At 36.8% G+C, this 288,358-nt stretch overlaps 7 protein-coding genes and 1 long non-coding RNA gene across 22 annotated transcripts; 5 read left to right on the top strand and 3 right to left on the bottom strand.

The window, feature by feature from the left end:
* The first annotated feature begins 28,020 nt into the window (after nt 1-28,020).
* On the top strand, nt 28,021-30,769 carry zetaCOP (COPI coat complex subunit zeta). The gene is made up of 4 exons (XM_067786384.1): nt 28,021-28,146; nt 28,211-28,590; nt 29,200-29,290; nt 30,571-30,769. Exons 1-4 carry the CDS (start codon nt 28,129-28,131, stop codon nt 30,616-30,618), a joined length of 537 nt encoding a protein of 178 aa, XP_067642485.1. The 5' UTR covers nt 28,021-28,128; the 3' UTR covers nt 30,619-30,769.
* Nucleotides 30,770-34,217: 3,448 nt separating this feature from the next.
* Nucleotides 34,218-39,415, top strand: LOC137251667 (coiled-coil domain-containing protein 13). 2 transcript variants are annotated; one of them, XM_067786382.1, is made up of 4 exons: nt 34,218-34,805; nt 34,870-35,766; nt 38,376-38,743; nt 38,806-39,415. In XM_067786382.1, exons 1-4 carry the CDS (start codon nt 34,314-34,316, stop codon nt 38,990-38,992), a joined length of 1,944 nt encoding a protein of 647 aa, XP_067642483.1. In that variant the 5' UTR covers nt 34,218-34,313; the 3' UTR covers nt 38,993-39,415. The 2 variants fall into 2 exon arrangements, with proteins under 2 accessions (XP_067642483.1, XP_067642484.1); XM_067786383.1 differs by having other exon boundaries at nt 34,218-34,815; nt 34,877-35,766.
* A 13,651-nt stretch (nt 39,416-53,066) lies between these two features.
* On the bottom strand, nt 53,067-53,998 carry LOC137253309 (component of gems protein 1). The gene has a single exon (XM_067790007.1). It carries the CDS (start codon nt 53,996-53,998, stop codon nt 53,687-53,689), a length of 312 nt encoding a protein of 103 aa, XP_067646108.1. The 3' UTR covers nt 53,067-53,686.
* Nucleotides 53,999-54,004: 6 nt separating this feature from the next.
* Nucleotides 54,005-201,134, bottom strand: Lasp (LIM and SH3 domain protein Lasp). Of its 10 annotated transcripts, none has more exons than XM_067789996.1 (8): nt 200,774-201,134; nt 200,172-200,439; nt 119,174-119,268; nt 70,238-70,370; nt 68,906-69,041; nt 63,727-65,079; nt 62,275-62,549; nt 54,005-54,184 (listed from the first exon to the last, which is right to left on the bottom strand). In XM_067789996.1, exons 2-8 carry the CDS (start codon nt 200,238-200,240, stop codon nt 54,005-54,007), a joined length of 2,241 nt encoding a protein of 746 aa, XP_067646097.1. In that variant the 5' UTR covers nt 200,241-200,439; nt 200,774-201,134. The 10 variants fall into 10 exon arrangements, with proteins under 10 accessions (XP_067646097.1, XP_067646098.1, XP_067646100.1 ...); XM_067789997.1 differs by having other exon boundaries at nt 200,172-200,413; XM_067789999.1 differs by having other exon boundaries at nt 200,172-200,413; nt 201,043-201,128.
* Nucleotides 76,384-86,181, top strand: LOC137253310 (uncharacterized). 2 transcript variants are annotated; one of them, XR_010953767.1, is made up of 3 exons: nt 76,384-76,686; nt 85,428-85,536; nt 85,656-86,181. It is a non-coding gene; the product is annotated as an uncharacterized lncRNA (long non-coding RNA). The 2 variants fall into 2 exon arrangements; XR_010953768.1 differs by lacking the exon at nt 76,384-76,686 and adding an exon at nt 81,385-81,947.
* Nucleotides 201,135-203,554: 2,420 nt separating the features above from the next.
* Nucleotides 203,555-205,842, top strand: LOC137251663 (BLOC-1-related complex subunit 6-like). The gene is given in 6 exon segments (XM_067786372.1): nt 203,555-203,749; nt 203,751-204,039; nt 204,090-204,179; nt 204,247-204,443; nt 204,509-204,669; nt 205,575-205,842. Coding segments are annotated over 6 exon segments (852 nt in total). The 5' UTR covers nt 203,555-203,680; the 3' UTR covers nt 205,621-205,842.
* A 41,443-nt stretch (nt 205,843-247,285) lies between these two features.
* Nucleotides 247,286-277,487, top strand: Dab (DAB adaptor protein). 4 transcript variants are annotated; one of them, XM_067789994.1, is made up of 11 exons: nt 247,286-248,212; nt 263,559-263,917; nt 263,981-264,295; nt 264,364-264,549; nt 264,608-265,130; nt 268,915-269,244; nt 269,674-272,989; nt 273,053-273,135; nt 273,199-274,032; nt 274,106-274,241; nt 276,077-277,487. In XM_067789994.1, exons 1-11 carry the CDS (start codon nt 248,176-248,178, stop codon nt 277,353-277,355), a joined length of 7,398 nt encoding a protein of 2,465 aa, XP_067646095.1. In that variant the 5' UTR covers nt 247,286-248,175; the 3' UTR covers nt 277,356-277,487. The 4 variants fall into 4 exon arrangements, with proteins under 4 accessions (XP_067646095.1, XP_067646093.1, XP_067646096.1 ...); XM_067789992.1 differs by lacking the exon at nt 247,286-248,212 and adding an exon at nt 258,273-260,229; XM_067789995.1 differs by lacking the exons at nt 247,286-248,212; nt 268,915-269,244 and adding an exon at nt 258,273-260,229.
* Nucleotides 277,488-287,164: 9,677 nt separating this feature from the next.
* On the bottom strand, nt 287,165-287,808 carry LOC137251661 (cuticle protein 10.6-like). Its single transcript, XM_067786370.1, has 2 exons — nt 287,687-287,808; nt 287,165-287,617 (listed from the first exon to the last, which is right to left on the bottom strand). The coding sequence occupies exons 1-2, from the start codon at nt 287,696-287,698 to the stop codon at nt 287,165-287,167; spliced, it is 465 nt and encodes a 154-aa protein (XP_067642471.1). The 5' UTR covers nt 287,699-287,808.
* Nucleotides 287,809-288,358: the final 550 nt, after the last annotated feature.

Raw genomic sequence — 288,358 nt, 5'->3', positions numbered from 1 at the left:
TATTTGAAGAGGAGGTTCGATGAGCTTGTTTTCTGTGGGATCCAAGCTTAAAGGGAAAGTAGAGTGGGGCGTATACTATCAGGAACTTGGAGTGAGGCGAAAGTGTAGGATGCCTGACCATTGGAAGTCGGTGGTACAAAAAATGCGGTTGGCACGATGCTATCCAGTGGGTCTTGTGCTAAGGAGTTTAACGTCCTCTAGAGCTGTCAGACGGCTATTAAATATCAGCAAGCTACTTTTTAATAATGATTACTTGGGTGCCAGGGCATAGCCACTTCCTGGGAAACTGAAATGCAGATCTTTTAGTCCGACATGGTTCGTGTGAACTGGATCCGTATGTCAGCACGAAATTTGGTACACCGGTTGCTACTTGCAGCCTGCTTCTTGAAAGGGGGAACTCGGGTTAGCTTAGCAAGAGCTGGGTTGACTGCGCTTACCGGGTGTCGAGATCCTTCTGTCCAGTTGTTGTTGATAACAAACGCTCAGGGGCATTATTATGATTCATTAAGGCACATCTATCATATGTGATGAGAGTGTTGCCGGCACACTGCACTATAGGAATCCAAGCAGTGCGGCTCAATATTCTGGCAAACACTAACTGTGGTAGTTGTTAGGGCAGAGTTGAGGATACTTTAACCTACATAGAGACTTTTTTTCTATTAAAGTAGGAAATTAAACTCAAAATATGCCGACGTGGTAAAAAAGCCTGATAAGAATCGTAATACACTTGCCAGGTTCATATTTACATACAAACATATGTAAATGATAATTTATCACAGCAAAATTGATTTCTCTGAAGCAAAAAATGTTGGCTTCTATCAAAAATCCACGGGGTCTTTGCGTTTGGCCATTATCCTATCAATAAGCATATGGCAGATAACAGAACTATAGCAACCCTTTATCCATTTATTATTCGTGCATTGATACTATACGAAATGTATGTAAGTACCCTGTGGGAAAGTCGAATTAATAATCTATAATGAAACCAATAAAAAAAAGGGTTAAACTGTGGGTAGCTAATACCTTGGCATAACGTCTTCCCCGTTTTATGAAGGCAATGCGGCTTCTGGAACAGTCACTAGGCAAAGGAGAGCGAAAGACCAAGTTGTGCTGCTGTTTTTTTTATACAACAGAAGATCGATGCCCCCAAATGGCATGTAGACGCGCCTTTAACGCCAGAACGTGCGTTAGGTCTTCTGTCCTACTGTCGGAAAATTGAACGTAGAATATTTCCCGAACGGTTGAGGAAGTTCACTTTGCCGCGGCTCGAAATGTTGTCATCTGGAGTACATACCAGGTTTCAGCACAAAAAATACACCAAGCTACTTGGCTACCCTCTGATCAAAGATCGAGTGGCAAGCATAACATGAGGTCCGAGGCATTGACGAGGCGACCCTAACCTTATGGTAGACAAAAAACGCATACGTCTCTTTGCATAGAGGAAAGTGCGCGCGGTGTCGCCAGGAAAGGACCGACTGTCGGCTGAGCTGTTGAAATGTGGATGTAACCCAGCACATGCCGCCTCAGTGGACATCTTACGTAATCGTGAGGCGGAGAAAGAAACGAGACGCCTACTTTGAAAATGCATGCTGACTGGCATATTGCCTTAAATAAACTACAAATATACATGTATATAGCTTAAAAACCAAGCCTGAGATACAACTGTTCTAGTATGCATGTTCGTGAAACGTCTAGACCTTAGGAGAAATGGGCGAACGAGGAAACCGAGGGTATAAAGCTGAGAAATCAGGAATCAGTTTTGATCTCAACACACTTTAGTGAAGTACGCGATAATTGTTCTACTCACAAAGTAGTCTAAATACAGAACGTTATGTTATACTGTATACTTGAGTTATTTATTCGAAAGTTCAGCCATTCGAACGATAGCAGAAGATGCAAAATAAGCAGAAATTCCTAAAAATCGGTACAATATGTTTAAGATCGATTAAATCTTCTTACTGCACAAACATTAGTATATACAGATTGGCGGGGAGGAGGAGTGCGCGGGGCTATCGCCTCCCCCCGCCCCCCCCCCCCCCCCCGCTCTGATCTGGAACTTATGAAAATTATAAAAGTGTATTTTAATTACATATAAAAATTTTAAATGTTTAGCTTTTATGTATGTATAATCTATATGATCGTCCTAATCGCCCCCCCCCCCCCTACCAAGATCTTCAATTTATAATACTTCGGTTGAAATATTTTATGAAATGAATAGTTTAGCGATATATTCATTTCCAATTTCCATTTGTTTCGCTGTGGGTAAAATCATCAGAAAAAATTTACCATTCTGGTATTTGAAGAAAGAATTGCGTACTTTTCGCTGAAATTTGGCAGCCTTGGTCACTATTTCATGATCACAGTTGCCACACCACATCGTTATTCTGGACAAAAACTCCTTTTTAAAAAACAAAAGAAGGACCAATATTTTTAAAATGTCACAATAAAATTATTTATATAGGCCTTCGCAAATTTCAGTCCCTACATTGCGTTAATGTGTTACTATTTGGCAGCAGTAATACAATCACGCCAGGAAATCTCCATTATTTTGGGAATTGTGGCTCGCTCTGACTTATACCAGTGTAACCATGTGGGCAGCGTCATCATCATACCATTTTTTTTTTTTTTTTTTGTCCTTACTCGCTGGAATAATATTGTCAGCAGTATCGGTACGAATTAAGTGGAAATTGTGCTCCCACTGATCGGTTACATCATTTGAAACTGCTCTAATTGGGGAGAGTTGAAATTCGAATAGAGGCATCAGAGATTATCAGCTGTCCGTTCCGTCAACAGCAGCTTCTCAACGGCAAATTCAAGTTGTGCATATTGTTTATCCTAACGTGCTAAACCGATGACCAGGACTAAAGACCACTAACTTTCCCACTATGACGCCAACAATGCACGTACATATGTAGATTACTCACATTACCCATTGTGGATAAGTACCTACAAGTGTGTTGACTTATTTCTGAAGGCCGCGGCACAATGAAATTTTTCATATAGATGCGTTCAACACAAGCTTATGCATTCCACTAACATCGCCACAATCAACCAAGATGTTGCCTTTGTAAATATAAAGGAACTTCAAACTTGGCAATTGAAGTTTATTTCGCCTTACGCATTCACATACAAAATAACGCGCAGCACTGTTATAAACATTCTCACTATACAAGAAAATACTTCCTAACATGTTTTGTGTCGTATTGTTGTTATTGTTGTTGTAGCACTGCGTCACCCCACCTAATAGTTGCGACCGATCACAAATTGTCATCAATATCCTCTAACGGGAGTCCAAGGAAACTTGCTGTTTGAACAGGGGTGGCCCATAATGAAAGGGGTGTTAGAGGCGTTGATTACAATTAAAGAGATGGTTGGTGTCATGTGGGAACACATTGCAAGCGGGGCATACATTTTGTATGTCGGGGTTGATTCTGGATAGGTAAGAGTTTAACCTGTTACAGTATCCAGAACGAAGTTGAGCTAGAGTGACTCGCGTTTCCCTGGGGAGTATGCGTTCCTCTTCCGCAAGTTTTGGGTATTGTTCTTTGAGTACTGGATTCACAGGGCAATTCCTGGCAAAAAGGTCCGACGCCTGTTTGTGGAGTTCACCAAGGACCTGCTTGTGTTTTTTTACTTCATACGGCTGAGTTCTCAGGTGCCGTATTTCCTCAAAATGCTTACGGAGATGACTCCTTAAGTCCCTAGGCGGTGTTGGCTCATCAATCAGATGTGTGTTAGGATGCCCAGGTTTCTGGGTATTCAACAGGAACTGTTTGGTTAGCATCTCATTTCTCTCCCTGATGGGGAGTATTCTCGCCTCATTATTTAGATGGTGTTCTGGGGACATAAAAAGACAGGCGGTTTTGAGAGCAGTATTTTGGCAGGCCTGTAGCTTCTTCCAGTGGGTAATTTTAAGGCTTGGCGACCATATAGGGGACGCGTAGTATGCAATCGGCTGCCCAATTGCTTTGTATGTGGTAATGAGCGTTTCTTTGTCTTTTCCCCAAGTGCTGCCAGCAAGGGATTTGAGGATTTTATTACGGCTCTGGATTTTCGGTACAATTGAGGCTGCGTGCTCACCAAAATGTAGATCCTGATCAAACGTCAGACCCAAGATTTTGGGGTGTAGGACAGTCGGTAGCGCAGTGCCATCGAAGTGGATGTTCAAAATGGTCAATATTTGGGACGTCCATGTTGTAAATAAGGTCGCAGAGGATTTATTCGGTGGAGAGATCAGGGAGGTAGCTGTTTATTCTGTTGCAAAGCTCATCGATCTGTGGGCCTGGGCCTGTGGCCATTATTGTGCAGTCATCGTCGTAGGAAACGATAGTAACTCCTTCTGGTGGCGAAGTTAGCTTAGATATGTAGAAATTAAACAAAAGTGGGGATAGGACACCACCCTGTGTTTACTTCTTCTTGGTTTTGATGTTTCATTTCTAAATTGCACCGATGCCTGCCGACCACCCAGATAATTCGCGGTCCACCTTTTAAGACACGAGCGAAGGGTAGACTCTTCCAGGTCTTGCAGTAACGTGCCATGGTTGACCGTATCAAAAGCTTTTGATAGGTCTAGCGCAACGAGTACTGTTCTATGGTGGGGTTTTTGATTTAAACCGCAATTTATCTGGGTGCTGATCGCATTTAGCGCGGTGGTGGTGCTATGGAGTTTTCTAAAGCTATGCTGATGACAGGCTAGCGGCAAATTTCCTTTGAAGTAGGGGGAGCAAAATGGCTTCTGCACAATAAACGGAGACGCCCCCACACGTATGGCAGAACTCGTAAACTGCGTCAACTGGCAGCCGATGGTAACATTGGCATCCGACCACCTGCCTATACTTATTTCGCTGGAGCGTGCCGCCGACTTCATTGTCACAGAAAAACGCACTTTCGTTGACTTTAAAAAAGGAAAGTGGGACGAATACAAATCGTTTACAGACAACCGCTTTGCTACCCTCCCTATCCCGACTGAAGCCCGCCAAGGGGAGCGTGCTTTCCGCAAGGTCATTGAACCCGCCTCGGCTCGTTTCATTCCCGCCGGTAGAATTCCCGAAATTCGGCCCACTTCCCGGCGGAGGTCGTAAATTTAGCGAGAGAACGTGACCTTATAAGACAGCTCGATCCCGGCGACCCCCAAATAAGGGATATAAACCAACGCATCAGATTACTTGTGGAGGAACACAAGCGGGTGAAATGGAAGGAACACCTAAGTGGTTGTAACCTCTCTGCCAGTGTAGGTAAACTTTGGTCCACCGTAAAGTCCCTATCGAATCCGTCTAGGCATAATGACAAAGTTTCCATCGCCTTTGGCGATAAAGTGCTGTCGGAGGCGAAAAAATGCGCGAGCGCTTTCTGCCGACAATATATAATGCATTCTACGGTCGACAAAGATAGACGGAGGGTCAACAGACACGCACATAAACATAAATTCAGCGCGTCACCAATTACCATCACCGCCAAAGAGGTTGAGGATGCCATCGGTCATGCTAAACCATCCAAAGCAGTGGGCCCAGACGGCATAGCCATGCCGATGCTTAAAAGCCTAGGGAAAGAGGGCTTCAAATATTTAGCACATGTCTTCAAACTGTCTCTTTCCACCTTTGTCATACCCGAAAAATGGAAAATGGCCAAGGTGGTCCCGCTACTAAAGCCTGGGAAACCAGCTAACAGGAGAGTCATAGGCATTGAAATCGCCTAAGATAATACGATTGTTGCCAGTGAGTATGGAGCTGATATTAGGGCGGTATCCACTGGGGCAACAGGTGGCAGGAGGAATGTAGATGTTGATAATTTCTAGGTTTGCATCGCCTGACCGGACAGATAAGCCTTGACGTTCTAAGACACTGTCCCTGCGGTCGATGTCGGGATAAAATATATGATATTGCACAGAGTGGTGTATGATAAACGCGAGGCCGCCTCCATTTCCGCTCTCGCGATCTTTTCTGTGGCCATTATACCCAGAACAGGTCTGCAGTGCAGATCTTGCTGTGAGTTTAGTCTCTTGAATCGCGGCAATGCAGATGTTGTGCCGCTTCATGAAATCGACTATCTCCGTGATCTTTCCAGTTAATCCATTACAGTTTAACTAAGGCGCAGACTACGGGACGTCCTAGGGCGTGAACAGCAAGGAGCCACAAAAGATTTATAGAAGTTACGTGGACGTCTGGTTTTGGGATCTAGCCCAGAACAACCATCCCTTACGCGAGACACACTGACAAGAGTATGACCGTCCTAAAAAGATTCTTTTCCGGCAGATGCAGCAAAACCATTTCTCAGGACCGGGGTCAGGAGACGGACCCGGATTGGGTTCGATACCTCCCCGGAGCAAGAGAATATGGAGCAGTCCCGATGCAAGGAGCTGCTGGGAGGATGACAATTTGTGGGAGGGACGCAACAAATTAAATGGGGTTACACTGAAATGACAGTCCTTGGTCGGGAAAAATCCCCAGGTCGCTCCGGTACATAGAACCGATTGCCTTGGGAAGCGCTTTTTGTGTCGTATTCTTTTGTTATATTGCAATTTTTAATTGCGAAAAATGTAGAAAAGTTACCAGTGAGTGGGAAAAATAATTTCACTTGCAAAATGTGCACCCTTAGCCAAAGCAAATGTCAAATTCTTCTTCTTATGCTTTTCTTGCAACAAAATTTGCGAGTTTGCTAATCTTTCATGTCAAATGGTGCCAGTGTCGCTCAATTTACCTTTCTCCATAAAAATACCTGATTTTATGAAGTTATTAAATTTTTGATGTTATATCTTAATTAATTATCTATGAAAATAATGTAAAATTCTTACTTTGTACTGACATGTGATAAACAAGTCAGCATATACAGTATGACGTCACAGTGCGAATTCGGGCCAGAAACGTGTAAAACACCACTCTTATGTAGCAACTGCAACACAGTTGCTGCAAATTTGGCAGCGTGACTGCGCGAACAATTTTTCGGCAGAATATGATAGGGGGTTTCAAATAGCAAATAAAAATGTCCATAAGCTGTGACAACTCGGCAATTCAGGATATGGGAAAATTATTTGCAATAATTTATATGAACAATGGATGGAAAGTTTTAGATTATATAGTTAATATGTTAGTGGATAATTACTAGGCAATATCTGTGCATGTTTATTTGCATTTTTTACTACCATATTAGTACTTTCATACAGGCTTATAAATAGTTTGGTATTATTTCATAGGAAAAGTGCGGGGTTATGAAAGTAGTTATGCTCGTCATAATGAATACCCCCAATATGCATCGAAGTTGGAATTTATAAAATCGCAAAAATTTGCCTTTTGACGATTTTATCAAATGCCATGCTGCCGAATTGCAAAATGCCATGTTGCCGAATTCTATCACCAATTCGGACAACTTAAGAAGAAGCATTTATGAATGAAAAATCAAGAGGAATCTAGTTTTCAGGATTTTGCGATTTACATACAAAACATGAGCATACATATGTACATATGTATGTGTGCTTGTGCGTATGGTTGGATGGTTGAAGTGAATTTTGTTTTGTTTGTCAACATGCGAATATAAAAATATTTCTTAGCTTACATATGAACATAGATTTGTACATACATATGCTTGTGCGTAAGAATAGTTTTTGTAGGAAGTGGCTGATTGAAACAGTTTGTCTTTTATTTGAACATGTGAATGTACAAACATTTGTTAGCTTATGCATGGATATATTGGTATCAATGAAGTGGGTGGGAAATGGGGGTGTAGGCTGATCTTTAGTGTAGGAATATATGTGTGTACATATATACCAATCTAGGTTTGTTTATACCCACTCACCATTTAGGTGATTAAATTTTCAATTTCCCTACATATCAATATAATTTGATTACTCTTTCTGACAAAATAATGAGTTACCATACAATTGAACAAAAGAAATAATCAAATATGAATACTTTAGATGATCAAACACTGAATATATTTTTTCAACCACATTTTGGAATCATATTTGAATCAAATGTGTTTACTTTAGGAGATAATAAATTTATAATAATTTTTAATTCAGCTGTCTGAATCTTTTTTGACTATATTTGTTGACTGAATAATGTATTTTATACTTGTCAAAATATTTCTTTACATCAGAGCTGCTCAACCCCTATACATTTGTAGCACTTTTGTTTTTGTTTTGCCCTGAATCATAGGCACAGATTCAAATTCACACTTTGAATATAAAAAAAACAAGTAAGGACAGGCTATGCCGAAGACTTCAACCTTCCAACCATCATAATTTATTTACAAAAAATCAGAATTATATTTGCAATATACTTGCTCTGATCAGAGAATTTTTTGGTAACAGACGAACAGAGAAAATCGTTAAGAGAATTTTCTGTTACGTCTTGCACCCTGTTAAGTTAACATGAATTTGAGGAATAGTGGTGAAGTGCAAGACGTGTCACATGCAAATGGATCGTAAGCAGTGGATCCCAAAAAACCTCCTCATTGTGTTTAAATTCTCTGTTTGTAGACAATACTTCCTCTCTGCACACCCTGCAATTAATTTCGTAACAAATTATCTATAAAAGTGCGAACATTTACATTATTTACATATATTTGTAAATAAAGGCGGAATATTGGGTGCCCATAAAAGCATAGATGATACCACAGCACATAATCGTCCATCCACAACGGCCGGTCCACCAGAATCTCCATTACACGTATGAGCTACTTGACTTTCAGCACAAATCTTTGATTCTGCTACATCCAATCCCTGCTGCGTATAATGCTGCACACATACGGCCTTTGGAATTAAATAAAACATAGCAGATTGGAGTATAGGCGAAGATTGCCTAATGCTTAGAGTTATCGAACCCCATCCACTAACTTGCATTCCTATGCCCCTGTTTAATGTAGTACGACAAAGTTTTATTTCATCAATTTTATTTGGGATTCGGGGGAAGGATTCACTGAGTTCAACCACTGCTATATCGATATCAAATGTTTCCCGATTAAGATTACATGGATAATGTACATCATGTGCCTTGCGAATGTGTCCATCAGCGAGTAAATTACGTAAATCGGATACACCAGCTCCAACCCTGATGGCATCCTTGTGTTTATTTATCACGCAGTGAGCAGTTGTAACCACCATCCGCATACTGATCAAAGCACCAGTACAATGATAACCCCTGTCATGTATTGATACTAAGTATGGGCTATCCTTTATATCCCAATTACCGCCCCCCCTGAATGCGATATTGGGAATTCGTATTAATAAATAAGCAGCCAAAGACGACAAACACGATCGCTAAAGAATTGCGTAAATTCATTTCAGTTTAAAGTTTTCCCTCGATTATTAAGTTTAAAACAAGTAAGGAAGGCTAAGTTCGGGTGTAACCGAACATTACATACTCAGTTGAGAGCTATGGAGACAAAATAAGGGAAAATCACCATGTAGGAAAATGAACCTAGGGTAACCCTGAAATGTGTTTGTATGACATGCGTATCAAATGGCAGGTATTAAAGAGTATTTTAAGAGGGAGTGGGCCATAGCTCTATAGGTGGACACCTTTTCGAGATATAGCCATAAAGGTGGACCAGGGCTGACTCTAGAATTTGTTTGTACGATATGGGTATCAAATGAAAGGTGTTAATGGGTATTTTAAAAGGGAGTGAGCCTTAGTTCTATAGGTGGACGCCTTTTCGGGATATTACCATAAAGGTGGACCAGGGGTGACTCTAGAATTAATGTTTACGATATGGGTATCAAATGAAAGGTGTTAATGAGTATTTTAAAAGTGGGTGGGCCTTAGTTCTATGGGTGGACGCCTTTTCGAGATATCGTCATAAAGGTGGAGCAGGGATGACTCTAGAATGCGTTTATACAATATAGGTATCAAACGAAAGGTGTTAATGGGTATTTTAAAAGGGAGTGTGCCTTAGTTCTATGGGTGGACGCCTTTTCGAGATATCGATATAAAGGCGGACCAGGGGTGACTCTAGAATTTGTTTGTACGATATGGGTATCAAATGAAAGGTGTTAATGAGTATTTTAAAAGGGAGTGGGCCTTAGTTCTATAGGGGGACGCCTTTTCGAGATATCGCCATAAAGGTGGACCAGGGATGACTTTAGAATTTTTTTACGATATGGGTATCAAATGAAAGGTGTTAACGAGTATTTTAAAAGGGAGTGGGCCTTAATTCTATAGGTGGACGCCTTTTCGGGATATCGTTATAAAGGTGGACCAGGGTTGACTCTAGAATGCGTTTGTACATTATGGTTATCAAACGAAAGGTGATAATGAGTATTTTAAAAGGGAGTGGGCCTTAGTTCTATAGGTGGACGCCTTTTCGATATATCGCCATAAAGGTGGACCAAGGGTGACTCTATAATGTGTTTGTACAATATGGGTGTCAAATTAAAGGTATTAAAAAGAATTTTAAAAGGGAGTGGTGGTAGTTGTATATGTGAAGGCGTTTTCGAGATATCGGCCAAAATGTGGACCAGGGTGACCCAGAACATCATCTGTCGGGTACCGCTAATTTATTTATATATGTAATGCCACGAACAGTATTCCTGCCATGATTGCAAGGGCTTTTGATTTCGCCCTGCAGAACTTTTTCATTTTCTTTTACTTAATATGGTAGGTGTCACACCTATTTTACAAAGTTTTTTTCTAAAGTTATATTTTGCGTCAATAAACCAATCCAATTACCATGTTTCAAACCTTTTTTCGTATTTGGTATAGAATTATGGCACTTTTTTCATTTTTCGTATTTTTCGATATCGAAAAAGTGGGCGTGGTCATAGTCAGATTTCGGCCATTTTTTATACCAATAGAAAGTAAGTTCAGATAATTATGTGAACTGAGTTTAGTAAAGATATATCGATTTTTGCTCAAGTTATCGTGTTAATGGCCGAGCGGAAGGACAGACGGCCGACTGTGTATAAAAACTGGGCGTGGCTTCAACCGATTTCGCCCTTTTTCACAGAAAAGAGTTACCGTCCTAGAATCTAAGCCGCTACCAAATTTCACAATGATTGGTAAATTTTTGTTCGACTTATGGCATTAAATGTATCCTATACAAATCAAATGAAAAAGGGCGGATCGGTAGTATCCTTCTGCAATAATACTGCTCCGTACCCATACATGCAAGCATCCGTATGTACTTCCGTCACTGCTCGTGGGTCATATATCTTAAGTACTGGGGCACTTACTAAGGCTGCTTTTAAATTTTACATTTTTCCTTAATAAATCAGTAAGAGGCCTAGCTTTAGTTGCATAGTCAGGTATGAATCTTCTAAAGTAGGACGCTAACGGACAGACGGACGGACGGGCGGACGGACATGGCTTAATCAAATTTTTTTTCGATACTGATGATTTTGATATATGGAAGTCTATATCTATCTTGATTCCTTTATACCTGTACAACCAACCGTTATCCAATCAAAGTTAATATACTCTGTGAGCTCTGCTCAACTGAGTATAATGAAGCAAGTTAAATTTTCGTGGCGCTATTTATACAAAATTTTCCTCTAGTTCTCAGAAATAAGAATACTTTTTAATCAAGGTTCAATGAATTGAATTAAATGCTAATTACTTATTTACTCCGCCCATTAAGCTTGCGGAAGTTTTTGGGCAAATGTCCTCATAATATTTCAGGAATAATAAAAATTTAACAAACAGCTTTTTCTCTATCTAAAGGTTATTTCCTTATAATTGTTTATTCTTATATAAGTACGCATTTGCACAAATGAATAGATTTCTTAATTTGGGAACGATTATGTGATATGTGTACAATGACTGTATTTTTAAGGAAAAAATAGAAAAAAAGTACCTACAAAGGATATACTTAATTAGTTCTATCTGTTTTCAAACTGCTAATTAGTTCTATTGTATTCTCCTGCCACAAAACCATAGTTGGGGGTAGTGCACTAAAATTTGAGCAACAACACTGCTCCAAACTAACTTCTTCTACAAACTTGTTTCAATTTTTTGTTTTTCCATCCAATTCAACACATTAGGGGGACTCATTTAACCTTATAAATGCCTTATAAAGTGTGTAAAGGTATAAATTTATCTAGTGCGTAAACGAACTGATAAATTTTGTAGGAAAAATCATTTACACAATTTGTATAAATTTACGCGCACATTTCATGGTGTAAACGCGGTAAACTCAAAGGAATGCAACCTTGCAAACATAATTGCCTTCCTTTTCATCAGAAATCTCCAACATCAGCAAGTAATTTACAAGAATTTCTCAAAATCGACCACTTAGATACATGTATATTAGGGCGGGTCGATTTGTGGGGAGGAAAAACATCGACCCGCCCTAATGTATATGCAATGATATATGTACCTTTGATAAAAAAATTTGAATCCATGTGATTTGATGAGAAAAAGCGACATTTGATTTTGTTGTTGTTATTGTTGTGTAGTTACCCCGTTAGTTAATTGGTCTTCTACCTCAGCGCTAGTCTTCTCATCAAAAGTACATGACAATAAGACCGATCATTCGTTATCTTAGGATTCTAAAGTAGAGATGGACCATTGCTTTCATATTACTTGAATTACCTTTCACTGAAATAGTTCGTCCGATTGGCCGGGTGCTGATAGGGGTAAGTTCCTTCACATTATACTTAATAGCAAGCTGTTAAGGAAGCTGAATATAGAGATAAAGCCAGGCAAGCCTCAATAGCCTTTTACGGCTGCCTTGGAGCTATTGGAAAAAGTTGGGGTGCTCTCCCTACAAAGATAGTACACTGGCTATATGAGAAGATGATCAAGCTGATCTCCTTCTTTGGCTTGTTGGTCTGCTGGTACATACTGGACACTGCATACCATTTTAAGAGAGTGGCAACCGTGCAACGCATGGCCTTGGAATCTGCGGGCGCGGTGGTCATTATTAGGCTGACAGCCGGAGCTATAATTGGGCTTCGAAATGCAAGATTTATGCTAAGTGACTTGACCATTTCAGCTTCTTCAAAGCGGAAGTCGGCGGTACTAAGAATGCGGTGAGTGGGATGATATCCCCAGTGGGTGTTATGTTAAGGAATTTAACATCACTCGAGCAGTCACGCCGCTATCAAATGTCAGGAAGCTACTTTTTAATAATAATTATGTTGGGAACTGTCACGCGGATCTTTTAGCCCGACATGGTACGTGCGAGCTGGATCCGTATGTCAGCAGGAAATTTGGTGCACAGTTGCTACTTGCAATCTTCTTCTTCAAAGATCGACTTAGGGTTAACTTATCAAGACCTGGGCTCACTGCCCTTGCCGGGTGTCGATATCCTTCTGTCCACTTGTTGATAACAAACGTTCAGCGACATTATTAATATGGTTCATTAAGGCCCATATATCAAAGGTGATTGGAGGCAGCGTTGACAGATTGACGACGCCGTCGTCATTTTGACGATTTTCATCTAGAATGACGCTTGGACGATTTTGTGATGAAAGATGACGATTTAAATCTGCCTTCTATATAAGATATTACTTTTAAATGTATATGGGTGTTTCCACGGTCGCGAACAGTACGTTCGTACGCTTTTATGGGCCAAAAAACAAAGTAAACATAGGTTTTTCTTTTTTTTTTTTTGTTTGCTACTTCGATAGCATTTTGGTAGGTCAATTTTAGGTGCAAGAGGCAGGTTTGTTCGATTTTTAGTTTTAACTATGGGGGCAATAAACATGTGGTCGTGAACGTACGCAAAATGGAAGTGACTTTTTTGTGCAACTGGAAAAATTCAAAATTCAGCGAAATGAAATGGATTTTTTCAAAACGGTTGATAACATATTGAAGTGGCATAAAGTGACTTTCTTTACGTTTATTTCGCGTTAAAATATCTTCAGTACATTTTTATATATACACTTAAATACCGGTCGCGAACGTACGATTTTTCCATACATTTTTTACTATTTTCTGCATATTGAATTATGGAGTAAAACGCGGCATCAGTATTATTTATTATTATTAATATACCTACATATATACCTATATAATGAAATATTATTAAATATCTTTATATTGTGAATATGCAGTACGAGCCACATGTAACTTCAAGTTTTTGTCACAGGAAATTGAATGTATCAATCTGATACCTGGAATGCTTGGTATATTCGTCCATTTTTGACTTAAAGTTGGTGATATCTCAGCGATTGAATCAGCTCCAATATATTTAAGTTCAACTCCAGTGATGTGCTCTTTTGCACAATTATAAAAAGATAATGCATCATTTAAAATAAGATTTTTTGTTCTTGTTAGTTGCCAGAATTTCCTTTTCAAAACTGCTCCAATACCATCGACTGCACCCTTGCCATGAGATGTCGCAAAATAGTTCCACTCAAACTTTTTGCGGTTGAATTGAGTCAGCAAATCTGGAAGACTCCGAACTATATACTTATTTATAAAATGGCAGTTACTTCCATCCGAGAAAAAGGAAATGATTTGGAATTCGCCATGTTGCCTTTTTATCTCCTGCACAAGATGTGTTATAAACACGTAACCATCGATTTTTCTGTGAGTTAAACTGTCACTTATTATTGCAAACGACTTAGTTTCGTCAGACATCCACTTTCCGCCATTGCTTCCATTTGACGTTCTCGTCCGTTTTTAAAAAGGTATTTCAAGGGAATGATCTCTTTAATTTCGCTTGCACACTTTTCGCAAGCGTTGGTCAAGCAGTATTCATTTGCTAAATTGCAACACGCTAATTTGAGGAATTCTTCGAAGTCTTCAGATATAGGATCCATAGCGTTCGATAAACTTTTCAATAAATAATTAAAATTGACATGATAAAAGCATACACACATGTTATGTGGCATTTTATTTTGCTCGAAAGCTGGACACTTCTTGGACGACATTCAAAAACTGTTTTTCTTACGGTTTTCCCGATTACTTGCGTTTTGTAGATCTCGTAAGCCTCAGAAACTGTTATCAGCATATAACGTTTAGCAACAATTTTCCCATCTAATATTAGCGTTTCTCTTCTTGCAGCAGCCTGAACGCTGATATCGTCCCGCAGAAAAAAGTCTCCTGCCAATTTCAACTCTATCTCTGAGTTGATGTCCTCTTCTAGAATATTTTGAGTTGTACTACTTTCTGCAAATACTTTTTATGAAGTATATTAACAACCTCTTTTTTTCTTGCTTCATTTTTTGGTAAAGCATTTTCTGCTTTTTTACAGCTTTGTATAAAGTTTGTTTGCAAGTATAGTTTGTAACATTTCGTTGTTGTCTAGAAGCAATTTTCTTTTTTTGACGGTATATTATCAACCGCTCACGTTCTTTTTCTTTAAACTCCCTCATCAGCTTAGTGTTTCTCCCCAACTTCGTTAGTTCTTTCCCTTCGTTTCTTCATTCGTTCAGGTGCTTTCTTACGATACTTCTTAAGTTTTGTGGGATCACTCATAATATTTTGCAAATACCGCTTATGCTTTGCTTTTTGGGATTCAGTAGGAGCTTTACCCATCTTTATTATCTAAGAGATATATGAACATATATTTTTTAAAACTATTAAAATATTAGTTCACGAGTTAATCTGTACTTACGTTTATAATATTTTATAAATTTTTTCGTTATTAAATTTCAATACGCGAGATGACTCACAACAACTGCTAACACGATGGATAGAGAAATAAAGCACTAAATACATAATTTCAAAGTGAACAGGCCAAAAATATATCAAAATGCAAAACTGTCGCGAACGTACGCAACTTTGAAAATTAAAAAAAAAGGTTTGGTAAACCTTTCACGAGAAATAATTTTGGTTTTCAATTAAGTGCACTCAACTGGCTTTAGCAATGTAGTGCTAGACATTTCCTTACACTCCTTGAGAAGTGGTAACAAAAAATTTATTTTTTTTTGGTCGCGAACGTACGATCCAGGCAGAGGTAAAAGTTTCAATAAAAATTTACCGTAAATACATCGTCGTTCACTCTTCTTTCATTTTGATAGTCTTAATTGATATTCAAGGAGGTATTTCGTTGCAAAAAGGGATCGCTAGTATAAGTCGTACATGTGAAAAAATTGAAAAGAAACAGGCCTTTAAAACTGGCTGGAAATGAAAAAAAAAAATTTTTTCAGGTTTTAAGCCAAATTTTTCATAAAAATATTCAAATTAACTTCCAAAACTTTATTTTTATAAAAAATTGGGGAATTTTGTATAACAGGGTTAAAAAAGAATTTATTTTTATTAACATTTAAAATTTTGCTCTGGTTTACCATTCTTCGGAAATGCTCATACATATGTCATTCTTTGGCGCTTTTCTCTTCGTATGCCTTCTTAAAGCTACCCAGCAGTGTAGAAACATTGGTGCGCAATGTGTATAATTACGTTCCCAATAGTTCTCAGAGAAGTACTCAATTGAAAAATATAATTACGCTATTGGAATTGCAGCCAAAAAAGATGCTACATCCATGTCAAACTTGCTGGCTATCCTTAGGGGCAGTAGTATACAGAGTATTATAACTTTGTGAACCATTAAATATTTTTTAACCTCGCTGTTAATGTTGACAAAATAGACAGTGCAAAAACCATTCTTGATAACTGGGATGATATGAACGAAATTTATCTCTCCTTCCTGAAGTATATACTTCAAAATATTAATAAAGTTAATAAAATTTTCCAGAGTCAGGGGCTTCAAGTACATAATATGTATTTGGAAATAAAAAGACTTTATTTAAGTATATTGTATAGTTTTGTAAAGCCGAAATTACATTAGACAACATAGAAATTATAGATTATAAAAACATTTCAAATATATTGCAAAGTGATCAGACTTATATAGAAGATTACGCGATGGATAAGCTTATCGCCTCTAACATTTCCGAGCAAGAAAAAGTCAAGTTTTAACAAGATTGTATTATTTTTTATATTGAACTGAGTGACCAAATTAGAAAGTGTTTTGATTTTAACAATGTTGTTCTACAAAACTTAAGTTTCATGGATCCCAAACAAGTTGCTGGAAAAAAATTGATTCTTTTCATATGGTCTTGCAACATTTTTCGCACACAATCGATCAGAAAATTGTGCAGGATATTGATAGCTAGTATAGGGAATTAAGGTTTTTAGAATTTAAGACATATTTTGAAGACATTTTTCTAAGGTTCCTCCAGAAGTTTTTTGGAAAAATATATTATGCTTTTTCTAATTTATGTGCACTCGTTGCAGATCTAATGTGCATGTCACACTCTTCAGCGAATGTAGAACGAAAAATCCTAAACCGTCTTGAAACTGATATATTAAAAGGAATATTGCTGTCCAAGATTATTTAAAATTTAATAACTTTTCCTGTCATAATATTGAACGGCAAATAAATATGCTAAAAAAATTAACGCGAAAATATATAACTAAGAAACTAAAATGATACAGGAGTTTATTCGAGGTTTGATTCAGCTCAACGAAAAAAAAATAATACAATCGTACATCCCCTGGTAATAACTTCGTCCTAACTCTGGTTGCCATAGATATGACGATTTTTGACGATTTTTTTGGGCGGCTTCTGACGACTTGGAAAAAAAATATATGGCAACGCTGATTGGAGGGTTGCCGGTGCATTGCTCTATAGGAATCCAAGAAGTCCGTCTCAAATTGTGGTAGGTGGATGGTGGCCCCCGAAGTGGATTCACCCACACAATTCATGCTAGAATATCAAGCTCAAAGACAAGGCGTAAATATCTGGCTGATGGTGTATCCGCTGAGGTAAACGGATAAATGATAATTTAATTAGTCTGAAGCAAAAAATATTGGCTACAATCAAAAATCCATGGGGTTTTTTGTGGGGTCATTATCCTATCAATTAGCATATGGCATATAACAAAAATATAGCCCTTTATCCATTTATTATTCGTGCATTGATACTATACGAGATGTATGTAAGTACCCTGTGGGAAAGTCGAATTATTAATCTATAATGAAACCAATAAAAAAGTTTTAAACGGTGGGTAGCTAATACCTTGGCATAACGTCTTCCCAGTTTTATGAATTCAATGCGGCCTCTGCAACAGTCACCAAGAAAAGGAGAGCGAAGTATCTAGTTGTACTGATGGTTTTATTATGGCGACCGCCGTGGTGTGATGGTAGCGAACACACCGAAGATCCTGGATTCACGCCCCGCGTGAAGCAACATCAAAATTTTAGAAACAAGTTTTTTCAATTAGAAGAAAATTTTTCTAAACGGGGTCGCCCCTCGGCAGTGTTTGGCAAGCGCTCGGATTGTATTTCTGCCATGCAAAGCTTCCCAGTGAAAAGTCATCTTCCTTGCAGATGCCGTTAGAAGTCGGCATAAAACAAGTAGGTCCCGTCCCGCCAATTTGTAGGAAAAATTAAAAGGAGCACGACGTAAATTGGAAGAGAACTCGGCCTAAAGTCTCTTCGGGGGTTATGGCGCCTTACATTTATGTATTTATTAAGATCGATGCCACCCATTGGCATGTAGACGCGACTTTAACTGCGAAATGTGCGTTAGGTCTTCTGTCCTACTATCGGAAAATTGAACGTGGAATATTGCCCGAACGGTTGAGGAGGTCCACTTTGCCGCAGATCGAAATTTTGTCATATGTAGTGCATACAATACAACAAGCTACTTGGCTACCCTCTGACCAAAGATCGAATGGCAAGCATACCACGAGGTCCGAGATATTGACTGCAACCCTAACATTAGGGTAGACAAAAAACGCACACGTCTCTGTGCAGCGAGGAAAGTTCACGTGGTGTCGGAAAGAAAGTTAGCCATTGAGAAGCTGCTCTCGAAACAGACAGCTGATGATTACACCCCTTTACTCTCACATCTTTTGACTGAGAGCATTATTCGACCGGCCGATGTAACCCAGCACATACCGCTGCTGTGCACGTTTTACGTAATCGTGAGGCGAAGAAAGAAAGGAGACGCCTGCTTTGAAAATACATGATCTGACTGATAGATCCAAAGTCATAAAACTCTTTCAAAGGATTCGGCGTATGACGAAAGGTTGTAAGCCAAAGGCAAATGGCGACCAGGAATGACAGAATCGTGGCTTTAAACTAATTAAACGCCAGGAAAAGACCGCTGGCTGAGCTGTTGAAATATGGAGGCGGGGGCTCCTAAGTTCGGATGAGCGGATAGCTCCATATTTGTACTTGACTTTTGTCTGCTCAGCCCATAAGAGATACATGCACGCAACGCCCAGATGTCGCGGCTGTATGGTTGGTTCAGAGCTACTGTTTTACTAAGCATGGATGGTCTTCTTACCGTCTAGTTTCTAGGAAAGTCCTTTTTGTGTGACTGTCCGCCAACAAGGTTAATATAGTAAATGATTGGCTAAACAATCAGAGCCATCCCAGCATTCTTTTACATGCGCAAAGTGTCACAAGATACCTATTTCACTCTCGGCTGAACATTGAGCGTCCATGTTAACTTGCTATCTAGAAATGCTTCCAGACATTTTGTACCAGGTTTCTCCTGCAGGCACACCCCCGCTCCCTCAATCTAGCTTGGGCCTAGTGCAAGACGTAATAATAATTCGAGATTTGAAGAACTTCGTAAATTTGGAAACCATACTGAAGAACGAAAACAATCCCAGCCTAAAAATCCGGACGCAGAACTAGTCAATTAGCCTTACAAATAATTGCTTCTTTGGATTGGATAGTCAATATAAAGTGCGGTCGCGCCTCTATCGAGAACTGTGCTGGACATTCTGAAGCAACAGCAAAATTTTGAGGCACGAACCTTTACTTTATTGAAGAAGGTAATAATCGTTTAGCCACTTTAGAGATTAAAAGAAAAGACCTTAGTCCTTTTTATTTACAAACCGGAAATGGAAGCCATTTCGGTATACGTTTCCTGTGATTTATCGTGAACTCACAAATAATATATCGCTAGATGTCACCGTGAATGTCTCAACTTCAGGCCGTTTGGACAGATGGCGCAGCAACCGTTTAAAGTTCTGTATCAGCTTAGCAGATGGCACCATTGGCACATACACTTAGGGAACATGGTGATCAAAACATCTTTTTTTAGATAAAGTTGTTTTCTAAAAAAAAACTTCTGAACCTAAGCGTATGCATTCATACAGATCAAAAAGAAGTTTTCCGCAAAAAATAATTGACAACTTCACTTCCCTAAGTACTACTCAGCCCAAAATAGCATTTTTGTCACGGGTGATTTTTCATAGGCGAAGTCTGAAATTTATTTGCGTCAAACGCGAAGTAATTGTTGTTGCGCAAAGGCGCCAAGTTATGTTTTTAATAACAACAACTTCTAATTAGCCTGATGGCGGAACGTATGCTCCGTCGTCAGGCATAGAAATGTCAAGCTCTTCATTTTCCTCGCAGTCTACCAATGAAAAGAAGTGTTACCTAAATAATCTTAGCAATTTTTGTACATCGATTACTAGATCGCATTTTTCATGGCTGCTGCAAGTTGCCCCCGACTTGAAACCTCTAGTAATATGCCGGACATTATTTTATCAGAGATTATCAGCTGTCCGTTCCGTCAACAGCTTCTCAATGGCAAATTCGAGTTCTGCATATTGTTTATCCTAACGTGCTAAACCGGTGACCAGGACTAAAGACCACTAACTTGCCCACTCTGACGCCAACAATGCACGTACATATGTAGATTACTCACATTGCCCATTGTGGATGAGTACCTACAAGTGTGTTGACTTATTTCTGAAGGCCGCGGCACAATGAAATTTTTCATATAGATGCGTTCAACACAAGCTTATGCATTCCAGTAACATCGCCACAATCAACCAAGATGTTGCCTTTGTAAATATAAAGGAACTTCAGACTTAGCAATTGAAGTTTATTTCGCCTTGCGCATTCACATACAAAATTTCGCGGAGCACTGTTGTAAACATTCTCACTATACAAGAAAAATACTTCCTAACATGTTTTGTGTCGTATTATTTTGTTATATTGCAATTTTTAATTACGAAAAATTTTAGAAAAGTTACCAACGAGTGGGAAAAATAATTTCACTTGCAGTGTACCAGCACCCTTACCCAACGCAAATGTCAAATTCTTCTTCTTATGCTTTCCTAGTAGAGCTTACGATTTCTTCTCGAACACAAGCGAGATTTTCGAGACCCGAGAAATCGAGAACTCGACTTCTCGTGAGATTCTCGTGTCTTGAAGTCCTCGTAAATCTCGCGAGCTTCTCGACATTCTTACTAAATCGCTGTATGAACAGTATTTATACACTTGTTTTTTTTTTTTTTTACTTGTGACTTTTTTCTTGATTATATTGCTTCAATGACATTTAACTGAAAACATATTTATTATACATATAATTTTGTTCACAACATTTTATTTTTTTAACGAGACATCAAGAACATAGATGAATGGATTTGCAACTCTTTGTTTCGAGAGAGCGCTGTCAAAATGCACATTTTTTATAACATTTATCAATGATGTCACTCCAAACAAAAATGAATAGATCTGAAAACGGGGATTTTTGACATACATTTCGGCGATTATAGTTTCAATCATTTAATAAAATGATAGTCGTAAAATATTTATTTCCTTAAAGTTATTTTACAATAATACGACTAGTTAGAGTTAAATATAAACCAATCTAAGTAAAACTAACATTTCAATTAAATTAATTAGTCAAATATTGTAACGCATTTAACTCGCAGTGAAAATCATATATTCTTTTGAAATTTCTGTAAATCGGACTTATGATATAATATTTAACATTATTTAATGGATAGGACTTATCCTACATGTCTGGCGTTCCAGGTTCTGTGATCAAAATGGACTGGTTGCATCGGGAGTTCATATTTACAAAACCTGTTTTTAGTGATAACTTTTGAATGGGAAATAATATTTCCCTCCGCCTTCGAACTAATAATACTTACACTAAGACAAGTATTTTTATCCTTTTTCCCATAATTTTTGAACGCTATTCTACAGTTGTAGGTCAAACTAAAGTTTACCAAAATTTTTGGCACGTTTTTCGTTTTGGCTGGCACATTTTTTGTTCTGGCACCCGCTTCAGCTGGCGCGAGGGATTTATCTGTGATTGTTGCCAGCAACAACTAGAAGATAAATTGCTTCCCTGTGTCGCTTTCGACGAAGCAACCCCGGTAATTTTGACACTTCGTTCAGTGTCAAAACTCATGTTCCACGAAGGTTCCACTGGGTTCCACGCTAGTTTGACACTGACCGAAGTGTCAAACTGCCGTGTGTTAGAAAGGGAAAGAAATTGTTTCCCTCTCATACATATCATACTTGTAAACCTGTACAATGAACACGGCTTTTCGCGATATTCTCGAATCTCGAAATACTCACAATACTCGCAAGCTTCTCGACTTTCAATTCTCGCGAGATTCTCGAATCTCGAAATACTCTTAATACTCGCGAGCTTCTCCAATTCAGTATTGGCAGTATTATATACATTTCAGTGTTTTTAGTTGTGGTTTTGTGGAAATTTTCGCTTGTTCTTCAGAAGAAATCGTAAGCTCTATATAAAACAGGCAATGAATCGATTAAGTTGAATGTCGAGAAGCTCGCGAGCCTTACGAGTAATTCGAGATTCGGGAACTTCACGATCCTTACGAGTAATTCGAGAATCTCGTGAGCCTTACGAGAAATTCGAGAATCTCGCGAAAAGGCGAGACTCGCGAGAAATCTCTTCTCGAACATGTTCGAGAAATCGTATGCTCTATTTTCTAGCAACAAAATTTGCGAGTTCGTTATTTTTTCATGTCAAATGACGCCAGTGTCGCTCAATTTGCCTTCTCCAAAAAAATACGTCCAGTCTACTCATAATGCATAATATTGAGTTAAACGCATCTATATGAAAAACTGCTGATGTGACGGGGCTTTGACAGGCACTCGGTTAAGTTAGCATAACGGGGAAATGGGTTGGTTGATGGGTTTGATGGTGAATGAAGACAAAACGAAGTACCTGCTGTCATCGAGCATAGAGTCAGCACATACGCGCCTTGGTAACCAGGCTACTGTTGGCAGCCATAATTTCGAAATAGTAAAAGACTTCGTTTATTTGGGAACCAGCATCAACACTAGCAACAACAGCTGCACTGAAATCCAGCGATGAATTAATCTTGCCAATAAATGCTACTTTGAACTAGTTAGACAATTGAAAAGTAAAGTCCTCTCTCGGCGAACGAAAATCATAATCTACAAGTCACTTATCGTACCCGTCCTGCTATATGGGGCAGAAGCATATACCATGACAACAGCAGATGAAGCGACTTTGGGAGTGTTCGAGAGAAAAATTCTTCGAAAGATTTATGGACCTCTACACGTTGGCGATGGCGAGTACCGAGGAAGATTTAATGATGAGCTGTACTAGCTATACGCAGACATCCACATAGTACAGCGAATTAAAACACAGCAGCTGCGCCGGCTAGGCCGTGCTATGCGAATGAAAGATGATGCTCCGGCCAAGAAAGTGTTTCTATCGGAACCCTCCTATGGAAGCAGAGGTAGAGGGCGGCCCGCACTCCGTTGGAAGGACCATGTGGAAAACGATTTAAACTCCCTTGGTGTGACCAATTGGCGCCGGTCGGCAGAGCGAAGGAGCGACTGACGCGCCTTTTTGGACGGCCATAACCGTTTAGACCAGAGCCGGCCAAAAGTTGCACATTGTGCAATTTGAGTTCGTATTTTCTCACAGACACTAACGATATGCGATCACGATCGTTTGCTTTCGCTTGTCACTCACTAAAATCAAGAGTGAATGCAAAAGGAAAAGTCCATGCTACTTTTTGGGCACATAATAAAAACAATATGCTGCAAGGTTAAAGTGGCTTTTAATACGTTTTAGTTAGTATTATTAAGTTCCTTTGAACATACATATTAATATTGACGATTTAAATATTAATAATTAATAATAATTAATTAATTATTAATAAATATTGACAATTTAATATAAGTAACTTTTTATACGTTCTACTTAGTTTTATTAATTTTTATACATTTTTTTTTATTGAATAACTTTATGTTTTGAAAATATATATTTCTATCTTTACATTTACTTTGTTTTATAGTTCTTTCTTAATGAAAAAGTGATATTTTTAAGTAACTTTTGCATTGAAGAAACACCATACCTTCTTTTATAAAAAAGTTTTATCTGGCTAGCTCGACCTCCGCGTTCTTAGTTATATGAATATAAATAAATATTGTTAGGATTAGCTTGAAATCAAATAACCAGAGTCCTTTTTAATTTCGAACTTCACAGTCCACATTTTCTTTTAGCACACTGTGGGGAGTTGTCACTCAATTTTTACACACACTTATGCAATTGTTTTAGTATTTGTGTGGCCGGCTCTGGTTTAGACGGTTAAGCGCCAACTAAGTATGTAAACAAGCATTGTTGTTTCGGCTGAAAACGGTCAATTACGGTTCTGTGCGGGGACGTTAAAGGGTTTATGTACTCAGAAAAGAGTTGCTTTGTTCCACAACATTTTAATTTTATATCATGGCGAAAATGGTTCAGTTCAGAGTTAGTAATTTCATTAAAAATTTTATTTATTACATGAGTTTACACCTCTAAGTCTTAAAACCATAGAAAACGATGAGTTTTTCAAATTATTGTAAAAACCTTTTTAAACTCAACAACAAAGTATATCGCTACATATTTTCTAGGATTTCTGAATAGTCTAAGACCCCTACCCTGCCAGACCTTTGTCATTTTATAAAAGTTGAAATTTCGTCAGTGCATACTTCCAACTGAAGCAGGATCGTTGGTCTATTATAAAACTTGAGTTATGGTGGCTTCAACAGATATCGTGCAAAAATTTTGCAGCAAAATATACCTTTCTTTCGTCAAAACTGTACTTTTTCATAAAGCTAAATACTTTATCATAAACTGAAATTTTTTTACGGCAAACAAAATTGAAAAAAGTTTTTTTTAAAGATTTTGTGTTCGAATTTCAGTATGAAATTGCTTCTATGTTCTTTGAAGTTTAGTAGGATTAAAAGTGTCTGGCTAATCAAAGCCACTATGGAAAGTGTCTGGCAATGAGGCTATAGTGGCTGCTTATATCGTGACGAAGACCATATATGAAATCAGTCTTTATAAAATGACGAAACAAAGGTCTATTTTTCTGTCAAATTTTTGCGCGATATCTGTTAAAGCCACCATCACTCAAGTTTTATAATAGACCAACGATCCTACTTGTTACGTGGCTGCTTTTTGGATGGTGAAGAGCGGCGTAACAAGCAGGATGTAACATGCTTCAGTTGGAAGTATGCACTGACGAAATTTCAACTTTTATAAAATGACAAAGATCTGGCCGTCACGGGCTCTACTTAAAGAAAAAAACAGAATATAGAAAACCATAAAGTATGAAGACGTGCGCAACATCGGAAAATAATAGAACCATAAAATCTATGAACAAGCATGCAGCAAGGGTATGCAAGTGCGAAAATGCTACGTTTTTCATGCACTCATTTAACAATATGCTCGCGATTCTATGTATTCTATGAACTCGGCGTTTTCTTTGTTCTGTAAAGGACTTTCCTATGTTCCTGTGGGAGAGGAAGTTTGAACTAACCGGACCCCCTTTTCACAAACCGGAAGCGGAAATGTTATACCTTTCCTGTGTATCAAGCCTCATTGTGAGCTCACAAAAGTTTTCTCGCTAGGTGCTGCCGAAAGCTTTTGAATCTCCTCCTTATTGTACAGATGGCGCCGTAGAGGAATAACAGAATTCTGTGCCTACATAGCGAATTCACCACAGCACCACAGCGCCCAAAGAAATTGAAATTACAATTTCTTTGATGAAAAGAAAAAAGTTATTTTGCAACAGTGCGTATGTGTTTTAAATGTCACAATAGTGTACACTGGCTGTCAAGAGAACTCACGAAGTTTTTATCAGTGAGTTTTGCTTTAACGAATTAGAATTTCAAAGTTTACACAATAAGGGGAGAAATGGTTGGGGAAATCTTCGCTCACGAGCAGCATTACATTATTTTTGTCTTGAAGAATATCTTTTGCATAATTAATAAAGTTTTATATATGAATTCTTAGCCTCATGATTGAAAAAATATGTGTATGTGAAATAAATAAGATTTTTAATGAAAAGTAAAATTTCAACAAGTATAAAATTCATTATTCAGTCAACAAATATATTCATAAAAATGATTATAAATTTTTGATCACCTAAAGTAAAAACATTTGATTCAAATATGATTCCAAAATGTGTAAATGTATATTCAGTTTTTGATCATCAAAGGTAAGCATATTTGATTATTCTTTTTGTTGGTTTTTATGAAATATTAAAATTTAGTAATTAAAGGACTTCAAAAATGATTCCAAAAAGTGATCGAAAAATGCTGTTTAGTTTTTCATCATCGAAAGTATTCATATTTGCTTATTTCTTTTGTTCAATTGTATGATAACTCTTTATTTAGTCAGAAAGAGTATTCAAATTGTAATTCAAAATTGAATCACCTAAATGCCGAGTGGGTTACTTATCTATACACTGAGGAAAATTTAATTTGAGGATTTAAGTACATAATAAGATTTAAACCTTATATAAAAAAAATGTAAGCACTACATTTCAATCTTTGCTAATTAATTGAATCCATTTACATATATGCATATTTATTTGTGCATTTCACTTGGCACTACGAATATCGCAAAGAAAAAATATGGGAGCACCCTAATAAAGCTACGCTGTGATGTTCAAACGTACATACAAATGCACTTGTCTTTATTCACATTTTAAAGAAAATCTACTTACCTAAATGCAGCGTAGGTATTGCATTACTAAGCAGCTTCTTTTCCCCAATTGCTTTCTCTTCAAAGTGGAGATCGCAGATGAATCCCTTAGGATTAGGTGCAGCTCCCATGTTGGATATCCATTTTGCCAGCAACCCTGCCTCCTCGGTGATTTTAAAAAATCTTGGTCTTGGGGTGGACAGGTTTGTCCGTCCACATCCCAAAACAACACATTTTTTGTCGATCGGCATTTTTATTTTTTAAAGAAACACTTTTAAAAATTTCGCGTACGCGCACGATATAAATTCACTTTAGAATAATCGAATTCCAGATAACTGGACAATTCGTTATAATTTTTTGATATTCTGGCGCACTTTTCACTTGTCATTTGAGTGGGAGCAGTGGGGGGAAAGCTAACTTATAAAATACAATCAGTCCAATTAGAAAAGGTCTATTTATAATGATTTAGATGAACACAAAGTATTGCACACTTATATATATATGTATGGATTTCTTTAAGCACATACTATCTATACATAATATGTACAATGAATTTGTTGGATTTTAGAAACAAACGTAAGTTATCTTAACACTTTACCTTTGGATCATTTGAATGCACAAAAGCCGTCGGCATTTTATAAATTTCATATATGTATACGTTTATACACCATTTTTACTTCATATCACATATTCTGCTTTGTCACATTTTTGCAAATTTTAACACACATTCAAATTTCTTATATCACATTTAAACCTTTTCTAAAAATTTTATATAAAAATGTATTTAAATGAAAGGACCCAGAACCGTCAGCATTTCAGCGGTTTCATATTTAAGTATATATGTTTATACATACATACATTTATGCACTTATCATCGTAACAACATATTTCTACTTTTAAATAATGTTACTGCACAAGTTAACATTTGCACAATCACCACTATCACTTAAAATTTTGCTATTTTAATATTTATTATTCACTTTGTAAAATTTATTCACTATTCCACCGATCAATTAGAATAACATTTATTGTAATTACATCATGAACATTTATTTTCTATTGGATAACCAAAACAAACTCTGCAAATGAAAAAACAAAACAAAAGTGTCAAAAATGGCCGCGCGCACGAACAAAACAAGAAAGAAATAAAAATGACAGCTCAGGCTGGTGCGGACAGAATAACAAAACGCATGGTGAACACCTAATCTGGTTTTTCGAGAGGAACACTAACTTGTTTCAGCGCCTGTAGAAACTCTACAGTGCGCCCTCTTGTATATCTATCCTCTTTGACCTAATCTGGTTTTTCTAGAGGAACACCAACTTGTTTCAACGCCATGGAGAAACTCTACAGTGCGCCCTCTTGTATATCTATTCTCTTTGCTAACCAAAGATTGAATGGAATTGGGTGCTTGTCTAATGAAATAAATTGCAACCCTGTAGCAGTTGACGTGTAAAACAGCTGTCATTTATCCAGCGGTGAACAAGCAAAATAATAGAATAGCAATGGACGGATTTATGATGGTAAATATTAACATTAAATATAAATAAAATAGTAATTTATTTAATAAAATTATGCGCTAAACAGGAGCCGACATTGAATGTCATCAAAGGCATGTGCATCATGGACAATGATGGCAATCGCATTTTGGCCAAGTACTATGACAAAAACGTCCTTCCAACTGTGAAAGAACAAAAAGCTTTCGAAAAGAATCTTTTCAATAAAACACATCGTTCCAATACGGAAATTATTATGTTGGATGGCTTAACCTGCGTCTATAAGAGTAATGTGGATTTATTTTTCTATGTCATGGGCAGCGCCTATGAGAATGAATTAATATTACTGTCTGTGTTGAATTGCCTATACGATACGATAAGCTTGATATTGAAAAAGAATGTGGAAAAACGTTTGGTATTGGAAAATTTGGAAATTATTATGTTGGCATTTGATGAGATCTGTGATGGCGGGTAAGTGGGAGATGTGTTTTGTAAGTTGTGAAACAGTTCAAGAGCTGACGTGGTTACATCCTTTTTAATCAGACTAGATATTAGGTTAACTGAAAGTGTAACAGCTCTTTATACAGGTTATTTGTTATTAAGCTAATACTGTAATTTTTTTTTTTTTTTTTTTTTGAGACTTAAGGTGTATGCTAACGCAAAAGACTCGCCAAAGCACAGGGGTAAGGTTGCAGTATATCTGCTCTTTAAATTAAAAACTGCAACGAAATGCTTAGCATGTAGTTCCTGTTGGGTTTTAACCATGCGGACACTCCAGGCAAATAGGGAGTCACCAGCGCGTAACTTGTAATTCTGAAATATAAAGTTCCATTAACCCTATGGTACCATAAAATTTTATTTTATACGAAACTCGAACCAACATTCATACATATACATATGTATAATATGTATCTGCACCAAAACGAGAGGAATTTAATTTTCAGTTGGCTTACAATTTGCCAGTTTATGGCACGATTATAAGTAGTATTTATTAAATGCTGTATGAAAAGCCTTATCAGCACTTGAACTAAATTTAATATCTAGTCACTAATTGTACATAATATTTATTTGTATCCATAGTGTTATACTAGACGCCGATCCATCATCTGTTGTGAAACGTGTTGATTTGCGTAACGATGACATTCCAATTGCTGAGCAAACCGTCGCGCAGGTAACTAATAAAATAAATGGACTGTTTTGGTAGTGTTGAACAAGTTCTCATATTGATGGCGCGCAAGCTATAAGTCTTGTTTGAAACAGGATTGGGTCGTATAACGTCTCAAAATCTAATTTTATGTGGCCTTAATAGAAAGGATTTGATTAACAAAGTAGTTGGTTTTTATTTTAGAAAATTTTTTCAATCTTTTGATTTTATTTAACAAACGGTATGAATTCTAGAATAAGCAAATTGACCGGAAACAGAACGAGTCTTTTTGAATAAAAACGCGGTATTTGTACTTAAATTTTGTGATTGGCGCACGCTATACGATGCAATTCTGTTAAGGTTGTCGAACAAAATGTTTCTTTAAATCGAAATTTTACTTCATTCGTTGGTTGTTTGAACAAATTTATTTTAGTAAATTTCCAAAAAAAAAAAAATTAAATATGCTACTCATATGTTTGCTTCAATTGTACAAATTACTATAAAAAAACAGTAGTTAGTATACGTGATGTAATGTATGGTACTCCCATAGTTGCTTGAAAACGAACAGAAAGTACCTAGAATTTTGAAATATTAATACATAAAAGTAGATAGTAAATAAAGATTAAAAACAATTTTAAATTTTGTACATATATACTTGGATGAAAACCTTATGTTTATAAGGCAATTATACAAGGGACCGGATTTCTTTCGTTTAGAACTAGAAAATGGTTTATGTTATTGAATTAAAATTGAAAATATTCAACTTCCTATTTTATTTTTGTTCGAAATTGATAAATAATTTACATATCCGGTTTCTGGAACACGTACCCTATAAAATCTATATTTTATATACAAATGTACTTTCGACGCGATTAGTAGCAAGTTATGCAATTTATTGAGAATAAAAAAGTGGTGTTGCAAAATATTTTTTCATATATTAGTTTAACCGAAAAAAATGTTGGTTAAAAATATTAGTGACTTTTATTGTCTGTACGTGCATAATCTTTTGAATTTGTTTTAAGGCGGAAACATTTTATTGCAATTTAGTAATGCTTCTGTATCGTTATAAATATTGTTGTTATCCCATGTTAAAATATGTTCAATAAATACTACAATACATACAAACTTTTCAACAATGAAATTATGCTTTTAATTCATTTTTCTTAACACAAGTTTTACAAACTTACTTATATAAATCAGTTCTTGTTCTATTTAAATATGCATTTTTATCTACTGTTTATGTAAGCATTAAAATTATATAAAATAGCAATTTATTTTATTATAATATTTTCTTTTTACTTTTACAGGTTTTACAATCAGCGCGCGAACAATTCAAATGGTCCATACTGAAGTGAGCAAGTATTTATTGAATGGATTGGACAAAGAAGACGAAAAAATATTAATTGTTTTTATATAGTCTAAACATATATTATACATTCTATAAGCTATTGCATTTTTAAATTAAAACATATATCGTATAAAACCTAGTTTTTCAGATATACAAAACTGTGTTAAAATTATTAGTACTTACCAATCAAATTTGTCATAAAAAGACATTTCGAAATAGCATGCATAGCATTTGGGTTGTATTTTTATAAAAATCACTTCAATAATTCTTTTTCGACACCTTTTGTTGACTTAAAAAGTGATCAATCATTTCCACGATTAAGATAATACTCGAAAATGTTTCCATAATACGCTTGAAATATGATTTGTTTAAAACTGAAATACGAAAAACTGCTTAGAAAAAGGACTGACAAAAGAAGTACTGCGTGCCGGGTACAATTTTGTACCGAAAGAGCAGTATTGGAATATAGAATGTGATTCTATAATAATCTTCGACGCTCTCAGTGTCAACGTTGCATCTATTAAATTGATGTTTACTGATGCGTGGTTTCTTGTGTAGCGCAACTCTCTCAAGGGGTTGCCAGCGTAATATATAGCTTATCCAACCCAATTGGCAACCTCACATACCCGCGGCGAATCCTGTTTCATTAACAGCCGAGGCTCTGGCGACCCCGAACTCCTGATGAATGAAGGGGTTGGGAGGGCGGTATGGCCTAGAAGGTTTCATGTGTTCATAACAAATCGCTTCCCGAAATGGTTGGGCTGGTACCTTTATTGTGCTTGTTACCGGAACGTACCGGAGCTGCATCCGGCAAAGGACCATCAACATCGATAACACTCCCCAAGGCCTTTGGGGAGTGTCCTTATCGCTACAACAGCAACGTTTGGAATTGCGCGCTAGAAATAGTAGTTTGAAACCGAGAAGCTTGTGCTGAAGTTTTCTTGTTTTTCTCTTCTGCTATCTCTTCAAAGGCTTCGAATATTGCTGGCTGAAGTTCAATGTAAGTAGATACCGCTTCATGACATTGGCCCATCTTGTTGGGCAGGCGCTTTGTAATTGTTGTCTTCGACTTTTTTTTTATACCCAGCTGTACTTGTACATAGGATATTATAACTTTGATTGGATAACGGTTGGTTGTACAGGTATAAAGGAATCGAGATAGATATAGACTTCCATATATCAAAATCATCAGTATCGAAAAAAAATTTGATTGATCCGTCCGTCTATCCGTTAACACGATAACTTGATTAAATATTGAGATATCTTCATCATATTTGGTACACGAGCTTATCTGGATCCAGAATAGATTGGTATTGAAAATGAGCGAAATCGGATGATAACCACGCCAATTTTTTATATATGTATATAACATTTTGGAAAACACAAAAAACCTGATTATTTAGTAGATAATACACCTAGAATATTGAAATTTGACGTGTGGACTGACATTGAGACGTGGCACCGCCCACTTGGGATAAAATCAATTTCACAAATAGTATTAATCATAACTCAGAAATCGTTAAACCTATCGCAACAAAGAGGTTGCAGAGAGGTTGCCTTTACTATAAGGAATGCTTTGAAGAAAAATTAACGAAATCGGTTACGGACCACACCCACTTTTATATAAAAGATTTTTAAAAGGGTCGTGGACGAATAAAAGAAGCTATATCTTTGCAAAAAGATATCAATGGTATTTCATTTCCCAAGTGGATTTATAACAATAAATAGGAAAAACTTCAAATTTAAAAAAATGGGCGTGGCATTGCCCCTTTTATGACTAAGCGAGCCATAACTCGAAGAAAATTTAGTTCAGAATAGAACCATATGTATATGTATTATTGCGCAGCCTTGTATGTAATGTTCGGTTTCACCCGAACTTAGACTTCCTTACTTGTTGCATAATCGAAATTTTTTTCTGGAGAACGTTTTGCCTTTTTGGCCATCGGTAAAAATCAAAATAAATGCATCATGTTACAATCAAATATACGACATAAAATAATGAACTATCTAACTGTAACTATCTCAGACTGATCTTTATCGCTCCTCACTTACTAACAGCAGAACCGAAAAGAACTACGACTACTCTGAAACGGTTATGATATCTTCATGTCAAACCTTCTCAATCAACCCAATCCCTTGGTTGGATTTTTTGGTAGAATTTTGGAACATTATTCCTATCTGCCTAAATCCGTTTGGCAGGAAGGGGATGTAAGACGGTCTGGTGAGATTACTCATCAGCCAGTTACTTTGGCAGAGTTGGGCGCAATGAAATGTGGTAGCAAAAGCAAAATAATCTGAAAGCTAGTTTTGGTTGTTGTCGTTGTTGTTGTAGATATAAGGTTACTCCCCGAAGGATTTGGAGAGTGTTATCGATGTGATGGTCCTTTGCCGGATACAGATCCGGTACGCTTGAAAAGGAGGTTATTTCCTCTCTTATCCAAACATGGCCAAAAAGACCTTGGGACCTCGCAATAATTCCTTTTAGCCCAAAGCAAGTCCGTGGCCCTAGTCTCAAATTCCTCGATTTTCTGCAGAAGATAGGCCAACGGTGGTCGTACGGAGCTGTCTACCTCGTTTATGCCCATTATGGCACCTTTACTGACCATATCTTCTGCAAATTCATTGCTGTTGTTGTTGTTGTTGTAGCGATAAGGTTGCTCCCCGAAGGCTTTGGGGAGTGTTATAGATGTGATGGTCCTTTGCCGGATACAGATCTGGTACGCTCCGGTAACACAGCACCATTAAGGTGCTAGCCCGACTATCTCGGGAACGATTTATATGGCCACATTAAATCTTCAGGCCATACCTCCCTCCCCACCCCCAAGTTCCATGAGGAGCTTGGGGTTGCCAGAGCCTCGTCTGTTAGTGAAACAGGATTCGCCGCTCGAAGGTGAGGTTGACAATTGGGTTTAGAGAAGCTATATATTTCGCTGGCAACCTGAAAAGGGTGCGCTCCACAACCTCTTGAATCTGGTATTTTAGTCGCCTCTTACGACAGGCATACCTACCGCGGGTATATCCTAACCCCCTAACCCGCTGGTGGTAGCTAGTTTTGGTAGAACAAAGTCCTGTTATTTAAAAGCTGTGGGATGTAGAGCACTGCTCTCTCGGAATGACAGACCAAGCCCTGATATGAATGTTATTGTTGTGTTAACAGTGCTTCGCCCCACGACCCTGGCACGACCTCTCACATATTGTCATCAAATTCTTCTAACAAGGAAGGAAAGTGGCAGTTTCAACAGGGGCGGACCATAGAGAGATTGGTGTTAGAGGCGTAGGTTCGACATTACAATTGAAAAGATGGTTGGTGCCATGCGGGGACACATCCCATGCCCTGATATGAATAAGAGATGATTGCGACTACGATTCGGACTGTCGCCGAAACTACTGATAAAACATAGAATAGCACTGCAGTTGGAATTTCCAAACCTTGTCAAACGAAATCACGTAAGAAATATTGGTTTGTGCTTGGAAATGTTGGACATTTTTTCCGTGAAACGGGGTTTTCTAAGCCGGTAACGTTAGTACTACCACCTGCTTGAAAACAGATCCTTCAAGCCCGCACTGACAAAAAAATTTTAAAATCGTGAACAAAATAAATTCAAATACTTTTTTCCCATCGTCAACATACGAAATCGGTATATATTTTCTTAACTTATAATCATACAAACCTAAGAAAAATAGATACATTTTTGTTAAAAAATGGACGTTGTACAAAAGGTGGACCAAGCAACCGCAACGGACACGCCCAAACCTAAAAAGCGGAACAAAGAAAAATTAGCGAAAATACTAGAAGACGAGCTCGCTACAAACAACGAGACCTCACCAGCCGGCCATGGAGAAAAGAAGCTACCAAAAGTGGTACTCAAAAAGAAGATGGTCGAACTCTCGGAAGAGAACCAAAATTTGAGCAAAGCTATAAGTGATAAGAATAATGAAATATACAATTTAAAACGTTCTGTGCAGTCGCTCAATGAAGTGCTCAACTCGGTGCCCATCGAGGAGTTACGTTGCAATTCGTCTATAGCGAGTACAAAGCTTTTAGAACTGAGCAAAAAGAATCGTCAGCTACGTGCTGAGCTTGAAACCACCAAAAATCGAGTTAACAAAAAAGAAATGCAAATACAAAAACTAGAACGTGAATTAAAGCAACTGTGCGAACGCGTACCGAATGAGGCGCCCGAGACAACGAAGGTTTGTTTACAACTATTCTGTACTTATGTGATGGAACTTAGCAATTTGATTACCTACTTTCCAGGATCCCTCCGATGAGTTGCGCGTCAAGTTAAACAGCCTCCAGCAGAAGCTTTTTGAGACGCGCAATAAAAATGCCGAATTACAAAGTCAACTCAAGCTTGCGCAGAAATGCTTGCAGCAGGAAATTGGAGAAAACTTCAATTTGGCAACATTGGCAACACATCACCAAAATTCAAATTGGCGCGGACGCGCACAACAAATTTTACATTTGCAACAAAAGGTGCACGAACTGAAAGAGCGTCTTGAAATATTAGACAAACATTCCATGGATGGCCGTCCCATGCCGTACGGCAATACCGACGGCACAAGCGCCGAGTTTAACGCAACCAACTCTGGAAAAACTGTACCACGCTCTGCCGGCCATGCGAATGCAAACGCAGCACTAAATGTCAGTGCCACATCCTTCGACCGTTATAACACAGTTGTGCGCAAAACAGAAATATTGCATCGCGCCAAGGTGGAAGATCTGGAAAAAGAGATTAGTACTTTGAAAGCACAATTGGAAGAGCAACGTGGCAAAGTGTTAGCGCTCAAGGTGCGCAACAAAACCCTAAATGATGATGTATTGCGTTATAAGATGAAAGCCAATACGCTGGAAGAACAAACTGATTATAATGGTTTGAACTTGGCGAACATGAATGAGAAAATGAATGTACAACGTTTCCATTACGAGAATCGTTTGGAAGAGATGACACGTAAACTGAATGATTTGAAACGCATTCACAAGGAGGGCGAATTTCGCGAGGAGGAAATGCGTCTGAAACTGGAAAATATGGAGAATGTGTTGGAAAGCAAAGACACACAAATTGAAGAACTCCATCAGACCGTAGCGCGGTTGGAAACTGATCTAAAAGCTTTGTCGGGCGGTTTTCTCTTCTCATGTCGTGAGTTGCGTAAAGTAAGTACAGTTTAGTTTCACGAGGTTTTTAGTTTATATAGGAAAATTCACTCGAGTTAATATTACCTCGTGACTGTTGCGAGGGCAGTATTTCTTAGGATTGAAGTTTACTGCAAGGCGTCCGTGTCCAAGTTGATGCCAAGGCGCTCTGCAGGCACCGGCTACGTTTGTAGAATAACTTCCAACAGTATCCCTCAGACGGCGTGCTGTTACCTCTCCTATGGATATGAGTGATCAACGAGATACTGGAAAATTTCAGAGCTAAAGTAACGAAGGGAGCTTGCCCTCACACTGAGCGGCATAACAATAAATCTCTTCTGAAGCCAAATATCTCGGTATAATTCTCGACTTCAAATTAAGTCGGAAAATTAATGTTGAAGTTAGGTTTAGTGGTAGCCACCCCGAAAAGGTAAGATCTTTTGGACAACAGGAACGATGCGGTACCACATAAGATAATGGTGACGTAAGATTAAGATATTTATAAAGCCCCTGCGTGGCAACGATGTACTTCCGAATAAGACCGATCTCGATCCCGGATAAGTCCTCCTGAGATCATTGTGAGCCGAGACCGAAATATTCTTCGCCTAGCGTCATCTTGTCATCCTCCATACAGTTGCAGCAAGTATGTTGAGACGTATCGCATGAACTTCCATTAGCCGGTGACGAGTCAAAATCCAATCATGATAGATGGGTAGATGGAGCTTGGAGAACCCAATAGCTTCAGAACTTTCAGCAAAAAATTTTCTCGCTGGTCGCCAATGGCGTAGTGAGGTTTTCTTGCGTCCGGGGAAAAGTATTTTTTCATCATCAAAATTTATCATTTAATATTTTTCGTTTTCCACACTTAATAATGTTAGGTCACTTAGGCGACCTTGCCCCATCGTTGATCGTAAATATGTGAAGATCAGTTTTAATTTGCTGAATGAACGTTCGCAGCCAGCAATTGATACTGAGATAAAAATTCACCCAAGTTCTTACAATTTCTTTCTAAGTCGTTATTATTTTTGGGTAACAAATTTCTAACGTCCAAGAGAAATATGAACTAAAAATTAAGGTCATTTAGTCGTGAAAATCACTTATTTCTTGTTGGAGACGATAGAACACTTTTCATAACGCGAGAAACTTCACATTCTGCGGAAAGACCAACATCTATATCCGATTATCTGGGCATTTTACACGATTTACTATATCAATATCCCATTTTTCACAAAAAGGACTATCTTTTTCTATTGCTTCTTCACAGAGAGTGTCTCGAATTTCGGATAGTTTAGTCACTAAAGATTTAAGATCATGATACGCTTCTCTAAAATTCATCCCAGGATCTTGTAATCTTAGCGATTCATCCTCCTTAAGATTTCATACCAGAAATGAACTAATGTTATGAAACTAAAATTTAGTATATTTTGCAAGAGAATTGTAGCTTCGCTTCTGGTGTCACTTGTGGTGTTAGTGTCCTCGGCTAATTGTGTTCTACTACATTCTCTAGCCCATCGACGATAACGCTAACCGCTTGTATTCTGGCGCTTTCAAATATTCCACAACCTGTCGCAAGTGTTCCGGATATATGCATGCATTTTTAAGCATAGAAAATTTTTTCCAGAAATCAGTTATAATAAAAATACAAATTATCCAGGAAGATCTGCTTTGCGCACCATTTGGCGCCCCCGTGATTAGCGCCCGGGCAAGGTGCCCCCTTGCCCCTCACTACGCCGCTGCTACCCGCAAGGTGAGACCAAAAAGAGCTCTATGAGTGTATTATTCGTTATTGGAGAAACGCTTAGACGGAGGTAGGGACATTAATGGCTTAACAGATGTGTCCAATGTGGAAAAAGGAGCTGAGGTTTGATTGTACTCGAAGCATAACAATCAATGAATATCACTGGCCTCCTAACTCTTTCAGAGCTTTCCAAATGGAGGTCTTTGTCATAGAGAGAACAGCTAGACTGCGTTAGGATAGCAGCCTGTATTACGGAGGTGTCGAATCTCCGTGATATCCATAGCATAGTCTCAATGTCTCATTTGTAGGGTACCAGGGCGCGGTAGTCTTAATCTGTTGAGATGTCGAAAAAATTTCCTAAATGGATGTAAACGAGGCCGTGCGACTATCTCTGCGGGATCTCGTGAGAAAAACGAGGTATACATAATTAGGGCAACGCGTATGCTTGAGACGAGCCGTGAGGTCTCAAGGTCCACATGACTATGGCCGCAAGATTCCTTATAAAGGTAAAACATCTACAGCGAGAGTATTTACGAGAGTCATCATAGGTGAGTGTGCTATTGCACCAATGCTTTGACTGCGTCGTATGCCAACAAGCGCCCTTTGCTGAAGCAGTCGGAATGACGGAAAGAGCCGTTAAAAATATTGCTTAGCTAGTGCCGGGCTGCAGAAGAGAAAACTCCGATTTTCAGGAGCGCATTCGGGCAGAGCTAGGGAAGGGTTGGGCGAATAAGCATCCACCGGGAGTATTTACAAATAACAACACACAACTATTTCCATTGCTTTCTTCCGCACCCTTCCAAGGGGGTACATTTCATGACATATGCGCTTCTTTTATAAAGTGGATCTTCTTCCAGAAAATATCACGAAATAAGTATTTCCTATATTTTAGGAAGAGTTCATCACTATACTGGACTCATTAGAAGCTGAGAAAAATGAGCTACTCAAATACAATAATACACTCATTGCACGAAGCGAGCAAGACCGCCTGAAAAACGAAGCACTACACGATCAAGTGGCCAAACAGAAAGTGCGCATTTCACGATTGGAAGCGCGCACACGTGAACTCGAGAAGGAACTGGAACAACAAACAGAGCGCAAGAAGCGGACGCAACGCATTGCAGAATATGTGAATTGTGTAAGTTCGGTATCATCGATGGGCTCATTCATTTTTGAGAATAGTGCGGCATTGAGCAACCGACATTCAAATACGTTGATAGCGGATATGACACCAGAGCAAATTTTCCAAATGAAACATGAGTAAGTGATACGAAGCTCACAAATTGCATAAGTTAATCTTTTTTATTTTCTCCCTGCTTAAGCCTCGAATACGCCAAAGAAAAACTTACATACTTAACTGAGAAAGTCATGCATTTGCAGGAGGAGAAAGACAATGACGCGCGCGCCTTTGCGGAAATAATCCAGAGTTCGAAAAGTATTGTTTTGGAAACAATACTCGGCAGTCGCAGTAATGATGTTTCGCTTTCGTTAGACATCAATACAGGTTAGGAGGCCACATTTCAATAAGATATATTTGGTCTAATCGTTGCGGTCGTGTCGCACACAATTATCTTCTACAGATCTTCCTCTTTTGGTTTTAATTCTGTAGTACCCTTCAGTGTATATTAAAATTTTTAGTCGTAAACAGACAGCCGATTTCCGACTAGTGACAACGGACTACTGACAATTGTCCTGGCTCAGTTGCAATTGTCTCATTCTAAATTGTAAGTCACTTCGAGCCTAGATGTGGATTCAGCTTCAACAATCCCTATAACTTTTGTTGGGACAATAACAACTGAGCTGTGACAATGGTCCGAAGCCAGAATTCGGTTGTAAGTTAGAATTTCTAGCTTTATAATTATTTGGCTTGTGAAAAGAATAACAAATTCACTATTCCTAGCTTAGAACACGTGCATGCTGAAGCAGCTCCACCTTTGCTAATTAAATTTAAATTATTGGTACAATAAAATAAGAACGTTGTTTTATTACAAATCAACCAATTACAAGCAAACATATCGGTATCACTTGAAAAGACGGGTACCGGTACTTATATGTAACATTGTTTTATTATTTGAGTGATTTCTTTGTTTGCTATTTCTACATATTTGGGATCTTCTTGTAAGTAAATCTGAGTTTAAAATTTGTATTTAACCAATCTTATTAAGACTCCTGTCCTAACATGATCAAAATTACCTTCATTCCAAATGCCGATAAGAACACAGGACTACTCGGGTATTACTATTGATATCGCATTATGCATATAGGTCAACGAAATAGGCTCTCCAATCATTTGTGATAAAAATAGAGAGGTCCTTAGAGTACAAGGCACAATAAAAAGAGCAAAGGCGCCGATGGTAAGATGTGCAGGGAGATGACGCGGGGCTGTTGTCAAGAAGGGCTTAACAGCCCAAGCGATTGTGGCCGTTGTATAGCAAGTCACACCAGCTATCCCTGTTTTGCTATTACTAACGCCAATTGAGAACAAATATTCCAACACCTTTCTTTTGCTTCCAAATCTAAGAATACTCTCTAAGCAACAGCCTAGCCAGCGTAGCCTAATATTGTACGACGAGAGAGAACTCCACCTTTCAATTGCCTACCCAATCCAAAGTAGTACTTGCAGGTAAAAGTATTCCAATCGTAGGACAAGGCCATCAACCCTCGGATCCTGCAATTTTAGAGCCCAATAAGTATCAATATTCCTGTCACTGATCATTTGTATAGTTCTTTCAAAAACATTTACTAATAAATGAAAGGCATTTTATACGTAGTTTATTGAACTTTATTTTATTTATAAAAAGGACATTTTTAATTATACGCATTTTTCATTTACAGGAATTTAATATGTATGTACATCAAACCGTTTCAGAATATTCTATGAAAACATTTCTCATATCTTTGAATTTTTTCATTGCACAAAAATTGGAAGTGCTAAAAAATAGGAACGTTTCATTCAGAGTGGCAGATCTCGCGATGTTTAAGGAACACCTGGATTTGCGACTATGTCTCCTCAGTCACAGCGACTATTATTGAACAGTGATAGAAGAGTTCAAGATGATGCATATTAATACACAAAATCATAAACCGAATCACAATTAGCTGTGACAATATGAATCTACTGCCAGATATGGTAGTAAACTGCTATTTGGGAGACAATGCGAACACGGCTTACTTCGACACAGCGCAAATCACAGGTCCATTAGTTAATATTGCCGTAGCTTATTGTTTCTTAAACGAGAGCTTCAGTTGGGTTTTTAAGTATGGCTGGGATCGAGGTTTGAATCCCGCCACAGTCACGCAGACGCGGTGATCTCTTCGAAGCTGTCGCTGTGATATATTGTGATATTTTAATCGCTGTAGTAAAATCACAGGTACGTGAATATTTGCCAAATCTCCAGCCTTATAAAACATTATCAGCCCAATTCTAAATATTCCCTCCGAATTTTGTTCTCGCGGATTTTTTTATTCTCATGGAAAAATTCCTCCATATCTTTTCTCCTAGGGCGAACAATAATAGGGGAGTAGGAATTTCAAATTTTCGAAATCAGCTGTTTTGTCAATTGAAATTTCGTTGCGCACCTCTTATTCTGTTTAAAAGATTTAGAAGTTTAATTATTGTTGCGAATTTTTTTGAAATTAAGAAATAAAATATAAACAATGCACAGTATTGCATTTCATATGGTATTCACTGAAATGAGTAATGAATTGGTGCCACAGCAACATCAACAGAGGAGCATAAGAAGAAGGCGGCGGGATAAGACAAATTTTCTGGAGTTGCCTGTTTTCATTCATCAAAGAAATTGTCTGGCGGCCAAGTCGAGTTGAATTCGTCTTTCGTCATATGCCTAAATCTATTGAAGCCTTCTTAAAAAATCCTTGCGCAATTTCTGGATGGCTGCATCAAATATCTTCCGTTGCTTATGGTAGAATGTATTTTAGCACAAATTTGAAGAAATAAGTGTGCTTAATTAAAAGAACTAATTTATACTGTTTTCACACAGAAACTTAATGATCTCATTTCACCTTCTAATGAAATCGTAAATTTTTTGCTTTTACACAGAAGTAACTGCTCGATTAGTATGAAAGATGAAATGTCAAGCGAATAAAATGACAATGCTATATGACAGACAATCATGGCGGAACGATAAAAGGTGGCAGCATGGTGACATACCTACATACATAAATAAGAATTCCATGTACTTTGTTTTTGTAAATTCGATGGACAAATTTTAAAATCGTACTGCGCCGGAAGTTGATGTATCAAATCAAATAAAAAAAGGTTATAATCAGGGGGCCTACTCTGTATTGCGATGCGAAAATAAATTGCGATGCGAAAGGTAATTGGAACTCTGTAGCGCTATCGCATCGCTAACAATGTCACTTTTTTATTTTCCGCAAATTTTTTGATTGAGTATGCATCACTGACCAAACGCAAAGAAAGAGAACAAAAGAAACAAGGCGATTACAATTTCGGCAAACGATTAATTTTTGTTGAACAAATTAAATAATGGATTCTATAGCATTATGGGACGATTTAAAAGAAGAAAGGATTGATAGGATTATAAGAGACAACTCCAAAATTATGAGTCTCAGCGATTAAAGGTAATTTAAACGTTACAAAATTACTCATTCATATACTATTGCTTTATGTTTTATTCATTAGTTTTCTGCAGAATTTTCGGCTTAATAAGGAAGCCTTTTTGTATGTGCTAAATAGCATAAAAAGTGAGTTGAAAAATCCACGGAGAGCAACGGCAGTTCCTGAAATAATAAAAGTTTCTACAACGTCGAAGTTGTTTTCGCGTTGGGTGTTTTAAGTAACCCTTTGGCAAAATCTGGGTGTATTGCCATGAAGTCCACTAGGATTTCAAATTGTTGCTTTTGTGTTTGTTTTGTTTTTTGAGTTGTCCTATATATTTTTAAAAGAATGTACAATGAATATAAATATATCAATTTATAAAATCATCAATTAATACTTACATATTTGAACAATGCGAATGCCTATAACTTGTAGCAATAAAAATGCGAAAATGAATGCTTTTTGACATTCGCTTTCGCTATACAGAGTGTTGGCAATGCGAAAAGGCTTAAAAATTGCGAATGGGCAAAATGTAAATGCGAAAGTCAAAATATGCATGCGAATGTCAAGATACAGAGTACCGATTTTGCGGTTTCGCGTATTTTTTCTTTCGCATCGCAATACAGAGTAGGCCCCCAGCTGTTCGATGCGGCCACCTTGTATCGTTCCGCCATGCAGACAATGACATTTACTTTGACAAATGACATTTTTAAGCACTAAACACACCAAAAACTAAGAAACTGAACGCTCCCAACAGAGTTGCATTGTGCTTTTGACTTCATTAGGCATTCGATTAGCTACTAATGAAATAATTATAGATTCGAATTTTGTAGGGAAGATTGAGCTCAATAAGCGTCTTAATATAGAAAACTGCCTTTATTATTCAATAAGCCGTCTGTGTGAAAACAGTATTACTTTAACTATTTAGATGCATGAAAAAAACTCCTGAAAAATGGCAGAGAAATCTCCCTCTCACTCACATTCATAATACCTACTTTTCTCCCATAACCAGTTTCCGCTTTTTCGAACATTGTTCCGAATAAGAGGAAAGGGAGAAGTGAAAAAACTCACAAGGAATTTTTATTTAGAATACGAGGAACCGGAGAAGGGAAAAAACTCGCAACGAATTTTTGTTTAGAATTGGGTTGTATATATCAATCCAAATTTTTTGGAATCGGTATCATTCCTTAAGTTAAATTTCCGCTTCATTTGAGTTTTCTAACACTCAGTAGACGAAACAATTGAACCTGATTAAAAGAAAACAATATAAGAAAAATTTCCGAAACGGTCTAATGTTTCTTTGTTCTTTATAATTACTTATAGTTGCGTATTGATTTTCATTTTAGTTATATATTTTCATTTCCAATTCAAATCCTTTTGTTGCATTGTCCTGTTTCAATGGTTATTTATGTACATTTAAATATTTAATATAATTGATTTAACTACGTTGGTATGTTGGTAGTGTTTAAGTATTTTTAGTATTAATTAAAATGTATTATACAAAAGATTTTTTTTTTATACATCTTCGTATGTATTGAGTAATGAATCTGACACTTGCATGAACTGTGTGAATTTATTTAACTCAATTAATTAATTTTTGTATTTATATGTTAGTAATATGTAGTATTTTTAAGCAATTTTGGGTCAATGCAAATAAAAAGGCACTTTAGGGAATTAATGTTTAATACATACATAAACGGTAATTTGTTAAAAAACGCCTAAAAGTTGCGTAATTCGCGCGAGCTCCGATACTGTTTGCGAGGCGTTCGCAATTTTATATGAATACCCTTCATATTATTTGTAACTACACACGTTTTTGTTTTGTTTTATGTTAAATGCTTTTGAAGCTATCAAAAAATTTGTATGCAAGCGTGTTTTATAAAATTCGAAAATTTATTATTTTTTACCTACATAAATACGAAGTACCATGTTTATACAGTCGTGGTCACACAAATAACTTATTTTGTTTTTCGAAATATTAGCCGTTTATCTTTCCTGTATATACATCTACATCTGCGACTAAAAAAAGAACGCTTATCAACAATTACACATTTTAGTAGTGTATGGAGAAATAGTGGAGACATAACCCTTTTCGTCATAGAGTAAAAATAACGCATACCAAAATTGAAAGTGGAGAATAGTGGAGTCACACTTTTTAGTAAAATTTTTGTGCGCAAAAAATTCATAAGTGTAGTTCATATAAAGTGCATATGTATATACATGTAAAAAAACGTAGCTATTGATTCAATTGCTAGTCTTATACCTTTCAAGCTTTTTATAAAACAACTTTAAGTGGCCAGGCTACAATCAACTCTGTAATTAAAACCCGAACTACAAAACTCCAAAAAATCTATCTTTTTAATAGTTTACATATGCAGTAATTACTGTTCTAAAATCGGCATATCATTGTGAACCTTTCAAAAATATAAAATTGTTTTCTTCCAGCCAATCGCTAGATATCTATAAATTTTTGATAATTTAGATTTTGCAAGTAACTCCTTTTTTTATAACTTGATGAAATTTATCCGACTTATTAATTCACAGAAAAAAACAATAGCAAACAAAATTTCAAGGCGAATCTATACGAAAAAGCAACAACACCTGGTACTGAATTCGCCTTGCAAAATTTTTTAATTTTGTATTTCAAAGCAAGCAAGGTGAATCTATACCAGGGTGTAGTAAAGCGAATTTAATCAATGCGCCGTGCAGATGAATGTCAATTCAAAAGAAAATTAGCATTAATTTCGATTAACTGACATTTTGTTGTACAATGCTTTGTATGGAAAATTATCAAGAAAAAGCAATCAGCTGATGGGATAACACCACCTGTAATGAATTCGCCTTGAAAGCAAGGCAAATTGAGTAAAAGGTGGTGTTATTCCATCAGCTGATTGCTTCTTCTTGATAATTTCCAAGCAACGCCCAAAGCGAATTCAGTACCAGGTGTTGTTATCCCAACAGCTTATTGCTTCTTCTTGATTATTTTCCATACAACGCCTTGTAGAACAATATGTCAGTTAATCGAAATCATTGAACATTTGCTTTTGACTTCACATTCTTCCGCGCGGCGAATTGGTTGAATTCGCTTTTCCATCACCTTGGCAACGCCTCAGTGCAAGAAGATGTCAATTAATCGAAATTACTCCTAACTTTCTTTGTCTTGACATTCTTCTGCACGGCGAATTGGGTTGAATTGGCTTTGCTATCCCCTTGTATAGTTTCGCTTTTTTTTCAGTTTGAAAAAAATGAAGATATAAGCTTCAAAACTGTCGTAGATATCTCATTGAAGCTCCTTCCTACTACTCCCGGAAACGCAAATATTAGAACAAAACGTTAAAAGTTATCTAATTAGGCTGAGAATTCAGTAAAATTTGGGTCAAATGTCAATCTTACCCACCTGTGGCGGATCCAGTTTATTTGCAGGTGAGCCTTTGACAATCCCAAATCGTTCCTGAGATGGTCGGGCCGGTATCTTAATGTAAAATTATCCGCAGCGTACCGTATTAATATATGGCAAAGGACCATCAAAAGCGGTGCTTGTTACCGGAACGTACCAGATCTGCATCCGGCAAAGGGCCATCAACATCGATAACACTCCCCAGGGCCTTCGGGGAGTGTCCTTATCGCTAGAACAACAACCATAACATCTTGGAAGAAGGAAAGCAATGCCAGTGCTTGTTACCGGAATGTACCGGATCTGCATCCGGCAAAGGGCCATCAACATCGACAACACACCCCAGGGCCTTCGGGGAGTGTCCTTATCGCTACAACATCTTGGAAGAAGGAAAGCAATGCCAGTACTACAAAATCTAAATTGAGATAATTTAATCAGAACTGGAGGGCAACATCTTCGGCTCTAACATTTTGACTAGTTTTTGTTTTCTGAAATCGGATCAGTTCCTCATAACTTAAACCTGGCGAATGGAACATATAAACGAACACCTTTTGTACTCATACTGTGAATAACATATATATTTTATCACCATTAAGCAATAAAAGATAGGAAGGACATGAATATTGAAATTTTGTAGAGAATCAGCCATATACATATACATACATACCCCTTATGGGCTTTAGTGCAGTTAAGGTTCACAATATAGACATTATTTTGAAATCATACATTGCCGTTTGAATGAAAAACTACAATGCAGTTCTTAATTTGGATGGAAAACCATAACATTACGTTCATTTACGTCAAAGACTAGGGTGCTAGATCAACTGGTCTAGTCTTCCAGGCAAGATCTGAAAAGTGTTAGTCTTTATTTAGTCTTTATTCGCGGCGGTTACAACATCTGAAAACCAAGTACTAAGTTTAGAGTGGCCACGATTGTATATACATTACACGATAGAAAAACAGTTTTCCTATAGTAAATGCTAAATATTTAAATGTTCAGTCCAATTTAATTTACTAGAGGTCTTTACTTGATATCCGAGTTTCATTGTGTTATTTTATATATAAGAAGCAGTTGTTTTAATTCTATAGATTTGATTATCCATTAGATTATTTTGCTTAAGATTAACTTATAAAACATTAATGATTTTTGTTAGTATGTTATTTTGAATATTATTATACTTTACTTACTTCTTTTTAATGAAATGTTCACTAAATGCTTTTATGTTTTACTTATTACTTTCTTACTAAATGCTGTTGAATCTGTTACTGGCTTGATAGTCTTTTGTAATATTTTTTTAATAATCCTTTCTCTAAATTTTCTGTTTCTATACTCAGTTTTTCTTCGAATAATACAGAAGAATCTCAAAGCATTAACGAAATCTAATTTATCCTGAGGAATACACGCATCCCTCTGCCGATTTCGTTTAGGTTTATCTAACTATACATATAAACCCTAAATATAAAATTCGTTAGATTAATTCATACTTGCTTTTAATTTTTATTTTTTCTTTTTGTTTCTTTTTAGTCTTTACGCTTATGAAGTCTTAAGTGATATATTTCCCTCTTTGTTTAGCCTGTAGTTAAGTAGTTTTGTGTAAACCCTTCGATTTCCAATTAAGAATTTTTAATATTTCTATAACAGATAGATTCGAGCTCAAGGTCAGAACAATAATTTTTTTCTAATAATAATTATTGTTATTTTTTAAATTTCTCTAAATTGAAAAATTGTATTTTCTTTTTGGAATAGTAAGTAGACAACCTTTCAATTTAGAAAAATTAAAAAAATAACAATAATTATCATTAGAAAAAAATTATTGTTCTGGCCTTGAGGTCGAATCGAACCATGAATCATTTATCAATAGGCCGATAAAAACAAAAAAACAATTGTTTGCTGTCATCGAGCAAAGAGTCAGCGCATACGCGCCTTGGCAACCACGCTACTGTTGGCAGCCATAATTTCGAAACAGTAAAAGACTTCGTTTATTTGGGAACCAGCATCAACACTAGCAACAACATCAACACTGAAATCCAGCGAAGAATCAATCTTGCCAATAAATGCTACTTTGGACTAGGTAGGCAATTGAAAAGTAAAGTCCTCTCTCGGCGAACGAAAATCATACTCTACAATTCACTTATCGTACCCGCCCTGCTATATGGGGCAGAAGCATGGACCATGACAACAGCAGATGAAGCGGCTTTGGGAGTGTTCGAGAGAAAAGTTCTTCGAAAGATTTATGGACCTCTACGCGTTGGCGATGGCGAGTACCGAAGAAGATTTAATGATGAGCTGTACGAGCTATACGCAGACATCAACATAGTCCAGCGAATTAAAACGCAGCGGCTGCGCTGGCTAGGCCATGTCATGCGAATGAAAGATGATGCTCCGGCCAAAAAAGTGTTTCTATCGGAACCCGCCTATGGAAGCAGAGGTAGAGGGCGGCCCCACTCCGTTGGAAGGACCAGGTGGAAAACGATTTAAACTCCCTTGATGTGACCAATTGGCGCCGGTTGGCGGAGCGATGGAGCGCCTGGCGCGCCTTGTTGGACGGCCATAACCGTTTAGACGGTTAAGCGCCAATTAAGTAAGTACTTGGGAATGTCAAACAAAGTAATTGACAATAAACAAATCCAGCATTATCAGTGATTTGCAACAGATGGCGCAACACTGAATAAATATAGCTGGTAAGTAGGAATAGAAGTAGCAATTTGCCAGTCAAACAAACCACCGCTGTATAGCTAAATGGTTAGCGCAGCGTGCCTAAAGCGTACTGATGATGAAGGCTTAGCACCATTCGAAATGGATCTATCTGCGCAGATATGGCAGGTTGTCTGAAAAATTTTCTACTTACTATTCCAAAAAAAAAAATAAAATTTTTCTATTTAGAAAAATTAAAAAAATAATAATTATCATTAGAAAAAAATTATTGTTCTGGCTTCTGGCCTTGAACTCGAATCGAACCTTCAATCATTTATCAATAGGCCGATAAAAACAAAAAATCATTTCTATAACATTTACTTTCAAAATTGTTTACATATGTAAAAAGGAACACCCCTTGATAGCATTTATTGATTGATTATTATATTATTTTTCTAAATCTAAGGATATAATTTTTTTTTATTGTATGTCGTAATATTATATCTTATTCTATGGATTCTTTAATTTTGAAGAAACCAGCACTTTTGATTCCGCATCTTAAAAAAGCACAAATAGTACTGAATATCCTTAGCTTGTAACTCATTGGAATAAAACAAACATTCGATCTCAAGTTAGAATTTGAAGGAAAACTTAAAGGGTATAGGCAATTAGTTAGTAATAAACCCATCGAAACACGGGGAAGCTTCGATAAACTATTCATGCATGTGGCAAAGCTTCCCTAAGTGCTCGTGAATCAATATTTGAGTTCTTCATGCACATAAGGCCTAAAGGTCGAATAATTTTCGCCTGCGGTCATATATTGGCAGGACTCGTAGAGCGATTTTATTCAATATTTTGAAAATAAAATCTCTAATATTAACGGGTAATATCTAGGCGACTTGTAACCAAAGAAGTAAAAAGTACCTTAGCATCATTGGGTCCTTGTAGAAAACTTGAGTAATTATTTCATTAACTTTTTGTGTGAAATTGGTATAAGGTAATACTGCTGAATGTCGAATCAAATTTTTCAGTTTGGTTCTTGTTTTCAAAACATTCTTATATACAGGTACGAAACTCACGCTTTTCGGCTGCATTCAATCCGTAGTTTTGCCTGTTGTTGTTGTTGTAGCGATAAGGATACTCCCCGAAGGCCTTGGATAGTGTTGTCGGTGTTGATGGTCTTTTGCTGGATGCAGATCAGGTACGTTCCGGTAACAAGCACCATTAAGGCACCAGCCCGACCATTTCGGGAACAATTTAGTATGACCACATGCAACCTTCAAAGCCATACCGCCCTCGCACCTCCAGAGCCTCGGCTGTTAAAGTAACAGGATTCACCACGGGTAGTTGAGGTTGACAATTGAGTTGGAGAAGCTATATTTTGCGCTGGCAACATCTTGAAATGGTTTCGCTACACAACCCCTTGAATCAAGTTGGTTTTTTAGTCGCCTGTTGTATTCTAAGCCCCCTGCCACGAAAACTATAGTTTCATTAAAAATTTACATATATGTACCATTTAAAACCCCTCTTAAACGCTGTTTAATTTCTCCCAATATTTACAGGTGATATATTTACACTCTTGGCCAAAATAATAGGTGTGCACCGAACCTTTACTGATTTTCTGGCAGAAAGTGTAATAACGGTTATTTGGTATTGGAAGAGCTATCTTTTTATGATCAAGGTGGGAGAGTAGAGCGCAAATATCAACAATGTGCGCAACTCATTCGGTGATTTTGCGTTATAGCAAGAGGTGATCATTGTGTCGTTAAATTTGTTTGGTCAATAAAATAGGTGTAAATAATTTTAATTGGGATATTTTCGTATATTTAAGTACTTCGACTTTATATCCCTAAGAATTGGAGAATTGGTGGATGCGGACCTAGTAGGTTGAAGACCAAGAAAAGTTCCTCTTCTTCGAAGAGTACACATACAGCAGAGGAAAGCTTTTGCCACTAAGCATCAGCATTGGTGTGGTCCCACAGGAGAAAAAATTGCAAAAAATCTTATTTAGTGCAAAGTAAATATTAGTTTGTATGTAAATGATTCCATAAGTAATGTACGTCACCCGAAAGGTAAATCCCTTTCATCTAGATACACCAAAAATACAATTAAGCATAAGGGGCTGGAAACATAATGGTATGGGGATGTTTCTCTTGGCAAGGTGTTGGCCTTTTGGATAAAGGACAAAATGAACGCTGTGGAGTACAGGGATATTTTACAAAATATTATGCTGCCTTATGCTGAAGAACACATGCCCCTCAGGTAGTGCTATCAGCTAGATAACGATAACGAAATAAAAACATACGTCAATGCTAGTATCTGAGTGGTTCGAAAGTGCAAATGTTGCATGTACGATTATGCAATGGCTAAGTCAATCCCCTGAACTCAACTTTTCATAACAAGGTGCAATTGTAACTATGGGAAAGCACCCCATTGGAAACTTGCCAAAATCTAATAAGATCCATGCCCAGTAGAACAGGCAAACTTATAAAAAACCATGGTGGATACACCGGTTAAAAAACCACGGATTAAAGCTTTCATGACTTCATTTTTTTTATTTTTATTCCGGGGAAAACAAAAATACACCTAATATTTGCACCAATGGAGTTTTCTTATTGTGAAACCATTTTCTTTAAAATTAGTGAATTTATATAATTTCTAAACATTTAGTATTAGTTAATAAAGTTGTAAATTTAGCCATACAAAATTTGTTTTTATTAGCAAATCTTGTAAGGTTAGAGAACATAACCTATGCACACCTATTGTTTTGGCCATGAGTGTATATATGCGTTTCGTATTTTACCTCCTTGATTGCTATGAACTAAAGTATAATTTCAGGCAGTATTTCTTATATTAGGATTGGAGTTGTGTAGCAGATGAAGTAGGCGACATAACTCCATTATTTAAAATTCTTTACTTTAATTAGTTTAATATAGTTTTATCTCAAACATGCATGATTTGCTGAACCCGCCTACATGCAATTATTAAGTGACTAACGAGCCTTAAAGTAAACTTCAAATAGGATGAAATAATTTTGAATGGAGAAAATATTGCAAACCTACTTAATACAATTTGAAGAACAATATCTCAAATCATAACGGGAACTTTATAAAAAGCGAAAACACTACATTTTCAACAATATAAAATTGATACACCTTAAAGTCGTTTAAACAATATATATATGCTATGATCGTAGCAACTGATGAAGACACTACGTATGTGTCGAAACAATTGTTTTGCTCTTGTATTTTTAATTTAATAAAGACAAAAACAATAAATATATTGTTTAAACGACTTTAAGGTGCATCAATTTTATATTGTCGTGTGTGTGAGTCGTTTACCGCCCTAAACTAACTATTTAACTACATTTTGAAGAAAAATAGTTACCTTCTTAAATTTTATAAATTGTTTTGTAATAAAAAGAAGGCTCGTGAATAACTATAGCATAAAATCATGCTTTTAGCACCTTTAGGTACAAAAACCAGAATCGGTTTGAAAATTCTGACACCTAACTCAGATACAGCGCATCAAAGGCCCTAAGAAATATATAGGCACATTTCTGGGTGTATAATTTTTCGGACTGTGTAATAAAATATTCAAACGTATGACCAGTAGGGTTGCCAGATTTTTATTTCGGGTCCCCGGGACAAACCTCAAATTTGAGCTAAATTTCCGGGATTTTTAAAAATTTCCCGGGACATTTGAAAAATAAGAAACACCTATATATTTGTACGGGTTGCTCATTCGGCGAAATAATTTTTAGATAGAATTAAACTTTTTAAACTCATTTATTTATAACAAATATTTTTATGAAACAGGATAACAATTAATAGGTTTACTGTGTTTAATGCGAATTCAATATTCTATGGATTCATTTTCCAAACGTTATTTTAAAACCAAGGCGAATCCATACCACGTGGTGGCAAAGCGAATTCAACCAATTAGCCGTGCAGAAGAATGTCAAGTCAAAAGAAATAAGAAAGTTTTCATTGATTTCGATTAACTGACATATTGGAGTACAAGGCGTTGTATGGAAAATTATCAAGAAGAAGCAATCAGCTGTTGGGATAACAACACCTGGTACTGAATTCGCCTTGTTTTAAAACACAACACTTGCCTTGCAAAATGAATATTTATGTGTGCGAAATGTCAAACATTGACACTATTCAGAACCACAGTAGGGATGAATTTTTCTTCTTTGCAGAGTTGCATGCAATATGCTAATGAGCTGAATATAATCGAGGCCGCAAATATGACCATGTTTCGTAGCAGATTATAATTTATTAATTTTGATATTGTGAAAATGCCGGGACATAGTATTTCCCGGCGGGACACTTTAAAATTTGTGAAAAATACGGGATGTCCCGGCCAATACGGAACATTTTGCAACGCTAATGACCAGTTGAAGCCCTATTCCACAGCACCATAAGTTATGAAATAGCATATAATGTTCTCATATAATTTCCACCTTGGAGCAGCGACTGTACGCCTATAGACGTTTTATAAATAATGCGGATGTTTCCACATTCGAGTATATCATTACACTGCCTAACACAATTTGATGTTGACTAAAATATTAAAACCGAGTCTTGAAAACACCTTTCCTATAGAATCCGATTCGAATCTTATGAAACGGTAAACACTCATTACATATACCATAGAAACATAAAATGAATAATCCAAAAAGTATGGTGCGTTGAGAAGTCTCTACTGACGGGATGATAACATGTCAAACATCGGTTGGTTGCTCTTTAGAGTACTCTGCTCTCTCTATGCAGCGTCCACAATTTCTCACCTTATCAGATTTTGTCCAAAAACCATTCTGAGATATTACTAGATGAACAAAAAAGGTTCTATAACAATCGATTGCAATATTTTAAGGCAAAGCGGTATAAGGAACCCCAAGTACAAGTGCAAAAAATTTCAAATTCAAATATGTAATTCAGTGCGTGCCTAATGACGAACTAAAATTTATATGCATTCAGGTTTTTATGGTTTTTTTATTGAATTTTTTTTTTTTTTGTGTTTGTTTTGCATTTCTTTACTAATTAAATTTAATTACATTGTATGCCAGTATTTATTGTATTAAATTTGTTTTTTTTTTTTTATGTATGTATACGTACTATATAAATTTTATATAATGTATATTTATAATATAATGTAAACGTAGTATAGAGTATATCTAAATTGTGATATAAACAAATATTATCTCATCATTTGCAAAATTCAATTCAATTCAATTTAGTTTGTGATATTCATGCATTTGCTTAATAAAAGTTTTTAGTTTTGTTTTTTATTATTAATTTACTTGCATTATTATTGTGTATTCTATTCTGCTCCTTCTTTTACTTATTTCTCTACTGTTTTTTAAACAACAATTGCTTGATAGCGCTTTTTCATTCAAACGCTACATTTCTCGTTTGTCTGCTTTAACTCCCTCCTCCTTGGGGAGCATACTTTTAATCAATTATTATTTATATTGAGCCAAAAAGCAAATTAGGGTTACACGCCAATATACTTTCGCCGCAGAAAAGATGAACAATCGAAACGAGCTACTGAAATTTGCGGCACGTGCAAGATTATTAAATAATAAAATCAAAATACATGATTAAAATAATAATAAAAATCAGTCTCGACTTGTGGTTGATTGCTTGGCGTTTTTTGATTAGTGGATTTAATGTCCCTATTGTTGTTGTTGTTGCTATGTGGCTCATGATAATGATTATGATGATGACTATGATGATGGTGATGATGATCATCATCGTAATCTTTTAAATGCTCATCATCATAAACATTATTACTATCAGCTATAAATATGTTAATGAAGAATATTAATACGACTATTAAATAGAGGATACAAATTAGTATTACAACAATTTGATGATGACAACAACAATAATATAACATTCCCTATTATATAACAGCTTGTTCTACATAGTTGGCAGGCAGCATTCCGGTTTTGCCAGTGCGTTCAACGCGTCCAGTCATCCAACCAGAATCAGCTGATTCAACTTCAAAGATAACATCACCCTCACGGAAGCTTACTTCATCGGTATCCTGTGCTTCGTAATCGTATAATGCACGATAGACACGCTGTGGAAGAGAGGAAACAAATTTAAACTATTACACGAAATAGTTTTACTTAAAGTGAATAAATACAGAGCTGGTAGCGGCTGCGGTTATTTAGAGGTTTGCAACGAAACGTTAATAAAATACTATAAGTTCTACTTAAACTTCATCCATTACGCATATTGAAAACGCGTTTAGTGTAAGCTATGGGGGGTGAATCTGTTTTGTGAGGCGAACGTTAACTTTGGAACAAAAAAAATTATATATGTATATATGTAAGTAATCGTGAAACTAAGTCAGAGTGAATCTATATCAGGCAAGACGCATTTTGTAAGAGGCAAGACGAATCTATAAGGTGATAGCAAAGCAAATCCGACCCAATTAACCGTACAGCAAAATGCCAACAACGGAAGAAATTTGCATCGATTTCGTTTTGCTGACATTCTGCTGTACCAGGGCATTGTGTGGAAAATATCAAGAAGAAGCAACCAGCTGATGGGATAACACCACCTTGTACTGAATTTGGCTTGAGTAAGGGATAATAGCATGCGAACAGCTGATTGTTCTGTTAGCTCAGAACGTCAGTCTGAGGTAGAGCGAATACGCTTTGCAACCACATTGTATAGATGCAACTTGGTGCCACTGGTTAGACATTTTTTAATTCTATAAAATTTCCATAATTTTAATGATAAAAAAATTGTATTGCATTTCACTGACTTTTTAACAAAGCGAATCTATACAAGGTGATGGCAAAGCGAATTCAGCAGATTCGTCGTGCAGAAGTATGTCAAGTTAAAAGAAAATTTTCAATGATTTCGATTAACTGACATATTGTGCAAGGCGTTGTATGCAAAATAATCAAGAAGAAGCAATCAGCTGTTGGTATAACAACGCCTGGGACTGAATTCGCCTTGCTTTTTAATTACTAAGACAACTAGAAGAACAAGGCGAATCTATACAAGGTGACGGCAAAGCGAATTCAACCCGTACAGAAGAATGTCAAATGAAAAGAAAATGCGTATTGAATCTGATTAACTGACATATTGCTGTACCAGGGCGTTGCTTGGAATCTATAAAAAGGAAACAGCTGATGGGATAACACCACCTGGTACTGAATTCGCCTTGTAGAAGAACAAGGAATCAGTAGTTTATAAGCGTTATAAGCGGTAATCTTTTATTGAATTCCTTTAAAGCTACTTTGAATATATACATATACAAAGTGATTTCAGTAGCTGATGGCATGAGAATATCTTATTGCTTGCTCTTGCCTTTTTTTTTTGGGACATAATTTTTCAAATCAGCATAAAATATTTTTTTGTCATATATTTTGATGACTTGCATCTCTATCGTTAGGTCTACGTGAAATAAATTAGTCCCGAAAATATTTTTGCAAAATTTTAATTTTTGCAAAAGTTATTCGCAAAATAAGCTTGTAATAATTACTAAAACTTCGTTTTTTAAAAAATCGTTATAATTCAACGGTTTAGCCAAATTGAATGCAATGGATGGCATATGAAAAGCAATTGTGTATATTTTGATATACTTTTGAAAAATTTTAATAAAAGCGATTTTTTAAATTTTTTGGTGTATCCTTTTTAAGGATAATTGGTTTTTATCAATGTTCTCAGCCTAGGAAAAATTGGAAAAAACACAGTAGGTTCACTTGAACCTTGCAAACTGAATTCCGGCGAAAAAAAGATGGTGACTCTTTACGTTCAGCCATAAGAGCAAATAATTGCTCCACTCCCAACGTCACTATAATACATATTTTCACATTTTAAAGTACTTTTATTCGATAATTGTTTTTGATTTATGTATATTTCTTTGGAAACAGGAAGTAAGCAGACAATTTTCAGTAAGTCAACAAGTTATTTTTATTAACACTAAATATATTATAATTGGAAATTTCCGTAATCATGCCAGCACCAAATTGCTGTTGTAATCCTTTGTTAAAAAAAAGCACAACCATGTTCGGCATGGATTAAGATTAGTGAGTGATAATTTGGGGATGAATTATAAAACGATAATCGGGAAGTATTTGTGTACTACGTGTCGGTTAGAAATAAGTAAAAGAAAAGCAGAACTTCCAAAAACAGGCGAAACGAGCGAATCCGAAGATGACGTACCTAACTTATATAGTGATGACTCAGAAGGTATGATTAATTATACTATCAAACAGTTCATGGTCATTATACACACCTATTTACATACATGTATAATTCTCATATAATAGAGGAATACTTCTTCGTATCTCGTATGGAAAGCAAGGAGTCAGGACCAGAAGATACTCTTTCAGACGCAAAAGTAACCGCTGAAATGAAAGTCGCTCTGTCTAAGCTTACTAATAGGCAAGAAAAAATGCGTCTACTTACATGTGCTCCGGCCGAGTGGTCAGCAGCACAATTAAGTAGTAAGCTGGGAGTAACGCGGTACATGGCAGAGAATGCTTGAAAATCACGAAACTCAGTTGGATTTTGCTCCATTCCAAAGGCAAAACAGGGTCATTCTTTACGCAGGTGTGGTGGACAAAGTAACGCAGTTTTATTTATTGGGCGAGTGTAGCAGGGTAATGCCTGGTAAAAAAGACTGCATTACCATAAAACAAAATGGATGGAAACAGCGGGTACAAAAACGACTTTTATTGGGTGATATAAAAGAGCTACATACTAAATTTCTAAAGAAAAACACAAGTTTAAAAATAAGTCTATCGTCTTTCACTAAGCTGCGGCCCCAGTATTGCATTATTGTGGGATGTAGTGGGAGCCATAATGTATGCGTGTGCAAAATCCACCAGAACATGAAACTTAAAATTCAAGGTTTAAACGACGCAATTAAAGTCGCAGGATGCGGTGAAAGGTTTTCTCTCGATGATATGGTGAAGGAGATAATTTGCTCTACAGAGAGGGAACTATGTAACCTGCAAAGCTGCAGACGTTGTCCAGGACTAGACGATTATATTTTAAACGGGCTAGAAAAGGAACTTGAAAACACAAATTTAAGGTACAAACAATGGACTTGCATGGACAGGTAAGCAACATTTATAACCTCTCAGAGCTTTGAAATCAAATGTGCATATAAAAATCTTCCTTTATTCAGATGTGATCTGATTGAAAAAGAACAATCGATCACGACATTTTTAGATGACCTTAAAAAGGGCATGCGTCCATATATAAAGCATGATTTCGTTGCCAAAACACAGAGCGAGTTCTTTTCGAAGACAAAGGAAAATTTGAAGAGTGGCGACTTCCTTGTCACGTTAGATTTCGCGGAGAATTATAGTTTTGTAGTTCAGGATGCGGTTCAGTCATACCACTGGTCAAATGATCAGGCAACTTTGCACCCTTACGTTATCTACTATAAGCTTGGAGATGAAATTATGAATGAATGTTATATTATCATATCAGGGTGCAACAAACACGACACAACTGCAGTGCATCTTTTCAGCAAAAAAATGATCGCATACTTAAAGCAACAATTCGGCTGCGAAAATGTCAAAAAGCTTGTATTTTTTTCCGATGGGTGTGCGGCGCAGTACAAAAACAAGAACAATTTTATGAACTTTATCACAGGACTGACTTCGGCGTAATGAGCGAGTGGCATTTTTTCGCAACGTCACATGGCAAAGGTGCATGTGATGGCGTGGGAGGAACGGTGAAACGTTTAGTGTCACGAACGCCAGTTTACAACGCCCATATTATGACCAGATAACAACTCCTCGCATGTTATATGAATGGGCACGCATATATTTTGATAATATCGCATTTGATTTTTGCTCAGTTGAAGAGCATACAACTGAAGAGGGCGTCTTAATGAATCGTTTTGAGAAAGCCACTACAATAACTGGTACTCCACTACAATTAACTGGTACTCCACAATAACTGGTGCAACCACTTTAGAATGTAGAGAAATCTCTGTATCTTCTGTATATGATGTCCATAAAATGATCGAAAGAAAGTAGGGAATTATGAGTTCGGATAAAGCCGAACATTATATACCCATCTGCGCACTTTACACATTATATCGTATACATAAGTAAAATTCTCTAAAATATAGATTTTTCGCGAGGTGTATTTAAATGTATTTTTTTCAAAATCTGTCAAAAATAACAAATTTTTTATATGTACGTATATAAATCCCAATTTTTACTCTATATATTACTTTTTGCCGTTACCAACCTCCTGTGTAAAAATTTAAAAAATCGCTTTTATTAAAATTTTTCAAAAGTATATCAAAATATACACAATTGCTTTTCATATGCCATCCATTGCATTCAATTTGGCTAAACCATTGAATTATAACGATTTTTTAAAAAACGAAGTTTTAGTAATTATTACAAGCTTATTTTGCGAATAACTTTTGCAAAAATTAAAATTTTGCAAAATTATTTTCGGGACTAATTTATATCACGTAGACCTAACGATAGAAATGAAATTCATCAAAATATATGACAAAAAAATATTTTATGCTGATTTGAAAAATTCTGACTCTTGTTTTTTTTTTTTTGAATGAATTCACTTTACGACCTCTATACGAGGAAGATTCGAATCGTATGTATATTTTAAAAACTAAAACTAACTTTAAAAGCGTTTCTATTTAAGGGAATAAAAAGGAAACATTTCTATAAAACTATTTTATAAGTAAAAGAGTCATTAAAATGCTAGTCATCTCACCTAAAAGAAGACAAAGGCCAAAAAGTAACAAAATTATATTTTGTAGTTCAACAACCGCATTCCATATTTAAATCAAAGTCTCCTTGAAAGCAATTTAGTAGAAAAAATTCGGATTATAATATTTATTCCTTTAAATATTGCGGTCTTTTCTTAATTTTCGTATTAAAGGACGATCGAAGGGGGATTTCTTAAGCAAAATAAGAATATTTTTCAATGTTTTCAATGGGCCATATGCATAAAACTAGTAAATATAGTTTTCAATAGTAATCACTTTAAAATTCCTTTGAAATATTAAGTGACTGCTATTGAAAGAGTGCACACTGATATTATGGGCCATTATCAAATTTAAGGCAAAGCAAAGTCACGCCCAAATCGCCAGACAACCAAATGTCTAATTTATAGAAAATTTACGTTATTTCATTCTACTGGCATTCTGCAGTGACCAATTCTCCCAGAAAAATTGTTAAAACAAGTTAACAGCTTTTTTTAATTTTCGTAATCACCTTGTATTCAATTCGTCTTGGATTGAGACAAGTAACTCTGACGACAGCATGAAAGCGAGAAGCTATGAAAGTTATATCTCATAAAACTGAGAGTTGTCAGCGTAGCTTGAATCTTGAAACGTCTTTGTAAACAAATATCGCTTCACTCCGACCATATATACAGTGGTCCAATTCTACCGGTTTCGATAAATAATTGCCATAATATAGAAATAAATCTGCATACCAAACTGTATCGAAATATCTTAAAAGTTTAGAGACTAGTTTGCATCGAAACAGATAAACGGCAGATTAATATGGCTAAATCATCTCGTGAATGCCTCTTCTTCCTTTAAGATGCAGATTTTCACTTCTTACGTCTGTTATGTTGCGCAGGTGGCGTAGCCTGAAAGGTCGCTCATGGAGTAATACTGGAGTACTAGTTAAAGCAGTACTCACAAATATCATTAACACTTTCGCTAACGCTTTTCATCGATCGAGAACGCCCAGAATAAGGCCCCCCATTTATATACTTACATAGGTGGAGTTGAGTATACTTACATAGGTAGAGTAATCAGGAAATGCAAGAAACGAAAATAATCTTATTCATGACTTAAACCCTTAAATCAGCCTTACTAAAGATCATGCTGTTTCCCTCAGTCAAACCGGTACTATAAATACCTCCTCACGAATTATAACTTTCGAAAAAAAAAAAAAAGAATCTAATTGGAACGAAACTCATCACAGACATTGTCAAACAAATGTCTTTATCTCCCGACTTTATTTTCCTTTCATTCTTCTTTTTTCTCTTTCGTTCACTCTTGGTCTCGTCTTTCTTTCTTTCTCTTTGCTTATATTTCTCTCTACTTCTTACTCTATCCCACGCCGTTCCGTACTTTAACTTTCTCTCACTTTCGCGAAATTTTTTCTCTGTTCTTGTATCTATTTCTCGTGAATTTTTTCTTCACTTTTCTTTTTTTTTCAGTTCCCCAATCCCTGGTTGATTCACTTCATTTATGGCGGATATTCTAATTTATTTATTTATTTAATTGTATGTCTATTATACAGCAGACACTTAAGAATATAGTACAACTGATGTAAATTAAGTATTACTTAAAAAATAGATTTTTAGTTTGAACTGTGTAACCGATTTGGTATACGTAAAATCTAAATCCAGAAAATTTGAGAAATAGTTGTAATCAGACATAATTCTATTCAAGGGAGCGTTAGCACCATAGATTGTTCTGTTAAGTCCAACACGAAAAACAACAAAATTCCGTAAATTTCTGCAGGGCACATTAAAGTTAACTAGCTGAAGTAAGGAAGGACAATCTATCCTGCCAGAAACACGATCCATAATAAATGTAACCGATAATAGCGTTCTCCTATCAGATAACGATACCAAACTAATTAATCGACAACGAGCAACGTACGACGGAATCGGTTCAGTAAAGTTAAGAGAGCGTAAAGCAAAACGAACAAAGAACTTTTGGACTTTCTCCAGACGATTTATGTGGACTGAATGGTATGGTCTCCAAATGACAGCTGCGTATTCCATTTTAGAACGGACAAAAGCCGAGTACAAAAGCTTATAGGTATATGGGTCTGAAAAATTAGAAGAGTGGCGTTTCACAAAGGCAAGTGTTCCAAAGGAATTTGTAATTATGTAGTTTAAATGAGTAGTAAAATTTAGTTTGCTATCAAAATACACGCCAAGATCTTTAATTTCATTAACCTCAGGAAGGCGCGAGTCCGCCAACCAATAGCAAGTATCCAAAGGCTTGACCATTTTAGAGTAAGTTACTTTGAAACACTTGTTAATATTTATATAAAGCCTGTTCAAAGCGCAATAATCTAAGAATTTATAAAGTTCACTTTGAAGCGCCGATGAATCACGCGAGTCTCTTATTTCAGAATATATTTTAAGATCATCGGCATATAAGAGAAATCTAGACGAGTTGAAATAAAAAGAAACATCATTAATAAACAAGATGAATGGATCCGAGAATGCCCCATCTATAGCAACCATGCAACTCCTTTTATGTAAATAAGATTTTATCCATTTGAGGATACTGGAATGAAAACCCAGGAATGCAAGTTTCTCAATGAGGATTACATGAGAAATTTTGTCAAACGCCTTAGAAAAATCAGTATAAATCGTATCAAGCTGAAGACCATTACGAAAGCACGAATGGCAATCCTCAGTAAAGACTGAAAGATTGGTAACTGTCGACCGTGCTGCCACAAATCCATGCTGATTTGCGCAAATTATATGTTTCACATGAAAATAAAGTTTCTCTTTTACAATGCATTCAAATAGCTTGGCAACAGACGACAACTTGGATATAGGCCTATAATTTAAAATATTATTTAATTTTCCAACAAAGTGGAGAATTTGTGTATGTATGTTGGGACGATTTTACCCCATCTCCGGTAAAATTGTGTTTGGATACTAACCGGTTTCGACGTTGTGCCATATTCAGTGCCATTTTTGGCATGGAATGGAACATGTTGGGAGCCTTAGCCAACTCGGAAAGGGTATTATTTGTACTTGCTCGTGTTTCAAGCATAATGGGATGACTAATAAATTTATTTGGGTATGGCGTTTTTCTGCTGTGTGCTTCCAAGGCCATCTTTCACAAACCCTGACAAGCTTGAAATTACAACCGGTCAAACGCAGAAGAGATTTGGAACGTGATGGCTGAATAATAAATGCCAAGAAGTGATAAATAAAGAGGTACAACTGTGAATATTTCGAGCTTACGCTTACATACACTTAAATCTATGTGGAATCATTAGACCGCAGCAATTGCATCCCCCAAGGCAATTGGATTTGCAATAACTACGGGAGCGGTCGAAATTTTGCATTCGACCAATGACTCTTTTATCTGACCCTACAGCACTTGTTTAGTCAGTTAAGATATTCAATAAATTAAGTTGGGAGTAAACAATACATTCGACTTACCAGACTTGGTTTCGATTGTTGTTGCATCATTTGCTGATAATACTGCTGTTGTTGTTGTTGATGCTGCTGCTGTTGCTGGTGTTGCTGCTGTTGTTGCTGTTGATGAATCGCATGCTGTTGTTGTTGTTGCTGATGTATAAGCTGCTGTTGTTGTTGTGATTGTTGTTGATGCAATTGATGATGTGATGCCGATTCGCCTGACAAAGAGCTATAAATTCCATTAGCAGGATCAATGTCGGCTATAGAACCGATGCGCTTTGGATAAGCATTGTTCACTAAATGTGGAATAAAAATTTATATTCTAAATACATATATAAAATTATGAAAAACTAAATAATTAATCAATTATATTAGCGTCATTCGATGGCAAATCAATTAATTTAGAAGACTACAGTTGAGTGAATTTTCAGCTTTCTGAATTTAAATTGACAAGTCGAAGCTTGAATTGTAATATTCTGAAAATTGCTTGTAATTTTCTGAAGTAAAATTGGGAAATCGAAACTCGACGAGTAATTTTCTGTAAATGAATTTTAAATTTTCTTGAACGTGAATTGCAACTTTCTGAATATAAATCTCAAATTTCTGAACATAAAATGACAATTCTGCACTTGGATTGTAAATCTCTGAATAAATAAAAAATAAATGTAAGGCGCGAAGAGATTTTAGGCCGAGGTTCTCTTCCAATTTGCGTCGTGCTCCTTTTAGTTTAGAAATTCCGAGTCCGAACGACATCTGCAAGGCTGATGAGTTTTCACTGAAAAGCTTTTCATGGCAGAAATACACTCGAAGTGCTTGCCAAACACCGCCGAGGGGGCGATCCTGCTTAGAAATCTTTTCTTCTAATTGAAACAACGTTTTTCTAAAATTTTCATGTTGCTTCACCCGGGGCGTGAACTCATGGTCTTCGGTGTGGTAGGCGGAGCACGCTACCATCACACCACGGCGGTCGCTGAATCTCTGAATATAAATTGTAATTTTCTAAACATGAATTGTAATTTTATGACAGGAATTTCTAATTTTAAAAATTTAAATTTCAGTTTTCTAAATTTTAATTTTCCTAATATATGAAGCAACTTTCTGAATTTGATCTAAAAATGTTTTAATTACTTATAAGACGAAAGTGTTAATCCCTATTTCGCCAGATCAAAAGATGTCGATTTTACATGGAATGACCCGATACAAATTTTTATGTAAAGCGCGAAATTTCACACACAAAAAAAAAAAAGATAAACAAAAAAGCGCACAAGGCTTGGGACGAAGCTTTTTCGTGAAACGATATGCTTATGCCAGATACAAATGAACAAAATGTTTTCGAGCACAATTTTTTTGTTTACAACACATAACCGTTATCTACGAGATCGATACTTTCTCATTCAACAATAAATTAAACGAGCGCTTTACTTATTCTTTTAGCTTACACATCAATTAATTTAGCTAGCGCTACAAACTCACCCGAGCCGCGACTATCAGAGCTATAAATGAGCGTTGTACTGGGCCGGCCAGTGATAGGCATGGGACGTGGCCCGTCCGTCAATGGATCATAATCCGCTATCTTGCCAATATTCGCTGCCACACCTGTGACGCCACCATTATTTACTACCGCACCACCACCACCACCGACGCTTGTGTGACTGTTGTGATTGCTATTGCTGCCGGCAACGCCAGCGCCAGTGCTAACAGCGCCATTACTATTGTGATGAGCCAAGACAGCATTACCACCACCACCAGCGCCACCACCCAAAGATGTGTTTGACGAAAAGTGACTGTTGTAGTTGTTGCTTGCATATAATTGGTGTGCTGTTTGTGGCACTCCAGTGGAGGAGGCAGCGTTGGTTTTGTGACCACCAATATGATTGGCGTTAGCAGCGGCATTATTTGTGATGCTCTGATATGATAGCGTGTTCGGTGCTAATGGCTGCTGATTATGCTGCTGCTGCTGCTGGTAGCTCATATTGTTATTGTTGTTGCTGTTATTATTTGAGATTGCATTGACACGTGTGGCATAGTTGTCATATTGATCGTAGGCGCTGGCACCGCTGCTGCCGGCATTTGTGACATTCTCATTGTGGCGATGAGTTGTTGGTGCACCAGCACCAGTTGGATGATGAGAATTTTGTAAAATTGATGAACGCAATTGATTGTAGGTGTTTGATGGTTGTTGTTGTTGGTGGTGCTGCTGTTGATGCTGCTGCGTTGAATGACTTGCTGCCGCTGCTGTTGGATACAAATGTGATGTTTGTTTAATTGGTTGCTGTTGCAGCAATTGTTGTTGGTGTTGTTGTTGCTGCTGGTGTTGCTGTTGCAACATTTGTTGCTGTTGTTGTTGTTGCTGGTGATATTGTTGTCGCAGCGCTTGTGGCTGCTGATAATGTTGATATTGTTCGTGTTGTTGTTGTTGCTGTTGTGGTGCATGGTGTTGATAGTGTTGTTGTGGCGTTTGTGCTTGATAGTGTTGGTGTTGCTGTGCTTGTTGTAATGCATGTTGATGTGTGTGTTGTTGTGTGTAAGGTTGTGGTGGTGGCTCATAGTGTGGATGTTGTTGGGATTGGTGTTGCTGCTGTGTTTGTTGTCTGTGATTGTGACTTTGTGTTTGTTGTTGTTGGCTGTTGTATATACTATGTGTTGTATTATTGCCAATAATTGCCTGATTACTTGATACAATTGCCGCTGTATGTTGTTGTTGGTGTTGTATTGCTGGCGATGGCAATGTAGCAGATGCGGCAGCGGCTGCTGCTGTTGATTGTGTGGGAGCATATTGTGATAATTGTTCTGCAGCCAGTGTTTCAGAGAAATCCTCAGTTTCCTCTGATTTAGCAATTTTTTCATTGGTTTTTCGATTCGTTTTTTAAATTTTCAACCATTTTTTTTTTAGTTTCAATTTCATATGAATTTTGCAATTAGTATGATGATGCAAGATGCAGGTGCACGTGTGCGTGGGTGTTTCAGATGTGTTTATAAATGTGTTTAATGTTTTGCACAGGCAATGAATGAAATTTGATGGTTTTATGTTCACAATTATTGTTAGGGCAGCCATGATTTTGCGGTTTGGCGTGTGAAAATGGGGGTTCGTTTGTTTGCGGTGTTGGAATGTGTTGTTGTGGTTGTTGCAACACAACATAAATGAAAACGTAAACGAACAACACATGCACGAAGTTAAAAAAATAAAAGAAAATATAATAAAATTAAACAACGTGAAATAATACTAAATTTAAGAATTGTGTTTAAATTGCATGTATTTAGTAATGTAAATTGCGATATTGCACATACAGCAGTGAGTACGAAAATAGCAGTGGCAACTTTTATCAAATTTCGATACATAAATTTTTATTTTTTTATTTCGATTGTTTAGAAAAAACTTTTATGAATTTTTCAACTGTAACTACGCAAACCAATCTCAAAAATTATTTCGGAAAAATTTCGAAAATTGGAAAAAATCTTTGCGAAAATTTCAAACATTTCGTGTTGTTTTTTGAATCTTTTTAATTTGCAGTTTTTTAGGCAAAAGAATTTTATTCCAGCAATGTACAAGTTTAAGTACTTCAAAATTCACATTGATTTTTGACATTTTTTTCCGAAGGGTGTTTCAAGTTTTCTTTCCTACAAAGTGGGCAAAATTTTGTATTTAATATGGAATAAAATCTTAAACACCCCTCGGGAAAAAAATTGTCAATCAAATTTTAAGAGACTTATTAATTGAACTTTGACAGCTAAAATTCATTGGACTACAAATCTGCACACTGAAAAATACTCAGAAAACTATCTATAAAAATTCGGAACTTTCTAAATTTTTCGAAAACGTTTTTTAGATTGGTGTTCATAGTTTCAGTTGCAAAGTTCGTAGAACATAAAAAAAGAATTTAGTTGATGAAATTTAATAAAAATTGTCACTGCTATTTTAGTTTCGCTGCTGTACATACAGTCGTAGACAGATAAATGTTACAGACGCAATTTCTGAGAACAAAATGTAATTGGCGTTAAAAATAGAATAATCATTATTTTTCATTTATTTATTTAAAAGAAAATGCTATTTTCTAAAAAAAAAATACGAGTAAAATAAATCCCACTTTTACTTATGTAATATCAATAGGGTTGGGCCATAGGAACTTTGCTGCTACAGGCGTTCTTTCCTTATATTAAAAATAAAAATAAGGTTCTTGTCATGCGGAAACACATCGAGTTGAGGACATGCCTCGGGTGATAAGGTAAGGGTCTAACCTGTTACAATGTACAGATCGAAGTTCAGAAAGACTGATTACCAGCAGTTACAACTTCGGCTGAGGAATAAGACCTGATTTCCGGTATGCAGTCGAATCGATGATGTTAAAAAACGTTCCTCGTGCCGGGCATGAGTTGAAATGCGAAGGGCAGCGGAAAAACAATAACTGACGCGATTTACTTCGTCGGAGATTTGGGGCGAGCTTTTTGATCAATTTGCGTGCTCCTTTTTAATTTTGTGTACAAATTGGCGGAACGGAACCTACACGCCACCTCCAACGGCAAGTCAAACCATTAATTTTTACTTATTTTTTCATGGCAGAGATATACTTGGCATGTTTGCAAACCACTCCGACGGGCGATACTGCTTAGAAACACTTATTTAAAAAAATGTGGATGCTACCAACACATCACAGTGGCGGCCACGAGCAGGATAAGGCCTCCGTTAATTCATTGTAGCCGTCAAAATTCGTTTTTTTGAAGGTAATTAAATTGGTTGACGATGATGAAATTTCACTAGCTAGGACAGTTTCCTGCCACTATTTAGTGAGGTCTTCATTCAGCGCGCAGAATCCCTTATTATCTTTTTATTCCGGAAGTTTCTGTCACCTTCTGTAGAGGCGTAAAAGTTTGCATACCATCCTTGAGTAAAACATTGCTTTATGGGTGAAGGCCTCTGGGCCAACAGCTGAGAGGAGGTATGCTGATATTTGGCTGGGCTGATAAGGAGTCGTTAATAGCATTAACGAATTTTGCAGGACTATATCAAATGACGTTTACCACCACATCCTGCACTGGTTATACAATTTTTGTTATGGAAACTTAAAATTTTGGATTGTAGTCCAGGCTGCAGAAAATAAATTTAGGAGCTTTGTTGTACAGATTAAACAAAATTTTTAAACATTTGAAGGTTATCGACGAAAATAAGGAGCAAGGAAAAACAAAAATGTGTTAAAGCGAATCAAAGGAAAGATCTCAACGAGGATACCATCGAATGTAGATTGTTTTTTACTTCTTTTATTGTTTGATTTGCTTACGAATTTTGAAAATGAGGGAGAAATGGGAGAAATTAATATAATAGTAAACGGACAGAAATATATCGCACATTTTATTGTAAACTGATGTAATTTTAAATTTAATTTTTTTGAGATCATGGTATATTTATAACACACTGATGAAAATTATGTTCAATCTCATATTAGACTCAATGAAATAAAAGCGACGGAAATAAATGTATTTGCATCTTTTTTTTTATCAATTTTGCTCATTGAAAATGCTTTGATTCTTGAATATAAAATGAATCAAGCCGAAATATATCTGTAATTTTTCAAATAGAAAGGTTTATTTTTGTATTTTTTTTATACTGCACTGATGATGTATTCAGAAATATTCCGTATAATTCATTGTGAATTTTTATTTGCAAAAATGTTAAGCTAATATCGTTTTCTTTTCTGGCAAAAGTGTTACGCTTTTTGTACGCCGCGCAAGGGTTGTAAACATATTTTGTTCTATTCTAAAAAGTAGGTAACGCCTTTACGGCGTATTTCGTTCTTTTATGAAATTTGTTGTCTGCTCGCAACGCAAAGCTGTCGGTGTGGCAGTGCAACACTGCTAAACCAGCTGATCGTGATAATTTATTTTCGTAACTTCACAAATTTTTAGCGAAGAAAATTGAAACGAAAGAAATAATTGCTAATGAATTTTTATTATCATTAAACGGTTAAGCGCCAATTAAGTAAGTAAGTAAGACACCGCGTTTGTGAAAATCAGCTAATACACGGGGTAGCCATTTATGTTCTTTGCATGCACTATAAATGTTGAAAATTTTCTGGGGTAGGAGTAACTCTATTAAGGCTTTACCATTTACTTAGGCAACAATTTTTCAGAAAAGAAAACGCTATAAGATTTTTTGAAGAAATTGCAAAAGTGTCTCATATTTTCGAGCGAATACTGATTTCACACAGAAAACTAACTAAGCAATTAGTCAAATTTTCTACATTTAATCGCATACAGAGCTCAATAATGATGATTCAATACTACTTTCGTGTGAATTTTGCTTAAGAGGAGGCTGCTATCGAATTTACAAACTAGAATATTTTAATTAATAAATGAAATAAAATATGTTTCAATTAGCAAAAAAACAAGCTTTAGCGCTCAAAATGAATAATATTTTATATGCTGCTTGCATGCAATCCAAAATGTGAATGAAGGTATGAATCAAGTAAATCAAAAGTTGCTAGTTTATTTATATAATAACGATGTTATAAAGGAATTATAAATAAATTGTAAGCACAAAAATATAAAACGAGCCGAAAAGCCATTTATATATTGAGTTTTAAATAAATAAATATAGTGTCCAAATATATTTACAAATGTGCATATGTATTGTAACTACAAAGACATATTTTTTACATACCTCGAACATCAGCAATTTCAGCTGCCTCTCGTTGCTTTTCCATAGCTGCCTTTTTCTCCAAGTCTCCATGGTACGCTATATTCGAAATGATTTTTGTATTTTGTTTAATTCGCAATGTTTCGGGATCATCAGCGACCTGTCATCAATGAATAAGTAGAAAGATAGGAATCGTTAATACAACAACAATAAAAACAATCGTAAATCTATGGGGTATTCCATCCCATTTCGACCAATTTTGAACCCGACCCCTTTAGAATTGGCTGAAAGTTTTTCTTCTTTTTCTAGCTTACGAAAGACGTTTGTCAGAATTTTTTCAAACTTTTTCATCCAACTCAAAAAAAGTTATGAATTTAAAAAAAAACCGTTTTTGTTTTCAAAATGCTATAACTTTTTCACAAATTGTTTTTTTTTAAATTTGTTTTTAAATGTACTTTTCGGAAAAAATACAAACAAATGTTTAAAGTTTTTGTTTTTTGTAGTTTTTCAGTTTTTCGAGATTTTTCGAATTTCGCCATTTTTTTTTTCTCATAAAAAACTTCAATCAATGCTGCAATCATCCCCACTAATCCCGGATGGGCCGATAATTTTTCTTTATTTAATTGAAAAAAAAAACTTTAAAATTTTTTTTGTATTTTTCCCGAAAAGTTGGAATACCCCGTATATATTTAAAAATCTAAAAATATTGTGTTGCATGGGAATGAGCTATGAATAAATAATAAGAATAGGTAAACATTGAGTTGGTTGAGCGAAAAATATGAAACATATTTTCATGGAATTCACAAAATTATTATAACACGAAAAATTAATTTTGCCCAATAAAGTTTTGTACAGATTCGTACACTTGCGGATAGGAAAATAGTAGATAACAAGTTTTATAAGTTATTTGCCTTTTTTTTTGTTAATTGAAAAAAAGTTTAATGAAATGTATACCCGAAAATATGTTAGCCAATTTCAAAAACGTTTACGAAAAATTCGGAAAGTCCTTATTAAAATTTCGAAATTTTTACTGCGATTTTTTTAAACTTACAGTACATAGCAATTTTTAACAAATTTGGTCAATTAAATCCTTTTTTATTTCGATAACATAGGGAAGAACCTTCGAATTTTGGAACTTTTTATAGCACAATCAATTTTAGTCTAACAAAGTACAAAATAGATTTTTGAAATTTTTTTTCCGAATACTGTTTTATATTATTTTCATGGAAAAAATTGTGGAAAATAAAAAAAAAGAAGTTGATTGGCGAAATTTGATTAAAAATGCCGTTGCTACTTTAAAGCTCAGTGGTGTGCGTGTGCCTATCGATAATTTGTTCACTATATACATATTCTTACCTGTGTAAATTTGCCTTTAGATTTCTCGAAGTCTTCATGATATTTCACATTTGATTGAATTTTTGTATTTTCTGCTATTCGTTTCAATTCGGGCGTGTCTGCAATGACTGTTGCTTTGGCTTTTGGAATGTGGCTGAAACGAAAAAGATATAAATAAAAGAATAAATAATGACGCAACTTTTTACCTATGATATTAAATTATTATTTTTTTTGAGAATTTAGAAACGGATCCCGATTAGAAAAAGCCAGAAAAGTAATTTGTACCTTTTCCTTGCTAAGTGTTTCGGTGCCGTTTTGCACCTTCCTCATGGAGTATAGGACTAAATTTTGATTGTCGAGCATGATTAGAATTGAAAAGCTTTGCTTTCTTATATGTCGAAATCTCCCCGAGGAAGGTGCAATATAGCACCGAAACGCGTAGAAAAAAAGAACTTTGTTTTCTGCCGCCTTCGCAGAGGTATTTTTATATTAAAATAACCACATATATACATCTGCATTCCTTATTGATATTTTTTGCCAGTCGACAACGATGTTTTCTAGAATATTTTTTGGAGTGCCTTATAGCAAATAAAGAACGGTATCCACTTAAGTTTCAACTTTATCTCTCACAATTAATATGCGGCTTTCTTTCATTGAAGCCGTACATACCAAACGTTTAGTGTAGTTACAATGAAATGTATCATAGCTCAAGTTAGTGTACCTACCGTACTTTTCGGAAAAGTTTTTATGAAGCTATGTACCGTTCTTAAAGAACTTATCCCTAGAAAAGCAATCCCAATTTCTATCGAAACCTGATGTTGAGTGATTTTTGTTCGTCGGCCAAAGTAACACCTGTGGTCATGAGTCATTATAATATGTTTAAGATGGTCCTCAAATAGACAAAGTTCTTCACAGTCTCGAACTCCGTTTTTTTCTTGAATTTCCATTGATTAGTGCATACATCAGCAATATATTGCCTTTATTTTACCAATGCGGTTTAGATCTGCTGCTAGGATTATCTTCTTCAGCATAAGCTTGAAGAAATCGTACGATAAGCAGGCGCTTTGTCTTAAGATAAGTTTGGTATCTACGGACTGGCGGAGTTGCTCAACGCAAGTTGTCAGCCCTTATAAATATTGCAAGAATTTTACATTATGGTCTTTTTCTTTTCTAAAAATAATGTTACCCTGTTATCTTTTCTCAGCTCTCTCAAAAGTTTTTGGGTTTATTTTAAAAAAAATTTTACTCTGCACAAGCAAAAGAACACGAATACCAACAAATTCATTCATTAGTCACAATGCCAAGTAGCACAATTCAAGAGCGAGGATAACACCGGTGTAACATGTTTTTCAGAAAAAAAAACGACATTAGTTTGAGATATAGTCATATTATTATTTCGGAAATCGGTTGGTATGGTTTTAAGATTATTTTCATTTATTATAACTCTCTGGAAAATTAAGGGATGATTACTTCTGAAGTGGAAGAATATTTCGTGTCCACTTCAAAAGGTTTTCGACATATTCCTTTATTTATTTAAATGGGATAGGACTTTTAAATTTTTATTTTTTATGTTAAACTAAAGGTCCTCACCAAAATTTGGTTTTCTCGTAATTTTTGTTATTTTCATTGCCCAAATTGACCGGACTATGAGGACTAGATCATTTGTATTATTTGCACTCACTGTATATAGTTATTTAAACGATTGATCAACATTTGTACGTCACACATACGCTTATACAAGTGTTTACATAAGCATTTTTACCGAGCAATTAAAACTTAATGAAATCTTATCTAATTAGCGATAATGGGTGAATACCACACAATTTATAAACGACAATAAAAAAAGTTCATTGAAATGAATACAAAAAACGCACAAATTGAGTCATAAAACAATGGACACATTATAAAGAATACATTTGTCATCTTTTGTAGTTGAGTTGCAAAAAACACATCCTTCAAATTTCTTATAAAATTTTTACTGTTTTTGTCCACATTGCGGACACGACAAATTTTGTTCTCCTTAAACGTGGCTTTCATGTATCTCAAATGACTCTCTCTCTCTCTTCCTCGCTCTATTCCTACCGTGCATTATCGTACTCATTCTACCTCTTCCATCTATTCCAAACAATATAGGAAAATACAGCAGCGAACGTAAGAATAGTCGTTGCAATTTAAACAAATTTCATCAATTAATGACTTTTTTCTCATTTTCGGTAATTTAGGAAAAAACTTTCAATATTACATTCTCATTGCGACATATATTCGAGTTTATGGGATATTTTCGTATTTAATGCCTACTGAGGTCTTATTATGTAACGCGATTTGAAAGGAATTTCTTTCGGATTAAAAAAAAAAATGTATGCATTTGACAGCCTTCGAATCGAATTTCTATTCCAATCCAGTTACACAATAGGGCCCTGTTAAACTCCAAAATGGCCGTAAACTTTAGTTTATGGCACAATGGGAATGTAATATAAGAAGCTAAATTTAGAAATTCAAAACTACGTTTTTCGCAGTTTTTTATATGATATATTGTAAAACACCCTTAGTTTAAATTTTGAACTGTATAAAACGGAGTTAAATCCAATCTCGAAAATAAAATGTTTTTACTTCTCCGGTAAAATTTTGATTTTGTTGGTTAGGGCCTTTGTGAATTAAGCTAGCGAATTTAATTTTTAAAAACATTTTCCAAAAAATTTGAGAAAATAAATTTCGAAGTTTTTATCTAGTTTTTTTTTGCCATTCAATCAATCCAATCAATTTTAGTCTAACAAAGTACCAGTTATAGGGCTCTCAAAATTCACATTGATTTTTGAGAAAAATTTTCCCAGAAGGTATTTCTGTTTTTCTTCCATATAAAAAATAAAATTATTCGCACTTTGTGTGATTCAATCACAAGAGGTTTGCTCGTCTGACAAATTTTTTGACAATTGCAGCTATTTTGCTTCCAAATCGAATTGACATCCGTTAACTATATTGTTTCTTTCCGATTTTTCGAAAAATATTAGTAGTAGAAATATGAAACAATCAGTTTACAAATACCCAATAAGTACTGAACTGCATAATTCCTTAAAACAATTTTTTAAATTTTATGATGAATTTATTAACTATGCCATGATCTATTAGTGTGGCTGAACATAGGTTAAGTTAGGTTGAACTGAGCGGTCTATGAGGATCTCACATAGACTGAATGAGTACGTACTGTTACCAGAAGTTTATTTAATGACCAAACTGAAAACCACTATCAAAAACCAGAACCTATGTTATAAAGTAACTTCGTCTTCTTGGTAAATACTAGAAGCTTTCTAGGACCTACGGACCACTTGCTGTTTCTAGATTTGACAGCTGTATCACTCCTAATAGCTGGAGTCTTAGCCTGACAAGCGCAGGGCATGAACACATAATGTGCTCGATCGATTCTTCCTCCAACCCGCACTTCCTATAGGTGCTATCACTTACCAAGCCTAATTTAAAGCTGGACATAGATAATTTTATGAAAAGGAATCGTGCACTTTCGTAAACCTAGGAACATACGAAATCTAAACCAATTTAAAATGCATCGTTAACTTCCATGAACACTTAAACGGAAAAGAGCTTTCCGCAATAAATTAAAAAGTAAGCAGGACCGCAAAAAGCTTAACTCTTCTGTCAAAGTTAAGGCCGGGAATAAATTTCTAAGATAATAAGCCTTTTTCTTTTATTTTTTTTGTGTCAGTTCATTGCGGCTGCTGAGTAGAGTATCACCCCATGTCCGCTGCCAGTTCGAAATCGCCCTATCTCAAAATATTTTTCAAGAATTTCCCTTTGCAGGATTAGCACAAAAACGTTCTATTTCAGAATTAGTTTGAAGAACGCCGTATCTCAGAATGCTTTTCATTAGCCCCTCTTATGTCAAAATGCATTGAACTTATGCTCAGATAAGGAGTTTTTGAAACATATTTTGAGATAGTGTATTATTGAATAAAATTCTGACGTATTCTGCAAACGAATTCTGAAAGAATGACCAAACCAACGTAAATCTTTATCAATTCACGAAATATTTAGTAGAGAATTATTGAATTGGGGGAACCAAAACCTGGTGGCGTTTACAAATTTATTATTCCCCGTTTTCCTTACTTCGTAAAAGCAATCCGTCCAGATTTACCATTATGGGAGTGCCAAAGCTCTTGTCATCGTTGGAGAACAAACCTCTAGTAATTGAATCATGGGAAAATCTAAAACACCTTTTGAAAAAAAGGGTTGGTGTCGAAATTCTGTATGTACAAAATTCTAAAAACAAAATTCTGTTTTTTAAAATTCTGCTTTTTTAAAATTCTTCTTTCTAAAATTCTGCTTTCAAAATTCTGTACTACAAAATTCTGTATTACAAAATTCTGTATTAAAATATAATGTTAACAATGTTAAAGAGGTCATGCAATTATTTTGAAAAAGTGCGCCATGCACAGTAATTCTTCGTAGAACAGCTTTCTGCATAGGCGGCCTTCGGCCGCGCTTATAAAAAATAACCCTGGGCTACGCCATGCCATGATTCCGGAATTTTGAATTAAACATGCAGAATTTTAAAAAAGTAGAATTTTTTTCAAGTTGAATTTTTTTGCAATTTACAGAATTTTGTAATACAGAATAATTGTCGAAAAATCAATACGAATTTTGGGAGACTTACATATACTGTGTTAGATTAAAATCAAGGCGTATTTCGTACCGTGGTGTTGTCCTATCAGCTGCTTGCTTCTAGATAATTTCCAAGCCTTGACAACGCAAGATGTCAGTTAATCGAAAGATAATAAGCCTCATGAAAGTCGCTTCTCAAATTATCGAAAATAGGAAAAACGGCAATTTAATGGACGAAACTTGATATACAAAATTGCTCCTGCTAATTTCTTGTTCGCGCCTAGTTGTATGCGGGTTTTCGTAAAAATTCCTAGACACGCTGAAGCCTTAAATATCCTTAAGTTTTGAATATATAAATATGGGGGTTTGTGTCTGCACTAATTTCACAAACGTTTTCTTGGTATTTCTACACTCATCGTTCGCTTTAAAGCAGTTTACCAAGCCTTTTTATCTTAAAAATAGTTCATTTAGTGTTCTATATAATATTTTTGCAAGTTAGTTACTACAGATTAAAGCAAATTATAAATGTATAAAGTTTAAAAACAATATCACACATGCATTTATTAAGTGTCACATTCACGCGCCGCAATTAATGCACTTTTTGTCGCAGTCAACCGTAACTATGTAACTCGGAAAATCCATTGTGGGCAATAAATAACAAAAAGAAAAAATGTGAACTTAACAAATACAATACTGAAATTTAATCATCAATCAGAAAGTGTAAAAAAAAGGCGCAAAAGTGTAAAAGCATATAAAAAAGTGATCACTTTACGATAATCGCGATATGAGCGTCAAATGGAGCGTTGAAAACGAAACCCCTCAATAGAGTGCAAACTTGCATATGGGCCAAACGTCTACTTAAAGCCCCGTCACATAAGCACTTTTTCATATAGATGAGTTTAACACAAGCTTATGCATTATGAGTAGATTGCACGCATTTTTATGGAGAACGGTAGAGCAAGCGCCACTGGCGCCATCTGATATTGAAAAGCAGCCATCTCCCAAATTTTGTTACAAGCAAAGCATAAGAAGAAGAATGTGACATTTGTTTTGGTTAAGGGTGTTGACACACTTTGCAAGTGAAATTATTTTTCCCACTGGTTGGTAAATTTTCTAACATTTTTCGCAGGTAAAAACTGTAATATAACAAATGAATACGACACAAAATATGTTAGCAAGTATCTTTGTTGTAAGGGGATAATGTTTATATCAGTGCTTCGCGAAATTTTGTATGTGAATGGGCAAGGCGTAATAAACTTCAATTGCCACGTCTGAAGTTCCTTCATATTTACAAACGCAACTTCTTGGTTGATTGTGGCGATGTTATTGCAATGCATAAGCTTGTGTTAAACGCATCTATATGAAAAATGTCATTGTGGCACCGCCTTTAGGCGTCACAGTGATTCCATCGTCAGTATGCGCATGATGTCCGCAATGCTTTCCGTAATATACAACAACATCTGCTGCCAATAATTATAAATATATACATATTTCGAATCTGATAAGACATCATCGGCAACAGTTTGTACGTGTGTAACGTTTTTAAAGTGGGTTTAGGTATTTGCTACTAACAAGCTAATTTGATTGATTTAAAATGTGGTTATTTCCATTTTGGGCAACTACTTTACTATGCTGCTTCGGAGTTTTTACGTATGCGTTGGGAATTGAAAATTTGGTTAACCATATTTTATAGCATTGAGAAGACATACGACATAAATTTTGTTGTGTGATACACAAATTGTTATTAATTTTATTTAAAGATTGATTTATAGGTCTACGTTCGCAACACTACATTTGGCTACCTAACACACAAAAAGTGGTGGGAGGCGTCTACGTTATTATTGGCGAACGACTATCGCGTAAGTACTCATTTATTGGCATGACTCATCATAAAAAGTAAATGTATATTTATATACAATCTTCATTTTTTTACAAAAAGAAATTATTAGTAATTAAAGACACCGATCTGCAGCTAGTTTTTTTGAAGCAAGTGTTAATAATACGCAATTTATTCTTCAATCTTCCAAGATTCTTCAATCTTTTAAGAAATGTTTACCTCTTACTGTTCCTCCCCTCTCTTCCACCCTTTTCCTTATCCTTTTATTCACTCTTCCCTCTGCCTTTCTCTTTCTCTGCTTCTCTTTCTCCTTCTCCATATTTTTGCTCGCTCTTTTACGCTCCACCTATCCCTATCCTATATCTTCGTCTAGCTCTATATTTTCCCTTCTCTCTAGTTTTTATTCTTCTCCATCCCTTATTCCCAGTCGCAGTTCCAGTCCCAGCCCCAGAAAAAGTCGGAGTTATGGTTTCTAATACAATGGGCATCGGCGACTTACAGCAGCGAACACGAAAATATCAGTGACTGCTTTTATCAGACTTCGTCAACTACTATGATTTTTTTTTACTAAAACTATGCAAACCAATCCAAGAAACGTTTTAGAAAAAAATTCGTGAACCTTTTTGAAAATTTTTAACTTCTTATTTAAAGTTGTCTGAATTAATTTTGTTTTTTTTTTGAGTATACAAACTATCTAAACCAGAGTTGTTCAAAATTTTTTATATTGAAGTGCAAATCACAATACATATACAAAATTATATGTACACTGAAATTAAAAAAATAATAATAATAATAATAATTTATCATATGTAAGTAATTAGCGAGACTAGCTCATATTGCTTTATACAATGGTTTTTGTTATTGACATTAGAGAAAAATTGCAAAGTTTACAATCGGCGACATGCTTCTGAATTTCACTTCTTCATCAGCTAGCTTCTCGGGAGCTGAGTATTGAACTCGAATCTCCAACATTCATACCAGTGTAAAGACAGATGCCTTTAACCACTCAGCCATATGAATGCCCCGCTGCTCGCTTTGTAATTGGTCTCTAAGAATTGCCTCTTTCTTGCTATTCCTTTTTTATTCACTATTAGGTGCATACACTCTGTATGCTGTTTAATCCTAATTGTGTGGAATGTTTTAGGCACACTTTTGAAAAGCTTAGTAACATTTGTTTTGGATTTTTACAGTATTTGTTTTTAATACTTCCACTGTTACCTTATAACAATGTAATCATATGTATGTAATTAGCGATACTTGTTCATATTGCCTTATACAATGGTTTTTGCTATTGATATTAGAGAATCGGCGATGGCACCCGAGAAGCTAGCTGATGAAGAAGTGAAATTCAGAAACATGTCCTAGTAACCATCGCCGATTGTAAACCTTGCAATTTTTCTCTAATATCAATAAAAAATAATTTCTTTTAAATGTTCAAAGAATGTTCAAATGGTTCCCTTAATGAACAAATTTTGATTTAAATTTTTTTCAGTGCTACAATATTTTTGAACAAATGTTCGCTGTCAATTTGTTAGTGTAAATTTGAATATCATAACGAAGTGCCTTGGCTTCATATGGAAGGGGTTTTTTTTTTGCACTTTCATATGAAATTCAGGCACTTTCATATGAGTCGAATTTATATTTGAGGGCATATGGGGGTGTTATGAATTTTTTTTTTTATATTCAAAGTGTGAATTTGTATCTGTGCCTATTCTTCAGGGCAAAACGAAAACAAAAGTGTACAGGGGTTGAGCAGTTCTGATCTAAACCAGTCTAAAAATTGTTTACGAAAAACTCTATAGTTCGAAAAAAGTTGATGAAAATTTTGAATATTTTTATCTCGAGTTTTCAGAACATTTTAGAGCATGCAGTTCTGTATTGTAAGTTTAATCAATTTTATTCCTAGAAAGTACAAGGTTTACGGGTGTTAAAATTCGGATTGATTTTTGTCAATTTTTTCCGAAGGGTGTTACAGATTTGCTTCCTTATAAAAGGTAAAGCGTTGCGCTTTTCGTTAGGCAGAAAATAAAAATAAACCTTCGGAAAAAAAATGTCAAAACTCAATACGAAACACATTTAAAAAAAAATTGTGCCTTAACCCATTTACGCCCAAACAAAGACCGTTAGTATTTTTTTATATTCATTTGCAGTTTTGTCATCTTACAAATCACATTAATTAAGTTTAGTATTACAAATTTACGAAAAAGTGATAAAAGTTGACTTTTGAGGGTGTACTTTATTTAGTACAGCGGGCACTTATGAGTGATATATTTTAAAACATTCTTTGTCAATGTATACCGTTTTTTGGCATCCTGTATACATTGCCATTTTATTCGCGTATGACACAAAACATATCGTAGCTGTTTGGGAAGCTTTCCAGGGTTATTTCCGTTTTTCCTGTTTGGACCTGCTACGATACAGCCGGATGGACAAGCTTTGTTGACGTTACGGTTCTTAAGGTAGCTCCGAGCAATGTGCCTTCTGAAAGCCAATTGGTCAAACCTATTTTCGCTAGATAAAGTATGTAGACGCCAAGTGTTAGATATGCTCATATCAAGCATGTATGTGAAGATAACCCACCACCATTTTTACCACGAATACCATTCACGCATTGTTCCAGTTGCTTTATATCCAGTTTCTTTCAAGTCTCGCAGTAAATCACAATTAGTAAAAAAATTGTCAAAATAAATTGTATGTTCCTCAGGTATCGAAGGCATTTTTAGTAACAACGATTTGACAACTCTATGACCTTTTGAGGTGACAGATGTTTTTCCGCAATATACATCAAAAACATAGGAGTAACCATCAGAACTGGCTGCTACACAGTTTTTGTAACCGAATCTAATTGACTTACCTCGAATGAATTGCTTAGAGGGATGGTGGCCATAATATTTTATCATTGATTCGACGATCGAAATGTTCTCATGAAATATCCCGTTCTGAAAAAACTTTTGAATCAATAGGTCACGCAGGGGTCTAATTTTGAACATCTTATCATTGGAAGTATATGCAAGGCTATTATCAACTAAGTGAAAGTTTCGTTTCGTGACATACCGTTCGACACAATAGAATCTTCAAGATCTTCGTCATAACTCCAATATTGGCGCTCACGTGGTAGTCTATGATAGCCAGATAGTATTAGGATACCCAAAAATCTCCGTAGGTCATCATCGTCCAGTACGAAGTCATGCCTATTATTTTAGGCAGCATACAGGTTAGTGTTCTGCTTCATCAAATGGAGTACCTCCTCATCAAATATTTTTTTCAAAAATCTCTACCTACGAAAGGTTAGGTAGCTGTTCAATAAATTTGACTTTTCGCGATGAGCAGTCAGTATTCATAAATTGGGAGGAGTTTTTCCATTTTGGCCGTGAGTCAAACGGATTTAAACGTCTTCTTTTGCTACACAAGGGTTCGTCATCAATATCGTTCCATTCAGAATCGTCATCGAAATTCGCTTTACGGTGCATGAACATACATATCAATGTGCCCATTGTACTAAAAAAGCGACAGTTGAATAAATGATTTCCTAAATCCTGCAAATCACAAACATTTACACGCACGGCACTAAATAAGATTAGCTTTGTCTTTTTACACTTTAAAATTATGAATATTTAAATGGTAATTCCAATATTTTAATGAAAAATCGCTAATTTTTCTTCTGACTAACTCCGATGTGAAAACTGCATGTGCAAATGTCAAAATCTGGAGTCATCTGTTATACCAATTTATCTGTAATCTTAGGAAAAACGAAGATAATATTACAAGGTGGCTGCACATCTAAATAGTTTTGTTATAAAAGTCGTAGCAAAGTTTTAGGCATGGCTTGTATTGGTGTCGTTTATATAGTACAGAGAGCGCAAATGGGTTAAATTTATTATGCTTCGAAACTGCACATTGCACTAAATTTTTACAATGTCGACAATATTTGGTATTATAAATAGTACAGTAATGTAAATTATACTTGATTCAAGCACAATTGACCTAACCTTTACTGTGGATAGAACGCATGAATGATATGCATTGAATACATTTACTTTCATGTTTAAAAAAAAAAAATTTTGCACTATGCCCAACTATAACGATAAGAAAATTTATTGACTCAATGAAGTATCTGGTACAGCAAGGGTTCAAGACGGTTTACGGCGTCAGAATGAGTTCATCCGTGGCCTAAGTGTCTAATTTTATTTTACTAACTAATAGAACAGAAGTTTTCCTCATACTAAGAGCGAAGAAAAACTAAAAAACAACTTATATTTGTTTGATAACAATGATTACTTTGTAAACAAACTTCCTTTGGGCACGCGAAGTTCTATTGCAAAATGTCTTATTTGTAAATACCAATGACCACAATGAAGAAATTTGAGGGCCACAACAATAAAAACATACCAACTTATAACATAACCTTATACAACAATTCTTACATTTGCGGTTTGAGTTTCTTCGTCTTCCTTGTAACTTGTTAATAGGCTAAATGCTTCAAAAGCAATTAAAGGAAAATCGATATGTTGCAGACATGTGTGCAAATGTACGTATGTGTGTGAATGTGCAGTGGCAAAAGTGCATTGTTCGCGGCTTTTGTTTGTGACGTTGCATATTTCCTTTAGTCCTTATGCCACTTTTACCAACATAAAATAATTTCAGATTACGCAAAGTAGTTTGTCCTAAGTTCATTGAACTCCTACAAGCTAGGGAATGGCAATGGAATGGAGCGGGAACAAATGCGTGTATAAAATCGAATGATATTGTATTGGCAAAATAATACAAGCACAAAACCAATTTCGTACGTAAAATGAGGTGAAGTGTTTTGATAAATCGATGGCGATAATAATGATATATTAGTAATGAGCAAATCATACAATTTGTAAACAAAAACCGATTAAAATTAACATATTGTATGTGTGTATGTATGGAGCACCATCAACAAGTCATTGTCTGAAATATAGCACAAGATCGCACTCGTCCACATGTGCCGCTTCAGTTCATACGCTTGTACAGTGGGCCCGCCACCTAACGTCCAACCCTATACTTATAATGATGCACAAAAGTGGGGCACTGATTGAGTAGCAAATTTGTGACAACAAAAGCCAAAACATAGAAACCGACAAAGGAAAAAGTTAAATGTAACAAATGCATATACAGTCACTTGCTAACAATTTGGACAGATAGCATAAGCGCAATTTGTGGTTTGAATCGGCAACATTTATGTAGATGTGTACAAAAATCTCAACCGTTATATGAAGTTTGCAATCTTGATTCAAACGAGCACTGGTCATAGCAAAGGTATTAGATAAATATTTTTATCATTGTTTGTGAAATGAAAGTTATAAAGTCTCAATTTCCAAAGTTTGTATAATGCGGAACTTCTAAAAAAAGTTTTATAAAAATGTTAATACTTTTTTTAATACTCTTACACCAAATACAAAAGAAAATTGTTACGCATACGCACCAGCAACCATCTTGTCAGGTGATACAGATATGTTTGCGTGTAATTGTTTAGTTTTTATTAAAGCAACGTGTTTATTTATTTTTAATAATATTTGTTTGCAAATTTGTCATTTATTTGTGCTAAATATGTTTAACTAATAGCTATGAAGACGTTCTTTTTTTATAAAAAAAAAAAAATTATTAACACTTTTATTAGTTTACAAAATTTATATAATTATGTTCTTTTGAATTTTTTTATTCAAATTCAATGCTTGTTAGGCATAAAGGTACTTTATAAAATAAATAATAATAAGAGTTGCATAAAAAAAATAAAATTTTTTTTTTTCAATTTTAATAAATTACCATTATTTTTCAAAACAAGTGCATCAAAATATAGCACGTTTTTGTCTTCAAAATACATCCAAAACAAAAACTGCCAAGAAAGCTTTAGTTCAACAAAAAAATTATAAAATAAAAAAAGTGAAACCTAAATGGTTTCAATCTGGTTATTCACTATAAAATAATAATCATTAAATAAACATTTCAGCTTTGAAAAAAAATTAGTAAAAAATTAAAAAACAAATCTCAATTAAGTTAATTTTGTATCTTCTTCAATCTTCTTAGCACTTCATCAAAATTGCAAGAAAAAAATTTTCAAATTTTTTATATTTTTTTATTGTTTTAATTTTTTATTTAAATTTTTTTATTTCCATTTCTATTTATTTTTATATTTATTTTTAAATTTTTTCTTATTGTTTTTGCTTGTTTTTTTATTTTTTCTTTACATTTTATTTTAATTTTATTTTTTTGTTATTTTTTTTTTTTTTCTTCGTTACTTTTTATATTTTTTTCTTCGTTATTTTTTATATAATTTTTTTTCTTTGTTCTTGTATATATTTCTTTATTTGTTGCCTTTTTTCTTATTTTAAGTTTTGCAAATTTTAAACTTATTAAATAGACTGCAATTTAATATGAAATAAAATTAAAACTCATTAAACTTTGCAAGAGAGCTCGAAATTATTTCAAAACCAACAATAGCACAATTAGAGACTCCCCCTCTATGGCTATCAACAAGGGCTGTGTTTATGAGCAATCTCTTAAAATATCCAAAGACGTCAACGAGCGCCAACAAATACAGGCAACTCTACAATAAAGCCATTGAACCTCTGAAGGGATCTTGGAAGTTTTTATATACTGACGGTTCAAAATCCGACACCAGCTCTACGTTTGCGGTGGCAAACGAGCTTGGTGCAACAATCGCCGTCGGTGCTTTACCAACGTACTGCTCGATATTCACAGCTGAAGCTGTTGCGTTACTTGAAGCGGTACAATACGCCTCCCTCAGTGGTGATAAATACGTCATATGCAGTGATAGCAAGTCCACCCTGGAAGCCCTTTCAATATATTATAATAAAAACCCAGTGATTAATAAAATCAGCAAAATCCTCTTCGATTATAAAGACTCAATCAAGCTCATGTGGATCCCGGGCCATGTTGGTATTGAGGGGAACGAAAAAGCGGATAGACTAGCTAAAGAAGCTAGCAATCAACCGTTGTACGCGTGCGATTATTTCATCGACAAAGATATCAAACAACTTGCCAAAAAATCCCTCCATAAAGACTTTACACAAGATTGGTCTGACTATCACCACTGGTACAAAGAATCAAACCCCACAGGCGATCCACCAAAATATTCACATAATGCACCATGCGCTAAACTCAAAACATTTGTCCGACTTAGAATCGGACACACAGTGACCACGCACTCATATATTTTAAATGGCTCAGAACCACAAGCATGTGTCCACTGCGGATCGGCCGACAATACTGTCACTCATATTCTAGACGTTTGCTCCGGACTGCATCAAATTAGAACCTCCGTTTTCAATAACATCAAACCATCATCCTATCTCAAAAATCACGACACAGAGAGTATAAACATAATAGATAAGTTCATAAAGCTATGTAAGATTTCCATATAATACTCAATTTAATTACATTAATCATACTCCAATGCTCTACCACGCTGAGCCAGAGGGGTTTGATGACGGCATCTCCGGGGACAGTCTTCGTGGAGTTTAGGGAGTTTCTCTCGGAATGAGGGTGTTTGTTTTGAAATCTTTGAGCCCATCCTCGGCATACATGAATCTATTCTTGTATCCTGGGAATGGGTTCGTGGATTTCGGAGGCAGACATTTGTATTCTAGGTGATAATCTTGGAGTTCTATGGTGGCTGTCTTTTGGTGATGGATTTTCTTGAGATTTCTTTGGCTTAGCACAAATAAAAAAAAAACAAAAAAAAAAAAAAAAACAAAAAAAAAATTTTTTTTTTTGTTATTTTTTGTATTACATATGTACGTATAGATATAGTTAAGTCTTTTATTTGAGAAGTAAGCCGAAAGCCCTGGTAGCTAGTGCTTAATATTATTTAGGTGTAGTAATTATTAATTAGTTATTACTCTTGTTAATAAATAAAAAAAAAAAAAATTAAAACTACAAAACTTTAATAAAATTAAAAAAAATTGGCAATAATTAAATTATCTTCCATTAAAAACAATTTACGAAATATATGTAACTTTAAAATATGAAAAATATTAGTATTAACCTATGTTTCTTTTTTTTAATTCCTACTTTTTTTTAGGTAATCAGCATAATTTAATATATTAAATTTAAAAATAATCTTTTGAAACTTTCGGCTAAAATGTCTAAAACGCGGATTCTATTAGAAAAATGTATCTTTTATTTTTGAACTTTTAAGAAAAAACTATATAAATTTCTTATAAAATGTAAAAAATTTAAAAAATGATAATTGTAAGCAATTTGATATTAGGTAAAAAAAAGTCACAAGAAAATGTATTTTAAGAATTCGAAATACAATTATTTAGAACAAAATGCTAAACAATTAGCATTTTGAAAAAAAGTAAAAATTTCTTTCTTCGGTAGTTTTGGAAGAAAAAGATTTGTGACAAAGATTGGTTTTTTAAATGTAGAACTATTTAAAAAAAATTTTGAACGAAACGCCCAAAAAACAGGTAGAGGTTCAAAATGATCTAAAGCAGAAATATGTTGTTTTACAATTTTGAAAAAAAAAATTTAAATTTTATTATTTAAATTTATATACATTTCAAACATGAAAATTTTTAGATATTTCAAGTTTTTTAAACTTATTTGTGTTGTTATTTAATTAGAAATAGAGTACTGTCACAAAAAAAGTTTTAAATAGAAAAATTTATTTTTTTATTTATTTTATTTCAAAAATGTCGAACAAAATGCCCAAACAACTAACAGAGGCTCTACAAAAGTTTATAAAGGAAATTCTTTTTCTTTTCTTTTCAGAGCAAAATTCAAATGAAATAAAAAAATAACAAAATTTGGAAACCACTTAATGACCATAACATAACATAGACTAAACAGAGAATAAGCAACAAATTTAAGACCCTTTTAGGTAAGTATTTTTTTTTTTTTTGAGGAAATTTTTATTTTGCAATGAATACATTCTAAGTCATGGTTAAAATATTGCAAAATAAGTTAGCTACTCTATTCGCATTTTCTTTGCTTTTGCAGTTTTCCGAAGACAAGCTATTTCAACGAGAATATTGCGAAGTAATGTGAAAAAATATCCCATTTTTTCTAACGCTCACTGTATATACCAAAAGCTGCATATTTCGCACATCGTCAACGTCATCAGCAGCGAAAACAACAAATGTAGGATCTGGTGCTATGGCACAGTGGCACAAGGCCGTTTGATGACCAAACAATATGCACACACACGCACACTACATACACCAATGCCTAAACATTTATGGTCAACAAAAATTAAACAATAAAAACCAGCAGCAACAACAACAAACTGGTGCTAACTTTTGAACTCGATATACATAGTATCTGTGTGTATGGCTGTGTGTAGTAAGGTGTACCCGTCGTTAAGTGAGGCAGACATGAAGACCAACCCAAAGCACAAATGGAAGCCGATAAACGCAAAAGTGGTGACAGCAGCACACCATGAATATGTGAGAAGCTCTTAAAAGTCAAAAATACAAACAACAAGAATGCATTGTGCCAATGTGCCAACAAATAAACCATGCGCCAATTCTAATTGGTTTTTGTTTTTTTTTTTTTGTCTACAAATCACGTACAATACTTAACTACTTATTTTTCAAAGACCTCCTCAGCTTATGCCTTTTCCTCCTTCTGCTGCTCTGACCATTCAGCCGAAATTCTACTTTTATGACGCGTTGATGTCGCTCCCGGTAAATATGCGCAGCTGTTGTTACGGGTCAACGTATTGTGCTGCAGTTTTTAATGTGCCAGCAGTACTGGCTAAATCCGAAACAACGATAAAAAAATAAAATGCGTGCCAATAACCATTTGTAATTTTATTAACATAACAATTGATGGTAAAAGGTTGGCGTGGCCAAGTTTCCGAGATACATAGTGTAATAGCTGCTGATCGTCATATGTTGAGGGTTCAATTTCGACTTTTCCAGGTTCCAGCATGTGCTCGTTTCGTTAAGATTTCGGTACTATCTCCCAATAATTTTGGGATTATTTTCGGGATTACTTTTAAATCACTTCGGCACTTTTTAGGTAACATTTTATGTAATTTTCTGAGAAATTAGGGAGTAATTTCGGCATTGCTTACAGGATCATTTCGGGACTGTCTTGGTATCGGGACTTTTTCGGAAAGGTTTCTGAGCTTTTTTCGGTCTTATTTCAGGACTGTGTTGCACTATTTCGGAATTTATTTGGGATCATTTCGTAACACTTTTAACTCTGTTTTAAGAATTATCTTCAAGATAATTTGAACTACTTTGGGATAATTTCAGAATTGTCTATTGACTATTTGATGATAGATTCGGGATGGATGTCGGGAATCATTTTGAGACTTTTTCGGGAACATTTCCTAACTTCTTCGATGGAATTACAGGAATTTTTTGGAATTCGTTTCGGTGCCATTTCTGCACTAATTTGGAACTATGTGTAGCCGTTTCGGGATCATTTCGTAACTATATTGATAGTTTTTCAAGAGCCTTTACGGAACTATTTCGGAACTGGATGATTTTCGGACTATTTCTGAATTGTTTTAGGCATTATTTGGGGATAGATTAAGGACCATTTCGATGCCATGTCTGACCTCTTTCAAACAGGTTTAGCAATTTTCAGTTTTGTGTCCAGACTGTTACGCAACAATTTTGGATCGTTTCGTTTTTTTATCGATACCATTTTGTAACTATTGCTAGATCGACTTAAGGATTATTACGGGGTCACTTTGGGACTATATCGGAAAGGTTTTAAGGAAGATTTTCAGGCTGTTTCGGACTAATTTCGCGATTTTTTTTGGGATTATTCCTGGAAAAGTTCACGACGGCTTTCGGGATAGTTCTTTAACAACAAGGTAATTTCCACACACAACTAGGTTTTTTCGGAACTATCTCCGGATTATTTCATGACTATATTCGGACTATTTCCAAATTGTTTTCGGGACCATTTCAGGATTGTTTTAGTACTCTACCGGAACTATTTCGGGACTATTTCCGTTTTTTTCTTAATCGTTGTAAAGCATATTCCATCTTCGCTAATAATATTCAGTAAATAGGCCTTGGCATAAATCGAGATTCAATATATTTTGGATTTGTAGTTTTTCCAAAATTTTAAGTTTTTATTTTCGTGCGGATAAAGCCGCGCGTAAAGTACCAGTACCAAATACCTCCTAAGATTCAAAAAAAAAAATCTATCGGCTTGGTATCACTTCTTGCATTTCGTTGATCGCCAAACTCAATTCACTACATGGCATCGTCCGCCCAAATCTTTCATTATTACAAATATTTTTGTTTCAACACATTCTACTTATTTACTCTTTTATGATTCTGCTCTTATTTATCATGTCCATTCGCATACTCCCTGCTGTGTTTATATGACCAGAATATAAGTAGATTAATGAAATATAGGATTACAATTTTATAGCAAAAGTAAAAAAACAAATTCGTTTTATAAACTGCTAAAAGCTCAAATAGTTTCTGAAAGTATTCACATAAAAGTTATTATTTGCTATTAATTATTTGAATGTCTAGAAAAATATTTAATTGCCATACAAATAGATTCGCTCTTAGTTTAGAACACAAATGAGATAGTGACTATATGATCATAAAAAAGAATATTTTTTTACTGAGGTAAAATATTTCTTTCTTTATTATTTGAAAGCATTTTTATACTCAGCTGAGCAGAGCTCACAGAGTATATTAACTTTGTTCGCATAACGGTAATCCGTAACGGCATAAAGTAATCGAGATAGATATAAACTTCTATATGTCAAAATGATCTGGGCGAAAAAAGAAATTCATTTAGCCATGTCCGTCCGTCCGTAAACACGATAACTTGAGTAAATTTTTAGGTATCTTGATAAAATTTGGTATGTAGGTTCATGGGCACCCATCTCAGATCGCTATTTAAAATGAACGAAATCGGACCATAACCACGCCCACTTTTTCGATATCGAAAATTTCGAAAAACCGAAAAAGTGCGATAATTCATTACCAAAGACGGCTAAAGCGATGAAACTTGGTAGGTGGGTTGACTTTATGACACAGAATAGAAAATTAGTAAAATATTGGACAATAGGCGTGGCACCGCCCACTTTTAAAAGAAGGTAATTGCAAAGTTTTGCAAGCTGTAATTTGGCAGTCGTTGAAGATATCATGATGAAATTTGGCAGGAACGTTACTCCTATTACTATATGTGTGCTAAGGAAAAATTAGCAAAATCGGATTACGAACACGCCCACTTTAAAAAAAAATTCTTTAAAAGTCAAATTTTAACAAAAAATTTAATATATTTACAGTATATAAGTAAATTATCTCAACATTCGACTCCAGTAATGATATGGTGCAACAAAATACAAAACTAAAAGAACATTTCAAAATGGGCGTGGCTCCGCCCTTTTTCATTTAATTCGTCTAGAATACTTTTAATGCCATAAATCGAACAAAAATTTACCAATCCTTTTGAAATTTGGTAGGGGCATAGATTTTATGATGTTAACTGTTTTCTGTGAAAATGAGCGAAATCGGTTGAAGCCACGCCCAGTTTTTATACACAGTCGTCCGTCGGTCCTTCCGCTCGACCGTTTACACGATAACTTGAGCACAAATCGACATATCTTTACTAAACTTAGTTCACGTACTTATCTGAACTCACTTTATCTTGGTATAAAAAATGGCCGAAATCCGACTATGACCACGCCCACTTTTTCGATATCGAAAATTACGAAAAATTAAAAAAATTTCATAATTCTATACCAAATATGAAAAAAGAGATGAAACATTGTAATTGGCTTGGTTTATTGACGCAAAATATAACTTTAGAAAAAACTTTGTAAAATGGGTGACACCTACTACCCACTCCCTTTTAAAACCCTCATTAATACCTTTAATTTGATATCCATATCGTACAAACACATTCTAGAGTCACCCCTGGTCCACCCTTATGGCGATGTCTCAAAAACGCGTCCACCTATAGGACTAAGGCCCACTACGTTTTAAATAATCATTAACACCTTTCATTTGATACCCATATCGTACAAACACATTCTAGAGTCACCCCTGGTCCACCTTTATGGCGATATCTCGAAAAGGCGTCCACCTATAGCACTAAGGCCCACTCCCTTTTAAAATACTCATTAACACCTTTCATTTGATAGCCATATCGTGCAACACATATTCTAGAGTCACCCCTGGTCCACCTTTATGGCGATATCCTGAAATGGCGTCCACCTATAGAACTATGGCCCACTCCCTTTTAAAATACTCTTTAATACCTTCCATTTGAAACCCATGTCATACAAACACATTCCAGGGTTACCCTAGGTTAATTTTGCTAAATGGTGATTTTCCCTTATTTTGTCTCCAAAGCTCTCAGCTGAGTATGTAATGTTCGGTTACACCCGAACTTAGCCTTCCTTACTTGTTAATCTTCGATTTGATTGGCTTTTATCATGAGACCGTTGAAAATTTTTGAAAGCAATAATTTAATTATTCTTAATCGGATTAAGAATTGATTTAATAATATATAGCGTATTTGAAAATAGTTTAAAAAGGCAGTCATTTCATACGAGATAGTTTTCGGGACATTCGGGACCATTCCAGGACCGTTTCGTTTCTTGATAATTTCAGAAGTATTTCGGAAACTCTCACGGACCCTTTTGAAATCTCTTAAGGGCCCCTTATTAGGGACTATTGCAGGTTTTTTTCGGGGTTATTTCAAGATCAAGATTTTATTAGGAATTACCTCGGCATTTTTCGGGACTATTCCTTGATCACTTCAGAACCACTTAGGGATAATTGCGAAACTGTTTTCGGAATATATCGAGAATATTCATGGATCAGCGGTCAACCCAAAGCCAATGCGATAGTTTCAGGAATTTTTCTGGATTACTTTCGAGCCGTTTTGAGAACATTTCAAATCCATTCCAAGAACATGTCAGCACCGATTCGAAACTATTAAAGGTTCCTTTCGGGATTATTTCTTGATCATTATCGGGAGTTTTTTGGAATTTTTAGAGACTTGCCTCAAGACAGTTGCAGTTCCATTTCCCGATTATTTCCGGGATCAATTTTGGACTAAACCGGTTACATTTTTGGATTGTTTTAGAGATCATTTCAGCAAAAGCTTACAAAACTACATTCAAAATAAAATAATAAAGGGAAACAAACATCTGTCGAGAGCTATACCAGCTTAAGTCCTATACATTTTAATAATAAAGTCAGTTTTTAGGGAAGCGTTAGAACTTTACCCATCTTATTTCAAATAAGTGACAAACGAAAAGCGAAGAGGAGGAAACTAGAGCCTAGGCAACTTTTCGATAGCAAATCGATAAAGAATCGATTACTTTTTGACAAAAAATCTACATCTTTTTGATAACAAATCGATCACACCGATAACAAATTCGTTACACTCCGATAACTTATCGATCTCTTTGAAAGCTTCGATAAACAGCCGATAACTTTTCCGTCAAAAATCGATAACAAATTGATAAATTGTCAATCCGAAATCTTATGGTTAACAAACCGTTCATATTTCCATGACAAATTTCTAAGTAGCCAACCGGTTTCGGAATTGGCTTCGGTTTTGACTTTTAATCTAAGTACTAGTTACAACTGTAGTATTGAAGCGCCCCCTTTTTTACACTGGTAAATCATTTTAAAAAAATGCATAGCTTTGTCATGGCTAGTAAAAATATATACATATGTGACCCGGCCTATGAAAAGGTGGCATATGACTCAAAAAAGAAATTGCGAGAAACAGCTGTTAAAGATAAACAATGCATTTCTTCAGTTTCTTAGTAGTAGTAATTTTTTTTGAGTCATAAGCCACCTTTTCATAGGCCGGGTCACATATATAACATTTTTTTAACTCGAATGAATGTAACTGAATTCGTTGGTGGAATATATTTTGGAATCCATTTGAACTCAGGGGAAAGGCAACGTCTATATCTTCGGTACCATGAAAGACGATCTCATTTCATAATTCCGAAAAACCTACCCACTTTTACAAAAACATGAATCTGTTTTTAAAATTTCGTCAACATCGATTAAAAACTTTGGACTCTGTTGTTGTTGTTGTAGCTATAAAGACACTCCCAGAAGATTTTGGGGAGTGTTATCAATATTGATGGTCATTTGCCGGATATAGTGAAAAGCACCAATAAGGTAATAGCCCGATCATCTCGGGAACGATTTAGTTTGACCTCATTGAACCTTCTAGGCCAGCCCGATCTCCACCCCCTAGTTCCATGAGGAACTTGGGGTCGCTAGAGCCTCGGCTGTTAAATATATGTATGGTACTGTGACGAATATTAGTGACACTAAGTGATACTGACATCACTAATTTGATGCTAAGCAAATAAAGCCACAACAACAATAGAGTAAGCAGTCACTTGTATCTACATAAACGAATCAATCATTATGTCTACACATATGTACGTACGAGCAGCGGAGAGTAACGCACAAACACATGCATATATCTGAGATACTCCCGAAAGTATGCAATCATTTGTGCAAGTATCACTCACATATACACGCGCATATGAGGAGCTATAAACGTAGTTGTAGTTGGAAATTTTATAGCTGATAACTAACTCGTAAATTCTAGAAATAGAAGCGCCTAGAAATATGTCAACGAGGAAACCAAACAGTATAAAAAGCAGCAACAATTGAGGCACGACAACCAGTTTGATTTACGCAAGCTATCAGTTCCGAAGTATAAGTGTTATTGTGAAGTACTTTAACAAAGGCCATTTTGCATTATTGAATAGTGGAGTTATTTATTTAACAGTTTAGTGATTCGAACGTTAGTAGAAGATTTGGAATAAGCGGAATTGCACTAAATTCGTTACAATTATTCATATTTGTAACAGGATTCACCTCTCGCAGGTGAGGTTGACAATAAGGTTGCGGAAGCTCTGAATTGCGCTTATCAACCCCTTGAAACCCCTTTGAATGCCTTTAACACATACACATATTTTAATTTTTATACTCAGCTGAGCAGAGCTCACAGAGTATATTAACTTTGTTCGCATAACGGTAATCCGTAACGGTATAAACTAATCGAGATATATATAGACTTCTATATATCAATTTCATTTAGCCATGTCCGTCCGTCCGTCCGTCCGTAAACACTAACTTGAGTAAATTTTGAGGTATCTTGATGAAATTTGGTATGTAGGTTCCTGGGCGCTCATCTCAGATCGCTATTTAAAATGAACGAAATCGGGCCACAACCACGAAAAATAGAAAATTAGTAAAATTTTGGACAATGGGCGTGGCATCGCCCACTTTTAAAGGAAGGTAATTAAAAGTTATGCAAGCTGTAATTTGGCAGTCGTTGAAGATATCATGATGAAATTTGGCAGGCACGTTACTCCTGCTACTATATGTGTGCTAAATAAAAATTAGCAAAATCGGATGACGAACACAACCACTTAAAAAAAAAATTTTTTTTAAGTCAAATTTTAACAAACAATTTAATATCTTTACAGTATATAAGTAAATTATGTCAACATTCAACTCCAGTAATGATATGGTGCAACAAAATACAAACATAAAAGAAAATTTCAAAATGGGCGTGGCTCCGCTCTTTTTCATTTAATTCGTCTAGAATACTTTTAAGGCCATAAGTCGAACAAACATTTACCAATCCTTCTGAAATTTGGTAGGTGCATAGATTTTATGACGATAACTGTTTTCTGTGAAAATGGGCGAAATCGGTTGAAGTCACGCCCAGTTTTTATACACAGTCGACCGTCTGTCCTTCCGCTCGGCCGTTAACACGATAACTTGAACAAAAATCGATATATCTTTACTAAACCTAGTTCACGTACTTATCTGAACTCACTTTACTTTGGTATAAAAAATGGCCGAAATCCGACTATGACACGCCCACTTTTTCGATATCGAAAATTACGAAAAATGAAAAAAATGCCATAATTATGTACCAAATATGAAAAAAGGGATGAAACATGGCAATTGTATTGTTTTATTGACGCAAAATATAACTTTAAAAAAAACTTTGTAAAATGGGTCGATATCTAGAAAACGCCTTCACATATACTGAGTTTCCCTTATTTTGCCTCCAAAGGTCTCAGCTGAGTATGTAATGTTCGTTTACACCCGAACTTAGCCTTCCTTACTTGTTACATATAATATTTAAAAATTTAAATCAAACTCGTTCTATCTCACCTTTGATATTTTTCACAATTGATTTTAGTGATTATATAAAAACTATGTAAAATTTGAGGAAAAATCGAGTAAAAATTCTATACGTACGTAAAACGTTGGTACTGCCCGCATGTCAAATTTGTATGCATATCAATCAATTAAATCAATAATCAATCGAAAAATTAATGAACGACGAACAGTAGGAGTACGCTGCACAAACTATAAAAATTAAACGATTTTCGTGTAAATATTATTTTTGGTTTTTATTGACATAGGTAAGTACGCATAACAGCAATTGGCTGCTGCTTGTTAAGCTGTGCCACAGTCAAACATTCATATAAAAATAAAGTTTGACCATCAGAGTGAATGAACAGTGCGCCAGGGGCAGTTCATAATCAATGGGCATTGCAACTACCCGTCCACATTTCGGTTGGGCTGTCATGCAATTAGAATTAACAAACGGAAATCAGCGCCACAAAGTATGTAACTGCACTCAGTGCAAAAAGCTTTCCAAAACTGCTTGCTCTATATTATTAGCAGTAAATTTGTATTTGTATATGTTGGCTTGTTAGTTTGTAACTTTTATAAATGAGTGCACTTATTTTCAGTGTAATTGGCGGGTTTAGTTTTCAATCGCATTTCGTACTTCGTACATGATATTTGATACTTAGTGATATCCTCAAAGTTTCCGGATGCGACCATTAGATGTTGTTGTTTATGTGCTCTATGTAGTTATATATTTCTTTAAAGTAAGCAAGATTATCTTGTGATAAGTAGCCAGATAGTTTCAATTTCCCAGCATTTCCTCAATAATATATATAAATTTGAAATTCTGTAACTTCCTATAAACTTGTATCAACAGTAAATTGTTTGTAGAGCTTTATACTTTGGAAATGGCTATTTGTCCGGAAAACATTCAGACCAATTCTAAATATTCTCGCGGAATTTTGTTCTCGCGGATTTTTTTATTCCCGCGGAAAAATTCCTCCAATTCTGTTCTCCTAGGGAGAACAATAATTGGGGAACAGGAATTTCGAATTTTCGAAGTCAGCTGTTTTGTCAATTGAAATTTCGTTACACATTTCTTATTTTGTTTAAAAGATTGAAAAGTTTAATTATTGTTGCAAATTTTTTGGAAATTAAGAAATAAAATATAAACAATGCACAGTATTAATTGCATTTCATGTGGTATTCACTGAAATTAGTAATGAATTGGTGCCACAGCAATATCAACAGCGGAACATAAGAAGAAGACGGCCGCATAATACAAATCTGCCGGAGTTGCCTGCTTTCGTTCAGCAAAGCAATTTTCTGGCGGCCAAGTTGAGTTGAATTCCTACTTCTTCATATGCCAAAATCTATTTAAGCCTTATTAAAAAATCCTTGCACAATTTCTGGATGGCTGCATCAAATATGTATACCAAGAGCTCTACCGTTGCTTATGATATACTTTTCGACTTAAAATAAATATTGTGGTAGAATGTAAATACATATTTTAGAACAAGTTTGTACAAATAAGGGTTCTTTCTTAAAACAACCAATTTCCTTTAACTATTTTGATGCATTCCCTTTAATTTAACTAGTGAAAAAACTCCTATGAAATGGTAGAGAAATCTCCCTCTCCCTCACATTCATAATACCTACTTTTCTCCCATAACCGGTTTCCGCTTTTTCGAACATTGTTCAGAATAGGAGGAAAGGGAGAAGTGAAAAAACTCACAATGAATTTTTATTTAGAATACGAGGAATGGGAGAAGGGAAAAAACTCGCACGGAATTTTCGTTTAGAATTGGTCTGATTTTTTATCGACAAGACGGGTTTAACTGCGAGAAGATTTCGACCGAGCTTCTCTTTCAGTAAGCGGGGAGGAACTTACATGTTTTATGCCGACTCCGAACCGCAGCTGCAGGGTAAATGAATTTTCACTGGAAAGCTTTTCATAGCAGAAAAACACTCGAAGGGTTTGCCAAATCACTGCATGCCACCACCACACCCTGGCGGCCGCGGATGAATTTTTTATGCATATTTTTATCACGCAATTTCAAGAACCTAAATATTCCAAAAAAATTTATTTATTGACCCACTTGCTAATATTTGGAACATAGGTAGGATTTTGCTAGGTTAATAGTTAATAACTGTTATTTGCCGAAGAGAAGGACAAGAAATAGGGGAAGGAAAAGTAAAGGAAGGTGGGAGAAGAGTGAAAGTGGACGAGGAGAAAAGGAATGTGATATTTGGAAGACAAAAAGTAGGGAGAGGCAGAGGAGAGTGGGTGGCAGAGAACGAAAGGGATAGAGGAGAAGTCGGAGTGCAAGAATAGAAAGGGAGAAGATACTGAAAAGGAATACTACGATGAAGTGGAACAGGGATCTAGAAAGGAAAGGAGTGCAAGGGAGGAGAGGGAGCCAGGAAGAGGGAAAAAGTGTCCAGCGGCAGGAAATCGGAGAGCGATGAGGGCGAGATGGGAGGTAATGGCCGAGAGCAGAAATAGAGAAGAGACGATGAGAGAGGAAGGACAAATAAAATGGAGAAGCAGCAGAAGAGAAGTGCAGTTGAAGTGATGGAGAAAGGGAGATAGGGGAAGGAAATAAAAAGAGGGAAAAGGGAAGCTCGTTGGAGAATGGAAAAGAACGTGGCAAAGATGGAAGAAGAAAAGTAAAAAGAATAGCCAGATCAAAGAATGTAAGGCAAACGCGGAGAAGTAGGCATAGTAAAACATACGCAACGGCTTAGGGATTCAGGGGTTGTTAAGCGCAATGAAAAGCTTTATAGTTTCGTAGCTTCTCCAATCCAATTAGCGACTTTACCTACTCGAGGCGAATCCTGGTACAAATATGAATGTATCATACATATATTTAGTGGGCGAGGCAATTGCGACGCCAATTTGATGGGGAATGGAATGGCCTAGAGGTTCAAAGTGGTCATATCTAATCGTTCCCGAGATAGTTGGGATAATACCATAATGACACTATTTAAGAGATCGTACCGGAGTTAGACCCACCAGGAACCATCAATACAAATAGCACATTCGGAAACTTTCGGGGAGTTTATGAATCGTTAAAACAACAACAACCACATCATGCAGCGGCTTAGATTACTTTGGATTTACTTTAATATTAGAACTACGGAAATCGCAGCAAGGAAATTTCCCGACGAATCATCGCATCGTTGATCAGCAGCGAAGAAAGATGTATTTTTATACTTTTCATGAACATGAAATGGTATATTAACTTTGGTACGATGTTTGTAACGTTGAGAAATATAGAAGATAGACTCACCATTAAGTATACCGAATTGATCAGGGCGACGAACTGAGTTGATATAGCCATGTCCGTCTGTCCGTCCGTCTGTCTATTTGAACGCAAATTAGACCCTCAAATTTTGAGATATCTCAATGAAATTTGGCACAAGGATGTATTTTTGTATTATATTAGACATTTGTCGGATCCGGTAGGATCGGACCGCTATAACGTATATCTCCCATACAACCGATCGTTCAGATAAGACGATTTTGGTCATTCCTGCCGCAATTTAGAAAGTATAAACGTGAAACTCGGTGATATATATTCTAATATATCATAGAAGATATCCTGAAAAAATCACTTTGTCGGAGCTATATGTATATAGTATATACCTATCCCATACAACCGATCGTTCAGATAGAAAGATTTTTGGCCATTTCTCCCTTAGTTTCCAATATAAAAACGTGAACCTTGGTGATATATATTCTAACATATTGTAACGATTTTAGTGCAATTCCGCTTATTTGCAGCCTTCTGCTAACGTTCGAATCACTAAACTGTTGAATAAATAACTCCAATATTCGATAATGCAAAATGGTCTTTATTAGACTACTTTCAAAATAACACTTCCATTGCTCGCCAGATAGCGTCTTAAATCAAACTGACTGTCGCGCCTCTACTGTTGCTGCTTTTATACTGTGCGGTTTTCTCGTTGACATATTTCTAGGCGCTTCCATTTCCAGAACTTACTAGTTAGTTATCAGCTATAAAATTACTCAGCTGTAACTACAGATACATGATTTTATAGCTTCTCTCATACCCCATGCGCATTTATGTGTGAGCGATATTTGCACAACCATTGCATACTTTCGGGAGTATCTCAGATATATGCATGTGGTTGTGAGTTGCTTCTCCGCTGCGTGTACGTACATATGTGTAGACATAATGATTGATTTATTGATGTGGATATGAGTAACTGCTTAGACTTAGAGATGATAGTATCCCTTAGTGCTGCTAATATTCGTCACACTGCCCTCCACCTAAGTCTGATCGTCCCGATCAGACAAATTTCCTGATCTAAACGCCGCTAGCATCTCTAAATGTACCACTCTTCCACTTCGTGGTTTCCCAATGGTTTGTATGCGGTAGATGGTGTCACTGATCTTCTTCACAACTTTGTACGGGCCTTCCCAACCGAAATTTGGATGGAACACCTTTCTGCCGGTGAGGGTTGTATAACAGTACCAATTCTCCCTCCAAGAAACCTTCAGAATTATTGTTTTCATCGTACCTGCGTTTCATCTTACTACTCATTATCCTGGATCGTTCCCTCGCGCTCTGTTGTTTGGCCAATGAAGAACTACTTCGCAGAGCTTGATCTTGACGGATTGACTTTGCATCATCAGTATCGTCTTGACGTTTCACAACAGTAGTGCGCGCTGGCTTGAAACCACCCTTGCATTCTTTCTGGAAAATTCTTTCAGTCGTTTTAGTGCGTCCATTAGGGTTTGTAAATGCCAGTGTTCTTCTCGCAGGTACCTTTGGTTTTGATTTCTTTGGCCCATTCGTTCCATCAACCCTTGCCCGATTTGCTGCCTTTGACTTTTGTGGTTTTTGTCGAATCTCTTTCACCAGCACTCGATTACTGCTGAACCCTTTTTCCAAACTGAAGTTAAGTGGCACATCTTGGTTCTCATAACGCATCACCCTTCTCTGCATATCGATCTTGATGTGATGGTCAACCAAGAAGTCCACTCCCAGTATGACTTCATCAACGATCTCCGCCACAACAAACTTGTGTAGAACTGTGACCCTTTCAATTAAGACTTCACATATCACTTCTCCCTGGCCTTGGTTATACTCGCCAGTGACCGTACGCAACCTTGCTCCAGGTAACGGTTTTACTCTCCTGTTGACCAAGTCAGATCGGATTAAGGAATGAGATGCGCCCGTATCTACAGTCAGTACACGTTCTTTGCCATCCACATTCCCTCTGACGGTAAGACTGCTCGATTTTCTACCAATTTGTGACACAGATATCACAGGACATTCAATAACTGGATCTAGCTCTCGATCTCTACATCTTAATCGCTCTTGCTAATCCATTCCAGCTTTATTATTAAGACAACCCATGCTGTTGAAACCACTAGGATCAAGATCGCAATGACGGGCAATGTGACCGGGCTTCCCGCATTTGAAGCATTTGATAACTCTTTCACTCCGCTTTTGCCATCCTTTCAGCGCCTCCAATATTGTGTTCACCCAGTCGGGCCTTTCCACCTCAAAACGGCGTGCTTTAAACCCTGGCTTACACGGAAGCGATGCTGTTTCCTGAATCAGAGCATGTGATACCGTTTCTGTGAATGTAGGTTTTGGGTTTGCGTATGTTGCTCGCTTCGTTTCGATATCCCGTATTCTATTAATAAAGCTCTGGATTTTTACCCTTTCGGTATATTCCACGGGTGCGTCCGCATTCGCTAAATGTGCCAGCCTTTCAACATCCGACGCAAACTCTTGCAATGTTTCACCAGACCTCTGGAAGAGGTTCAGTAACTCCATTTGGTATATCTGTCTCCTATGCTCGGTTCCCTATCGTCTCTCAAGAGCGCCGATCAAAGCTTCACAACAGTTCCATTCGCCCTCTGGAATGGTTTGAAAGATCTCAGCTGCAGGCCTTTTCAATGCCATGAACAGTGCAGCAACTTTATCTTCAGCATTCCAGTTGTTCACTGCTGCGGTCTTCTCAAACTGTAGCTTACAGACCTGGAAAGGAACAGAACCGTCAAAAGATGGAGTTTTTAACTTCGTAGAGCAGCCGGGCGATTAAGTTGCAATTCCTGTTTACGACCTCTCAAAGCATCCACCTCTGCCTCGAATTTTTCTTCAAACTGCATTATTTTTTCGTCCATGCGCGCTTCGAGTTTTGATGATATACGCGCGTCTTGTGCTTCTAGTTGTTCTGTTATGCGTGTCTCTTGTTCTTTCAGTTGAGTTGCCGTATATGTCCTTTGTTCTTCCAGTTGTGATGAAATTTGTGTTTCCTGTACTTCAATCTTGGCTGTTATCTGTGTCGACATTTCTGAAATACGCGTTTCTTGTGCTTCAATCTTGGACGTTATGCGTGTCTCCTGCGATTCCATATATGTCTTCTGTTCTCCCAGTTGAGATGTTATATTTGTCTTTTGTTCTTCAAGTTGAGATTACACTGTCGATGTTTGAGCAGATATTGCAGCCAAAATCATGTTCAAGTCTGTGCTGGTAACTATCTGCGATGTTTCGTTTTTCTCTTCAATTTTTGTGGTTGATTCTTCTACATCAGGATAAAATACATACCCGTCCACATTAATACCTTCCAACTCCATTGCCTCTCGTAGTCGTGCCTGAAGTTCGAGTGTATTGCCGTTGTATTCAATCCACGGCCCTCCAACTCCTTCTTCAGTTTCTGGATCCTCAATTCACTCAACTTTGCCATGTCCAAGTTGTATTCGCAATCTTCGGAATTTATTCAACAATTCCTCTTCTGACACCATGTGGTTGTGCGTTGCTTCTCCGCTGCGTGTACGTACATATGTGTAGACATAATGATTGATTTATTGATGTGCATACAAGTCACTGCTTAGCATCGGCTTAGAGATGATAGTATCCCTTAGTGCTGCTAATATTCGTCACAATATCATAGAAGATTTCCTGTGAAAATCATTTCGATCGGAGCTATATATAATATATATCCCATACAACCGATCGTTCAGATAAGGGGGTTTTTTGCCATTTTTTTTATATTTATCTTAAAATCGTTTAGGTATGTACATCTGTTCACTATATATTTCTTATCTTATCAGCGCATTATTTGGAGATTACGAATGGGATAAGATTATTGTTCAGTCCCATTCATGAAAGGTATGAAGTCTTCGGCACAGCTGAAGACAGTCTGTCCTTACTTGTTTTTGTTTAATGTTGAACCAGTTGGAGGGAAAATGCTCGTTCCCATATTTGTGGTTCTGGGCAACTCGTTTTTTGAGTGTAGTTGTTTTTGAAAATGCAACGATAAGATATTACTTACTACTAAACGAAATCAGAACAAACAAAAATTTTAAAATAGGAAACGTTACACCATTCTCCTCCTCGACAAGAACGGATCTCTTACCACATGTCTGAATCAGAGGCAAATAGTGATAATTAATAGTAATAATTGTTGCTGTTTTAGTTTCTTAAGTGAAACATGAAAGTGCTTCCAACAACTGAAAATTCTCTTGAGAGATTCATTAACCATTAATTTTGAGTACCCACTTTAGTTAGGAAATACTTTATACAAATACTCCTTTCTTCGAAAGCAAAAGTTTATAAATCCTTCATTCTAGTATTTAAAAAACGTCTCTGGCAAACTTTTTTGTTTTCGTTTTTTAAGTAATGGAACGACCCTCATATTCTCAAGCACTCTCAATATGGCAATGATGAATGACAACAGACACTCCTTACAGTTTTAACGTTCCGTAAATTTGTTGGAATCATAAGCTTAAAATCGGTCGTAAGACCATTACAAGGTGAGGCCAAATATGTTGCCCCGCTAGCCGCAGCTGAGTAAGTAGCAGCAACCAGCAATTTGTTGATGTTGGCGCAGTCAAACCAAATTTGTTGCACAAATACATAACTACCTAATATATAAAAGTAGAACAATTTAGGTAATTGAAATGATACTTTTTTATTTCAATTTTTATTCATTCAAGTGAAAAACTGTGTTCGTTTTTTGTTGTTTTTAGGCCCATGTGTGTCACTGAGATGAGATCACTTTGTGGAAAAAATTAAACAAAATCTGGCAAAGTGCACAGAAAGTAAAAGCGTCACTGATATCAAAATCGGTACATAGATATTTTTGTATGTTTTTAAGCTTATGCACATTGAATGCATTAAATTTTTATTTTACTTAAATTTTTTTTTTACTTTTATGGAACATATATCATCATGTGTTATATGGATTTGGATAAATTTCAATTTTTTTAGTTGGTTGCATTTGTAACCTATTTTTTTGTTCGATTGCAACGTTATTTTCAGCTTATTGTGAGCTACTATTTATTTTTTATATTTTTTTTTTTTTTTTGTATTTTAAAATTATGTATGTGTTGTGTTGTGGTAAGGGGAAAACAGCTGCCAAATCTCTGTCATGTTTTTTCGTTTGCATCCCACATTTAGATTAATGTTTATGTTATTTTTTCTTAAAAAAATATACTTAAAATAAATCTATATTAAGGTGAATGGACAACTCGTTTCACATAGGTGAAAGTATATGGTTTCATTTCGTCATAAAAGTATTACGTGAGTTGATTTTGTAAATGAAGTAGGGTGGTTGGTAGTTGACTGTGACTTCTTTCGTGTACTGATGTGGTTTTTTGACATACGCACATGGACATAAGTTATAGTCAAAGACATTTTTTCAGTTTCAATAAGTTTGGCTAGATCTAAACTATGTTCGCTAGGAATCTTAAAACTTTTTGGAAAAAATGGGGAAAATTCAAATAAATCAATAAAACCATAATCATTGATACCACTATAAGAGCACTAAGGAACTTGGTACCCCAACTTCTAGGAACACCTCTAACAATGGACAAAAAAAAAGCGCTGACACGAACCACAGAAAAGAAAGAAAGTGAATTCTTTTAAAATTGTTCAAGACATTTGAAGATACCTTAAAACAAGAAAAAACGTTAACAAACAAAAAACGTTCCACAGTAAAATGCAAACAAACAAACAAATACGTGTTCTGACGAAATATTCGAACCTTTAAATATTCTATCGTTTGTTATATGACAAAAATTGTTGTTTGATGAAACTTGAAAATATATTACTGGAAATATGCTGGATAAAAATTTGAGAACCATACATTTTTCAAAATTTATCAAAAGTTGGAGAATAATAGGAGAATGATGTTGCAGATCAACTCGAGAACTAGTATAAATAAAATAAATAAATACAAAACGCGATAACCTGCGAAGAGATTTAATTGAAAAAACGGAGCACGCTACCACCACACCACGGCGGTCGAGAACTATAAGTTTCTCAAAATTTTTCAAAGGTTGGAGTAAAATGGAGAAAGATGGATATCAACTTGAGAACAAAAAGGTTGGAGAATATTTAGAGAATGATGTTCGATATCAGCTGAGAACAATGTTTTTTCAAAGGCTGGAGAAATATTGTTGGGTAACCACAAATACTACGGTAAGATACCATGTCATGAAAACAATCTTCATGCAGGTACCTTCACTTAAGATACCCTCATAACACTGAACCTCATCATCATTCAGTGGCGCTTCATCGCCAAGGCGAGCTAGGCCGTTGCGTTGCAAGTAAAGCCAACCACATTTGGTTCGCGATAACTGACGCCAATTGGGAACACCAAGTACCGGTGTCGAGGAAAATACTTCCTGAAAAGGAGTGTGTACGTTCATTCATATCATATGATATATCCAGCGTAGACTTTGGGCTCTGTACAAAGCTCATCATTAAACTTCCTAAGATGAGAGAGGAATCTCGGGAAGAACCATACATTTTTTTTTTCTACTATACTTCTCTCAACGCCAATCGTGATTTCGATCCGTAGATCAGAACATGTGAGACACATATACAGCGCGTTATTTGTTCGTCGAGAGAGGACTTTACTTTTTCAATGCAAAGTCAGTCCAAAGTAGCACTGGTTGGAGAGAGTGAGTCTCTATTGCAATATTAGGATGGCATTGTTCTATGTAGATTTTAATGCTGGTTTCCAGGTAGAGGAAGTCCTTCGCAGTTTTGCATCCATGTTTGTTCTTAATTTTTGGTTTGACAGGAAGTACTTTGTCTTCTCCTCGTTTACGGAAAGACACACTTCCGTTTCCGATTCCTGGAAGGCATAACATACGGCACGATTGTTAAGGCCAATAATATCAATATCATCACAGTACGCCAGCAGTTTAAAGTTGGAAAGGTTCTTCCAAATCCTAAAATAGCTAATGGTCATGCTTAACGTCATTTAGTTTTGTAGTGAACTCAAATTGAAATATCGGTATTCTCTAGGATTTGCTGAAAATCTGGCCATTAGCTTATTTACCAGGACCGAAGCCACACCAATGTATGTATAAGACGGAACCTTACATGCAATATTGAGCAGGCTGTTTTCTGCATGATTTGCGGCATCAGCCTTCTTGTACATTTGGCGGAGCACACTTAAATTAAATTAAAATTTAAGTTGATACTCGTCTTTTACGAACTACCGGTATTTGAAGAACTCGGTCGGTTATCCGTCGTTACCCTGCACTTTATTTATCATTATTATAGCCAAAATCTTGAAATTACCAATTTATCATAATCGGATGGCGAAACTAATATTCTGTTCTCAGGGAACATGAGGCCATGATCTCCATCGTTATCAACCAATTGAAGAAGTGTCCCCTATATAGCTTAGTTACGCTCTGTACGTCGGTTATCAGTTAACTCGAAATGAAGCTGACACGTTATGGAAACTACCGTCATCCACGCGATTTTCTGGTATAGTTTCGGGCATTATTACTATCAGTCGGTATCTGATGCTGTTCTTCTGAGATCACAAATATATACCCTATACTACATAATTTCAAATACTGAAAAGAGCGTGATGTCGTGGCTTTCCAACTAAGAGGGAATTTAAAGAAACAGTTGTCCATTGCTTTTAATATGAGATACTAAAGATTCTCACACATATTAACTTGTTTACATATCCATTGTATTTTTTTTTACATTTTTATGTAAACAAACTTTCTCTTGAAACTTCTGTTACAACCAATCCGTGTACACTTAAAAAGTCAATAACTATTGAACCACTAGTAATTGGAAATGAAATATATTTAACGACATTTTTATACTTCATTGCACTATTTAAGACGGTTTAAATGCTTTTAATTTGTTGCAAAGATTAACAGAGCATTTACCAACAATTAAAAATACTGCCAACGGTTAATATTGGGTCAACCATAGAATACAAATATAAAATGAAGGGGGAAAACCCCAAAGAATGGTATTTAATGAGACAGTCAGCAATGAGAAGCGCAAGCAATGAATTCGACGAGGACAACTAAACAATTGGAAAGGAAATATATTTGAAATGAAAAAAAAATAAATAAAAATAATAATAATAGTAATAAAAAATGTACTTCAAATTCAATGCTGCTGCTTTCAAATAGACCAACGATGTGGACGACATTTTTCTTGTTGCTGATGGACATAGAAACACATATGCAAGTATTTAATAGGTATTGTTGCTGTCAATGCAATAAAATGATACAAATGCAACAACAAAAATTAGATTTTTTCACTCGTTCTTGGGGGCAATGCAACAATGTTTGTTGTTGTCATTGTTGTGATTGTTACTGCTCTCGTTATTATCAAGTATATTAATCAAAGAAAGGAAAAGTGGGCTGCTTGAAGAAAAATAATGGGAAAAAATGAGTTGAAAGTATGCGATAGCGAAAAAACCAATAAAATATTACAAAATGTACCATAGACATATAAACAAACAAACAGTTAGCAAAACGTATGTAACTCACTTTACAACACGGCACAATTGCAGCCAAGCAATGAATGCAGGAATATAAGGGACATTATTTTCCACAACCAAATACAACTTGGTTCTTTATTTATCTCTGTGCTTTATTTCTGTATAATAAAAACAGTGGCTTACAGTCAAAATTGAACTGTTAGGATATATTAAATTAATATGTTGTATAAGTTTAAAACCTTTTAGCAAAAACCTTTAAAAGTATTTGCCAATTTTCATCGTTTTTTTCACCCATTTTAAATCAAGGCATGTTTTATATTTTAATATTTTTATATTTTATTTTTTATATTTTTATAAATTTTTATATTTATATATATTTTTTATTTTTATATTTTTTTATTTTTAAAATTTTCATATTATTTTTTTCATATTTAGTTAATTTTTTTACTACTTTTATGTAATTTTTCTATTTTTTGCTTATTTATTATTATTTATTGACTATTTTTTTATTTTATATAGTATTATACGTGGTGTGATGGTAGCGTGCGCCGTCTACCACACCGTATGCCCTGGGTTCACACCCCGGGCAAAGCAACATCAAAATTTTAGAAATAAGGTTTTTCAATTAGAAGAAAATTTTTCTAAGCGGGGTCGCCCCTCGGCAGTGTTTGGTAAGCGCTCCGGGTGTATTTCTGCCATGAAAAGCTCTCAGCGAAAACTCATCTGCCTTGCAGATGCCGTTCGAAGTCGACATAAAACATGTAGGTCCCGTCTGGCCGATTTGTAGGGAAAATCAAGAGGAGCATGACGCAAATTGGAAGAGAAGCTCGGCCTTAGATCTCTTCGGAGGTTATCGCGCCTTACATTTATTTTTTGTTTTTTATTATACGTTTACGGACAACTTATTTTTTAGGTATGTATATATGTACATATGTATATATATTTTGATATATAACTATTTTTGGGTTTTTTATATTTTTCAAATTATTATTTTTTACATTTTTATATTATATTTTTTCTATTTTTTTATATTCTCATGTAACTTTTTAAATTTTTTTATATTTTTTAAATAATTATTTGTTATATTTTCATATTTTTTTTTACATTATTTCTTTATGTTATGTTTGGTTTTATTGGTCTGAAAATAATTAATTATTATTAAAATAAAAAAGCAACAAATTAATATAATTATTATTTTTTATATTATAGTTTTTTTAATTATTATTTTTTACCAAGTGTTTTTGTTTTTGTGTTTATCGTACTTTTTAGTTGTAGTTTTTTTGGTTTCATTTAATTTTTTAGAACTTTGTTATTAACGTAATTCTTTTTCAAATTCAAAAAAAATTTCATTTTTTTTTTGCTATTTTTTATTATTTTTGTTTCCTTGTTTGTTTTCTGGAATGTATAAATTATTATGGTTTTTTTTATTAAGAAACTTTAATTGCATTTCTGTAATTTTTTATCCTCTTTGTAAATTTTCCTAAAATTTTTTTAAAACAAAAAATCTCAGTTTCATAACTATTTTTATTTTAACGCTTAATTAAAAAAAAAAGTTAGTTTTTCTATTCCTTGTACCGTTTTAAACTTTTTCTTTTTATAATTCTTTTTGTCCAAGTTTTATTTAATTTTTTTGTTTTAGTTTTTTTTTTATTTATTTTTTGTTCCGGAAAATTTTTTACAAATTTTTGTTTCTTCTGTGTTTTCGATGTGATTTTTATATGATCTTTTATTTTAAATTTAACTATTATGTTTGTATCTTTTTTCTTCCACTCGATTATTTAATGTTTTGTGGCTATTCGCAACAAAGGCAACGTAGAACCTTCAAGAACAAAAGCAATATTGTAGTTTTTACTTTATTTTTATTTTTTTTCTAAAAAGTACTTTCACATTTTTTTAATTTTTTAAACCTTTATTAATTTTTGTTTTAAAATTTTTCATAATTCTTTTCGGATTTTTTATATTTTAAAAATAGTTATTCAATATCGTTTTATTTATTTATAAATTTTTTTTTCATCTTTGTTTTCATTTTTTCATAATATCTCCTACCTTCCTATTTATTCTATATACATATATGCTATCTTATATATTTTCTTTATTTAGTCAATTTTTTTTTTTTTTGAGAGGTTCGCATAGTAAATTTTAAAAAATATTTTTTTTCTTAAATTTTTTGTTATTTTTCTTGACATACTAATTGCAATTGGAATCTTAATTAGTTTTGAATTTTTTAAGTATTTTTAATATACCTTTTAAAATTTGTTTAGCTTTTTCAACTTGTATTGAATAATTTAAAAGTTTTTTCTTTTAGTTTTTGATTTCTTCTTTGTTCAATATTATTGAACATTATAGAAGCGTTATTTTTTAATATTTTCTTTCTTAACTTTAATATATAAAATTTTTTCGATTTTTTGTCACTTTTTTTTAATATTTTTAAAAAATTCCGAGTATATACTTTTATTTATAGTTTTGGTTTTGTAGTTTTTTTTAATGTTTTTTTGTACTTTTCAAAATTTTTTTATATTTTTTTTTAACTTTTTTGCAATATTTTATAATTTTGTTGTTGTTGTTGTAGCGGTAAGGACACTCCCCGACCGCCTTGGGGAGTGTTACAGATATTGATAGCCCTTTGCCGGAGGCAGATCCGGTACGTTCCGGTAACAAGCATCATAAAGGTACTAGCCCGACCATATCGGGAACGATTTGGTATGACACATGCAACCTTCTAGGCCATACCGCCCTTACACCCCCTAGATCCATCAGGAGTTCGGGGTCGCCAGAGCATCGGCTGTTAAGGAAAGAGGATTCGCCAGGGTTAGTTGAGGTTGACAATCGGGTTGGAGAAGCTATATATTGCTGGCAATCCCTTGAGAGGGTTGCGCTACACAACCCCTTGAACCAATTTGGTATTTTAGTCACCTCTTACGACGGGCGTACCTACCGCGGGTATATTCTAAGCCCCCTATCGCGCTGGGGCATTTATAATATTGTAGTCGTATTATGAGCTATGGATGTTATTATAAAACTAAAGATATTCTTACAAACAATTTTGTTCAAACTTTATTTTATAAAATATGAAATAAAAACAAAAATTGTCTCATTTTCACTAACATTCACTGTATGATAGCCTGCATCGTACTTTGCATATTGCCCCGAAGATCTTTCTGTGGTGTAATACGGAGTGCATATTGTAATTGTTAGAAGGCAAGTTGCCAAATAACAAATGAATGACAGAAGTTTACTTACTGCATCCGTCTGTTCAAATATACCAAACAAAAAAATTTCTATTTTTTTATCTAAAGCATTTGATTACATTTGGCTTGTGCAAAAGAAGCCTCAAGGAAGCCATTTGATATGGTTGAGCAACATTTCGATTTTTATCAATACGCAAATTGTGGAAATTCAAAAAAAAAAAAAAACCTACGAACCAAATGTTGTCATATCAGTAGTTCAACAGCAAATGAAAAAGCCAATTGACAAGTGGAAAAATCAAATTGGTATCGATGGAGTTGTAACAAATACAAGCTTAGATACTACGAATGCAGGCTTTTCAAAGCGTTGAAAAAAAATTTAAAAATAACTAAGTTTATCATTGTGAAGTGCCAACACTTGCTGATGACAGTCATGCGAAAATTTGTTCTAAGAACGAAGTTGACGGGGCTGATGAGGGTTAACATTAAAGGCAGCGCCGGCGATGATGATGATGACGAGGAATTGATTGAATTGGCAGCTAAACAAGATATTCTATTTGGTAGTTGCTCTTACTGTTAAGGATTATCTATTTACTTGAAGAAATCATGCATGACAACTAAGCGCAAATAATAAAGTGGGGATGCGCATTTGTATAGCTATAAGGTAGTGCGCACAGTGGGAGAATATTAAAGATAAGTAGTCGAAATTGGGAAAGATAGTTTGAATTGTTTTTTGTTAAATATTTTTGAACCCCTGTACCTAAATGTAATTCGAAGTGCGAATCCGAATTCATGGAAGGTTTAACTCAAGTAAAACGAAATTTTCGAGCATGCTAATAAAAATGTTAAATAGGTGCCTAATGGGTTAATACGTGAACGTTAATGGGTTAGTGTGCTTATAATTTACTACTAAGTGCAAATTAGGTCGTTCGAATGTAAATAATTTGATTCTAGATTTTGAGTTCCTTCTTATAGACGGCGACCTATTGTGTGCCGCCACCCTCGGGACTGGCTTCGCATTGGCTCAGGGCACATGCATCTAAGGGGGTCATGCATCTAAGTATGATTTCCAAAAGACTCTTCATTCTATTGCAAAGGGAATAGAGGTATTCCTAGAGCACAAAGAATTCGCTCTGCATGGCTTTCTAGACATTCTAGATATCCATGAGGCGTTAAGGCGGTGAGGTATCCTTCTTCTTCCGCATATGATTAAACATTCACGGATTATATCGGACACGAAACTGTCAACACGGGTATGACACTATCAACACGGGTATGACACTGGACACGGTATGACATAAGTTTGCGCCCGCTGCACGGTCTTTCGACAAGCTTCGTCATATAGGGCTGTCCAGCTTTCTTATAAACTTTTATTAATTTATTCATTGATTTGTACTTTGAATTCATTCCAGACAGCACGGACTATTGTGTGCCGACCCCTGCCCTCTGTACAGACTTCACATAAGTAACTCCCTTGAGAACCGCTTTAGTTAAATAATACATGGATGGATCGAATTTGGCCGGGAAAGTTGGTTATGGTTTTCTCTCAGGACGTTCATGGAAGCCTAGTTTTAAGTGCACGATGCCTTCAGCGTCTTCCAAGCGGAATTTAGCGATTAAGGACGCAGTAGATTGGATCATATTAAGTGATACTACGCCTATAGAATTTAGCATGTACACGAATATCCATGCGGCTATTCAAACCGACATCTGTTCGATTGCATCGAACTATTTTAAGATCAAGATAATCAGTATCCAGGTCTATATCAGTATGCCGGGCAACTATCCCACAGATATTTTAACCTGCGTGGGTACAACCGATCCGGATGTAGATAGCTGTAGGAAAGGGACGCTCGCGGTTCACTTACTAACACTTAGCTAATCCCGATCGGACACTGCCTCTTGTAGGGTAGCGAGAACACACTCGTTGGATGTGGATCTGTCGAAAATATTGGAGAGTCTGCCGAATAAATTAGATTTTGATCACAGCCCAATGTTTTACGTCTTAACGTGAGAAGGCCGTAGACTTCATTCACTCACACTCGGTAGCTTATTTTGCATAGTCCCGCCCGGGAGACGCAGTTCTCTCTAGATGAAGAGAAAACCGAATTCGCAGAATCTTATCCGATATGAGCTTATGATTGTGCATTGTTAATACAACAACTGGGCATGAAAGTTAAAATTTAGTCTCTAGAGTAGATCGCTTCCTGGCAGTATCAAAATTTTAGTGCCAGTCAAAGTCAATGCACCTCACGCATGAAAAGTGAGCATTTTCTTAAACTTGAGTTTTTAAATAAAAGGTGGCTCGTTTAGTTTTCTTGCAAAATCAATCAAACAATGCTCTCTTGCATGAGGCCTATTTTCTCTTCAAAAACGCCTATAAAAATATAATTGGGAAAAGTATGCGACAAAATTTACTTCACTTCGTTTTAATTTTAAGCAATGGGTTTTTTTTCCTCTTCATCCCACTCAGTTGGCGTTAATCATGTCACAACTGCATTTCCCTCATCCGAGTGATAGAAAAACACGTTGCTAAGCGCAAAAGAATAAATATTTCAACAATTCCAGTGACAAGAAAACAACAAGAAATAAATCTAGCAAATATGAAAACAATTGCCGGTGTAAGTGGGAGTGGCAATGAGATTATAGCTGCTATAGCAATAGTACTCGCATTAAGACTTTATAAGATACTGTGAATTGCATTTACAGAGCAAGAAGAAGATAGGAAGTGGGGAAGCAGAAATACCGCAATGAGGTGTGACATATTGTCAACAAAATGCCATTCACGCATACACTACAAAAACAACAATAAAAGCTAACAAATCCAAAGTTAGGAAAAACAATTGTTAATATGTTTGCCTACTGCTGGAACTTTTTAGAAATCACGAGAGATGGAAAACAGCTACAGCATAGTTGGCGGATTTAAGCGCATTTGTTGACGACGGAAAACTCTGTGTCGGTACGTAAGTGCGTGTGAAAAACTGACAATGACAAAAATATTTGCTTACTGTACTCAAGCATTTATCTCACGATTCTTAAACTATGTTTGCGCCAAAGCGGAAGTTACTGTGCCCGCTACCCTGCGGAAACGTAGATCAACTTCTAAACACGCTTATAGCGAATACGGTAAGATAATCAACATGGCCAACAGTAACTACCAGTCATCAACAAATGACATCACTGATTCACAAGTGGGAACAAAAACATAGCATACACAATATGCATTGGTATGTACGACAACATTTGAGCATTTGTAACCACAAATTCCAATGGGCCCGTCTTGAAAACTACTTAAAACTAATTTTCGAATATAAAACACAGTGAGCTTGGACAAATCGGCCGTTATTTTAATATTCCGCTCTAAGTTATGGAACTTAATTCTTTCAGCCATAACTGAAGCCTAAAAAAGTATGTCTCTCTCATAAGCATTACGATTAATTACACTCCTAGCCCCCACACTGCTTCAGTAGAATAATAAACGGTTGCCCCGTTTCTACATACACCCACACTGTAACCGACGTTTAGCAAGCATACGAAATATGCAGGCACAATACAAGTAACCTGCATTCCATTTGCAAACCAATCGTCTACGAAAACTTCTTAAATGTGTCATAATGATTTATATTTAAGTAAAGGGATTTCATATAGACAATGGTAGCGCTTTTTGAGCAAGTAAGTCACCATTCATCGATCCCTTTGATATCGCCGCATCGGTTACGGACCCATTACTTATTCTAAATCGGCTCATCGTTCCCTAATCCAACGGTCATTTTGGATATCCACAAATTCTACTGGCGGTTTTGAAACCGTCTTCCTACTTCACCGTTACTTGCCCGCTTGTCCTCCTACAATGAACCGAGGAATGAGCCATCTACCGGTGCAGATTCTGAAGTAGTGAATTTTTCAAACAAAGTATGGTGAAGGTTATTTTCTTTGCCGATTAACAACGTTATGTTGCCGCCTTCTTTATGACAATGTTGTTATTTCTAAGACAAAGTAGAGTACAAAACAAAGAGGAGAAAAGTTATGAGATATCAGATAACCCCACGATATATTGTAAATAGTTTTAGAAGTGGATTTTGTACGAGCTCCACTTTGTCGAAAAAACTTGCCACTATTTGGAAAGGATTTTGAGATAACGGCCATGGAAATTAAAATGTATGTACATCGATATAGAGTTGCCTTTATTTCGATATTTCGCTTATAAGTATCTCAACATTTTTCGCAAGTTGGGGTTTCTAACGGAAAATTTCGTCATGAAATTTGGGTAGGGTCTCGAATGAGTGTCCGCTTGGTTATATGTATATGTACATACATACTTCATTTATATACTATAGGTGGCGTTAAAGTCAGTAATAAAACCACCAAGAGCAAAAAAATAACGAGATTCGAAAGACAAATGGAGAAGCAAAGAGGTTGTAAGAGGGATATGGATAGCGGGAGAGATAGGGACAGAGACAGTGGAGGAAACGAAGAAAATAGAGAATCGGTCACAAAAGATGAAAATCAAGATGCAGAGCTGGAAGTAGAGGGAGATTTGAAATTTCCAGCTCTTTGTTGAAGGGTGCAGCTCACCCAGCATCAGATGATTCAATTTTTTATGCATCTTTGAAAATTTCAACTTGTTAAAATGTTAATTCAGATAATATTCAGGAAGATTGCTGTTATCTTCACTAAGTTATAAATATGAAATTATATTTTTATTGTTACTAATGTTTGCTCTAATTTTTTATCAATGTTATCTACGTTACTCATACACTTCAAAAATAGTGAATAGGAGAAAACACGATTTACCCGTGGTTTCTCTTGACAAGCATCTGTTGCTGTTGAGGACTTTTTTTATCAAAAGCACATGCGGTTGAGATAAGATAAAACTCACCATTATATATAACTATTAACCTGGGTCGATTTGTATGGACGAAAGTTAACCGATATCGCGCCATCGATTTTTCGATAGGATTGGGCTCAGGAAAAAAAAGTTCCACTACGCAAACCAAAAAATATTTTCGAGCCTGCGAAAAAAAATGGTGAAAGGGTAAATTTTTCGACCAAAACACTCCCCAAAACCCAAAAAATATTTTTTTTTTCAAAAAACTGTTGTATAAACGTTGGCGATAACAGTTTTTTGAAAGAAAAAAAAATAATATTTTTTGGGTTTTGGGGAGTGTCTTGGTCGAAAAATTTACCCTTTCGCCATTTTTTTTCGCAGGCTCGAAAATTATTTTTTTGGGTATGCGTAGTGGTACTTTTTTTCCTGAGCCCAAATCCTATCGAAAAATCGATGGCGCGCCATCGGTTAATAAATCGACCTAGTCTAATAACTATATATATTTTTATACTCAGCGTGCTTTCAACACAGAGTATATTGACTTTGATTGGATAATGGTTGGTTGTACAGGTATAAAGGAATCGAGATAGATATAGACTTCCATATATCAAAATCATCAGTATCGAAAAAAATTTGATTGAGCCGTGTCCATCCGTCTGCCCGTTAACACGATAACTTGAGTAAATATTGAGATATCTTCACCATATTTGGTACACGAGCTTATCTGGACCCAGAATAGATTGGTATTGAAAACGAGCGAAATCGGATGATAACCATACCCATATTTTATATATATAACATTTTGGAAAATACAAAAAACCTGATTATTTAGTAAATAATAAACCTAGAATGTTGAAATTTGACGTGTGGACTGATATTGAGACTCTTGATAAAAATTTGAAAAAAATTTTTAAAATGGGCGTGGCACCGCCCACTTGTGATAAGATCAATTTTACAAATATTACTAATCATAAATCAAAAATCGTTAAACCTATCGTAACAGAGAGTTTGCCTTTACTATAAGGAATTCTTTGAAGAAAAGAAGAAATTAAGGAAATCGGTAAGGACCACGCCCATTTTTATATAAAAGATTTTTAAAAGGGTCGTGGACGAATAAAAGAAGCTATATCTTTGCAAAAAAGAGCTTTATATCAATGGTATTTCATTTCCCAAGTGGATTTATAACAATACATAGGAAAAACTTCAAATTTAAAAAAATGGGCGTGGCACCGCCCCTTTTATGACTAAGCAATTTTCTATGTTTCGGGAGCCATAACTCGTAGAAAAATTTACATATCGTAACAAAATTGTGTACACATACATATTTTCCTTATAGCAGAAAATATTTCTAGTAAAAATGGACGGGATCGGTTAAATATCACGGCAACTTAGATATAAAACTAAAATAATAAGCTATAACTTAGTAAAAAATTGTTTTGAATCAATGACATTTCACTTATCATGTTTTACTGTAAGAGAAAATGGGGAGAAATTTTTCTTTTAAACGGGCGGTGCCACGTGTTATGTAGAAAAGTAATTTATCTGAAATGAAATGTACAATTGAAGCTCTCGCTGAGTATACAATGTTCGGTTACACCCGAATATAGACACCTTTACTTGTTTTTATTTATTTTTTTTGTGCTATTGATACGAAAAAAATTAAGTTAGGTGCTTCTGGTACCAACATTAAAAGAGTTTATCTATCATAACTATGTCAATGGCATATGCCAGAAGTAAAATGTACCATGTATAAAACTTGTGATTAGATAATTATCACGTGATAATTGCATCAAAGGCGATTTATCTCAAGTTAACTTGAATGTAGATATATAACTTCATGGAGGAATAATTAGTAGAGCCAATGGTATACACTAAACATTTTAGATACGTAAATTCCAGTTACCATAATTACGCTTATTTAACCGCTTACATTGGCTTCTCATTTTCTATCAAGCAATGATAAAATGGTACCTATACTAGGGTGGCTTGATTTTTATGGACGAAAGTTAACCGATATCGCGCCATCGATTTTTTGATGGGATTTGGGCTCAGGATAAAAATGTCCACTACGCATACCCAAAAAAATAATTTTCGTGTGAGCGAAATTTAATTTTTTTGACTTTTTTCGACTTTGATTTTTAATATTTTCATGACCTACTAAAAAAAAAATACATTTTTGGCTCAAACAGGGTATACATGAAAATTTTACAATCAAATGAACATTTTTTAGTAGGTCATGAAAAACCCTTAAAATTCAAAGTCGAAAAAAAGTCAAAAAAAATAAAATTTCGCAGGCTCGCAAATTATTTTTTTGGGTATGCGTAGTGGAACTTTTTTTCCTGAGCCCAAATCCTATCGAAAAATCGATGGCGCGATATCGGTTAATAAATCGATCCAGTCTAACGTCTTTTCAGCTTATACGGCTGTGTTAGCGTGTAATTGGTTGGTTTTTATTAAAACAACGTTGTTATTTTTGCAGCTAATCGCTGAAAGTTCCATACAGGAAAAACATTTATATCAGCAACCGAATTGAATAGTTATTTTCGAATTCTCAGTTCAAATAGTTACATATGTAGATGGAAAGATCTTGTCTAATTGATACCCCAGAGTGTGCGAAAAAGAAATTTAGAAAAAAGGAATGAATTGGAAGAGAAACTGGCAAGGGGGAGATGGAGAAACAGAGAGGCAAGAATAAAGAGAGTGAGAGTATGGTTGAAAAGAAGAGGGCGGAATAAATAGGCATACGATTAGGGAAAAGAAAGATAGAAAAGTGTACGGGGTGAATGAGGGAGGAAGCTGCAGGCCGAGAGCGCATGAAAAATACTGAGAACGATAAAAGTAAGAGAAAATCTTTGAATTTATCAAGAAAAGGAAAATGTCTTGATAATAGAAGAGGGACAGAGATGTGATCGAAGAAAGATGTAGAGTGGAGGTGACAAAGTGGTAGAGCCGGAAGAAATGATTTGACTTTTATTATAAAATACAAATATAGTAATTTAAGTAAAATGTGGCATTTATTATAAAAAACAATATAATAATTAAAATCCGACTTTTGTTATAAGAGTCAAAAATAAAAGTTTAAAGTAAACTTTTGTTATAAAAGTCAAAAATGTATGTTAAAGCTGATTTTAATTATGAAAGTAAAGAACAAATCTTAAAGTGTAACTTTTATTATAAAACATAACAGTTAAACTTTACGAGCTCAAATTTTACTTTTGGTATAAAGTCCAAAATAACCGCTAGTTCGATTACAAAATAAAATTAAAGAAAAAAAAAACCTTTTTAAAAATAAGCTTTTATTATTTTGGTTAATAAAATTAACTAAAAAGTAAACAATAAATTGACTCTAAAGAAATATAACACTTATAAGTTCATTGTAAGCTTAAACGATAATTAGGCTTTTTCGTCTGCGACAAAAAAATTCTATATTGTACATAATTATATATTTTTAACATTAAAACTTTACACCTAAATTATTAAATCTTACAGTTTATATCACAGTCCAAATTGTTCTAATAAAAACCGTGTTAAATTTTGATGGTATAATTAAGAACATTTAGGATCTCATTTTCTTGCTATCGCAATGTAACACGCTTTTATTAGAACAATTAGGACTGTGATATAAACTGTAAGCTTTAATAATTTAGGTGTAAAGATTTAATGTTAAAAATATATAATTATGTACAATATAGAATTTTTTTGTCGCAGACGAAAAAGCCCAATTATAGTTTAAGCTTACAATGAACTTATAAGTGTTATATTTCTTTAGAGTCAATTTATTGTTTACTTTTTAGTTAATTTTATTAACCAAAATAATAAAAGCTTATTTTTAAAAAGGTTTTTTTTTTCTTTAATTTTATTTTTTACTTTTTAGTTCGTTTTATTAACAAGTAATAGAAGCTTGTTCTTAGAAAAGCCTTTTTCTTAAATTTAATTTAAATATGAATTTTTTTTTATTTTTAGTAGGGTAAATTATTATGGCTTTGGCCGTGTAAATTATTATGGTGTATTTGTATATTTTAGATTTAATGCACAATTAATATGTGTGTGTGTTTGAGCGGCCAAATAATAACAGTAGTATTGCTAAAGTGCTGCTTAGTTGATGGAATCTCGCTTATTTCCTAGCGATGATCAGCAGATTGTCAATATTTCGTTCAACGGACGCGCGAAATTGCCACATCTGCTCAAATTTTCCAAGATTTTCCATTCTTGATTTAACTTAAGCAAGCTGTTATTCCAATATTTTTCAGCCAGCTTTTTTCAAATAGGTAATTTTTCCAAAAGCAAAATAAATTACAGAAAAGATTACAGAGTTAAACAGCCTTAAAAATTCAGCTATGTTGGTTATACACAGAAATACAGCAGAGGGTTGTGTCTCCGCTTTTCGCAAGCGTTGAGATTCACTACGCGTGACACGCGTGATTCACCACGTCCAAATATCACAATCCACGGATAGGTACCGGCGGGTTTGTATGGGACTTAAGCTGTTATGCCAAAGTAAATACAAATCTTTACCGGTAACTGTGTTATCGATTAATTTATCGAATTCTAACAAAGTAATATTGCATTGTCATCGGGGTTATATATGTGTGCAAAATTTCAGCTCAATCGGACACCGGGAAGTGTATCAAATTTAACTTGCAAGATTTCATTACAGACAACAAAAGTGAAACTAAATAAAAGCTTATAAAAATAAAATTCGACTTATATTATAAAAATCAAAAATAAAAGTTTATATTTGACCTTATTATATAAGTCGAATATAACAATGAAATTTTAACTTTTATTTGTATGAATTATTGTTAAATACAAAAATAACAGTTAAAATTTTAACTTCATTATAAATTTCCTTTAATTATAAAATCCGTGATTTAAAGGGTTTTGTAGCGCGACCCTTTCAAGCGTGCAACTTACAACCTCTCCTACCCAATTTTCAACCTTCCCTACCCATGGCGAATCCTGTTTATTTAACAGGCGGTACTCTGGTGAACCCAAGTTCCTCGGGAAAGGAGGGGAATAAACGGTTTACAAGTTTCAACATGGTCATATCAAATCGTTTCCGAGATGGTCGGGCTAGTACCATAATGGTGCTATGTGCACGAACGTACCAAATAATACCCGGCAAAGCATCATCAACACCAATAAAATTCCCCATAATCTTAGTAGGAAAGAAATTAGTGATACAAGAGAAAGAAGATTGTAAAACCCATACACAATAGATAAAATAAGACTTTTATTATAAAAAAAATCAAAAATGACAGTCAGAAATTGGCCTTGATTATAAAAAATCAAAAATAACAGTCAGAAATTAACCTTTATTATAAAAGTTAAAAATAACAGTTTACATTTTACTTTAGTTAAAAACGGCAGAAAATAACAGTCAAAATTCGAATTTTGTTGCAAAAGCCAAAAATTTCATGATAAAAATTAAAAATAAAAGTTAAAAATTGTTTTTTTTTTATATATAAATAGAAGTGAAAATTTTAATATATATTTTATTTTTAGAATAAAAGTAAATTAAATTTAGTTAAATCTTGAATTTTTTTTATAAAAATTTTACTTTTACTATCCCTTATTTATATATGTAAATTAAATTAACTGAAGCAATGTACTTACGCTTCGCAGTATGGCAATTTGTTGTAGCCTTTGTATGTTTTCATATTCAATGCCATGCCGCATTCTGTGCATTTGAAACAAGTTTTGTGCCACGTCTGAAATTAAAAAGAATACAGAAACAAAGTTTTAGAATTGGAATTTTAAATTATGATGGAAAGAAAAATTATAGTAGCAGGCTCAAGGATATACCAAGGCTTCGAGATAAAGGAAAATACAAGAATTAAGAATGTAATAAATTTTTCTATAAATTGCATACCATTTCTTTCAAATCAAACGCATAAGCTAATTAAAAACATTAATATTTATTTCATACAAAAAAAAAATCGTGCTTCGACCATTACCAATAATAGCATAATTGTCATATTTTTTTACTATATTTACTTTGTTTCCTCCTCAACTCAACTAAAAATTTATTACCCACACAAACAAAACAATATGATTAAGCAATAAAACGAGATTAGGTTGATATGTAGTAAAATACCTGTCTATGTAAATAAATTACAACATAATTCCAACAATAAACAATGCTAAAAAAAAACTACAAAATAAAAAATTGCTATGAGCTGCAGAAAAAACATTTCAATGTAGGTAAATGCGTAAGCCAAGCCGCCATGGACTGAAAAAAAATTTCCCCATAACAACTGAATGACTGCTGTCAACAATAAGTCGTGTCAAATTACTAAACAGAATTTTTTATAACAAACGCATTCCAAAGCGATTAAATATGAATAAATATGTACACAAGTATGTAGTATGATGGTATGTAGCCCGTAAAAATGAAATATGTTTGTATGTAAATTTATAAAAAGCAAGCACACACCTTGCTGTAAAGTTCACACTAAAAGATGCCAACATATTTTGTATTTTGAGAAGTATTTGTTTTCACTTTACTTTGGTTATAATCCAGCTTAAACGTTCACCCACACTTTGTGGCACTAGACCCGTATCGGATTAATAGCATATGTGAACTGAGGACAAATAGGACTCGTTACATCCACACCCACCTAATTCGAATTTTTTGAAATAGTTTGATTGTCATCGTTTGAGAAAATATGGTTTTCAGCCAGTGATCGTAAGACGTAATACGAGCCCAGATAAGAATTATCATGCAAGCACTGCAGTTCTGTTAAGTGTTGCTGCAAACATTTCTTCTAACTGATCCCGTGCAAATACATATAAATTTTTTCATTTGCTAGTTGAATATTCTCCTGTGCGTTTGGAGGATAATCATCTAATGATCTACAGTTGAAGAGCCCCCTTTTACAAATTGATATCTATCTGCAATTTCTATTCGTAAAACTGATTCGAAAATAATTTAATAGACACATTTTCTATTTCCTCTGCTACTTGGACAAAATTCGCAAAGAGTTCTCCTTCAAATACAGTACCTTACAGAATAAAAGCGGTAAGGTTTGTCAAATTTCGGCAATTAAACCCTTTTTTACTTTCGATATTTTAAGAAAACAAACTTCTATAAATTTTTAAACTGAAACTATGCACAGAAATAAAAAAAACAATTTCTAAATTCGAGACAATTTTACAAAAAATCCGGAAATTTAGTACAAGTTATAAGTCTCTCAAAATTCGCATTAATTTTTGAGATTTTGTTCCGGGTGGTGTTTCAGATTTATTTTCCACAGAGATAAAAATGTTCAACTCGGCTTTTACTAAAAGAATAACTATTTTCATTAATTTCGGTAATCGTTATAAAATTCCATCGATTCCGCTAATAAATAGACCGCTGAATGAAAGTTTAATCTTTAACAACTGTTATTTTTATTGTGATATTTTTGATGGAGGATGGTTTTCTGAAGTAAAAAGTTTCCAGGAGATGGCATTGTGGTCGACGTTTTTTAAATAACAGTATTTACCAGCCCATCCCCTCTATATTTGGAACAATGCATTCGAATAAGAAGATTTTAAAGAAAAGGTTTCAAGTAAGCTCGGAGTATATAAATTAGGAGTACAGATAGAAAAAGGAGGATATAGATAGGTAGGTTAGGAGATAGTTTACCCCTCACATAGACTGAATGAGTTCGTAGTGCTCATACAGAGAAATACATAGAACCCAGCGAAAAACCGGAGACAGAAGAGAGGTAATAAAAACGAAACGATATTTCTTCGCCTAAAGAGGAGGAAGTAAAATAAAAATTAAAATGTAATGCGCGATAACCTCCGAAGAGATTTTAGGCCGAGATTCTCTTCCAATTTGCGTCGTGCTTCTTTTTATTTCTTCCTACAAATTAGTGGGATGGAACCTACTTGTTTAATCCCGACTTCGAACGGCATCTGCAAGGCAGATGAGTTTTCACTGAAAAGCTTTTCATGGCAGAAATTCACTCGGAATGCTTGCCAAATCACTTGAAACTTTCTTCTACTTGAAAAAACGTGTTTCTAAAATGTTGATGTTCCTTTGTCCGGGGCATGAACCCAGGAGCTTCGGTGTGGTAGGCGGAGCACAATACCGCCATACCACGGCATGGTGGAAGTAAATATGAATATGAAGAGGAGTATAACAGTCAATAGAGGTAGGGGAGATGCGGATAGAATAAGAGGAAAAAAACAATAAATAATGGAGCGGTAGAAGGATACTACCCAAGAGAAAAATAGTAGTTTAGTATAACTATATTATTTATATTCTATAGCAGATTTCTAAAGTAAAATCATACATCTTTTACAGTAATACGTAAGGAAGACTAAGTTTGGGTGTAACCGAACATTACATACTCAGCTGACAAATTACAGCTTGTAAAACATTTAAATAACCTTCTTTTAAAAGTGGGTGGTGCCACACCCATTTTCCAAAATTTTACTAATTTTCTATTCTCGGGCCGGTTCTGAGCGTTACCGGTAAAATAGTACCCAGAACATTATGTAATCGAAAATCGTTACCAGTTCTTTTATTCGCGATTCTGGCCAAAGTGGTAACGCTGTCATCACCGAAAAACTCACCAATGTCTGTGGTGAAATTTAAAAGTTGGTTGTCTTCGCTTTACCCATGGCGGAACGATACAAAGGGGCTGCATGCGACAGCTGAATATAAACTTTTTTATTTGATTTGATACATCAACATCCGGCGCAGTACGATTTTGACATTCGTCCATCGAATTTACAAAAACAAAGTACATGGAATTTTTATTTATGTTTGTAGGTATGTCACCATGCTGCCACCTTGTATGGTTCCGCCATGGCTTTACCGAAAATGTGTCACTCGTAGATACGAGGCTAACGAATAAACGAGACGATGTGTATATACGTACATACATGCATAAGATTTTACATAGCTATATTGTAATTTATTCTGTGCGCTTACAATTCTTTATTTTTCAGTTTTGCCTTTTTCTAAACAACAGCTGTTGTGTGGTTATTTCGATGTAACCATCTACTTTTGTGGGTAAAAAATTATCCGGCTACTTTCGCGGATAGAATACTAAAAGGGTGTAGAAGTTTCCACATGATTTCGTTACCGTGGTGAAGAATGTTGTTACCACACTAGAATCGGGGCGTCTGTGTCATAAGGTCAACCCACCACCCAATTATCGCACTCTTTCGGTTTTTCGAAATTTTCGATATCGAAGAAGTGGGCGTGGTTATAGTCCGATTTCGTTCATTTTGAATAGCAATCTGAGATGAGTTCCCAGGAACCTACATACCAAATTTCATTAAAATACCTCAAAATTTACTCAAGTTATCGTGTTCGACGGACAGACAGACGGACGGACATGGCTAAATGAATTTCTTTTTTCGCCCAGATCATTTTGATATATAGAAGTCTATATCTATCTCGATTAGTTTATGCTTTTACGGGGTACCGTCATGCGAACAAAATTAATGTACTCTGTGAGCTCTGCTCAGCTGAGTATAAAAAGCGAAGCTACAGCTGCGTACGGAAATATAGCAGTAGCAATTTTAATAAAATTTCGTTAATTAGTATTCTACTTGTTTTTATTTTCGATTTGCATAATCAAAAAACTTCATGTTTTCGAAAAATTCGAGTAAATTTCTCTACAATTTCGATTTTTTTTTTTTTCTTTTTTTGTTTTAGTCTAGGAAAGTATAAGTTGTGCACGTCTCTCAATATTCGTATTGACTTTTGACAAAAACTCATTGGGCTACAAAATTGCATACTCACAAAAAAACAATCACGAGTACTCTAAATAAAAAAGGGTAAGTCTAAGTTTGGGTGAAACCGAAGATTACATACCCAGCTGTACACTTGAAATGCTGTTGTTGTTTGTTTTGTGTGCTTAATAGTGTTACAATGCTGCGCAATAATACATATACATACATATGGTACTATTCTGAACTGATTTTTCTTCGAGTTATGGTTCCCGACGCACGACCCTTATAAAAATCGTTTATATAAAAGTGGGAGTGGTCCTTAACCGATTTCTTTAATTTTTCTGTAAAGCATTCCTTATAGTAAAGGCAACCTCTCTGCCGAATTTTGTTACGATAGGTTTAACGATTTTTGATTTACGATTATTAATATTTGTGAAATTGACTTTATCACAATTTGGTGAAGATATCTCAATATTTACTAAAGTTATCGTGTTAACGGAGAGACGGACGGACATGGCTCAATCAAGTTTTTTTTCCATACTGATGATTTTGATATATGGAAGTCTATATCTATCTCGATTCCTTTATACCTGTAAAAAACAACCGTTATCCAATCAAAGCTATAATACCCTGTGTACAAGTACAGCTGGGTATAAAAATATTGATTTGCTTAGTTTCAGTTACAAAGTTCATAGACAACGAAAAACAAACGAAATAATGGACGAAATTTGATAAAAATTGCCACTGCTATTTTTCTATTCGATGCTGTAACTGACCAAGTTTAATTTTTCCATTCAAATTCCTCAAGAAATATTCACATATATACAAATTTCACTTTCGTATTTAATATTTATATGTATATGTTTTGTTCTTTAGATTTCCAGAATAACCATGAACAAGTAAGTAAATAGTACAAAGTGAACAATTTGCTTGTTATTATTAAAAGAGCAAATATCAAATCATGCTATTGTTGACTGAAAATCGACTGGAATAATTTATTGGCAATCGAATCAGGGATGTTTTTTTGAGTAGAAAATTGAGAAAAGTTATGCTTCTACGGTAATATGTTGTTTTTCTCCTCGCAGAATAGCATAAATAAGGCCCAGAGTAAAACGTAGTGACATAGTAGAATTCCAAATTTTTCGAAAAACGTAGTAAATGTGCTATAATCTTAGTGGAGTTCTAATCCTGTAAGCACCCCATTCGACACAGGGTACCCTAATATTGATGAAATTATAAGTCCAATTCTGCTAACAGATTCGGATTGATCAGATCCAAATGCGTCGCATGACCACCTACTTTTGTTATTTGCATGGCTGTGTCATTCGTTGGCCAGGTACAGCGTAAATTCTTTCCCCTTTCTATATATTCAAATATGACTCACTAGTTATTCACACGCTTTAATTGCGATTTTAAAGAATTATTAATAAAACAACCATTTTTAGAAAGTTACTAAAATAAAATCACATAGAAAGAATGTTGAATTAGCGCTTCGTTTGTAAGTAAATCGATTCTTATTTATACGCCTTAATAGGCACAATTTTATTTTATTTATAGTAATCGTTTGTTACTACAAATAAGGTAAAAAGAGACATAATAAATATGCAATACTAAGCACCTGTTTGCGAACATGATTTATCATTTTTGTTAGCCATCAGTGGAGATATTGCAGTTGCGGTGACTTTTTCACGTGCATACTAAATTTATCTACTAAATCAAAACAACTTGATATTCAACTGGTTTTCTGTGCTGATTTTAATGTTTTGTTTTCTGTGACTAAATCATATTATTATGGAGAATATACCTTCGTTCTGTATCTTTTGCTATATAATTTGCATTTGCATGTTTATTCTGTTCGTTTAAATTATGCAAAACTTTTTAGGTAAAAAATATTTTAACAAAAGCAATACCGCCACAAATAGCAAAAAAAACCATTGTAGACATGAATTTAAACAAGTAAGGGAAAAAACAAATTTAAATCGCAAACGTAAATCAAAAGCAAATGTCAGTTGATTACTTCTTTCGCTTGTCACGCCTGTCAACTCAAAAATGACTCACTTCACTTGATCATTACTATTATTTTTTTGTTTTTTTTTTTGTTTTAACAACACTTACTATTGACAATAATAGTACACTGGTAATAAACAAATAAAGTCAATAACAATTAAAATTTATAATAAAAAACACTGACATATACAAAAATGGAAAAATGAAAAAAATAAAATTGGCACGCTCAACTACGATGAACCCGTTTATGCCAGGCATATGAACGTGCTGAGCTCAACAAATACTTAATTGAGCAAAGACAAAAATAAACGAAATGGAAAAGAAACAAATATAAATGGAAATTTCGCATGGCAAAAATAAAATGAAAGCGCTAACTAACAAAATTTCGGTAAAGTATTTTTAAGAATTGCGTAATCTATAACCGAAATTTGTATCGTCCAAGTCGACTTCGCTTCTACCACAAATATATTTTTAGTAAGACTCTGTTTTTATTAATATTAGTTTAAGAAAAAACTCCTATGATTTTTATACTCACAGAGTATATTAATTTTGTTCGCATAACGGTACCCCGTAACGGCATAAACTAATCGAGATAGATATAGACTTCTATATATCAAAATGATCCGGGCGAAAAAAGCAATTCATTTAGCCATGTCCGTCCGTCCGTCTGTCTGTCCGTGAACACGATAACTTGAGTAAATTTTGAGGTATCTTAATAAAATTTGGTATGTAGGTTCCTGGGCACTCATCTCAGGTCGCTATTTAAAATGAACGAAATCGGACTACAACCACGTCCACTTTTTCGATATCGAAAATTTCGAAAAACCGAAAAAGTGCGATAATTGGGTGGTGGGTTGACCTTATGACACAGAATATAAAATTGGTAAAATTTTGGAAAATGGGTGTGGCACCGCCCACTTTTAAAAGGAGGTAATTTACAAGTTTTGCAAGCTGTAATTTGGCAGTCGTTGAAGATATCATGATGAAATTTGGCAGGATCGTTACTCCTATTACTCCATGTGTTCTAAATAAAAATTAGCAAAATCGGATGACGAACACGCCCAATTTAAAAAAAAAAGTTAAAAGTCAAATTTTAACAAAAAATTTAATATCTTTACAGTATATAAGTAAATTATGTCAAGATTAAACTCCAGTAATGATATGGTGCAACAAAATACAAAAATAAAAGAACATTTTAAAATGGGCTTGGCTCCGCCCTTTTTCATTTAATTTGTCTAGAATACTTTTAATGCCATAAGTCGAACAAAAATTCACCAATCCTTGTGAAATTTGGTAAAGACATAGCTTCTATGACGATAACTGTTTTCTGTGAAAGTGGATGAAATAGGTTGGAGCCAAGCCCAGTTTTTATACACAGTCGACCGTCTATCCTTCCGCTCGGCCGTTAACACAATAACTTGAGCAAAAATCGATATATCTTTACTAAACTTAGTTCACGTATTTATCTGAACTCACTTTATCTTGGTATTAAAAATGGGCGAAATCCGACGAAAGCCCACTTTTTCGATATCGAAAATTTCAAAAAATTAAAAAAAAACCATAATTCTATACCAAAGAAAAAAAACTTTGTAAAATGGGTACCATATTAGGTAGAAGCAAATGAAAAAGTTCTGCAGGGTAAAATCAAAAGCCCTTGGAATCATGGCAGAAATACTGTTTGTGGTATTACATATATAAATAAATTACCGGTACCCGACAGATGATGTTCTGGGTCACCCTGGTCCACATTTTGGTCGATATCTCGAAAACGCCTACACATATACAACTAAGGGCCACTCCCTCATTAATACCTTTAATTTGATACCCATATCGTACAAACACATTCTAGAGTCACCCCTGGTCCACCTTTATGGCGATATCTCGGAAAGGCGTCCACCTATAGAACTATGGCCCACTCCCTTCTAAAACACTCTTTAATACCTTCCATTTGATACCCATGTCATACAAACACATTCCAGGGTTACCCTAGCTTCATTTTGCTAAATGGTGATTTTCCTTTATTTTGTCTCCAAAGCTCTCAGCTGAGTATGTAATGTTCGGTTACACCCGAACTTAGCCTTCCTTACTTGTTTTAACTAAAATTTTGCAAACCGATCTCAAAAACGTTTTCGAAAAAATTTGAAAATACGAGAAAATTTTACGAAAATTCCCAAGTTTTTATTTAAATTTTTATGAACTGAAGGTTAATGAAATAACAAAAAACTGAATTAGGGCGAAATCAAGACAACAGTTTTGATATGGAAGCCGAAATAGAGTCCATACCTCGCAGAAGTCGATGCTAGGATATCTTTGTAGGGTACTGGTAATGGATTAATTTTATTAATTTCATTTAATTAAAAGCTCCAATAACCACAAACCTAATTTAATTTAACTTTGTCAATACATATACATATTTCTTTAAATTTTTGTAATGGTAAATATGTATCCAAATATTTATGTTTTTTCAATTTTTAATTCTTTATTATCAAAAATTTTCATTCTATTAAATTTATTTCAAAAGAAAAGATCTTAAGATTTAATAAACGAGAACAAAAATATATTAACAAATAGAATTTTCTTTATAACCACCACAATCTTTATAAGCACCGTCAATATTTTTAAGGAGCCCCAATGTTCACGAAGAGCTAAGCTTAAAAAGATCAGTTAGAGAAATAAACTGCAATGCAATGAATGTCACGAGAATATCACGATTAAGAAAAGTGACATAGTCAGATTGACACTCACTGGAACGTTAGAAATCAACGATGATAACAAGTTATAAATCATATTCATCAGTTTTTTCATGAGAGCCAACTCAAGACATACGGGAAAGAAAATTCAAAAGATTTGAGTTCTCAATTTCATTGTCGGTGTTGCATAAATATTATTTGAGAAATTTTTTAAAAATTATATTGGCCTTTCATCTTTAAATTTATTAAGCTATTTTATGAGCTCGAGGCCTTATCCAAATAAAACACAGTGTATATATTTTATATTTGTATTCGATATTTCGACTGCAGACTGATAAGGCCTCGAGCTCATAAAATAGTTTAATATTATTTGAGACTAAAAGTTTTCTCAGCATTTTCTCAAGCGTTAGATTCCAATTTGTTTAACACTCGACATTGAAAGGGTGTTTCGATTATTGGTTGTATAAAATTTGCCCTCAGGCGGCGTTCACGCATATACATACATATTTCTACACTATTTCCAGTTGTAAATGAGAAAGCGTTAGATATATATGCGAAACCGTCATATGGAAATGAGAATAGTCACTTGTAAATGAGAAGACTGTAAATGAAATTTCGAAATCGTCAATTGTAATTGAGAATAGTCAGTTGTAAATGAGAATGTGGAATTGCAAATGCGAAAGCGTCATTTGGGAATGAGAATAGTGAATTGTAAATGCGAAAGCGTCATATGGAAATGCGAATAGTCACCTGTAAATGAGAATAGTCAGTTGTAAATGAGAATAGTGAATTGTAAATGCGAAAGCGTCCTTTGCAAATGAGATTAGTCAATTGTAAATGCGAAAGCGTCACATGGAAATGCGAATAGTCACTTGTAAATGGGAAGGCGTCATATGAAAATTATAAAGCGCCAGATATAATTTCCAAAGGGTCAGTTGTATATGCGAATAGTCAATTGTAAATGCGAAAGCGTCATATGGAAATGAGAATAGCCACTTGTAAATGAGAAAGCATCAAATGAAAATGCGAAAGCGTCATTTGTAACTGAGAATACGTACTCAATTATAAATAAGAAAGTATTATTTGAAAATGCGAAAGCGTCATATGGAAATGAGAATAGTCACTTGTAAAAGAGAAAGTATCAAATGAAAATGCGAAAGCGTCATTGGTAATTGAGAATACTTATTCAATTATAAATAAGAAACTTTGGTTAAATAAATTTATTTATTTATTATAATAAGAAAGTTTCACTTGAAAATGGGAATAGACAATTGTAAATGAGAAAGCAGATCCAAACTAATCGCTTGAATAACTTGAAACCGTGGTTACCTTTTAGGATGGTATTTAACCACTATTTACTTCACTAAAAATATTACGTATTAATAAGGATTTGTTGATTATTCCCATTGTGTCCCTGGTACTTCGGACTCCTTATGCACTTTTTGAAGAGAAGTCCAAGTTGTTGTTGTTGTTGTTGTAACGATAAGGACACTCCCCGAAGGCCTTGGGTACGTTCCGGTAACAAGCGCCAAAAAGGTACTAGCCCAACCATCTCGGGAACGATTTGGTATGACCACATGCAACCTTCTAGGCCATCCCGCCCTCCCATCCCCTAGATCCATCAGAAGTTCGGGGTCGCCAGAGCCTCGGCTGTTAATGAAACAGTATTCGCCACGGGTAGGTGAGGTTGACAATTGGGTTGGAGAAGCTATATATTGCGCTGGCAATCCCTTGAGAGGGTTGCGCTACACAACCCCTTGAATTAATTTGGTATTTTAGTCGCCTCTTGCGACAGGCATACCTACCGCGGGTATATTCTGAGCCCCCTAACCCGCTGGGGCGAGAAGTCCAAGTTCTTGTACAGTGGTGGGAAATGGGTAATGAGAGGAAACCATTACATTATACTTTTACATAAAATGACAAATTTTATTCTTAATAACAAATAAGTCTTTCAAATTTTCATTTAATGCTTTCTCATTCAAAATTTACTTACTTTTCTCATTTCTATATAACGCTTTCGCATTTACAATTGACTATTCTCATTTCCATATGAGGCTTTCGCATTTTTAAGTGATACTTTCTTATTTATAATTGACTACGTGTTCTCAATTACACATGACACTTTCGCATTTTCATTTAATGCTTTCTCATTTACAAGTTACTATTCTCATTTACATATGACGCTTTCGCATTTACAATTGACTATTCGCATTTACAAGTGACTATTCTAAATTACAATTGACGCTTTCTAATTTTGAAATGATGCTTTCTCATTTACAAGTTACTGTTCTTATTTCCATGTGACGCTTTCGCATTTACAATTGACTAATCTCATTTCCAAATTACGCTTTCGCATTTAAAATTCACTATTCTCATTTACAACTCACTATTCTCAATAGCAAATGAGGCTTTCGCATTTACAATTGACTATTCTTATTTACAAGTGACTATCCTCATATCGAAGTGATGCTTTCGCATTTACAATTGACTATACTCAATTCCATATAACGCTTTCGCGTTTACATTTGACGCTTTCTAATTTACAACTGCTTAATCTCATTTACAATTTACAAATCTTATTTTCAAATTACGCTTTCTCATTTTCAAGTAACTATTCTCATTTTCAAAAGACGCTTTCTCATTTTAAAGTAACTATTCTCATTTCCAAATGACGCTTTTTCATTTACAACTGGAAATTGTTTAGTAAGTATTGAACGAAGCCGGTTGAAACGCCGCATTGTTGAATGAAATATGGATAGTAATTATGTGAAATTTCTCATATAGAGCCCTCTCTTTCTGAGTATCACTAGTTTTTAATCCATTTCGTTCCAGTCATCTTTGAAATCAGTTTGAGAATATGAATTTTCTCAATTTGGGAAATAGGGATAATTCCTTATTAAAAATATGTCTTTTAGTGTAGACCCATTATCAACAATTATTGGAGATGCATGAGAGAACTAATGTTGTGAAATTAGTATATAATATCCCAGTACAAGTTAAGCTTCGAAATAATATTTTGTGATTACTTTTACCTTTGTGATGATGTGTGATGAACAACGGAATACATTGTTATATTCACTTCAAGAACTTTTTTATTTCGCACACATCGCAAGCGCTTTCGTTTACGCCGTATGAGAGTCAAGTATTTTTAAGCAGCTGTTAAAATATCTAATTTCATGCTAAAGTAAACAATACACAAACACACACACAATTACTATACTGATAACGAGGCTATCCAAAATTAGCGTTCCCACCTCCGACGTCTCTTGTGTGTTTTTAGTGCTCCAAGTTCTACTCGTGGGGGGCAAAATCGTTGACGAGGAGAATATGTATGGATGTGTGACGAAAGTGTTCTTACAAAATGTGCAAAATGTGCGACATTAGCACGTTTTATTATGCCAAAAGCAGACGAAACGCAAGTGTTCACGTTTTTTCTACAAGTCAGTAAATAGCGTTGAAAGAAAAATAATAACTCAGCTTCAGTTGTTTTTATATTTGTAAATTTTAATTAGAATGATCATAGTTTTCAGTTCAGCTGCTGTGACGACAACTACACTGCCACACGTTTTGCCATATAAAGCGCGTTTCGAATTTCAAAATGGGCGAAATATGGCGACAAATTAGAATTAACAGATGGTGGTTGCCATGGCATTACGCCGTAAACGGAAAAATATTTATATTTACTGAAAACTTTCAGCAATACTTCAAAACATTAATTAGCACACAAATAGCGGTGGGTAACGCTGCACATTTTCATGCGCTGATATAGCGAGCGCTAGAAGCGGTGTATGTGAAAGGAGTCGGTGCACATGCGCTGCGACCACTGAGTGGAATATAACTCTGCTTCGGCGGTCGATGCGAAATCGCCCTACCTCAGATAAATTTAAAAAAACAACCTAATTATTTCAGATTTTGTTTAAAAACGCCCTACTTCTGATTCTTAGTCAAAAAAATGCTGTCAGAATTTTTACAAAATTGCCTAATCTGAGCATAAATTCAATACATTTTGCAGTGATTATGACAAAAATACTTTTCATACATTCCCACTGCGCCATAAACTCGGGCGTTTTTGAAACAAGTCATGGGATAGCTTATTTGAGAAAAGGTATTCTGAAATAGGGCTCAGCAGTCGATGTGAAAATGTGTTAGGGTGAGTCAAATAAAAAATACCTTTTATGTTAAGTGATCGCGATTTTCGTTTCACACTCAAATAATTTGGGGATTTTTGATACTTAATATATATATATATATTTTTCGGCGGCCACCGTGGTGTGATGGTAGCGTGCTCCGCCTACCACACCGTATGCCCTGGGTTCGCACCCCGGGCAAAGCAACATCAAAAATTAGAAATAAGGTTTTTAAATTAGAAGAAAATTTTTCTAAGCGGGGTCGCCCCTCGGCAGTGTTTGGCAAGCGCTCCGGGTGTATTTCTGCCATGAAAAGCTCTCAGCGAAAACTCATCTGCTTTGCAGATGCCGTTCGGAGTCGGCATAAAACAATTTGTAGGGAAAATCAATAGGAGCACGACGCAAATTGGAAGAGAAGCTCGGCCTTAGATCCCTTCGGAGGTTATCGCGCCTTACATTTATTATTTTTTTTTTTTTTTTATATTTCTTGAACCTGTGCTTTAAAGAATACTACGAAAGTGAAGAGCAATACAAATTGAAGGAAAAAAGGTCTTAGATGATGTTGAGCTCAGTAGACTCGTTTATTATAGTTATATTATATTATAGTTTCATATATTATAGTTTCATTGACTTGAAAAAAGTTTCATTTGATTTGAAGTCTCATTTGACTTGAAAATAAAAAAAATCCCTTCACTTAAAAAATGTTTCACTTGACCTGAAAATGCTGTATTACTCCCGGCAAAGCCAAAAACACTTATCCCAAAATTATGCAAACATACTTTAATAAGGGCGTTCCTAATAATCGCGAACCGGTCTCAAAATTACCGGTAAAGGGCTTGAAAAATTACCACGAACTGGTGTAGAGCGTTGAAAATATTTTAAAATCAGAAACTAGTTGAGGTCAGCGCGAATTGAATTTGGTACCACTGTAGTGTATTGACCTTGGACAGGTCGGAAAAAATAATTCCGAAACAATGTCAAAGTCACAAAGAACTTACCCCAAATGGTTCAAATAACAATCCTGAAATGGTTCCGAACTTATCAGGAAATGATTTAAAAAATTACCACAAAAAGATGCCAAAATTGTTACTGGGGATTCCACCATAACTAAGCATTTATGATATCGTGAAATCTGCAGCTGTTAAGCTCCGGCCTATTTCACTATTAAACAGGATTTTTGGAATAAGTTGAAACTGTTTTGGGATGAATTTGAAACTATTTCTGCTCTAAAAAAAGTGCACACAAATAACACCAAAGAAACAGGCCAAAACCTCATCGAACTTATCTCAGAACGCTCCGTATAACAATATAAAAAAGAGTCCCGGAATTATTACGAAATGTTTTCAAAATACTACTAATGTCTCTGGGAATGTCGGTATTATTTTTAGAACTATCATGAAATAGTTTCGTGGTGTTTTTGGAATCAATTGGGAACCATTGAGTAGCTAATACCACCAAGAAAGAGTCAAAAAGTAATCCCACAATCATGGCAAAACCACTCCTCACCTATGTATCTGAAAACGGTCTTCATAATATTCCTGAAACGGTCCCAAATTTATCTTCAAATTGGTTTTAAACGCCAGGACGAAACAATGTCTAAATTATATCTGTAAAGTTCATTCTCTTTAGGCATTCAGCTTGTTATTAAATTAAGATTTTAAAATTATTTTAAGCATTTTTTTTTTAAATAAGTTCGAAGTGTTTTTGGCAGCAGTTTGTGGCATTCAGGTATCAATTTTAGTCTTATTTCGTGATCAGTTCGGGTGTGTTCAGTAATGCTTATGGGTTGTTTTGGAAATGCTTGTTCTCGGTATCTATACCGGTTGCTTTTAGGGCGTGATTACGCGATTATTCTAAAAATATTTCAAGACCATGACAGAGAAAGGTCAAGGACGTGAATAGCAGATACCAGGAATTAATGAAGAGTCACAGAGGTCGGGGCTAAGACGTTAGCTATATAGCTCACTCACTTAAAAGTAGTTAGTTTTATCAGAAATTAAATTGCCACCCTCTGCGCAAATGATGCACATTCACCCGCTCAAAGAAAGTTAAAATTTGGTAAACATTTGTTCTCCTATACAAATACATAATTCATTTTCTATCGCAGCAATCCATAAATTATTTACTCAAAAAAAAAAAACAAGGGCGTAATTGATAAAAAGGAAACTTGGCGCCAATTTCATTTGAATTGCAATGATAAATATTTCAATTGCGCGTTGCGGATTGTATTGCGTTCTAGAACATGCACATCCACCCACCCAATTTCGTTGAATTAAGTCGAGCTACTTTTCACTCGATCCAACACCAATGAGAACTGACAGTTGAATTATAAATCACACCTCAAAACGAAAGATAAAATGGAAAAGCATTTTCTCGTTTTTTTTTTTTTGCAAACTTTCTCGAATGCTTTAGTTTTTGTTGTTTTAGCTTTGATTTTGTTGTTGCTGGGCTACAATTCCTTCAATGTTTTTGATTGCTTAAACAGCAAACTTCCGCAATTGTAATCGTGCCAAGACATATGAAGATGCAGATAGGGTATATATGAATGTACGTGTGTGGTATATTTCCAAACAATTATACTTTGCTATTTACAATTGTCGAAATGTATGCAAGTATCAATTACACCTTCTCTGTTTACGAGCAAGCGTCCGATTTTGATGACGATAATGGTTTGATGTTGGTGTGACCGAAAGGCCAACAGACACATTTATTAGTTAGGTTATACAGTGCATAGCAAGGACGTACCCAGTTTTCGAGCAAGGGTTCAAGAGTTCAGAATGTAAGCGTAAGGTAAGTGTAAGTGTAGTCAATACATTGTAACAAAATGCGGGAACAATGTACGTTGTAGAGTTGATATGAGCGAAATCAGGCAGCAAATTAAGGAAAGGAAGGACAAGGCGGAGAAAAGGATAGGATAGGAAAGGAGAGGAAAGAAACGAAAAGAAGAGGAAAACAGAAAAGGAGAAGAGAGGAAAAAAGATTTTAAGTCAAAACCGAAGCCATATTTCGAAGTGCTAATGATTTGTTATCGATGAATTATCGGCTTATTATTGACGGGTTATAGGCGTGTTATTCATTTCTTATCGGCGAGTTATCGGCTTTTTTGTAGTATTATGTGTTTTTCAAAGTGCTATAAACTTGATTATGATAACAAAGGTCGTTAATGATATGTTTCTTAAAGTTATGGCTATTTTATCAAAAATCATTGGTTTATTAGCGAAAAGTTACCGATTAGCTACCGAATAAACTTCAATATTGTGACGAATATTAGTGACACTAAGTGATACTCACATCACTGATCTCATACTAAGTAAATAAAGGCACAACAACAATAAAGCAAGCTGCTACACTTGTATGTATGGAAACAAATTAATCATTATGTCCATGCGAGCAGCGGAGAAGAGACGCACAAACACATGCAATAATTTGTGCAAGTATTACTCACGTATACACGCGCATATGAGAAGCTATAAACGTAGTTGTGGCTGGTGATTTTATAGCTGATAACTAACTAGCAAATTCTAGAATACAAAAGCCTAGAAATATGCAACGAGGAAACCAGACAGTATAAAAGGCAGCAACAGTAGAGGCACGACAATCAGTTTGATTTAAGACGCTATCTGGAGCAATAGTAGTGTTATTGTGAAGTACTTTAATAAAGGCCATTTTGCATTATTGAAAAGTGGAGTTATTTGCAAATAAGAGGAGTTCCAGTAAATTCGTTACAATATGTTAGCAAAAAGTTAACGATTGGCTATCGAAAAGTTATCGAATTCATATCGCAAAGTCATTGATTGATTTTCAAGAAGTTATCGATTTGCTATAAGAAAGTTATAGACATGTTATCGATAAGTTATCGGAGATTTGTTATTGGAGTGTTAGCAATTTTTTATCGGCGTGTTATCGATTTTTTTTTTTCGAAAAGTTATCGATTTGTTATGAAAAATTTATCGATTTGATACCAAACAGTTATCGCTTCTGTAGTTCGTCGATAAGAAACCAATAGGAAGCCAATAACAAACCGATAAATCGACGTTGATAGCTCACTATCGAAAATAAAACAATAACTTGCCGATATCGGTTGCTACCGATAAGCTTCGTAGGCTCTTCTCAAAATTCCCGAAATTATTTGTTTCTTGTAAATTTACCGCTGTTATGGTTTCACGAGTACTTGGTACTCACGTTTTTTATTAGGCGCCGTCACTCACTATGCTATTTAATCTCTTCGTCGCTTGGCTGTGCAGGCTACCATTTGCGCTACTTTAAGTAGCGGAGTCTTGGTGTATTTCTCCAAATCCGCTTGCTGCATCATAGAAAGGGGAAACGTATCAAGAAATCTAATAATTTCGTTAATGTTTCTTGCTCTCTTCATGCTTTATTCGATCTAATTTTAATATTCAAGCAGTTGTGCATAAACTATTTTGGTAGGAATTCCTCTTCTCTCCCTCTCGCTGCATACGCCCATGATCCACACAATTAAACGTTTCAGCGTTATTATATCTATCGCCTGTGTCTGTTTATGCTGAAAAAGCAATTTATAGTTGTGTAAACATAAATACTCAGTTCAGCCCATCGTGTCAACTGACGAGTGTAGGGGCCCCCCATTATTACTGGTGGGTTATTGTTGTAGTGAGTCAATCTCTGATTGTCAGACGTGCGCATAGTTTTTGTGCCAAAACGCATGCTTTGGCATATAAATGCAATCGTGCGCCCATTTCTCGCTCGGTCTTGGAGCGTCATCACCTCTGGTACCGTTTCCAATCGACTATTACACGTACATACATACATATATGAACATATCGCAGACCCGCTCATCAGCCCCGTTTGGAAATGTGATACAAAATTGTAAATGCATTCCATGTGCTCACACCGCTACCGCAAGCAATATTGCCTGTAAATTAAGATATTTTCTGCTGCTTTAAGTAAAAGTTGTGTTAGCATTCACTTTGACACTCAACACCACCTCCTCCTCTTTCTTTGTGGCAGCCAGCACACAGCATAATGATTGCCGCCGTCAGTCAACGATTTTGTAAGTGAGTGGTAACAAAACCATTCATTCACTACTGTTGCGTTGTTGTTGTCTCGTATAGTAATGGCTCAAATTGTTGCTGATCAAAATGGTAATTTTGTCGTATTTAGTGTCGATGACAGCAAAATTACCACCACAAGCTACAAAACACAGAAAACGAGGAGTTGAAATGAAGGCACTCGACGATGGTCAACCAACAATTTGTGAGTTGATGAAAAGGTTAAAGTGGGAAAAGAGGGGTTGTTCTAAAATTTTTTATATTTATGAAAATTTGTGAATTGCTGGTTCTGTTTCAGCATACCATGGTTTTCTTGGTGGTTTTTCAAAATTAGCTGAAAAAATAAATGAAAATATAAAGGAAGGGATATAACATATGGTGATATGGTGATTTTTCCAAGATTGTTACACGCCTCTTAATCTTAAAAACAGCTTTAAATATCACTGCAGTACCCTTATCGTACAGCCGCAGGTTCTTATGATTTTAATGCAGCATTATTGGACCTAGTCCATCTAAAATGTAGGTTGGACCAACGCTGAAGATTCTTCGCCCCCACTTTCAACTTCTGTAGTTGTTTGTTCTTAAAGGGAACTGTAAGTGTGGCTTAGAAACACGCTTTTTTCAAACCGACATGTCAGGCGCTTTTTTGAGGTTTCGTTTTGACGCAGATGATTTATATTTAACTTAACTCGTCTTTACTTAATTTAATTGATATAATTTTTATTTGGCGTGACTTAATTTTATTTGAAGTGATGTGTTTTGAATTCATTGTTATTTGATTTTAACAGATTTACTTTCGATTTAATTTGATTTACTTTCTTTTTATTTCACTTTATTTGGTTCGACTTCAATCAGTTGTTTTGATTTGATTTGCCATTATTCATTTCTGAGAATTTGATGTGGATTGACTTCAATAATTTGATATGATTTCATTTGGTTTGATGTCTTTAATATGATTTGGTTTCTTTGATTTGACTTGACTGCATTCATTTGAATTGATTTGATATGGTTTGTTCTTATTACTCTAGTTTAATAACATTCGGATTGACTTCATTTATTTGATATAATTCAATATGGTTTGACTTCATTCATTTCAATAAATTCGATTCTCATTGACCTCATTGGTCTGATTTGATTGAACATGATTATTATATTCAACTTAACTCGTTTCCTTTCAATTTGACCTGATTTAATTTAATTTGGTTTGACTTAACAATTTAGTTTCGTTTTGATTGCATTTGATTTGATGATGTGGCTTATTCATTTGAACTAATCTGAATTCATTTATTTGATTGCATTTACTTCATTCTTCGACATAGTTTCGAAAAAATTTCGTTTTGCTGACATCGATCAAGGTGAATTCAGTACCAGCTGGTGTTTTCCCAACAGCTGATTGCTTCTTCTTGATATTTTCCATACAACGCCTTGGTACAATATGTAAATTAAGCAAAATCAATGCAAATTTTCTTTTGACTTGAAATTCTTCTGAACGGCGAATTGAGTTGAACTCGCTTTGCCATCACCTTGATAGATTCGCTTTGATATCGATAAACAATATTAAAATTTTTCGATTGTGGGTGATAGTATTCCATTTCCATATAAAATTTGCTTAAAAATGCCCAAACTTTGATAGATCAAAGAAAAACTAAATTTTTGTGATTTCGATTTTGATATTAACGAAACAAAATTATTTTTGATACATTTTTTTATATAAATAACAATTTTAAAAAATTTGTATATTTCGTTGCGAAGGCCTGGCTTGACTTGATTGATTTGTGTTTAATTTGATCAGGCATGACTTGATTTTTGTATAAGATGTGTATTGATTGACTTTATTTATATGACTTAATTGTATTTAACTTGATTTAATTTAACTTGATAAGATGTGATTTTTTTACATTTTTTTTTAAATTTTTTTTTTTTTTTTTGCAATATTTGATTCAGATTTAGTGTGATTTGATTTTTTTTATTTAATTTTAGTTTGTTTGACTTCAATCAGTTTATATGATTTGGTTTGACATCATTAATTCTTGTGATTTGATTTGGTTTAATTTCATTGATGACTAGTCGATTAGTCGAGTAGAAACTTTTGCATTGATTGAAAATAGAGTAGCTCTATTCGACTTCTACATAGCATGCAATCGACGAATTTTCATTATTCGAATACTGTCAGTTCCATAAATTAAATTTTGTATCATTAAAAAACAAAATTTAAAAACTTCATACTACATTAAGTAATAATAATACTAAAAGCTAGAAAATAGTGAGGTAGGTCTTAGGTACTAGTCATCACAATTCTCATCAATCTAGGGCGTTGAGCAGACAAATAAATAAAAGCGTTGGGCGCGTGCAATTTCTTAAAACGTGAGACGTAGCATAACCTGATCAAGGTTAAGTTGGTCTTACTTATACATATATGAAAATATCATTTCCAAAAATATGAGCGGTTGACTATCGATAGAAATTAGAAGCGGATCACGCTTTTATTTATTTCTCTGATCAACGCCCTAGATTGATGAGGATTGTGATGACTAGTACCTAGAACCTACCTTACTATTTTCTAGCTTGTAGTATTATTATTATTATTACTTAATGTAAGTATTGTTTTCAATAATTATTTAATTGCCTGGCCTGCAGGCATAACTTGATTTTATAAGATGTGTTTGCTTTGACTTCATTTGGTGCGACTTTATTTTATTTATTGATACATTTTTTTATTACATTTAATTTTATGACTTTATTGAAATTTTTTCCTAAAAAAATGTTTTCAAATGTCGAACCCCTATATATCTATATGTAATATTACCCAGAAAAAGTGTGTGACTAACTGCATCTCGTATTCTACATACAATACACTGTTAATGCCATAAAAATTCCAAAGACTTTCAACATCAATTGAATTGTACGCGACTGTTATCACAATAACAACAAACGTGTGCATAAAAAAGGAAACACATGACACTGACAAATGTCATTCATAAAAAAAGTACAAAACTTAAAAGTTGTTGGAGTGAATACATAAATGGCTACACATTCCAATTGTAATCATTTGCTAAGGCATTTTTATGTCAAACCAGCTTTTGTCATAGGCGTAAATGCATCGTGTCGCTCATGCGCGGGCGCAGGCACAGCAATGTTAATCAACGTAAGGTGCATATGCGCCACTGGTTATACAAACAAAAGTGGTTGACAAAAGTTTTTGAAAGCAAAAGTGATCATTAAATGCCACAGCGCACTATAGAAAAGCACAAAAAAAAAGCTTTGAAGTGAAAGAAAATGACAGACAGCGCCACACAGAATAAAATGAGATTTTGACTTTCATTATCGTGGGACGCATATTTGTTGCCATGTATGTATGTATTTACATATGTAAGGAGGTATGCATTAATTGCTTATGAGTAGGCATTTAACGGTAATAGTAAATTATAATAGACATAGATTAAGTCGTATTCGTCGAAAGACTTTGTTTACAAATGGCTTATGATACAAGAAAATTTAATTGTCTAAAAGATCGTTTAGGACGCTTAATCAGTGAGTGAATGATAACCGTAAATAACGGAAAATTTGTTACGGTCACATACAATTAAAGCGATTTTTTTGAGATAAGAAGGTTTATTTAAAAGCATTTACTTTTATAATCTGGTCATTGTGAAAGCTTACAAAAGTTGTTAAAAAATCTCATCAAACCAGCTTGTCCAATTTAAATTCGATAGCCATCTGCATTTCAGAGATTTGATGCTATAATTTTAGAAATACAGCAGCGAACAGAAAAAAAGCGAAATCCAATTTGGTTAGTAAAATTCCTTTTTTTTATTTTCGAGTTGAACTACAAAACTACATTTAGTGAACTCCAAAGAAAAAGTTCGAAACTTTCGTAAAACTTTCTACAATTTTCGAATTTTTTCGAAAACGTTTTCGAAATTAATTTGCATTGTTCCAGTTAAATAATTGTAAGAAGCTTTTTCTTAATATATCAAAAATGAAAATTTGAAGAATTTAATTGACGATATTTGAAAAAAATATATATCAAATGCTTTTTTCTATTCACTGCTAATCTGGGTTGGTCTTTTTTAGGATGAAGTTTTGTATTGCGAAGCTTAAATTTTTTGTCAAAACAGGAGATATTTGATCAAAACCGGGTAAAATTTCTTCATCAAAATTAAAAATGGAAATTCCTCTTCAAAATATCAAAAACGAAAACTGCTCTTTAAAAAGAAAAGTTTTTTATTCAAAATTTAAAACTTTTTTCGCAAAAATGAGAAATAATTCATCAGAACTTGCTAATAAAGAGGAAATTGTGAACAAAAGTTAATTCTTTTAAAATAAATTTTTTTTTTTTTTAAAAGAAGCTTTCGTTGAAAAAGCAAATTTTCTGTAAAAGAAACAAGAAGTTTTCCTCAAAAAAGGAAGTTTTGTGTTAGTAATAACAGATTTTCAATCCAAAAGGAAAGATTTGTGATAAAAAAAATTGTATATTTGTTAAAAAAAAAAGTGAATATTTTCTAAGGAAGTAATTTTATGTTAAAAGAACAATTTTCGTCAAAAAGGAAAATTTTCGCTCAAAAACAATGTTTCAACAAAAAAATTTACTTTTTCAAATTATTTCAAGAAAAGCTTTTAGGAAAATTATTCGGGAATTTTCCGTCAAACGCTTTTTTTTGTCAGAAAAGGCAACTTTTTCACAAAATAAAATGTTTTGCCAAACAAAGTTTTGGCCGAAAAAGTATTTTTTTTTGTCAAAATAAGCCTTTCTAGAAACATTTTTCTTCAAACGTAAATTTTTGTCATAAGAGGAAAATTTTCGTCTTTAGGACACTTTTCGACAAAAAAAGCAACTTTCGTCGAATAGTTTAATGTTTCGACAAATTAGAAAATTCTTGTACGGAAAAATAAATTATTTTGTCATAGAAAGCATTTTTAGGGACATTTTTTGGAAAAACGGGAAATTTTCGTCGAAAAGGGAATTTTTCCTCCAAAAGGAATTGTTCGTCCAAAAGGAATTTTTCTTCACAAAGGCAGTTTTCGCCAAAGCTAGAAATATTGTTGAAAATTTAAAATGTGTTGTGAAAAAAAATATTTTGATATTGATGTGACGTTGAGACGAAATTCTAAGCTTTTTTCAGAGTGCTGATTAATGTAAAGTAAAGCCCTACTATAATCGATAACGAAAAACTGATCTAAGGCATTCGACTTGACAAATATACTTAACATCCTTTCAGCAAAAGATTGCATGCTAGAATATTTACTTGCATCACATATGAGTTTACATAACTGTTAGCACTTTTTTTGATTGCAATATTCAAAAAGGTGTAACACTCAACCCCAAGTCATTTCCGCAAGCTTGGAAATAAAAAGAATATTCTAGCGGTAGTTTTGCCGTTTTTCCAATTCTAATCATTGCTGTCAAATATATGCAACACGCTTAGCTATGCAACCTCCGCAATGCCACAGACAAAATAGCCAAATGGCACGCAAAACTCTGGCCAACTCACTGCAGAGCTTTGGCTACTCCAGCGCGCAAAATGGCACGCCCAGTGTTGCGAACCCAAGTCTAAAACAAATTCTTTTCAAGGTATCGGCTGCTGTGGCCGTTGTAACGTATAAAAACCATAAACGCTAAGTTAATCGTATATTAACCTTCGAGGGGTGTTCATAGAAAATCGTAGCCGTTTTATAACGTTGGTTTCAAAATATTTGCCTCAAACATTAAAAAAAAATAAATGTTTATAAAAAAGCACATTTTCATCAAAAAAAAAAATATATATGCCAAAGGAGGCAATTTTGTTTACGAAAGGCCTTTTCGTCAAAAAAAAACAGAAATTTTTATCAAAAAAAAAAAAAAAAAAAATTTCTCGTAAAAAAAATGTGTCTTCTAAGGAAATTTTTCATTAATAAAAGTAAATTTTTCTTTTTAAACGACACTGTAAGGTAACTTTTCGTCAAAAAGCAAACATTTCATCAAAATAAAACAGAAAAAGGTAACTTTTTACCAAAAGTGGGAAATTTGCATCACAAAAAAAGTTTTCGTAAAAAAAAATTGTTTCTCACAAAAGGAAACTTTTCGTCAAAAACAAGAAATCTTTTGCCAAAAAAATGTTTCCTTCAAAAATGTCAATTGACGATCAAAGTCTGGAGAAGAGGTACCTGCTAGTGTGGCGTCACAGTTCTTTGTTGTATCCGGGTGTGAATCCAGTATGCTCCGGTGTTACAAAATTCTGGTAGCATCCCCGCACCTGGAACCACCGTGCCTGCAAATTTAAGTCCCCTCTCACGACAGGCATGCCTACAGCTCTCTTTAAAGAATTCGAAAGCATGCATCAACCAGATCATGCGGATTCTCTCTCAAGAAACCACGGTATCCATCAGACTGTGGCATCCACTCAAGAGAACTTTCGCTCTCCTTAAACACTGTTGTGGAAGATTGCTCACAGTGGTGGAAGCTTGGTGGAAGTAGCTAAGATCGCTCCTCCTTTTTTGCGTGAAAACCTAAGCTCGTGCCTGCATTCACATTAAAAGTTACTAGCAAATAAACACTGAGAAGATTTAGCTCATTCAGTATGCCAATTGTCCTAAGAGTGCCCCTCTGCTTTGCTGTGGGCCAGCCACTTTAAACATTACATAAATTAACTTAACAAAAACAAGTATTTTGAGCATACTCAGCCAAACTTTGTGAATACCCTTAATGGCGCAATATCGCTATCACAAACTCACTAGAACGTCTATTTAAAGTTGCTCAACCAGCTTTAATAACTTAAAAGTGCAACATTGATATAGTTAGTTACTCTAGATGTTCTTGTTGTTGCTGTTGCATGCTGCTGCTATTGTAATGATGTGTGAATTTGTTACTTCTTGTTGTTTTTGTTCCACTTTGTAAAACTTTTCGTTTTCAACAACTATTCCGTAGCCTGAGCACATTTTTAGCATTGCTGTTTGAATCACTTGTGAATATTGTTGTTGCAACAACGGCATCGTGCGCCCATCACTACAACATCACCACCAACAAAGCCGCTTCAGCATCACCACCATTTAGCTCTAGCGTTTTTTTTTTCTATTTGATGTGATCGTTTTGCGGAAAAAGCATAGCCGCCGCGCGCTTGCGCATTGCACCATAACAATTTATTCACGTATTTTGACATATGAGAGCATACTTTTTTGTGGTACGTGCATGAGGCTATGTTGTAATGCTTACATACACACACACAAGCATAAGAGTATATAAATATGTGCAGTGTCGTGTTAAACTATCGCATACGCGATGTTGCCTTGCCTAGTCCAGTTTTGCAATCGTAGCTTTGATAAAGACCATAAATCGCAAAAGCAAACAAGAGGAGAAAAAAAAAACAGGTAGTAATGACAGCTATTGGCTGAATGCTTGCAAACATCTGCCTTTTACCATACCACGCGTCAAAAGATAACCCAGTGAACGCTTAGTGTATAAACATCGAAACTAGAGCTTTGAGAATGATTAGCCTAATGTGGAGACGGCAAAAACGTCAGCAAAAATTACACTTTTTTGTTTAAGGAATTATAAAAATAATATTTGCATACCCACTGACAACAAGCAATGTTGTTGTGGGACAAGGGAGACATTAGGTCCATTGCTTGAGCTACCTCGATCTAGTGCGAATCACGGCGAGAGAGTCGTGAATGTTAATACTTGGCGGTGATTCGTCTTTGCCATCACAAAACCAATACCTTGGCTCCGAATTGTGCTTCCCTTTTGTTCACTGAGTTAGACTTCTCAAGGCCTTATTGTCGTCCTGCCTTGCACCGTCCATCATACTTCGTGAATGGCGGTGATGTCAGCCTATGTCTTTAAATGAATATTGACCAACCGAGCATCTGTACAATCTTCTGCAAGAACGCGGATATAGCATCCCTCAAATCGTTGCTCTTCGAAAAAATACATCTCTTTCGAGGAGTATTGTTCATATATTTTATTCCCACGGTTTTTACGTGGCAACTCGGGTACGTTATTTGGATTTTAATTACGTCTTACAACAGAAATTCCTTAGCTCGGATATCTTTTAGGGACCAAACCCGCTTGGGCCTTCTAGCTAACCCCTCGAAAAAGCCGCAGTACGGTAAGTTCAGTGGCCCGCAGTGGTGTGGCGGCAGCGTAATCTGCCTACCACACCGAAGATCCTCGCTCAAGACCCGGACAAAGCAACATCAAAAATTTATAAAAAAAACTTTTTTCAATAATAAAAGTGTTTCTAATCGGAGTCGCCCCCACCAGTGGTTTGGCAAACACTCCGAAATATTTCTCCCAGCTTCTCAGTGAAATTCATCTGCCTTGAAGCTCGGCGTAAAACATTAAAGTTCCGTACCGCTAATTTATAAGAAAAACAAGTAAGGAAAGCTAAGTTCGGGTGTACCGGAACATTACATACTCAGCTGAGAGCTTTGGAGACAAATGTTGGAGTTGAATGTTGAAATAATTTATGCAGTAAAGGTATTAATTTTTTTTGTTAAAATTTCACTTTTAAAATTTTTTTTTTAAAAAGTGGGCCTGTTCGTCATCCGATTTTGCTAATTTTTATTTAGAACACATATGTGGGCTTATGACTCAAAAAAGAAATTGCGAGAAACAGCTGTTAAAGATAAACAATGCATTTCTTCAGTTTCTTAGTAGTTTTTCTTTTGCATTATGAACAGTCATGCCCAAAAGGCAAAGCACAAACCAGTTTCTGACCGATATTTTGGCTCCATTGCCATCGAAAAAATGCTATCAAAAAAATGTGAGGATGCTTCACCAGCCGCCAAAGTGGCATCGAAGTAACCAAAGGCTTCATCGTCTTTCATTTGTGCTTGTTGGAATATCCAAGTAGTTCGACTACGCTCAGTACCAAACACCCTTTATAACGAAATGTAACAAACAACAATATGTAACTGTATACTCCTTTCTCTCATTATAACTTTAATATGAAACATTGCTCTTTAATATTCTTTACAGTCCTTTGTTAACCGTATACCGGAACGCATCGCTTTTTCTATATATGTGCTCAAATAAAACTTTACTTTAACGGCGCTTAGCTGGAATCCACCGTGTTATAATTTCTTATAGTGCTCTTCTTTCTCTACATTTTTAGTACACTAAGCAAGTTAGGACTTTCTATTTTTCTCCACGTCAAAGAGCGTCCCAAAAACTATCGAAACCAGAAAAAAAGTGGAAACATTTTTTTTAGTCATAAGCCACCTTTTCATAGACCGGGTCACATATAGTAATAGGAGTAACGTTTCTGCCAAATTTCATCATGATATATTCAACGACTGTCAAATTACAGCTTCCAAAACTTTTAAATTACCTTCTTTTAAAAGTGGGCGGTGCCACGCCCATTGTCCAAAATTTTACTAATTGCCTATTATGTGCCAAGTTTCGTCGTTTTATCCGTCTTTGGTAATGAATTATCGCACTTTTTCGGTTTTTCGAAATTTTCGATATCGAAAAAATGGGCGTGGTTATAGTCCGATTTCGTTCATTTTAAATAGCGATCTGAGATGAGTGCTCAGGAACTTACATACCAAATTTCATTAAAATTCCTCAAAATTTACTCAAGTTATCGTGTTTACGAACGGACGGACGGACAAGGCTAAATGAATTCCTTTGTTCGCCCAGATCATTTTGATATATAGAAGTCTATATCTATCTCGATTAGTTTATGCCGTTACGGGGTAAATTAATATACTATGTGAGCTTGGCTCAGCTGACTATAATAAAGGAAGAGCACAACGCGAATTTCTAAAGAATCTTAGTGCAAATCCTTTCAAAGGTAAATCGCGCCAAGAATTTATTCTTTTTATACTCAGTTGAGCAGAGCTCACAGAGTATATTAACTTTGATTGGATAACGGTTGGTTGTTCAGGTATAAAGGAATCGAGATAGATATAGACTTCCATATATCAAAATCATCAGGATCGAAAAAAAATTTGAGTGAGCCATGTCCGGCCGTCCGTCCGTCCGTTAACACGATAACTTGAGTAAATTTCGAGGTATCTTGATGAAATTTGGTATGTAGGTTCCTGAGCACTCATCTCTGATCGCTTTTTAAAATGAACAATATCGGACTACAACTACGCCCACTTTTTCGATATCGAAAATTTCGAAAAACCGAAAAAGTGCGATAATTCATTACCAAAGACGAATAGAGCGATGAAACTTGGTAGGTGAGTTGAACTTTTGACGCAGAATAGAAAACTAGTAAAATTTTGGACAATGGGCGTGGCACCGCCCACTTTTAAAAGAAGGTAATTTAAAACTTTTGCAAGCTGTAATTTGGCAGTCGTTGAAGATATCATGATGAAATTTGGCAGGTACGTTACTCCTATTACTATATTAATAAAAATTAGCAAAATCGGAGAACGACCACGCCCACTTTTAAAAAACCATTTTTTTAAGTCAAATTTTAACAAAAAATTAATATCTTTACAGTATATAAAAGAAAATTTCAAAATGGGCGTGGCTCCGCCCTTTTTATTTAATTTGTCTAGGATACTTTTAATGCCATAAGTCGAACAAAAATTTACCAATCCTTGTGAAATTTGGTAGGGGCTTAGTTTCTGGGATGGTAACTTATTTCTGTGAAAAAGGGCGAAATCGGTTGAAGCCACGCCCAGTTTTTATACACAGTCGACCGCCTGTCCTTCCGCTCGGCCGTTAACACGATAACTTGAGCAAAAATCGATATATCTTTACTAAACTCAGTTCACAAACTTATCTGAACTCACTTTGTATTGGTATAAAAAATGGCCGAAATCGGACTATGACCACGCCCACTTTTTCGATATAGAAAATTATGAAAAACGAAAAAAATGCCATAATTCTATACCAAATACGAAAAAAGGGATGAAACATGGTATTTGGATTAGTTTATTGACGCAAAATATAACTTTAGAAAAAAACTTTGAAAAATGGGTGTGACACCTACCATATTAAGTAAAAGAAAATGAAAAAGTTCCGCAGGGCGAAATAAAAAACCCTTGAAATCTTGGCAGGAATGCTGTTCGTGGTATTACATATATGTATAAATAAATTAGCGGTACCAGACAGATGATGTTCTGGGTCACCCTGGTCCACATTTTGGTCGATATCTGGAAAACGCCTTCACATATACAACTACCACCACTCACTTTTAAAAGCCTCAATAATACCTTTAATTTGATACCCATATCGTACAAACGCATTCTAGAGTCACCCCTGGTCCACCTTTATTGCGATATCTCGAAAAGGCGTCCACCTATAGAACTAAGGCCCACTCCCTTTTAAAATGTTCATTAACCCCTTTCATTTGATACCCATATCGTACAAACAAATTCTAGGGTCACCCCTGGTCCACCTTTATGACGATATCTCGAAACGGCGTCCACCTATAGAACTATGGCCCACTCCCTCTTAAAATACTCTTTAATACCTTTCATTTGACATGTCATACAAACACATTCCAGGGTTACCCTCGGTTCATTTTCCTACATGGTTATTTTCCCTTATGTTGCCACCATAGCTCTCAACTTAGTATGTAATGTTCGGTTACACCCGAACTTAACCTTCCTTACTTGTTATTTTTGTTTATGGTAAGCTCGTTGTGTAACATCTATGTGGGTACTTCAACTGTCCCCGTATTCGTTGTCGCCAGTTGGAAACGGTTTTTGCATAATTAAGGTTTGAAATAGTGAAGAGAACAGCAAAACTTCAAAATTTATTACATAGGCATAACTTCTTGTGAATTTTTTTAATAGGTTGCCACCTATTCAAAACAAATTTTTTCATGAAAAGAAATGTGCCATCAGGGGTATCAAACAAAATCCACTTCACATAGTTAATCAACCAAAATATTTTTGGGTAGAGTTGCCAGCTGACTTTGATTGTATATGTGTATATTTCTTTATGCTGTTGAGTATAAGGCAAAGTTGTATCGGGCTGGTTATCCAGGTACATCTATTATTATATGTTTTTTTTTTGTTTTCCTCTCTTGAGTATTTTTGCTGGATCATTTGCTACTCGTTTCAAATTCACAATATTTAGCAGCACTGTGCTACGTAGTAAAGTGAACTGACTCACGTAAATATCGTGGTTTCACATTTCCTCACGCAATAGCTAAACGTACCACTTCACTCCTCATTTATATTTGCTTAAAGCTACTAGACGTGCGAATAAACAAAACACGGTAAGGTGTGGTCGGTGTTCAATGGAAGCTATGCGCCAAATGAAAAAAAAAATGCAATTTTAGATATATGCATGGTATGTATGGATATTCGTGTAAAACTGTTAAGTCATTTGTTGCTATTCGGTCAAATGTTTTTGGTGATGAGAGCGGCCAACCGGGAAGGTGTGTAATTTTGAGCTTCATTTTTCACTTGGGTTGTTTGTTTGTGTGCACTCGGCGCTTCCGAATGGCATGTTGCTTAAGTCAAAACATGTTGCATATTTGTTTAGCAGTTTTTCCGCTTTAACATTAAATTTTCCATTTTATTATTTTGCATATTTATTTTTTTGTGTGTTCATTATTTATTTTGCTGGAAAATATTTCAACAGATTAGCTCTTCTTAAAACATATAGCACATCGCCACATTTGTGAGGTTACAACCGGTCATGTCCATATGCATACATTCCATCTGTCAAAGTTTGTTATGCTGCTGCTGCTGCTGCAGTGCTGCAATGTGTTGCAATAATAGATTTTTCTATTTTTCGCGCGCTGAACAGGTTGTCTGTCAGACATGCGTCAATTTTTGGTGCGCCATAATGCAAGTGACATCACCGCGTCGTCGAGTGGGCTACTCGCAAGCGACATTTATTGTGCTTACTTTACATAATTGCGCGTATATTTAAATTTCATCTTCACGCATGCAATTCATCTGCATTTCTCTCTAGATTTTTTCTCGTTTTATTTACAACTCGTCAGCGTCCATTTTCTGTCAAATTAATTTGAATGGATTGCACTTCCGTCGTGCAGCTGTACACTCGTCCAGCCCAGACATTCATTAGAGCTGCTGCAAGTGTTTTTTGATAGACAGACGGACGTACTTACGTATGTATGTGCCATTGGAAATACCTCCGTCCTCTCCAGTCAGTTGGAAGTCTATTTATCATATGCAATTTTTTTTTTTGATATTTTTTACTGGTTTTATTTCTTTTTACGAAAATCAACCCGTTTTTGGTTGATTGTTTTATGCTGCATTTATGATTTTGAGTGTTTTTATGAGATGATGGCAGCAAAGTTTTTTTGGAGCTGTAGCTTATAAACATCGAAATCGGCGTAGTTAAAAATCTTGAAGTAAAAAAATACCTGTTTAAACAACGACTTAGAACAAATTTTCAATAAGGGGATATTAGTAGATCATTGAATTCTTTGAAACAAATCCGAACTTATCGTAGCCTCTGGGAGCTTAATTTGGAGCACATCATAAAACGATGCAACGATGATGGAAATAATTTTGCAGCCTTTCCGAAAATCAACAAAACTATACGATTCGGCATATTGCTGACAACAAAGAGCTCCTGTGAGGTCCCTTAAGCCCCCTATGAATCAGTTTTAATGACTAACTTCCAAAAACTCTTACCATTAGTTTCGAAGATATTTGGCAGCACTGGTCAACATTGTGTTCTACTAGAAGGCAAACATATGCGAATTTTATCCATTTCCTCGTCCTTTCTTTTCGAAACCTTTTCATTTTATTTATTGTGTGTTTAATTTTTTTATCTTTGTTTAATTTTTTTCAATTTCAATCAATAAATTAATTTTTGTTCGTTTTATTTTTAAAAGGTTTTTGTTTGAAAATATTTTTTGTAATCGTTGTTTTTCTTCCTATGCATACATTTTTGAAGTACTTATTTATGTTATATTTTTATTTTGTTATTGCTATACTTTTTTAAATAATTATTTTTTCTGATTTTTGTTTTTGTTTTTTCTTTTATCATTTATTTTTTATAATTATTTATTTTGTTTTTATTTTTTTTTTCATTTCTTATTTTAATTGAATTATTACTTTTTTATTTTATTATTATTTTACAACAAATGAAAAAATCATCGCATATTTAAGTTTTTACTTTATTTTTTGTTTTTGGTTTATCATTTAACTTTTTATACTCAGTTGAGCAGAGCTCACAGAGTATATTAAGTTTGATTGGATAACGGTTGGTTGTACATATATAAAGGAATCTAGATAGATATAGACTTCCATATATCAAAATAATCAGGATCGAAAAAAAATGAGATTGAGCCATGTCCGTCCGTTAACACGATAACTTGAGTAAAATTTGAGGTATCTTGATGAAATTTGGTGTGTAGGTTCCTCAGCACTCATCTCAGATCGCTAATTAAAATGAACGATATCGGACTAAAACCACGCCCACTTTTTCGATATCGAAAATTTCGAAAAACCGAAAAAGTGCGATAATTCATTACAAAAGACAGATAAAGCGACGAAACTTGGTAGATGAGTTGAACTTATGACGCAGAATAGAAAATTAGTAAAATTTTGGACAATGGGCGTGGCACCGCCCACTTTTAAAAGAAGGTAATTTAAAACTTTTGCAAGCTGTAATTTGGCATTCGTTGAAGATATCATGATGAAATTTGGCAGGAACGTTACTCCTATTACTATATGTACGCTTAATAAAAATTAGCAAAATCGGAGAAGGACCACGCCCACTTTTAAAAAAAAAATTTTTTTTAAGTCAAATTTTAACAAAAAATTTAATATCTTTACAATATATAAGTAAATTATGTCAACATTCAACTCCAGTAATGATGTGGTGCAACAAAATACAAAAATAAAAGAAAATTTCAAAATGGGCGTGGCTCCGCCCTTTTTCATTTAATTTGTCTAGGATACTTTTAACGCCATAAGTCGAACAAAAATTAACCAATCCTTTTGAAATTTGGTAGGGGCATAGATTTTATGACGTTAACTGTTTTCTGTGAAAATGGGCGGAATCGGTTGGTGCCACGCCCAGTTTTTATACACAGTCGTCCGTCTGTCCTTCCGCATGGCCGTTAACACGATAACTTGAGCAAAAATCGACATATCTTTAATGAACTTAGTTCACGTGCTTACTTGAACTCACTTTATCTTGGTATGAAAAATGAACGAAATCCGACTATGACCACGCCCACTTTTTCGATATCGAAAATTACGAAAAATGAAAAAAATGCCATAATTCTATACCAAATACGAAAAAGGGATGAAACATGGTAAGGTAATTGGATTGCTTTATTGACGCGAAATATAACTTTAGAAAAAACTTTATAAAATGGTTGTGACACCTACCATATTATGTAGAAGAAAATGAAAAAGTTCTGCAGGGCGAAATAAAAAACCCTTAAAATCTTGGCAGGTATTACATATATAAATAAATTAGCGGTATCCAACAGATGATGTTCTGGGTCACCCTGGTCCACATTTTGGTCGATATCTGGAAAACGCCTTCACATATACAACTACCACCACTCCCTTTTAAAACTCTCATTAATGCCTTTAATTTGATACCCATATCGTACAAACACATTCTAGAGTCACCCCTGGTCCACCTTTATGGCGATATCTCGAAAAGGCGTCCACCTATAGAACTAAGCCCCACGCCGTTTTAAAATACTCATTAACACCTTTCATTTGATACCCATATTGCACAAACGAATTCTAGAGTCACCCCTGGCCCACCTTTATGGCGATATCTCGAAAAGGCGTCCACCTATAGAACTAAGCCCCACGCCGTTTTAAAATACTCATTAACACCTTTCATTTGATACCCATATTGTACAAACATATTCTAAAGTCACCCCTGGTCCACCTTTATGGCGATATCTCGAAAAGGCGAACACCTATAGAACGAAGGCCCACTCCCTTTTAAAAATACTCATTAACACCTTTCATTTGATACCCATATCGCACAAACAAAGTCTAGAGTCACCCCTGGTCCACTTTTATTGCGATACCTCGAAAAGGCGTCCACCTATAGAACTAAGGCCCACTCCCTTTTAAAATACTCATTAACTCCTTTCGTTTGATACCCATATTGCACAAACGAATTCTAGAGTCACCCCTGGCCCACCTTTATGGCGATATCTCGAAACGGCGTCCACCTGTGGAACTAAGGATTACTTCCTTTTAAAAAACTCATTAACACCTTTCTTTTGATACCCATATTGTACAAACAAATTCTAGGGTCACCCATGGTCCACCTTTATGGCGATATCTCGATAAGGCGGCCACCTATACAACAACCACCACTCCCTTTTAAAACCCTCATTAATACCTTTAATTTGATACCCATATCGTACAAACACATTCTAGAGTCACCCCTGGTCCACTTTTATGGTGATATTTCAAAACGGCATCCACCTATAGAACTAAGGCCCACTGCCTTTTAAAATACTCATTAACCCCATTCGTTTGATGCCCATATCGTACAAACGCATTCTAGAGTCAACCCTGATCCACCTTTATGGCTATATCCCTAAATGGCGTCCACTATGGCCCACTCCCTCATAAAATACTCTTTAATGCCTTTCATTTGATACGCATGTCATACAAATACATTCCAGGGTTTCCCTCGGTTCATTTTCCTACATGGTTATTTTCCCTTATGTTGTCACCATAGCTCTCAACTGAGTATGTAATGTTCGGTTACACCCGAACTTAACCTTCCTTACTTGTTTAATCATAATTTTTAGTGCTAAACATTTTAATTTTTTACTTTTTATTTTTCTTTTTTTTCTGCTTTCGTTTGAAAACTTTTTTAATAGATTTTGGTGTTGTTGAGGTGCTTTTCGACACACATTTCCCATCGGGAGACGGTTTAGAAGAGCCAGCAGACATCAATCACACTTCAATCACGGAGCGGGTAGTACCGGGCTTGGTGAACGGGACCAGATGGTATATTCCCGGCCATGCTACAAGTTTCAAGTATGGCGGTCGTGGAAAGGCTTAAAATAATATTCGATGGGTGCATAAGACTGAATCATGTACCGCACTCTTGGAGAACTGCTCGTGTAGCTTTCCTACCAAAGGCGCGGAAGATCGGTCACGTGTATCCCAAAGACTATATACCCATTAGCTTAACATCACTTCTACTCAAGACCTTTGAGAGGCTGATAGATGTCTACATAAAGTCCAACGTGGATGAAAAGCTGCTCGCCACAACACAGCATGCGTACACCAAAGGCAAGTCGGTAGACACCGCATTGCACAGGGTGGTAATAAGCATAGAGAAATCCCTGGAATATAAGGAAAATTCTCTAGGAGTCTTCTTGGACATTGCCGGGGCTTTCAATAATGTTTCTAAATGGGCGATTATGGATGGTCTTAATTACATTAAAGTACATCCAGCCTTAACCAGATGGATCGGCTGCATGTTAAATTGCAGGAAGATTACATCACAATGGGGATTGTACGAGGCCACGAAATCATTGGACAGGGGCACGCCGCAGAGAGGGGTGCTATCACCTCTGCTGTGGACGCTGGTCATCAATCAACTGCTCAGGCGATTCGATGAGGGACCCGTAAAACTTACGGCTTACACAGATGACGTTGTCATAAGTGGAAAGTGCTTTCCAATGATTAGCTCTTTGATGAATCGGGCGCTTAGGGATATTCATACCTGGGCATTTATTGTCGGGTTGAAAGTCAATGCGGAGAAGACGGATATGGTCTTGTTTACAAAGAGGTACAAGGTCCCAAATTGGACCAGGCCTAAGTTAGGAGGGGTGACCTTACAGGAGAAACCTTGCACAAAATATCTAGGAATCGTCCTAGACAGTAACTTGTCATGGAAGCTCAATGCGGAGCAGAGGGTCAAAAAGGCCTCAACGGCACTTTATGCTTGTAAAAGAATGCTGGGGTGTACGTGGGGCTTATCGCCCTCTCTTTCTCATTGGGTTTTTACAGCGATTGTAAGCCCTATTCTAAACTATGGATTTCTTGTTTGGTGGAAGCCACACAAAAAACAACATACCTCAAAAAAATAGAGGTGGTATGCAGACTATCGATGCTTAGCATTACGCGAGCCCTGAAAACAACCCCGACGGCTGCACTGTATGCCATTCTGCACATTCCACCTGTAGATGTGGTAGCAAAGAACACAACATTAACAACTGCAACCAGGCTCGGTGCCTCGGGGCAGCTTGAGCGCCGACCATATGGCCATAGTAGTATAGCGTCATCAATCACAAGACGAACAGACTACCTGATTCCCTATCTGCGCTTCGAGGGAAATCTTAAGGCCACAATAGTGGTGGACGGTTGGCGCAAGGGTGCGCAAATGGCAGACGAGGCGATGCATGTGTACACAGATGGTTCCAAAGTAGTGGAAGGAGTATGGTCTGCGGTATCTGTGCTGATCCGGGAATAAACAGATCCCACAGGCTGCCGGATTACTGTAGCGTTTTCCAAACGGAAATATTAGCCGTAACCAAAGCAGTAGAAACCCTGGAAGAGAATAGCTTAAGCTGCAACCGTGTTAACTTTTATATTGACTGTCAAGCAGCGATTAAGGCAATAATCTCGCATAGCACAGCATCCAAATGCGTGTTAGAGTGTAAGCAGTCTCTGGAGAGTATCGGGACAGGGAGAAGCATACATCTATATTGGTTCCCAGGGCATATGGGAATAGATAGGAATGAAAGAGGGGATGAACTAGCAAAAAGGGGCGCATCCCTTAAAGTTTTCTCCGTATACGTCCTAATTAGACTGGGCGAGATAAGCGATGGCGAGAGGTGCACATGACCGACCAAGCGGAATAGGCGTGGGTTCAAACGCAGGGCTGCAAAGTGTCGAAGATTATGTGTAGGTCATACAACCTTAGACTAACAAAGTTGCTTCTATCATTAAAAAGAGATGACTGTAGACTCATGACGGGTATTCTGAGTGGACACTGCCTTTTGGCGTCACATGCCTTTAAATTAGGCTTGGTCAGTGATAGCAGATGTAGGAAGTGCGCGTTGGAAGAGGAAACGATCGAGCACGTGCTATGCTCGTGCCCTGCACTAGCTAGGCTTAGACTCCAGCTATTAGGAGTGGTACAATGGTTAGATCTAGAAGCAGCAAGTGGCTTAAGTCCTAGGAAGCTTCTAGTATTTGCCAAGAGGACGGAGTTATTTTATAACATAGGGCCTGGTTTTTCATAGGGTTTTTCAGTTTGGTCGTTAAAAAAAACTTCTGGTAACACTACGGACTCAGTCAGTCTATGTGAGGTCCTCATGAACCGGCCAGTTCAACCTAACCTAACCTTGGTTTCAATAAATTTGTTTACTTATGTTCATCTTTATATTTCACTTTTCCAGATTGCGTTAAATTACTTAAACTTTTTTATCTAATTTTTTATTATAATGTTTTCAATAATTAGGCACTTAGTTTAATTTTTCATTTTACTATTTTTTTCCAATCTTTCTATTTTTTATTTATTACTATTTTTACAACATTTCCCTCTTTGTTTTTTTTCATGCATTTAGTTTCTTCATATTTTATTGATTTTTGAGTATCTAAAATTTTTATTTTTGTCTTTTTTACTGGTTTAAAAAAAATTTATATTGATTCGCTTATAACTTTATTTATTCTTTCCTAATAGTTTTGTTTATTATTTTTCTTTTTAGTTTATTAATTTCTTTGCCTTTTTTGTCAATTCAACATCTTTACTTTTTTTTAAGTTTTCATTTACTTTTTTAGTTTTTATTTTTTTGGATTTTTTCTTTGAAGTTTTTCTACCATTTTTGTTTTTTTTTCCTAGATTTTTTTTAATTTCTTTTTGTGAATGTTGGTTTTTTCAGTTTAACTTTGTATAAATATTTCTAATTTTTAAACAGTTGTAAGATTTCTTTTTTACAATTTTTTTAATTTTACTTAGTCCTTCCATTTATTTTAAGGACAATTTATAATTTTTCTTTTTTGACAATTCAATTTTTTTTTTGCCTTTTGAAAAATTTTTGTTTTATGTTCTTTTTTAGTCTTTTATGAAAAAAATAAAATTTAAAATCTTCAAATGTTTTTTTTATTTTTTTTTTTTTCAAATTTTAAATCTTGTAAATGGCTGATGATAGACATTTTTTCAAAACTTTGGAGGTGTTGAGCTAAAATGGCTTCACATTTGCATTCAGCAGATCGAAATACGTATGGGTACATAAATGGGATCTGTGAAAATGCATACCCCTATTTTATTTTATGTACCTTTGTATATTATCTGTAAACTTATTTTCAGATATAAGCTTTTTTTACCACTACTAGTACAAAGTTTCGTATAACACGACTACTTAAAATGGATTTGCCTAAAAAATTTGCCATGCATTATAATCTAATTTTCTAAGCCACACTTCACTGCCTCAAATGTTTATATGTATGTACGTATGAATGTAGTTTAATGCATGTTTAATATGCGTGTAGCACGATTTACTATTTTGCTTTATGTACTCCACCTTGACCTTGTCTCTATGAATGCCATATTTGCTTGCGATACAAGCTACTGCAATACGAGTATGTTGGCTATTTTTGGTAGAAAACCAAATGTTAAGTCATATTTACTGGAGCGTAAAATTACTTGTTTAGGCTAAAAAATTCGAAGTTAAATTAACTAAAGCATTTGCAACAAAATAAATAACTTATTTAACACAACACACATTGATTAAAATTGACTTTCTATGGCAGCTAATCATGTTTAAGCTTAGGTGTCTTTTTTTCTTTGGGTTTGGTATTCTTTGAAATGAGTTTACGTCATTAAACAATTGGAAGATTTTTGCATGCGATTGTGTTTTGCTATAGCAAAACCTCTTTAGGTGAATTTTATTATACTCAGTTCAGCAGAGCTCACAGAGTATATTAACTTTGATTGGATAACGGTTGGTTGTACAGGTATAAAAGAATCGAGATAGATGTAGACTTCCATATATCAAAATCATCAGTATCGAAAAAATATTCGATTGAGCCATGTCCGTCCGTTACTCCTATTACTATATGTATGCTTAATAAAAATTTGCAAAATCGGAGAACGACCACGCCCACTTTAAAAAAGTCTAATTTTAACAAAAAATTTAATATCTTTACAGTATATAAGTAAATTATGTCAACATTCGACTCCAGTAATGATATGGTGCAATAAAATACAAAAATAAAAGAAAATTAGAAAATAGCACTAAGGCCCACTCCCTTTTAAAATACTCATTAACATTTTTCATTTGATACCCATATCGTACAAATAAATTCTAGAGTCACCCCTGGTCCAGCTTCATGGCGATATCCCTAAATGGCGTCCACCCATAGAACTATGGCCTACTCCCCCTTAAACTACTCTTTAATACCTTCCATTTGATACACATGCCATACAAACACATTCCAGGGTTACCCTCGGTTCATTTTCCTACATGGGTTTTTCCCTTATTTTGTTCGGTTACACCCGAACTTGTTTTTATTTTGTTCCCGCTCATAACACTACATTGTTGTCTAAGCGGCACAGTCAGAGATTACAAATAACTGATTGGTCGATATTTAAACCCCCCAAAACATGCCGGAGGGGCAATACCACCTACATTACGACACAGACTTTCGATAAATGAATTTAAATGTTTTTTTTTCACTAACAAATCGTAATTAACTATAATCTTTTAACTGTATTTAATTAACGAGACATGCTTATATTGCTTTATACCATTGTTTTTTTTTTTCTTTAATATCAACAATCTTTTAAGTTTTTTATTCCAATAAAACTCTGTTTTCGAGCGAACTAAAAAAATTCAAAGAAATAATACCTCAGAGCGAAATAAAATCCAAAAAATGTTTACTTTCAAAAAAAATCTAACAAAATAACTGTAATGAGTACAATAAAAAAACTCAAGATTAACTCTTATTTTCAAAAATAATAACTCTAATTTGTTTGAGTGAAATTAAAAACTCTACAGATAACTCATTTTTCGAGCGATAAAAACTCAAAAAAAAAAAGAAATGTCTCATGAGCGAAATGAAAATAACTCTTATTTCCAAGCAAAGTAAAAACCTTGAAAATACATATTACTTTCCGATTGGAATAAAAAAAAAACTCAAAAAATAACTCCGAATGAAATAAAAAAAACCCGAAAGATAATTGTTACTTTCCGAGCGACACAAAAATCTCAAAAAATAAACGTCATGAGCGAAATAAAAAAAAAACAGCAAAACTCACTTTTGTTTTCCGAGTGAAATAAAAGAATCCAGAAATAACTCTTGTCTTAGAGAAATACTAATTTTTTTTTACTTTTCGAGCGAAAAAATGAATACAAAAACAATTTATTTTTCGGAGCGAAATAAAAGCTCAAAAAATAACTCTTTCTTAAAGTAAAATAAAAAATTCCAAAAATAACTTTTGTTTTCCGAGTGAAATAAAAAAACTCGAAAAATAACCTTCGAATATGTATTTCGAGTGAAATAATAGACTCAAAAAATAACTTATTTTCCGAGTGAAATAATAACTCAAAAAATAACTATTAAGAAGCACTTTTTATAATAAGACATACTTTTTACGTTGTTGATCGAACAAAGTAAATCCACTAAATACTTGAATGGCTTCTTATAATACAATTGTATTTCCACACAAACATATTCATCGATTTCGCACAACTTTCGTTTAGGATAATCTTAAAGGACTTTATTTACAAAGTCAATAGTCATATTTGCACATACACGAAGAAATTTATGTAAATTTGTGAAAAAAAAATCGGAAAAAATAAAAAAGCTATTTGACACCACTGCAACAAAGTAAGAGCTGCCGTCATTCAGCAACTGGTTGTAGTATTTACAAACCAAGTACGCGACTCTTAAACATTGATATTTGCATATGCCACACGACTCTTGCAGGACAACTTCCTTAACAAAGACACATACAACAACTAAACATATGTATTTGTGTATTGAGCATGCGAATTGTTGTTTGCTGGTTGCAAATGATTAGTTTAAATGGCAGTTATAGACACAAGCAGGTCGCCTGTCGCCGAAGGACCAAAAGGAAAGGATACGTTTGGCTGTTTCATGTAAAAGAAAATGTTTGTTGGAATATTTATGTTAAAGCAACCAGCAGGCAGTCAAGCAAGCGCTATCAACAATGATATATTGCATGGGCTTTTTATTATGTTTTAAAATTCTCTTTGTTGCAAGGATTCCAGAACCGACCGCAGTGTTGCCGACTTTCCACTGACACTGACATAAAATGTATGCGAACCCAGTAGAAGATTTGGGATTGTTAGTAGAATAGTGCCGAAATGAAAGTATCGAGTGTGGAAGTAGCGAGGAGCTCTGAAAGCATATCTGCACTCAAAAAAAAGTTATCATCAAGGCGATGCCATCTAGGCATCAATGTGCAATTTTTGCTTATCTTTTTTTTCGTCATCAATGATCTTATGTTATTGACATTTTCGAAATATTATTTTGATACTTGTACTTGTCAAGTTAATAGACTACATACAAATGTAATGCGTTTTATAATCAATCTAATATTAAATGTTATCATAATGAAACTAGGAAATTTATACAGTTATCATTTCATGGGCGAAACAAATATTTTCCATGGGCAAATCAATAGTCAAGATACAAAATTGATACTTTTAATTAACTTTTTATAATATTTATCGTTGCATTGATACCACGAAAATGATACCGTTTATAGTTTCATTTTTGCACATTGTGTATTAAAATGATAGTGATACTTTTTTTTTGAGTGTGGGCACACCAAATAAAGTTGTCGAGCCCAAATAATCCTTGAAAATGTACTTAAAATAAAATTGATTCAATTCAATACTACCTGAAGAAGACGTCCATAGTAAAAACGCGTAGTAGGTAAAGAAAAACTTTACCTTCTCATTTCTTTTCCGTAAAGCTCTAGTTAGCCAAAATTTTTGTTAATGGTGTTTTTTCTAATGAACTTCTTTGTCGGTGATTTTATATCGAAAAAAATGTTTTTCGTTTTCCTCCTAGTAGGCGATTTTTGCACCTTCTTCTGGAAGGCTGCCTTTTAGTTCAGTCTTGAGAAAAATATAAGCAAGTCTACCTGAGGATGCAGAAAATGATGGGTCCGATTTCAAATTAATTATAGCATGAAGTTAGTAGGATTGCGAAAGTGAAATAAAACAGCCATTTTCTGGCAATTCACCAAGAGGCCGAATAAACAACAACATAACTAGTCAGTGACTAGTCTCTTTTTTTATACATCATCAATGTAGTTTTCCTTGCATTATTGTAACGTAACTAAATGAGATCGTATGATATGATTATACAGCATACTCGTACAGAATTAACTATCTTGTATATGGAAGGAATGGCTTTATGTTCTCTCCGTAATTCACAATGGAAGCGGATTCTGTGCCACTTACGGATTCTGTGCGTACAATGAATTTTAAATGAAATTATTAATGTGTGACATTTTCACTTCGTCTATAAACAAATAGTTACAACTTCATAATCATAGCGATAGTGTGACACACAAAATGGAGCGACAAAGTCAACTTCTCACATTGTTCTGCTCTCCCCTGTTGCCTGTAATGGACCAATACATGAACATAAGAGCTTTAAGTAGTTTTTGTTAGTGTTTCATTGAATGCCAAACTCGCTATGAAGTCTTTTCAAATACATACATGAACAAACATATTTATTTTTGATTTTTCCAGCACAATATCTTCTCAAACTTGTCCCACTGATTCATTGTCGTTGACTGCATATTTCACACATTTAGTTCAATTAGTTGCTGTTAATAGCATTTTCATGTTACTTTTTAACCCGCATTCACCGCATCCCATCAAAACTTTAAAGTCAACCCAACACCCGGCATTTTACTTCTTATAAAAGAAAATGATAGTGTAATGGTTGTTTTAATATTTAATTTGTATGTTTTTACTACACAACTCCACACCAGCTCATGTGTTGAAAGTAAATTTAATTTGTAGAAAGTAATGGATAATTGAGTTCAATGTTTCTCTATTTTTAAACGCTTTTTTTAAATAATATATATATGAAATATGTGTCATTCAGAACTCCTTTTGTAAATCTGGGCTGGCCTTTCGGAAGGCACAAATTCAAAATTTTTCACAGCAATGATAAAAAAAAAAGACGAGAGTACCAAGTGCCCGAGAGGATGATGTGAAGCCACAACATAAGTAAATTTAACGGAAGCAAATAATTTTGAGATTATGATGATACAAATACAAATGATACCAGCAAGTTATTCTTTAATTATCGGTTTATTATCGATAGCCGAAGTTTATCGTCGAGTTATCGGTTTGTTATCGCTGTGTCATTGGTTTTTTTTCTTGTAATAGACGGACTGCAGATGTATCTGTTTCATAACAAACCGATTACATGTCGGTTACAAATCGATATCACGCCGATAACAAATATGTTGCACTTCGATAAGAAATCGATATATCGATAGCTTTTCGATAACATATCGATTACTATTCGGTAAATTATGGATTACTTTTCGATAATAAATCGATAGCTTTTCGGTAATAAACCAAAAACTTCTTGTTAATACCTTTTCGATACTAACTCATTAACTATTTGATAACAAACCAAAAGCCTGTCGATAAAAAAATTGGTAAATCATTGATCTTTTTTATCGATAGCAAATTTATAAAACTTCGATAACTGTCTTCGATTTTGCTTCTCACCTTTCCTTTACTCTCCCCTACTTGTTCATCTATGAGAAAACGGATTACTTTTCTTCTGTGTCCCTAGTCATACAAGTTTAAATTCAGCTTAAATAAAAGTTGTCACAGTAGTCGTAGTCGTTAGCCTAGAAGTATGTATGTAAGCGTGATTTCTTATACCGTAAAGCGTATCATCGAAGAAGCGTAAAAGCGTAACAGCGTGTAAGCGTATCAGAATAAAGGCGCAAAGGCCTAACAGCGTGTAAGCGGAGCAAAGTAAAAGCGTATAAGCGTACCGACAATTTGTCGTACTGATATAAATTCATAGTGGCAAGATAGAGGGAGACTGGGAAAGAAAGGTAGAGGATGGGGAAAAGTTAGATGGAAGTGTAAAGAAAAAGTGGGAAGAAAATGTAGGAAAGGCGAGTTCGTCATCGTTCGATAAAAGTCAATAGCTGGAAGAAAAAATCAACCCACAAAAAATAACCTCTGGTTGGCGCTACAGTCCTAATAAACTTTTACTATTTCAAACTTTGGCAATAAGAGGTTTGATTTAATTATTTAAAGAGCCCCTGGAGTAATTCCTTGCAAAGATATACCCAAATAAAATTTGTTGGGACATTATAGCCCGATTTCGGCAGCAATGGATGTCAGTGAGTTTCGCTGCGTTCTAAACAAAAAGGTGAACGATGACTTGACGCCTCGAAAAATTTGTGAAATGGCCGGTGTAAATGCTCTTTATCACCAAACGTTCAAAATAATAAAATGCTCTTTCACAGCTCAAAACTTATTCAGTTTTGTTGAAGTTGATATTATGAAAACCTAATTTGAAGGCCGTCTAATTTTTTGAATTTGCATGATATCAAAATCGGATATATGTCGCTTAGGAAAAAAACTGAAGTAAGGTTTTCCCAAACAAATAAAGAGCGTTTTCGAATAGAAAATGAAAAAATTGCTTGGCAAAAATTATTTTTCTGTCAACTGCAATAGCAGACAAATACTTCTGTCCCGTCAATTTTCTCACAGCAATTGAAATATAATACAGTTCAATTCTAAATATTCCCCTGTAATTTCGTTCTCGAGGATTTTTTTACTCTGGCGGAAAATTTTCAGAATTTCGAATTTTCAAAATCACCTGTTTTACCAATTGAAATTATGGTCGAGCATTTCTATTTTTGTTTAAGAAAAAAAGTTTAATTATTGTTGTGAATTTGTTTAAAATTATGAAATTTTCGCATCACAGATTGGTTCCATGAAGCAAAGCCCAGCTTGTTATTTTTAACTTTTCTCTTCTATAACTGATTGATATATGCTTTAACAAAAATCACTGCATGCCATTCTAAACACAAACTAAATTTATTGTCTCCATTGAATATCAATAAATAAGCTTGCATATTAAGCTACCTACTTTTTGCAAAAAACTTTTAATGAATAGAAAAAAATTTAGAATAGAAATTATGTCAAACTTTCAATATTTGACCCAACTAATGCAACAATGTAATATAATGCCGAGCATAAAATTTCCCCACCAACAACTATCTACTTATTACATTCATGCACGTATTGACAGACAAAACGTTCAATACAAACTGGTTTTGCTTAGCTGTGAATTGTAAAATATTTATGAATGTATGACAATTGAACTAAAAACCGCAAATGTTGGTGGGGAGTCACTGTAGAGTCATACATTCTCATCGATGGACAAATTTATGAGATGGCGGGAGTAGCTGCAAATTCTCAGCAGCAATAATTACAACTAGAATGGAAACTTGAATTCGAATTTGATGCGAAAATGGGGCTGGGGTGTTATGCAACCGCAGAGAATGCCAACGAAGCAGCTGCTGAAGCTGGGGCAGCTGTGGCAAGTAACTTCCTGCTTTATATTGTCATTGTCATTACATAGACACATCAATATATTGGGAATATGCAATTCGAAACTAATACAATACGATTTCCTTTTGTCTTAGGCTTTATGTGAATGCATTTATGTAAGGATGTATGTATGTATGTGTGTCAATATTTTAAAGGGAATTAGGGAAAGTATTCTAACGTAATGTGATATAATGCAGCTTTCTTGTTACCCGCACTTAAGTCGTTGTTTATGCTTCTCATAATTTTGATGCCACTTGACGTTGATGGGTCTGTAGGCGCAAACAGCCCCATAGTACATACATTGGTATACTTAGTTTAGCGTATTAAGAAAGGGACTATACTCACAAAAAAGTGTTTGGTGCCTGATTTTCATTTTGCAAACAAACTTTTGGAAAAAATTTACATTCGAGGAATTCGTATATACAGTTATAAGAGGGGTAAGTTCTTGCTAATATCAAGAAATATTCGACGCGTTCGCAGCCACGATTAAAATCGTGCTTTGGAGCCAGAGTCAACAGAACAACTCAGCATACAAATACAATGGATAATCACTCTTACCAATAAATGTTTCGTTGCCTGGTACGGTTGAACCGGAACGACGTATCAACCATTGCAATCTTTCGTTTCATATGCTCATGTCCTAAAGTAAAAACAACATTAGCTCTTTCCGCAAAACCATAAGCGTAAGGACATCCGACAGTTAGCTGAGGATACTATGTCTATGAGCGCAGGAAGATCTCACAATTGGCTGCAGATGTGCAGCAGAAACTCCAAACCGTGCAGTTTCTATGAGGCTTGTGAAAGTTTAGAGTCAGGCTAGGTTAGGTTACGTTAGGTTAAAAGAGCGAGCGTGGGAATTTCGCACACTTTCACTCGAAGACATTGCGAGTACCTCAGTGAGTGCCGGGTGGCTGCACATTCGTCGCTCCAGATCCTAGTGGTTCCAACAAAACACTTACTTTCTCTGATGAACTTAAGTGTCAGTCTAACTAATGCTTCTATGAACGACTAGGTTTTTGATGATCTAGTAAAGGGTTGCCAACGTTTAACAAACCTAAGCGGTCAAGATGCAGTATTTGGAGCCGCGTTTGGGGAATGTTAATTCTGTTGAGCTCCTTACCTTCCTTCATTGAGTCTCGGTAGTAGCAAAGGTCTATACTGGCCTTAGTGATCGCCTTCATAAAATTACTTAATCTAAGGAGCCTAACGTTTTTAAGAACTCTTAGGAAAACTACAACTACTACTGGAGAACCCATATGTAATGACGCAGTTGAACTTCAGCCAGCGCATACGTCTTGAAACGACCAACAGATGGCGACGATCAATCACCGACTTTAGGGAGGAATCAATGTTTTCCCAAACAGTAGTCGTATTCCTCGGCTCGTCGAACATCATTTGCTGCGCCTAGCTATATATATCCATTAACACTAAGTATTAGCTCAGCATAGTACATACCGAATCGGCCACCGACAGTTACAACGCGCTGCGCCTGAGAGTGTCCATAATCTCACAGCTTAAGAAGCCAGTGAGCTACAATCGGTTATTGGTTTTGTTACTTAAGCAGTTGTCGTCGCCTGACAGTCCATAAAAACCAAAATATTGACATGTCAATAAAAAAAATCGGCTGTGAAATAACGAAGTTGTAATAAAAAACAATTTCGCGGGTTTTAGGAGGAATAAAAAACAAGCTTCGATCACAGCACTTATCAGAGTAAGCTTCAAATTTAGAGTATATGCATTCGTATAACAAATCCAGCGATAAGGAAACAAAAACACTTGAAACCAGTAACATCACTTCAACTGCTATCTTTACAATACCATTTTAAGCCGCCTATTATTATTATTGTTTGTGTTGTTGCTGTCATTATCAAAGTTTTCACTATTTCTGGGCACCTTTGATGTCAGTGCTCTTCCAAGTGCTGCCAATTTCCTAAAGTAACTTTTTGGTTGCCGTGCAGTCAGTCTCCAACGGATCGCCCAAAATAGGCAGCAACATAACAGCTCACCCCTTCCTTGCTTCTTTACTTTAAGTCTACTTTAATTCGTTCTACTATTTTCTTCATTTTACTTTCCTTTTGTTTCGTATTGTTTTATTATGCAAGTTTCATATTATGAAATTTTAACTGAGATTTCCAACTTCATGCTATTCATTAACTCAAGCATACTCACAACGATTATAATACAAAAGTCGCAATTATGCCTCTTTTTTCCTTGTTGTTGGTGTTGTTGCATCCGCAATCTTCTTGAGGTAATAGTTGAGTATGTGCTCTGCAATAGTGGCTAATGCTCGTCATAAAGTACAAACGTAAGTGAATACTTAGCAACATAAGCAGATATCCATCACCGTGAAGACTACAGAGCATGTTACTTTAGTTTTCGTTTTGATGGAGTCAAATTTGTTTGCTTTTCGAAGAGTTTTCGCTCTTTATTTTACTTTAAAATTTACATATATAATATATGAGATTTATTTTTAACATTTTTTGTTTATCTTATAAGGTTTTAATGACGTTTTTGAATGTTTAATATTCATTTTTATGTATCCCGTAAAGCAATGACCGTTAAAGCTAGTGTTCGTTGGGATATATGTAGATGGTTTTGGCTGTGGTTCTAGGTAGGAATGATACGGACCACGGAACTTTCGATTTACGTATATTTATACACAGACTATAGAAACTTATCACAATAATTGTATTATTTTATTCGACACGCTTCTGCTTCGCCATCTCATTGCAATTCAAATAAAGGAAATTTGTGAGTTGATTCCGATTCCGGTTCGAGTAAACTCACTTCCGTAACATCTCTAGTTCACGACATGAAATCTAAAAGGTGTACGCAATGTGTACGTGACTCGTTTACTATTTTCTTTCGTTCTCTTTTTATTTTATTTTCTTTTTTAGTTGTGATGAGAGTTTAATTGCTTCCATTTTGCGACAGTTTGGACTACGATAGTCAAGCATTGTCATTTAACTCATAATTAGTTAAATGACTACAATTGTAAATTATTTAAGTTTAATAAGTAAAACATTCGCATATTTCTTATTTTTGTGTCACTAGACACTTACGGTCAAGAAAAAAATGGGTGAAAATTTCCTTGCTTTGGGTAATATTTTAAGATGAGATTGTTATAAGTCTCCTCAGTTATCGTAAAAGCAAGGAAGTATTGCCTAGACGGGAACTTCATGTTACATGTTCTCCGACTCCGAACGGCAAATGAATTTTAGCTGAGTAAACTTTTAAGGCCAAGTTAAGACCGAGGGTCGACAGGCGCTTAGAAATACTTTTTCAAAAGAATCTATTTTCCGGGCTTTTATATTACTTTTATGGCGTTCTTTTAAATTTACTTTTCATTTTTAACTTTTTAAAAAAATTTATACCTTTTCTTATTTTTTGATTTTTTTTGTATCTAAGACAAAAATTACATTGATATTGTTTTTGTAGTTTTATTCATTTGCTAAGATTTATTTTTTCCCTTTTTCTACATATATTTTATTTTTTTGTATTTAAATGTTTTTATATATTTTATTTAATTCAAGGTTCGATTCGAGAAAATCAAAAACAATTATATCTTATTTATTTTATATATTTGTTTTTTTTACATTTTTTTAATTTTATTTATTTTTATATATATACATATTTTTAGGTTTTTTTATATTTCTATTAATAATTTATTTATTTCTTCTAATTACGTTGTTATTACTTTTGTATTATTATTTATTTGTTAAGATTAATTTTTTCCCTTTTTCAAAATTTCTTTTAATTTTGTTGTATGCATTTAAATTTTTTTATTTTGTTTTTATATATTTTATTTATTTTATATATTTGATTATTTTGCATATTTTTTTATACATACATATATATGGGGTATTCCATCCCATTTCGACCAATTTTGAACCCGACCCCTTTAGAATTGGCTGAAAGTTTTTCTTCTTTTTCTAGCTTACGAAAGACGTTTTTCAGAATTTTTTCAAATTTTTTCATCCAACTCAAAAAGTTATGAATTTTTAAAAAAAACACCGTTTTTGTTTTCAAAATGCTATAACTTTTTCAAAAATTGACCGTTTTGGATCTTTTTTTTTTTTAATTTGTTTTTAAATGTACTTTTCGGAAAAAATACAAAAAATTTTTTAAAGTTTTTTTTTGTAATTTTTCAGTTTTTCGAGATTTTTTTGTTTTCTCGTAAAACTATATATACTATAACTTTTTCAAAAATTTACAGTTTGGGATCTTTTTTTTTTTAATTTGTTTTTAAATGCACTTTTCGGAAAAAATACAAAAAAATGTTTAAAGTTTTTTTTTTTCAATTAAATAAAAAAAAAATATCGGCCCACTCAGGGTTAGTGGGGATGATTGCAGAATTGATTGAAGTTTTTTATGAGAAAAAAAAATGGCGAAATTCGAAAAATCTTGAAAAACTGAAAAATTACAAAAAAAAAAACACTTTAGACATTTTTTTGTATTTTTTCCGAAACGTACATTTAAAAACAAATTTAAAAAAAAAATCCCAACGGTCAATTTTTGAAAAAGTTATAGCATTTTGAAAACAAAAACGGTGTTTTTTAAAAATTCATTACTTTTTTTGAGTTGGATGAAAAAATTTGAAAAAATTCTGAAAAACGTCTTTCGTAAGCTAGAAAAAGAAGAAAATTTTTCAGCCAATTCTAAAGGGGTCGGGTTCAAAATTGGTCGAAATGGGATGGAATACCCCATATATATGTATATTTTTTTAGGTTTTTTTCTATATTTTTTGGATGGACATTTTCTAACTGAGTTCTAAGATTAGGCATTTTGGAATTTTCTGAGATAGGGGGGTTCTTAAACATTTAATTTGTATATGGGATTTTCCAGCCGATAGTGGCGATAGAAAGATGCTCCACTAAACTATGGATTATCTAGAGACGCTTGTTTGATTTTAGCCAAACTCAACTGGCCGGTTTTAAAAAATATATAGGGTTTCATTGTTCCGGTGAGCTCCGTGTTATATTAGGCTTCCTTCTCGAAGCCGCACCAGGCATTTCAGCTGTTCCGCTCCCTTAATGCCATAATTTAAGTAAGTTTTATTTTGAAAATCTTGCCATCCATTATAGGAGATCAATAGACGCGTGCAGAGAGGAAATTAAAACATTTTTCTTTTTTTATTATTTCCATATCAATAACTTTATTTTTCTACGTACATACATACACAGCACAAACAAGTACAAGAACAATTATTCACCAGCTAATTACCACAAAAAACCTTTGCCCTTTGCCAGCAGACTGTGTGTGCGGTGACTTTTAAAGGCCAGCAGCAGCGCGTGTGAGCAGCAAGCAACAAGTTCAATTGTTTTAAATGAACCCCCTTCAGAACAAAAACAAATAAGAACCCATTAACCACTGCTGTGCAACAACAATAACAATAATAATAAACATCTGTAACTTCAAAATAAAATATGGTACATGCCAACATACAAATTTACAGAACGATTGTCGTTCAAGAAAAACACCAATAAACTCATAACAATCGTATGTACAAAAAAAAAAAAAAACAAATAATAAAAGTTGCAGCATAAAATCAAGAAAAATGGTTGTTGTATGCGCAGGAAAAAATCAAGTGGCAACGTGTGTTAAATGACGCATGAACAAACCGAATAATGTAATAAAACTTGATGGGCTGCAACAGTAACAACAACTTTAACAACTGGAACAACATCAGCAACAACTAACGGAATAATACTTGTAACCAGCGTGGCAGAATTGCTGCGACAGCAGCTGATGTAGAAGAGCTAGCAACAGCAGCAACAACAAAGCCATCGGCAAGCGAACAAGCAGCGGAAATATTGAATATAACAAATAAAAGCTTAACATGGAAAACCCGATGCTTTTCGTAATGGATTATAAAGAATAAAGACCGAAAGCGTGTGGCCTGGGCGAAGATAAGCATAAACGAAAGGAGATCAGATAAAGAATACTTAATGCATTAACAATTGCAACAATGTACATACACTCAGTCACTGCCGAACTGTGACAATCATTTTTTCTTTCCCAAATTTACCGCATTACATTTATATTTAATAAAATAGCTTTTTAGGAACTTTATATGAGATTCAATAGCAATCCGCCAAATCTGCTTTTTTTTAAATAATGGTATACAATTCTTGTTTTTTTTTATTTTTATGCAATTAATTTGCCTTTCTTGTTTGTTTTTAACTCATAATTTTCTTTGGCTGCGAAGTAAAAACCTAAAAGAATTTTTTGTTTTCATTTTTTTTTTTTTGCTGCCGCTCTCCACTTCGGACGTAAACATTTTTTTTCCTGAGGAATCTTATCGTTTAAATACATTTAAAGTTTTTTTTTTTTTGGTGTCATTTCTTTATCTTATTTTTTTTTTTTAACTTTTTAAAAATTTTTTTGTTTTCCAATTTTTCAAATTTCCAATTTTTATTTATGTGTCATTTCTTTACCTAATTTATTTTAACTTTTTTAATTTTTTTTTCATTTTTTATATATATATATTTTTTTATATTTAAACCTTTTTTTATTTTTTTTTTAATGTCTTTTTTATTTATTATTTTATATTTATTTTATTTGTCATGTTATAGTTTCCACGCTTACTTTTTCCCATGTTTTACCTCCTTTAGCTCATTTTTTTTTTAATATTTTATTCCTTTTTACTAAATTTTTTGTCGAAATTTTTTTTTTGTCCTTTTTCTATAATTCAAATTTTTTTAGGCTTTTTACTGGATATAAACAAATGTGGCTCTCCCTATTTTGTGTGGAAAAAATTCTGAACAAAACGTTACGAATTTTCCCATTTGGTTGTTCGTCCTTATCTTTCAAAATTGTTGTACTTAATTCCTTTGTAAATTTTTTTGACTTTTTTCATAGATGTTTTTTAATTTTTTTATTAATTACATTTTTGTTATTTAATTACGTTTTTCACAAATTTCCTTGTTTTTTGTTTTTCTTTGAGAAAACTTTGAAATCGTGTACATTTCTTTATTAGTTTCTGATTTTATTTATTTTTGGGGGTTTTTAAAAAAAAATCATTTTAATTCTGATGATTCTTTTTTTTTGCCCTTATTCTGCTTTTTCTTGATATTGTTATATACATTTTTTGTTGTTCTTATCTGAAAGAGTAGATAGATAGATAATTAATTGAGGATCGCACTGCCACCATTGGTCTATTGTGCCCTCAGCTTCTTCACAGCACCTCATCCAAGCTGATATCTCTGATGAACCCTAGCAGTTCACCTGGCTTGAGGGATTTAATGTAAGAATGCTCTGGCCATGGTGAGCCCATAAACTTAGCCCTGCGTCTTGAGATTGCGTCACACTCCAGGATGATATGATCCGCCGTCTCTTCTGATCGATCACAAAATCGTCATGTGTTGTTCGATAGTATGCCCAGCTTCTGCATGTGGATGTTCAGTCTACAGTGTCCTGTAAGAATAGCTGTTAGGATTCTTAGGTTGTCTTTCGAGAGGCCTATCAATGCCCTATATCGAGTTGTGCTGTAACTCCCTAACAGTAACTTAGATTGTCTCAGGCCTGGCATATTGTGCCAATGTTCTTCCCTCTTTTCCTTCTCTTCTACTAGTAAATGCCCCCTAATTTCCTGCGGGCCTACTGGCAGGAACGGCTCAAAACCAATGGGTCGTGTCGTTGCTGGCTCTCTGGCCAGACTATCCGCCTGCTCACTCCGCCTGGAACCCACTGAAAGAATAAGTGAGATGTAGAAGGACAAGCTGGACAAGTGAGTCCCAGTAAAGTGTTCGATAGCCGGAGTTTTACAGCCATAAACACAAGCGAAGAGAAACTGCTGTTACGGTATGTATTACTTTTACTTTTGAGCGTACGAGGACTTATCATAGGTGAAAGATGTAAGCCATATACATTACAAAAACAGGAAATATCATTTCATGATCAGTACCATTTAGGATATGAGTGACTGTATATAAATAAATATTTAAATTGTAAAGTACTAAGTTTTTGAACTCACGCCACGGGTCGGCGAGCGTCAACGATTATAGTGAGGGATAAACTAGCAACAACAACCACAACAACAATGAAAAAGAGAGATAGACAGATTGTCTGCAAGTTGAGTACGTGCTACGTCTGAATATTGCATGCAACTGCCACAAATGGATAGACATAAATGACATGACATGACTGACGATCTATTCGCTCGAATGCAGCAAAAGTGCAGGCATTTTCAAAGATAATAAAACTCAATTGAATTTAATCAAAGCAAAATTATAAGGGGTAAAGGTAGAGGGCGGAAACATCTTGTGTTTAATGTAAGTATTTCGTAAATTTAGAATTAGAGTGAGCAGAAAATATGCAAAGTGTTTGTATTGAGTCAAAAGGTCAAATAACTTTTGAGTTTGAAATATCAGTAGAAATAAGCAACAAAGTAACAAGAAGAAAAATAGTAGTACGTCATTGTTGTTTTAGTAGAAGGTAATCTACACATGCCTAGGTCACGAGAATATATCATAGCTCCCAACAAAAAAGTAACACGTTTCAAATACCATCGGGAATAGCCCATTTCGTTTGTTTGCGAGGGGGGACTAACACATTTCGTCAACGCGAATAATGAAATGTGTTGGTCTTTCATGGGACCAACAATAACACAATACACTTCCGAGTTTTCGACGCTTAGCGCAAGTGCCAGCAAAAATATCTTACAATAAATAATTTTCTTGTTCTTGCTGCTTTTTTATATGCACAGCTGTGCATAAATCATAGAGGCAAAAGCAACTTCAGCAAGAAATAAACAAAACTCTATTTTGAAATACTCAACTAATCGTAAGGAAAGAAGCTTGTAAGTTGATCACACACTAACACCCAAGTTGACCTAAATTGAGTGCAGCGGAAATTAATGCGGTCTTCAAGGTAACAAAACTTTCCACACAAAGACTATTCCATGGTAAATAAAGCAAGACAAAATAATGGAAAAAGAGTAATTTAATAAAAAAAAATTTTAAATATTTTAAATACGCACACAATAGGCTCAAGAGAATAGAATTTCATTAATTGCATGGAAGCAAATATCGAAAAAAATTGCTTTGTTGACAGCGGAGCGGACATGGCACTGAAAGAAAAGTGATTAAAATTTACAAAAAGATTGGTTGAGATCTCACGATAATTACGCGGAGTTTAAGTTGAAAAAAAGAAAAAATAGAGTTTGTTTTCTAAAAGATTTGTTGAATATATGAATTAAAAACATGAAATTAATTAAGTTAAACAAGTTTAAGGCAAAATTAAAAGCAAAACTGCAAAGCGCTGTTATTAATTACAAATCTCATCAAGACTAAAAAAACTTTGTCTGCGATTAGGGGACAAACCCTTGAGTATAGACAAAACACGTTAGATCTTTCGAATCCATATATTGTACTATAAGTGGGAAGAAATTCCCTATATATTCTTGCAATAGTTAGATGACGCTATGCCAAATTATATAGAGCCTGTTCTGCGCATTTGAACTATAAGCGGCAAATTGTGTGTTAGCGAAACGGGCACTTATGGCTCTCAGGTATTGGCTACAGGCTGAGCAACCTTATTTTGCTGGAAAACCCTCCTCTCTCTTTGGAACAGTAAATATAAGCTAGGTCATTAAAGTTTTTCATAAGCCGATTGCAAATTACATGCAAGAAATGAAATAACAGACATTCCCCGATTAAGTCATTTAAATGGATGTTATATTTTATACCTATACTACCTCGCCTCGATTTAGTATAACTAAAATATTTCCGAAGTGATCTAAACTAATAATATTTTCCTCTAGCGATTTCTCTGAGTCTTCCTTTTTTTGGAGCTGTACTCTTTTTTACTGTTCCCCTTCTTCTTCTTCTTTTGCTCTCCCTTCCCCTTTTCACCTGCCTCGTTATTCTCCGCTTACTTTCGGTATTGCTTTTCCCTTTTTTCTTTTCGTTTATTTTCTATCTTTCTCCCAATCTATTTAACCAGCTCCTTAATTTTCTACTTAAATTCTGTACCATTTACCTGACTCTCTTCCTCTTCCTTGTCGGTATTGTGAAATATTATGCGAGATATTAGCCATCATCCAGTGAGTGTTCTAGCTCCATATCACGCTCAATTCTCACATGAATGTTTTGGATCATTGGGAGACTTGAGAAGCAGAGGTTGTTATATTTTTGTACATACGAGTTATGATACACAGATGTCGCCGTTGCATTTCATTTAAAACATACACCTCGTGTTCCAATGAAACGTGATCCAGATACGGATAGAGATTTAACATGCAAATGCAACAACAATGTGACCCATATGAATCAATTTGTTGTTGCATTTGCATGTTAAATTTCTATCCGTATCTGGATCACGCTTTACTGCAACGTAACAACAGCTAAAGGCCAAGCAGAGCCATCTATTTTTGAATAAAGAAGGTTTATTAAAGGCAGCGTTGCCAAACTAAAGATAAGAAATTAACAATTTATCTGGGTCACAAATTGAACCAGATTTCTATCTGGATTTATCTGTCTGAAATCATTGTTGTTGCATTTACATGCAAAATTATTTATCTGGCTCCGGATATTTGCGACGGGATGATGGCTATTATGCGATTGAGTACGCCCTTGGTAAACCAGAGCGGAGAAATTAATAACGTATTGGATCTCGTTATGCGCGAGGTCACCCAAAGACTCTCTTCTGCACTTCTTTTCACGCAACTGTGTACAACCGCGCTTTGCTGATACTTTTACTGTCATTTATTTATTTTAAAACCTTTGCTTTGACTTTTAAGAAAAATTTGGTTTTTTTCCATCCACTATTGCAAGCAAATCTTTATCTCTCTTCCAAGCATTTTTTTATATCTCTTGACTACCAATAACATTTGTTTGTTTCTAGTTTTATTTTTTTTTTTAATAGTCTCCATGTTCCATGGGTGTCGTGGCATAGAGTGTTTCCTGTTATTCACCATTACGAATATTTGTCGGCATATTTTAGCTTTGTCTTATTGTTGCAGTTGATTGCTGGTGTTGTTATTGTTGTGGGGTCGCCCATTAATTTATTGTATTTTGTTGGCATATTTTCTGACATCGCCATCGTCTTGACTTCCCATTTCCATCTTTACGATACTACTTAACAGCGCTATTCTTAATTTACATTTGAGCTGCTTTTTCCTATTCAGCCCGCTCCTTCCCTACGACCGTCTCTTGTGAATTTAATTGTTGCTTCTTAAGTGTTTGTTTGTCTTTCTGTTTGGCTGCATCTTTCGCCTGTAGTTTGTACCTTCGCTGTTTTCACTTATACAATTTATGTGTATTTTATAATTAGTTATTCCTACTTAAGGTAATTTATTACTCAATCATATGTTTTCGATTTGTTTAGACGCTCCGGTTTTATTTTATCTTTTTTTTCTAGTTTTCATGAAAAAGAAATATTGTTTGAAGTTTGGTCTATTTCTGCGTTGTAAAATGACTGTTTTGGGACACATGTAAGAATCATAATAGAAATTTTCCTGTGATTGTCCCAAAATATAACTGAAACAGTCTCGAGATGATCCAGAAGTTATGCGGAAATAATACCTAAAATAATCTTAAAGTGATGCTGAAATTGTTTCGAATTGATCTCTAAATATTTTTGGAGTGGTCAGACACATCCAGAGTCCTAAGATAATATCGAAACAGTCTCGAAATTATCCTAAAATAGTTCCCAAAGTTGCACCGAAATAGTTTCCAAATAATCTTTAAAAAAATCCTGCAGTATATCACAAGTCATCCCGCAATGTTCACGAAACAGTACCGAAATAGTCCAAAGGTGGTTAAAGAATATACGATACAACACCATTCCTTTCAACATTTGATCGTAGTCCGTTAATCTTAACATAAACCAGTTTTTATCGCAGAACGTGGGATTAGCTAGAAAGTTGGTCTTGATCGTATCAAGCTTATCGTGCTTGTATCTATAGATGCTTTTTCCGGAGCGAACCCCATATATAACCCATGTATATCTCGTAAACGGTTATCAACATCGATAATGCTGCTTAGTACTGAGTACTGGATATTGGCTAGAAGTAGAAAATCACAAGGAAGTGGTTCCTTTGCAGCCTTCTGGGCAGCATTTCCTACATCTGCCATTTATTGGGATTCCCATTTTTATCACGTGAGGTCGAATGTGCAGTGTCCGCAACTGTGGCTGTGATTCTAATAACTTCCTTTCATGACCTTAGTATTTCGTAAACTCCCTCTTCTATCTGGTCGTAATCAGGACCCGTATTGCGTGTTACGATCCGTGATAGAGACTCATTTTTTAAATCACAATAGCTCTGAAATGGTGGATCGGATTAATGGCATATTTGAACTAGTGACAAATAGTACTCATTAGATCCATAACTTATTATAATTTTTAGGAAAAGTTTGACAGTTGCATAGTTATCGCTTGAGTGAAAATGGTTTTCAGTCATTGATCGTAACACGTAATACGGGCCCAGGTCCCATTTGTTTGGTGATCTTACATATGTTTGTATCTATTACGCAAGTCTCTGTATATTGATCCCAGTAAGTTTTCTTTTTCTAACAGTTATCGATGACCTTAAAGTACGTGAATGGTAAATCTAACGCCTTGAGCGCTGTTAAGCTTTCTGATAGCTAATTTTCGCCAACAGTAAGCATCATGCCATTTCTATACCTAACACCTCTGCTTAGAAGATGTTAGGTAAGTTTTGGAGACGATTGTAGAGGGCAGCTTTCGGTTATTCATAGCGGACATCTGCAATAGCACCGCAGTGCGTTTTGGAGCCGTCCGTGTCGAGTGAAATAACGTCCTACTTGCACACTATTATATCACCTATCTAGTCCCTGTTCCTTCTCGCGGGAAACCTTACCAAATTTTAGTCAAATTTTAATGTGGCCGCATCCTCATCAAAATAGTAGTCCGCCTTTGCTCGGCAGCGAGTAAGCAATGGAATCAAACTCTGCTGGAATATTTGAACTCTGTTGGAATACTGTAGCTCAAAGCACAAATGGAATTTTATCTAAAGTACTATTTCTAATTCATGAATGATTCATTTAAATTTCAATGTCACCTTAACTTTATTGTCTTGAACTCAGGCCCTACTCACAAAAACAACGCAGTTCATTGCGTGTAAAAAAAATAAATTATGACTTGATTGGTGGTTTCAACAAATTGGTCATTTTCAAATGCAAAGAAATTATGGCAAAATAAAAAATTTAAGCACATGTTGAAAATAAATAAGAGAATAATGTTTCTTTGTTTCCTGTTGTATCTTTTGAGCTCATATTCTTTGATGTGAGACGTTTTTCATACTTCAATTGATGACGGCATGCATACAGCTGGAGACTTTACGAGGCTATAGCAGGGAAGCGGAATAACAACTTTTATTTTCAAGCATGGCTTGCTTACAAAATTATCTCAATATTTTAATGTGTAGGAGGAGAAATGCGTGAAAATATAGTTAATACAAATTAAATTTACATACGTAAGGTAGACACAGTGTGTTTTTTTTTGTTTTAATCTAAACTACATAAGGAAAAGGGATCGAAATGCACGAGAATTGTGCGTCTTTTGTACTAAAATTGAACTGGAAATAATGAGAGCACTTCTTTAATTACAGGTTTCATGAACAGCTTAAGAAACCTTTCGATTTGGTATAATAAATTTATTTAGAACTAGCGTACCCGATATATTTTCTCCTGCACATTAAAAAAGTGAGCCCCGCCTCCCCTCCTCATTTTCTATCATATTATCTTTAACTTTATTCTCCATTTCATCTTCTTATTCTTCTCCGTTTCTTATTCCCACTCGCTGCCAACCCCATTCCCACTCCCACTCGTCATACCTCGCCTACCTCAATTTTCTCATACATACCAAATATTGGATACCTGATTCAAATAATTGCGGAGATAAAGCACCCTACTCTCACTACCATCTCCACTCACATTCCTACTCCCATTTCCGCTCCAAATACCACTCTTCCTACCTCTCCGTCATACAAATATGGAGCCTCAATTAAAAAAATAAGAAATAAATAAGATAAAGCACTCACACTCAATATCACTCTCACTCCCACATCCATTTTGTTGTTGTTGTTGTTGTAGCGATAAGGACACTCCCAGAAGGCTTTGGGGAGTGTTATCGATGTTGATGGTCCTTTGCCGGATGCAGATCCGGTACGTTCCGATACCACACCCGACCATTTCGGGAACGATTTGTTATGAGCACATGCGACCTTCTTGGCCATACCGCCCTCCCACCCCCTAGATCCATGAGGAGTTCGGGGTCGCCAGAGCCTCGGCTGTTAATGAAACAGGATTCGCCACGGATAGGTGAGGTTGACAATAGGGCTTGTAGAAAGGGTTGCGCTACACAACCCCTTGAATCTGGTATTTTGGTGGCCTCTTACTACGGGCATACCTACCGCGGGTATATTCTGACCCCCTAACCCGCTGGGGGAATCCACTTCCATTCTCACTCATATTCTTCGTTATCCTCCATTTCTCCTTATTTTCGTCCATCCCTTATTTGCACTAAAAATTACTTATATTGATTTTATTAGTCGGTTTTTTTTTTTTAAGAAAACAAGCCGATTATGAGATTTTGCGAGATCAAAGCACAGGAATTCTTTTATTTATATATAAATGTTTCAGAAGCCAGCTGCGAATTACAAGCACACTCAAATGCCCATGACACAAACTAAGGAAATATCATCATAGCTTGTTTATTCGACAATAAATGGTCTCTGAATGGCATCTTCATGTAGCAAACAATTTTAGGAGCCTTGAGATTCCCCAGCCTCTTCCAATCTCCAGGATCAGACGGCATAAAGCATACTTGAACCGTAATAATATTCTGAAGAGATTGTATCCGGCTAAGTGCTATTTAAGCAAAGGACACACGTAAGAGAAATTGAGGAATACACTATTAGGGCTACGAACTTCCTGGTGACAAACCGCGATGATTGTGCAGTCTCTGATTTTTATGGCCAAGGAAGAAATACCAACAAGCTTTCTCTGCAGAAGCGGTCAGGATGAGAATGAAGAGAAGTCGATTCGATTCAACGCTTTCTTTCCCGATGACCGCAGAAAAAACGTTTCTAGGCGCACGGTTTTTTGACAACCTAGTAGAGAAGTTAGATTTCCCCCACCTGCTTAAGATCATATCGGAAAGCAATTGGTTTGTTCAAGTCTAAGAAAAAAGTATCTGGTTGCAAGAGTTTTTCAGCTCCCATGCACGCCTTCTCCATTTAACTTCAGCTAAGCTGTGGTACTCACCAAAAGTAAGATCTGAGTATTGTGGACATGGGAATGTCGAGTGTTTAATAAATTACATAGAAGACCTTGGATCTCAGGTACAGTTTTATGAGACTTTAAGGAAATGTAGAACATCAAAGTGACGTCACCAACGGAAGAGTTCTAGCGATCTACAACAATATAATAAATTCAATTTAACACCAAAGCAGCACGCGCCATCGCATGAATCGAAGAACGCAAATTTTTTAATTGTTTACGTTTCATAAAATATTTGGCTGTTATTTGTTTGCTTGAAATTCTTGCAAGTGTGTTGTTGGTATATTATTGCCTTGGACCTTTAACAATTTTTTCATATTTCGTTTTATTATCTACCGCACGGTCCGATGAATCATTTCGATAAGAAGCAGGAGAGAGAAAAAAAGCCTACTCCGCCATTTATTGAGTAAGATACAAATAATAAGAGGAGCGATAGATCCACTAAAGTGTCTCGAGAGGTGGGGGACAAACAGCAGATCAAATGTTGTAAACGCTAAAATTGCTGAATTTAACACAAATTGGTGCAGACAACAACAGTGTGAATGAGCGAACAATGAATATGAATTGGACAGCAGCAGAAAAGGAAAGATCAAAAAGCCAATTGAAAGATGGAGACACCCGCGCAACAGACAATAAAATACAACTTTTTCTTTAAATTTTTTTTTCTTCTTGAGTTCTTTGTATTTTTGAATTTTCGCGTTTAATATTCACCAATTCTTCTTTGTTTAAGTTTTCTGTTTTTTTTTATGTCACGCCTTTTATTATTCTTTAAGCTGCCTTGCACACTTTAAAATTTGGTTCTCGTTCTTTGGCTCCAAGCGCGTGTACACGACAAACAACAAAGATGAAAATTTGAAAATGCGCAAGTTTTTAAGCGCTTGTCATCCTGAATATGTGTGTGTGGCGCAAAGTGGGGTATTTCCAAAAATGTTAACTCAAATATTTTGCAGTAATTATAATATGTTGGGTTAGATTGGGTGCATGAGATTGCTCACAGTTTCACTCGGAGACATCTACGTCTATTGGGCATTCACCCTCAGTAAGTGTCGATTTTTAATTAAACGGTTTCATTTAGCTTGACTTGACAGACTGCACGGCTGCACGGCCGTTGTGAACGAATTTTGTAGTTAAAATTTAAGTAACTTCCCGATAAGCCACAATCTTGAAACTTGAAATATAGTTCAGAACCCGATGACAATGCAATAATATTGTTACGAATATTAGCAAAACTAAGGGGTGCTGCTATCTCTAGGCCGATGCTAAGCAGTGACGTGAATTCACATCAATAATTCAATCATTATGTATCTACATAAACGAAACAATAATTGCGTATACACATATGTACCATGTACGTATACGAGCGGCGGAGAGTCAATGCACAAACACATGCATATATCTGAGATACTCCTGAAAGTATGCAATGAGAGAAGCTTTAAAATCGTGCAATTGTAGTTACAGCTGAGAAGTTTGAGAGCTTATGGCAACTAGTAGATTCTGGCAGCAAATGTAGAGGCGCTGGAATTCAGTTTGATTTGAGCTATCAAGCATTTTCGATTAAGACGCTATCTAGCGAGCCATAGCAGTATTATTTTGAAAGTCAGTTTTCATTTGAGCTATCAATCAGTTTGGTTATTAAGCAAGCTATTCGTTGCAAAGTATAAGTGTTATTGTGAAGTACTTTAATAAAGGCCATTTTTCCATTATTCAATATTGGAGTTATTTATTCAACAGTTTAGCGATACGAACGTTGGCAGAAAATTGCAAATAAGGGGAATTGCAGTAAATTCGTTACAATATGAAAAAAAAACTCCGACAGGTGGCGCATGGATCGAAATATTTCAAAAAATCGTATTTGTGGTCCGATTTGGCTCATATTTGGAACACATAATACATACATGAATAGAAGCCGACATATGCAAAAAAGCGCCGCCAGGTGGCGCAAGGATCGAGATATTCAAAAAATCGTATTTGTGATCCGGTTAGGCTCATATTTGGAACACATATTACATACATGAATAGAAGCCGACATATGCAAAAAAGCGCCGCCAGGTGGCGCAAGGATCGAAATATTAAAAAAAAATTGTATTTGTGGTCCGATTTGGCTCATATTTGGAACACATAATATATATAACAAGGATCGAGATATTCAAAAAAATCGTTTTTGTGGTCCGATTTTCCTCATATTTGGAACACAATACATATATGAATAGAAAAGGGCCTGTAAAAAAAAGCGCCGCTAGGTGGCGCAATGCTCGAGATATTCAAAAAAATCGTATTTGTGGTCCGATTTGTCTCATATTTGGAACACATAATACATACATGAATAGAAAACGGCCTGTGAAAAAATCTCCGCTAGGTGGCGCAAATATCGAGATATTCAAAAAAATCGTATTTGTGGTCAGATTTGGTTCATATTTGGAACACATAATACATACATGAATAGAAAGCGACCTATGATGTCCGATTTGGCTCATATTTCGAACAAATATTACATACAGTCCGGTAGAAGTGACATCAAAATATTTTGGAGTTCGAGGAGAGACAAGCATACGTGGCGCAGAGTCGAGTAAAATCTTTGGAAGCATTATGTATTGAGGACTGAGACTGTAACAAATTGTCAGGAAAGAGTTCTTGTAATAATGAGTCACTAAATGAACTAAATGGAATGAGAAATAATAGGCAATTAAATAAAGACTAAAAACTTGAAAATAAAGTCATAAAAAAAAATTTTTAGTTAAACGGTTTTATTGAAAACAATACTTACATGAACTAATAATAATACTAAAAGCTGGAAAATAAGTAGGTAGGTCCTACGTACTAGTCATCACACTCCTCATCAATCTAGGGCGTTGATCAGACAATTATATAAAAGCGTTGGACGCGTCAAATTTCTATTGATAGTCATAAGTAAGTCCAACTGAACCTTAATCAGGTTATGCTACGCCTCACATTTTTAGAAATTTCACGCGCCCAACGCTTTAATTTAATTGTCTGATCAACGCCCTAGATTGATGACGAGTGTGATACTAATACCTAGCACCTACCTAATTATTTTCTAGCTTTTAGTATTATTATTACTTCATGTACGTATTGTTTTCAATGAAACCGTTTAACTTAAAAATTTTTTTTAATCATTTTATTCCTATTTAATCCCTGTTAAATAATTTTTCCACAGTCTACATTTTGCGAATTATTATCTCTGACGAAATAGTTGAACCTTTAAAACTGGTTTACAACAAAGCAATTACGCAGGTACAAACACGTTGCGTAATGATTTCTATCTGCCCCATTTTTGACAACACCCATACATGTACGTTCGAACTATAAATTTTTACTCAGCTTCAGCCATAACGTCTGCTCAGACGACGCATACGTTGAGTTGTCATCAAATTCCTCTACCTTCCCAGCAATTACTAAATAGCTTTTGTGAAAATAGGTTATATAAGAGCTGGGGCTCTATTTCTTCGTGTATGGGAAAAAAACTGTCATACCGATGCCTTCCTCTTAAAGTATTACAAAACCTATAAACGAAAACGCATTTTTAGACCAGAGTCAATATAGCGAACTCACTGTAGTAATGAAATATTTAAAAGCCTAAATCTAGATCACATCTGCAACAAGAAAGTCATCCAAACACTACCCAGAAAAATATCGGTCTTAGTGGGCGAACTAAGTACTCCAAAACAGTTCTACTGTTTTTGTTGAAACTTCGTTTGTATATTTGCTAGGCAGCAGAATAGGACTTCCTAATTTACTTAATTGAAGCTTAACCCTTTACACGATTACAGTGGTCAAGTCGCTTCTTCTCTAGGTTAACTGGCGCCAATTGGTCACACCAAGGAAATTTAAATCTTTAAATCGTTCCACCTGGTCCCTCAAGTGGAGTGAGTACCGCCTTCTTCCTCTGCTTCTATGGGCGGGTTCCGATAAAAATACTTTCTTAGCCAGGGCATCAACTTTCATTGACATAACATGACCTAGCTGCGTTTTAATTCGCTTGAATATATTATGTCTGCGTAAAGCTCGTACAGGTAGGTCATCATTAAATCTGCTTCGAACTCGCCGTCAATCTTTCGAAGAACTTTTCTCTCGAACACTCCCAGATCCCCTTCATTTGATATTGTCTTGGTCCATGCTTCTGCACCATATAGCAGGACGGGTACGATAAGTGACTCGTAGAGCATGATTTTCGTTTGCCGAGAGGACTGTACTTTTCAATTGAAGGAGAATAAGACGTAAAGTATTTTTTATACCACTACGTGATACCGGCATGATGATATCGCCAAAATGTGAGAGAGGGGTATGCCTAGATGTGGTTTTTCGATGTATCAACTTTGTGAGGCACTTTCGGGGCTATCAATAAATAAATGCTCTCTCTCTTACTTTCGGATAAAGTGCCCTAAATAAATGAACTTCCAACAATATGTAAAGGCGAAGGCTTTACAATGGAATGGTTAGTTATTTTTCACCCTGCTCATTAATGAGGGTTTCAATAGGTGCCGCTATGGTAGAGATATTTCTAAAAATCGAATTCACCTGATCATTTCATTCATATTTGGAATTTCTCATTAGATACTTGAAAATAAATACTTTAACTAACTGGAAATTTCCGTTTGACCTTATGGCCATTTGGGTAAAAAGGCCATAACTAACGAACGACGCGAGACAAAAAAGTTATGCAGGATGCATTAGACTTTAAGTTGATATAGCTTTTATTCCATTTTCCATTGGAGTGAAACCAGAATATAGAATACAAAATCGCGCGAAATTATCAGTTGACTTTATGACCTTGTGGCCATTTAAAGTAGTCATAAGGTTAGTTGACATTATGGCCGTGTGACCTTATGTCACCTTTCCCTTGTATTTGAATTTTGGTCGGCTAGCAAGTTCTAGCTCTAGATACAGAGATTTCTAGCTAAGTGCTCTGCCGAAATACTTGGTTTTTCGCCAAGGGTTTTTCAAAATACCCACTGCGGGTCGTGTTAGCCGCTAGCTGTTGGCAGAACCAAACAATAATGGCCAACCATCCAAGGGTCCCGTCGTTGTGGCGACCAGCTGCACGCGTGGATTTGCTGCTTGACTGCTTGTTGTAGCTATGTAACTTTTAATTTTTTATAGTTTGCCTTTATTGTTGACTTTTTGTTTGTTTCTTTTTTTTTTTTGCTCTTTTATTTGACATTTGTTAGCTGTTAACTTGTAATGTTTGTGGTTTTTTCTTGTTGTTCCTGTTGCTATTTTGCCACTTTGGTTACTTCAGCGGTTTGCGATTTGCCCTTTTTTTGTAGGTGCTCATGTGTCTATTTGCTTTGGCAAACATACTGAGTTTGTGGACCAGGCCAAAAGAGGTCATTTACTCGTGTACTTTCTCTACATGTACACTTCATACATAAATACAAACATACAAAGAAACATAACTATTTAGTTTTTGTCCGAGTAGTAAAGCATATATTAAGATGATTGCAAAGAAACTTTGCGAAGCTGTGGCTCTAGCTTGTAAGAGTTTTTGATTGCTCAACGCTCACAACGGCAGAACAGCAGCTCGCAACAATGCAATGCCTCATTAAAAGTTTTTCAGCAAACCACATTCTCAGTGGAATAATATCAAATAATTGTAAAAGTTGATTGGCCGAATTCGCAAAGCGTGTCAAAAGTATGAAAGTTTATACATCGAAATACAAAATAATTTACGTATTTTCAAGTAAATTCATTTAAATTAGGCAATAAGGAATTCTGCCCAAAGCATAAAATTGGACAACAAAAGTTTGAGCAAATATTTATTATGCAGTAGTTTGAGCTTCTGATTCATTTTCTATGTTTAAGTATTATCAGAGGTTGAATAACTGATCTATGTACACTGGAATGATTTTCTTCCATACTTTGTCAAATTTGGTTTGGAATTAAACGGTGGCTGCGCTGAGCCAACTTCAGTGCCAGTTTTCGTTTCGGTTTGTCTCCAAAGCAAAGTTGAAATGGGATAACGTAAATAGTTCAAATACCATCAAGAGACTTCTTTTTTTCAGCCTGTGTAAGCTAGTATAGCTCTACTTTCTTCGACATATATCGTCGGCAACACAAATCTCTAGAAGCACTTTTCTCTTAAATACTATATGAGCATATTATGCAAAGCTGTCATCGGTGTGATGATAAAGACATCTCGCAGTCGCCCTGTTTGGCACCCCTTAAGGTCCCGAAGGTCCCGACGAAGGCTTTCCCGAACCTGCCGAAGCTGGGTGCTTTCGTAGTAGTTTGAAATCGACAGAAGGGTGCTGAATCTCAGCTATCTTTTTACGGGTCGTCTCAAATCGATAGTTGAGCTACAAATGTGTGGTTGGGAAGCAACTTTCCATGAAGAGCAAAAGCTCACTTTTAAAGTTGTAATACCACATAAAATAACAACGAAGTCACCTCATTTAGTTTAGGTTTAACTGGCCGAAGTCCACAGTGTCACAAGATATAATGCGCTTATTGTGCCATGTATCTTCAGACGAACGTCATAGACGGGTATTTATACTAAGGTCAGAGCTCACGGCATTGGATGTACTATCCGGTTATTCTTCCGGTCCTAGCATACGAAGAACTGATTTGGTGGAAGGCGGTGGAAGTGAACTACATAAATAGATGGCTAGTTAAAGGTTTCCGATTAGTCTATGGTGCGATTAGATGATACCCTTCAGAAGCTCAAATTGATTGATTTCTTTATCAAGGCCTTCGAGAGACGTATCTCTGTAAATAGCGTACATTTGGACACAGCCGTATCTTACTCAATATTAATTACTAACTCCTATATTACAAGAGACGGGCAGTAAGCATATGTTTTATAACTTATTACTTTAGATAAAAGGTTTGAAAGCAAGTGTGTTTCAATCCGAAACTCCAGGAGGCGCTTTAGCCGTAGTACAGTGTGCCTCTTCGGAACGTTAACTCTACGGGCTGGCGGTGAACCCTACGTCAAATGCCGAGGTATGTACTTATATCCCGAAGCGCTTGATCAATCAGAGCGATAATTGTTGGTAAGCTTTTTAATCTTATGACAACTGAGCGTTATCTGTCTCGACAGAGATGTTAGTACCTTTTCTTGTGGCGTGCCCCTTTTCACCGGGTCCGTGGCATTATAAAGATCCCCATACGAAGTAATCTTCCTGCAACAAAACGTTCATCCGCCTAGGCAATTTTGGCTGTTGCGTAACAAATAAAGCCAGCTATCCCTGTTTCGCGATAATAGACGCCAAATGGGACCACAATGAAAGATGAAGTCTTTATCTATCTGCTGTCCCAGCTCAGTTAAGTTCTCCCACTTTCTCCGCTTTCAAATAAGGGTGCTTCAACACGCATGCAGTTCTCTATCATATGTCACAAGTTTCGAACACCGCTAACAAATTTAAATACGTGGGTGCTGCAAACAACTACTATTTTACAAAAAAAAAGTTGTTTTACAACTTTATCTTGCTTTGGAAATGCTGCGCATACTTAAACTAGCAATCAGTAGCTCCTATTAAGTATGCAGTTAATGGCCAAGTACGCAATTCAGGTAAGCAATTGCAGTCTTTAAATCAAAGTACATAAATTTATTTGCCATACATTTAATGTGAAGCTCAAGGAAGATAATGGCAACAAAATTCGTATTCCCCATTTCATTTGTATTCTGAATTGCAACTGCTCCTGTGGCGGCTGTGAATGGCATGAAATTTACTCTGAAAATTGCCTAGAAACGAGGCCCATTTTTGGAGCTGTTGCTTTGAGGAGCACTTGATTATTATACGTTGTTGTTGCACTGTTGTATGGTTTGTGTGCTCCGGTTCCGGCCTGGCTGCATTTTTGTTAGTTTTGTTATTTTGTTTTTCAAATTGTTAAAGAAATGCTTCTGCCATGCCGCTGTTGATATATACTTTTACTCTTACATTGAGCGTTTGTACGTGCATTTTGTTCGAAATTCGCCAACAACCGACCTTGAAGTGGTTGCTTATTGCTTTATTATGGTTTCCTTGGTATGTGTCTTCTAACATTGCCTTCTTCTTGTTTGTAGTTTTTCATTAAGAAAAAAAATCCAGTTTTCCACTTTTCTGTTTCGTCACACATATTTTTTTTTATGGTGTTGGCATTTTTATTTATTATTATATTTATGATGTGTGTTAATTTTTTTTCTGCGCTAGTTATTTTTGTATCGCTTTTTACCTTTTCATTACTCACATATGAACTGTGTAATTAGTGTTAATATATAGTTAAAAATATGAATTGTGTGTTTGGTGGTGGCGCAGGACGAAATGTTATAAAACTTGTTTACTTGGAATTTGTGGTGTTTTTTAACGCGGCTACTTGGAGTGACAAGTTGTATATTATTGAAACTGGTTTCTAAATTATGATGTATGCATACGGCGGTCGTCGTGGTGTGATGGTAGCGTGCTCCACCTACCACACCGAAGACCCTGGGTTCACGTCCCGGGCAAAGCAACATCAAAATTTTAGAAACAAGTTTTTTCAATTAGAAGAAAATTTTTCGAAGCGGGGTCGCCCCTCGGCAGTGTTTGGCAAGCACTCTGAGTGTATTTCTGGGATGAAAAGCTCTCAGTGAAAACTCATCTACCTTGCAGATGCCGTTCGGAGGCGGCATAAAACAAGTAGGTCGCGTCCCGCCAATTTGTAGGAAAAATTAAAAGGAGAACGACGCAAATTGGAAGAGAAGCTCGGCCTTAAACTTCTTCGGAGGATATCGCGCCTTTCATTTATTTATTTTTATACATACACACATACTAGAGAAAAAATAAATTTCGCTGAAAAGCTTTTCATAGCAGAGTAGACGAGAGCACTACCTCTCCATGCCACGGAAGTTGGTTGTTCATTGTTTTTATGCCCAGCTGTACTTGTACACAGGGTATTATAACTTTCATAGGATAACGGTTGGTTGTGCAGGTATAAAGGAATCGAGATAGATATAGACTTCCAAATATCAAAATCATCAGTATCGAAAAAAAATGTGATTGAGTCATGTCCGTCTGTCTGTCCGTTAACACGATAACTTGAGTAAATATTGAGATATCTTCACCAAATTTGGTACACGAGCTTATCTGGACTCATCATATATTGGTGAGCGAAATAGGATGATAAACACGCCCACTTTTTATATATATAACATTTTGGAAAACACAAAAAACCTGATTATTTAATAAATAATACACCTAGAATGTTGAAATTTTACGTGTAGACTGATATTGAGACTCTTGATAAAAATTTGGAAACATTTTTTAAAATGGGCGTGGCACCGCCCACTTGTGATAAAATCAATTTTACAAATATTATTAATCATAAATCAAAAATCGTTAAACCTATTGTAACAAAATTCGGCAGAGGTTGCCTTTACTATAAGGAATGCTTTGACGAAAACTTTACGAAATCGGATAAGGATAAATTAAGGACCACGCCCACTTTTATATAAAAGATTTTTAAAAGGGTCGTGGACGAATAAAATAAGCTATTTCTTTGCAAAAAAGATCTTTATATCAATGGTATTTCATTTCCCAATTGGATTTATAACAATGAATAGGAAACACTTCAAATTTAAAAAATGGGCCCCTTTTATGACTAAGCAATTTTCTATGTTTCGGGAGCCATAACTCGAAGGAAAATTAGCTCAGAATTGAACCATAGGTATGTGTATTATTGCGCAGCCTTGTAACACTATTAAACACACAAAACAAACAACAATAGCATTTCAAGTGTACAGTTGGGTATGTAATGTTCGGTTTCACCCGAACCTAGACTTCCTTACTTGTTTTTTTTTTTTTAATTTTGGCATTACGCTTTCGAGGTTTCATATTTTTGTTGTTGCTTTATCAGCCTAATGATTTGTAATTAAGTGGGTTCGAATCTATGAAAGTTAGGATAGGTTAGGTTGAACTGGCTGGTCAATAAAGACCTCATATGGACTTAATGTGTCCATTGTGTTGCAAGAATTTCTTTGCCGACCAAAAGGAAGAACCCCAACCAGGTGCCAGGACTTATGTTATATAATAACACCGTTCTCTTGGCAAATACTATAGGATTTCTAGTTTATGTTTAGATAATTGATGCCTCGATATATGGCAACTCTACCGTCCCTAATAGCTGCAGCCTTGACCAGGCGATCGCAGGACACGAACACAGAACGTGATCAATGTTTCTTCCTACACCTCGGACTTTCGACATATGCAGTTACTGACGAGGTCTAACTTATAAGCATGTGAAGGCAACGTCCAGTAAAGTATGCCCATTAGTAGCCTTAAGCCTTCTCCTTTCAGAGATATGAGCCACTTTTAATCTAATATCGTAGGATTTGCACATGAACTTAGAAATTTTGCAGCCGCGCGTTTCTGTGCACGCTTTTTTTACTTGATGGATCATATGCAGCTCCTTCCTCCTTTTGATTTCTTCCAAACCGTCTATTCTGCGAGTACCTTTGCGGTTATATTTTTTACTATATTACAAAAAAAAATACACTAGACAGAAATAAGTTTTAAATAGATAATCATGGTGACGTGAATGCCAACTGTAAATTTTGTAAATTTTTTGTTCGATTTTTTATACAAATTAAAATTTTTTTAATTTTTTGTGTATTATACTATGTACAAACACACACCAAATTGGCAATTTATTACGCAATTTATCATATAATAAATTTCAATAATAAATTGTCAATTTAAAAAAAATTGCATAATAAATTGTTTCAAACTGCAAATGCAACCTTGTAAAGTGTGTTTCTTGAGTAGATTTAAACGTCAATTACGCATGGCTCATCTATATGGTTGGCTCATCTCATCAGCTGATTTTATTTTTTTCATTTCACTGGAGTAGGGATTGTCAGAAGAAGATGGCAAACTCAAAATGAAACCAAAACATTGAACATGTTTTCTTACAACACACAAAAATTTCAAAGTTTTATGTTTTCATTCCATTCAATTTGCCGAATACCAACACGCACATTTTGACAGTCTGGGCAAAGGTATGTTGTTGCTGTAGAGATGAGCCGACCAGCTATCAAATTACTATTGTGTAAGCCAAATTGAGTTGTATGAACACCACTCAATTTAAATCGAAATTGCCCCAATTTATTTTTCTGTTTGAACATACTATTAAATGCATTCCAGATTCGGTTCAATTTAGAAACGTATTACAAGGCACTTAACAAATTCTAGAAATTCTAAAAGAGCTTGAGGAGAGTGAGGCATGGTGGGTCCAGTGTAGGGATCTGTTGAGGATCTATAAACGCAAAGTCAAGAGCTGCAGAAAAAGAGCGAGGTTGAGGAAACTCGTTTCGACGGGAGATGCACACCTTTTTCAATCGTGTTTCAGAAAATAGAAAATGTATCTCAGAAAAATCCACTGTATTTCAGAAAAGCTAAACTTAATTGCAGAAAGGCTCAAGTGTATTTGAGAAAAAGTCAACTGTATTTCAGAAAACCACAAATGCTACTCAGAAAACCGCAGATTTGTTTCAGAAGATAGAAAAAAATATAACAGAAAAAGTCAAACGTATTTTAAAAAAACTGAAATGCTTCTCAGAAAATTTCACATATTCTATAAAAATCCATCAAAAATCATATATTGTTCCAAATAAAAAGTTTACCAAATTAAAAGGATAACATAAGTTACGAACTAAATAAAGTTAGAAGAACAACGGAATGAATTACTGGCATGTCACGTTATCCCGAAGCATCTAAAAAAGTCTTTGAGTGCTGTATAGCGCAACCATTGCAACCATGTTTTTTCTCTGTCACATAACTCCTTCTATATATCTTACAAACCTCTGTTAATTACTCTTGGGTTGTTTATGTAAGGAAGTGCCTAAAGTCGTCCACTTCATTAAAATTTCTTGAACACTTTCTGCATCCCTCTCCTTTTTGATCCAGGACGCATTTTCATCGATAGCACACTGGAAGTGCTTATAATCACAAATTATTTTTTGCTTGAGTTTTTTAAAATTTGAATTTGCTATACTATTGTAACGAATTTTCTGCAAATCTTCTTATTTGCCCTTTTGCTAGGTTCGTATCGCTAAACTGTTGAATAAATAACTCCAATATTGAATAATGGAAAAATGGCCTTTATTAAAATACTTCACAATAACACTCAAACTGTGCAACGAATAGCTAATAACCAAACTGATAGCTTAAATGAACTGACTTTCAAAATAATACTGCTATTGCTCGCTAGATATCGTCTTAGTCGAAACTGCTTGACAACTCAAATCAAACTGAATTCCAGCGCATCTACATCTGCGGCCTTTTATACTCTCTGGTTTCCTCGTTCGCATCTTCTAGAATCTACTACAGGCATGCTTAACGAACGAAACGATATCATTTCGTTACGATAATCAACGTTAATAAACGAAACGAAGTCATTTCGTTTCGTTTATTAACGTTAAGAACGCCAAATTAACGTTAATTTGACGATCTTAACGTTAATAAACGAAACGAAGTGACTTCGTTTCGTTTATTAACGTTGATTATCGTAACGAAATGATATCGTTTCGTTCGTTAAGCATGCCTGATCTACTAGCGTTGTCCATGAGCTCTCAAACTTCTCAGCTGTAACTACAATTGCACAATTTTATAGTTTTTCTCATTGCATACTTTCAGGAGTATCTCAGATATATGTATGTATTTGTGCATTGACTCTCCGCTGCTCGTATACGTACATGGTACATATATGTAGACGCAGTTATTGTTTCGTTTATGTAGATACATGATGATTGAATTATTGATGTGCATTCACGTCACTGCTTAGCATCGGCTTAGAGCTGGCAGCACTCCTTAGTTTTGCTAATATTCGTAACACTATTGTGTTTTCTGAAAAACCTTTGGGATTTTCGCAAATACATTTAAGTTTTTCTGAAATACTTTTTCCATTTCTGAAATACATATGCGGTTTTCTGAAATGCTTTTGAGGTTTTTTGGAATACGTTTTGAAAATCTTAAATGCAGTTAGCTTTTTTTGAAATACATTTGAGCTTTTCTAAAATAAGAGATTTTCTGAAAAGAAATTAGAATATCTGAAATACAGTTTGCCTTTTCTGAAATACAGTTCGAAAAGGTGTAGTCCAGGGATTGATGTTAGATTTGGTACGAAAGTAATGGTTGATGTAAGAAGACCACATAGTAGAAGCACTTCTCGACACACATTTTCCATCGGGAGATGATACCGAAGAGCGGAGTAACAATATTTTCAAAATATGAAAATTAGACTTTGTTGAAATTTAAAACATTTATTTACACTTTGAAAAAGTCCAAAGCAGTGCAGACTACAAAAAGTTTGGCCTAGAAATGCTTGCATTTTATGATTTAAAAGGTTGCCGGGAGCTCTTATTATCCAGATTTTTATGCAAGATATTCCGAGCTCAACACAGAAAACCCAATGCCGTGCTCCTCGTCTATACACATGTATAATCATGGACTGTAGCTACGTGAGTCTGCCTGTATTTCAAGACTACGTAGATAATAATTTAGTTGAAACTTATTGATTACACTGCAGAAAAGGTCTCTAATGTACATACATTCAAGTATAGAAATATTTTACATACAAATACATACATACATATAAGCATGTACATTCGACTGGATCGATTTATTAACCGATATCGCGCCATCGATTTTTCGATAGGATTTGGGCTCAGGAAAAAAAGTTCCACTACGCATACCCAAAAAAATAACTTTTAAGCCTGTGAAATTTCATTTTTTTGACTTTTTTTCGACTTTGATTTTTAAGGTTTTTTTCATGACCTACTAAAAAAATTTTCATTTGATTGTAAAATTTTCATGTATACCCTGTCCGACCCAAAAATGTCCGCTAAAAACATTGGCGATAACAGTTTTTTGAAAAAAAAAATATTTTTTTAGTGGACGTTTTTGGGTCGGACAGGGTATACATATGAAAATTTTTAGTAGGTCATGAAAAAAACCTTAAAAATCAAAGAAGTCAAAAAAATAAATTTCACAGGCTCGAAACTTATTTTTTTGGTATGCGTAATGGAAGTTTTTATCCCTGAGCCCAAATCCTATCGAAAAATCGATGGCGCGATATCGCTAAACTTTCGTCCATACAAATCGACCCACCCTAATTTGCATACATGGGACTAGGTAAATCATGAAATTGCAATATATTTTATCAGCCTTCTGGCATGTCAAGTTGGTGTTGCTGTTAATGATGGCAAAATGTTTAATTTATTTTATTGAAGTTGTATGCATTTGTACATATAGTCCGGGAGTCAGCTGTCCTATTGAAACCAACATAAGAAGGCTTTGGCCAAGAGAGTTGAAGCGACACTGCAAGTGTGGAATCAGAAGATGAGTTGAGTTTCTTTGGTGGTACCAATTGGCAAAAGTTATCGCGAAACAGCGATAGTTGGCGTGACTTGTTACGAAAAGACCAAAATCGCTTAAGCGGTTAAGCGCCAATTAATGATGATGAAACAGTTTCCTTTGCGAAGGCTGACCTCTCATCCGCTTCATGCTAAAGTGAAATCAATTACTAGACAAGCTTTGTTGTCGGCTCCCGGACTTATAGAATATAGGATTAAATGACAGTGTGTAGCAATTGTATTTAAATTTAATGTTATTGTTCTTGATGTGCATGATGTCAGCTGTTAATTGAAATAAGGCAATCGGTCAAGTACCTAAAGGCAAACAAACAAAAAAGACAAACAACATCGAACAAATTAGCCTCCGGCGACAAATGTGATGATATGTATGTACGTATAGCAGCGGAACAATTAATGGAAACAGTGATAATTTACATATTTGGGCTGTATAAATTTTTTAAGCTGTCATCATCATTATTAACCCGTATCACTTTACGTATTTTATTTCTTCCTGCATCGTTTTATTTTTTGTCCTTAACGTAAGATCTTCATATGGCCTTCATATGGCAATCCCTAAATTTAACAGTATCTGCCTTTTTTTCAACGTCAAAGTCATGTTACAACATGTCCATGGCGCGTTGTTATATGGCAATCACATTGTGATACGGGTTAATTGGCGCTTAACCACAATAGCAAACTTGGCCATTATTTTCAAGTCATGCCAGTCATCCCTATTTCATGATAACTAAGGGCTTCATTCTGTATTGCGAACGATAGCTCAGGCGAACGAATCGCCTCCAAACGATTTCGCCTAGCAATGGTATTCTCTAACATTTTTGTTCGGCCTTTACCTTTCTTACTTATTGTCGTGCAAATGCACTGGCGATTCGTCTCTGAGGCGATAGGAACGTTCGTTTGGAAATAGAAAATGAGGCCCTTAATTTTCTTTAAAAATCCTTTATATGAATGAATGTTGAATTCGTAATAAGTACTGAGTGATCAAAATGTCCACAATTTATTTTGCTCTGCTCTCACTTGTTTTGTTCGATGTCGGATGCTATAAGTTTGTTATTATTCCTTAAACAGAAAACTGCTCATTTTGTCTACCAATTCCGCTGTGTTTGTGATATTGTACTTAGTAGGTAGTTCAAGAATCTATATTGCCTGTCATCACAGACTTCAGATCCTTGGAAAGTTTATATGCCCGAATCTGTGGTTGATTATTGGTTGTTGTTGTTGTTGTTGTAGCGATAAGGTTGCTCCCCGAAGGCTTTGGGGAGTGTTATCGATGTGATGGTCCCATGCCGGATACAGATCTGGTACGCTCCGGTAACACAGCTACATTAAGGTGCTAGCACGACCATCTCGGGAACGATTTATATGGCCACATTAAACCTTCAGGCCATCCCTCCCTCCCCACCCCCAAGTTCCATGAGGAGCTTGGGGTCGCCAGAGCCTCGTCTGTTAGTGAAACGGGATTCACCGCTCGAAGGTGAGGTTGACAATTGGGTTTGGAGAAGATATATATTGTGCTGGCAACCTGAGAAGGTTGCGCTACACAACCCCTTGAATCTGGTATTTTAGTCGCCTCTTACGACAGGCATACCTACCGCGGGTATATTCTGACCCCCTAACCCGCTGGGGGTGTTGATTATTGGTCTCATGTAGTTGTTTTGGTGTTTTAATTTTTCTTGAAAACTTTTAAAACCAGCATGAATTGGCAGGATGCAATAATGTCCAACTTTTATTAAAACAATCAGCCAGTATTCATATTAAACTTACTTCTAATGACGATCATTGACTGATTATAACTTCACTTCATCTTCATTCTTCAATAGCAGCAGCAAGAAGTGAAGAATTTTCATTTTAACATTCAGAAATTCATATTCATTCAAACTTGTTTGTTGGATATACAATATTCCCAACAAAGCCTAACTATCGCGTATACAAACACATCCATATGGCATGTGCATACATGAGTTCTATAATTAAATCACAAATTATTAGCTAGTTAGTAGTTCTTCCAGAGCTATTTTCGTATTTGTTGTTTGTACTTTGGACGTCGCAGCAGCAGCAGAATGTTGCTCAAACCCAGCAACTATGACTTTGTGTATTAATGTTACAGCAACAACAAAACGAAAAGTCAGCATATTCATATGGCTGCAACCAGTTGAGCAGCAACAGCAAAACCACATTTTCTCACATCACGGTGAATGAGGGAGCAGGCAATATGGGACGCGACAATGCAGTGCAGCAAAAATCTCACAACACACAAATAATTTAATTAAAATAAAGAAATTAAACGCGCATTTTGTTGTTGTTATTGTAAGTAGTATTTTTTGTTTGCTTTGCAGATCAGTCAGCATCTGTTGCTTTTTGCTTCCCAGACACCGATCGCCGATGACGTTGAATGAACCAATGTAAACCGGCTTCACGAATGCCCGTATAAACTTGTTGACTACCCCGCACACAAAAAAGCCTTTACAACAGACTCGTTATCATTGTAAGATTCCCAGTTTGCCATTTAGCTGCTACAACAACAACAAGGTGTGTGTACTGGTGGATACCGGATTCAAAACTCGTTCCCAAATCGTTTTCTAAACTAGTACGTATTTTGAACAATTTCTAAGACACTTAGTACACTTTTAACTCAGCCGCTGATATGTCGCCAATTGGCAAACTGGGTTGTCTGTCGCAAATGTGGGTATATATTAGGCGAGTCTGTGTTCCCGTCCATACTGGTAATATGAGATCAGCAACGAGGGTGCGCTAATCAGCTTCAATCCAACATTCGGTAAGCAATCGTCAGCCACCAAAGCCATCACGTCATCATATTCCCAACTACTTTGCGGTATGCCCTAGTACTCTAGTTGTTTGGTCCATTTATATACTTATGTGGAACTTTGCTACCCCCCTCTTCATCTCTACTACCTATTTCATAAATTTCACTCATAATATAAAAGCAATTTCGCGCTTATTTCCATTGTTCAACTAAATTGTAGGCTATTCATAGAAGTTAAGAGCTAAGCTTACAATAACGAGTGAAATAGAATGAATAGAACATCGCCACAATAAAATAAAATGCACATGTTCAAATTACAAAGAGAGATCATCATAGTTCAAAAATAGCTTTTACAATGAGTAGAGTAATAATAATAATAAATTGTGATCAAGGATTTTATTCATTTACGATTGCTTTTCTCACATTTTGCTCCTATCCGCTTCCGGTGAGCAGTGTAGTGTATTCTATGCTAGTTGTCTTTATGTATATTTTTCAGTTTTTAAATAATTTCACTTGGATATTCCTTCGCCGGCATTGGAGCTGCTGCTCTTGTTAAGTGAGTAGAAAATGAGTGGGTGATTGGTCAGGCTTTTCCATTTACAATGCCTAGCAAAGACGAGAGAATTTGGTAGCAACATTGAAGGCATCATAAATGAACAGAAACCTATCTTATTTATTATAGGTACGTGTGAAGTATACACCCCTTAAAAAAGCGGAGAAGATCAATACTCATTTGATATAAAAATTGTTGTATACTCATGGAACTAGAACGCAAACTTTCAAATAAAACAAGTCACAATATTGAAGGAATGGTATATAACATTAAGCATGTATCGGAAACTCAATAGGACCCTTACGAGAATACGACCAATAACGCTAGATGGATGGCATTCGGAGAGTAAAAATCTTACTGGTCATCCGGCACAAATATTGTTTGCGAAAATATAAGAATTAGTGGAGTGACGATTGGTATTCGAATATGGTACACCTAGAGTCGCTACACCAGTTTGGTCGCCTAGTCCGAAAAACACACTGGAAAATGCTGCAGGCCTGCCAAAATGCTGCACTCAGAACTGCCAAGGGATGTATTTTTTACATAATCGCTGAAATTTCGATATGTTTCATTTAAAACTCTTCTGTAATTTTAAACTTGTATTGCCTGAATTAAGGGATGTGACCAACCTTTTCAACTGGGAGGTTAGAGGCTTAGAATATAGCCGCGGCGATATGCCTGTGGTAAGAGGTTTGTCAGCGCAATCTATAGCTTCTCCAACCCAATTGTCAATCGGCCGTGGCGAATCCTGTTTTTTTTAGCAGCCGAGGTGATATGGCTTAATATCGGTGCATTCGGAACTGCCCGAAAACTTTTCCAGTGGTACCGTATACTGCACAGATATGCTGAATATCGGACCAGGATGGACACACCAGTTCAAGTGTTCTACGGAATTTTTGATGTTAGTTTAAAGAGAGCTAGTCCTTGGACTGACTGATCCCGATATACTTCTGAAATGAACCCGAAAATAAAATACATAATGTGACGAATATTAGCATCACTAAGCTGTTAGTAAATAATCTCGCAACAACAAAACCATAACCAGTCCTCTTATGCACGACACATTAAAGCTACCAACACTTATGTAGAAGGACGAAGAGCTCTCTCACACACACAGATGCAGTCATCAGCCGAAGTAGTTACTCACACATACACACGCATATGGCTATAAACCACAAATATACATGTACTTATATAGCTGGTAACTAACCAAGCTTGAGCTACAACTGTTCGGGAAATTACTAGACCTTAGGAGAAATGGGTTAACGAGGAAACCGAGAGTATAAAAGCAGCGCAAGCTGAGTAATAACGAGTCAGTTTGATTTAAACACGCTATCAGTTGGGAAGTGTAGTATAATTGTGAAGTATAGATGTACTACTCCCAAAGTAGTCTAATAAAGACCATTTTGCAATACAGAATATTGGAGTGATTTATTCAACAGTTTAGTGATTCAAACGTTAGCAGAAGGTTTCAAATAAGCGGAATTGTCCAAAATTCGTTACAATAATAACACAAAAATCCCAAAATTGCGAAACAAACAAAAGATTATTTTGAAATAACGATCTCAAAATAACTACAAAATTTTCTCGAAAGCAATCTTAAAATTATCCCGGGATATTCCGAAATAATCCCGGAATGGCTGCGAAACAATCACGAAATAATCATGGTATTATTTCCAAAGGTGTATATTTTTCTCACCATGACCCATATGACAAATATATTGGTTTAGGACACATTTCGCACACCTAAAAGATGCTACTTCTTTTTTACAGTTACGCTGATTAGTAGAGGCATTAGCAATGGAGTACACAGTTGGGTAGTTATTGCAACTATCAATTGTAATTGTAATGTGCAACCATCGCCTTTAACACCAGTCCCTTTGGTTCAATCCCGCTGATACTGCAAGTTTCCCTGGACTTCCATTAGAGGATATCGAGGACAATTCATGATTGGTCGAACCTTTTGCATTGGAATAAGCACTGCTACAAAACAATGGTAAAAATGGGGGCTGGTGTCCACAAACAGGCGTCTCACCACTATGCCAGGAATTGCCCGGCGAATCCAGTTCCTCGAAACACATGACACCAACCATCTCTTTAATTGTAATGTGGAACCAACGCCTCTAACACCGCTCTCACTATGGTCCACCCCTGTTGAAAGAGCAACCTTGGACTGCCCTTAGAGGACATTGATGACAAATTGTGATCGGTTGCAGCTGTTGGATGGGGCGAAGCACTGCTACAACAATGGTAAAAATTTGTATATATATATATATAGTATATATTTGATCGTGCTGCAGTAAATGATACCAAAAGCCAAATATCTGAACATCCAGACATTCAAAAAACCAAACATCCCGCTATGTGTGTACCAAATTGCATCCGCGTCTGTTTAGACGCTTTGGCGTTAAGTCACAAAGTCAAATATCTTGAACATACAGGCATTAAAAAAATAACAAATCCTAAGAAATGCTTTTATACATTCAAAATTCGCTAATCTTCTATAGCTTCCTCTGACCCTGAATAAGCGAAAACGCTAAAAACTCAGCTGCAACTCTCATCGAGCAAACACACACCTGTTGTCCCTTTTCGACGCACTAAAACTGGTGATCTACATAACCAGTTTACGGTTGCTATGAGTAGACTACAGCATTGTTCAAGCAAAATAAAATTAAACATTTTACAGAAAATCAAATGGAAAGAAAATTTGCTACTCACTTTGTCCAAGCATTTCAGCTCCTCAATGGGATACACCACTTTTTGGCAGCGTGCACAAGTTTTATTCATATTTGCTGCTTTTTGTTACGACTCGTTTGCGCGCAGATGCCTCTGGTAGCTATTCTAATTGGTCGGAGTTTCGTTTATATTGCTGCAGCAGATTACGCTTGCGCCACGACTTTGTCTCACAAAAAAAAACAGATTTTGACAAATTTTTCCCACCAACTTAATGTAATCTCTTCCTGAAAAAATTGTTTTTTTATTTTACCTACAAAAAAGCTTTTTTAATAACACAAACTGCTTTTTGCGAATTTAGAAAACTTTTTTAGTTGATTTGCTACGATTTTTTGTTTGTTGTGCAGAAAATTTAGCTAAAAATTAACGTTTTAGTTGAATTTCGTATGACTATTGTTGACAATTTTAATAAACTAATCGAGTAGAAATAAAAAATATGATGGAAAACTCTCAACAGACCGCACAAAGAAATTCAATAATTCAATCAGAAAAATCCAGTTGCTATTGCTATTTCTTTTTGTTGGTTGCTTGTGTATTATTTTTAACTTTGTTGTTTTTGGGATAACCTTTTTTCTACAAGAATTCACCTTTTTTCAGATCTTCTTTTGTCGTTGAACTTCCTTTCTTCACATATACGCGCAGAACTTTTCACCAATTCTATTTTTTTTGAAATGGAACGCGAACAGAGCGACTCGAACACACGATCAACGAAAAATCGGTAGATCAAATTTTTTTTTGTAATTTTATAGCCAAATGTGATTTTTTTCTGATTATCTTGTTGCTACAGTTGATTAAACAAACGCCTTTTCATATATATGTATGTGTGCAAAAAATTTTTGTTAAGCACTACACTCACTAGATTTTTACTTTATTTTCAAATTTAGCCACCAACGTTGCTTAGCTGTCACGCGACAAACTTTAATTACAACTTTATAAGTTCAGCATAGAAGAAAGACTGAATAAAGGCAACATTGAAATAAGCGAAGCAACCTGGAAGCAACTGGAGTAGCGCTGGTATATTATCGATAGCCGGAATATTTAGTAATGAGTTATCGCATTTTTGCTATTATGGGAATGGCTGTCAAGTGCTTCCGTTCCTTTTCACATTCATTCCAGTCCAGTTTCAAGTTGATATCTTCAACGCAGGCATGCTTAACGAACGAAACGATATCATTTCGTTACGATAATCAACGCTAATAAACGAAACGAAGTCACTTCGTTTCGTTTATTAACGTTAAGAACGTCAAATTAACGTTAATTTGACGATCTTAACGTTAATAAACGAAACGAAGTGACTTCGTTCCGTTTATTAGCGTTGATTATCGTAACGAAATGATATCGTTTCGTTCGTTAAGCATGCCTGCTTCAACGGCACAGCTTTAAAATTTTTAAAAAGTTGCGGTTTTTATCATAAAGCCAACCAACCTATTACGTTCCAGCACCTCATCTATCTTTGGTAAACTTTTAAAACATTTAAAACTTACTTTTTCCGTAAAATGTAAATTTGGCATTAATTTTGCTAAAAAAGTTAATTTTTGTAAAATTTATTTAAATAAATTGTTAATTTATTTAAACAAATTTATTTTGCAAATGTTCTAGTAACATTTGGATTCAATAAGTCAAAAATCCACTTAGTCAACAAAATGTTTAAATTAATTAATTTTAAAAATCGAGCGATGCGAGTCTCTTCAGAATTCAATTACAAAAATTTCTGTACAAAAGTGATTAAAATCGGTTAATATTTGTGATATGTAGGTGGTTTTGAAAAGTTCGTCCCCAATGTGCCACAGTCCAATAAACATCGTGTAGAAACATGACTTGGTCCATTGCTGCATTACAGTGAAGTAGAATGGTAACTACTGCAGTATGACATAAGTGGACCACACGATCCAACAATTTTTGCTGGGTAATCGCAACCGATTCAGCAATAGGTTATACACAGCCACACAACAGAGGTTTGCGTCTCCGCTTTTCTGTACAACATGCTATGTAACTATTTGCCACTAGATGGGTATCCTAAGCATTATCTAAGCGAGGCTAAGCAAACGTAAACGTATACGCGTGTAAAAAAAAAACGGCTGCTATCTTCAGCGGCTTCGGATTTATGGCTTAGAAGACTGGCAAGCTTTTTCCTTTCAAATGTAGGTGGTGCCATGCCCGTTTTTTCAAAATTTTGCAAATTTGTATTTCCATGGCAACAAGCCATATATTGAATTTTATAACCTGGCGTGGGACCATGAACAACCTATTGAATTGAAAATACTGTCGGAATATTTCCTGGTTTTATGAGGATCTTAAGAATCCCTACCACAGAAATTATATCTCTAAAAAAAAAGCTGTAACAATAAAATGTTTTCAGCAACCTATGTGAATGAACAAATTGACGAAACTCGGATAGAGGCCATAGAAAGAAGAAAATTGAGAGATGCTTCCAATCGCCTTTAAATTAACTCTACACTGTAAGTACTTGACATACTAAAAGTAAAAAAAAGTTTGATAAAAAAAAATTGATTTCAGAGTGCGTCTTAACAGAGGTAGAAGGCAGTTTGCGTGCTTGTAAAATTAGGTCGTCAGTTCCAAATATTTTGAAGGTTTGTGCCACTTTATGGTTTCTTGCCCAGGGTGTTGCAAAAGAGTGTTGGGAATGAGTTTGATTCTTTTGGATTTTGTAATAATTTTATATTTACTTTTATTTAAATAGCTCCCATGGCTCCCTTATCGTGCAAAAATTTATCAACGATAGCTAGCGGGTTAGGGGGTCAGAATATACCCGCGGTAGGTATGCCTGTCGAAAGAGGCGACTAAAATACCAGATTCAAGGGGCTGTGTAGCGCAACCCTTCAGGTTGCCAGCGCAATATATAGCTTCTCCAAACCCAATTGTCAACCTCACCTATCCGCGGCGAATCCGTTTTCACTAATAGACGAGGCTCTGGCGACCCCAAGGTCCTCATGGAACTTGGGGGTGGGGCGGGAGGGATGGCCTGTAGGTTTAATGTGGCCATATAAATCGTTCCCGAGATGGTGGGACTAGCACCTTAATGGTGCTGTGTTACCGGAGCGTACCGGATCTGTATCCAGCAAAGGACCACCACATCGATAACACTCCCCAAAGCCTTCGGGGAGTAACCTTATCGCTACAACAACAACAAGCGTAGAAAATAGAACAGCTGAAGCTATAGTTAGCGTATGGCAATACCACGATAAACGATAAGCGGTAACGATCGGGTTTCACACGCTAGAATTTAATTCATAATACGGTATAACAGATTGCAAGCGTTTATCGTGTATCGTATGAGTTCATAATAGGGGTATAAACTGGCTAGAGGTGGTTTGCAGGGATTTAATTATCGATAGCCACGCAACTTGAGAGGCTCACATACCATCGACGGGTTAATCTTGAATGGAAAATATCAGCTGATCATATTTAGTTTTTCTTATCAAGGCAAAATGTATTTTAAATAAATTTGGATTTTCCTGTTATTTTACAAGGAAATGTCCCGAAGGAGTCAAGATGTTCCAATAAGACCACGTTATGGTATACCAGAATTATTAAACGCCGACAACGACGGAAAAATTAGAACGGGTAATGCAAAGAACAAGGAAGCCATCAACGAATGCGATGGAACCAATATCATACAGTGAAATACCATTTCTGGCGCAATATCCCGACATTGAGCCCAGAAGGAATGATGAAATAAAAAGAGAGGCGCCATATAGTGCAGATCTGCAGGAAGCACATAGTGATGAAAAAGTGGTATATGATGACGACGAGGAAAATTCAAATTCTAAAGATAGTTCATGCGAAGAAAACAAAACACCAAAACGACCAAATTCTTTGTACTATGATTCATGTAAGTGTGAAAAAGCGATTGAGATTGTTACTTAATTAATATTTTGCTAGCTTTCCCATATGAGTTGGAAGGTGCCACAAGTCTTAATGGACAAATGAAACATTTTGTGGCTGATAATCTAGAAGAAAAGATTAGAAATGGTATGTGTTAAGTAGATATTTTGAACATTTATTACATTTTTAAATTTGTTTTTCCTGTAATACATAGATCAACTCAGTTATGCTTCCCATACCAGCACCCCTTCAGCTGCCACTACATGCAGTGGATTGCTAACTAAACGTTTCCTACAAACGCAGCGTCCTCAAATCGATCCAAATGTGTTGAGTGATATTGAAATTGAAGCGCAGTATTTGGCTTCATCTGTAGATAATCTCATGGAAAATCTATGTAACTTGCTGCACTCCGTGAGTAATACTTTGTTGGAATAATTCAACATTTTTCCATAAAATATAACAAATCATTTCTTTAGATATCTTCAATAGCCGCAGATAATGTAGAGGTGCATAAAAATTCAGTTAATAAATTAACAGACAGCATGGATGCCAATATCAAATGTATGTACACAATTATGGCAAAGACGGAAGAAATAACAAAATCTATGAAGCCAACAGAGCAACTGGGACAAAGAATGTGAGTTTTACTAACACCAATAGTCAACGAGCTGACAGCGGTTACGGTTTCACCACCCCACCATGTATGATTATGATAATAGAGCTTGCATTAAAGACGGATGGTTGTTGATGGTTCATTGTGGCGGATCTCTAGGGGTTACTATTAACATATCTGTGGTTATTTTCTATAACCATCCTACCAAAAAATAAACTTAATGATAGCTAGGTTTGAGCTGCAATATCAGTTTGCGAAATAGTCTTGTAGCGCTTGGGAATATAAAGCAATTTAGCAACCTGCAACACCATACCACTGGCTTTGCTTCCGGCCATTACGCTCAAGCACGGTAGGCTGATATTACATCCGCAATAAGTAGTTGGTAGAGGCGTTGGACGCATCCCTAGTAGTAGGAGTAACAGTCTATTAACTACATACACCAAGCAGGCTATTAACTACGTTCTCGAGAGTCGGGCTTGTACCTTAATGGTGCTTATTACCAGAACGTGCCGGATCTGTATTTGGGAAAGTACCATTAACATCGATAACACTCCCCAAAGCTTTCGGGGAGTATCTTTGTCGTTAAAGCGACAAAAAAATCACAGACCATGTCAAAATCCTTTGTAAAAAATTTTTAGATTAAGCTATCCTATGTGTGTCCATTTGCAGTTTCGTTTTGGCTTTTATAGTACATTCCCAGCGTCTAACATGCAGAAACCCCGGGGAAAATGCCCAAGCCCAGTAACACGTCTCCAATTCAGAACTAATTCCGAAAAAATTTAGTGTTGATTTCGTTAGTAGTGCCAGCTTATCAGGGTTTATAGCTTCAACAATAATAAAAAAAATTCCAGCTTGAAACAAACCGACTGCAGCTCTTTGGCTACATGTAATTACTTCAAAAGCCTCAGCAACATTTTCTTCCTTTACAGCCGTGAAATTAAGCGCCTCATCGATATGTTGGATGGAACCATGTAGGAACAGCCGTTGGTGGCAAACGAAAGTTTACACAAGCCCGCCTGTCCCCTTATTTAGATAAGTAACATTGACAAGTATCTATTTATAAGCAATCTTAAGTTAATTTTATTACCATTATGTGCTTCAGTTAATGTCATTCTAATATACAGGTAGTTTAAAAAAGTGCAAAACTATTAAAAGTGTAAAACCATTTAAGTACATAGTACTTTTCAGCTTTTGCCTTTATTATACGTACACTATCTACCGGCGATCATTTTTATGTCTCTGCCAATCCAATAAGTTTCAGCATCTATCCCAGCATAAACTCGACAAAATAGTGTGTGTAGGGTGACCAGATGACCGAAGTGAAAAATACGGACATTCTTACCGCTAAATCTGCCTCAGCTGGCCTTAACGCGTGTTTGCATGTATGATCTGTGGCGTGTCCTTATGTGCGCGCGTGAACAGCTGTCCTCGCGAGCTAAACACGCTCGAAATCGTGATTTATTTTTTTGCAACGTGGTTTTTAACAAAAGCACTAAAAATACGGCCGTTTCCGTATTAATACGGACGTCTGGTCACCCTACCTGTGTGGGCGCTAGTATTATGAGAATTGCGAACTATTGGTATTGGAACGGAATACCCCATTAATAAAATACCTGCTTCAGTATGCTTGATGAATGAATTTCATCAGGGAATTCTTGCTAAGATAGAAGTGTCGTCACGTCCTGTGCCTGTACGAACACCACGCTGTATCATGAAGTCCCGTATGATACGATGAAACTCGAGGTTGCAGTAGTAGACAACGTGAAAGCTCTGCAAAATTTCGGCAAGTGTTTGGTGCATGTTTCTCACGAGGGATTTATTTCAAATTTGTGCTCGCAACAATCACAGATAAATCCCTCGCGCCAGCTGAAGCGGGTGCCAGAACAAAAAATGTGCCAGCTAAAACGAAAGCGGGCCAAATTGTTCCGAGAATTCAGAGCCGTAACAAAATCCTCAAATCCCTCGCTGGCAGTACCTGGGGAAAAGATAAAGAAACGCTCATAACTACATACAAAGCAATTAGCCAGCCGATTACGTGCTACGCGTCACCCATATGGTCGCCAAGCCTAAAAATCACCCACTGGAAGAAACTACAGGCCTGCCAAAATACTGCTCTCAGAATAGCCACGGGCTGTCTTCTTATGTCCCCAGAACACCATCTGCATAATGAGGCGAGAATACTCCCCATCAGGGAGAGAAATGAGATGCTGACCAAACAGTTCCTGTTGAATACCCAGAAACCTGGGCATCCCAACAGACATCTGATTGATGAACCAGCACCGCCTAGGGGCTTAAGGAGTAATCTCCGTAAGCATTTTGAGGAAATACGGCACCTGAGAACCCAGCCGTATGAAGTGAAAAAACACAAGCAGGTCCTTGGTGAACTCCATAAACAGGCGTCGGACCTTTATGCCGGGAATTGCCCGGTGAATCCAGTACTTAAAGAAAAGTATCCAAAACTCGCGGAAGAGGAACGCATACTCCCCAGGGAAACGCGTGTCACTCTTGCTCAACTTCGTTCTGGATACTGTAACAGGTTAAACTCTTACCTATCCAGAATCAACCCCGACATACAAAATGTATGCCCTGCTTGCAATGTGTCCCCACATGACACCAACCATCTCTTCAATTGTAATGTGGAACCAACGCCTCTAACACCCCTTTCCTTATGGTTCACCCCTGTTGAAACGGCAAGTTTCCTTGGACTCCCGTTAGAGGATATTGATGACAATTTGTGATCGGTCGCGGCTATTAGGTGGGGCGAGCATTGCTACAACAACAAAAGCGGGCCAAAAATTTCGGTAAACTTTAGTTTGACCTACAACTGTAGAATAGGGTTAAAAAATTATGGGAAAAAGGATACTTGTTTTAGTGTAAATATTATTAGTTCGAAGACGGAGGGTAAATATTGTAACGCATTTACTGCAATTCCGCTTATTTCAAATCTTCTACTAAGGTTCGAATCACTAAACTGTTGAATAAATAACTCCAATATTTAATAATGCAAAATGACCTTTATTAAAGTACTTCACCATAAATAACTCTACTAATGCTCGACAGATAGCGTGCTTAATCAAAACTGATTCTAGCGCCTCTACTGGTGTCGCCTTTTATACTGTTTGATTTACTCGTTGTCATTTCTAGGCGGTTCTGTTCTAGAATCTACTAGTTGGTTATCTGGTATAAGTTTCTCAGCTATAACTACAGATGCACAATTGTTATAGCTTCTCTCACAGCTCATGCGCGTGTGTTTGTGAGCGACACTTCCACAATTATATTGCATATCTCATATAAGATATCTGCATGTGTTTGTGCATTGCTTCTCCGCTGTGTGTACGTACATATGTGTAGACATAATGATTAAATTATTGATGTGCATCAAGTCACTGCTTAGCATCGGCTTAGAGATGGCAGTACCCCTTAGTGTTGTTAATATTCGTAACACTGCCCTACACCTAAGTCTGATCGTCCCAATCAGACAAATTTGTCGATCTAAACGCCGCTAGCATCTCCAAATGTACCACTCTTCTACTTCGTGGTTTCCCAATGGTTTGTATGCGGTAGATGGTGTCACTGATCTTCACAACTTTATACGGGCCTTCCCAACTGCACCGAAATTTGGATGGGACACCTTTCCGCCGGTGAGAGTTGTATACCAAACCTCCCTCCAAGAAACCTTCCGAATTATTGTTCTCATCGTACCTGCGTTTCATCTTACTACTCATTATCCTTGATCGTTCCCTCGCACTCTGTCGTTTGGCCAATGAACTACTTTGTAGAGCTTGCTTTTGACGGATTGGCTTTACATACTCAGTACCCTTCCGACGTTTCCCAACAGAAGTGCGCACTGGCTTGAAACCACCCTTGCATTCTTTCTGGAAAATTCTTTCAGTCGTTTTAGTGCGTCCATTAGGTTTTGTCAATGCCAGTGTTTCTCCCGCAGGTACTTTTGATTTCGCTTTATTTGACCCATTCGATCCATCAACCTTTGCTCGATCTACTTTCCTTGACTTTCGTGGTCTCTGTCGAATCTCCTCCACCAGCACTCGCTTACTGCTGAACCCTTTTTCCAAACTGAAGTTAAGTGGCACATCTTGGTTCTCATAACGCATCACCCTTCTCTGCATATCGATCTTGATGTCACGGTCAACCAAGAAGTCCACTCCCAATATGACTTCATCAACAATCTCTGCCATAATGAATTTGTGTAGAACCATGACCTTTCCAATTAATACCTCACATACCACTTCTCCTTGGACTTGATTATAGTCGCCAGTGACCGTACGCAACCTTGCTCCAGGTAACGGCTTTATTCTCCTGTTGACCAAGTGAGATCAGATTAACACTCAGTACACGCTCCTTGCCATCCAGCTTTCCTTCGACGCCAAGACTGCTCGATTTTCTTCCAATTTGCGACACAGATATCACAGGACATTCAATAGCTGGGGCAAGTTTTCGTTCTTTACATCTGACACGCTCTTGCTCATTTCCTCCAGCTTTGCGTTTATGGCCACCCACATTGTTGGAACTATTAGGACCAAGATCGCAATGACGTGCAATGTGACCGGACTTCACGCATTTGAAGAATTTGCTAACTCTTCCACTCCGCTTTTGCGATCCTTTCAGCACCTCCAATATTGCGTCTACCCACTCTGGCCTTTCTACTTCCATACGGCGTGCTTTGAAAACTGGCTTACACAGAAGCGACGCTGTTTCCTGAATCAGAGCTTGTGACACCGTTTCTTCGAATGTTGGCTTTGGGTTTGCGTATGTAGCTCGCTTTGTTTCGACGTCCCGTATGCCATTTATAAAGCTCTAAATCTTTACCCTTTCAGTATTCCACGGGTGCGTCCTCATTCGCTAAATGTGCCAGCCTTTCAACATCCGACGCAAACTCTTGCAATGTTTCACCAGGCCTCTGGAAGCGGTTCAGTAACTCCAATTGGTATATCTGTCTCCTATGCTCAGTTCCTTATCGTCTCTCTAGAGCACCCATCAATGCTTCATAACAGTTCTGTTCTCCCTCTGGAATGGTTTGTAAAATCTCAGCTGCAGGCCCTTTCAATGCCATGAACAGTGCAGCAACTTTATCTTCAGCATTACAGTTGTTCACTGTTGCGGTCTTCTCAAATTGTAGCTTAAAGACCTGGAAAGGAACAGACCCGTCAAAGGATGGTGTTTTTACCTTCGGATTGCTTGCTGAAACAGCTGGGCGATTTAATTGCAACTCCTGTATACGACCTCTCAAAGCACCCACCTCCGCTTCGATTTTTTCCTCAAACTGCGTTATTTTCTTGTCCATACGCGCTTCGAGTTTTGATGATATACGCTCCTCCTGCGCTTCGAGTTGTACTGTTATGCGTGCCTCTTGTTTTTTCAGTTGTGTTTCCATCTTTGATGTAATCTGTGTCGACATTTCTGAAATACGTGTTATTCGTGTCTCTTGGGATTCCATCTTGAATGTTATACGGTTCTCCTGCGATTCCATATATGTCTTCTGTTCTGCCAGTTGAGATGACACTGTCGATGTTTGAGCAGATATAGCAGCTAAAATCATGTTCAAGTCTGTGCTCGTAACTGTCTGCGATGTTTCATTTTTCTCTTCAATTTTTGTTGTCTCCTCGCCATCAAGAGGAAAGACATACTCTTCCACGTTAATTCCTTCTGCTTCCATTGCCTCTCGTAGTCATGCCTGAAGTTCGAGTGCCGGTTGTATTCAATCCACGGCTCTCCAACTCCTTCTTCAGTTGCTGGATCTTCAATTCACTGAACTTTGCCATGTCCAAGTTGTATTCCCAATCTTCGGAATTTATTCAACAATTCTTCTTCTGACCCCAATTGTAACGCATTTACTGCAATTCCGCTTATTTCAAATCTTCTACTAAGGTTCGAATCACTAAACTGTTGAATAAATAACTCCAATATTTAATAATGCAAAATGGCCTTTATTAAAGTACTTCACAATAAATAACTCTACTATTGCTCGCCAGATAGCGGTCTTAATCAAAACTGATTCTAGCGCCTCTACTGGTGTCGCTTTTATACTGTTTGGTTTACTCGTTGACATTTCCAGGCGGTTCTGTTCTAGAATATACTAGTTGGTTATCTGCTATAAATTTCTCAGCTATAACTACAGATGCACAATTTTTATAGCTTCTCTCACAGCTCATGCGTGTGCGTTTGTGAGCGACACTTCCACAATTATATTGCATATCTCAGATAAGATATCGATATCTGCATGTGTTTGTGCGTTGCTTCTCCGCTGCGTGTACGTACATATGTGTAGACATAATGATTGAATTATTGATGTGCATCAAGTCACTGCTTAGCATCGGCTTAGAGATGGCAGTACCCTTTAGTGTTGTTAATATTCGTAACAATATTATTTCCCAATCAAAAGTTATCACCAAAAACAGGTTTTGTAAATATGAAGTCCCGATGCAACCAGTCCATTTTGATCACAGAACCTGGAACGTCAGACATGTAGGATAAGCCCTATCCATTAAATGATGTTAACTATTATATCATAGGTCCGATTTACTGAAATTTCAAAAGAATATATGGTTTTCACTGTGAGTTAAATGCGTTACAATATTTGACTAATTAATTTAATCAAATATAAATTTTACTTAGATTTGTTTATATTTGACTCTAACTAGTCGTATTATTGTAAAATAAGTTTAAAGAAATGAATATTTTACGACTATCATTTTATTAAATGATTGAAACTATAATCGCCGAAATGTATGTCAAAAATCCCTATATTCAGATCTATTCATTTTTGTTTGGAGTGGCATCATTGACAAATGTTATAAAAAATGTGCATTTTGACAGCGCTCTCTCGAAACAAAGAGTTGCAAATCCATTCATCCATTCCAAGCAAAAATTAATAGGTCTGAATATGGGGATTTTTGACATACATTTCGGCGATTATAGTTTCAATCATTTGTAGTTACTACCCAAATCGAACCCTGCCGCAATATGTGGCAACATCATAGAACAGTTGAGTTTTAGCAACTACAGCCAACGTCTAGTAATACTTTGAATTTCAACGCATAATATAATTTGGGACTTTCCCTTTTAAGATACGACATTGTTCTTCTTAGTTTTAGTTTAGTTTTAGTTTGAGTTTTATTTGAACTAATAAATATAGAATAATAAATATAACATTCTGTAATTGGTGACCCCGACGACAACAGAATAGTACAACCAAATATTTTACGGTCGTTGCCGAAATCGATTCAGCTGTACTGGCACATGCCAGCGACATTATTTCCTCGCCACCCATTGCAAACCAAGTGACGATATAACAGCAGCCATGTCAGAGTTGGTGGATAGGCTAGATCGTTTAGAGAAGCGGGAGGTAACGTATAAACAGCAACGGATCGGAGCGCCTTGGTAGCAAGCACGACCGACCAGCTCACGCAGTAAGGACACACGGGATCCAAACCGCGATATCTGTTAGTATCATATTTTCCGCAAGAACGCAACACGGTGTCGGCCACCATGCGCTTTCACACCAAAGCTTTCGGAAAACTAGTCAGCCCTCCGTACAAAGCGGCTATGTTGGAGGAGGATATGAACTCCAACCACCTTAAATCAACCTGAAGAAGGCAAATACCAAAGAGTTCGAAGTTCATGTAAATACCAATTGATTTCTTTAAATAGCGTTTGGAGAACAAAACCCATATGTATGTATGCATACAACTGCATAGAAAGGGAGGGATTAATTAATTATGATCAGTAGATTTATAGGATTTTTATTATTTTCCCTGCGTCGCCGTTGCCATTACATTGCGTTAAGAGACACCTTACCCACAACCAGTTAAAATTTTAGTAAATTTTGCTCTTTTCATTACTGATTCAAAACGTGGGAAGATATATATGTAGCATTCCATGGAGAATGGTAAATTTTAACAGACTTTCGCATTGCGGTCATTATTAGTATTCAATCCCTAGAAGGTTCAATGTAGTCATATCAATAGATCCGGAGATGGTCGGGTTAGTACCTCAATGTATTAAATGTGGGAATGCACAGCCATGGTGAGCCCATAAACTTAGCCCTACATTTTGAGATTGCTTCGTATTCTTGGAGGATATGGTCCGCCGTTTTCTGATCGATCACAAAAACTGCATGTGTTATTCGATAGTATGCCCACTTTCTGCATACGGCTGCTCAGTCTATAATGCCCTGTAAGAAAGCTCTTGGGATTCTTCGGTTATCTTTCGATAGGTCTATTATTGCCCTGTAGCGACTTGTGCTATAACTTCCTAACAGTAACTTAGATTGTCTCAAACCTATCGTATTGCTGCAGTGTTCTTCTCTCTTTTCCCCCCTTCTAATAAATGCCCCTGTGAGCCAACTGACAGGAACGGCTCGGGATCGATGGGTCATGCAGTTCCTGCCTCTCTTTCCGGGTTGTCCGCCTGCTCTTGTTGTAGCAGTGCTTCGCCCCATCCAATAGGTGCGACAGATCACAAATTGTCATCAATGTCCTCTAACGGGAGTCCAAGGAAACAGAAAGTTTCAACAGGGGTTGACCATAATGAGAGGAGTGTTAGAGGCGTTGATTCCACAATACAGCTAAAGAGATGGTTGGTGTCATGTGGGGACACATTATAAGCAGGACATATGTTTTGTATGTCGGGTTTGATTCTGGATAGGTAAGAGTTTAACCTGTTACAGAATCCAGATCGAAGTTGGGCTAGAGTGACTCCCGTTTCCTTAGGGAGAGTGCGTTCCTACTCTGCTAGTTTTTTTCTTTGAATACAGGATTCACCGGGCAATTCCTGGCATAGAGGTCCGACGCCTGTTTGTGGAGTTCACTCAGGACCTGCTTGTGTTTTTCAGCTTCATACGGCTGTGTTCTCAGGTGCCATATTTTCTCATAATGTAATGAGGGCGTGTACAACAAGAAGCCACAAAAGATTTGTAAAAGTTACGAGGACGTCGGGTTTTGGGATCAAGCCCAGAGCAACCTGTCCGATGCAACCATCCCTTGCACGTGACACACTGATAAAAGTATGACCGTCCTAAAAAGATTCTTTTCCGGCAAACGCAGCAAAACAATTTCTCATGACCGGGGTCAGGAGAAGGGCACGGATTGGGTTCGATACCTTCCCGGAGGAGGAGAGTATGGCGCAGACCCGCTGCATGGATCTGCTGGGAGGATGATAATTTGTGGGAGGGACGCAACAAACTAAACACTAGAGTCCGCCTGCTCATTACCCTGTACTCCCCTGTGGCCTGGGACCCAGTGCAACAGTACTACGTTTTGCACCCAAGGACCAGTGCTGACTTTATTTCGAACGCCACAATTGCCTTTAGTGGGGCCTGACTGTCTGACTGAGTATGGCAATTATTTCATTGGAGTATCAGCGCTGAAGGTTCAGCTTAGCGCACCAACATGTGGCGAATACTTCCGCTTGAAAGCTGCTCGTATGTGCTTTTAGAGGTACTGACTCTGGCTTCAATCCCCTCTGGCGTCTTCGAACCAGGGCCGTGGAGAGAAAATCCGGGCCCGGGACTAAAAACATTTACGGGCCCCTATAAAAATCCACTAATACATTTGATTAACGTGAATTAATGACGTTTAATTCATAAATCATTATTGATGGATTACATCAAAAAAAATTTTTGCCACATCAACTAAATGATTTTTGGCTAAGAGCTGACAATAAAATTAACAGAATATTTACTATTTGTTTTATTTTATTGTAACGTAGAAATAAAATTCTCTTTTAACAGCCACATATTATTTCAAATAATCTTTTCTAGTTATTTGGTAACATTTTCATACATTTCTGATAAATTTAATGATGATTATAAATTTTAATTATTCCATATAGAATGTTCGGATATCAAAGAGTGGCTTTACTTGCATTTTTCGCTGCAACATTTTTATACTCAGTTGAGCAGAGCTCACAGAGTATATTAAGTTTGATTGGATAACGGTTGGTTGTACATATATAAAGGAATCGAGATAGATATAGACTTCCATATATCCAAATAATCAGGATCGAAAAAAAATTTGATTGAGCCATGTCCGTCCGTCCGTCCGTCCGTTAACACGATAACTTTAGTAACTTTTGAGGTATCTTGATGAAATTTGATATGTAGGTTCCTGAGCACTCATCTCAGATCGCTGTTTAAAATGAACGATATCGGACTATAACCACGCCCAATTTTTCGATATCGAAAATTTCGAAAAACCGAAAAAGTGCGATAATTTATTACAAAAGACAGATAAAGCGACGAAACTTGGTAGATGAGTTGAACTTATGACGCAGAATAGAAAATTAGTAAAATTTTGGACAATGGGCGTGGCACCGCCCACTTTTAAAGGAAGGTAATTTAAAACTTTTACAAGCTGTAATTTGGCAGTCGTTGAAGATATCATGATGAAATTTGGCAGGAATGTACGCTTAATAAAAATTTGCAAAATCGGAGAAGGACCACGCCCACTTTAAAAAAAAAATTTTTTTAAGTTAAATTTTAACAAAAAATTTAATATCTTTACAGTATATAAGTAAATTATGTCAACATTCAACTCCAGTAATGATGTGGTGCAGCAAAATACAAAAATAAAAGAAAATTTCAAAATGGGCGTGGCTCCGCCCTTTTTCATTTAATTTGTCTAGGATACTTTTAACGCCATAAGTCGAACAAAAATTAACCAATCCTTTTGAAATTTGGTAGGGGAATAGATTTTATGACGCTAAATGTTTTCTGTGAAAATGGGCGGAATCGGTTGATGCCACGCCCAGATTTTATACACAGTCGTCCGTCTGTCCTTCCGCATGGCCGTTAACACGATAACTTGAGCAAAAATCAACATATCTTTAATGAACGTAGTTCACGTGCTTACTTGAACTCACTTTATCTTGGTATGAAAAATGAACGAAATCCGACTATGACCACGCCCACTTTTTCGATATCGAAAATTACGAAAAATGAAAAAAATGCCATAATTCTATACCAAATACGAAAAAAGGGATGAAACATGGTAAGGTAATTGGATTGTTTTATTGACGCGAAATATAACTTTAGAAAAAACTTTATAAAATGGTTGTGAGACCTATCATATTATGTAGAAGAAAATGAAAAAGTTCTGCAGGGCGAAATAAAAAACCCTTAAAATCTTGGCAGGTATTACATATATAAATAAATTAGCGGTATCCAACAGATAATGTTCTGGGTCACCCTGGTCCACATTTTGGTCGATATCTGGAAAACGCCTTCACATATACAACTACCACCACTCCCTTTTAAAACTCCCACTAATGCCTTTAATTTGTTACTCATATCGTACAAACTCATTCTAGAGTTACCCCTGGTCCACCTTTATGGCGATATCTCGAAAAGGCGTCCACCTATTGAACTAAGGATTACTCCCTTTTAAAATACTCATTAACACCTTTCATTTGATACCCATATCGTACAAACGCATTCTAGAGTCACCCCTGGTCCACCTTTATGGCGATATCTCGAAACGGCGTCCACCTATGGAACTAAGGATTACTCCCTTTTAAAATACTCATTAACACCTTTCATTTGATACCCATATTGTACAAACAAATTCTAGGGTCACCCCTGGTCCACCTTTATGGCGATATCTCGAAACGGCGTCCACCTATGGAACTAAGGATTACTCCCTTTTAAAATACTCATTCATTAACGCCTTTCATTTGATACCCATATCGTACAAACGCATTCTAGAGTCACCCCTGGTCCACCTTTATGGCGATATCTCGAAAAGGAGTCCACCCATAGAACTAAGGCCCACTCCCTTTTAAAATACTCATTAACACCTTTCGTTTGATACCCATATTGTACAAACGCATTCTAGAGTCACCCCTGGTCCACCTTTATTGCGATACCTCGAAAAGGCGTCCACCTATAGAACTAAGGCCCACTCCCTTTTAAAATACTCATTAACTCCTTTCGTTTGATACCCATATTGCACAAACGAATTCTAGAGTCACCACTGGCCCACCTTTATGGCGATATCTCGAAACGGCGTCCACCTATGGAACTAAGGATTACTTCCTTTTAAAAAACTCATTAACACCTTTCTTTTGATACCCATATTGTACAAACAAATTCTTGGGTCACCCCTGCTCCACCTTTATGGCGATATCTCGAAACGGAGTCCACCTATGGAACTAAGGATTACTCCCTTTTAAAATACTCATTAACACCTTTCTTTTGATACCCATATTGTACAAACAAATTCTAGGGTCACCCCTGGTCCACCTTTATGGCGATATCTCTAAAATGCGACCACCTATACAACAACCACCACTCCCTTTTAAAACCCTCATTAATACCTTTAATTTGATACCCATATCGTACAAACACATTCTAGAGCCACCCCTGGTCCACCTTTGTGGCGATATTTCGAAACGGCGTCCACCTATAGAACTAAGGCCCACTCCCTTTTAAAATACTCATTAAAACCTTTTGTTTGATGCCCATATTGTACAAACAAATTCTAGGGTCACCCCTGGTCCACCTTTATGGCGATATCTCGAAACGGCGTCCACCTATGGAACTAAGGATTACTCCCTTTTAAAATACTCATTAACACCTTTCTTTTGATACCCATATTGTACAAATAAATTCTAGGGTCACCCCTGGTCCACCTTTATGGCGATATCTCGAAACGGCGTCCACCTATGGAACTAAGGATTACTCCCTTTTAAAATACTCATTAACACCTTTCATTTGATACCCATATCGTACAAACGCATTCTAGAGTCACCCCTGGTCCACCTTTATGGCGATATCTCGAAAAGGCGACCACCTATACAAAAACCACCAATATCTTTTAAAACCCTCATTAATACCTTTAATTTGATACCCATATCGTACAAACGCTTTGAGAAATATCCGACTTGTATATTTCGACAAATTTTGCTGCGCTCGCCCGAACCGTAGTTTCATCCATGTCTTAAATTGCCACAAAAACGAAAACTTTTCGTTCAAATTTCTCATAGCTGCAAATCGTTCAGTAATGCTAGTGATTACCGAATCAACGATCACCAAGAATATATTGTTTTTAAAATAAGACTCTGAATCATCCGTAATCATCTCATTTAAATTATCTTCAGAACGCCTTTTGGGTTTTCTCTTTCGAATGTCCGGAAACTTTGGCGAGATGGTCAATTGAATAGCAACTGTTTTGCATTCGTTTAAAATTGTTTCCCATTGGTTCCTGATCAACTTCAAATCAGCTAATAAGGCATCTAGATGTCGGACTTCAACATCTGTGCTGGCGTCTCTCGCTTGGAGGACCACGCTTCTTTCATTAATGGTAGGGTTTTGAACCAAATTGAGGACAGCAAGATACATTCGAACTTGTTGATGTACTTGAGAATGCTGGTAACATCGCCGTATGCTTGCGCAGTCAAATTTGGCTTTTGGCTGAAAGACTATGAAGAGAGCTAGGTACATTTTTTTTGAGGATGTCACATCGTTGTGGAGTGCTGCCGAAGAAAATAATTGCAGCCGTACAACATTCTGCAGCATCAACACCACATAAATTGATAGCGTTTTCTTTTCTGAAATAAATTGTTGCCTAAGTAAATGGTAATACTCTACCCCATCGGGTTAGGGGGTCAGAATATACCCGCGGTAGGTATGCCTGTCGTATGCGTAATAGGGGACTAAAATATCAGATTCCAGGGGCTGTGTAACGCAACCCTGCAGGTTGCCAGCGCAATATATAGCTTCCCCAAACCTAATTGTCAACCTCACCTATCCGCGGCGAATCCTGTTTCACTAACAGACGAGGCTCTGGCGACCCCAAGTTCGTCATGGAACTTGGGATGGGGAGGGAGGGGATGGCCTGAAGGTTTAATGTGGTCACATAAATCGTTCCCGAGATGGTCGGGCTAGCACCTTAATGGTGATGTGGTACCGGAGCGTACTGGATCTGTATCCGGCAAAGGACCATCACATCGATAATACTCCTCAAAGCCTTCGGGGAGCAACCTTATCGCTACAACAACAACAACAACAACAACAATAGAGTTACTCAACATTTATAGTGCATACAAAGAACATTTCAACTCACCAAATTCACTCATATTAACAGAGTATATGTGGAACTTAAGAGCGAATTGAGAGTTTCACAAAGTTGCACTGCCACACCGCCATTTTATACAGGGTAAAAGTGTAACGCTTTTGCGTTGCGAGCAGGCAAGAATTTTCACAAAAGAACGAAATACCCCGTAAAGGCTTTGCCTGTTGTTTAGAATAGAACAACAACGCTTGCGTAACACTTTATCCAGAAAAGCAAATGCTATCATAGCTGCGGGTTGGACAAGGCTAGTAATCAGCATTCGAGTTTTTGTCGAGAATGTGACGTAGTGCTCCGTTGTAAGCTCCTTTCATATTGGCACCGTTATCGTACCCTTGTGCACGACAATCTTCAATCATGTATGGCAAATTAGATCAGCGATTTTCTGAGCAGTTTTTTGGTTACAATTCACGAAAGCCAAAATCTGTTCTGGAATTGTAAATTTGTTGCTTTCGAATTGAAATGGAGTGAGCGCAAAATGAACGTAGTCAATGTGACTAGCATCAAGCATAGCATCAACGATAATAGCAAAATACTTAGCTTTCTTGTCTTGATCTAATATAGTTTCCCTCACATGCTTTGCACAAATTTCTATAAACTCGTTCTGAATGTCTGGGGAAAGATAGTGAACTTGTAAACGTTTGTGCTTCTATTGTGAAATCCTAACTTTCTCCAAAAGATCTCTAAGTATCGGATCATAATGGCTTATGAGATCTTAGATGCCCAAAAAATGTTCATCCTTTCGCTTTTTGAAAAAAAAAAATAGTGTCCAAAATTCTATATAAAATTTCTTTCCACTTTTGAATTTCAGTATTTAGCTGTTCATTGATAAGTGTATCAATTGTAGCCTCCTTTCGAATTAGGTTTTGTAAAGATCGCCATTGAATATAACATTTAATGTGATCTTCAGTATTTTCGTGTGATGGCAGTTTAGCGTATAGCTTCTTCCATATCCGCTGGAGCCGTCATGCCTGGTGTTGTTGGGTGAGCGGCCAAGCAAGGCAGCAGGGTACACATGCACCATTCAGGAGGATACCCTCGCTGAGCCCAGAAAATCTGGGAAAATTAGATGTACTGCTCAGATCCAGCAAACGAGTATGTTCTGTATTGGCATATGATAAACTTGATAAACGTTTACTTGCCTGTCCAAAAGGGAATTGGTGCTCGGCACTGCTGCTAAAGAAGAATAGACGTAGTCATATCAATTCGTTCCCGGGTTACTCGGGGAAAGCAGTTTAGCAGTACTTTGCCCGTTTCAATTTGCACATCCATTCAAAGAACTTCGCATAATGGATTAAACAGTCATCTGCATTTATTCGTTTTTGTTTTTGTAGCACGCCTAATTTACTATCTATTACCCCAACATCTATCAATTATCCCTTGTTATAATCTTCGGGTACCCCCGCTACCGGAAGATGCCTTGGCATGGTGGAGGTTCACTTGAATTTACTTTACATGTCCTGATTCTGGTTATCTGAAATCCCCTTGAGTATCTTGTATTTATTAAGCACTACCGGTTATATTAAAAACTTATTATCTATCCTTACTGATATTCGTTTCTTTTTCATTCTAGGTAATTCGATTTGACGATGTGGGCATAGCAATATTCCAGCTGTGGCTGTAAGAAGAACGTACATTTGCTCAAACTACAAGAAGACTGCGACAACTGTCCCTCGGTCTTTTTAGTATCACATATAAGGCCCTACCACGCATATTATGGGAAAGGGTTGTTGTTGTTGTTGTAGCAATGCTCGCCCCACCTAATAGCCGCGACCGATCACAAATTCTCATCAATATCCTCTAACGGGAGTCCAAGGAAACTTGCCGTTTCAACAGGGGTGGACCATAAGGAAAGGGGTGTTAGAGGCGTTGGTTCCACATTACAATTAAAGAGATGGTTGGTGTCATGTGGGGACACATTGCAAGCAGGGCATACATTTTGTATGTCGGGGTTGATTCTGGATAGGTAAGAGTTTAACCTGTTACAGTATCCAGAACGAAGTTGAGCAAGAGTGACACGCGTTTCCCTGGGGAGTATGCGTTCCTCTTCTGCGAGTTCTGGATATTTTTCTTCAAGTACTGGATTCACCGGGCAATTCCCGACATAAAGGTCCGACGCCTGTCTATGGAGTTCACCAAGGACCTGCTTGTGTTTTTCCGCTTCATACGGCTGGGTTCTCAGGTGCCGTATTTCCTCAAAATGCTTACGGAGATGACTCCTTAGGCCCCTAGGCGGTGCTGGTTCGTCAATCAGATGTCTGTTGGGATTCCCAGGTTTCTGGGTATTCAACAGAAACTGTTTGGTCAGCATCTCATTTCTCTCCCTGATGGGGAGTATTCTCGCCTCATTATGCAGATGGTGTTCTGGGGACATAAGAAGACAGCCCGTGGCGATTCTGAGAGCAGTATTTTGGCAGGCCTGTAGTTTCTTCCAGTGGGTGGTTTTTAGGCTTGGCGACCATATGGGTGACGCGTAGCACGTAATCGGCTGGCTAATTGCTTTGTATGTGGTCAAGAGCGTTTCTTTATCTTTTCCCCAGGTACTGCCAGCAAGGGATTTGAGGATTTTATTACGGCTCTGAATTCTTGGAACAATTGTGGTTGCGTGCGCACCAAAATGTAGATCCTGATCAAACGTCACACCCAAGATTTTGGGGTGTAGGACAGTCGGTAGCGTAGTGCCATCGACGTGGATGTTCAATATGGTCGACATTCGGGGCGTCCATGTTGTAAATAAGGTCGCGGAAGATTTAGTCGGTGACAATGCCAGGTTTCGCGAGGCGAAAAAACTGGAGAGATCAGCGAGATAGCCGTTTATTTTATTGCATAGCTCATCGATCTTTGGGCCTGGGCCTGTGGCCATTATTGTGCAGTCATCGGCGTAGGAAACGATTGTGACTCCTTCCGGTGGTGAAGGTAGCTTAGATATGTAGAAATTAAACAAAAGCGGGGATAGGACACCACCCTGTGGCACCCCTTGTTTAATTCTCCTTTGTTTTGATGTTTCGTTTCTGAATTGCACCGATGCCTGCCGACCACCCAGATAATTTGCGGTCCACCTTTTAAGACATGGGGGAAGGATGGACCCTTCCAGGTCTTGCAGTAACGAGCCATGGTTGACCGTATCAAAAGCTTTTGATAGGTCTAACGCTAAGAGTACTGTTCTATGGTGGGGATATTGATTCAAACCGCAATTTATCTGGGTGCTAATGACATTTAGCGCGGAGGTAGTGCTATGGAGTTTTCTGAAGCCATGCTGATGAGGGGCTAGCTGCAAATGTGCTTGGAAATAAGGGAGGAAAATGGCTTCAAGCGTCTTTGCCACTGGCGATAGGAGAGATATCGGACGATATGACTCACCTACGTTAGCTGGTTTCCCAGGCTTTAGTAGCGGGACCACCTTGGCCATTTTCCATTTCTCGGGTATGACAAAGGTGGAAAGAGACAGGTTGAAGACATGCGCTAAATATTTGAAACCCTCTTTCCCTAGGTTTTTAAGCATCGGCATGGCTATGCCGTCTGGGCCCACTGCTTTGGATGGTTTTTCGCGACCAATGGCGTCCTCAACCTCTCTAGCGGTGATGGTAATTGGTGACGCGCTGAGTTTGTGTTTATGTGCGTGTCTATTGGCTCTCCGTCTATCTTTGTCGACCGTAGGATGCATTATATATTGTCGGCAGAAAGGGCTCGCGCATTTTTTCTCATCCGACAGCACCTTATCGCCAAAGGCGATGGAAACTTTGTCTTTGTGCTTAGTCGGATTCGATAGGGACTTTACGGTGGACCAAAGTTTACCTACACCGGTAGAGAGGTTACAACCTCTTAGGTGCTCTTCCCATTTCGCCCGCTTGTGTTCGTCCACAAGCAATCTGATGCGTTGGTTTATATCCCTTATTTGGGGGTCGCCTGGATCAAGCTGTCTTATAAGGTCGCGTTCCCTCGCTAAGCTCGCGGCCTCCGCCGGGAAGTGGGGCCGGATTTCGGGAATTCTTCCGGCGGGAATGAAATGTGCCGAGGCGGATTCAATGACCTTACGGAAGGCACGCTCCCCTTGGCGGGCATCAGTCGGGATAGGGAGGGCAGCAAAGCTGCTGTCTGTTGCAGATTTATATTCTTCCCACTTTCCTTTTTTGAAGTTTATGAAAGTGCGTTTTTCGGTGACGATGAAGTCGGCGGTACGCTCGAACGAAATAAGTATGGGCAGGTGGTCGGATGCCAATGTTACCATCGGCTGCCAGTTGACGCAGTTTACGAGTTCTGCGCTCACGATTGAGATATCTGGCGAGCTATGACAGCTTCCTACCATACGTGTCGGGGCGTCTCCGTTTATTGTGCAGAACGTCGTTTCGTCTATTTGATCCGCCAACATCTCACCCCTACTGTCCGCCCGCAAGTTTGAATGCCATAGGTCGTGATGGGCATTGAAATCGCCTAAGATAATGCGATTTTTGCCAGTGAGTAAGGCCTCGATATTAGGGCGGTATCCACTGGGGCAACAGGTGACAGGAGGGATGTAGATGTTGATGATTTCTAGATTTGCATCGCCTGACCGGACAGATAGGCCTTGACGTTCTAAGACATTGTCACTGCGGTCGATGCCAGGATCAAATATATGATATTGCACAGAGTGGTGTATAATAAACGCGAGGCCGCCTCCATTTCCGCTCTCGCGGTCTTTCCTGTGGACATTATAACCAGAGCAGGTCTGCAATGCAGATCTTGCTGTGAGTTTAGTCTCTTGAATCGCAGCAATGCGGATGTTGTGCCGCTTCATGAAATCGACTATCTCCGTAATCTTCCCAGTTAGTCCATTACAGTTGAACTGCAGAATTCTGAAGTGCATGAGGGGTGACGCCGCCACTCTAGGGGTAAGTGACGGGTGACTACGCCTAGGTTGTGGAAGGCCAGGACGCAATTGCTGTTGTGGCCTTGGGACTGGGCGCCCTTGGGCAAGCATTGGGGTACCCGGATGATTTGGGTTTGCGACCTGGCAACATGGCGCAATGAAACCCGTCGGGGGGTTGCCGTCGCGGAGACCAGAACATCTAGGAAAGTGGCACCACCCAAGGCAGGAGCTGCATTGAGCGGATGTCGCAAACCTATATATTCTGTGCTGGCAGACGGTGCAAACGGAGGCAGGGACTAAGAGTATGTTTCCCTGACCTGCACGATTGCTGCCAGAAAAGAGGGGGGGAGAAGAAGACGGGGGCAGGGGCTGATGCTCAGCATTGCTACCAGCTCTACTACGAAGGTAGTAGTTATGAGTGGTATCAGCTGTTTGAGTTGTTGGCGCCGTGGGGCGCGAGCAGCAGCGGGTACTTGTTGTGGCTTGTTGAGCAGCGAAGCTGCTGGAAGGTAGTGGGGATACGCTTAGGCGTAGACTACGGGACGCCCTTGGGCGTGAGCAGCAAGGAGCCACAAAAGATTTATAAAAGTTACGTGGACGTCGGGTTTTGGGATCAAGCCCAGAACAACCTGTCCGATGCAACCATCCCTTGCACGAGACACACTGAACAGAGTATGACCGTCCTAAAAAGATTCTTTTCTGGCAAATGCAGCAAAACCATTTCTCAGGACCGGGGTCAGGAGACGGACCCGGATTGGGTTCGATACCTTCCCGGAGTAAGAGAATATGTAGCAGTCCTGCTGCAAGGAGCTGCTGGGAGGATGACAATTTGTGGGAGGGACGAAACAAATTAAACGGGGTCACACTGAAATGACAGTCCTTGGTCGGGAAAAATCCCGAATCGCTCCGGTACATAGAACAGACTGCCTTGGGGAGCGTATGGGAAAGGGTCAAGTTCAAAGGCTCAACATCACCTGCAAATCGACTTTGATAGCACGAAATGGGGCTGCATATATTCCGGTATTATATCTACAACACTCATATCTATTCAAACTGATACTAACAACACCACCCGCGCAGAAAAAATTGAGCACCATCAGTGTGAGCTTCGAAACTCAAAATGGTTTCAGAAAGGGCACGACCACGAAGGAGTTTATGTCTTTACATATGTAGTTTGTACATATAAATATGTACATATGTAAGGTTTACTAGAAAATTAAGGAAATTATTTGTAAAAACCATTGTATACATAATTTATTCATAATTAAATATTATTTAAACAAAAGGGACGCGTTTCATTCATATACAAAGCGAATTGACAGAAGGTAACCGGTACGGGTAACCGATAGGCCAGTTACCCGTGTTGTTGTTGTTGCATATGTTTTGGATAGCGATAACGAAAACATACCTAATGAAGTAACTTAAAAATGTAAATAACATCGAGCGAGAAGGAATGTCGAAAACACAATAGGTAAGAGCGAGAAAGCGAGTCACACGTACACTATTTTGAGAGAGCGCATGCGTTACCTTTTTCACGACAGCAATGTAAAAGTCATTAAGACGATAATTGGTGACCAAGTTATTGGTAACGATTAAGTAATCGATTAGGAAACGGGTACCTGTCTTGTAGGGTTGTTAACAAATACCCCAAGACATGCACGATAATGATTTAGATGAATTGCCAGCAATAACACAAGCCACAAGTCTTAATGCCAGCACATCGGCGGCTTTTCTGGAAAGGTGTAGTGACTACCCCAATCGAACCCTGCCGCAATATGTGGCAACATCATAGAACAGCTGAGTTTTAGCAACTACAGCCAACGTCTAGTAATACTTTGAATTTCAACGCATAATATAATTTGGACTTTCCCTTTTAAGATACGGCACTGTTCTTCTTAGTTTTAGTTTAGTTTTAGTTTGAGTTTTATTTGAATTAATAAATATAGAATAATAAACATAACATTGTATACATTTAATAAAATATGTATTAGTCGTAAAATATTCATTTCTTTAAAATTTTTTTTACAATAATACGACTAGTTAGAGTTAAATATAAATAAATCTGCTGGCGCAAGTAGAATGAATATACACGAAATTTTAATAGCTTCAAATGTATTTCACAGTAATTCAAGAAATAATAATGTATTTTACAACGATAATATTTTACAATGAAAATGATTTAGTTCGCTTTAAAACAATTCGTGTTCTCGCGCTTTTTCTCAGGGAATTTGGCGCGATTTTCCAACTGTCAAATGCTTTTATAGTATATACATGTGCACAAAGTATGTAAGAATAAAAAAGAACAAATTTAATATAAAGAATAGCGAATAATATATCAAGAGAAAGAATGACAGTTGATACTGTCGCAGAACGCCCATTTGCCCTACACCGCATAAGGCTCATTTACACTATCATGTCTATTGTAACCTTACATTTTCATATTGTACCCTTCAAAACGCGAGTACTCCATAAATAATGTAAGGATTACTCCTTTGAGAGTATAGGAGTATTCCAAAACTAATCTGTATTCATACAAAAAATGTGCTCCAATTAACATTGCGATATCCTAGGAGAGGAGTAGGTGATCCCACTCTTGCTTTGTTTGTGAGTATTCCATAGAGTACATATGTGAGAGTACTTTCCAAAGTACTTTCACTGTAGTACACCATGGAGCACCAACAGAGGATCATATGCCAAAGTACTAAAGAGGAATTGTGTCGGAAAGAATTATCGGAGTGAATTTAATTTAATATGAAAGTAAATGAAGAGGGGCAATACAACTTTTATATTTTTTACTACGAATATTCTTATGTTATTTAGCATTTGCGTGAATAAAGAAACTTCCCTGCAAAAATTTTTGGATTACGTGTTCCATTTTCTTCATGTTGGAGTACTCTAACAATACTCCTTTGCAATGCGTTTGCGGACCACCATCAGCCGATCATTGCTCGTTTTTTAACGACAGTGATCACGACACGATGACGATCGAACAGAGTTGCCAAAAGTAAAATATTGCATACAAATAACTGATAATAAAATTTTACTACGGCAACTCTGATAAAATGCAACCGCGCACTGGATTTATGTATACATACTAGGCCGGGTCGATTTGTGGGGAGGCAAAAAAATTGTACATTGCTCTGTGAAAATCATATTCGAGGGATCAAAATAAGAAACTTTGCCGAAGGAACCATACCTCTAAAACGAATTCTGGTGTCCCCCAATTTGGGTCGAACTTTTGGGTGGGGCAAATTTTGAAAAATCGCACTTTGACCCATTTAGAGTGCTCCAATCGAGTCCAAATGTATGACCGACCCCCACTAACTTTGGAGGCCCGACCCAACGATGCCAGTGGCACACCCCTGAACCCCCCTGGGGGTTCGCCATACAAACATTTCAAAAAATCGCCGGTTTTGCACTTTACATGAAAAAATCAGCACAAACATATCCATACCAGCTGAAAAGAGGTGCACCACTGCGTATGCGTAACATTTTATTATTACGTATAAACAAATAAAAAATTTGCAATAAAATAATTTGAAATGTTTGTATGGTGAACCCCCAGGGGGTTCCAGGGGGTGTGCCACTGGCATCGTTGGGTCGGGCTTCCAAAGTTAGTGGGGGTCGGTCAGACATTTGGACTCGATTGGAGCACGCTAAATGGGTCAAAGTGGGATTTTTCAAAATTTGCCCCACCCAAAATTTCGACCCAAATTGGGGGACACCAGAATTCGTTTTAGAGGTATAGTTCCTTCCGCAAAGTTTCTTATTTTGATCCCTAGAATACGATTTTCACAGAGCAATGAGCGATTTTTAAATCGAACCGCCCTAATACATACTGTAGTATAGAGAAATTCTAAATAACATAAGAATATTCGTAGTAAAAAATATAATAGTTGTATTGCCCCTCTTCATTTACTTTCATTTTAAATTAAATTCACTCCGATAATTCTTTCCGACACAATTCCTCTTTAGTACTTTGGCATATGATCCTCTGTGGGTGACCCATGGAGTACTACAGTGAAAGTACTTTGGAAAGTACTCTCACGTATGTACTCTATGGAATACTCACAAACAAAGCGAGAGTGGGATCACCTACTCCTCTCCTAGGATATCGCAATGTTAATTGGAGCACATTTTTTGTATGAATACAGATTAGTTTTGGAACATTCCTATACTCCTAAAGGAGTATTCCTTACACTTGTTATGGAGTACTCGCGTTTTTTGAAGGGGGTATTTCATTTCATTTGTTTACTTCTTTATCTTTATTGCCTACCCATCATATTCTATATGTACTAAACTCGAATGAATTTGTATGTACATATACATATGTACATTTAACTGTAAAATTTAATTCCATGTATTAATTTGTCATTAAGTGCGTTATTTCGTTTTGCTTGCTGAAACACGATTTAAGCCGGAGTCATTGGTGCCGTATGTCGTATCGCCAATGACATTGGTGCTTTATCGGTAACCGTATCGGTAGCATTATAACAGCTGATTCGACCTATCTTATGAGAATCAATGCAATCGATTATTGGTGCCGCTAAGGTCGTAACCGTATCGTAGCCAACCAATTGGGTTTTGGTTTACCGTCGTAACGATAAACAGCTGATTACGTTAGGGATACGGATACAGCGATACGACATACGGCACCAATGACTCCGGCTTTAAGCTGGAGACATTGGTGCTTTATCGCTAACCGTATCGGTAACCTTATAACAGCTGATTCGACCAACCTTATGAGAATCAATGCAATCGATTATTGGTGCCGCTAAGGTCGTAACCGTATCGCAGCCAACCAATTGGGTTTTGGTTTACCGTCGTAACGATAAACAGCTGATTACGTTAGGGATGCGGATACAGCGATACGACATACGGCACCAATGACTCCGGCTTTAGTCGTTGGCCAGCAAACGGAGAAAAAACAGCAAAATAAACACAACTCGCTACACAACACGCACAACAAGCTATATTTGAACGCTAAAAATATTGTGTTACTAATAAACCTATTGCTTATTATTTAGGTGTGGAAGGTTAAAGTTGCTCATCCAGGCCAACGACAGATACGATATTAGAACGTGGTTACCAGATCACTTGACGGAGGCAACAAAATCTAAGTACAATTTACATTTTGATTAAATTAATTAGTCAAATATTGTAACGCATTTAACTCACAGTGAAAACCATATATTCTTTTGAAATTCCAGTAAATCGGACCTATAATATAATAGTTAACATCATTTAAGGGATAGAGCTTATCCTACATGTCTGACGTTCCAGGTTCTGTGATCAAAATGGACTGGTTGCATCGGGACTTCATATTTACAAAACCTGTTTTAAGTGATAACTCTTCAATGGGAAATTGTTATGGTCCACTTGGGAGATTCATCCTTGGAACGCACTAGTTGGCTAGTTAATAGGGAAAAGGTTAGGATTAACCCTCACTCATGTCTGCCTGGGTGGTTGAAACAAATTTTTATTAATTTCGCGAGGGTGGCATCGCCAAATAATCCAATGGTGTGGGAAAATACCCAATAACGGCAACCATCATGGCGTAACTACCCTGCAAAAATTGTTGTATTACGTGTTCCATTTTCTTCATGTTGGAGTACTCTAACAATACTCCTTTGCAATGAGTTTGCAGACCACAATCAGCCGATCATTGCTCGTTTTTTAACGACCGTGTTCACAACACTATGACGTTCGAACAGAGTTGCCAAAAGTAAAATATTGCATACAAATAACTGCCCTGCAAAAATTGTTGGATTACGTGTTCCATTTTCTTCATGTTGGAGTACTCTAACAATACTCCTTTGCATTGCGTTTGCGGACCACCATCAGCCGATCATTGCTCGTTTTTTAACGACAGTGATCACGACACGATGACGATCGAACAGAGTTGCCAAAAGTAAAATATTGCATGCAAATAACTAATAATAAAATTTTACTTTGGCAACTCTGATAAAATGCAACAGCGCACTGGTTTTATGTATACATATTATATTAGTTTCTTTATTCACGTATTCGTATGCGTATTATATTAGTTTCTTTATTCACGCAAATGCTAAATAACATAAGAATATTCGTAGTATAAAATATAAAAGTTTTATTGCCCCTCTTCATTTACTTTCATTTTAAATTAAATTCGCTTCGATAATTCTTTCCGACACAATTCCTCTTTAGTACTTTGGCATATGATCCTCTGTGGGTGCTCCATGGAGTACTACACTGAAAGTACTTTGGAAAGTACTCTCACGTATGTACTCTATGGAATACTCACAAACAAAGCGAGAGTGGGATCACCTACTCCTCTCCTATGACATCGCAATGTTAATTGGAGCACATTTTTTGTATGAATATAGATTAGATTTGGAGCAGTCCTATCTCCCAAAGGAGTATTCCTTACATTATTTATAGAGTACTCGCGTTTTTTGAAGGGTGATGATAAAATTTGATTACGGCAACTCTGATAAAATGCAACAGCGCACTGGTTTACGTATACATACTATAGTATAAAGAAATATTAATTTCTTTATTCACGCAAATGCTAAATAACATAAGAATATTCGTAGTATAAAATATAAAAGTTGTATTGCCCCTCTTCATTTACTTTCATTTTAGATTAAATTCACTCGGATAATTCTTTCCGACAACACAATTCCTCTTTAGTACCTTGGCATATGATCCTCTGTGGGTGCTCTATGGAGTACTACAGTGAAAGTACTTTGGAAAGTACTCTCACGTTTGTACTCTATGGAATACTCACAAACAAAGCGAGAGTGGGATTACCTTCTCCTCTCCTAGGGCATCGCAATGTTAATTGGAGCAAATTTTTTGTATGAATACATATTAGTTTTGGAACACTCCTATACTCCCAAAGGAGTATTCCTTACACTATTTATGGAGTACTCATTTTTCTTTAACGGCTTAACGGCCATTTTGAAGAGTCAAAAAGTAAAGTGCACGCGTCATTGCCAGTTGTGGTCGCGAGTTAGTAAACAAAAAGAGAAAAGGTGATTTGGGTTCTTTCGAATTATAAAAAGTTGTGCAAAGTGGTTTTTACTAAATGGCGTTTGCCGAAAAGAATAGTTGGATATCTCAAGACTTTAATTTAGTGTAAAAAAAAAAGAAAACAAAACGGGAAATATTTGGCAAAGTGCCCCGCAACAAATAGACGCTTTTTTCCGTCTCGCGACATACGTGCAGTCATATCTATTTGGATATGTATACCGCTTTTTCTCAGCCAAGCAAGAAAATGTGCGAAAAGCTGAAAATTTTGATGAAAATTGGAGTTTTATTTCAGTAATTAAAATTTCAGATCGGAAGCTTTACAGCACATGTAATTTGTGCTATATATTCCTTGGCGTTTAAAGGGGGGATTACGGCAATTCTTTTGGTTCGGAAATTTGGGTGTGTGTGTGTAAAAACACTGGCAAAAGGGCCAAATAGCAAATCGCTGTGGCAAATGAGAAGCCCGACAAAAATTTTCGTAGGTGCCTTTAAAATAAAAAGGTTTAATACGTTACAATAATAAACGCCACTTATTTTGTTTTTTTTTTCTTTCCCCAGGAGCGCCCAACTGCACTACCAAACGTGAAAATAAAAGGTAGAGGCCCACCTAAACCTGCACCACCAATATTCACAACAAAAAGGCAGAGGGCCACCTAAACGGCCTCCTGCACCACCATTAGTCACAACAAAAGGCAGAGGCCCATCTAAACGGCCTCCTGCAGCACCAACAGTGACAACCAAATAGGCAGAGGTTCACTAAACGGCTTCCTGCACCACCAATAGTGACAACCAAAAAGGAAGAGGCCCACTAAACGGCCTCCTGCACCGCCAATAGTGACAACAAAAGGCAGAGGCCCATCTAACGGCCTCCTGTACCACCAACAGTGTCAACAAAAAGGCAGAGGCCCATCTAAACGGCCTCTGGCTGCACCGGCAGCGACACCAAACGGCAGAGGCCCACCTCAACAGCCTTTGGCCATAACCAACAGCGACAACAAAACCAGCAGATGCCCATCTAAACGGCCTCTGACTGCACCGGCAGCAACCACAAAAGGCAGAGGCCCACCTCAACGGCCTCCTGCACTACCAGCTACAAGAACAACAACACGGGGTGAGTTCGTTCCGTGATACGGACTATTTAATAATATTATAACTTTTGTTATTACTTTGCTATATTTTACCTAATGCGGCAATAAGCCTTCAAAAGGGAAAGGAATTATACTATTAGAAAGTTTAAAATTACTTGAACCCTTGCTTACACGTTAGAGTGCAAAATCTGGAATGTACGAACCTAGTCTCGTAAGTTCGAATTTTTGAAAGCCATTTCGAAATTGCAATGGCATAAGTTAAATTATAAGACCTTTCGCGCGCATTGAATGTTCTATTAGCGCTTTTTGAACATAAATTCGAACAAGTTTTTGCATTAACTTCGAGCCTTAACCGCCGAATTGGTGTAAGGGACAAAATATCGATTTTTTTTTATTATCGAAGTCGATAGTGTTTGCCCTGATCTGTGATCTTCGAAAATTTCATAGTTTTATGTTTTACCGTTATAAAGTTATAGCAGAAACAATTTTGGTGTAAATGCGCAATACACTTTGTTTATATTTTTCCATGACCGCACATTGTTACTTACATCAAAAATATCTAGTGTGCTTTGTTGCTTGCAGCAAAAAATATTTAATTCTAATAAACTAAATGCGCTTCACGGAGATAAGTTATATATAAAATAACATAATAAATAGTTCTTTGTGCGAATAATGGAAGCTTTTGAATCAGAGGTAATTATTTTGGCTGCAAGCAATAGGAAAAATTATACCTTCATATTTAGGGCTTAATAATAAATTAGTTTATCGTTGTTTTCTTTAGTTTGCAAAGATACATGCTCTCGTCCCCTATAGTGAAAGTGAGTCCAATACTTCCATTGATGATGAAACGTGCGTTGGTAATAGGGGCTTTAAAAAGTCAAAAGTTATCCGAAAAAAACCGCAAAACAAGAGTCGGAAATCCACTGCCGTTAAACCGAATCCCTGCTTGAATAAAAATTGTGGAAACTCATGTGCGGACAAATTTACGGAATCAGATCGTGTGGCAATAAACGAGCACTTCTGGGGTATGAGGAATAAAATAAGGCAGCGGGACTGTATACTTTCATGTACGACACGTAAGTGTATTAAAAGAAGAAAATCCGAAAATACTAAAAGGAAGTGGAGTTTTGAGTACACAATAAGTTTTAATAATATAAAAGCAAAAGTATGCCAAAAGTGTTTGCTTCACACTCTTAATGTATCTCAAAACATGCTAATCTATACTAGGAATAATACACAGTGTCTACAAACAACCAAAGAAGCTAACAAAAAATTAAAACCACACAATAAGTCTGATGAAAATAAAGTAGCACTTTTGAAATCTTTTATTACCCGGTTGCCTGCTGTACCTTCACATTAGTGTCGTAATAAAAGCAGTAAATTTTATTTACCATCAGAATTCGAAAACATATCAACTCTGTATAAGTATTATTTAAGTCATTTAAGTCACATTAATAAGGAATCATCTAAGTTATATTTAAGAGTGTTTAGACAAATTTTTAATACCGTCTTCCACATTGACTTCCATATGCCCAAAAAAGATAAATGTGCTTTATGTGAAAAATTTAAGAACTCGGACAGTGAAACTCAGATTCTTTTAAGGCAAACTGAAGAATTTTAAAAGCACCTTAAGGATAAAGAAACGCCAAAACAAGTAATTTTAAATGACCAAAAGCAAGGTGGAACAAATTCTTCATTCTTATGTGCGAGCTTTGACTTACAAAAGGTTCTTAATACGCGCCATTCAAAAAGTGTAAATTTGTTTTACTCGAGAAAATACGCTTACTACAATGAAAGCATTTATGAAAGTGTTACAAGAAATGGTTATTGCTTTTTGTGGGGCGAAAAGGACGGAAAACGGGGATGTAATGAAATATGCACAGTAATTTTTAAGAACTTCAAACTCCTTGATAAAAAAGGAACGTATACCTTTATTAGCCTTTACTGTGACATTTGTGCAGGACAAAATCGAAACAGAGCCATGCTTGCTATGTTCGCTTTTTTTTTTAAATCCCGTACAAATATAAAAACGCTAAAAATAACCTTTCTGTTACCCGGCCATACCATGATGCCAGTCGACTCTATTCATAGTACGATAGAGTCGTTTACGCGCCAAAGAAATATTTGGGCTCCCAGCGAATTGTATACCGTTATTTCCAATGCGAGAACTAACCCAAAAAATTACGAGTGTATAATAATGGAATATTCCGATTTCAAAGACTGGAAAAACTTTGCGCGTACTATGTTCCCTACCTCAACCAAAATAGAGTTTAACTCTCTTCGATCTGCTATGTTCCAAAAGGATTCCTCTCTTATGACTTTAAAGCATAGATACTGCAATAACTCACAGATAAAAGAATACAATCTAGCTTCAATGCGTCAATCCAAACGCAATATTTCCATTGGAAACGAAGGGCCCCTTTCTCTGTATGATAAGCCCTTGAAAATTTCTTTAAAAAAGTTTAACGACTTAAAAAAACTTTGCGAAAAAGGCGCTATACCAAAACAGTTTCACAATGAGTTTTTAAATATGCAACAAAGCGCAACAATTACAGATGAGTTACTTGAAACTGACGAGGAAGATACATTTTAGGTATTAAATAACAAATAATAAGTTAATTTGTGAATTTCGGATTTTTGGTTTAATTTTGGCTAGCAATTGTTATTTACGGTCCCTGATATGCTTAAATTACGTTTAATGAACTATTCTTAATTTTATAAAATATACTGTAACGTTCTTTGAATGAAATAAAAGTTTATATGTGAAAAAACTTTATGATTATTTTGATGTAAGTAACATAACATTTCAGCAGCAGGTGGTGAGTGTGCCAGCGAAATTGATGTAAGTAACAAAAAACACAACTACGACTTATTTTAGCTACTGAAATTGATTGTATGTACTTAGAGCACAACTAGGGCCGTGTACAAAATTTAGTTCAAATTATTTGCTTATTAACAGAGATAATTAAAAAAAACCTCCCCCTGTATAATTTGTTATTTGTCCCTTACACCAATTTGGCGGTAAAGGCTCGACTTATTAGCAGATGTTCGTAATATTCTTGTACTGAAGTAGTTTATACTTTTAAGGCAATTATACATTTGGCCAGTGGGTTATTTTTTTTGTACAACGCTTTAACTATATATATTTGCAAATTTAACAACCATTTTTAAAATATATGTTTTGGCACTCTTGTAGGCCTATTAATTGTTATATTTTATAAGGATAAAACAAACCAGAAATTAATAACCACCAACATAAAATGAATTTATATTGATGTCAGGTTTTTAGTGCGAATTTAAACTGACTAGAATTGAACCATGCCATTTTGCTGCTTAGGTCCAAATTTCCAATAAGGAAATCAACACTGTTTTCAATGTTATCTCAGTCCAACCTGGCTATAACCGTTTGCACAAAATGTCTCTGCTCCCCATAGCAAAAGGGGTCAAAAACCCAAGTTTAATCTCTACTTATCTTAAAGTCGCACTTAAAACTTTTAGCACATGAATGAAAATTATAAGCATATCAGTAAGGGGCGGATATAAAAAAAAATGTGGTTTATTTCATATTCCTTTTTTTTTTGCAAACTTGTTTATATGCTTCAGGCTTATTCACTCCTAATATAAAGCCGTTATTTTTTTGTGCCAAACCTTCAATGAGACTTAGATTTCTACTTAATGGTAACTAGGTTAGGTTAGGTTGCAAGGGCTGAGCTGAACACTATGGTAACAGCTCACTACTTAGGCCACCAATGGGCCCATAGTAATACCCTATACGGTCTCAAAAGAGGACCCCTACCCTGCCTAAATCGGGTCAAACCACCTCGTGGAAATTATAAATTTTGCCAGAGCCTTTACTTCATAGCAAGAGACCTCAGCGAGGTCATGTAGAAAAGGTTCACCGAGGATAGCCATCCTACGCCTACTAAGCGCTGGACAGTGACAGAAAAGGTGCTGGACGCTCTCTTCCTCTTCTGTACATCTGCAGCTGCGACAATAGCGAAGGTCGTTGCCCCCATTCTAGCACCGTGCGTGCCTATTAAGCAATGCCCTGTTAGAACCCTTATCAGGGACGATAGAGCTGATTTGTTTAAAATCAGAAGCCCTTCTGTGCGCCCCTTGTCATATGAGGGCCAGGTTTGCCTGGATGTTTCACACGATGATATGGCTGACCATAGTCCATTTGCGATTCTTATAGTGCTTGTGTTCACACGAAGCCTGAAAGTGGCCATGGGTATGCCTACCGAATAATTTCCCGGAAGGATATGGTCGGTGGTGCCTCTTCTGGCCAGCTCGTCTGCTCTGCAATTGCCCTCAATATCCCTGTGCCCAGGTACCCATATAAGGCTAATACTGAAGTGCTGAACCATCTCGTTAAGAGATCTGCGGCATTCAGTGACCGAATTTGCGTTGTCGACGAATGAGTCCAGGGCCTTTAATGCGGCCTGGCTGTCTGAGAAAATAAACACCCGTTTACCATCCTTAGGCATAGACCCGAGATGGTTCACAGCCCTGTGTATTGCCAGCATTTCCGCTTGGTAAACACTACAGTGATCTGTTAGGCGAAAAGAGACCTCTAGACCCAGATCCGGCGAAAAAAGGCCTGCTCCCACCTTCCCGTCAAGCTTAGAACCATCCGTGAATATGTTGATGGCACCCGGTACCGTATGTTGTCTGGTATTCCAGTCCTGTCGCGATGGTATATATATACTATAATTTTTAACGAAGACGTTATTTGGCGTGCAGTAGTCAGTGCGCACCGATATTGGGACTGGGGCGCTCGTGCCTAGAATTGTCGCGTGTCCACTAGATCCATTTGCCCAGAGACCTGTTTCCCTTATGCGTCAAGAGGTGGAAGGTATAGCATTGTGTTGAGTGCTTCAGATGGAGTGGAGCCGAGAGCCCCGGTGATGCAGAGGTCCGAACTCCGGTGCACCTTTTGAAGCGTCTTAAGATAGGTAGTTTTAGCTAGTGCAGGCCACCAGACCAAGGCACCATAAAGAAGAATCGGGCGCACAATGGCTGTATAAATCCAGTATGTCACCTTGGGGGAGAATCCCAGGAGGTGCCAATTGCTCTCTTGCAGGTGAACAGCGCTGCTGCTGCCTTTATGCATCGCTCCACTATATGGTCACTCCATAATAGCTTCCTATCCAGAATTATTCCCAAATACTTGACTTGATCGCTAAACGCTAAAAACGTACCCCCAATTCTTGGCGGTGTTAGATTTGGTACCTTATACCTCCTCGTGAAGAGGACAAGCTCGGTTTTATCCGGGTTGACTTCCAAGCCTGTGGCTGTGGCCCAGTGCGAGATTTTGGATACTGCCCCTTCCATTACGTTGCAAAGAGTTTGCGGAAATTTCCCCCGCATGGTGACGCAGATGTCATCTGCATACGCGATCACTTGGTGACCTTCCGATTCCATGAGGCTGAGTAGTTGGTTGACGGTAACCACCCAAAGTAGCGGAGAGAGAACACCTCCCTGCGGAGTGCCTCTGCCGACCGGTCTGCGGATCACGCATCCACCTAGCTCAGTTTTAATCTGCCTACGCGTAAGCAGATTGTATATAAACTCCACCAGGCACGCGTCCACCCCCAGATCGGTCAGCGCCGACGTGATGGCCTCCGGGAGAACGTTGTTGAAGGCACCCGCTATATCTAGAAATGCCACCAATGTGTATTCCTTGAGGTCTAGTGACCTTTCAATAGCGGATACCAGTGAGTGCAAGGCCGTGTCAGTTGACCTGCCCTTAGTATAGGCATGCTGTGCTTGCGAAAGAAGCGACGGCTCAATCCTCCTCCTGATGTGGTCCTCTAGAAGTATTTCAAGCGCTTTAAGCAGAAAAGAAGATAAGCTTATAGGCCCATAATCATTTGGTTTAGAGTGGGAGGGTTTCCCTGCCTTGGGGATAAAGACCACGTTGACTTCCCTCCACGATACTGGTACGTAATTGAACCTAAGACAACCTATAAACATCCCTTTAATCCAGGGCCTTATAAGTTCGGCAGTATACTATAGCTGACCCGGAAAAATTCCATCCGGCCCCGGCGATTTATAGGGCTTGAAGGTCTGTAAAGCCCAATCTATCCTTTTATCACCTGTGATTCCGCTTATCAGCTGATCATTAGATGACCCTCCGCTGACAATACTTGAAGACACGCCCGTTCTTGCTGGGAAGTGCGTATCCATTAGCAAGTTTATGGTTTCAGCGCTGGAGTCCGTCCAGTGCCCATCCGACTTTTGGACGTAACTTAGCTGAGTTGGAGATTTCGATAGCACCTTCCTTAACCGGGAGGCCGCGGATGCGGATTCAATACTGCCGCAGAAATCCCTCCAGGAGGATCGCTTCCCATTCCGGATTGCTTTTTTATATATATTTATCTTCGCTTTATAAGCAGCCCATGAGGATTCATGTCCATCATGCTTTGCTTTATTGAAGGCCGCCCTACATGATTTTCTAAGTTTATCAAGATCAGACGACCACCATGGTGGTTTGTGAGTTTCCAAAACCTTTTTAGCCGGGCAAGCCCTATCTAAAGCATTCCTGCAATTTTGACTGAAATTATTTACAAACACGTCCAGCTCCTCCTCGCTTTCTGGGACTCGTACCTCCTCAGATAGCTTTTTACCTATAATCTTCTTATAGTAGCCCCAGTCAGTTCTTCTAATATTTTGTATATACTTAGGACTTGCGTGCGCCTGCGATATAGAAAAACCTATATATCTATGGTCAGAAAAGGAGTGCTCCTTTAGAACCCTCCATGAAACGATCAGGTCACTGAAAGAGTCTGTGACCAGTGTTATGTCAAGGACCTCTTTGCGGTTCCTCGTAATGAAAGTGGGATCATTTCCCCTATTACATATACTCAGATTAGTGCCTAACAGATAGTTGAATAGAGACTCACCTCGATCATTTGTATCTCTGCTGCCCCACTGGGCATGAAGAGCATTGGCGTCGCCTCCGAGCAGGATAAAATCGTTTCGTGGACTTGCCGCTCTCACGAACTCCTTGAAATTATCCGGTGGTAATGAGCCTTGGTGATCGTGCGCTAGGTAGAAGGAGGCAAGTTTAAAGCTCCTCCCTAGCACCTCGACGCTGACCGCTGTCAAATCCCCATCGCTATAATTAGGTAGAAGAAAAACATTAAGAGTAGATTTAGCCAATATACATGTGCGAGGCTTACCATTTTCCTGAGCGCTATAAAGCTTATACGCTGGTGTCCGCAGGCCACAGATCCTATTGCCAGTTATCCACGGCTCCAGGACTAGAACGATGTCTACCGCACCTGAAGACAGGTGCAGTAGGAGTGCAGCTGATGCTGCTTTGCAGTGATGCAGGTTTATTTGGAGGACGCGGATCTCTGCTTGTTTGTGCTCTCCTTCGTGAGCGTCGCGTCGGAATCGCCATCCTCCAGAAGCTGATCTTCAGAGTACAACACTCTGAGAGCCAAGCTTCCGCTCGAACCTGACGAAGCATAGCCACCAGATTCTTCGCCCTCGTCTACCTCCATCTCGTCTTCACTGGGGGGGAGTTCAGCCACTTCCGTACGAGATGCAATGTTTACCAAGGCTTCGACATCAGCCTTATAAACCTTAAGGCTTATATTTTTGAAGCCGTAGCTTACCCCGAAATCCTGCCTTTTCAACGCTTCGTCGCTTGCGCTGTCGAGCAGCAGGACTATCTGAATCGTGGCCCGTTCAGTCTTCTCCACGTTAACCACCTTCCAGTTTTGGGTCGATAGACCCGGGTTGTACTCCTGGAACAGTTCCAGGATATCAGCGGGGTCCGTTGGCGTCACTGGAACCCAGGCTCTCGCCCTTGGTCGTGAGGGGATATCACACGCCTCCACTACCTTGAGGCGCGCGCCCGGATACACCTCCCCTATCATCGAAACGGCGGCTTTATAAAGCTTCGTCGACCTGGCGTCGTCACACGCAATTAGTTTAATATTGCCCTGGAACCACCCCGCATCGGTATAAGAAGGCGGCGGACCAGGGTTATCTTTTTTGACCTTAAAGGCCACAGTAGCGAGCGCTGCCTCAATCCACTTCCACTGCTGTTTCGGGATCCTGCCATCTTCGCTGCTCTCGTCCATAACACCAATGATCTGCCGATCCTTGGCTATTTCGGCGAAAGACCGAGTCCAGCCTCCCTGCACCTTGGCCCTTTTCGGCGCCGTAGGGTTGGATTCATTTATAGACCGCTGTCGCTTCGAGGCTTCATCGCTCTCGACCCAGTCCAGCCTGAACTCCGGCAACATTTGCTTCGCCCTGAGCCTTCGCCCAGTCCTCCGCGGAAACTTCCCCCTCCCTTATCGGCGAGGAGGCATTCCTACGCAGGATCCGGGCAGCCCAGCGCTTGTCCTGATGACTGGGCTTTTTGACTCCCTTGACCCTAGAGCCGGCCCCCCACACCCCTGGAACCCCCAGCAGCTAAACCGCCAGAGGATTGACGCTGAGTGGCAGCCGTGCTGGTGGCTACGAGATGGGCGACAGCCGCCCCAAGGGCCTCCCGGTCGGTGGCCCCTCCCCGAGAGGTACCGGCTTTGGAATACCCTGGCTGGATTTTTCCTCAGCCCTTTCCTGCCTAGATTGGCCCTTGGCCCTATAGCCGACCCCTCCCCTCACCCTGAGGCCCCAGCAGTTGACCCACCAGACGCTTGTCGCTCGGTGGAGGGTTTGCTGGTGGGGCCCAAGGGAGGGGCGGTAGTGGCACTGATGGCCTCCCGGTCAGTACCCCTCCATGAGAGGTACTGGCCATCGGACTGCTCGAACCGGATAAACTCTCGGCCCTTTTCTGCCTATCTTCCGCTGCAGCAGCGAACCTCTGAGGAGTTCTCTCAGCTAATTTTAGGCCCGGCTGAGCCGTAGCCTTTGCGGAGCAAGCTCCTAACGATTCTTTTTTGGAGAGTCGCCCTCCTTACCAATTTTTAAAAATTTTTCCTTCATACTTAAAACCCACGAGTAGCGGAGAAGGGGAAAGGTCCACCCGGACAGAGATCCACGATGTCCGGATAAGGCTTAATAGCATCGAAGGTCGCCCGGTATTCGATGCACTCCATTAACGACTGGGCTATTTTTGGGCGCCCAGCCAGGCTGATCCTCGGCACGGGTCATATAACACCTTGATCCAGCCCATAATGGTAACTAAGAACTATGGCAAAATATTAAAGTATTAACAACCTTGCTTAAGCTCACAAATTATAAAAAGAAAAAAAGGAAATTTTTTTTTTAAGAAATGAATCAAATAAAGATTTGATAGGCCTTGTAATAAGCGGTTTCAGTGAAGGGCCTATACCCAGATTACGGCATACGACATAAGTAAATAGGATAAACCATTAATTCCGTAGGGTTTTTGTATATGCATAGAAAATGCAACTTAATATTAAACTAAATAATAATAAACTAAAATAGAATAAAATAAAACATAATTAAGTTAAATTGAACTGAAATAAAGTTAAATTAAATTAAATAAAACCAAGATAAAATAATATAAAATAAAATATTACAAAATTAAATTAAATATACCAAAATAGAATAAATTATAATAAAATAAAATTTAATAAAATAATAAAGATCATAAATAATAATAATAAAAGCAGAATTAAATAAAATAAAAGGAAATACAATACAATAAAATTAACTACGTATACCAAAAATAAAATTTAATAAAATAAAACCAAATAAGTTAGAATGTAACAAAAAAAAAAAAAACCTGACAAAAACAAAAAAAACATTTTTTTTTAAGAAAAAATATTTATTTCTTATAGGTATGTAACAAAAGCTGATGGTAAACTTTAAAACGAAATAATTAGATGTAAGGAAAATATTGCTGATAAGTTATGATGAAATTATTGATGAAAAACAAAAAAATTAATAGTTTTAATAATTGTTTTAGTAATGCTCATGTTTTGTGTGTATTATGAGCGAAAAGAGAATGTCAAAGGAGTTTAGAAGAACCCCGATTTGAAATTAAAATTTGAAAATCCAGAAATTTAATGTTTTCTTAAAAGCCTTTTTTTAAATCATTTTAGAAGTAGGAAGGGTAAACTCTTGCACACAAACTACAATATTTATTTTATTTACTTTCGCTTCATGATACACACACCTACACGCATACAGTAGGGTAGCATGCTTATTACATTTGGTTTTGAAGATGAATTATAAATAAAAATTTGTATTCTAAAATGGGAATGCTGATGTCTCCGCTCATTTAGAAGGCACCTAGGGTATTCAGGTATGGGACCACTGAAAAATTAGGTGCGTCGGAGGCCATGGATTTGAGGGTGGGAATAAGCACTGGGCGTCGCAGTAACACCCGCGGCGCTCCCTATGTATATTTGGCCTTTTTATTTTTATTTTGTTTCAGAGTTTGGTAACCGGTCATTTCCGGTTCGGTTAATTTATTTTGCCTCAGATTTTTTTTAATTTCCTTTTTGAATTTTAAATTTAGAATATTTAACGGTCTGTCCGTGGCATCCGGTTCTGCCGGATGTTGGTTTATTTTGGAACTGTAAGCGTTTTGAATGAGTTCTGCGCTTTATGTCAGTTTTTTTAAAGGCATGATATGACTTTTTTTCTGGTTATGGCGCAGGACAGCAAGGTTGGCAAGAACCCAGCCCAGCCAGCATGACTAACCACAGTGCACCCCCAGATCATGCCGACTGCCTTCCTTGCTGCTCCATTGTAGATGCGCTCCCATAACAAAATAATATTTACCCTCCGAATTCGAACTAATAATATTTACACTAAAACAAGTATTTTTAACCTTTTTCCCATAATTTTTTAACGCATTTCTACAGTTGTAGGTCAAACTAAAGTTTACCGAAATTTTTGGCCCGTTTTTCATTTTAGCTGGCACATTTTTTGTTCTGGCACCTGCTTCAGCTGGCGCGAGGGATTTATCTGTGATTGTTGCCAGCTCAAATTTGAGATAAATCCCTCGTGAAAGCGTAAAAAATGAGAGAGTTTCGTGTCAAGTCATCTTTGTTTAAGACGAACGTAAAACCCACAGTACAGGTTTACAAGTATGATATGTATGAGAAGGAAACAATTCCTTACTCTTTCTAATACACTGCAGTTTGACACTTCGGTCAGTGTCAAACTAGCGTGAAACCCAGTGGAACCTGCGTGGAACATGCGTTTGACACTGAACGAAGTGTCAAAATTACCAGGGTTGCTGTCGTGGAAAGCGACGCAGGGAAACAAGAAAAGGAGCAGAATATCAGATGTGTGTTGCTGTGATGGTAAATTTTTTAGAACGAATTTAGAATGAAAATGTAGTGCATCTATATGGGTCTCACAGAAAATTATACAAAAGTCCTAAATTGGGGTGTCTGAGGACGCGTAGTTATTCCAGCATTAAAAATACAAACACGAGTGCAAAGTTTTTCTACCCGTTCAAAAATTCTCCGCGAAAAACAGTTTGAAACCGAGGTCGACTGCAATAACCCGTCCAAAAATGTGGAAAGAGAAATGAAAAGACGCGTTTTGTCCTGTTATCAGTAGTCCAAAGAGAAAAAGGATAAGAATTATTGGAAGCGAAGTAAAAACGCGTCTATTAATACCTCCCCCGACGGTTTTGGTCGTGTTTTAGCAATCGTTCCCGGTAATAAAGTATCACAATTTGTTAACTAAAATTGTCCAAAACATATGGATTTTAAAGAGAAAAGTAATTAAGAGCTCGTTTGAAAGTAAATAAGGATATTTCTTTGTAATATAACAAAAAAATTTTACGCAGTTTTCGTTAGCAACTACTACACGTTTTTTGGACCTAAGAAGTACAACAGTGCCAAATAGCATCCACAAGAAAACGAACAAGAACAAGCATTTTATCAGGTGAGCATGGCTGTGTATGTGCGTGCTGCTACATATCTTACTTGTAGACCTATACCATGATTCAATTACTAGAGGTTTGTTCTTCAATGACGGCAGAGCTTTGACACTCCCAAATTGAAAAATCTGGACGAGTTGCTTTTACGAAGTAAGGAAACCGGGTAATAATTAAATCCCCTTTAACGAAGGTTGTAGTAGAAAAGTACCTTTAGTAGTTACTACTAAGTAGTATATTAGTAGTGATAATAAATTTGTAAATGCCAATAGGTTTTGGAGGAAAAAATTAATTTTCTACTAAATATTTCGTGAATTGAAGAAAAGCTATGTCGGTTTAGAATTTTATTCAAAAATACAATATATCAAAATTTGTTTCGAAAACTCCCTATATGAGCATAAGTTCAATGCATTTTGACATAAGATGGAGTTAATGAAAAGCATTCTGAGGCGTTCTTCAATCTAATTCTAATAAAGGGCGTTTTTGTGACAAATCATGAAATGGTAAGTTTTTGAAAAATATTTTGAGATAGGACGATATTGAAAAGGCATCCGACATGGTCTAACAAAAAAAAAAATAAAAGAATATGGCTTATTGTCTTAGAACTTCATATTCCGGTCTTGACTATGACAGAAGAATTCAGATTTTATGCGGTCCTGCAACACAAGGAGTATTCACCTTTTTATTCTGAAATTTCGGAAAGCTCCTTTACGTCAAGTATTCATGGAAGTGTTCCGGATAAACCGTTAATTTAGAATACTCGGAACACGTTCCTTTGATACTACCTCACGAGGTCCGAATATACATAATATTCAAAATATAAACCGATTCCCCAAATTCTTAAATGGAGACGAATGTTTCGAACATACGAAATGAATAAGTTAACGTGCTCAATGAGTACATTTCTACAATTATGCAATTTAGTACTTATCGGGTATTTGTAAACTGATTGCTTCCTATTTCTACTACTAAAATTTTTCGAAAAATCGCAAAGAAACAACACAGTTAACGGATGTCAATTCGATTTGGAAGCAAAATGGCTGCAATTGTCAAAAAATTTGTCTGTCGAGCAAACCTCTTGTGATTGAATCATGGACCTATACAATGGTAAAACCATTGACACCATAGTACAGGTTTACAAGTATGATATGTATGAAGTTTGACACTTCGGTCAGTGTCAAACTATTGTGGAACTCAGTGGAACCTGCGTGGAACATGCGTTTGACACTGAACGAAGTGTCAAAATTACCGGGGTTGCTGTTGTGGAAAGCAACGCAGGGAAACAAAAAAAGGAGAGGAATATCAGATATGGGTTGCTGTGATGGTAAATTCTTTTGACCGAGTTTAGTATGAAAGTGTAGTGCACCTATATGGGTCCTACAGAAAATTATACAAAAGTCTTGAATTGGGGTATCTGAGGACGCGTAGTTATTCCAGTATTAAGAATACAAACACGGGTGCTAAGTTTTTCTACCCGTTCAAAAGTTCTCCGCGAAAAACAGTTTGAAACCGAGGTCGCCTGCAATAACCCGTCCAAAAATGTGGAGACAGAAATGAAAAGACGCATTTTGTCCTGTTATCAATAGTCCAAAGGTGAAAAAGTATTCGAATTATTGGAAGCGAGGCAAAAACGCGTCTATTAATACTTCCACCAATGGTTTTGGTCATGTTTTAGCAATCGTCCCCGGTATAAAGTATCGCAACATGTTAATTAAAATTGAAAAAAAAGGAAATTTTTTTTGTATTTTTACAATAAAAATTTTACACAGTTTTCGTTAGCAGCTACTACACTTTTTTTGCACCTAAGAAGTACAACAGTGCCAAATAACATCGACCCAAAAAACGAACAAGAACAAGCATTTTATCAGCTGAGCGAGCATATCCTAGTTGTAGACCTATACTATGCGTAAAACATTTCTCAGAATCAAGAGAATTGTTTGACAGTTCGCGTGATGTTGCCAGATTCATGGGGGTATATTACATCACAATTCACACACATAAGATTATGCATTCACGAGTTCAAAATTGCTTCGTTCTGCACATCTACGTCACACCTGACTTCTTCAGCGAATGATAGAAAGAGAAAAAAACAAGAGCTAAAGGAAAATGACGTAAAAATTGCCTCCAAAATAATGCTTACATGCGCAATACGCCACCATCTATAATTCCATCATGATATTGGATTATACGCACAAATCACCTACCCAGATTGCTCATTCACGAGTTCAAAATTGTTTCTTTCTGCGCATCAAAATCACAGTTGATTGCTTGAGCGAGTGAAAGAAAGAGAGAAAAAACAAGAGCTAAAAGGAAATGACGTATGAATTGCACATAAAAAACAGCTGATCTTTTGTTTACATGCGCAATGCGCAAGCTTCTATGTGTGATTTGTGCATTATACCATATCTGCATTATATCATATCTGGCCATTCACAATAATGTGACAATCGTAACCAAATTACATACACAGATGTCACTAAAATCATTCTTGCGACTCATTTCTTCCTCGTTCGATTTCTCGTTAGGTGGCTATGAAGCTATTTGTACAGCATGCGCGTTGAACAGATGGCGCTGCAATTAGTTGGCAAGTGGACCGGATTTATTATTTATTGATTAAACAGACACATATTTAAAAGCAAAAACGCGGAAAGAGTAAACAATTTGAAAAAAATGTAAGGAAAATAAATTGTTTACGGTCAAAATTGTCTAAATGTTAATAATTCTATCAGTATCTTAAATTTTTGTGTACGTTTCTTCTTCTTATTTCCAACAAAACAGATGTTTTATATTAGTGCTGCCAGCTCTCATAAAGTTGATCCAGATCGTTCCAATGAGATTTCATCGTGAGCCAGAGCTCGATAACTCAATGGAACGCTCCTAATAGCTGTGTTTTTTTTTTTTTTTAGATATATATACATTTATTACGCTTAAACTTTATATGGACTGCTAAGCGTGAAACTTTATCTACTCTTCTGAAATTGCTACGCAGAAAATTAGTACTCATAAATTTCAATACGCATTATACTCAGATGCAACTGAAATATATGTCTATGTTTCACCTATACATATTGCCTCTACAAAGGGTGTATGTTCACTATTCAACGCAACAGATTCAGCTATAGGTTATACATAGACATACAACAGCGGTTTGTGTCTTCGCTTTTCTGTACATGTTTTGAAGCTAGTTGCCTCTAGATGGGTCTCCTAAGTATTATCTAAGTAAGGATAAGCGATTTTTTTACGCGCAAACGTAGACGTGTAAAATTATATAATTAGAAAAAAAATTCACTACAATGAGTTTTATTATCTCTTCACAATAAAATTAGTTGCTATAATACCGACACCGAAAATAAATCGGAACAAGGTATATAACGATTTTACACAACTGTGAACTAACTGATACAGCTTTGGCCACACCAGTCATTCACAATTCCTTAATTTCAATCAGTCATTATCCTTATATATCCTTTTTCGTCATTGAGTTTTCAATGAAGCTACATATTCGGTCATACATTTTGTGACAATGATAGGCGTTGGACGTTGAGAAAAAAATACATTAGTATTGAAAAAACACCACATAAACCTGATATCTAGTGAAATTTATTAGAAAATAGCATATACATCAATAAATATATCACATTTCCTGTGTAATTATGTTTACGAAATAAAGGTCAAACGGTAGTTTTGCAATATATAGCTATCGTTTTTGAAAATATTCTTATCAAGAATGCTGAAGGATGTAAATTCTATAGCGTTTTAATACGCGTGCCCAATACAAAGTGTATATTCCCAAGTTCTTTGTGCTAAATAATAAAATATAGAAATAAAAAACTCAATCATTGTGAAAAAATGCACGTCGCATACTTTGCATCGAACCTATAATTGCCTCATTACAACCACCGTCGCGTAGTTTAGTGAAAAATCGATAAACGTTGCTGTATTCGAAATGCCAAATGCCGGTGATGGGAACATACCGTCAGCCAGTCGGCTAAAAAAAAATTATTGCATTCTTCGTCACTATATCGACCGAGCATGTGACGCAACAACAACAACATCATAAAAAGTAAACAAGAGAGCAATACACACAAGGAAGCGTGTAATAAAAACAAAAACACCCCAGATACGAAGTGAAATGTTTGGAAATGTAAACAAAACGAATGAAAATGTTGGCAAATAAAATTATGAACGAAAAGAGGCGATAGTAAAATGGGTGGTTGCGCTTCTACACGTTGCTATACGCTCGTTGTATTTATTTTCGTATGAAATATTTTGTCACAACTCAAAACACAAAGTCAAGTGAAAGAACTGAAGAGGCGTTAACCGGATGAGAAGAAGAAACGAAAATATGTGAAGTACATAAAAAAAATTGGCTTGCAAATATTACAGTTTCGAATTTAAAAAATAGTATTTACCACGAACAATCTAATTTAAACTCGATATTAAATTTTCAAATACATATACACTAAATTTGTATTTCGCTGTGATATCATTATTTAAAGATTTTCCCTCCAAACACCAAAGATGAAATTATTTTATTTTAATAAATACATATATACATATAAATACTAGGCAAATAATTTCTTTCAATGATTAATGAAAATAATAACTAAAAAATAAAGTATCAGTATAAAAAACTACGCAACGAGAGGAAACTAGAAGCACGACAACATGCAAACGCTTCGCAAGAAAACTAGTCCTTGTAAATGTAAGTTTGTTTGTAAAGATACTCATAGTCAAAATTAAATATGTACTTAAAAATAGTTACTGTCTTTGGACACACTTTCCTTAAGATTATCTGAAATTAAAGCTGCAACTATCTTAAAAGTACCTACTAAATTTCGATTATGAATGTTTCTTATATATTTAGATAAAATACAAAAATACCTATTGGCAGTAGTAAATTTTCTATACGAATTCGTACATCGTTGTTGCCAAATATAACAGAACTCTATATTAGTTAACAAGTAATGCAAGTTCAACACGAAAGAGGGGATTGGAAGACCTAGAAGGTTTAACGTGGTCGCATCAAATCGTTCCCACATGCACCTTAATAAAACTCCCCTAAATATAATATCCCACATTACACAATTAGTTGATCCACGCGTTCAAATATTTCCCATCCCTAGGAACTAGATTACTAGGGCCGGTATCGTCTCTTCCCTGATCGAGATACTCGTTTCTTAAAATTGCTTATTTGGTATCGTGTTATACGTGAACGTATAATCAGTATCGTAATTTGGTATTACGACTTGAGTGAGCGTACTCAAAAATTCGTTAATGTCGTTTCAAAGAAAATCTACAGTTTTAAAATTTTGTATTATTATTTATAATTCGCCAAACTTGGCCAGACCCCTAGCCATCCAGTAGGAGAAAAAATTCAAATTAACGCAGCGAAGTTTCCATCACCTCCACAGATGTTAAGACTACTGAGGCCTGTGAAACCAGGAAGCTAAATAGAATCACACCGTCCGATATCCCTCCGGTAGCCAACAGCTACTACACTTAAAACCACCCTGCTCTTTCATCTAAACGCAAATCTGCGGCTTGCTTGCCATCAACATGGCTTCCAAAAATTAAAATTCCCACCACCGGGATGGATGCCATTAACACGCAAATAAATTATTCTCTGAACTAAAAACTCTATCACAGAATAGTACTGTCCCTGTACACCTTTTGCAATCCTGAAGTATGGAAATAGTCGATGATGGTATTTTACTGGAGCTTTGCAAATACGATTACCAAGGGTAGCCAAATAACCATCTTTCTTCTAACAAACCCACTACTTAATTTTTCTCCTTTATATAACAGCGAAACTGCGACTAGGCAATCAACATGGCTCCTGCATAGTTCATAGCACCGGGCTAAATGCAAAAATTTAATGCCTAGGTCCCTAACCCCAAGACGGCCTTGGTGTTACTCTATCTTTCAAAAGCATTCGACGTGGCCCAGGTTCACTACCAGCAAGACTCAATTCGGATGCTAGACGGTGAAGACATCAAGAATTGAATAAATAAGAGGTTCCGTGCCATGTGTCTAGTCTCCATTAATGCTTAATTTTTGCATACATTAGCTGTTTTTTTTTACATCTACGTTTACGCTTAAACTTTATATGGACTACCAAGCGTTAAACTTTATCTACTCTTCTGAAATTGCTGCGCATAAAATTAGTTACTCAGATGTAACTGAAATATGTATCTATGTTTCACCTCAACACTATTTCTATGTATCACTTCTAAAAATGGTGTGTATCCACTACTCATCGCACCCGATTCAGCTATATGTTATACATTATGGCCACCAGAGGTTTGCGTCTCCGATTTTAGGTACACCTTGTTCTGTAGCTAGTTATTTAACGACTGCCGCTAGATGGGTCTCCTAAGCATTATCTAAGAGAGGATAAGTGTTTTTTTTTTACCCGCAAACGTAAACGTATACGCGTGTAAAAAAAAAACACGGCTAATGTTAATCACCAAGCATGATGAAATGAATATTCAGGTGTAGAAGTAGGTCGAAGGCAGTTCAAAAGGTTTGCTGCGAGAAACCCTCGGTTCTGCAACCGGTACGAGGAGGAAGAAGCGTCGAATGGCAGAATGAAGAGGCAACGTTCGGCGGAAGGCGATAAGCCTGCTTTCAAGAGGCAGAAAGGACCCAGTCCTAGAGCCGCGAGGCAGGGCAGTCGCATAGACAAGACAAGTAGGCCCAAAGCTTAAGACAGATGGGCTCCAATAGCGAAGTAGCAACTACCTCGAAAGCTGCGAGTCAGAGGGAAGTTCCAATTAAGGAAGTAGGAGATAAGCCAAAGGGAGATAACGCTAAGACTCCGGCTTTCTCGGAGGCGCTAAAGGGAGTTAACGATAAGACTCCGGCTTTCTCGGAGGTGCCAAAGGGAGATAACACTAAGACTCCTGCTTTTCCCGAGAAGATGAGTGATGTGGCAAAGCAGTCACTGACTGTGGCGCTGGTTGATCGTAGCAGTCCTTTCGGACAAATGACTACTGAAAGGTGGAGATCTGTGGAAAGGGAGCTTATTAGCTTAATGCTTAAGATGATGCGGGAACAACCAAGTAAGCCCCTTGCAACCTTTGATTCGGGGGGATGGTATAACGGTGTGAAGATGATAGCGTGCGACAACATCGCGAGCTTGCAGTGGCTGGAGGAAGTGGTTCCAAACCTCCAAAGGCAAGGCACGAACGCGCGGTTTGAGGTGGTGGATAAAGCGCAAATCCCCACGGTACCAAAAGTTAAGGTATGGATACCATGCGTGATGAAGTCGGAGGATACACTGCGACTTCTGCAGAATCAGAATCCGAACATACCGACACAGGATTGGAAGGTACTTACTGTATCTCGGCCTACCGAGGATGGTCAGTTCTACATCTTCCAAATAAACAAGCAGGCGGAGGATATTTTGTACACGCAGTTTGGTAAAATGTCATTTGGCACTGGCAAAATTTACATGCGACTCAGGAAAAGAAGTCCCGAGGATAAAAACCCTAACACACTAGAGGTGGGCGAAGTCGAAAAGGACCTCAAAAGCCTAAGGGAAAAAATACAGGTGGAGGTCCCCGACGTCACCACGAACGTGCTAGAAGAGGACCAACCGCTAAATGGTGCTGTGACTCGCACAGAGGAACACCCTGCACAACAGTCACGAGAGGCTGAAGGGGGCCTCGAATACTGTATACCAAAAGGGCAAGGGGAGGACGACGACGTCAAGACGAAGGTGCTGGAGGGGGAAAAACAGCCCAATGGTGCTGCGAGTCCTACAGATAAACCTCCAACACAGTAAAGTGGCGTCGAGAGAAGTCCTCCTAACCCTTGAGGAGGGTTCGTTTGACGTGGCGCAGATCCAGGAGCCGTGGCTCTCATCGGGAGGAAAGGTTTCTGGACTTAGCGCGCGCGGGTTTGGCGTTTACTACGCGCAAACGGAAGGACGGGTGCGAGCTGTAGTAATGGTAAGGAAACAGCTGCATTCATATATGCTGCCTAATTACACCACTGAGGATCTCGTAGCGGTGGCCGTTGAGCAAAAGAATAAGCAGGCATTTATCCTGGCGTCCTGCTACATGGCCCATGCTGCGGAGGTCCCACCGATGGAGTGCAAAAGGCTAGTACAGGAGGAAGGGCGCAAAGGGCGGTTGGTCATAGGCGCAGATGCAAATGCGCACCACAATGCGTGGGGAAGAGCAGATACGAGCGAGAGAGGCGAATCTCTGCTTTGTTACATCCTGCAAACCAATTTGCAGATAGCCAACAGGGGAAATGTCCCTACATACATTGGTCCAACATCCAGCAATGTTCTGGATATTACATTGAGCTCCGAGCGTGATATATCAAGGTATGATTGGATGGTTCTTGATAGACCATCCTTCTCCGACCATGCGTATATCAGCTTCAACATCCCCCTAAAGAGGGTAGAGAAGGGAGGAACCTTTAGAAACCCTAGGTCAACGAACTGGACTAAATTCCAGAAACATGTAGAAACAAAACTGGGACAACCCAAAGAGGTTGCTAATGTGGAGGAACTGGAAGAGTCGAATGAATTCCTAACAAGGACGCTTATGACAAAGCTTGCCCTCTAAGAAAATTCAGAGGAAAAGCAAAGCCGCCATGGTGGAGCAATGAGCTGAGTCTTCTAAGAAGACAGGTTAAAGAAATGTTTAAGCTCGCAAAGACCGCGGAAAGCGAAGCGTGTCGGGACGAGTACAGGGATCTACTGAGGATCTACAAGCGTGAAATTACCAGGGCGAAGAGAAACTCATGGAAAAGTTTCTGTACGGACATAGAATGCTCCAGCGAAACAGCACGGTTGAAAAAAGTCCTAGCAAAGGGAAACATAGTCCAGGGACTAATAAAGAATGAGAACGAGGAATGGTCACGTAATAGTGAGGAATCCCTTGAGGTGCTTCTCGATACACATTTCCCATCGGGAGACGGTTTAGAGGAGCCAGCAGACCTCACTCACACTCCGATCACGGAGCTAGTAGTGCCGGGCTTGGTGACCGATACCAAGATCGAGTGGGCAGTGAAGACGTTTTCTAAGTTTAAATCGCCGGGCCCAGATGGTATATTCCCGGCCATGCTACAAGTCTCAAGTAGGGCGGTCGTGGAATGGCTTAAAATAATATTCGATGGATGCATACGACTGAATCATGTACCGCACTCTTGGAGAATTGCTCGTGTAGCTTTTCTACCAAAGGCGGGGAAGATCGGTCATATGTATTCCAAAGACTATAGACCCATTAGCTTAACATCATTTCTGCTCAAAACCTTTGAGAGGCTGATAGATGTGTACATAAAGTCCTACGTGGATGAAAAGCTGCTCTCCACAACACAGCATGCGTACACCAAAGGCAAGTCGCTAGACACCGCATTGCATAGGGTGGTAATAAGCATAGAGAAATCCCTGGAATATAAGGAGTATGCTCTAGGAGTCTTCTTGGACATTGCCGGGGCTTTCAATAATGTTGCAAAATGGGCGATTATGGATGGTCTTAATTACATTAAAGTACATCCTGCCTTAATCAGATGGATCGGCTGCATGTTAAATTGCAGAAAGATTACATCACAATGGGGATTGTACGAGGCCACGAAATCAGTGGACAGGGGCACGCCGCAGGGAGGGGTGCTATCACCTCTGCTGTGGACGCTGGTCATCAACCAACTGCTCAGGCAATTCGATGAGGGACCCGTAAAACTTACGGCTTACGCAGATGACGTTGCAATTGTCATAAGTGGAAAGTGCCTTCCAACGATTAGTTCTTTGATGGATCGGGCGCTTCGCGATATTCATACCTGGGCATCTAATGTCGGGTTGAAAGTCAATGCGGAGAAGACGGATATGGTCTTGTTTACAAAGAGGTACAAGGTCCCAAATTGGACCAGGCCTAAGTTAGGAGGGGTGACCTTACAGGAGAAACCTTGCACAAAATATTTAGGAATCATCCTAGACAGTAAGCTGTCATGGAAGCTCAACGTGGAGGAGAGGGTCAAGAAGGCCTCAGCGGCACTCTACGCATGTAAAAGAATGCTGGGGTGTACGTGGGGCCTATCGCCCTCTCTTTCTCATTGGGTTTTTACAGCGATTGTAAGCCCTATTCTATACTATGGAGTTCTTGTTTGGTGGAAAGCCACACAAAAAACAACGTACCTCAAAAAATTAGAGGGGGTATGCAGACTATCGATGCTTAGCATTACGGGAGCCCTGAAAACAACCCCGACGGCTGCACTGTATGCCGTTTTGCACATCCCACCTGTAGACCTGGTAGCAAAGAACAAAGCGTTAACGACCGCAACCAGGCTCGGTGCTTCGGGGCAGCTTGAGCGCCGACCATATGGCTATAGTAGTATAGCGTCATCAATCACAAGACGAACAGACTACATGATTCCCTATCTGCGCTTCGAGGGAGATCTTAAGGCCACAATAGAGGTGGACGGTTGGCGCAAGAGTGCGCAAATGGCGGACGAGGCGATACATGTGTACACCGATGGTTCCAAAGTAGTGGAAGGAGTATGGTCTGCGGTATACTGCGCTGATCCGGAAACAAGCAGATCCTACAGGCTGCCGGATTACTGTAGCGTTTTCCAAGCGGAAATATTAGCCGTAACCATAGCAGTAGAAACCCTGGAAGAAAATAGCTTAAGCTGCAACCGTGTTAACTTTTATATTGACAGTCAAGCAGCAATTAAGGCAATAATCTCGCATAGCACAGCATCTAAATGCGTGTTAGAGTGTAAGCAGTCTCTGGAGAGAATCGGGACAGGGAGAAGCATACATCTATATTGGGTCCCAGGGCATATGGGAATAGATGGGAATGAAAAAGCGGATGAACTAGCTAAAAAGGGCGCATCCCTTGAAGCTTGCTCCGTAGATGTCCCAATTAGATTGGGCGAGATTAAGCGAAGGCGAGAGGTGCACATAATCGACCAAGGAGTGATACAGCTGTCAGATATAGAAGCAGCAAGTGGCTTAAGTGCAGTGGGAGCATATCTCCAAAGCACTTCATACTGCCGCCGAGGAAAAAATTGGTTACCGGCGGCCACGAAAAAACAACTGGTATGATGAAGAACGCCGCGTTGCAACCGAAAGAAAAGACGCTGCCTACAGGGCTACGTTAAAAGCGAGCGCGACAAGAGGAGTGTGTGAACGCTATCGTGAGTTGAAAAGGGAAGCGAGACGCATTTTCAGGAAGAAAAAAGCTGAAGCAGAAAGGCGTGAGTGCGAGGAGCTTGAGCTGCTAGCCACCAGGAATAACGCCCGAAAATTCTATAAAAAAATACGGCGACAGATGGAAGGTTTCAAGACCGGGGCAAACTCCTGTAGGAATGAAAACGGCGACCTTGTAACTGATGTCCAGAGAGTGCTTAGATTATGGAGGGAACACTTCTCTGCTCTCCTAAATGGAGGCAGCAATTCACCGCGCAGAGATGAAGAACCCGATCCCGCAATCGATGATGATGGAATATATGTCCTCCCGCCCGATTATGACGAAGTTAGAATAGCAATAACCAGATTGAAAAACAACAAGGCCGTGGGCGCTGATGGATTGCCTGCGGAGCTATTCAAGTTCGGCGGCGAGGAGTTGGTAAGGCGCATGCAGCAGCTTCTTAGCAAAATATGGGCGGACGAAAGCATGCCCGACGGTTGGAATCTAAGTGTTCTTTGCCCAGTCCACAAGAAGGGGGATACTGCAAAATGCACCAACTATCGTGGAATCAGCCTTCTTAATATCGCATATAAGGTCCTTTCAAGTGTATTGTGCGAAAGATTGAAGCCCACCGTGAACCGGCTGATTGGACCTTATCAGTGCGGCTTCAGACCTGGTAAATCTACCATCGACCAGATTTTCACAATGCGCCAAATCTTGGAAAAAACCCGTGAAAAGAGAATCGACACACATCACCTCTTCGTCGACTTTAAAGCCGCCTTCGACAGCACGAAAAGGAGCTGCCTATATGCCGCTATGTCTGAATTTGGTTTCCCCGCAAAACTTATACGGCTGTGCAAAATGACGTTGAGCAACACCATCAGCTCAGTCAGAATTGGGAAGGACCTATCCGAGCCGTTCGAAACTAAACGAGGTTTCAGACAGGGTGACCCCCTATCGTGCGATTTCTTTAATTTGATGCTGGAGAAAATTATACTAGCTGCAGAACTTAACCGCACTGGAACAATATACTATAAAAGCGTGCAATTACTGGCATATGCTGATGACATTGATATCATCGGTCTAAACACACGCGCTAAAGATGTGTTTGATGGTGAATGAGGACAAAACGAAGTACCTGCTGTCATCGAGCAAAGAGTCAGCGCATATGCGCCTTGGCAACCACGCTACTGTTGGCAGCCATAATTTCGAAATAGTAAAAGACTTCGTTTATTTGGGAACCAGCATCAACACTAGCAACAACATCAGCACTGAAATCGAGCGAAGAATCAATCTTGCCAATAAATGCTACTTTGGACTAGGTAGGCAATTGAAAAGTAAAGTCCTCTCTCGGCGAACGAAAATCATACTCTACAAGTCACTTATCGTACCCGTCCTGCTATATGGGGCAGAAGCATGGACCATGACAACAGCAGATGAAGCGGCTTTGGGAGTGTTCGAGAGAAAAGTTCTTCGAAAGATTTATGGACCTCTACGCGTTGGCGATGGCGAGTACCGAAGAAGATTTAATGATGAGCTGTACGAGCTATACGCAGACATCAACATAGTCCAGCGAATTAAAACGCAGCGGCTGCGCTGGCTAGGCCATGTTATGCGAATGAAAGATGATGCTCCGGCCAAGAAAGTGTTTCTATCGGAACCCGCCTATGGAAGCAAAGGTAGAGGGCGGCCCCCACTCCGTTGGAAGGACCAGGTGGAAAACGATTTAAACTCCCTTGGTGTGACCAATTGGCGCCGGTTGGCGGACTCAATCACCCCTCAAACCCTCTGATGGCCATAGGGTATAACATATAGCTATAGCTGTAGTCATTGGTGCCGTTTGTCGTATCGCTGTTGTCGTATCCCTAACGTAATCAGCTGTTTATCGTTACGACGGTAAACCAAAACCCAATTGATTGGCTACGATGCGGTTACGACCTTAGCGGCACCAATAATCGATTGCGTTGATTCTTATAAGGTTGGTCGAATCAGCTGTTATAAGGTTACCGATACGGTTACCGATAAAGCACCTCTTCAGCTTTAAGCCGGAGTCATTGGTGCCGTATGTCGTATCGCTGTATCCGTATCCCTAACGTAATCAGCTGTTTGTCGTTACGACGGTAAACCAAAACCCAATTGGTTGGCTACGATACGGTTACGACCTTAGCGGAACCAATAATCGATTGCATTGATTCTCATAAGGTTGGTCCAATCAGCTGTTAAGCTGGAGACATTGGTGCTTTATCGGTAACCGTATCGGTAACCTTTTAACAGCTGATTCGACCAACCTTATGAGAATCAACGCAATCGATTATTGGTGCCGCTAAGGTCGTAACCGCATCGTAGCCAATCAATTGGGTTTTGGTTTACCGTCGTAACGATAAAGAGCTGATTACGTTAGGGATACGGATACAGCGATACGACATACGGCACCAATGACTCCGGCTTAAAGCTGGAGTCATTGGTGCTTTATCGGTAACCGTATCGGCAACCTTATAACAGCTGATTCGACCAACCTTATGAGAATCAATGCAATCGATTATTGGTGCCGCTAAGGTCGTAACCGTATCGTAGCCAACCAATTGGGTTTTGGTTTACCGTCGTAACGATAAACAGCTGATTACGTTAGGGATACGGATACAGCGATACGACATACGGCACCAATGACTCCAGCTTAAATCAGTTGCGATGGATTGTGGACAAACATAGAATACATAGAATTAGTGTAGAGGGTGAAACAAAGACACATATTTCAGTTACATCTGAATTTTATGCGCAGCAATTTCAGAGGTGTGTTTAAAATTTGTCGCTTAGCAGTCCATATAAAGTTTAAGCGTATAGACGTTTACGTGTAAAAAAAAACGGCTACCCTGCAAAAATTGTTGGATTACGTGTTCCATTTTCTTCATGTTGGAGTACTCTAACAATATTCCTTTGCAATGCGTTTGCGGACCACCATCAGTCGATCATTGCTCGTTTTTTAACGACCGTGATCACGACACGATGACGATCGAATAGAGTTGCCAAAGGTAAAATATTGCATACAAATAACTGATAATAAAATTTTACTATGGCAACTCTGATAAAATGCAACGCGCCCTGGTTTTATGTATACATACTATAGTATAGAGAAATATTAGTTTCTTTATTCACGCAAATGCTAAATAACATAAGAATATTCGTAGTAAAAAATATACAAGTTGTATTGCCTCTCTTCATTTACTTTCATTTTAAATTAAATTCACTCCGATAATTCTTTCCGACACAATTCCTTTGGCAAGTACTCTCACGTATGTACTCTATGGAATACTCACAAACAAAGCGAGAGTGGGATCACCTACTCCTCTCCTCCTAGGACATCGCAATGTTAATTGGAGAACATATTTTGTATGAATACAGATTAGTTTTGCAACACTCCTATACTCCCAAAGGAGTATACCTTATATTATTTATGGAGTACTCGCGTTTTTAGAAGGGTATTATTTCATCATGATCACCAAGTGTGCGATTATTGTGAATCCATAATTCAATTCACAATGTATGCGATTCAAATCTCACATGCTGATATTGTGAATAGCACTTTATGTTGAAATACAGTCCTACAAAAAGTATCTGCCCTGCCGCACACACATACAAAAATGTATCTGACAGTTGCACGAACAACAAAATCGTTGACAAAATAGAGTTCTGGTAGATGCAGTTGTTTTTTGTTGGATGCAATTGGCGTAGCTAAACGAGTGAATTTATTTGCAATTTTAATGACAAATTCAGCGCAAATGGACTTTTAAAAAGACAAAAAACAAGTTAAGCTTTAAATAAATTTAAAGTTGGAAATGAACATCGCAAATTGAAGGCGAAAAATGTGAGCAAGTGAAAGTATGAAAAAAGGATCATGATCAGACTTCCAGTAACTTTTTGAATGTTTTTGATATTCACCAAGATGCCATGAACCAAGTACAGATGGATTGAGAAAAAAATTGAAAATTATATAAAAAAGCGATATATCATTAATTTGTTGCCCAATAAAAACAATTGAATTGGCTAAAGAACGGAGCAAAAAAAAAAAAAAAACTGCGCATGAAAAATCAATAAAGGCAAAGGAGACAGTCACAGCCGGGCACGAAAGCAAACCTAAACGAAAGCGTGGCTAGTATTGCAGATAAAGTGAGGGCAAAGAAGCTCAAAAATGAATTCAATATAGCTTGTAGAAAGCGGAGTAGTAAACGCAAACTACGTGCCAGTAAATGGCAAACGCGAAAAGCAACCAATAAAATTTATATATTTTTAACATTTTAGCCATATGAATATATTTGCATGTATGTGATATACCCACCATAATAGCTTGATTATCTTAATCATTGTATAAACATAAACAAATAGATATATTTTAGTGAACAACAACAGCTTGGTTGCGCTAACTTGCCGCTGTTGCGTTTGGCTGTCATGCTCTACCATGTCAACCTAACAATATACATTGGGCCATATATAGCTGTACTCGAAAAACTACAACTTTATGCACAATCCAGCAAAAATCTACTGGGTGGAAGGCAATTCTCAATTGATCAACAATCAGATGAATAAAGCAGAGCAAGTTTTTTTTTTTATAGATAAATACGATGATAGCCGAGCAAGTTTTCCTGATTTGGGCTACCTATGTATAAATAAGTATAAGAAATAAAGATCCAATGAAGACCCTCCAGTGCAGCGTTGTCACATTATTTACTCTATACATGTATGTATGTACGCCCTACTACACACACAATATATAATTGATTGAATGAATGAAAAGTGAGCGTACAGCATAGTGGGTGAGTGCCGGCAGTGTGGCGCTACTTGAATGTGCTTATGATAATGATGCTGATGAATCGATCATTGCTACATACATATATGTATACGCCCAAATGGGTGCCGTCGTCATTGCGCGTTCACATGTATTTAATTCAATTAAACATTTATAATCATTAAAAAAAGAGTTATAAATCGTCAAATAAAAGCTACACGTCTAAATAATTGCTAAATAAATAGCATAAACACAGGAGTGGCTCGCATGAGAATAAAATAATAAAAATATCGAAAGTAAAAAACAAAAAACGTTCCGCCCAAAATCGCTGCATGATGAATCTCACTTTAAAGCCCGTGTCAATTAAACATTGATTGTAGGGTGCCAAACATACAAGCATACACGAGAGGTGCCAAAGGTCGCATAGATCTATTGGTTCTTCACCCAAATGATGTTAAGCATTTCGCCTCATTGCATGCCAGCATCGCCCAAATGTCAAGCCAAGATTATATTGGATTTAATTGAGTAAACGAGACTGCACGTGCGACATTGGGCAATCACTAGAATTGTATTTAAATAAAATTAAGCAAACTCAAATCATTCTACATACTAGCTGTTGCTAGTATTGTGTAGCGCTTCACATTGTCATCAGCTCGACTATGGTTAAATCATTGGTTTCGAAATTATCGGCGGCATCATCAAATTTATCACTCGCCTCAACGCTCTCGTCGGTAGGCGTTGGTAGCGGCGGTGGCGGAGGGAGCAGTAGTATACAGGAAACGAATTACGCAAAACGTTAGCATTGCTTTAGCTTATTTTTAATATTATTTAGCATTTTTTATGTATGTATATACGTGTATGAGATACAAATATAGCTTATCTGATATTTGATAGTTAAACATGTATCTGAGATAACAAGCAGTGACTGCAATGGAATGCTGTTTTATGTAAAATTTTTCCTTTTATTGATATTTTATTTCCTTTTATTTTTTTATTTCAGTAATATTTAATTTTATTAAGCCTAGGCTATCTAGCTGATATTTTAAACCTTTGATTACGGCACCTAAAGGCAGACTAACGTAATAAGATGGCTGCATTGATTTCGTTTTCCAAATACTTACAGTGTTAACTTAAAAATATCTTAACTTATGTACTTAGATTTTACTGAAGGATAAGCTTCGGGCTCAGCAGAAACAACACCGTTAGGCGCTTTATATAAGTGAAAGAGCTTAAATACAAATATGGAGTTCAAATTCAATTTAATCGTTGTTTTACAAAATTGATTTTCAAATATGAAAGTTATGTTTTATCTGAATGTAGAGGGATGCACTGAGCTCAAGGGTTAGAGATCTCAAGTTTGCCACATGGTGATATTTGGGTGGTTTTGCAATTTATCGATACGTGGTTTTGCAAATGTTTTCTGTATTAACGACAAAGACACATCTTAATAAGCTCTTTCCGTCTAACTCTGCCTCCCCTCTCTTATATTTTTTTGCTTAATCTTTTATTCCCTCTTCCCTCCGTCTTTTTCGATTCATCTATCTCTATTTCGTCTCACTCTTTCTCAGTCTCCTTCTACCCTCTTTTCTCTTCTCTCAAGTTCTTCTCATTCTCCTTCATCTCTTATTGCCAGTCCCAGAGGGTGGCCCTAATCCCAGTCCCAGTCCGTTTTTGGTCTAGTTCCCGGAAAAAAGGATCGTAAATACTAATACAGGCAAATTAATACACCAAATTTCAGGCAAATCGAATAGGACGTACATAGGTACATATATAGGTATGTGGGTATTATTAATTCATGTCTTTATTTCGGCTTCGCATGCGTATTTATCAGTTTCGCCAGGTTGATGCTACTAAATTGAATATTACAATGGAAATTACTTTAAAGCTCTCAGCAATAGCTTTTTTTTGATATCCATATACACACACATTGTACAGGTATCCGGGTCGACGTTTTGGCCTATATCTCAAGACCCTTGTCACTCAGCGATATAAAAATTACTCTGTACTAAAGCACACATCAACAGCTTTCATTTGCTATCCATATTACACACACCTTCTAGGGGTATCCGGGTCCACGTTTTGGCCTATATCTCGAGACCCTAGTCACACAGCGATATAAAAATTACTCTGCACTAAAGCACACATCAACAGCTTCAATTTGATACACATAATGCAAAAACACATCCTAGTATTACCCTGATCCACATTTTGGCCTTTATCTCGAGACCCAGGGATATGAAAATTACCCTGTACTAAAGCACTCATCAACAGCTTTCATTTGATATCCATTTTGTATAAACACATTTTAGGGGTGCCCGGGACCACGTTTTGGCCTATATCTCGAGACCCTAGTCACCAATAGGTATGAAAACTACACTGTACTAAAGCACTCATCAACAGCTTTCATTTGATATAATATAAACACAGTCTAGGGGTGCCCGGGTCACGTTTTGGCCTTATATCTAGATACCTTAGTCACCAATAGTTATGAAAACTACCCTGTACTAAATCACTCATCAACAGCTTTCATTTGATATCCAATTGTATAAAAACATTCTAGGGGTGCCCTGGTCTACGTTTTGGCCTATATCTCGAGACCCTAGTCACCAATAGGTATGAAAACTACCCTGTAGTAAAGCACTCAGCAACAGCTTTCATTTGATGTCCACGTTTTGGCCTATATCTCGAGACCTGAGTCACCCAGGGGTACAAAAAATACTCAGTATCAAAGTACTCATAAACAGATTCCATTTGATACCCATATTGTACAAACACATCCCAGGATTACCCAGGTCCACGTTTTGATCTCAAGACCCTAGCCAGAACGGGATAAAAAGTATCGTATGTCCGTTCCCTGGTTATAAGCTACCTCTGCACCAATTTTCAGTCAAATTGGTTCATCCGTTCTTGAGTTATGCGTAGTGTAACTAACACGACTTTGTTTTATATAGTATTTTTCTAAAAAAAAATCATAACTCAAGAATGGCTAAACCGATTTGGAATTTCAAAATCAACTAACCATCATCTCTCCTTCCTGTATCTTTCCTAAAAATTTCATGGCAATTTTTCTATCCGTTCTCGAGTTATGGAGCGACAATCAAAATGTACACTTCTTTTTATATATATAGATTTCTTTCTTACCTAATAGGTACTCCTTTACAATAATAAATATATAAATCCTCTTGAACTCTTTCATATTTTTACAATGTTTTAAGCCCCTAGGGAATTCATTATATTCCGGATTATGATTGCTGTTATTGCATTGACAGAGCTTCGCCCCATCCAAATGGCTCGACCAGTTAAATTGTGATGAAAATCCTCCAGAGATAGGGCGACAGATAGATTTGAGTTCGGATCCTTAGGGCCTAGCGGTACCTGCCCTTCTGGTTAGGCTGTCTGCTTGTTCATTACCATCCTCCACTTTTTGTGCCGGAACCCAAGCTAAACGGGTGGTGCTACTTACACTTCCACATATTGAACATCTCATAAGCGCACGGTTCACTTTATCTGGGTTTTATTGTCAAAGGGTCCCTTTAAGGTCTCTCTTTGGTGCTTAAATGGCATCTTGCTGCCCGGTGACCAGCTGCAATGCCCTCACGAAACGGCTGTTCAGGGAAACTGGTTTGTGCTATGAGGGAACAGTACACATACACGACATACGTACATAACGTGCGCCGAAAGTGGTAGAATATCCAGATCGAAGCAGGGAGAGATATGCAGTGGCGAGCGTCTCTCTGGAAAATCCATTTTACACTTTTGGGGGACTCAGCAAAGGAGTTCACCGAATCTGTGCGGATGAGGTCAGGGCCTCCGCATCTTTCTGCAGATCAAATGGCTGGCGTTACATCATCGTCTTGTTAATACCTGTTTTGACGCAGTTAAGGATAGATGCTGCATAAAGTCTGTTTAATCATTGCCTGACCACTTAGAGTTCATAAAGCTTCATATTAGCAAACAGTAATGTTGAGAGAATCGAGAAAGGGTATTATCACATTGACAGATGTGGAATGTAGAATACACGGATATTGGTGAATCCTCATTTCAGTTTTAGTTAGGGTCACATGCATAAACTCATTAACACAGATAATAAAATATCTAAATTTTCTTTTTTGATCCCTCTACAGATCGTAACGATCCGGGCCGTTTCTTTGGCGATGGCGTACAATTCAAAGCGAAACTTATTGGTATACTCGAAGTGGGCGAGGCACGTGGTGATCGGATGTGCCAAGAGGCATTGCAGGATCTGAAAATGGCCATACGTGCCGCAGGCGAACACAAACAGCGAATAACCATACATGTAACGATCGATGGCTTGCGACTGCGAGATGAGAAAACCGGAGATTCGCTCTATCATCATCCAGTGCATAAAATTTCATTTATAGCACAAGATATGACAGATTCACGTGCATTTGGCTACATATTCGGTTCACCCGATAGTGGACATCGTTTCTTTGGTATAAAGACTGATAAGGCGGCTAGTCAGGTAGTTAATAATTGGGAGAGGGCATATTTAAAAAGCATATTCACCAGTTTTTACTTCTAACAGGTTGTGCTAGCGATGCGTGATCTCTTTCAGGTAGTTTTCGAACTAAAAAAGAAAGAAATCGAATTGGCGCGCCAACAAATACAATCAAAATCCATTCACGAGCATCAACTTTCTTCGCTGTCATCGTTAAAGAGCGCTGCGGGTGGTGGTATTGGGGTAACAGCATTGAGCGCTCAGAATGATCTTAGTAACAGTTTGGGTGGTGTTGGCAGCGGCAGCACATTGTCGATGTTGAGTGGTATGGCCGCACAGAATCGTGCCACAGCCTCAAATCGGTTGGGTGTCAATATGGATAGTAAAGGAGCAGCTAAAGAGGTTGTAGCATTAAATCCCATATATTTAACATTTATAGTTAGAAAATGTTTACCAATTAATTTGCGTAGATGTCCCCCGAGTCGGTAGCTGATCTAGTTGATTTAGAACAAGAACTGAGCTCCATACAACGTGGCATTACACAAATGGAACGCATTACACCCAATGAGCCATCGCAACCCATTATGGGTGGTAGTAGCGCTAGCAAGGCAGCTAATGATGATGATCCTTTTGGTGATTCATTTACCAATTTTCCTGTAATTTATTTTATTCATTTTCATATCGAGTTTGATTTAGGTGATTCTCTTTTTCCAGAGCTACAATCTTTTGCCGCCACCAGAATCGGGGCGTTCACGTCATAAATCGACTACGAAACCAACCGATACCGCAATAAATAAAACATCAACATCTGTAAAAACAACATCAACGAATATAGCACCACAACAAAATAATACACTTTCTTCGTTGCTTGCAACAGCTCCAGCATCTTTAAGTACTTCACCGGGTCATTTACAGCAACAAGATGACGACGATAGTTGGTTGCATAAATTAGATACACAAAATGATGTTTTTGATACTTCAAAAGCAGGTACACTCCGTGCCATGGGTGTTGTTGGTGGTCTGCCCATGGCTCCATTAGCTCCCAGTGAAACGATATCGACGCCAACACAACAATTAAGTGAAAATTCAACGCTCGTTGATGTTGAAGCAGCAGCAGCGAATACGAGCACACAGAATGCGTCAAGTGGTGGTGTCTCAACTGCAACTGCTGGTACAGCATCCTCTTCGCCAATAACAATATTAGGTGACGCACAGTCACAGGCGGCAGTGAAGTCAGGTAGTTTGTTGGCAACTTAATTTTGAGAAAGATATTTATTTAAATATATAGTTTGGTCCTGTCCATTAACCCCTTTAATTTCTTATGGTTTAAGGTTATTGTTGTCGAATATGCGTTTGGTATATTTTTATTTTCTAATTTGTGGGTTTTTGGAAAATGTGCCATATTGTAAGGTATTTTGCTTGCTCTTGCTCTTGATTGATTTCACAACAAACAAATCGTTCTATCGAAAATCGGTCCATTACCACAAGGTGAAAGCACCGCATCCCCCAGCGGGTTAGGGGGCAGAATATACCCGCGGTAGGTATTCCTGTCGTAAGAGGCGACTAAAATACCAGATTCCAGGGGCTGTGTAGCGCAATCCTTCAGGTTGCCAGCGCAATATACAGCTTCTCCAAACGCAATTGTCAACCTCACCTATCCGCGGCGAATCTTGTTTCACTAACAGACGAGGCTCTGGCGACCCCAAGCTCCTCATGGAACTTGGGGGTGGGGAGGGTGGGATGGCCTGAAGGTGTAATATGGCCATATAAATCGTTCCCGAGATGGTCGGGCTAGCACCTTCATGGTGCTGTGTTACCGGAGCGTACCGGATCTGTATCCAGCAAAGGACCATCACATCGATAACACTCCCTAAAGCCTTCGGGGAGCAACCTTATCGTCACTGCTTAGAATATTCACCCAGCATGTCTGTCGTAAGAGCCGACCTAAATGCAAAGACTTAGAAGTTTCGACATGGTCACACCAAATCGTTTCCGAGATAGTTGGGCTAGTACTTTAATAATGCTAATTTCCGGAATGCACCGGAAAGGTATCCGGCAAAGGACCATCTTCGTCGATAATACTCTTCAAAACCTTCGGAGGTCCCTGCCAGCATTCCCTATTGCCCTTTCGCCGTAAATATCGCTGTTGTTTTGATCTCTTATCAGCCTTCGGGAAGAACTGTTCCCTCAATGCGAAACGACGTTTAGATAGGAAAGTGACACAGCATTTAGAAACTAATTTTATAGGAATAGAAGTAACCAAAGAGATAAGATGAAAAGTGTCGAGGAAGATAGTACTTTTGTATCGCGAAAGTAACTAATTCAATAGGAAATTTTCGGATCTTAAAATTAGAAAAGATTCATAATGATGTGAGAAAATCTTTTGACAAAAGTGGACAGGCTGCCATTTCTGAGGCAAAGTCTTGCCAAAGCTGGGTTAACAGAAAGCGCCACTGGTAAGCCTGGTAATCCAAAAATGCGAATGAATTCGTGCCCCATAAACAAAACTGCGATGTATGTTCTTTCAAGGTAATATAGTAGAGAAAAGTGAAATTTGCTCACCTTTTTAATACTTACAAAAAAATCTTTGTTTGGACCATGTCGACGACGCACAGTGGTCTGGATTTGGCTTTCAGTGGACTTAGGGAAATGAAAAAAATATTAGTTAATAACACAAAAACTTTGATGGGGATCGATTTTAAGTCTCATTACATGACGTTTTTATATATGAGTATTTTTTCATAAAGTCTTAAACAAAAATAACAAAATTTTATGTATGGGAAAAATTACCGTTAACTCATTTTCCTCGCATTTCCTCAAAACTTGATTAATTTATTTATATAGTTGGGGTTATATACTATGCAATGTACTCGGTTTCATGGTTCGAAAAGGTTCGCGTTTTTTTTTTTTTTTTGTTTTTTGGTTTTTGTTTTTTGGTATTGCGAATCACTTTCTAATTTGGGTTGAATTTAAAAACAAAAATATTTGTTTTTTGTTTTTTTTTTTAATGTTAGTATTGCAAATCACTTTTTAATTCTTTGTAATATTTAGAAACAAAAATATTTGATAATTCATATCATGCATTTAATTTTTTTATATTGAATTTGCATTTAACAATCCAAAAAAGGTTCAAATCCAAAATTTAGCTATTCCACCTTGTTCGTTAATTATTATTTTTTTGGTTTATATGATGCTTACTATTCCAGCTTGTTCGTTAGTGCCAAAAGAGTAATTAAAAGCAAACATTATTCGATCGGTCAATAGTCCATGACCAAAAAAAAAAAAAGTAAAACAAAAAAAAAACAATTTTTATTATTTTAAGTAAATGTTGCGTTTCATATGTAGTATGTATATTCGTACCCAATTAAAATTGAGAAAATAAAATATTTAGTTTTCTGTATCATAGTCGAGGTTTTGCGGTAGGAGTTGTAGAGATTTCACTTCTTCGAATATTTCCTCATGCTTACTAGGTAATTTCGATCTCCTCGATGAAATAAATTGGTCAGAAGTAACAAACAAGTTATTTAACATGTTCTAATTTGTTGCTTTGCGGCTAATTTTTCTTGCATGGTCTCGACGATGTGCTCTAAAATTTTTATTTCTGGATTCAGCGGCTTCTTCGGACAACTTTCCAATAGGAATGGAACCAAAATGCTCTATTGAAGCTCCGCGTACTAAAATTTTATGCACACTTGAAGGCATGTAATACCATTCATATAGTTCGACGTAAACTCGACTGGTTTTTCTGGCGTACATGTTGAACTTTTGTACATCTATTGGACACCCACATGAAAGTGCCCCTAATATTGTAGAGAATTTTTGAATAAGATTTTCACTAACACCATAATTCGTTGTACCGTGTCCTTGCTTTACCGCGGTCTACCAATAAACCAGTCTGATTTCTGAAAGAATTCTGTACTGCTCTCCGCCTTTCTTCCAATTTAGATTTATTATCTCATTTCGCTATCGACGATTTAAATTCTAATCGGTAAGATATATGAAGAATACACTCCATAAATGTAAATGTCAGTAATCAACGTCTATGTTAAAAATTAAAGCGAGGTCATTCATCTCTTTTGGGGTAGCCTTGCATATGTAACAACGTTGCGTGGATGTATCACTCAAAATTGATGATGCTTTTTCATCAATCATGGTTAGTATTAATGAGTGACTGACTTTAACTCTTTCACATTTTGTTCCCGTTAAATTGTCGATTTCGAAAAGAATCGCCCCCATTTCTTGAGTGATAGTATATTTGTTTTCTTGTACAAATTTGAAAAAATTTCGTCGAGTTTTCGCTAATTTTGCACACATTTTTAAAATAAAATTGAAAGCTTCTGGGTTAGACCTTGATACATATTTTTATTGAGAAATAGTAAAAATTATTTCAAAGAAGCCAAAATTGCTGGAAATTGAGAAAAATACCTAGATGTACACATATGCTCGTTAGGGTATGTCGATATGAAACCCGGTTACTAAAAGTGTCATAACTTTTATAAATTAGGTTTTATGAAAAAATGTTATATAACAATGAATTATGGAAAAAGATCACAGAATACGAAAATGTACATTTAAAGTCCTAAGACCCAACTTTTCAATTTCGGTCCACTGTGCGACGTCTTCAGGAAATAAAAAAATATTTAATTGAAAAAAGGGCTCTCATTATTATAAATAAAGAGAAATTCAAAACGTTACAGTTATCTGTCGCCTCAATACCTGCTTTACACGCCTGAAGGAGGGAGAGAAAAAGTTGCAGGTTTACCAAAGATCTACCCTATCCCCACACACACACGAAACAATTTTACACTGTTCTATATTATATATGTAATTTTGTTATTGCCAACTTCAAGTTATTCACTTCATTTCACTATTATTATTTTTTAAATAAAAAAAAAAAAAAAAAATCACGCTTTAATTTTTTAACACTCAGTTATTAACATCGTGGTAGAACATCTCTTGCACTACGGCTACGGGTCATTTTCACTTATTCATTCCCTCTTAATTCTTCTCCCATGTGCTAGATGCTTTTACAGATTTGGATCCATTAGGTACGGGTCGTACACGTCCTTACGTCGATAAGAAATTCTTTTTCCAAGAGCTCAAGAATCCACCCAAAAGAGTGCTCAACGATTTGTCTGTTGGCGGTAATGGCACTGTGGATATCACCGCAACAGGCGTACATTATACAGCCGCTTCGGCAGCGGTCGATGAATTTCTCAGCAAGGAAGGCCTATTCGAGGATACATTAAATAATATGGACGAGCGAGAGAGCGCACAACTCAGCCAACATCATCGCGAGCAACAAAAACAATTAGCATCACTTAATATTACTAACCCAAATCATGCACCAGGTACAACTGGCTTACAATCGGCCATCATAAATACTAACAAATTAATATCAACATCAAAAACAACAACAACAGTAGCAACAACAACTGCAACAGCTGCATCAACAGCAACTTCGTTATTATTAGGTGTGCTGGCACAGCCAAGCGCAGCAAATATTTGCACTTGCACCGCAAGTCACATGAAATGCACGAGCATTGCTTCTAATGTTGTTGTAACTAGATTAACAAATACTAACCAAAACCAACAATTAGCAACTAGCCACAATTTACTAACAAAATCCACCTATTCTTCTTCTAATAATAATAACATAACAGCTTCTACTAATTTAAGAATGCAACAACAATATCAGTCGACTTTTAAGTCGGCATTAGCCCCGTCTCATACAACAACAACAATACCAACTAATCTAAATTTAAATCATAACACTTTAGACTCTACAACCGGAGTGACAACGAAAAATGCGCCAGCATCTACGGCGGCAACTGCAGATGGTGCTAGCGATGTGGTGATGATGCCACGCGATACTGATCCCTTTTCACCAACGCGCAAGAAGAGTGATCCATTCCAAGAAGGCAGCGATGTTTTTTCCAAGTTAGATCCATTCGAATTTGAATTTAATAGCGCCAGTGCTGAGAGTGCCAATCAACAACGCAGTTCACCAACTACCAGCACTGAAGCGCGTCGTTCAGCGGATGTTTTCAGTGGGCCGCTACAAGTCAATTTGCCGCCTGAAAGTAGCCTCTCGCCTATACCAGCGAAACCGCTCAATACCGCAGCGCAATGGCGTGCAGATGTGGCGCGTTTAGAACGACAAATGGGAGAACCGATAAGTATGATGGGTAACGGTAGCGCTATAACAGTTGGTAGCGGGAGCAGTACAGTTCGCTCGCGTCCTACGCAATCAGGGCAGTTGAGCGCAATGGCGCAACCATCTTCCGCTTTCAAGCAACAAACTGTGGATGTTATTTCGAGCATTAGTAATAAGAAGATGCCGCATTTATTTGGACAAGCACGATTTTCGAAACGCGATTCGAATAGTATTAATATGTGTCGGCTTCAAGAGAGCGATTCGTTGAGCGAAAACGAGGCAGCACCAGAACCGCCACCCCGTCCCGATTCAGCATTGCATGCCGAGCCGCCTCCTTTGCCACCGAAAAAACAGTTCAATGATATTATTATAAGACCGCGCGTTACTTCGGGTAATGCAGTGCCACCGAGCGCAAGTTCAAGTGCGGCAACAGCGAATAGTCGTTATGAGTTTGTTGGCATAGCCACACATAAAGCTTTGCGTGACCCAAACACTGGCGCCAGCGACGTACCACCCATACCGTTGCCATCGCGTCGTATTAGTCGTTCGGATGGCATTTTTCCGGGCCCCGGAAGACCACGTAAGCCTGGACATACAGAAGATGATTATTTGGCGCCCATTAGTGGTGGTATGGTTGGTGCGGGTGGACCCGTAACTGGTGATGTGCCACCGCTTTTGCCGCCTCCAACGCAAACGTCAACGCGTACGCGCGCTCAACGTCAGCAATCGTTTTCGAAGGCGCACGACATTTATGAAAACAAAATGGAAATCTTACAGCAACAACAGCAAAAACAACAACAAGCGTTAGCTGCTGACGGTGGAGCAAATACTCCGCCGCCAGCTATCATACCTGACATCACACTGAGTCAGTTGATGACTTTGAGTTTGGATGATCTGGCAGCTAAATTGAGTGTGCCTGTGAGCAAGTTGAGCACTATGACGCTTGTTGAGCTGACGTCATATCTTTCAGAGTTTATTGAGAAATCGAAACCACAGCGAGCTGCAGTTGACGTTATTAGTAGTGAGGAAGCGCTGCTTTCAAGCCATATTAGTCCGTTGACGGCGCGTCGCAGAGAAGCGGCGTTAACGAAAACTGAGCAGGTGCAACAAGCGCCCATCTTTAAAGTGAATTTCGATCAACAAGCAACTTTTGTTGCCAAATTCGATGACACATTCGGCGAAGATTTACCCACACGTGAGGCGTTGAGCAAAGATCAAGATACTTTTGCCAATTTCGAGCAATTCATCGAACCACCTATAGGGCCCCCTCCAATACTCGGCGACGCTGGGCTCAATGCACCTACTGTGCCGCCTGCTGATCGCTATGCTGTTTTCCGTGAAATTATTGATAAGGAGCTACAAGAGCAGCAAGAAAATTCGGATCTTATTGGTGAAGAGATCACAGAACAGGAAGGCGACAACAGCGGTAACGCCCCTATAGAAGATGCGCAAGGTATGGCAGCGATGCCGGATGATATTGGCGCGCACTTTGAAGCAAACTTTGATAACGACGATTTCCTTACTGGTACAGCAACGGACGTGGTAGGTGGTACGAAAGCCCAGCCGGCAAAAATTGATACGAAAATCACTGAAGTGGTAGCGCAAGCTAAGGATCGGTATGCGGCTTTGCGCGATATCATACTTGTAGAGAATCTCTTCGATAATAAACCACCACCGACGGCTATAGCCCATTTACAGGCGTCACAAGAGTTTCCAGAGTTTAGCGATGAGTTCAATGAAGATCAAGATCAAGATTTGAAGCATATTATGGATGGTCGCACGAGCAGCAGAGGTCCTGATCGACTTGGTTTGGTTGATAGTCGTGGCTTGCCGGCGGAGCCTTCCTCATCCGCACTGACTATTGAAGACGAGGATGATGAAGGCGGCGGCGAAAGCAGTTTGGACAGCAATGAAAAAGATGGCGAAGGCACGCGCGTAGGACAAGATAAATATCAGAAACTCTCCACATCCACACAGCAATTGGATAGCGGTGATAAGTCTGATAAACTTGATATGAATGGCGGCAGCCTACCAGAACGTTCGGCCTCACAGCCCTCACCGAATTTATTACAAGCCCAGCAAGATAGCAAGTTCCTTACGGTAGCTAGCAGTATCGGTTGTCTATCATCATCCAAGGATGACCTCGAAATTGATGAGCTAATGCAACGCGCTATTTCAAATTTATCCCTAGATTCGCGCGAACGCATTTCCCCAGCAAATTCAACTACGAATATGCCCACGGTCATTGTGACAGCGGGCAGCTTAACGGCGCTGCCACACCCCAACGCAACGCTCTCGACGCAAACGCAATTCAACGATGTAAGCACTTCACCTATACCGTTGCAGAAATCACCAACACTTGGCGCTGCTCAACAACGTCAACAGCAAAGATCTCCGCTCAGCAAATCGCTACAACCCTCACCAATATTGACTCAACTCTCCGCTGTCTCAAGTCTCATTGATACAGCCACAAAGCAAATACATTCTTGCGTTGAGCCCGAAGTGAAACACTCTAAAGAGTTTTGGGCAACATTTGATTCGCCCAAGCCCAGCATTGAAAAGTTGGATAAACGCGCACGTACGAGCGCAAAGCCAGCAATGAAGACTGCTACGTTACATTTGCCGCCACCGCCACCATCGAACACCTCACAAAACGATACAGCAGAATCGCCATGCTCGTCCGATCCGCGTGATGAGGGTTGGAGTAAAAGTGGTGGTGCCGGTCGACGTTGGCCAAAGAAGGAACGTCATCAGACATCATCATCTTCGCGCGACTTGAGTCCATGGGACGATGATCTATCCGACTTTCAAAAGCAAAAGCGTATACCAGGGGTGGTAGGTTCAGCCAAGCCGCCGCCAGGTATCACGCATGTTGCAGATCGACATGGGTACCATATGCGCCACACACGTAGGTTGAATTCCTGCGATGAAGATTACGAGTATGTGCTAATATGAATGAAGATTTGAAAAGTTATAATCCACTTTTTTTCGTTATTTTCCAGTTACGAAGACGAATTTAGTGCAAGGCGCGACCATCGCAAGTTAAAGCCAGGTCTTTCACGCAGTCGGGACAATTTCGATTTAGGTGAGTAGACATGCGCTTGAAGTATACAATCTGTGTCACTTTACCAAACTTTTCTACTTCCAGAAGCGCCCAATTGGTATCATCATGCACCACATCACACCTGGTCGCCACAAGAAATGGAACAAGCTGCTAATTTGCGCGCACGCGCAGCATTCGAACGCAGCGCTTACGAGCGCACCACATACGGTCCACCTGTGTATGAAAAGCGCGGTGTTGCGCTGCCACCTAACGCTTCATCGAGCTACGACAGGCGTATTGCTTACGATAAGCGTGGCAGTAAGTATTATCGGGATTATGCGCGTTCAAATTACGACTTTGATGATTACGGCGATGTGCTGCATGACCGTTATCGCGACGCCGCCAGCTATGATAAACCATCGAAAAGTAGTCGACGCGCTGACTATGAAAATATTTACGATGATGGGCGCACGCCTATGGCCGCAATGACAAGCGGCAGTGGTGGTGTTGGCTATAAATCACGCACCAGCGAATATTTATACGAACGCGAACGTAAATCTTTTGATCGCGAAAGCATAGAATCATTTGAAAGTGCTACCCGCCGTCGACGCAGCTTTGGCAGCGGTGATGTTTACGGTAGTATGGAGAGTCATGAAGATTTTCGTGAGCGTTTCGGCCCGGATAAGACACGTTCACTTCGTAAAAGCATGAAATTGCGCGCTACAGGTGATATTGAATATGAACAAGATTCAGAAAACGATTTCCATCAGCGTGCGCGCATGAGTGGTGGTGCAAATGTAGGAGGTATGGCTGAAACGCGAAGCATGCAACGTCCAAATCAGCTATCATCGGTAGGAGGAGGAGGAACTGGAATGGTTGTCAGCGGTGGGCAGACGAGGGCGCGCAAGAGCAGCGGATCAAGCCCATGGGATGGAGAGGGTAAGATAATTTTGTTTGTAGTTTATTTGCTATCTTTTAAACTAATATATTTTCCAAACTTGATTTGCTGCAGAGCCACCTCTACCTGGTCAGAAATCATGGAAGCGCCCATCAAGCGCTGCCGAATCTGAACGTCGACATGCAGAGGGTAGACGTGCAGTGGCGCATGGTCAAACGCCTTCTGGATCGGATGGCGAAAAGGATCGCAGGTGAGTGCTGCTGGAAAAAGTAAAGCACTATTTTCTTAGAAGTGAAACTCTTAAGGGCATTTGCACGAATAAAATTAAATTTAAAATTTCGTTGAACTAAAATCCAAATTTACTGGAATCTCAATCTACACGTAGTTGACATGTTTTTGTAAGAAAAATGTTTTCAGTAGTGAACAACGATTTATAAATAGTTCCGATATAATCCTAAATACAATCCTGCAGTGGTTCTGTAAATTATTACAAAATTGCTTCAAACTAACCAAAAGAATAGAAACAGAAAAAAAAATTAAAAAGAAAAAAATCCCGGATTGTGCCAGAGATCGAAATAAAATGAACCGCAGATGGTCCCCAAATAATCCCAGAATAATACTAAAACCGTCCCAAAACGATTCCTAAAAAAATTCCAAATAGTCTCGCTATGATTTTTAGACATTCCCCAAAACAGTTCTTAAGCTGTCCCGAAATGATCTCGAAATTATTTCCTACCCAATTGCGACATAATGCCGAAAATGTCTGAAATTATCCTGAAATATTCACGAAAAAAATTCCAAAATGATCCCATAAATAATCCCGAAATGATGCCATCATCATAGAATAGTTCCGAAATGGTTCGATAGTTATGCCGCGATATAGTTCAGAAATGTTATCGAAAACAATTCCCAAACAGTCCCGCTAATAACTCGGAAATGATTCCTAAAGAGTCTTAAAATCATCCTGAAATGGTTCGAAACGGTCCCATAATGACACTTAAAATTATTCCGGAATTTACTTGAAAACAATCCCAAACATTTCCGAAATGGTCTTAAACTGATCCATAATCCACAATATCGAAGCTGTGCCGAAAAATTCCCAAATTACCCGGAAATAGTCAAGAAAAAATCAATGCCAAAATCATAGTCTAAAAATCATCTTTGGAACAGTTTCAAAATGGTCTCAAAGTGGTATTGAAATAGTCCTGAAATAATTTAACAATCTCAAAAGAGTTCCGAACTGATCCCAAAAGGTCCGAAATATTCCAGAAATAATCCCGAAAACAATCCCGGTATCGTGAGTGAGCACAATCCCCAAACCCAAAGAGTTCCCTCATGATTCCGAAAACCATGCCGAAAAGATTCCAAAATAGTCCGGAATTGAGTCCGAAACCATCTCTAATTAAAATGAAGATTCACTTCTTTCCAAACTTTTAAACTTTTTTACAGGGACTCAAACTTGTATTCCTTTTATATTTTAAGTCCTTCAGAAAAAATTATTTTCGAACTTTCAATAATTATTTCGAAAGAAATTATTAAATCCAGACTTTTATTTTATAACTCCGAAAATAAAAGTTAAGTCCGGACTTTTTTTTTTTTAAGGACAGAATAAAAGTCCGGCTCTATAGCTATGGAAGAACTCATCTAATTGAGACGAATTTTTTCATACAGAATCCTTCTTGTTTCAACAAAAATCGGTGTATCAAATTTAAAGGCAATATCTAACTTTATCGCGAAAAGATAGGTGCAAGTTTACTATGGAAAAGTGAGAGTTAGTTTTAGTTCTTCTATGACAAATTTTTGATATTAGTAACAAAAACTTTCAAAAGACCATATAGGTTTCAAATCTAGACATTTAGAAGTATCTATCTATATCTTTAAAAAAATTTTACTTTTATTTTCGGACTTATAAAATAAAAGTCTGGATTTCACTTTTATTTTTCCCCGAGATCCCATGAACTTACATCTAGGACACTTTTTTTGACTCGAACTTCGGTTCAAAAAAAGAGGACAACTATTAAAATGAGTCCCTACTTTTTTTTTCTAAAATTTTATTAACTTCCTGATTTTTTTGTCAATTTTCAGATTCCGAAAAAAACAACGCTCACGTGGCAAAGAAATTCCCTACAGCAACGCCACTGGCGCTCTGCCATCAACTGGCAGCCGCTACAGCAGCACCGTATCTGCTGTTCCCCATCTACGCGACAACTACGATTACATTACATACGATGACGATGTGGATGATGAAGAAGATTATGTGGATGAAGATTATGATGAACCGCCTACTGATGAGGATAAATTCGAGCGCTTGAATAGGCGGCGTCATGAAATGCATCAACGCATGTTGGAAAGTGAACGCAAACAACATTCCATGGGTAAAGTGCCAATAAGCGCGTTAAAATGTAGTGCACCTATAAATGCGGCCAAAAAATATCCTATACGCGGCGGAGGTGAATATGATTTCGATGATTATGAACAAACGCCTACACCACGTTCGAATGCGAGCGCTAGCTTGGCAAGCGCCGGCAGCTCATATTTGGCGGCAACGACTGGTGGCAGCGGTGGCGGTGGTGGTTTAGGCGGCAGCGGTAGCATAGGAGGCGGTAGCGGTGGTGGAAGCGTTACAAAATTTAGTTTCGATGGTGGTTTCGAATCCGACTTTAATCAGAGCTCACCTCCACCCGCGCCAGCTGGCACGGCGTCCAGTTGCAATTCAACGCCAGCTGCTACAACGGCGAGCGCATCCGCAACACCAGCCACCAAATCATCTTTCCGTTTCTCCAATGATTTCTCTGAACGTGAAAAAATGCACACGTTTGCACAAAATTCGACAAGTGTCAGTAGTTCGCAACAATTCGATATGGATGGTACGCCATCGCCTGCGTTGCCCACAACGCATACGTTGCCGGCAATTATAACACAGAAATTACGTTTTGATGATAATGTCAAAGTGTCACAGTTCGATGATGCCGCATTCGAAGATGATTTCTCAAATGCGCAGTTCGATTTCGAAAAGGAAGATCAATGGCATGCGGATTCATTGCAAAATACGGGACCCAGTATTACTGGGCTTTTGCCAAGCGCCACCGCAAAGAAACATAATTTACGTAATAGTAAATTACAGCAGCGCCAAGAACTTATAAAGAAATCTGAATCTATAAATATTTTTGCAAAAAAATCGGAAGATCCATTCGAAGATGATGAGTTCTTCAAAGCGCCAAACGAAGCAAAGTTGGCTAACAATAATAACAATAACAATGGAAAACAATCGGGCACTGGAAATGGTGACAGTGGTTCTGGCACAGGTGGCGGTTTTCAATGTGACGATGATTTTAATTTTGCTAAATTTGATGAAAATATGTGATTTGATCAATTGTTTGCACGTAACGCAAAATGTGAATACTCTACACAACTACAACAACAACAACAACAACAGCAGCATTTGAATGGTAGCAGCAAATGTATTGATATTCTAAACATATGCAATGAGGCTAAAAAGCGCATGCAAAATAAAGATCGCCATGATCAAGAGTATGCGGAAGCGGAAGACGAATTAGAAGAAGATAATTATGCAGAAATCAATGTTATTGCCGACCATGATTATTATTATATAACAAATTTAAATGACTACTATTATCAACAACAACAAGAACATCAAAAGCAACAACAACAACTGCAAATACAACCAAAACGTTCGAACAGTTTAGCACCGCTGTGCGCGCCTCTGGAAGTTGGTTGCATCGGTTGTAGCGCTGTGGCCGCTGTTGAGTGTATCAAAGAAAATGGTGTTGTACGCAAAGAAAACGGTTACCTCACATATAAGCCGCAGCAACAGTTACATCAACAACAATACGAAAGCTTTAAAGGTACACTGTTGAGAAATACAAAGAGATGTCGTCGTAAAATTGACTCTTTCAATTTCCTTATGAAAAATTTAATTATGTATCGTTTGAAATATGATATACTTTAAGTTTTTGTTGTTGTGCTAGTAGCTTGAAGTACTCATGCGCAGCGTTTGAGAAATTATAGAAAGGGAGTTTGAGAGAATATTCGTAAATGGGTGAATGGGTGGCCAAAGATCTTACATTTACCTAATTTCAATTGTCAAGAAGCTAAAATATAGAAATGCAAATTTTTTAACTTTTGAATAGTTTTTAGCCCGTCCCTTTTTAGTTAATCTCTTTCTACAACTTTTAGCGACGTTGAGTAAAATTATCACTTTTATGACGTTAAGGGTTTGTTGTGAAAATGGGCGAAATCGGTTTAGTAATGATGTTTTCGAGACTATTTTAGGAAATTTACGGAATTACTCCGGGATCATTTTGTGAATTTCGTTTCTAGGTAACGTATTTTCGATACAATTTGTAAACAGTTTCTGAATATTTCGTGATTTTTTTGCGGAATATTTCGAGAATTCTTTCGATAAAATATTGAAAACTATTTTAGTATAATTTTGTGATCATTACTGAACTACTTTGGGATTTTCTCAGTATTTTTTCGAAACTATTGCGGTATTGTGTATGTGATCTTTTCTTTATTGTTTCGGGATTATTTACGGATTTTCTACGCACTTTCGGGATCACCTAGGAAGTATTCCGAAATCGTTTATTGGGGAATATTTCAAAATAAATTCCAAATAATTTGGGAATTGAGATCATCTGCGATTCATTTCTGCATTTTCGTTTAAGAATTATATCTGTACTATTTCGGTACAATTTCGGGACTATTTTTGAGTCAATTTGGGATTATATTCTGAATAATTTCCGGATTTTCCAGGCCGTTTCGGTATCACGTCGGGACTACCTCGAGATAATTTAAAAATCAATTATTATAAGACAAATTCGAAATAATTTGGGAAATATTTTCAAGGCGGTTTCAGGGATATTTCGGGATCATTTCAGGATTGTTTTACGATCATCTCCGGAACGGCCAACAACCATGCCAAAAAATTGACGGGGGCCTTAAAGTTATTCGTAGTCGGTTCCTTAAAGGTAGTTTAGGTTACTTTCAACAGGTTTCAGTGCTTTTGAAATCGAGTTTCATTTTCTTTAGACCAATTTCGGATCCTTTGGGACAAAATCTCGGTTTAATTGAGTTTGGTTTTAGTTCCGTCTCGAATTCGAGCCTGTTGTCTGTTCTTCTACCCACCCAGTCGCTTCTCTGGATATGGCACTGCAACTACGCACCTCCCTGCAAGCTCTTTTAAGTAAATTTAACCCTCCACTAAGTAATAGTGCTGCGTTTTTTTTTTTATTAGGATGTATTACATATTTGTATATACTCTGTTTTGTTAAAAAAACTGTTATTTTAATTTTTTATTTTTTTTCATATTTTTGTCGTTTTTATTTATTTATCAATTTTGATTTTTTTTATAAATTTTGGCTAACAGCAATAAGTAAGAAATATTGTAAATAAGAAAGCTAACTAAAACAAAATATAGAAAATGAAGCAATGTTTATGTAACTTTATAAAAATCTTTGTGTGTATATATTATAGCTAATACTTGTTATAAGAGAAATAGTAAGAAAAATGCTAATACTAGAAAGTAAAGAAAGAGAGAAAAGGAGTCAGAGAGAAAAGGAGAGAGAGAGTTGAAATTTCTAAAACACGATGTGTTTATTGTATATCTTGATGTTAATGAAACAGCATTATTTAATATACGTAAGTTAAGCAAAATGTTATCAAAATATTACAAAAGAAAAAAAATATAAAAAGAACTTCACTAAATAAATCATTGCAATTATGTATTAATACAATTATGTAGAAATAACGAAATAGAAACAAAAAAGTGAAAAACGCCATAGTTCCGAAATATATCGAAAAACACTCAAACTCAGTTATGAAAAATAGTATACTGCATGAATTTATAGCTAAAATCATTAAAAATAGGAAAAACAACATACATAAGTGTAAATCCATACTATATACTCATATAAATGAAAAAGCATTAGAAAAAAAACATAACAAGCACACGGTTAAACTAACACAAACATCAACAACAAACAAAGCTTTATTTAACGTTTCAACCAAAATATGATTACGCATATAGCATTTTATAAAACTATTGATCGTATTCGAGTTTTTCCAAGTTTCTTGTGCGATTAAAGTTATCACGAACGCGCTACTTTTTCGATCCAAAATGACTTTCGTTGGCCGAACGTAACTTTTATAACTCACATTTTTTGATCAATTTTGAGTCTTTATGCTGTAATTTCAATCAAAACTTGTAACTTTGTACATTTTGTACATTTTTCTATTGTATTTTCAATAAATTTGCAATGCAATCGTACGAGAGAGTCATAATTGAGTCTTATTAGGATTGAATCAATTTTAGGTCTTTTTATTCGTGTAAATGATCATTTTTGAGTCTAATTCGAATCGTTTTTCTTATTGGTTTGGCAACGCTGTACATTTTCTTATCTGATTTTCAATAAATGACCTTGCAAACGTACGAGGCAGTCGTATTTGAGTCTTTTTTACGATTGCGTCATTTTTGATTCTTTTTTAATTTAATGATAAGTTAGTCTACTTCGCTCTATATTTCTAATTAATTTGTGAACAAACTAAACATAACGATGGAGTTATATTTGAATCTTTTTTATGGTTGTGTCAATTTTGAGTCTTCTTTTATTCGTAGAAATGATCAGGTTTTGGTCAACACCGATTTACGTTTCTAATTATTTTCTGAACGCTGTACATTTTCTTATTGTAATTTCAATAAATCACCTTCCAATCGTACGAGGGGGTCATGTTAGAATCTTTTTTTTATCACGGAACTTATCAGTTTTAGTCTTCTCGATTCCTTTTATTTAATCAACTTGTACATTCAGTAAATTTTGTAATTGTATTTCAATAAATTACTTGGGTATATGAGAGTATGAGGGAGCCATTTATGAGTCTTATTTTTAACGCGTAAATTATCAAGTTTTAGCCTTCTTCGTATCGTTTTTATAACTAATTTGTGGTCACTGTATATTTTGCTGCCGTATTTAAAAAAAATCACTTCGATGGCCTCTTATAGGGAGTCATATTTGAGTCTTCCTTTAATCACGAAAATGATTAAACAGTTTTAAGTCATCAAAAGGTGTCGACAAATACTCAGTAACATGATTTTTTGTTAAAATACAAAAAAAAAAAAAAAAAAATTTTTTTGCAATATTTTCCCAAATCTTCAAGATCTTATGACGATATTTTAAATTTTTTTTGTAATTAATTTATTTTTTACATTTTAAAAAAGTTAACAATTTAGCAAAAATTTAAAAAAATCAATAACAATAAAGAAAAATTACGAACAAATTATGCATACATACGTAAAAAAAAAAAAATTATTTATATACTCATATATATACCTACATGCCACTAAATTATGTACTAAATTTATTAAATTTAATACAAATTGAAATTAAAACTTAAAAAAATTAATTCGAACAAATTATGCAATACGTCATATATAACTAAATATTAATAATAATGTACTCTAATATTGTATATATAAATATATTCCTTAATATAAATATATGTATGTCCACATGTACTACGTATGTATTTGTAATTGATCTATAATAATGTATAACAACTATTTATGGAAATTGACTAATTGTATGTCATGGCAATATGAATGAAAATTTATGCATACTCACACACGCACTCAAACACATACATGTGTATTACGATGTTAAGTCAAAATTAATATGTAATTCTTTAGTTTTGTTTCGAAAAAAAGTAAAATACTAAAAATTTAAATAAATATGTAATGAGGAATATACATACTTATTAAAAACAAATATACAATATCTAAATTCAACTCAAATTACTTATGTATGTGTAATTATTTCTTTTATCTCTTCAAGCACCTTAAGTACGCCATATTTGGTTTTTAGTCGTCACGAACGAGCACCTTCCAGGTCATCCTACCTTCCAGCCTCCCCTGCTGAATATGTATATGAAACACTCATATATGTAACAGGATTCGCTTAGCGTAGTTAAGGTCCATACCTGCGTTGAGGAGCAACCATGGCTAAAACGCGCATCAGAGCTCCCAACCATACTTCTCACTCTACATTGACCTGCATATACCACAACCTGCCAGCTCCGTACCTAAATTAAATGTACAAATGCTAATGGTATGAACATAAAGACTCTCCCCGAAGTTTAGGTAACAATCACTATTAATGTACTAGCCCGATTACCTTGGGAACGATTTAATATGAATACATTGAAACTTCTAGTCCGTCCCATCGCCACCCCCTAGCTCTAGAGCCTCGCCTGCGAAATATGTGGATGACACCTACATTCATATTTGTAAATGTATTCATCTCTGGTTAGAGATACACGCCGCTGCCGATTATTGTCGTTTTTCGCACGCCGCCGCCGAATCTCAAAAATATCGGCGCGTTTTTAAACTGCCTTAGTCCTATTAGTGGTGTACGGGAAATTTGGCCTTATAATTAGGGACCTTAAGGGAACTCAAGAGGTTGTGTAGTTCAACTCTTTGAAAGTGGACGCCAGCGCTATTTATAGCTTATCCAATTCAATTGTCTACTTCACCTACTCGTTTATTTAACAAGCGAGGTTCTGGCCGTCCAAAGTCCTCACAGAAGGTGAGGGTTGGATGACCTATGGTGGTTTTTTGCGGAACGTACCAGATAAATATCCGGTAAAGACCATCAACATCTATAAAAATCAGTAAAACCTACGGGAAGCCTTATTATCCCAAGAATAATTAGAAGAAAAAGAAGAAGAGGGACCACAACGAAAACATCAGACGGCTGTTAAATGACCACAATCGAGCCAAATGGGAGGTGTTTCTTAAAAATTGCAACCTCTTTTCCAGAGCCTTTTGTCGACAGTATTCGCTGGATGCCAGAGTCAGCCGGCGAGCAAACAGACGCGCACAAAAACATGAACATTATGTTTCTCCTAGCTAGCTAGTCATCAGCACGCTTCCGAAAAGTGCTTAGTTCTATCAGTGTGCTACACGCCATTAGCACACAGACAAATAGCGGATTAAAACAAGAAACATTTTACCATAGGACCGTAATCGTCGCAATAGAATTGTTCCCTCTATAATCCAAGCACTATCCGTGCAGTGGTTATCAGGTCACACCATACTATCAGTCGAATTATCGAAGGTTTCAAAAATGGACAAATTTTTTAGTTATCTCAAATGTGGTGAAGAACAGAGAAATAATCGATTTCCCGGCGAGTTATTAAAGAGTTGGCAAGAAGCATAAATCAACTCCTAGACAACATAGGATATAGTTACCACCCAATTGGCACATAGTGTGCCATGCCAAATTCAACAGATAGTCGATCCAAAAAATAAAAAATCAATAAAAACGCGGAGATTTAGGTCCAGCTTCTCTTCGTATTTGCTTTTTGTTCCTTCTTAATTTTTCCTCCAAATTAGCAGCACGACTTTGAACGGCATCTACAAGGCGGATGAAGCTTCGCTAAGAAGCTTTTAATGGCAGAAACACACTCGGAAGGCTTGCCAAACCAATGCCGAGGGCAGAGCCTGCTACGAGAAAGATCTTTTAAGTGTTTTAAGTTTGCTTATGATACGAAAATCGCAAGTGATTGAATAATGTGTACGATTGGAGGACGGATACATTTACCTTTTTATCTTGAAACGTGGCGCCGGGAAAAAATCAGCCTTAATGCATTACTTGAGGCTTCGTTTTCCATATTATTTCCATATTGGGTCGTTCATGCCGTCGAGAACGTCTAATATCCGGTATGGGTATCTCACCCGTTTTTCTTTGCCCCGTCTATCGCATATATATGTATATTCACCCATATTGTCATTGTCGTCGTCGACATCGTCAAAGAGAGTAGATAATTATCTATCCTCTTTGCCAATACCAAACATGTGTCTATAGTCGTCAATAGTTATCGAAAACGACAACGGCAATACCGAATTTAAAACGTCGTGAGTCGTCGTCGTTCAGTGACGACGACGCCAATGACAATAAGGGTGATTAAATGGCGATGCTTTCATCTTTTTTTCCTGAACGCATTAATCAGCAGAGCTGACATTGCAGGGGTTAAAAGTTTTGCCGTGGTCAGCACCAATAGTGGCAGTACTCGGGTTTTTGGTTGTTTGCATGGTGGTTTTACAAGTTTCCATAGACAGCCAATTGCGATTTGGCGTTTTCTTGAAGTTGGGGAGTATGTCACTCTTTTTTGATGACAACAGTCCGTTACTGCCACATAGATGTCTAACAATACACTAGTACGAACATGTTAGGTAAATCTATCGCCCGGCTGTCTGAGTACAGGCATATCTTACCGCCGCTTACATGACTCTCTAATACGAATCTACACGCCCTTCCTAAACCTAGTAGCTCTGCTTTAATTGTTGTATTAAGTCGTTTTATGTGGCTGGTTTCCTAGCCCAGGGTGGTGATTATTGTTACATTACACCTTTGTATAGTGATACCATTGATCTATAAGTCAGCCGCCCATTATGGTCTTATACCTTAACGTACAGACTGGATCTATATCCGGCAAAGGATTATCAAATCATTTGGGGAGCGTATTTATCGTTAAAACGACAACGTGCGATATATAATGTATACGTTATGCTCGTTAGAACATGCTCATGGCGATGTCCTGAACGGGCATCTGAAAAGTTGCAGCTGCTCGCTTGGTATCTTTACTAACAGCGAAGGCTTGGCTAGATGTGTACACACTCTCTTCGGCTTCGGACCACCTACCTATAATTGGACGCAGCGGCGAATTTAATGATAGGGATCAAGACTAAAGCCAAAACCTCAATAAATATTCCACCAAATGTATCTACCTGCTGCCTTGTCCGTCCTCCTGTTGTGGTTCAATAACATTTTCCCCTGATGTAAAATATTAAAAACTGCTTTCTTTAATACTCCAGGACAGGGGTATACTGTTATTACACGCCCAAAAATGTCCAGAGAGAGTTCAAAAGACATGTTTTTACCTCGGTATCAGTAATCCGGACAACAAACCTTGGCCGACCCAAAACCGGGGGTAGAACACCTTTGTTCATACAATTTTCAACGATAATTTTGCAAATATCTTTTGGCATCAGAAAAATATATACTTTCAGGTTATTAATATCGAGCTAAAAACGTGTATTTCGACACCTCTGCTGACATATTTGCTCGTTTATAAGCATTCCACCTCTGTCCTAAAGTATAACCAGCAAAATTGATGCGTTCACAAGAAGTTTATAAGTTGAAAACATCTCATATCTCTCTCCCATATTGTATGCCCCCTTTCTCGTGTACTTCCAAAATACAACCTGGAGGTCACTGGAGCTAAGGGCGTTCGATATGACACCTTTCAAATCTTCCTCCACCTTCTATCATTACATTATGTGTACGCACTATGTTTCTGATTTGATTTTATGCTTTTAAAGCAGATTTGGACTAGAGTTGGCAGAACCTGCGATTTTTTATGAACAAATTCATTTGAGGAAATGATTTTTAGTAGCAGAGAGTTCTATCCGGAACTGTGCGTGAACAGTGATAGGAAAGCAAATTGATCCAAATCGTAGTCCACAATCTCTTTGACCAATAATCGTAATCACAGGTACAGCAGATTAATAACCATAAGAATCAATGAGTCAATGATTTGTGCTCCTTTATGCTGCTAGATATCTACCGGTACTTGGTCGATGCACGGTTATGGCCATCCAACAAGGCGCACCAGTCGCTTCTTCGCTGCATTAACTGTCGCCTATTTGTCCGGCCAAGGGGATTTAAATCGTTTTCCACCTGGTCCTTCCAACTGAGTGGGGTCTGCCCACTTCCTCTGCTTCCATAGGCCGGCTCCGATAAAAATTCTTTATTAGCCGGAGTATCATCTTACTTTCGAATAACATGGCCTAGCCGCTGCGTTTGAATTCGCTTGAATATGTTGATGTCTGCCTAAAGCTCACCATTAAATCTTCTTCGCTAACCATCGTGGCCAACGCGTAGAGTTCTGTAAATCTTTCGAAGAACTTTTCTCTCGAACAGTGTCAGAACTGCTTTATCTGATGTTGTCATGATCCGTGCTTCTGCGATTTGGGCTACGATTATAAATAAGCATATATACGAGCAAGACGCAGATGCTGTCACAATCAGACAGTCTGGGCGATGTCATTGCAAAGATTACTAGTACTGTTTGCTGTTTTGTTTTACGAGTCCCCTGCAACAAACACATATCCGGCAAAATCTTTTTCCGCTTAAGTTTCTAATTGGCTAACCTAAATTAGAATGGTCGGCTGGCGCCTCGTTAAGAGATGGCTCACTTGAACACTTTAGTGGTAAGTATTGCTATCCCATTAACTAACGGTGATGTTTAGTTACAGATATAGCAAATCTAAAATATTTCCCACACCTCACTCTCGCGAAGCCGGAAAACGAAGCAAATTACTGGATGGTTCCACATTCTTCTTCTTGTTACCTTCACCCCATAAAATAGGTACGATCACTCACAAACTGTGATCGGTATCCTAAACCGGAAGTCTAAGGAAACTTCCAGTTTCAATAGGGTTGAAACAATGAAACATGGCTGTTAGAAGCGTTGGTTCAAGATTGCAGTTGAAAAGATTGATGTTGTCATGTGGGGACTCATTACATGCAATGCTGACTTTTGTGTACTGCATCTCTTCGTAGTACCACCTAGTTATCCTCCGTTTAGCTAACACAGCTGGGGCTCTGCGAGATACTAAGGCACATCTCATCGACTCCCATCGGGTAGTACCCTATTAACACCGCAATTACCACGGATATATGAACTTTAATGAATCTGTACAGGGCAGAGCGTTTTAAGACAGTAACTGGATAGAAAGACCTCGACAACTGGAAAGAGTTGATGTTAGCCCAGCGCTAGCTTAGCTGATTAAAGGCTCACTTAACCAGAAGCGGAAACTTTAAAGTTTCCACAGGTAGCCCGAAACGCGTTCAGTTTGCAAGTGTCCACTCGTGCTTAGAGATCGGGGTAGTTGCCAGGCAGCCCCTAGCATAAACGGTCAGTTTATTTTATACGAGATGCTTCTAATAAGACCCCTCCACAGTAAAAGATGCATCAGAAGTCGTTTCGAGTTGCTTATTTATAGTAAATTATTTTATTAGGTTTCCATGTTAATATTCTTTAATCGCTTAAAAACTATCACAGTCCATTAAATGAATTCCAAACTCCCTTCGCTTACCACACAGCTGGGACAGGAGCGGCAGCATAACGAAGACCTGACGCATACGCAGCAGGAGCGTATGAGAAAGCTGCGGGCGAAGCATAAGCAGCAGGAGCCGTAAAAGGTGCTGAGTAGGCGAATGGGCCCGCTGCATAACCGGTGACATATGGTGCTGGGGCGGCAGCATAGCGAGTAACAAATGGTGCTGGAGCAGCGAATGGAGCAGCCACTGGAGCAGCTACGGGAGCAACAACCTTGGCGACTGGTGCAACATGTGCTACAGGTGCGACGGGTGCTGGTGCAACAACAGGTGCAAAAGCGACACCATTATGAGTACGAGCCACAACTTGATTGCTGGTAGCGGTAATGAAGGGAGCTGGAGCAGCCACGGCAAGTGGAGCTGGAGCGGCGGCTAGAAAATGAGGTTCGGCAACAGCGCAGGCAATGACAGCGACGATAACAAAAGCCTAGAAATTGAAAAAGTTAACTTAGTTATTGTTTCGACTATGGGGTTAATCGCCAACGAGATCACTTACGTATTTGAACATTTTTGAAGTATTTTTCTTAAAATCTTAGTTTGACGACGAGTGCGTGTGACCACTTTGAGCTGCTGAATGCGTTTGATATCTATCTTCGATTTGGTCAAGAGTTTTATAACAAATAATTTCGTTCTTTCATGCCTGCTTTCGAGCATAGCTGTCTGTCCCATGCAAAAGGTTTGTCCATGAAAAATATTTTTTGGTTATTACGTGCGTTAAACTTGAATTGTGTAGCCTTATGGGTGGCGATTGTGTTTTTCCAAAGAAACATATTTGGGAGCCCTATGCCGGTAATTTAGTATGCAGAGTCCGTATTGAACGGACATATAAAGCACTTAGCGGGTAAACCATCAGACGATTCAGTGTAAGTATGTAAATAAGCACTTGGGTGTGACATTTTTGAGTCATATTTGGTATTTATGTTTTTGAAAATTGTTACCATGAAAAGCCTGTAAAGTGCAAGTCAGTCAGTGACAATGTACACCGTTTCTTTGACACTGACCTTGTACTAACAGTTTGTGTGTACCTGTGAATTTATGTCTACCAACGACGTTTTACTGAGAGAAAAGTCAAACAAACGTAAAATTCTGCTGTTGAAAAGCGTGAGAAATGGAGCACTCACTAGCCTCGCGAATGAGTAAGATTCCGGCAAAAGGGTATTATCTACAA

This window comes from Eurosta solidaginis, chromosome 5 (genome assembly GCF_040869045.1).
Source record: "Eurosta solidaginis isolate ZX-2024a chromosome 5, ASM4086904v1, whole genome shotgun sequence".
Lineage (NCBI taxonomy): Eukaryota > Metazoa > Arthropoda > Insecta > Diptera > Tephritidae > Eurosta > Eurosta solidaginis.
Note: the sequence above shows the minus strand (reverse complement) of the source record. Positions and strands in the feature narration are given on the sequence as shown.

What these genes read in the sequence shown, in the direction of transcription:
- Dab (XM_067789991.1), top strand. Translation starts at nt 260,094, where the DNA reads ATGGTTAAATCATTGGTTTCGAAATTATCGGCGGCATCATCAAATTTA. An exon ending in ATTCATTTACCAATTTTCCT is followed by an intron (nt 264,550 to 264,607) that starts GTAATTTATTTT and finishes CTCTTTTTCCAG; the next exon opens with AGCTACAATCTTTTGCCGCC. An exon ending in ACAGGCGGCAGTGAAGTCAG is followed by an intron (nt 265,131 to 268,914) that starts GTAGTTTGTTGG and finishes CCCATGTGCTAG; the next exon opens with ATGCTTTTACAGATTTGGAT.
- Lasp (XM_067789996.1), bottom strand. Translation starts at nt 200,240, where the DNA reads ATGAATAAAACTTGTGCACGCTGCCAAAAAGTGGTGTATCCCATTGAG. An exon ending in AAATTGCCATACTGCGAAGC is followed by an intron (nt 70,371 to 119,173) that starts GTAAGTACATTG and finishes TTTTCGTTTCAG; the next exon opens with CCACATTCCAAAAGCCAAAG. An exon ending in TGAAATTGCTGATGTTCGAG is followed by an intron (nt 65,080 to 68,905) that starts GTATGTAAAAAA and finishes TTGCTAAATCAG; the next exon opens with AGGAAACTGAGGATTTCTCT.
- LOC137251667 (XM_067786383.1), top strand. Translation starts at nt 34,314, where the DNA reads ATGGACGTTGTACAAAAGGTGGACCAAGCAACCGCAACGGACACGCCC. An exon ending in CATGTCGTGAGTTGCGTAAA is followed by an intron (nt 35,767 to 38,375) that starts GTAAGTACAGTT and finishes CCTATATTTTAG; the next exon opens with GAAGAGTTCATCACTATACT. An exon ending in ATTTTCCAAATGAAACATGA is followed by an intron (nt 38,744 to 38,805) that starts GTAAGTGATACG and finishes TCCCTGCTTAAG; the next exon opens with CCTCGAATACGCCAAAGAAA.
- LOC137253309 (XM_067790007.1), bottom strand. Translation starts at nt 53,998, where the DNA reads ATGTTATATTATTGTTGTTGTCATCATCAAATTGTTGTAATACTAATT.
- zetaCOP (XM_067786384.1), top strand. An exon ending in GATGAGATCTGTGATGGCGG is followed by an intron (nt 28,591 to 29,199) that starts GTAAGTGGGAGA and finishes TTGTATCCATAG; the next exon opens with TGTTATACTAGACGCCGATC. An exon ending in CTGAGCAAACCGTCGCGCAG is followed by an intron (nt 29,291 to 30,570) that starts GTAACTAATAAA and finishes TTACTTTTACAG; the next exon opens with GTTTTACAATCAGCGCGCGA.